The sequence below is a fragment of the Polychytrium aggregatum genome (genome assembly GCF_025602895.1).
Source record: "Polychytrium aggregatum strain JEL109 chromosome Unknown BJ171scaffold_55, whole genome shotgun sequence".
NCBI classification, from domain to species: domain Eukaryota; kingdom Fungi; phylum Chytridiomycota; class Chytridiomycetes; order Polychytriales; genus Polychytrium; species Polychytrium aggregatum.
The window spans coordinates 16,276-265,519 of NW_026516257.1; the positions used below are offsets into that span (position 1 = coordinate 16,276).

The 249,244-nt window shown below is 57.9% G+C and overlaps 79 protein-coding genes across 79 annotated transcripts in view; 39 read left to right on the forward strand and 40 right to left on the reverse strand.

Moving 5' to 3' along the window:
• BJ171DRAFT_247947 (uncharacterized protein) overlaps positions 1–503 on the reverse strand; it is a 2,249-nt gene extending 1,746 nt beyond the window's left edge. The window contains exon 1 of the mRNA XM_053106655.1: positions 174–503. Coding sequence (XP_052962605.1) covers positions 174–420 — 247 coding nt within the window. The 5' untranslated portion in view covers positions 421–503. The remainder of the gene's footprint in view (positions 1–173) is intronic.
• Positions 504–684: 181 nt separating this feature from the next.
• On the forward strand, positions 685–4,912 carry BJ171DRAFT_478686 (uncharacterized protein; the record flags this gene model as incomplete). Its single annotated transcript, XM_053108907.1, has 7 exons — positions 685–1,180; positions 1,346–1,478; positions 1,657–1,717; positions 1,815–1,892; positions 1,922–2,239; positions 2,519–3,232; positions 3,356–4,912. 7 exons carry the CDS (start codon positions 685–687, stop codon positions 4,910–4,912), a joined length of 3,357 nt encoding a protein of 1,118 aa, XP_052962606.1.
• Positions 4,913–5,438: 526 nt separating this feature from the next.
• Positions 5,439–8,412, forward strand: BJ171DRAFT_524220 (Alpha/Beta hydrolase protein). Its single transcript, XM_053112556.1, has 6 exons — positions 5,439–5,798; positions 5,962–6,162; positions 6,367–6,809; positions 6,891–7,003; positions 7,170–7,388; positions 7,701–8,412. The coding sequence occupies exons 1-6, from the start codon at positions 5,490–5,492 to the stop codon at positions 8,063–8,065; spliced, it is 1,650 nt and encodes a 549-aa protein (XP_052962607.1). The 5' UTR covers positions 5,439–5,489; the 3' UTR covers positions 8,066–8,412.
• Positions 8,288–9,992, reverse strand: BJ171DRAFT_635262 (uncharacterized protein). The gene has a single exon (XM_053115687.1). The coding sequence runs from the start codon at positions 9,919–9,921 to the stop codon at positions 8,509–8,511; it is 1,413 nt and encodes a 470-aa protein (XP_052962608.1). The 5' UTR covers positions 9,922–9,992; the 3' UTR covers positions 8,288–8,508.
• Positions 9,993–10,810: 818 nt separating this feature from the next.
• BJ171DRAFT_248015 (thioredoxin-like-domain-containing protein) lies at positions 10,811–14,068 on the forward strand. The gene is made up of 9 exons (XM_053106657.1): positions 10,811–11,451; positions 11,556–11,625; positions 11,867–11,940; positions 12,086–12,489; positions 12,620–12,689; positions 12,881–13,031; positions 13,147–13,218; positions 13,444–13,704; positions 13,830–14,068. Exons 1-9 carry the CDS (start codon positions 11,075–11,077, stop codon positions 13,896–13,898), a joined length of 1,548 nt encoding a protein of 515 aa, XP_052962609.1. The 5' UTR covers positions 10,811–11,074; the 3' UTR covers positions 13,899–14,068.
• A 640-nt stretch (positions 14,069–14,708) lies between these two features.
• On the reverse strand, positions 14,709–17,979 carry BJ171DRAFT_248049 (meiosis-specific nuclear structural protein-like protein 1). Its single transcript, XM_053106659.1, has 8 exons — positions 17,598–17,979; positions 17,201–17,410; positions 16,766–16,996; positions 16,354–16,583; positions 15,982–16,198; positions 15,645–15,875; positions 15,077–15,337; positions 14,709–14,965 (listed from the first exon to the last, which is right to left on the reverse strand). The coding sequence occupies exons 1-8, from the start codon at positions 17,598–17,600 to the stop codon at positions 14,882–14,884; spliced, it is 1,467 nt and encodes a 488-aa protein (XP_052962610.1). The 5' UTR covers positions 17,601–17,979; the 3' UTR covers positions 14,709–14,881.
• A 122-nt stretch (positions 17,980–18,101) lies between these two features.
• On the forward strand, positions 18,102–19,971 carry BJ171DRAFT_248055 (uncharacterized protein). The gene is made up of 5 exons (XM_053106660.1): positions 18,102–18,290; positions 18,424–19,202; positions 19,287–19,357; positions 19,485–19,581; positions 19,676–19,971. Exons 1-5 carry the CDS (start codon positions 18,200–18,202, stop codon positions 19,745–19,747), a joined length of 1,110 nt encoding a protein of 369 aa, XP_052962611.1. The 5' UTR covers positions 18,102–18,199; the 3' UTR covers positions 19,748–19,971.
• BJ171DRAFT_248040 (putative ABC transporter) lies at positions 19,873–22,344 on the forward strand. The gene is made up of 8 exons (XM_053106658.1): positions 19,873–20,321; positions 20,473–20,585; positions 20,785–20,921; positions 21,128–21,182; positions 21,268–21,386; positions 21,489–21,624; positions 21,737–22,077; positions 22,179–22,344. Exons 1-8 carry the CDS (start codon positions 20,196–20,198, stop codon positions 22,199–22,201), a joined length of 1,050 nt encoding a protein of 349 aa, XP_052962612.1. The 5' UTR covers positions 19,873–20,195; the 3' UTR covers positions 22,202–22,344.
• Positions 22,345–22,640: 296 nt separating this feature from the next.
• On the forward strand, positions 22,641–23,951 carry BJ171DRAFT_571486 (uncharacterized protein; the record flags this gene model as incomplete). The annotated part of the gene is made up of 3 exons (XM_053113677.1): positions 22,641–23,482; positions 23,610–23,825; positions 23,931–23,951. Exons 1-3 carry the CDS (start codon positions 22,823–22,825, stop codon positions 23,949–23,951), a joined length of 897 nt encoding a protein of 298 aa, XP_052962613.1. The 5' UTR covers positions 22,641–22,822.
• Positions 23,952–24,077: 126 nt separating this feature from the next.
• BJ171DRAFT_447024 (armadillo-type protein) lies at positions 24,078–27,440 on the reverse strand. Its single transcript, XM_053108193.1, has 3 exons — positions 27,234–27,440; positions 27,053–27,086; positions 24,078–26,850 (listed from the first exon to the last, which is right to left on the reverse strand). Exons 1-3 carry the CDS (start codon positions 27,249–27,251, stop codon positions 24,209–24,211), a joined length of 2,694 nt encoding a protein of 897 aa, XP_052962614.1. The 5' UTR covers positions 27,252–27,440; the 3' UTR covers positions 24,078–24,208.
• A 263-nt stretch (positions 27,441–27,703) lies between these two features.
• Positions 27,704–30,263, reverse strand: BJ171DRAFT_248070 (uncharacterized protein). Its single transcript, XM_053106661.1, has 4 exons — positions 29,221–30,263; positions 28,976–29,103; positions 28,683–28,794; positions 27,704–28,541 (listed from the first exon to the last, which is right to left on the reverse strand). Exons 1-4 carry the CDS (start codon positions 29,936–29,938, stop codon positions 27,799–27,801), a joined length of 1,701 nt encoding a protein of 566 aa, XP_052962615.1. The 5' UTR covers positions 29,939–30,263; the 3' UTR covers positions 27,704–27,798.
• A 462-nt stretch (positions 30,264–30,725) lies between these two features.
• BJ171DRAFT_248101 (uncharacterized protein) lies at positions 30,726–33,437 on the forward strand. The gene is made up of 2 exons (XM_053106662.1): positions 30,726–32,125; positions 32,330–33,437. The coding sequence occupies exons 1-2, from the start codon at positions 30,813–30,815 to the stop codon at positions 33,291–33,293; spliced, it is 2,277 nt and encodes a 758-aa protein (XP_052962616.1). The 5' UTR covers positions 30,726–30,812; the 3' UTR covers positions 33,294–33,437.
• Positions 33,438–33,581: 144 nt separating this feature from the next.
• Positions 33,582–41,872, forward strand: BJ171DRAFT_586660 (putative DNA polymerase zeta catalytic subunit; the record flags this gene model as incomplete). Its single annotated transcript, XM_053114404.1, has 28 exons — positions 33,582–33,816; positions 33,926–34,057; positions 34,286–34,474; positions 34,640–34,821; positions 34,956–35,024; positions 35,145–35,301; positions 35,602–35,696; positions 35,800–36,047; positions 36,188–36,450; positions 36,541–36,638; positions 36,828–37,308; positions 37,387–37,433; positions 37,547–37,614; positions 37,913–37,974; positions 38,053–38,199; positions 38,403–38,610; positions 38,689–38,832; positions 38,925–39,188; positions 39,337–39,392; positions 39,531–39,655; positions 39,753–39,905; positions 40,066–40,245; positions 40,353–40,457; positions 40,641–40,753; positions 40,849–41,016; positions 41,132–41,214; positions 41,292–41,441; positions 41,613–41,872. 28 exons carry the CDS (start codon positions 33,582–33,584, stop codon positions 41,870–41,872), a joined length of 4,482 nt encoding a protein of 1,493 aa, XP_052962617.1.
• Positions 41,873–42,675: 803 nt separating this feature from the next.
• On the reverse strand, positions 42,676–45,195 carry BJ171DRAFT_429293 (P-loop containing nucleoside triphosphate hydrolase protein; the record flags this gene model as incomplete). Its single annotated transcript, XM_053107866.1, has 9 exons — positions 42,676–42,832; positions 43,036–43,301; positions 43,381–43,682; positions 43,783–43,932; positions 44,032–44,153; positions 44,267–44,356; positions 44,497–44,717; positions 44,807–44,902; positions 45,103–45,195. Coding segments are annotated over 9 exons (1,497 nt in total), but the record flags the coding sequence as incomplete, so codon positions are not given.
• Positions 45,196–45,292: 97 nt separating this feature from the next.
• Positions 45,293–45,780, forward strand: BJ171DRAFT_429304 (uncharacterized protein; the record flags this gene model as incomplete). The annotated part of the gene is made up of 2 exons (XM_053107867.1): positions 45,293–45,375; positions 45,624–45,780. The coding sequence occupies 2 exons, from the start codon at positions 45,293–45,295 to the stop codon at positions 45,778–45,780; spliced, it is 240 nt and encodes a 79-aa protein (XP_052962619.1).
• A 349-nt stretch (positions 45,781–46,129) lies between these two features.
• Positions 46,130–47,008, forward strand: BJ171DRAFT_524250 (cytochrome b5-like heme/steroid binding domain-containing protein). The gene has a single exon (XM_053112557.1). It carries the CDS (start codon positions 46,254–46,256, stop codon positions 46,926–46,928), a length of 675 nt encoding a protein of 224 aa, XP_052962620.1. The 5' UTR covers positions 46,130–46,253; the 3' UTR covers positions 46,929–47,008.
• Positions 47,009–47,144: 136 nt separating this feature from the next.
• BJ171DRAFT_524252 (cyclin-like protein) lies at positions 47,145–49,425 on the reverse strand. Its single transcript, XM_053112558.1, has 3 exons — positions 49,063–49,425; positions 47,759–48,351; positions 47,145–47,551 (listed from the first exon to the last, which is right to left on the reverse strand). Exons 1-3 carry the CDS (start codon positions 49,250–49,252, stop codon positions 47,303–47,305), a joined length of 1,032 nt encoding a protein of 343 aa, XP_052962621.1. The 5' UTR covers positions 49,253–49,425; the 3' UTR covers positions 47,145–47,302.
• A 259-nt stretch (positions 49,426–49,684) lies between these two features.
• Positions 49,685–53,171, reverse strand: BJ171DRAFT_524253 (chromatin assembly factor 1 subunit B). Its single transcript, XM_053112559.1, has 10 exons — positions 52,984–53,171; positions 52,587–52,692; positions 52,352–52,378; positions 52,002–52,116; positions 51,807–51,910; positions 51,588–51,684; positions 51,032–51,493; positions 50,536–50,793; positions 50,254–50,425; positions 49,685–50,087 (listed from the first exon to the last, which is right to left on the reverse strand). Exons 1-10 carry the CDS (start codon positions 53,113–53,115, stop codon positions 49,752–49,754), a joined length of 1,809 nt encoding a protein of 602 aa, XP_052962622.1. The 5' UTR covers positions 53,116–53,171; the 3' UTR covers positions 49,685–49,751.
• A 279-nt stretch (positions 53,172–53,450) lies between these two features.
• On the reverse strand, positions 53,451–55,295 carry BJ171DRAFT_524256 (B-cell receptor-associated protein 31-like-domain-containing protein). Its single transcript, XM_053112560.1, has 7 exons — positions 55,076–55,295; positions 54,957–54,981; positions 54,743–54,839; positions 54,270–54,564; positions 54,124–54,163; positions 53,918–54,004; positions 53,451–53,735 (listed from the first exon to the last, which is right to left on the reverse strand). The coding sequence occupies exons 1-7, from the start codon at positions 55,118–55,120 to the stop codon at positions 53,656–53,658; spliced, it is 669 nt and encodes a 222-aa protein (XP_052962623.1). The 5' UTR covers positions 55,121–55,295; the 3' UTR covers positions 53,451–53,655.
• A 50-nt stretch (positions 55,296–55,345) lies between these two features.
• BJ171DRAFT_524257 (heat shock protein 90 kDa) lies at positions 55,346–57,798 on the reverse strand. Its single transcript, XM_053112561.1, has one exon. The coding sequence runs from the start codon at positions 57,659–57,661 to the stop codon at positions 55,556–55,558; it is 2,106 nt and encodes a 701-aa protein (XP_052962624.1). The 5' UTR covers positions 57,662–57,798; the 3' UTR covers positions 55,346–55,555.
• Positions 57,799–59,406: 1,608 nt separating this feature from the next.
• Positions 59,407–61,684, reverse strand: BJ171DRAFT_524260 (t-SNARE). Its single transcript, XM_053112562.1, has 7 exons — positions 61,532–61,684; positions 61,091–61,235; positions 60,800–60,884; positions 60,451–60,584; positions 60,279–60,335; positions 59,924–60,081; positions 59,407–59,783 (listed from the first exon to the last, which is right to left on the reverse strand). Exons 1-7 carry the CDS (start codon positions 61,614–61,616, stop codon positions 59,617–59,619), a joined length of 831 nt encoding a protein of 276 aa, XP_052962625.1. The 5' UTR covers positions 61,617–61,684; the 3' UTR covers positions 59,407–59,616.
• Positions 61,685–62,314: 630 nt separating this feature from the next.
• Positions 62,315–63,888, forward strand: BJ171DRAFT_248275 (Tetraspanin family-domain-containing protein). The gene is made up of 5 exons (XM_053106663.1): positions 62,315–62,565; positions 62,749–63,006; positions 63,165–63,242; positions 63,342–63,635; positions 63,755–63,888. Exons 1-5 carry the CDS (start codon positions 62,452–62,454, stop codon positions 63,761–63,763), a joined length of 753 nt encoding a protein of 250 aa, XP_052962626.1. The 5' UTR covers positions 62,315–62,451; the 3' UTR covers positions 63,764–63,888.
• A 313-nt stretch (positions 63,889–64,201) lies between these two features.
• BJ171DRAFT_586670 (uncharacterized protein) lies at positions 64,202–64,804 on the forward strand (the record flags this gene model as incomplete). The annotated part of the gene is made up of 1 exon (XM_053114405.1): positions 64,202–64,804. One exon carries the CDS (start codon positions 64,202–64,204, stop codon positions 64,802–64,804), a length of 603 nt encoding a protein of 200 aa, XP_052962627.1.
• A 523-nt stretch (positions 64,805–65,327) lies between these two features.
• BJ171DRAFT_524264 (uncharacterized protein) lies at positions 65,328–66,704 on the forward strand. Its single transcript, XM_053112563.1, has one exon. The coding sequence runs from the start codon at positions 65,419–65,421 to the stop codon at positions 66,394–66,396; it is 978 nt and encodes a 325-aa protein (XP_052962628.1). The 5' UTR covers positions 65,328–65,418; the 3' UTR covers positions 66,397–66,704.
• A 969-nt stretch (positions 66,705–67,673) lies between these two features.
• On the reverse strand, positions 67,674–69,029 carry BJ171DRAFT_429312 (origin recognition complex, subunit 2; the record flags this gene model as incomplete). The annotated part of the gene is made up of 2 exons (XM_053107868.1): positions 67,674–67,962; positions 68,119–69,029. 2 exons carry the CDS (start codon positions 69,027–69,029, stop codon positions 67,674–67,676), a joined length of 1,200 nt encoding a protein of 399 aa, XP_052962629.1.
• A 2,115-nt stretch (positions 69,030–71,144) lies between these two features.
• Positions 71,145–72,632, reverse strand: BJ171DRAFT_248314 (protein-tyrosine phosphatase-like protein). The gene is made up of 4 exons (XM_053106664.1): positions 72,409–72,632; positions 71,897–72,121; positions 71,625–71,738; positions 71,145–71,406 (listed from the first exon to the last, which is right to left on the reverse strand). The coding sequence occupies exons 1-4, from the start codon at positions 72,510–72,512 to the stop codon at positions 71,274–71,276; spliced, it is 576 nt and encodes a 191-aa protein (XP_052962630.1). The 5' UTR covers positions 72,513–72,632; the 3' UTR covers positions 71,145–71,273.
• A 381-nt stretch (positions 72,633–73,013) lies between these two features.
• BJ171DRAFT_524269 (protein-tyrosine phosphatase-like protein) lies at positions 73,014–74,491 on the reverse strand. The gene is made up of 4 exons (XM_053112564.1): positions 74,238–74,491; positions 73,904–74,131; positions 73,542–73,670; positions 73,014–73,371 (listed from the first exon to the last, which is right to left on the reverse strand). The coding sequence occupies exons 1-4, from the start codon at positions 74,297–74,299 to the stop codon at positions 73,212–73,214; spliced, it is 579 nt and encodes a 192-aa protein (XP_052962631.1). The 5' UTR covers positions 74,300–74,491; the 3' UTR covers positions 73,014–73,211.
• A 1,539-nt stretch (positions 74,492–76,030) lies between these two features.
• On the forward strand, positions 76,031–78,899 carry BJ171DRAFT_524271 (uncharacterized protein; the record flags this gene model as incomplete). Its single annotated transcript, XM_053112565.1, has 1 exon — positions 76,031–78,899. The coding sequence occupies one exon, from the start codon at positions 76,034–76,036 to the stop codon at positions 78,878–78,880; it is 2,847 nt and encodes a 948-aa protein (XP_052962632.1). The 3' UTR covers positions 78,881–78,899.
• Positions 78,900–79,034: 135 nt separating this feature from the next.
• Positions 79,035–81,054, forward strand: BJ171DRAFT_524272 (Pre-mRNA-splicing factor SPF27). Its single transcript, XM_053112566.1, has 5 exons — positions 79,035–79,201; positions 79,386–79,420; positions 79,569–79,666; positions 79,841–80,170; positions 80,445–81,054. Exons 1-5 carry the CDS (start codon positions 79,104–79,106, stop codon positions 80,598–80,600), a joined length of 717 nt encoding a protein of 238 aa, XP_052962633.1. The 5' UTR covers positions 79,035–79,103; the 3' UTR covers positions 80,601–81,054.
• Positions 81,055–81,144: 90 nt separating this feature from the next.
• On the forward strand, positions 81,145–85,326 carry BJ171DRAFT_524274 (uncharacterized protein). Its single transcript, XM_053112567.1, has 10 exons — positions 81,145–81,551; positions 81,752–82,004; positions 82,159–82,239; positions 82,423–82,567; positions 82,694–82,807; positions 82,935–83,002; positions 83,104–83,299; positions 83,405–83,606; positions 83,747–84,490; positions 84,657–85,326. The coding sequence occupies exons 1-10, from the start codon at positions 81,252–81,254 to the stop codon at positions 85,128–85,130; spliced, it is 2,577 nt and encodes an 858-aa protein (XP_052962634.1). The 5' UTR covers positions 81,145–81,251; the 3' UTR covers positions 85,131–85,326.
• A 655-nt stretch (positions 85,327–85,981) lies between these two features.
• BJ171DRAFT_248373 (uncharacterized protein) lies at positions 85,982–87,837 on the forward strand. Its single transcript, XM_053106665.1, has 3 exons — positions 85,982–86,114; positions 86,254–86,361; positions 86,548–87,837. Exons 1-3 carry the CDS (start codon positions 86,034–86,036, stop codon positions 87,562–87,564), a joined length of 1,206 nt encoding a protein of 401 aa, XP_052962635.1. The 5' UTR covers positions 85,982–86,033; the 3' UTR covers positions 87,565–87,837.
• Positions 87,838–88,256: 419 nt separating this feature from the next.
• On the reverse strand, positions 88,257–90,082 carry BJ171DRAFT_248396 (transcription initiation factor TFIID subunit A-domain-containing protein). The gene is made up of 5 exons (XM_053106667.1): positions 89,931–90,082; positions 89,304–89,803; positions 89,088–89,166; positions 88,952–88,987; positions 88,257–88,774 (listed from the first exon to the last, which is right to left on the reverse strand). Exons 1-5 carry the CDS (start codon positions 89,947–89,949, stop codon positions 88,413–88,415), a joined length of 996 nt encoding a protein of 331 aa, XP_052962636.1. The 5' UTR covers positions 89,950–90,082; the 3' UTR covers positions 88,257–88,412.
• On the reverse strand, positions 90,083–91,747 carry BJ171DRAFT_248395 (uncharacterized protein). Its single transcript, XM_053106666.1, has 3 exons — positions 91,311–91,747; positions 90,343–91,062; positions 90,083–90,224 (listed from the first exon to the last, which is right to left on the reverse strand). The coding sequence occupies exons 1-3, from the start codon at positions 91,597–91,599 to the stop codon at positions 90,217–90,219; spliced, it is 1,017 nt and encodes a 338-aa protein (XP_052962637.1). The 5' UTR covers positions 91,600–91,747; the 3' UTR covers positions 90,083–90,216.
• A 1,106-nt stretch (positions 91,748–92,853) lies between these two features.
• Positions 92,854–97,258, reverse strand: BJ171DRAFT_524283 (uncharacterized protein). Its single transcript, XM_053112568.1, has 14 exons — positions 96,889–97,258; positions 96,506–96,651; positions 96,291–96,369; positions 95,961–96,053; positions 95,800–95,837; positions 95,411–95,554; positions 95,107–95,258; positions 94,747–94,909; positions 94,403–94,602; positions 94,213–94,313; positions 93,951–94,019; positions 93,724–93,837; positions 93,523–93,610; positions 92,854–93,338 (listed from the first exon to the last, which is right to left on the reverse strand). Exons 1-14 carry the CDS (start codon positions 97,201–97,203, stop codon positions 93,028–93,030), a joined length of 2,013 nt encoding a protein of 670 aa, XP_052962638.1. The 5' UTR covers positions 97,204–97,258; the 3' UTR covers positions 92,854–93,027.
• Positions 97,259–97,528: 270 nt separating this feature from the next.
• BJ171DRAFT_603000 (uncharacterized protein) lies at positions 97,529–98,831 on the reverse strand. Its single transcript, XM_053115157.1, has 2 exons — positions 98,012–98,831; positions 97,529–97,829 (listed from the first exon to the last, which is right to left on the reverse strand). Exons 1-2 carry the CDS (start codon positions 98,817–98,819, stop codon positions 97,561–97,563), a joined length of 1,077 nt encoding a protein of 358 aa, XP_052962639.1. The 5' UTR covers positions 98,820–98,831; the 3' UTR covers positions 97,529–97,560.
• A 1,738-nt stretch (positions 98,832–100,569) lies between these two features.
• On the forward strand, positions 100,570–104,433 carry BJ171DRAFT_571507 (uncharacterized protein; the record flags this gene model as incomplete). Its single annotated transcript, XM_053113678.1, has 4 exons — positions 100,570–101,030; positions 101,459–103,380; positions 103,665–103,847; positions 103,969–104,433. Exons 1-4 carry the CDS (start codon positions 100,856–100,858, stop codon positions 104,431–104,433), a joined length of 2,745 nt encoding a protein of 914 aa, XP_052962640.1. The 5' UTR covers positions 100,570–100,855.
• Positions 104,434–109,347: 4,914 nt separating this feature from the next.
• BJ171DRAFT_524288 (uncharacterized protein) lies at positions 109,348–110,910 on the forward strand. Its single transcript, XM_053112569.1, has one exon. The coding sequence runs from the start codon at positions 109,572–109,574 to the stop codon at positions 110,448–110,450; it is 879 nt and encodes a 292-aa protein (XP_052962641.1). The 5' UTR covers positions 109,348–109,571; the 3' UTR covers positions 110,451–110,910.
• A 669-nt stretch (positions 110,911–111,579) lies between these two features.
• Positions 111,580–112,766, reverse strand: BJ171DRAFT_478715 (uncharacterized protein; the record flags this gene model as incomplete). Its single annotated transcript, XM_053108908.1, has 2 exons — positions 111,580–112,329; positions 112,545–112,766. 2 exons carry the CDS (start codon positions 112,764–112,766, stop codon positions 111,580–111,582), a joined length of 972 nt encoding a protein of 323 aa, XP_052962642.1.
• A 436-nt stretch (positions 112,767–113,202) lies between these two features.
• BJ171DRAFT_429275 (tRNA-guanine(15) transglycosylase-like protein) lies at positions 113,203–115,358 on the reverse strand (the record flags this gene model as incomplete). The annotated part of the gene is made up of 4 exons (XM_053107865.1): positions 113,203–113,661; positions 113,890–113,909; positions 114,243–114,358; positions 114,622–115,358. 4 exons carry the CDS (start codon positions 115,356–115,358, stop codon positions 113,203–113,205), a joined length of 1,332 nt encoding a protein of 443 aa, XP_052962643.1.
• Positions 115,359–115,815: 457 nt separating this feature from the next.
• On the reverse strand, positions 115,816–118,785 carry BJ171DRAFT_248511 (rho guanine nucleotide exchange factor). The gene is made up of 8 exons (XM_053106668.1): positions 118,594–118,785; positions 118,046–118,478; positions 117,717–117,893; positions 117,284–117,488; positions 117,106–117,148; positions 116,794–116,911; positions 116,475–116,691; positions 115,816–116,341 (listed from the first exon to the last, which is right to left on the reverse strand). Exons 1-8 carry the CDS (start codon positions 118,722–118,724, stop codon positions 116,019–116,021), a joined length of 1,647 nt encoding a protein of 548 aa, XP_052962644.1. The 5' UTR covers positions 118,725–118,785; the 3' UTR covers positions 115,816–116,018.
• Positions 118,786–121,541: 2,756 nt separating this feature from the next.
• On the forward strand, positions 121,542–122,611 carry BJ171DRAFT_524295 (LYR motif-containing protein 2). Its single transcript, XM_053112570.1, has 4 exons — positions 121,542–121,613; positions 121,771–121,828; positions 121,966–122,045; positions 122,245–122,611. The coding sequence occupies exons 1-4, from the start codon at positions 121,566–121,568 to the stop codon at positions 122,326–122,328; spliced, it is 270 nt and encodes an 89-aa protein (XP_052962645.1). The 5' UTR covers positions 121,542–121,565; the 3' UTR covers positions 122,329–122,611.
• A 485-nt stretch (positions 122,612–123,096) lies between these two features.
• BJ171DRAFT_524298 (small subunit of acetolactate synthase-domain-containing protein) lies at positions 123,097–124,713 on the forward strand. Its single transcript, XM_053112571.1, has 4 exons — positions 123,097–123,180; positions 123,434–123,973; positions 124,167–124,377; positions 124,490–124,713. Exons 1-4 carry the CDS (start codon positions 123,124–123,126, stop codon positions 124,594–124,596), a joined length of 915 nt encoding a protein of 304 aa, XP_052962646.1. The 5' UTR covers positions 123,097–123,123; the 3' UTR covers positions 124,597–124,713.
• Positions 124,714–125,566: 853 nt separating this feature from the next.
• Positions 125,567–127,669, forward strand: BJ171DRAFT_571511 (ketol-acid reductoisomerase). Its single transcript, XM_053113679.1, has 3 exons — positions 125,567–125,830; positions 126,137–126,751; positions 126,885–127,669. Exons 1-3 carry the CDS (start codon positions 125,696–125,698, stop codon positions 127,344–127,346), a joined length of 1,212 nt encoding a protein of 403 aa, XP_052962647.1. The 5' UTR covers positions 125,567–125,695; the 3' UTR covers positions 127,347–127,669.
• Positions 127,670–129,048: 1,379 nt separating this feature from the next.
• BJ171DRAFT_463946 (Fungalysin metallopeptidase-domain-containing protein) lies at positions 129,049–130,891 on the forward strand (the record flags this gene model as incomplete). Its single annotated transcript, XM_053108535.1, has 3 exons — positions 129,049–129,613; positions 129,799–130,307; positions 130,529–130,891. 3 exons carry the CDS (start codon positions 129,049–129,051, stop codon positions 130,889–130,891), a joined length of 1,437 nt encoding a protein of 478 aa, XP_052962648.1.
• A 234-nt stretch (positions 130,892–131,125) lies between these two features.
• On the forward strand, positions 131,126–137,607 carry BJ171DRAFT_463948 (uncharacterized protein). The gene is made up of 21 exons (XM_053108536.1): positions 131,126–131,551; positions 131,797–131,962; positions 132,266–132,443; positions 132,563–132,632; positions 132,726–132,765; positions 132,900–133,013; positions 133,095–133,994; positions 134,147–134,284; positions 134,386–134,484; positions 134,597–134,762; positions 134,921–135,063; positions 135,173–135,245; positions 135,375–135,502; positions 135,642–135,792; positions 135,917–136,029; positions 136,217–136,336; positions 136,449–136,526; positions 136,672–136,741; positions 136,858–136,887; positions 136,976–137,076; positions 137,198–137,607. Exons 1-21 carry the CDS (start codon positions 131,313–131,315, stop codon positions 137,498–137,500), a joined length of 3,420 nt encoding a protein of 1,139 aa, XP_052962649.1. The 5' UTR covers positions 131,126–131,312; the 3' UTR covers positions 137,501–137,607.
• BJ171DRAFT_524303 (Mss4-like protein) lies at positions 137,608–138,566 on the reverse strand. Its single transcript, XM_053112572.1, has 2 exons — positions 138,256–138,566; positions 137,608–138,072 (listed from the first exon to the last, which is right to left on the reverse strand). Exons 1-2 carry the CDS (start codon positions 138,385–138,387, stop codon positions 137,788–137,790), a joined length of 417 nt encoding a protein of 138 aa, XP_052962650.1. The 5' UTR covers positions 138,388–138,566; the 3' UTR covers positions 137,608–137,787.
• BJ171DRAFT_524304 (Trimethyllysine dioxygenase) lies at positions 138,567–141,511 on the reverse strand. Its single transcript, XM_053112573.1, has 11 exons — positions 141,364–141,511; positions 141,068–141,218; positions 140,880–140,965; positions 140,692–140,776; positions 140,505–140,568; positions 140,252–140,345; positions 140,027–140,132; positions 139,726–139,773; positions 139,576–139,627; positions 139,320–139,425; positions 138,567–139,203 (listed from the first exon to the last, which is right to left on the reverse strand). Exons 1-11 carry the CDS (start codon positions 141,396–141,398, stop codon positions 138,678–138,680), a joined length of 1,353 nt encoding a protein of 450 aa, XP_052962651.1. The 5' UTR covers positions 141,399–141,511; the 3' UTR covers positions 138,567–138,677.
• Positions 141,512–141,634: 123 nt separating this feature from the next.
• Positions 141,635–143,720, forward strand: BJ171DRAFT_524307 (uncharacterized protein). The gene is made up of 6 exons (XM_053112574.1): positions 141,635–141,828; positions 141,985–142,126; positions 142,260–142,455; positions 142,582–142,650; positions 142,798–142,948; positions 143,146–143,720. The coding sequence occupies exons 1-6, from the start codon at positions 141,694–141,696 to the stop codon at positions 143,548–143,550; spliced, it is 1,098 nt and encodes a 365-aa protein (XP_052962652.1). The 5' UTR covers positions 141,635–141,693; the 3' UTR covers positions 143,551–143,720.
• Positions 143,721–143,788: 68 nt separating this feature from the next.
• Positions 143,789–145,414, forward strand: BJ171DRAFT_463956 (uncharacterized protein). Its single transcript, XM_053108537.1, has 2 exons — positions 143,789–144,695; positions 144,811–145,414. The coding sequence occupies exons 1-2, from the start codon at positions 143,923–143,925 to the stop codon at positions 145,331–145,333; spliced, it is 1,296 nt and encodes a 431-aa protein (XP_052962653.1). The 5' UTR covers positions 143,789–143,922; the 3' UTR covers positions 145,334–145,414.
• Positions 145,415–146,779: 1,365 nt separating this feature from the next.
• Positions 146,780–147,968, forward strand: BJ171DRAFT_524311 (uncharacterized protein). Its single transcript, XM_053112575.1, has one exon. It carries the CDS (start codon positions 146,927–146,929, stop codon positions 147,701–147,703), a length of 777 nt encoding a protein of 258 aa, XP_052962654.1. The 5' UTR covers positions 146,780–146,926; the 3' UTR covers positions 147,704–147,968.
• Positions 147,969–148,138: 170 nt separating this feature from the next.
• On the reverse strand, positions 148,139–149,117 carry BJ171DRAFT_524312 (C2 domain-containing protein). The gene is made up of 5 exons (XM_053112576.1): positions 149,031–149,117; positions 148,854–148,915; positions 148,641–148,723; positions 148,433–148,551; positions 148,139–148,314 (listed from the first exon to the last, which is right to left on the reverse strand). Exons 1-5 carry the CDS (start codon positions 149,056–149,058, stop codon positions 148,232–148,234), a joined length of 375 nt encoding a protein of 124 aa, XP_052962655.1. The 5' UTR covers positions 149,059–149,117; the 3' UTR covers positions 148,139–148,231.
• Positions 149,118–149,401: 284 nt separating this feature from the next.
• BJ171DRAFT_248702 (uncharacterized protein) lies at positions 149,402–150,184 on the reverse strand. Its single transcript, XM_053106669.1, has one exon. The coding sequence runs from the start codon at positions 150,059–150,061 to the stop codon at positions 149,435–149,437; it is 627 nt and encodes a 208-aa protein (XP_052962656.1). The 5' UTR covers positions 150,062–150,184; the 3' UTR covers positions 149,402–149,434.
• Positions 150,185–150,288: 104 nt separating this feature from the next.
• Positions 150,289–151,874, forward strand: BJ171DRAFT_586695 (DNA-binding protein; the record flags this gene model as incomplete). The annotated part of the gene is made up of 9 exons (XM_053114406.1): positions 150,289–150,319; positions 150,433–150,441; positions 150,558–150,626; positions 150,758–150,870; positions 150,983–151,095; positions 151,177–151,277; positions 151,380–151,444; positions 151,581–151,673; positions 151,812–151,874. 9 exons carry the CDS (start codon positions 150,289–150,291, stop codon positions 151,872–151,874), a joined length of 657 nt encoding a protein of 218 aa, XP_052962657.1.
• Positions 151,875–152,187: 313 nt separating this feature from the next.
• On the forward strand, positions 152,188–157,039 carry BJ171DRAFT_447074 (uncharacterized protein). Its single transcript, XM_053108194.1, has 15 exons — positions 152,188–152,503; positions 152,624–152,716; positions 152,841–152,990; positions 153,128–153,273; positions 153,378–153,461; positions 153,549–153,613; positions 153,702–153,885; positions 154,028–154,218; positions 154,317–154,748; positions 154,842–154,891; positions 155,071–155,163; positions 155,290–155,394; positions 155,506–156,144; positions 156,328–156,417; positions 156,534–157,039. Exons 1-15 carry the CDS (start codon positions 152,285–152,287, stop codon positions 156,660–156,662), a joined length of 2,670 nt encoding a protein of 889 aa, XP_052962658.1. The 5' UTR covers positions 152,188–152,284; the 3' UTR covers positions 156,663–157,039.
• BJ171DRAFT_586697 (uncharacterized protein) lies at positions 156,904–162,077 on the reverse strand (the record flags this gene model as incomplete). The annotated part of the gene is made up of 14 exons (XM_053114407.1): positions 156,904–156,938; positions 157,237–157,306; positions 157,467–157,543; positions 157,848–157,989; positions 158,118–158,165; positions 158,265–158,628; positions 158,728–159,003; positions 159,169–159,284; positions 159,524–160,247; positions 160,397–160,443; positions 160,518–160,635; positions 160,880–160,993; positions 161,162–161,561; positions 161,726–162,077. The coding sequence occupies 14 exons, from the start codon at positions 162,075–162,077 to the stop codon at positions 156,904–156,906; spliced, it is 2,883 nt and encodes a 960-aa protein (XP_052962659.1).
• A 913-nt stretch (positions 162,078–162,990) lies between these two features.
• On the reverse strand, positions 162,991–171,544 carry BJ171DRAFT_603015 (uncharacterized protein; the record flags this gene model as incomplete). The annotated part of the gene is made up of 21 exons (XM_053115158.1): positions 162,991–163,239; positions 163,445–163,557; positions 163,750–163,858; positions 164,004–164,264; positions 164,531–164,803; positions 164,947–165,208; positions 165,365–165,526; positions 165,663–165,748; positions 165,951–166,154; positions 166,335–166,562; positions 166,733–166,986; positions 167,157–167,504; positions 167,649–168,137; positions 168,279–168,470; positions 168,762–169,269; positions 169,428–169,692; positions 169,879–170,092; positions 170,204–170,270; positions 170,379–170,489; positions 170,594–170,838; positions 171,079–171,544. The coding sequence occupies 21 exons, from the start codon at positions 171,542–171,544 to the stop codon at positions 162,997–162,999; spliced, it is 5,100 nt and encodes a 1,699-aa protein (XP_052962660.1). The 3' UTR covers positions 162,991–162,996.
• Positions 171,545–173,465: 1,921 nt separating this feature from the next.
• On the forward strand, positions 173,466–174,331 carry BJ171DRAFT_603016 (acyl-CoA N-acyltransferase; the record flags this gene model as incomplete). The annotated part of the gene is made up of 3 exons (XM_053115159.1): positions 173,466–173,519; positions 173,685–173,808; positions 173,912–174,331. Exons 1-3 carry the CDS (start codon positions 173,506–173,508, stop codon positions 174,329–174,331), a joined length of 558 nt encoding a protein of 185 aa, XP_052962661.1. The 5' UTR covers positions 173,466–173,505.
• A 94-nt stretch (positions 174,332–174,425) lies between these two features.
• BJ171DRAFT_248796 (uncharacterized protein) lies at positions 174,426–176,212 on the reverse strand. The gene is made up of 6 exons (XM_053106670.1): positions 176,173–176,212; positions 175,655–176,018; positions 175,495–175,565; positions 175,096–175,411; positions 174,960–175,014; positions 174,426–174,870 (listed from the first exon to the last, which is right to left on the reverse strand). Exons 1-6 carry the CDS (start codon positions 176,173–176,175, stop codon positions 174,567–174,569), a joined length of 1,113 nt encoding a protein of 370 aa, XP_052962662.1. The 5' UTR covers positions 176,176–176,212; the 3' UTR covers positions 174,426–174,566.
• Positions 176,213–180,436: 4,224 nt separating this feature from the next.
• Positions 180,437–182,756, reverse strand: BJ171DRAFT_524342 (HAD-like domain-containing protein). Its single transcript, XM_053112577.1, has 7 exons — positions 182,411–182,756; positions 182,193–182,247; positions 182,013–182,068; positions 181,688–181,822; positions 181,459–181,533; positions 180,959–181,295; positions 180,437–180,795 (listed from the first exon to the last, which is right to left on the reverse strand). Exons 1-7 carry the CDS (start codon positions 182,714–182,716, stop codon positions 180,683–180,685), a joined length of 1,077 nt encoding a protein of 358 aa, XP_052962663.1. The 5' UTR covers positions 182,717–182,756; the 3' UTR covers positions 180,437–180,682.
• Positions 182,757–182,795: 39 nt separating this feature from the next.
• On the reverse strand, positions 182,796–184,010 carry BJ171DRAFT_248848 (uncharacterized protein). Its single transcript, XM_053106671.1, has 3 exons — positions 183,362–184,010; positions 183,157–183,268; positions 182,796–182,868 (listed from the first exon to the last, which is right to left on the reverse strand). Exons 1-2 carry the CDS (start codon positions 183,857–183,859, stop codon positions 183,164–183,166), a joined length of 603 nt encoding a protein of 200 aa, XP_052962664.1. The 5' UTR covers positions 183,860–184,010; the 3' UTR covers positions 182,796–182,868; positions 183,157–183,163.
• A 1,165-nt stretch (positions 184,011–185,175) lies between these two features.
• On the reverse strand, positions 185,176–186,449 carry BJ171DRAFT_524353 (EBP domain-containing protein). The gene is made up of 2 exons (XM_053112578.1): positions 186,000–186,449; positions 185,176–185,741 (listed from the first exon to the last, which is right to left on the reverse strand). The coding sequence occupies exons 1-2, from the start codon at positions 186,357–186,359 to the stop codon at positions 185,427–185,429; spliced, it is 675 nt and encodes a 224-aa protein (XP_052962665.1). The 5' UTR covers positions 186,360–186,449; the 3' UTR covers positions 185,176–185,426.
• A 661-nt stretch (positions 186,450–187,110) lies between these two features.
• BJ171DRAFT_635356 (uncharacterized protein) lies at positions 187,111–190,350 on the forward strand (the record flags this gene model as incomplete). Its single annotated transcript, XM_053115689.1, has 8 exons — positions 187,111–187,126; positions 187,265–187,626; positions 187,781–188,050; positions 188,232–188,271; positions 188,407–188,504; positions 188,717–188,815; positions 189,070–189,895; positions 190,162–190,350. 8 exons carry the CDS (start codon positions 187,111–187,113, stop codon positions 190,227–190,229), a joined length of 1,779 nt encoding a protein of 592 aa, XP_052962666.1. The 3' UTR covers positions 190,230–190,350.
• A 1,523-nt stretch (positions 190,351–191,873) lies between these two features.
• BJ171DRAFT_524358 (HAD-like domain-containing protein) lies at positions 191,874–194,000 on the forward strand. Its single transcript, XM_053112579.1, has 7 exons — positions 191,874–192,058; positions 192,238–192,331; positions 192,475–192,517; positions 192,680–192,880; positions 193,038–193,086; positions 193,255–193,371; positions 193,666–194,000. The coding sequence occupies exons 1-7, from the start codon at positions 191,922–191,924 to the stop codon at positions 193,787–193,789; spliced, it is 765 nt and encodes a 254-aa protein (XP_052962667.1). The 5' UTR covers positions 191,874–191,921; the 3' UTR covers positions 193,790–194,000.
• A 2-nt stretch (positions 194,001–194,002) lies between these two features.
• BJ171DRAFT_524360 (uncharacterized protein) lies at positions 194,003–196,985 on the reverse strand. Its single transcript, XM_053112580.1, has 6 exons — positions 196,588–196,985; positions 196,336–196,390; positions 195,780–196,005; positions 195,403–195,584; positions 194,859–195,093; positions 194,003–194,688 (listed from the first exon to the last, which is right to left on the reverse strand). The coding sequence occupies exons 1-6, from the start codon at positions 196,771–196,773 to the stop codon at positions 194,325–194,327; spliced, it is 1,248 nt and encodes a 415-aa protein (XP_052962668.1). The 5' UTR covers positions 196,774–196,985; the 3' UTR covers positions 194,003–194,324.
• A 438-nt stretch (positions 196,986–197,423) lies between these two features.
• On the reverse strand, positions 197,424–198,785 carry BJ171DRAFT_524362 (uncharacterized protein). The gene has a single exon (XM_053112581.1). It carries the CDS (start codon positions 198,573–198,575, stop codon positions 197,553–197,555), a length of 1,023 nt encoding a protein of 340 aa, XP_052962669.1. The 5' UTR covers positions 198,576–198,785; the 3' UTR covers positions 197,424–197,552.
• Positions 198,786–199,055: 270 nt separating this feature from the next.
• On the reverse strand, positions 199,056–202,063 carry BJ171DRAFT_603023 (uncharacterized protein; the record flags this gene model as incomplete). The annotated part of the gene is made up of 7 exons (XM_053115160.1): positions 199,056–199,429; positions 199,646–200,334; positions 200,600–200,698; positions 200,830–200,927; positions 201,039–201,078; positions 201,241–201,510; positions 201,626–202,063. The coding sequence occupies 7 exons, from the start codon at positions 202,061–202,063 to the stop codon at positions 199,183–199,185; spliced, it is 1,881 nt and encodes a 626-aa protein (XP_052962670.1). The 3' UTR covers positions 199,056–199,182.
• A 1,268-nt stretch (positions 202,064–203,331) lies between these two features.
• BJ171DRAFT_397577 (ankyrin repeat-containing domain protein) lies at positions 203,332–203,991 on the forward strand (the record flags this gene model as incomplete). Its single annotated transcript, XM_053107190.1, has 1 exon — positions 203,332–203,991. A coding segment is annotated over one exon (660 nt), but the record flags the coding sequence as incomplete, so codon positions are not given.
• A 225-nt stretch (positions 203,992–204,216) lies between these two features.
• On the reverse strand, positions 204,217–208,841 carry BJ171DRAFT_524367 (family 20 glycoside hydrolase). Its single transcript, XM_053112582.1, has 15 exons — positions 208,323–208,841; positions 207,969–208,087; positions 207,692–207,800; positions 207,439–207,559; positions 207,079–207,248; positions 206,877–206,991; positions 206,611–206,746; positions 206,405–206,419; positions 206,189–206,286; positions 205,845–205,924; positions 205,642–205,749; positions 205,346–205,511; positions 205,145–205,198; positions 204,932–205,027; positions 204,217–204,762 (listed from the first exon to the last, which is right to left on the reverse strand). Exons 1-15 carry the CDS (start codon positions 208,466–208,468, stop codon positions 204,295–204,297), a joined length of 2,001 nt encoding a protein of 666 aa, XP_052962672.1. The 5' UTR covers positions 208,469–208,841; the 3' UTR covers positions 204,217–204,294.
• A 108-nt stretch (positions 208,842–208,949) lies between these two features.
• BJ171DRAFT_524368 (derlin-1) lies at positions 208,950–210,504 on the reverse strand. The gene is made up of 5 exons (XM_053112583.1): positions 210,248–210,504; positions 209,895–210,059; positions 209,660–209,782; positions 209,476–209,508; positions 208,950–209,340 (listed from the first exon to the last, which is right to left on the reverse strand). Exons 1-5 carry the CDS (start codon positions 210,434–210,436, stop codon positions 209,074–209,076), a joined length of 777 nt encoding a protein of 258 aa, XP_052962673.1. The 5' UTR covers positions 210,437–210,504; the 3' UTR covers positions 208,950–209,073.
• A 116-nt stretch (positions 210,505–210,620) lies between these two features.
• BJ171DRAFT_524371 (uncharacterized protein) lies at positions 210,621–213,185 on the forward strand. The gene is made up of 9 exons (XM_053112584.1): positions 210,621–210,864; positions 211,076–211,228; positions 211,340–211,636; positions 211,761–211,780; positions 211,907–211,961; positions 212,097–212,199; positions 212,341–212,402; positions 212,510–212,619; positions 212,727–213,185. Exons 1-9 carry the CDS (start codon positions 210,727–210,729, stop codon positions 212,782–212,784), a joined length of 996 nt encoding a protein of 331 aa, XP_052962674.1. The 5' UTR covers positions 210,621–210,726; the 3' UTR covers positions 212,785–213,185.
• A 605-nt stretch (positions 213,186–213,790) lies between these two features.
• Positions 213,791–214,984, forward strand: BJ171DRAFT_524373 (putative enhancer of rudimentary). Its single transcript, XM_053112585.1, has 5 exons — positions 213,791–213,896; positions 214,087–214,207; positions 214,397–214,454; positions 214,656–214,676; positions 214,793–214,984. The coding sequence occupies exons 1-5, from the start codon at positions 213,803–213,805 to the stop codon at positions 214,808–214,810; spliced, it is 312 nt and encodes a 103-aa protein (XP_052962675.1). The 5' UTR covers positions 213,791–213,802; the 3' UTR covers positions 214,811–214,984.
• Positions 214,985–215,045: 61 nt separating this feature from the next.
• Positions 215,046–218,714, forward strand: BJ171DRAFT_524375 (ubiquitin-conjugating enzyme/RWD-like protein). Its single transcript, XM_053112586.1, has 15 exons — positions 215,046–215,316; positions 215,591–215,603; positions 215,728–215,776; positions 215,910–215,967; positions 216,090–216,181; positions 216,347–216,387; positions 216,471–216,572; positions 216,715–216,864; positions 216,970–217,012; positions 217,207–217,251; positions 217,382–217,463; positions 217,593–217,653; positions 217,761–217,996; positions 218,141–218,212; positions 218,342–218,714. Exons 1-15 carry the CDS (start codon positions 215,171–215,173, stop codon positions 218,454–218,456), a joined length of 1,305 nt encoding a protein of 434 aa, XP_052962676.1. The 5' UTR covers positions 215,046–215,170; the 3' UTR covers positions 218,457–218,714.
• A 95-nt stretch (positions 218,715–218,809) lies between these two features.
• Positions 218,810–224,101, forward strand: BJ171DRAFT_524378 (uncharacterized protein). Its single transcript, XM_053112587.1, has 14 exons — positions 218,810–219,315; positions 219,552–219,641; positions 219,748–219,915; positions 220,071–220,136; positions 220,332–220,416; positions 220,499–220,580; positions 220,785–220,972; positions 221,146–221,251; positions 221,340–221,869; positions 222,001–222,328; positions 222,575–222,833; positions 222,926–223,067; positions 223,223–223,455; positions 223,551–224,101. The coding sequence occupies exons 1-14, from the start codon at positions 218,905–218,907 to the stop codon at positions 223,941–223,943; spliced, it is 3,081 nt and encodes a 1,026-aa protein (XP_052962677.1). The 5' UTR covers positions 218,810–218,904; the 3' UTR covers positions 223,944–224,101.
• Positions 224,102–225,619, reverse strand: BJ171DRAFT_524380 (uncharacterized protein). Its single transcript, XM_053112588.1, has 3 exons — positions 224,913–225,619; positions 224,557–224,658; positions 224,102–224,281 (listed from the first exon to the last, which is right to left on the reverse strand). The coding sequence occupies exons 1-3, from the start codon at positions 225,459–225,461 to the stop codon at positions 224,129–224,131; spliced, it is 804 nt and encodes a 267-aa protein (XP_052962678.1). The 5' UTR covers positions 225,462–225,619; the 3' UTR covers positions 224,102–224,128.
• Positions 225,620–230,238, forward strand: BJ171DRAFT_524381 (uncharacterized protein). The gene is made up of 18 exons (XM_053112589.1): positions 225,620–226,004; positions 226,199–226,537; positions 226,688–226,751; positions 226,861–226,958; positions 227,066–227,298; positions 227,438–227,500; positions 227,576–227,683; positions 227,809–227,970; positions 228,111–228,149; positions 228,237–228,262; positions 228,343–228,474; positions 228,570–228,593; positions 228,725–228,904; positions 229,013–229,130; positions 229,279–229,407; positions 229,485–229,662; positions 229,829–229,855; positions 229,979–230,238. The coding sequence occupies exons 1-18, from the start codon at positions 225,875–225,877 to the stop codon at positions 229,999–230,001; spliced, it is 2,073 nt and encodes a 690-aa protein (XP_052962679.1). The 5' UTR covers positions 225,620–225,874; the 3' UTR covers positions 230,002–230,238.
• BJ171DRAFT_524385 (BRCA1-associated protein 2-domain-containing protein) lies at positions 230,239–232,757 on the reverse strand. The gene has a single exon (XM_053112590.1). It carries the CDS (start codon positions 232,706–232,708, stop codon positions 230,375–230,377), a length of 2,334 nt encoding a protein of 777 aa, XP_052962680.1. The 5' UTR covers positions 232,709–232,757; the 3' UTR covers positions 230,239–230,374.
• A 553-nt stretch (positions 232,758–233,310) lies between these two features.
• BJ171DRAFT_524386 (uncharacterized protein) lies at positions 233,311–236,170 on the reverse strand. The gene is made up of 6 exons (XM_053112591.1): positions 235,791–236,170; positions 235,327–235,618; positions 235,103–235,136; positions 234,089–234,992; positions 233,697–233,885; positions 233,311–233,549 (listed from the first exon to the last, which is right to left on the reverse strand). The coding sequence occupies exons 1-6, from the start codon at positions 236,109–236,111 to the stop codon at positions 233,475–233,477; spliced, it is 1,815 nt and encodes a 604-aa protein (XP_052962681.1). The 5' UTR covers positions 236,112–236,170; the 3' UTR covers positions 233,311–233,474.
• Positions 236,171–236,506: 336 nt separating this feature from the next.
• On the reverse strand, positions 236,507–238,652 carry BJ171DRAFT_524389 (GPI mannosyltransferase 2). The gene is made up of 4 exons (XM_053112592.1): positions 238,253–238,652; positions 237,774–237,975; positions 237,361–237,541; positions 236,507–237,207 (listed from the first exon to the last, which is right to left on the reverse strand). The coding sequence occupies exons 1-4, from the start codon at positions 238,617–238,619 to the stop codon at positions 236,566–236,568; spliced, it is 1,392 nt and encodes a 463-aa protein (XP_052962682.1). The 5' UTR covers positions 238,620–238,652; the 3' UTR covers positions 236,507–236,565.
• A 519-nt stretch (positions 238,653–239,171) lies between these two features.
• Positions 239,172–242,260, forward strand: BJ171DRAFT_571534 (aspartic peptidase domain-containing protein; the record flags this gene model as incomplete). Its single annotated transcript, XM_053113680.1, has 7 exons — positions 239,172–239,569; positions 239,955–239,993; positions 240,221–240,584; positions 240,886–241,054; positions 241,175–241,452; positions 241,702–242,163; positions 242,205–242,260. Exons 1-7 carry the CDS (start codon positions 239,306–239,308, stop codon positions 242,258–242,260), a joined length of 1,632 nt encoding a protein of 543 aa, XP_052962683.1. The 5' UTR covers positions 239,172–239,305.
• Positions 242,261–249,244: the final 6,984 nt, after the last annotated feature.

Genomic DNA, 249,244 nt, shown 5'->3' on the forward strand with positions numbered 1-249,244 from the left:
GTCAAACAGGGTCAGATGAGGGTCAGATGCAAGCTCCAAGAGTCGAGCGGCTGTGGATTCCGGTGCAGAACACCTCCGTCTTGGCCGGCCTGCCGTCCTTCCCAAGATGCATCGGTGCGGATGCCGAGTTCAAGTCGTCGGATGGGCACAGCCTCATCGGTGCTGCGACGCACCTGATGGAGACATTTCTGGATTGCAGGTCTCTCGAACGGCATGGTTGAATCCGTAGAAGGACAGAAACGCCTGTATTCGCACACATTCGACGTCGATCGAGGTGATGTGGTGTTTTTGTGCTGGATAGACATAGAGGATGGGCAGTGGGGAGCTGCTGGCGCCCGGAGCAGTGAAAGGCGTGCTTGGGGGCAGCACCTCGGGGTGCAGATACGGCAGCGAGTTCCACCACAGCTTGAGCGACTCCATTGGGATGCGGTGCAATGCTTGTGCCAGCGCAGATGCAGACGCAGATGCAGATGCGGGCGGCTGTTCAAGTGCGGATGCAGATGTCGCATCGCGCAGGGGCCGCTCCAGCCCGTCCGCCTGCAAAACGCAAACGGCGCGAGGGCGGTGTGGTCCCACGTGACCGAGGCGTCCAGCCACAGCCTCTCTCGCTCGAAGCGGCCGAATTCCCTCGCCGTTGCGTGGCATGCCTCTGCAGCGATCGCCGGCTGCCCCAGCAACACCCCCATGTCGCTTCTGTCGGCCCAGCAGTACTACCAGCTGCCCTCGGTCCAGGCGGCGCTCGAGCCGCTGCGGAGGAGAGTCGCCAAGCACATCCGCAAGCACCGCCCGCTGAAGCGTGCCCCGTCGTCCATCTTCACATCCGCCTCCATCGGGCTCTTTGTCGCCCAGCTCCGGGACTTTCACTCGGCCGCGATCGCCCAGCAGGCCGCGGACGTGCCGCTGCGGTTCCCGCCAAAGCTCTTCAAGGATATCGCCGAGAGAGGCTCGCTCTTTGAGATCCTCACGGTTGCGTTTTTGTTCCTGGCCGATCACAACTGGCTCGAGGGCTGGGACTTTTCCGCCCGCAGCCGATTCTCGGACCACATCCGCCTCTTGAACGCCATCCAGGATCACCTGCTCTCAAATGCGCTGCTGGATCGCAAGTATATTGCTGTCAATGTCGAATCCCTGCCAAAGGACACTGAGCGCGAGCTGATTCAGACTATCGAGCATCTCGGAGGTACGGTCCGCATGCTGCCTTTCAGGCGGACCCGATGGCGGAGCACATCCCGGGCGCTGTCTTGGTCTCTTGGCTGTTTGTATCAACGGCTGCTCTCCTGACCATGCCGCTGACAATCGAGTCGATGGCTGGCTGCTTTCTGGACACGCTTTGCCGCTCCCGCAGGTATCCATGTCCCGGCTGACCACGAGAATGTCACGCATGTCATCTGCGAGTACGCCGACCCGACGCAGTCGGCGGGCGAAGAGTACTATCGCACTATCGAGAAGCTGGATGGATTCTGCCTACTGCATTATTGGTATGTCGGTCAGCGTCATTCGGAATTCCGGACGGGTGGAGTCAAAGCCTCGAGTCCGGATCGCAATGGCGTCCAGGTGTGGGCTGGAAACCAGAGCACTCCGGACACCTCTTGAATCCGATCGGCCCTGATCTCCCGAGCCTGGCTCCAAGCTAACAGTGCTTCAACTTTCGTCCAGGTACAAGCCGGACTCTCAAGACATCTGGGTCGTCCACAGCGAGGAGTTGCTGGATCCCGAGGTACCTGGCCGGTTGAAGAATACACCCGCCATGTGGCCCAGACCATTGCCCTCACCGTGCTGATATCGTGGCTTGTATTCTCTCCCTTCATCATCAGCCGCCGCCGCCGCACGTCCGGCCGTGGCTCGTCAGCTCCCGTTGGCTTACCGACAGCCTCAAGTATCACGAGTGGATGGTAACTATGCCACTGTACTGGTCTCACAGCGAGAGGCACGGCTCTCGACCTTGACGGCACCACGTCACTGCGTGGATTGCATATGGCTAACCCGCACGAACTGTCTCCATTCCTGGCCAACGATTCAGAATGAAGAGGACTATGAGATTGAGGCGCCAGACGACGGGGAAAACGACGACGGCACTGCGAGCAGCACCTTCCGCAAATCCAGCGATATGGGTGAGGAGGTGTCAGTCGAGGATGACGATGACGACGGCGACAGCGACAGCGACAGTGGCAACAGCAGCAGTGACGATGATGACGACAATGCAGGTTTACACAGCCAAGTTGCGAGCGATCAGGACGAAGTAAGCATCGATCAAGATCCAGACGACGAGGACCCCTACGACGAAACCGTCAATGATCCACAAAACGAAGACGGCGACGAAGAGGACGAAGATGAGGGCGAGGACGAAGACGAAGACGAAGACGATCGAAACTCGGACCAAGACCAGGATGACGATGACGATGATGATGACGACGATGACGATGACGAAGATCGCGACGACAGCGATGGCGACGGCGATGGTGATGGCGATGATGATACCAGCGAAGCTGCCTGCAGGACGGTGAATGCCACAAATCAGCCCTACCGCGCACCAAAGGTCATCATCAAGTCGTCTGGCCAGCGAAGCTCGGGTCCCCGCAAGTCGCATGCCGGCCGAACCCACAATGGATACCACAACGAAGACGACAACGACTCTCAAGGCGACAGGCTCTCTGAAACCCTCGATGTGAAAGACGACGCTACGGCACCGCGGAGCCGCTCGATCAGCCTGGCGTCGCTCGGTCGCAACAAGGACGACTCGAGTGGCCGCTACGAAATCGAAAAGCGTCTGCGATACGGCATCTCGCTCGCGAACCAGTCGGATTTTGAGTCCCACCCCAAAGTGGTCAAGATCGACAACGACCTGCGTGGGTTCCGAGCGCGGCGATACGAATACGAGCCTGTGCATCCCAGCGAGATTGCCAACGTGTTCCAGCCGATCAGCAGCGCACTCGACGCGGACGAGGACAGCGACGAGCCCAAGTCTAAGGAGCGGCCTCCGTTCCCTGAGCGCAGCCAGTGGTTTTCCTTTGACGGCATCCACGAAGCCGAGCTTCTTTACTTTCCTGAGCTCCGGGATGCCGACGACCTTGAGGGCTACATCCGCTTCCGCAACAAAATCATTGAGATGTACTGGGCCAAGCCCGAGTCGTTCCTGAGCCTGCGCAACATTGACCGCAAGATCCGCCAGCAGCCAGTGGATCTGCTTAAAATGCATCAGTTCCTCGAGCACTGGGATCTAATCAATGCTCAGGTAGGTGCTTCTATCAAGGCATATGCACTGCGGGTGGGTGCACGGATGGTGGTTGATTGTTGAATGCCGCCTATGCCAATCGCTCACAGCCGACACCGTTGACAATCCCGAACAACCCCCCAGGCGCGCGATTCCGGGCTGCTGTGGGAAGTACTCAACAATGCATTCACACCGCGCAATCTCGAGGATATACCGACAAGCGAGAGCCAGGACCTCGTCTACCACCACGATCTCGAGCCTTCCAGCACCTACCACGAGCCGTCGCTATCACTCATTCGGCCGCAGCTGTGCCGCACATGTCGCAGCACCCTTACCAAGTCGCGGATCTACTTCAACCCGAGCTACAAAGAGTACCTCCTCTGCCAGACATGCTATCTGGACGGGCAGTACCCGCCAATGTTTAACGGACAGAGCTTTGTGAGACTCGAGTCAATGTTTGAGTACCTTGCCTGCGACAACCCCAAAACCAACACGTTCTCCGAGTGGACCGAGCTCGAGACACTGAAGCTTCTCACCGCCGTTGAATCGTTGGGCGTCAACTCGTGGCCCGAAGTTGCAAAGGCCGTCGGAACTCGAACAAAGGAAGAGTGCGTCATGAAGTTTGTCCAGCTGGATCTGGGCGAGGAGCTGCTCACCAACCGCAGCCCTCTTGCCGATCTCGATGGCTCAGTCGATCCCGCAAGCACGCAGTTGGTTTCACCGAGCATCGATGTACCGAGGGCTGACTGTGCCAACCTCGGTGCCAACAAGCATCCATCGGAGCCATCGCAGCATCAAGCCATACAGAAGCCAGCAGAATCGTTGGAATCTCGGGCAGTGTGCCCGCCTTTGAGCGATGGCCCTTCCACTGCCGAGGCCGTCAACACAGAAGAATCGGATCTCGATATTGACTCGGTCGACGATGTGTTGATGACGGATGCCGTCGCGGCTGAGGATGCATCCGACGAGAGGCGATCGACGAGACTTCTTGGCACAGTGCCCGCTGAATCTGTCCTTGCCTCAGACCATCCCCAGCCCGACCGATCCAAGTCGAGCCCCGAATCTACTGGCCCACTGCACTGTTGCGGAATCGAAAAGTCCAACGAGGCCGCATCGACTGGACAGCCAAGTTCATACTGCGTTCTGTCAGAGTCGCCGAATCCGATCGTGGCACTGCTGGGCTTCTTGGCGAGAGAGCTGGCTCCATCTGTGGCTGCCGCCGCCGCAAAAGGTGCCCTGAAAGTCCTGTGTGCGGAGCTTGACGACGAAGCCGACTCGGGGTCCAAGCTCACGACTGGCGCAGGCGGCGTGGCCCAAGCGAAGCCGTCCACCGCCATGATGCCGATAAAACCAGAGCCAGGAGTGGACGCTGCTGCGGTGGCATCTGGACTAGCATCTGCAACAGGCACGGGAACGCCACCAACGACATCGATCAAGGCTCCAGCGAACAGCGCCGTCGGCTTACCGGACACCAAGCCTGCACCCGGAAGAGACAGTAGTCGGGCGATTCCGCCGAGCACCGAGTCTCTGGCGTTCGAGTCGGCGCTCGGCCATGCCAGGGAAGAAGCCCGGCGCACAGCACTTTACGAGTCTGATAGGATCACCGGCTGGATCTCGGCGCTGATCGACATCCAAACGCATGCGATCCGCGAAAAGCTGTCATTTCTGGAGCGCCTCGAACGACAATTAGATGGGCCGTGAGTGCCAGAAGCAGAGCAGCGGTGTGTCGCGATATACACTGCTGATCGGACACTTTGCGACGACGGTACCGGATGGACCGGTTGGACGAGCATCGAGCCCCGTATCAGTGCCGTAATAATACATTTCAATACAGCATCCCCGAAACGAAGCAGGATACCCTGTTTTGAGCCAGGGGTGTCGCTTGATTCTGGGTCCTGATTACATCTTTCCATCGCTGCACTGCAGGTCGACTGTGGGGACCAGGGAGCGACTGGAGGTCTTCGCTCGGCAGTCTTCACTCGACAGTCGATTTCATTGCATGTGGCTGTGCTTGATGCAGGCTACTGCATACTGCGCTGACATGCGACATTGGGAGTGTCCCATCTGCTAGTATTTAGCGATGGTGGGAACCAAAGTTGCTTCTGGGCAGCATGGCAAACCGCAGCTGGTTGTGGCGAGGCCAACGTGACCGCACATGACTGCACTGCCTGGTGTTCCAAATCCCACGGCGTTCGATCCCTTCGATCCCTTCGATCCCTTCGGTTCTGTTCTCCTCCCACCTTTGCCCTGGATCCTGTCGACGGCGCCTGCCGCTGCCATGACCTGGATACAGTCTCTGCTCTCGCTCGGTTGCCTGGCCGCCGTGGTTGGCCGGGTCGCATCGCTGTCCGGGGTCGTCGAGAACCCCACGGCCCAGCCCTGGAATGTCTCTCGCCTGGCCGATCCTGGGAGCATCGATGCGGCCTTCTCGACCAAGACGGTGGTTGACGACCAGGGCCTGCAGTGGTCCGTTTGGACGCATGTACAGTTCACCGACTACGCCCTGCGGGTGACCAGCAACTCAACCCTCTGCGACCCGAATGTCGCCCAGATCCACGGCTACATCGACGTCGGAATCGGAAAGCATGTCGGTATTGCGGGGAGGGCCGAGCCTGTCTCCCGCTTCTGGGCTGTTTGGGGCAGCAGCAGCAGCAGCAGCAGCACCGGGCACCGCAGCAACTAACGCACCTCCTGAACGCCGTCTCCGAACGTCGTCCCCGCTGCGACCGGCACCTGGACCCTGTTGCCAGTTCTTCTTTTGGTTCTTCGAGTCCCGCCGCAACCCATCCACCGATCCCCTGTTCCTATGGCTCAACGGCGGCCCGGGGTCGTCCTCCCTCATCGGCCTCTTCATGGAGCTTGGCCCCTGCCAAGTCAGGGCGGGCGGCACCGGCACCACCGTCAACCCGTACAGCTGGAACAGCATCGGAAACATCATCTTCCTCGACCAGGTGAGCCGCCCTCGGCAGTGTCATCCAGTGCTGTTCGGGGGAAGGTGCGGCCGGCCAACCGACCCATTCCCCCCCCCCTCGAGTGTGGCTGCTCGCCAACAACATTCGTTCGCACCCACTGCCTCATCCACTGCCTCATCCACTGCCTCATCCACTGCCTCATCCGTATCCATTGCCCCGCTCCCCATCTCGCCGTGCCACCAGCCCGTCGACACCGGCTTCAGCTACTCGGACAATGCCTCGGCAGCCACCTTCACGAGCGCCGATGCCGCCAAGGACGTCTATGCCTTCCTGCAAATCTTCCTCGCAGCCAACTCGCAGTACCGGCACCTTCCCTTCCACACCCTTGGCGAGTCCTACGGAGGCCACTACGTCCCCGCTGTCGCCAGGGCCATCGTCGACAACAACGCCAATGCCACCGCCAACGCCACCTCGGGCCTCCTCCCGATCAATCTGGTGTCGATCGCCATCGGCAACGGCATCACCGACCCGCTGAACCAGTATTCGTCGTACCCGCTCATGGCGGCCGACACCAAGTACGGCCCCATCGTGGGCTCGGATGTGATTGCGACCGTCCAGGCGGCCGTCCCGACCTGCTTGAACATGATCCGCGGCTGCTACCAGACCCTCAATTCCGGAATCTGCTCGTAGGTGTTGCCTGGCCGAGGAAAGTGCTGGCAGCGGGAGACTGGCCTCTGAACTGACCCGGACTCGTCGTCAAACCACAGCAACGCAACCGACTACTGCAACACATATGTCTTGGACGGCGCCTTCGTCAACAATCGCAACATCTATGACATGCGTGTCAAGTGCTCCGTTAACGTCGTTGATTGCTCTGACTGTGGGTATTGTGCTTGCCCTTGTCGCCATAGTAGACTGCACCGCCTGCTGTGCGATTGGCAGAGCAACATGATGCGCCAATATGTTCCTCGGCCCCTCTGTGCTCCCAATCATGGCATGCTCAACCTGGCGCCTGGACGCTGATTGGACCCGTTGTGATGCTGCAGATCCGATGATGGACGACATCAGTACCTACCTCAACCTCAACAGCACGCTCGTCTCTCTGGGCCTGAACCGCACGTTTGTGATGTCGTCCGACGTTGTGTACAGTCGCTTCACCGGCTCTGGCGACTGGATGATGCCCTATGTGAACGATATTCCGCCTGTGATGGCCAAGGGAATCAGCGTCCTGATCTATGCGGGTGATGCCGACTACATCTGCAACTGTGAGTGGCCCATCTTTGGCATGGACGACTGAATGCTCAGCAAAGCTAGGCCGAGCCGAGCAAAGCCGAGCAAAGCTGGGCTGGACAGAGTTAGTTCGTGCCTCGGTTCAATCGCTCTCGCAGCATGCATGTACTACTCGCTACCGCGCGTGGCACTTTGACACCCATCATTGACATCCACCATCGGCACCTACCGTTGGCACTCACCATGGGCATCCACCATGGGCTCTGGCAATCGGTACCAACACCACGCCCTGACTTCCACCTCTCCACAAACATCCGCTCCCGTAATCCCATTGCGGCTCTCACTAGGGATCGGCAACAAGGCATGGGTTCTGAACCTGACTTGGCCTGGCCAGAGGCAGTTCCAGAACACCTCCGATCTGATCTGGATCAGCCCGAGCACCAAGCAGCCGGCTGGCGAGATCCGCAGCTACGACACCTTCAACTTTATGAAGATCTACGGCGCCGGCCACCTCGTTCCTTACGACCAACCCCAGGTTGCCCTCGACATGATCACCGCTTGGACCAACAGCAGCAAGTACTTTGTGAAGGGCTCCACCGAGCCGTCTGCCAGCGCGGCCTCGGATCTCTCGGTCTCGAGACGCCAGGGAGTGGTCTGGGCAGCGATTGCGATCGTCCTGTCGTCGCTTGTCTCGATCAGCGGGATCTTTTAAAGCGCGGCTGGTCGCCCCAGGACACTGCTGCATTCAAATGCAAGCAGGCAACGCTCAGCACAGCACAGCCCTTCCCTGGTTCGTTTGAAGGCCCCACAGTCGTCTGTCTATGCATATGTCGATGAACCTCTTTTTGTTTCAGTTTGTCTCTGCTTTGCATTTTGTGGTTTGCATTTTGCGGTTTGCATTTTGTGGTTTGCATTTTGTAGGCTGCTCTCTAGGCCCAAGCCACCATGTACTTTCAACTACCAAAACGCCACTGTCGCTCCACTTGTTTGTCACCACTTGGCGGAACCGCCGTCTGTTGGTTCAATACTATCAGGACGCTGTCACTTGTCGCTATAAGACCGTGTTCCGTGTGTGGCAGAGCAGATCCATGATTCACCTGCAGTCGATGCTTCGGCCTCGTCTGCAGTACGGCCATCGACCCGCGAGGGCTGTCCTCAGTCAGAGGACGGACTTTCCTCCTCCTCCGCCTCGTCTTCGTTTTCGTCTTCGTCTTCGCCGCTGTCGTTCTCGCCATCCTCCGGGTCGCTGGCAGGAAGCTGGGCAAGCACGTCGTCAAAGAGGCGTCCGAATTGTAGGTTGCTCGGTGCCGGTGCGGTCTCGCTCTCGGCAGGCAACTCCTCGGACCAGCCCTGTGCCTTCCACCACTCGGCCGTGATCCGATCGACATGTTCGTTGGAGGCACTAATGGCTGTGCAGACGAATCGATGGGTGCGCCAACCCGTCTGCTGGCATCGCTTGGAGCAGAAGGCCTCGCCGCACCGGCACTCGTTCTTGGTGGGCTCACCGCACTCCTCGCAGCTCCGCAGCTGGTGGGGTGCATCCTTGGCGACATCGTACGAGACGTGGTTGAGTAGGTAGTCGAGGTTCATCTGGAAGCCGCTCTTGAGCTTGTCCGAGACTGGCTTGAGCGTAAAGCCGACCTTTTTGAAGAGCTGCTCGTGCTGGCTGTAGCTCAGGCTGGCGTCGGTGCCGCCGAGGCCGTCGTATTGGTCCATCAGATACGCAAAGCGTCGGTCGAGTTCGCGATGGCGGATGTAGTTCTTGATTTGCAGAGCGATGCCATCGTCGGGAATCCCACGCAGACCCTCTGGGATCTCGGTCACGTCGCGGATCCAGCCTGGAGGGCCGGGGTAGAGCGGGGGCAGCTCTGCATAGTTGACCCGGTGCTTGCTCTCAAAGAGCTTCTGGGCCAGCTCGGCCTGCGCTCGCCGCTCGAGGGTGCGCTGGACCCGGGCAGCAAGCTCGGCCTGTTTCTCACGACGCTCCTGCTCGGCCCACACCTTGCGCTTCTCTTCCAGATGCCTCTCCTTTGCGCGTTTCTGGGCCTCGATGTGCTCCTGCCGCTGGCGAGCAGCCTCGTCCAGGGTCTGCTGGTGATGCAGCTCGGCCTTCTTGCGCTCCTGCTTGCGGAGGTTTTTGACGAGCACCCGCAGCGTCTTCCTACAGACATCGGCGAACTGGGGGTTGTCGCGTAGAATGGCGTCGATCAGCTCGTTGAGGGTGATCTCTTTGCCATGGCTGTCGAGGGTCTGAGGCGGCTGGGTGGATAGATGCGTGAGAATGACACTGACGAGCTGCTGGTGAGTGGACTCGGAGAGCATGACGCCAGCGGGATGCGATATGATGCGACAAAGGTACCGATGGAGTTTATTCGGGTGGCCCGGCCGACTTGGCTGGGTTTGGTTGGGGGCTGGCCGGGCTGGCCGGGCTGGACAAGTCGGATCGAGCGGGCTCAGCGATCTGGAATGGGCAGCCCTGCCCTGATTGACGCTGCGAGGAGCCAAGCCAGCACATTGCAAGATCGATCCGCACGAGGCGAGTGCGAGTGCGAATGCATGTGGAAACATACACCAGCCGCCCTCTGGGACTTGCACCAGCCTTGCGTGGCTCCCACGCACAGGACCTATTCGAGGCAAAGACCATGGCCGCGACAAGGCCCTGGAGAAAGGCCAGCGCCAGCCATGGAGAGGAGATGCTCGCACGGACAGGTCAGGCTGCACCACAGAGAGCGTGGCCTGCGAAGGGGTGGGATCGAGGGTTGTGCCCTCCCTTCCACACGGCGGGCTCGAGTGGTGCAGGGGGGGGGCATGAGCAAGGCCGGGCGAGAGAGCAACAGCCATGGGGAGATGAGAGACGCGAGCGCAATGGCATGATGATGGTGATATTGCGAGTGAACATTACCAATCATTAATAGCATCGCGAGTGAACATTATCGGTCATTAATAGCATCGCGAGTGAATATCACCAACGACGATACCGGCCTTGTCTGCTCACATGCCCCCGGTGCGACGGCGGCCTTGCGTCGTTCGCTCGCACCAACGCCCACCGCAACAGCAGGCCCACCCTCTCGGCCGCCATGCTGGGCGCCACCAGCGCAAGGCGGTGCATGTGCGGTTGTTGATAGCAGTTACCCGCTAATGCATATTCTAACGACATCCTGCATGCACATATCCTCTGCTTGACCAACAACATCCACGTCCTGATGATTGCATTCCCATCCTACTTCTGCTGTCGCCCCCTCTTGGCACTCCCCGTTTGCATCTCCGTTTGCATCTCCGTTTGCATCTCCGTTTGCATTTCACCATCGACCCATGCGCATATCCGCAATTTACCGTCGCTTTGTCGCGGCCCATCCCCAGTCGATCCCATCAACCCACCTTCCCCCCGACCCACCACCACCACCAACACCCACCCTCGGCCCGCTCGCACAGGCCCGCTCGCCCGCGGCCCCACCATGTCCGCCCTGTCGGTGCTCGCTCTTTCCCTCCTTTTCCATCGACACCACGCCTCCCCCCCTCGTCCTCGGCCGTCCCGCCGGCGCCTGCTTGCCCCGCCCTTCGCTCCAGCAGACGCTTGCCTGCTTGCAGTCCTGTATATTGCCTTGGCCGTTGGCGGCCCTTGCTCGTTTCTCGCCGCTCGCTGCATCTCTCTGGACCGGCATCGCCCTGCTTGTTGCCCTTCTCTCCCCCACCTCCACCACCCACCGCACATCGTCCCATCATGATCTCGAATCCCCAGGACACTGCCCAGGACGCTGCCCAGGACGCTGCCCAGGACGATCCGTCTCCCTTGGCCCAGCTGCTGGGTCCGTCGCTGCTTGCCAAGGATCGAAACAGCCCGTTTACAAACGACTCCCACCGCTGGTTCGGTGTCGTCTGCGATAACTGCCACGACGACGACTTTGAAGGCACCCGCCATCGCTGCCAGACCTGCAACGACTACGACCTCTGCGACAGCTGCTTCCAGGACAACCCGCAGATCCATGCCGAGCACCCGGTCTTTGAGGTTCCCAAGCCCCAGGCATACCACTCGGAGCTCACCAGCACCAGCGCCGCCCTCGCTGGCAAGGTGGTGTTTCTCTTCTTTGGAGCATACTGGTAATGCCTGTCGCTCTGGCGGCTGCACTGCGTTTGCTCGGTATCTCCTGGTTTGCTCTGGAGTGCCCAGATGCTCAATCCCTCTCCTCCCCTGCTATCGCCAGGTGCGGGCCAGCAAGGGCCATGACCACCAAGCTGATCGATTTCTACCACAACCTGTTGGGAAAGGGAACGGTGCGTCTGCAGCGGTGTGCGATCGGTGCAGCCTGCGAGGGGGAGGGTGTCCTGTGTCTGTCGATTATCGCCGGGTGTGTCCTCGCCCCCTGTCTGCGGCGCTGCCTCTCCCTGGACAACGTCTCCGACCACGACGCCGAGCTGCATTCTGTTCCTTCGTCGTTGCTGATCTCTGCTTCTGGCATCTCCTCCTCGCATCTCATCGCATCCCCTCGCATCTCATTGCATCTCCTGGCTCCAGAAAACCGAGATCGTCTATGTCAGCTCGGACCATGACCAGGCCTCCTTTGAAGAATTCTATCTGGAGATGCCATGGTGCGTAGTGCCATTGTTCTCATTCGCAGTGCCATATGCGGCCGACACAGTATCTTAGTACCCCTCTGCTTGCGCTCGGCTGACATTCCACTCTGCCCCCTGCCGTATATCCACCACATCCACCACATCCATCGCATCCACATAGGCTGGCAGTCCCCTTTGAGCAGCTCGATTTCCGAAAGACGCTGACCAAAAAGTTCAACGTCAAGAACATCCCCCGCCTCCTGATCCTCGACGAACGCGCCGAAATCATCCGCCGCAACCCCGTCGTCGAGATCTACTCAGATCTCCACGGCGAGCGCTTCCCGTACATACCCAAAACCTTCCACCAGATTCTGGATCGACCCCTGGCTACCCGCGAGGGCCGCGAGCTCTCGTTTGCCGATTTGAAGGGCAAGATACTGGGCCTGCTCTTCGCGGCCTCGTGGTCCGGTCCCTGTCAGTCCTTCGTCACCGACCTCGTCAGTGTTTACGAGAAGCTCAAGACACAACATCAGGACTTTGAAGTCATCTTCATCTCCAGTGATCGCGAAGAAGAGCACTACCAGAGTAAGTATTGTCGATCATGCGCGCACTCGTTCTCTCCTGGCCGTGGAAGCGCGGCTGCTGCGCTGGCACTGGTCTTGAGTCGACGACGAGCAAACCCCTTACCACCATGGCGTGCTCTATTATCAAACAGAGCTTCTGGCCAAGATGCCCTGGCTGGCGCTGTCTAGAATGGAGGGCGCTGAAGCCCTTATTGAGTTTGGGTATGCGTCGCCCACACATTTGCAGCACTGTTCGCGATACATTGGCGGATGCATGGTGCAGCGGATCGTGTGCGCAACATGCTCTGCCGCGCACCAGCGAGACTACGGCTGGTCCTAGCAAGTGGCATGCTTCTTTTCTGATCAACTCGGTTCGGACGGCCTCGTGCTCCGCTCGCCGTTGCATCTGACAGGGAGCTGTACACCATCGACGGCATCCCTCAGCTGGTGATTGTCGACTCCGACGGCAATGTCATCAACCGGGACGCCGTGGCCAGCATCCATGCCGATCCGGAGGGTGCCAACTTCCCCTGGGTCCCCAAGAGACTCTGCGATATCTCCGAGGTGCGATGGCCGTGCATTCATACTTTGATCGGCTTGAGGTCGAGGCCGCTTTGCTGTACAGCCTCATCCACGATCCCCCCCCCGTTTTCACACGCTCGTTTCGCCCGCTCCTCAGAGTTTCTCGTCCGCTGGATACACTCCAAGCGAAAAGACATCCTTGATCCTGTTTAGCGAGTCTGCCTCACAGGTAATATCCATGGAGCCCCTCCTCTGCGCCGCAATTGAGCACTATTATCGAGAACCGCGATGTAGCTGCGTCGCATGCAGCTGGTCCCAAAGGACTCAGCAATCTGTATCTGCAGCAAGGCTTTGTCCGCAGCACGCGACTCGTGGGCTGTGGTCTTGGGTGCCAAATCAGCGTGAGCCGGTTCTTGAACGCTAACTGACCACTGCTGCGTATATCTCTGCCCAGACCGAGCAAGACGCACTCGAGCGAGCCATGCTCTCGATCGTTGGCGAGTACTCAAGCCCAAAGGATGGTCGCAAACTGTCCATTTCGAGCCAGTTTGTCGAGCCCAGCGTCATCTTTTTCACGGGCAAAGCTGTGACCCCCGTCAGCACCAACGTTCGCCAGATGGTGTCGCTGCCATATGATGAAGCCAAGGGCCCGCAAGCCCTGCTCCTGGACATTCCCAACGAGAAATACCATGTCTATGAGGGCAGCATCAGCGAGGTATGCAGACCAAGAGGCAGCCTCCTTGACTACAATCTCCAACGCAACCCATCTGCCAGCTTGGTTAATTCCACGCCTGACTCTCTCATTCGTCGTTGTCGCCGACCCACCTCCCCCCCCCGCAGGATTCCCTCCGCAATCTGCTGTCCAGCTACCAGAATGGGACCCTCGATATGACGCCCCTCCAGGCTTGAAATACCGATTCCAGCGGCACCACCGTTTCAACTTGAATATTCGGAGGAGTTTTTGACTATAAGTTACCACCTCTTTTTCTTCTTTTGTTTTTGCTTCCCGGCTGTCCTGCTTCCTTGGACGACTCGATGATCGTCAGCCCAATATGCCGTTGTATACTTGAAGTCTCTCGAGCCTCGGCCCTGCCGGGGCTGACCCCACTTTTGTAGCCATTGTTTGTGGCCCTCCTCCTTTCCCTCTCCCCTTCTCTCCCCCGTTATTTCCATCGCTTTATCTGTTTTATCGGCTTGACCCTGCCATCCTTAACCTTGGGATACAGCAGCCGGAGCCCTCGATCGATGGTCACGGTGCGGTACGATCGATGGGATGCATCGATGAAGGCGAATCAAAAATGGCGGCGATCTCGACGTGGCGAGCGAGTCCGGTTTTTTCCTTGCTCGACAGGGGCAGTATCCATTCTGACCCTGGTCCGAGGGGGGAAGGGGGGGGAGCAGTTCCTGTTCTACAATGGCGGTTTGAAAACCGAGGGAGCGAGACGAATGGAGAGACGACACAGGAACATTGTAGCTGTGGCGGAATATATATGAATGCTATGCTAATCTGTTGATGTGAGGATCCACTTGACACTTGAGAATGACGATCGACGGTTACGCCGAGGCAGGATACTGTTTGGTGTATCTGGTGTATCTGGTGTATCTGGTGTATCTGGTGTATCTGGTGTATCTGGTGTATCTGGTGTATCTGGTGTATCTGGTGTATCTGGTGTATCTGGTGTATCTGGTGTATCTGGTGTATCTGGTGTATCTGGTGTATCTGGTGTATCTGGTGCCGATAGCCACTATATTTCACCAGGACGAACATAGGGCATAACTCGAAGGACAGGAAGGTGGGAAGGGAACATATGGTGTAAATGGTGCAGACCCCATGGTCCAGCTCGAAGTGTTGGAATTAGCGCCAGAGCCACGCTTCTCGTCTTGCGAGTCTTCTACTTGTTGACCGAAAGCGACTCAAACTTCTTTCTAAACTCGTCGTCAAACAGCTGGATGTCGCGCTCGTCTCGGAAAACACCCTGGATGAAGTCATCGCGGAGTAAAATGTGAGTACCGTCAACTAAATCAACTCCTACCGTTGAGGTTGCATATATACCGTCCCGCTCTCCTTCATCGCTGCCGCCACCGACCTTTGGCAAATAGCCAAGTAGCTGCGTAGCATGCTCCCGCAAGAGTCGCTGGCGCTCCTGCTCGATAACTTGCTGGCGATACTGCTCGAGTTCCTCCTGGCGACGATATTCCTCCATCTGCTTCTCGTACTCTTCGCGAAAGTACCGCAGGCGCTCGGCGCAGAGCTCGTCCACGGCCTTCTTGTGCTCGAGCTGCTTCATTCGGCGCTTTTGGGCATTCATCTGCTCGATTCTCTCGTCTTCGGCAAACTTTTCCATCATCTGAAGCAGTGACCAGCCAACGCACGGGCAAAGGATGAGCAACCTGCCCCCATGAGCGCGGATCGAGAGGAACGGAGCAAAACAGAACTGAACAGAACAGAACAGAACAGAACAGAACAGAACAGAACAGAACAGAACAGAACAGAACAGAACAGAACAGAACAGAACAGAACAGAACAGAACAGAACAGAACAGAACAGAACAGAACAGAACAGAACAGAACAGAACTTTTGCCTTCGACCTTGGCAGCTAATTGCGGATAACGGTCGCAGATGGGACCCACGGGCATCGCTCACAACGAACGCACCTTTTTCTTGAACTCGGCCTCCTCTGCTTGTGCCTTCTCCAACCGCTGTCGCTTCATCTTGACTTGCTGCTGGTAGGCATCGATGAGCTCCAGTCTCTTTCGGATGCGGGTCTCGAGGAGCTCCTGGTCCTTCTGTCTCGCCTTTTCTTCCTCCTCAGCCTGGAACAGCTCAACCCGCAGCTTCTCGAGCTCGGCTTTCTCGCGCTCCTGGCGCTCGACCTCGGCGGCAAGCTGTAGGGAAGACGTGAGATGGTGAGTATCGTATCGCTTGAGAGTAGGCGATCCCATATGCCACCCAGTACATCTCCTCCGTGTCCCCGTGGAACTCTCGGCGAACCTTGTCATAGATGTGTGACTTTTCGTCATTGAGGGCTCGCTTCTTCAGTTCCGCCTCGTCTTCACGCTCGCGCTTCAGGCGAGAGTACTCCTCGATCCTGCGGTTTTCTTCTTCCTGGCGGCGCTTTTCCTCGGCCTTCCAGCGGCGCCGCTCCAAGAGATAGTCCTCAATAAACTGCTTCGTCTCGCGCTGGTTCTCCAAACGCAGCTGGAGCTCTCTGGATGCGCAGAAGCACCGCAATGGCACGGTCAGGTACGCAACACACTATCGAACACTCGGCGAGGCACACGCCGTCCCTCGATTGCATTGGCAGTGACACCCAACGACAATACTCTGCTGGAGCAATGCACTGCCGGTGGCGCTGGTGCTGACCTCTCGTCCTCCTCCTGGATTCGTCGGATGATGTTGTCGATCATCTCCTTGTCCTTGAGGAAGAGCTCGTATTCCTTCTCCTTTCGGTGCTCGTGCTCCTCCAGCTGGTCCTGGAGAGCACGCTTGTATTGACGGCTCTTGATGTACGCCTGTTTTTCCTTCTCGAGCTCCTGTTGGTTGGCTGCCTCGAGGTTGCGGTTCATCACGGAGATGAGGGATTGCTCTTGCTCCTGCGAAATGAACCCTTCTCCATCAGCACAGCATCCTCCCTAAAAGATACTGAGCCGATCCGGCGCAATGCACCCGTCGACACCATGCTTCCCACGCCCACGGGATGGATGTCGGTGTGGTCTTCGTTTCCCGCGGCTGCAATCGCTGTATCTCCCCGTGCAAATCGCTTCACCAACCATACCTTTTCTTTGTCCATGTAGAGATGCCGCTCCTCGATCTGCAGGGCTCGCTCCTTGTTCATGTAGGCGTTCTTGATCTTCTTTTCGAGCTCGCGCAGCTCGACGCTGTTTTCCCGGATCGACTGTCGCAGCTTCTCCTGCCGCATCTGCTCGAGCCGCTTGGCCTCGATGGTCTTGACGAGCTCCTCCTCCCGGCGCTGGAGGGCATCCGCTTCTTCTCGCTTTCGCATTTTCTGTCGCCGCACACGTCCGCAAGAATTGTTCACCGCCCCCCAGTTCATCGGAATCAGCAACGGTCGGGGCTCAGAAAGGTATGCCGGTGCCGAACCATTTCGCACGGTTGCTCGGCTGCCCGGTCACTCGGTCATCCCAGTATTCCATCCATGCATCGGCTCCATAGCCCACCAGCCGCGATCTAGGCACACGGGCTTCCCTACCTCCGCGAGCTTAGCTTGTGTTATCAGCTCTTCCTCCATGATCCTTTGGCTCCGGAGTCGGCGCGAGTTCTCGACCCGGCTATCGGAGCTCAGGTTGCTGCGAAACAGGGCGTCCTGGTTGAGCTGCTTGACGAGGTCTTCTCGTGAAAATTCACGCCGACGCAGCTCTTGGTCTCGCTTCTCGACCATGACCCGCTTGCTCTTTGCGGCCTGAAGAAAACCATAGCAGCCGCATGAGGGACAATCGTAGGATAGGGTCTCGAGAGGGAAGGGCGGGGAGCGTATGCGGCGACGCATCGAATGCTGGAGCAGCATATGCGGCCAACGCGCCCGCTGGATCCATGATGCTTCTGGGGCAGGAAGCCTATCGCTCGCAAGCGCATCCGATGTGACTTACCATTATGTGCGGTGTATTTGATGATCCTGAGGCAGATGGGGGCCAGGAGCGAAACGAAGGCTGGGACTTCTGACAGAGGACGATGCCGCGATGTTTTCTCCGATAGCCTTGCCCTCAATGAAACAGAACACTTCACGAGGACGGCTTGTGGCCTTGGGGGAGGGATCAAATGATGTTGATCGGCCGCCTCGCCCAATCCAGACCTCCCTCCAATCGAGCCTCAGATCAACTCGGGCGAGGTCGTGGTAGCCGCTCAGCTGGAGCAGCCCTTTCCAGCGGCTCTTGGTTGCGGGGCTGGCTTGCGGATTGTTGAGGTGACTTTGATGTCGAGACGGCGGCGCAGACCTCGCAGACTCTTCCTCACATCTTGCCGATCCCTCCATTCGCACCCGCCCAGTCCCACCATGAATGCGTAAGACTGTCGTCGCGATTGTCAGCATGCTCTCTGGATCTCCTTTCAGACGGGACCGGCCATATGCCTGAGAGCCCGCGGCGGCTGTCGAGTCCTCTCTGGGCATCTCCGGATGTCTACAGCAAGACTCTGCAAGACCAACTGACTCCCGCCCATTCGCAGCTATCGGTCCAAGGAGCGACACACGGATATGGAGCGCAAGAGGAGGCAGGAGCAGAAGACGAGGCTCCAGGAGCTGAGAGATGTAATCCCCATTCTGTCGGTCGAGTCGGCATCGATGGGTAAGTCGTCTGGCTGTTGCTCTCTGGATCCTGACCGACACTGCGATCCGAGCAAGCTGCCGACCGGCTGTTCCACTCAGAAAGAGGACCGATAATCAACTGTATGCCCTGTGGCCTCCTCCTCAAAATGCAGCGTCTGTCCTGGTCGCAGCCAGAGACCATATCCTCGAGCTCACCAGCCAGGTCAAGGCGCTGGAGGAGCGATGTCGGCAGCTGGAACAGCCTCATCACTCGGCCGACGGAGCTGTCCATAGTGCTGCTCCCTTCCAAAGCCCTCCACCAAAACGAAAGCGTCCGATGGCGGTCAAGTTTTCGGAATACCAATACCGGCTGCCGGAGACTGCAGCCGGCCGGCAGTTGCTGCCGCCGCTCCAACCTGACCCGTTGACGCTTCTGGATCCAGTGCCGACGAGCCTCTCGGCCCTGCTGGGTTCGCATCCGACCACAACCGTCCACCTTCAGCCCCTCGGCCTGCCTACTCTGAACTCTCTCCCGGCACTTGCCGACTATACCCATTCCCTAGGGCCCCATATCGGTCCGGCGCTGTGGAGGCCGCCCGAGCTCGCCGACGCCCACACAGCCGCCGCCGAACTTGGAAACGCTGGTGCAGAGGAACCCATCCTCGATGCAGTGGACATCCCTATCGACGGCCAGCCCAGCGGCCCTGTAAGCAACCCGGCCGACGGCCCACTTTGCGTCCCCTCTGATGGCTTTGGCAATCAGGACGAACAAGCAACATCGCTGTTGGTCGATGCCCGCCAGGCAGGCAGCCCTCCAGCTTCCGAGCGGCCAAGTCTCATCCCCAACGACGCAGCCAACTCCGAGGCAGATCAGAGTCCCTTCATCTCCGAAGGCCTGCTTCCCGAGCCAGCCGATCCCGAACCACTGTTTTCCCGTCCAAACCTGCTCAAGGCAAGCTGAAGAGTGCGCTCTGTGATATGCGCACTTGACCGGGCTCGCGATTGCCAACACTGACATTCTGACGCTGGTTCGCAGATATCCTCCCTCATTGAGCCCTCGCAGACGGAACCTCGACATCCGATGCTCAAGACCCGCGAGTCCATAATGTAAGTATCGGCCTCGGTTGGGTCCAGGTCGATCGTGGGATGGAATCACGATGACGACGGGTCAAGGCGAGGAGGGAGTTGCCCCGAGGCATGCATCGGTCACTCACAAGCGCCTGTATCTGTGCAGCGACAACGGCTTTGAGGCAGCAAGGCGTCTATTCGTGAGCAGGAGCGACTCATCCTGCTATGTCTTGGAGTCGATGCGAGAGGTGGCTTCTCGTGGGGTATGTATCAGCCGCGGCAAGATGGGCGGGATATGCGCTGTCGAGTTATTGCTGGCGCTTATGCTCATTTTTAATGGTATTGGCAATGATCCAGCTTCTCGCAGGCTCGCGATCCTTCCATCAAGCCTGTTCATTTGTATCCTCGGACGATTCGTCGATACTATAGGCCAACGGGGACTACCAGCTGCATGTCGGTGATCCGTCAATGTGCTGGCGCCGTGCTCTTTCCTCACTTGACCCTGATGCAAGCAGGAACCCCTCGGTGGAGGGGGGGCGCCGGCGCTCCTGCTCAAAAGGCGCGAGAGTTACTGGGCGCTGCAATCTGTTGGTCACGATTGTCGGGCTCGATGGCAAAATGCCGCCAAATACCCAAACGTGCACGGCCATGGAAGACCCCTTTGGCGCGAACATCGTGGGCGACAACGGCCTGTGGCAGGCATTTGGCAATCATATCCCGGACCTCTCAAATATACTCGCTTGCGAACCAGCATCCGAGCGGCGGTTTATCTGCGCCATTGAGCCGCTGAGTCCTTGGGTACCCTCCCTCCTCCGTGCCCTGGTGCCATTCTTCTCGCAGTCGCATCGCTGTCGTGTCATTCAGCTCGTTGCCGACCATGGGAAACGCTCAGACACACCAGGAGCCCTTCCAGGGCATCGATCCATCTCGCCCAGCACTCGCACAAGCACCCACCAAGGCTCACGGATCGAGTCTCAGCCAAAAGTCGCCGTCCTCGATCATGGTAACTGCCCAACACGAGTCCAACCATTCGAAACGTCCTATTCGTGCCATTCGTGCCATTCGTGCAGGGCCGCCATCTTCCGCTCCAAGCGCATGTGCTAACCAGGCTGCGGCTGTCCTTGCCGTCCTGCGCTCGGTCGTTATCGCTCAAGATCACTGTCGAGGGCGGCGACGAGCATCCGACTCGCGCGTCCGAGTCCATCATCGAGCTCCGGAACATTCACAAGACCTACCTGCTCGGGGTTGAAGGGGTCGCTGCGTTGCGGTGAGTGTTGATGCCATGGCGAGCCCGCTGCCCAAGCCTTGCCTCGCGCTGGCGGCTTCGATGTGCAGTAATCGCGCATGCCCCCTCGCACCTCCTTCGATGTACCGAATGCTGAATGCTTCCGCGATACCTACGCTGCGACACACTTTGATCGCCTTTACCACAACCGGGCCATTGGTAATGCCCGCCGAGGGATTAGTGGCGTCGACCTGACGATATACAAGGGCGAGTGGGTGATGATCTATGGAACCTCGGGAGGCGGCAAGACATCGCTGCTCAACTTGATCGGAACCATCGATGCTCCCACAAAGGGCGACCTGCGGATCTGTGGAACATGTAGGACACTCTGCCATCCTCGTTCATGCCATGCAAATCGAGGTCGCTGCCGAACTGTCCGGTTGAGCAACCGGGTGCATGGCCGAGCGTGATGGAGATCCAACTCAATCCAATCCAATTCAGTGCTCCCCTGTCAGCACTTTGCGTGATCCTTACCAGTGCATTTCTTGATTCCTGATAACCCATTCCCCGATTCTTAACCCCAGCAATACGCGAAGAAACCCGAGACCATGTCTTAGCTGACCTGAGGCTGAACAAACTGTGGGTGGCTGCAACGACTGGCGATCACTTTGTTCCTGCGCTGATGTGCGGGATCTAACGAGGCACCGGCTGGCACACATGACAGAGGATTCGTCTTCCAGTCCTTCAACTTGCTGTCGTCGATGACGGCCCTCGAAAATGTAGAGCTACCGATGATGCTGAAGGGCGAGATCAAGGCTGCGGAGCAACGGACCAGGGCCAAAGGTAAGGAGCAAAGTGAGTCCGCGGCTCTATATCTACTGGCGGCGATGGCCAAGTCGCAGACCGTGCTGATTCGGGGTTGTGTCGTCCACCTGCCATCCGTAGCGAGCCTGGAGAATGTGGGTCTCGGCCACCGCATCAATCACTTTACAAACAAACTATCGGGTGGAGAGCAACAGCGAGTCACGATCGCCCGAGCCATTGCCAACCATCCGGAAGTGCTGCTTCTGGACGAGCCAACGTAATACCATGCCTGAGGCTGTCCCCAGGATACGCATGCATTGAGCAGTCATTGTCGAGGGCCATCGGAGCAGTGGAGCACGTCGCTGACGCAGCCTCGGTTCCTGGAACAGGGGCGATCTCGATTCCAAGAACACCCAGAGGATCATGTACCTGCTGCATCGCCTCAACGAGCAGCAGGACATGACCCTGGTCATGGTCACGCACGATCCGAATCTCAAGAACTTTGGCCATCGCATCGTGTACATGGTGGATGGGAAAGTGCACCGGATCGAGCATATTCCGGAGGCAAGGCGGCAAGAAAAGATCAAGGAGCTAATGGCATTCCAGAGAGGGCTGGATCAGCCAGCCGAAAAGATGCCTTCGCTGGAGCCCCAAGCCCCAGAGAGTCCCAAAAAGAAGATCTTTGAGGTGCGACAGCCCCGAGATTATGCGACATACTCGCCATCCACAGGTAGGACATTGCTCCAATGCAACCGTGCGATAGTGCATCCAACCTACACACTGTGCCTGACTCTAACCAAAGTCAACCATGCTGGCTCGTTTGACTTTCAGGAATCCCACCGATACTCGCCTGAGCATCGGTGGTGGGCGCTCCAGCCCAAGACTCTGGTAACCAGAAACGTCCGCGAGAATGCCAGGTGCTCTTCTACACAGCGATGTTCCGGCAATAAAATAGAGTGACATGGCTCTGCGTCGCCATTTCCCAAAGTGAATCCACAACCTGCTCGCCACATAACTTCCTTGGCCCGGTGCTTGTGCAAACGATTCCACCGATGGATGCGCAGAACGAGATTGTTGCGTCTAGGCTGGCAGTCCAAGTACGATTGTGGCTCTGGGGGGGGGGCTTCTCTTGAGTACATCCGGCCCATCTCCATTAGCGATGATCGATATCGCGATTCGAGGGTATGGTGCGTATATTCGGCCACTCCTGCAACGCAATGCTTGGGTAGTGACCAGGGCGATGGCCAATCAACAACCTTGAGAAGCTGCGCCATCCACACAGATCATCCACACGTTCAAATTAGTACTGGCTTGGAATGAGGCTCGGGATACGACACTATCGCGCAAGTCGTTGAGCAATCCTTCGGCGTCATGGTAGGCTCGACGCCCATCCGGCGGTCGGTCCCCGGTGACCTCCCGTGCTTGACTGACACCTCTGATTCGATATAACACCAACAATATGTATTCCGATAACCATGGCGGTTGTATGCTCACAGGACGAAGAACGCCGATCCACCGTGGCCAAGCGCATGAGCATCGTTAGCGGATTCACGACTGCCCAAGACTGCGTCCAAAAGTTCAGGAGCTCATACCGCCAGGAATCGATGGGCAAGGGCGGCCAGCGTTTGTCAATGGCAGCACCGCGAGCAACACTGTCGAGCCGACCCTCAAATATCGAGGCGCCAGACGAGTCCGTTATCAGCGTCGACGCCTCCGAGAAGGCCCCGAGCCGAGAACTTTCGCAATATGTCCCAGACGACAGCACCCAGTCGCCAAAGAAGGTCCAGGACGAACCGGGCCGGCCCGCTGTCCCCGAGCGCACGGCAACGATCACGATGCTGGAAGCTGCTGCCCCCGGAGGTTTAGCTCGAAAGGAAACCATCAGTGTTCCCAATTCCAATCGCAAGCAGCTGGATCTAACCTCGGAGCAGGAGCGCGAAATCTTTGAGGTCTTCAATCTCTTTGACACCGACGGTTCGGGCACGATCGACTTGAAGGAGCTGAAGATTGTGATGCGGGCTCTCGGGTTCCATCCGACGGTTGAGGAGATCGAGCAGATCGCCAGGGACTACGACACCGACGGCGACCCGACCCTGACGTTTGACGAGTTTCTATATCTGATGGCCGAAAAAATGGTGGGTTGCAGCTGAGAGGGTCAGTGTGTATAGGACGATGAGCGTGGGAATTTGTGGGAGAGCACGAATCCGTGTCTCGGATAATCCATGTCCTGATCGTAGCCAACGGCGCCGTTCCCGAAACCAGTCCAAGCGAGACAGCCACGCAGAGATGATGCTCGCTTTCTCGCTGTTTGCCGAGCCCGGACAGCGAAAGATCACGCTCAAGGATTTCAAGCGTGTGGCCAAGGAGCTGGGCGAGGGTCTTACGGACGAGGAGCTGCAGACGCTGTTCGAAGAGTCCGACCGCGACGGCGATGGAGAGATCGGAGAGGAAGACTGGATCCGAGTAATGTCAAAAACGGTACGGCTCGGATGTGAAGCCGCACGAGCATGTGCAGATGGGGGGGGGACTGCCGGCGTGGAACTGACGCCGCATGCGCATTCTCTAAACCCCAACACTCAACAGCAGCGACCGAGCCATATATAACGAGTCCAAAATGAAATGGGACACCCTGTAGAGCCCGTGGATCTTGGCTGGAGAGCAGAGGATGCTCGCCTCGATTGCTTGGAGGGGCGGGGCGAGACGCTTTGCAAATTCCTGAGCACGCACCGCTTCTATTGATCCAAGATATATTGTGCAGCCGCAATACGGAGGGAGGACGGCGGGCCGATGAACACCATCCAGCCTCTAGTACGCATTGCCAAAACCCACCTGGTATCTCCGTCCGCAACAAACCGTCGCATTTAGATATCGACGCCGCCCTTGAGCTTCGCCGCCTCCGACTTGAGCACCATCAGTGTCTCGACAGTGGCTTCGACCACGGCCGGATTCTCCAGCTTGAGCAACTTGATGATTTTGGGGACTACGCCAGTCTCAAGCATTTTGACGACCGCCGCGCGCCCAGACTTTGCACAGTTGCGCAGGCACTCGATCGCACGGTGCTGCAGCTCGCCGCGCTCGGACTCGGAAAGACGATAGGGGGTGCCTGCATCGGCATTGGTATCCGCATTGGTATCCGCATCGGCATCCGCATCGGCGCTGCTTTCGGTGTCCGGGTCATCATCAATCAGCGCCGCAAGAACCTCGAGGGGGCGACCAGACGGCTCCGTGATGAAATAGTCAACCACGCGCGAGTCCGAGCTCAGGATCGCAAGGGCACCCGAGGCGGCACGGCGGGTTTCAAAGTCCGGGACGTCGGAGAGGGCCACCATCACCTTGAGATTGGACTCTCGAGCGCTTGGGATGGCATAGGACTCGAAAACGGCGGGATGGCATATGGCGTTGCAGAGAGCCTCGGTAGCAGCCCTGCGGACAAGTTCGTGATCCGAAAACTGCAGATGCTGGATGTCGCGGATGCCCTTGACTTCGACGATGCGGTCCAGAACATCTCCGCCCATGCTCGCCAGGTTAGTGAGTGCCATCAGGGCCTCGAATTGTCGCAGCTCGTTGTCGCCTTTGCAGAGGTTGATCAGGGGTCGCACCAGCTCAACGGCACGCTGGCCCTTGAAAGCTAGATTGGGATCCGTGGTGATGGCAATCTTGGCGAGCGCCTGGGAAGCCACTGCGATGCCGTCCGGCGACGCTGTGCTTGTCAAGGCCATGAGTGCTTTGACGGCGCCTTGCTGAACCATGAAGCCGCGGTTCCGCTTGTCGACTGCGAGGTTGAGCAGTGCTTGGCAGACACTGTCGCGAACACTTGGGCTCGGCGAGCCGGAGAGCGTTACCAGTGCTGTGATGGCTCCGGCCTTGACCAGCGTGGCACACCGCTTTTCGACACGAGGATCATCGTCCAGCGGGCTCTCGTTGTTGAGAACGCCCTGGGGCTCTCCGGACATTTTCTTGAGCTTCATGACCTGCTCCTCCTCCTCTGAAAGCCGCTTTCGGTAGTTGCTGAGGTTGACAAGCACAGTCACAGCACCGTATTGATTGAACCGGTCCTCGGACTTGATAAAGTCAAAGAGCCGCTTGAGGAACTCGGTGCTATTGCAGACGGCCTCCTTGACGGGTGGGTAGAGCGACAGATAGGCGAGAGCTTCCAGCGCGTTTGACTTTGTCACAGCTGGGCAAGCCACATCGACAAAAGATGACATCAATAGCCTCGCCTGGTGGTCGAGCTGAGAGGGGCTCGCTTCAACACCCTTTTCACCAAGCGACAGCTTGATCGAAATTGCCGCTGCGGTGATCTGGATCTCTTGGTTCGGGTGCGACGACAGCTGCTGGACATGACGGGCAAAGTTGGTCGCGATCATGCCGCGGCATGACTTTTCGTTGCAGGCGTCGACAAGAACATGGAGTGCGGCGATCTGAATGGCCTCGGACTGGGTTTCAAACTCAAGGCAGTCGAGAATCTGCTCTATAACTCCGCTGCTATGAAATACCGTGCTTCCGAAGCTGCTGTTGGCCTGGAAAAGCGCCGACAGGACACGAAGGCCGCGAGTTCGATCAGCAAGCTTGCCAGAGTCCAGCCAGGCCGTGATGTACTTTTGCAGGTTGGCTTGGACGGCGCTGTGCTTGGAGCTATCGATAAGCTCAATGAATCGACCCAGGGCCACGGGAACAAGCGATGGCAGCCGGATGCCGGGCGAATCAACGAGTTGGAGTACACTCTCAAACTCCTTCGCCTGGACAAACAGCCAGGCCAAGTCACTGTTTCCGATGGCCTTCATGATGCCGTTGACGCCGGCAACACGCAGCGACTCGTCAAACTCGGGCTGGAGAAAGTAGCAGAGGCGCTTGACGATGGCGACGGCCGAGTCGGCGAGCGAGGCGCTGGTGAGACTGGGAATCGAGTTGAGGACGACCTGGGCGAGCACATCGCATGCCATATGGACGGTGGCAACGACTTTGCTTCCAGTGAATACCGCGATGTTGTCGCTGGTGAAAAACGACAGCATGATCGGCCCGTGCTCGCTGATGCTCGAGAGATTCAGCAAGACTTTGAGAAGGCCTGCTTGGATGGATGGCGCGGCCTTTTCACCCAGCAGCTCTCGCTCGCGAAAGAAGGTCGGGATGAGGACGTCGATGCCGCCGTCCTTGACCAGCCGTTTGGCCACGTCCTCGTCGCTGGTGAGCATAGCGAGGCGCTGGACGGATGCAAAACGCTCGCGATATTGTGGGGACTGAGGGTTCGTCACAGACTCGAGGTCGTCTTCGCGCACACAGCTTCTGGAGAGCAGCAACACTGGCGATGCTGAGTCGGCCGAGGTCTTCTGGACCGACGCCTTGAGAATTCGCTGGATGGTCTCGATAGCGGCCTTGTTCTGTCGGTCGATGGAGATGGCTGTTCTGGCGTCGTTGAGGGCGGCATCGTATTGTTCGCGCTTCTCATAGGCAGCAGCTCGCTCCAGGAACACCTCGGGACCGATGATGCTGGATGCTTCGATCTCTGTGAGTGTCCGGCGTGCGGATGCGAAACCACAAGCAAGATATGGCGGTCAGATACCAACAGATAAGTATCGGGTGAGAACGAGGTGATGCAGACGGAGACGCGGGTTGCTCGGCGATTTCGTATCTGCGTCGAAAAGCTGCTGCCCGGAAATGATCTGCAGCAGCGCTGAGACCGATGCCGTTGAGGAGCGCAAGCATACTCTGTGTCAGAGACTCGATGGCTTGGTCCCAGTTCTGCAAAAGGAGCAACAGCATAGCGCAGAGCGGGTCGTGAGCAAGAGAGTATATAGCACCAGTACGCGGCGACTGAGAGGCCAGTAGAAGTGCGATAGAGACAGCCATATCACAGGCGATTGTGGAGACTTGAGCGGCGGAGAGTACCTGGTCGGTGTGCGTCATTTCGGGTTGGTTGTGCAGGCTCGGGGGAACAGCGATGCAGCGGGATGCTGGAGATGATCTGGAGGCGGGATGCGATCAGAGAGGAACGCTGACGATCCAGGTGGCAGATCGATGGATGCAGCTGGATGGCTTCGAAGGCAGATCGATGCGAGTCGATAGATGGACAGGCTGATCGACAGATCGATCGGCGGATGGACGGGGACGGAGGGTCGGTCGAGGGGCGGGGCTGGCAAACAACGGCGGGTGCGCCTGCTTGTGCGACGACGCACGGGCGCGCACTCGCCTTCCCGTTCGGGCTGCAGCATCGCACAAGCGCGAACTGCCACATTTCATGGTCGCATTGGCTGCGCACGGCGCCACTGCTGGCTCATGGCACCAACAAGGCCGCTGTCGGATGCACGCATGATGCTGGATTCCAACAGGGCCAGCCGGTCTCGCATCGGGTCGCTGTTCCTTCTCAAAATGAAATGTGTATTGACATGGGCTCATGAAGTATGACGGTGTCGGGAGGCGGGTTCGCGGCAGCAGGGAATCCCACGAGCCGCTCCTACCGGGCCGGCTCGGATGCTACCTGGCTTCCAGTTGCAGGATGTTTGGCGCCGCCAGCCTGGCGCGATCGTTTCTTTGGGGGGCCGCGGGCAGCAGACTTGGATGGCGCCAGCATGGGTATTGAGCTGTAGCCGTCTTGGTCTGGATCCAGCTCTTCGCTGCTGGCGGACGTGCTACGATCTGACACGGGCGACTGGCTGACCGGCGCTGGGTACGACAGCGGAGTCTGGGGCTGGGGCTGTGGCTGCGGAGACCCATGCGAGGAGAAACAGAGTGGCCGATCGTGTCCTCTGGGCTCGAGCTCGAGCTCGAGCTCGAGCCCAGAAAGGCGGTGTGCGGACTCGCATTCGGCATCTCGGCTTGGACCGATGCACGCATCCAGGGGATGTGCGTGTGCGTGTGCGTGTGTGTGATCGAGCTGGTTGCTTGATGGAGAGTTATTTTTGGCGGTGGGGCTCCAAGACGTCGAATCGAGATTCGGAAGATGGTACTCGGGTATTTCGGGATCGGGGCTGCTCAGCTTGCGTTTGCGCGGCGTCTCTGGAGCGTTGGCAGATTGTTGCCCCAGACCCGGGGAGGGCCTAGGCAAGGACGATTCGTGCTCAGCATCCACCAACAATGAGGCTGTGGGCATTTCCATCACCGGCGTCAAAGCCGGAGGCGTTGTCGAAAGCTGCTTCGATGACTTTGCCAGTGCATGTGCACACAGCTTGATCTGGGTGTTGGCCTGATTAGAGTGGCCTTCAAGGGCAAAGGAGCGAATCGGAAGGGGGCAGTGAGGATCTGGCAAATTAACGTGAAGATCGGCGCTTGCATTCGTACAATACGCGAGCGCTCAAGTGCCAGGGGGTGTTGCAAACAGCATCTATTGCTGCGCCATACCATTGTCGAGGCCTCGCAGAATCTCCTCGATCAGGCAGTCGTGGTCTCGGAGCTTGCCCTTTTGCAGGTGGTACACCAGGCCGTTCGCATTTTTGTAGGCTTTTCCACACCCCTGTAGCATCCAGTGCAATCGCCAGAGTTCCATGAAGGTGAGCGAGAATGCATGCGAAATCAAGTCCACCAGTATGCCGGTAGCCATGGCCACTCATAAACAAGCTGAATAGTTGGATTGCCAAGCCAAGACAACTCGTCAGTCCGTTGGGACTGCGTTTCTGGCAGAGCAAAATACCTGCCTCGAATGGACAGACATAGTGCTTTTCGACTGGACTCTGTGGGCCGTTCTTTGGGCTCGGCTTTGGCTTTGGTTTTCGGGGAGTCCGAACCCAGCTGCCCTCGCCATGAGACTTTTCAAGATGATAGGCTGAAATGAATGGGGGATTGGCCGTTGAAAGGAGTACGAGTCAATGCACATTCTGTACCGCGGGGCAACGAACAAGCATCCTGCTATGTGCTCTGGCCTGTTCGATGGCGAGCATACCGAGTCCATTCGAATTTCGATAGGTTTTATCGCAGTTGTACATGTAACACTTGAAAGGCTTGGGGTCTTCAGCCGACAGGACCGAGTGAGTCACTTGACGGTGGTAGACCAGACCATTGAGTTTCTTGTAGCGCTTGCCGCACTCCTCGCAACAGAAGGGTTTTTCGGGACACACTTCACCATCGGACTCGTCGTCGTCGGCAGCGGGTGGCATGACGCCTGGCAGTTTCGGAAGCAACGGGCGGGAAAACGCCGACACGGAGGCTGCGAGAGACGAGGAAGACGATGTTGGCGACTGAGCCGAGGAGGACACGCTGCTGTCCTTGGACGGGGTAGCTGCGAGGCTCTGCTTGGTTTGTATCAGTGTGTTCAGGACGGCGCTCTCCAGCAATTTGATGTGACGGTTGATGGAAGCGTCATGGTCGGAAGCGAGCTGGAAGAGAATACGGGAGCCGCTGGATATTTGAAGTGAATGCTGTTCGCTCCGATGGCTACCGTCGATGTTCCCAGGCTCGTCCAAGGCACTGCCGCAAGGCTCTTCTGGGGATGAGAGCCGCTCCGAAGGCCGATGTGCGCTCATGGGAGCGGAGTGCTGGAAAGGGGGTGGCGAAAAACACAGAGAGTCTGGAGAAGCGTCAATGTTGTGCTGGAACACTGATCCGATGCTCGCCGGGGCCGCCGGTCCGGCAGCGTAAGGGCTGGTAATCGAGGCAGCCATGGGACGACCTGGTAATACGCCAGTAGCTCCATACTAAGCTGTGAAGAGTACATATGCCGAGGCTACGGCAGAGACAATGGACCTGAACTCTGCTCGCGCAACCAATTGGCCCATGGCCATGTCAGAGTCCAGCCGGACCGTGCATGACAAATAGGGGTGGTGGAGGATGGGATAGGGACGCAGAAGCCAACAAATGTAACCAGAGCAGTTCCGGAGGCAACCGAGCCGACCAGGGCGGCAAGGTGTCGAATGATGTATCCACACAATGATGCAACGATCCTGTGACCCAGCCAGGGCGGTGGTGCAGATGACATGGACAGAGAGCATTCAATGCATACCCACGGAGGAGAAGCGCTGCAGCTGAACAAACAGGTGGTTGGCTTCGTTAGAGGAACGGATGCACACCAAAGAGTAGAGACATTAACATGAACAAAAACCACGGCGGTGCGTTGAGGAAGCGCTGGGGCACAGCGCTGGATGTTGATTACGACAAGGATAGAGGCACACGGGGAGGATGGCCGATGGCGGGCTGCTGCACGGCGGCTGCGAAGGAAGAGCTGTGCCGAGACTGGGCCAGGCGTCGGCGATGTTCGCTGAAGGCGACCAGAAAAAAAAAAAAGCCGCGCGGAGAAGACCAGGGCGCCACAGAACAGGCGCACAGAACGGCGGTGCCAGCGGGCTGCCAGCCCTGCGGCGCCCCTGCCCCTCCCCTTGCCCTTGCCCTTGTCGGTCAAGGCCCTCCATGAAGCCGTCGACGAGCAGACACCAGCGCAGCCGCAGCCATCGACCCGCCCTCGATCTATCGCCAGCCTGCCCTCGATCTGCCCTCAATATCCCGTCAATCTGCCTGTGTGGCCCATTCAAGTCACTCGGCATGCTATTCGCCAAGCCCTGTCGCCCAATAACCGGCCGAGTCCCGCGACCCAGGCCCAGCGCTGGCCCAGGACAAGCGCTGCATCTCCAAAGGCGCTCTCACCGAGCATCCATCTCCATATCCGAGCATCCGAATCCGCCCAGACAGAGCAGCATACTGGCTCTCACACCCTTCGTAAAGCCCGCAACAGCAACAACGGACTATGTCGTCAACCGCCACGAAACCATCCGCCCGGCCTCGCTATCGACACACCGCATTGATTCGTGTCGACTCGCGGACAAAGATGGCATTGCCCGAGCACCGCTGGATACTGCACCGAATCCGGTGCTATATGCAGATCGAGCGGGCTACAATATCAGTAGCCAGCTGAGCGCGTCCCAGGCGGTGTTTTCGATCGATCGATCGTTGTATTCCATGGTCCCTGTCCACCGGATCAGCCCGGCGCTGTTTAACCGCCGACTCGAGACCGATCGCATATTGGACGAGCCCCGGCCGCTCAAGGAGCTCATTCGAATGATTCAAAAACAAGTGGACGTCACTATCGACGATATATACGCCTTCTATGCTGCCCTCGATCATCCCAAGCTTGCCACCTATTCCAAGTTTGTCAGGACCGTCTCCTCAAGCTTGATCGCGGACGTGCTCCAGCTCAGGAGTGAACGTCTCGCCATCACGAAAATTTCAGAGAAAACCGGCCTCTCGCTCCAGAAGGTCAATTTGGTTATCAGGGTCTACGAGCTCGACGGAGTAGATCATGCCATCCCCTCATCGACCTCGAGACGCAGCAAGCGCACCGACCGCGATCTGCAGAACCGAATTTCGGAATCGAACGGCGCATCGATACCAGCGGCTGCTCGCGACACCTTGGATGCTAAAAGCACTGCAGCAGAGTCAACCATTTCTGAAAAAGAGCCTGGCCTTCAAAGTCAAGCTGCGGAAGCCTCGGGAGGGTCACCCGTGCAGGTCACAGAATCACCCGAAGCCGAATCTACTCCTTTGGCAGCCGTTTCGACCCTCAATCCAAACGCCCAGGCAAAGGCAAAAGAAAAGACGGGCACTGTATCGTCTCCCTTTGCATTTACGGCTTCGGATAATGGTGCCCAGTCACTGAAAGAACGAAAGCGACCATCGAAGCAGCAAAACTCCACACCAGTGGTGGCATCTACCGATCCGCGGCTGGAGGCCAACGCCAACCTTTGCAGTCTGGAATCGCTCGCTGAGATAGAAAATGATCTGCTCGCCAAGTTAGGATCGACAGCATCATTACAGATCTCCCTTGAGAAGCCCGTCCCTGAGAGTGTTTTCACCAAGAGGTATGTTACTGAGTTGTAATCCCAAGGCGACTCAAGGACATAGGCTCATGTTATGACTGGGCTGGGAACATGGGGGCCTCCCGGCCAACCAACCACCAGAGCTACAGGCGATCAGATGTGTACAGCATGCCCTGATCGAAGGCGCACTGCCTCTGGCTCCAGCTGCCGCTCCATGTCGATACCTAACACAGTTCCACACTCCAGAATGGCCGCGGTGAAGGCAGTCGAGATTTCGTCCTTCCTGTCGCAGTGCGGTATCAGCATCAAAAACGGCTCAACCAAAAAACAAACTGTCCCGCTTTTATACAAAGTGCTTTGCGAGGCTCACCAACATCGACATCGGCCGCTGGTGCTCTGCTCAGTGGATCTCGGCATCATCAACATTGCACACTCACGTTTCGTCCTGCCGCCGTGCCATCATCCGGACCAGACGCCGTTTCTCATCAACTGGGAGCGCATCGATCCAAAGTTCCCCGAAGGCATGAATCCACACGAGTATTTTCCGGGGCTGTGGTGGGCCGTGGACCGGATTCTGGGCCAGCGGATGCCGGATCAGATCCTGGTTGAGAGGCAGAGCGTTCGCACGCTGCCGAGTCTCCGAGGCGGCGTTGTCTCGATGATCGTCAAGCTCGTCCAGATCGAGAGTGCCATCCTGGGAATTCTGAACGAGCGGCAGCGATCCCATCATATGGCTGCTTGCGTCGAGCAGAGCCCCAAGCTAGTTTCGAGCTATTTCCAGCTGGACACACACAACCCGCGGGATCCGCTTGATCCTGATTCCACTATGGGCTACAGCGACCGGGCGGTAGCAATGCTTTCGGAGCGAGACCCGTCTGTCGACAAGAAAAAGAGTGCCGTGCGCCTCGTCCGTGACTGGATCGGCAAGAAGCAGATCGCCGTGCTGGGTATCCCCTCAATATCAACGGGGGTGCCCCTGGAGCCGGAGCTGGTCCATACGCCCTGTATGCATGAGCTGAGCTCTGGTCCGGTGTCTACAGCTAAACCCGTCCGGCTGGGGATGCCTGACGGAACCGCTGGCAAGCTGATGATTGAGCGCTTCAACAGCGAGAAGAAACAAGATGACCTGAGCGACAGCCTGTTGATGGGTGTGGCCTTTTGCGACTGGCGCCGCCGTAAGCTGGAGCTGGCCGACCAGTTTCTGCTCTGAGCGATCGCCCGTATCTGCTTCTGCATTTGCACCCAATAGACTCCCCCGATCATTCATTCTTGCGGTGACCAATTTACCAGATCTAGCGCCGAGCATCGTCCAGCCAGGAGCGGGAGCAAGGAGTCGGACTGTTTGGCGGGCCGATGAAGGAGGGGCCCCATACAACAGGAGGTCGATCGCCGGCCGGCTGGATCGCTTGCTCCGACCAGGATCTCTTGCCGGAGACCGGCAAGACTTGGCTTGCTGTCGGCTCAACCTCATCCCCGCCTCTCGGTCCTTCTGCCGCCGATGCACACCAAGGCGCCATCCATCAAGATCATCGCTATCGATTACTACCAGTCGCCGCCACACCCCTTGACGGATCGGTGCCAGTCGCAGTTCTCGTCGCGGCCGCTGTCGTCCGTTCCCGTGGTTCGGATCTTTGGGTCGGTATTTCCTTCCGAGCAACGAGCCTGTCTCCATGTGCACCAGTGCTTTCCCTACATCTATGTGCCATATGAGGGCGATTTGAATGCGAGCAAAGGTATGGTTCAGCACCGGCAATAGCCCAGCGGATCAAGAGCAGGCGAGCTCCATCCAGTCTCTCGGTAATCTGGACAGTCGCGATCCGTTAACGGCCGCTTGTTATCCAGCCGAGGCATATATTCGGAAGCTAGCCGCCAGCATCAATGGAGCCATGCAAATTGCAGTCAGCAAGATAGCCAACCAGCGCCATCACCAATCGCCGGCCGGAGAGTTTGTCGTCGGCATCACCCTCGTCCAGGGTACACCGTTCTACGGGTTCCACAGCAAGCCCGCATATTTCCTCAAGATCTATCAATATCCTTTGCATGATGTTCGCGGCTGGTCGTGCGTCGATGATGCCAACCAATTGTTCTTGAGCGCACACAGCATCCCTATTGCATCCTTGACACTGTACTCGCATTGCTGGTCATGATGCCACCGTTTCTTGCTGTTGCGATTGTGGTTTGGCCGCTCCACTTCAAATCCAGACCAAACCCATCTGCTGGTCGATATCCTTGCCAGCGGCGGGGTCATGGGCAAGCCGCTCCAGGCGCACGAATCGCATATCAACTACATCATGCAGTTTTTCATGGACTACAACCTCTATGGAATGGACTACATCCACCTCAAGTCGTGTCGGTTTCGCAGTCCGCTTCCACAACCCGCCAGAGCTCTCGGTACGCATCGCCTCTGGATCAGCGACATGGTGCAGGTTGCGAATGAGGCTAGCTTGAGTAGAGACGAGCCATGCCGATTTCGTCAGCCCGGCCCTGGGATCGATAGAGCTGCTCATGAGTTCCCGGGCCCACCGTCGACTCATTCGTCCCCGCTGCTGTCGATAGGCAACGCAACAATGGCTTCGCCATACGGACTGCTTGAGCCGAGCCAGTTTTGGACAAGCGCAAGCGTTCCAACGGACTGGATCTGGCCAGAGCGGTATCGGATATCAAAGCAAAGCTTCTGTGACCTCGAGCTGGACGCAACCGTGATGGATATCCTTTCAGAAATGCGACGGCCATACAACGTAGCCGAGGCTTCGGCAACCAGTATTCTTCGTTTCACCTTAACTGTGCGATGGCATATTCGATGACGGGCTCTCCAGCACATATCGAGAATAGGTCACTTGTCCCAGAACGACCCTTGGCATCTGTTCCCAAGATAGCGCCGGAGGATATTCCAGCCAGCAACGAGACCAAGTTTGTTCCGTCGCTCATGCGCATCTGGCAGGTAGGGCTCCTAAGAAGTATTCATGTCTGGTAGCTCCTCTCGAGCCGATTTGTGATCGTTGCAGGCCGAATATGAGCAATACTTCCACGCTGAGCCTCGGTGTCCAACCACGATCCCAAGGACGAAGTTGACCGTCGAATAGCCTCCAGCCGGTCGTCAAAGATTCTCACTCCGCCGTCGCAGAACACCAAGCGCACTCCTGGCACGGTCTGGTACAATGCCGACGAGCTGCGACTGAAGTTTGAGGCTGCCATCCACCAAGCTCGCGAGCATCAGCGTAATGCATTGCTCGCTCGGCAACCCCTCGTATCAGCGGAGCAGCGATCGAAGCGACCAGACAGTCGAGTTGGCGCTGTGAGCGGGAATGTTCCAACCGCATTCAGTGCCGTTGAAAGTTTATTATCGGCTCATCTGCGCCGCCGAGAATCGCACCTCGAGACGACGTTTGATGTACCGCAGAGAAAAGGAGGCGCTGAACAACGCAACGACCAGCAGTTTGCTGCGGTCAGTTCGATTTTTGATGACACTAGCAGTGGCCAGGTGCAGCAGAGGCTTGTCGATGATCGTGCTCCATCAGAAGTCTCGGATGCCTCGTACGATGACATCATAGTATCGCAGGTGGCATTGTCACAAGTTCCACTTCAAGATGATGGTGAAGCGTCAGCCAGCTCGGTAACGACATCGACAGCAGTAGTGAAAGCCGTATGGTTGCGGCATCGCCTCTGCTATCTCTGAGGCTGCTTGCGCTTGGCTGACTCTAGGTTTTGGCCAACAGGGCGAGGAAGTCGACGAACAAACACACCTGGGTGTCGCTGGACAGGAACTTGATCCTGAAATCGCAAACGACAGGATGTCCGTTGAATATGAGCGCGTTTGTGCCAGTGAAGATGATGATTCGGATGATGATTCGGATGGACAGAGTGACTTTCGGCTCAATCCACCCGGGAGTAACACGACCGAAACCGAAGGCATTCTGGACTGGCTCGCTAACAACGAAAGATCGACAGGACATCAGTCTCCACCGTAAGCAGCCTCGTCGCGATCAATGCAGCGAAAGAGTGTCCGCTCCAGCGAGGTGCAGCAGCTTTGCATGAGCATCATCAGGTGGAAGGTGGCGGTGACAGAGCCTAAAAGCAACATGCTTATCATGTGGCTCTACATAGCACGAAACTCCAGCCAAAGCGCAAGCTACAGACCCCCTCTCCTCTCCAGCAGGAAGTTCGTGGGGCCATGTTGGCGTCACCGGGTCCCTCTCAGTCCAAAAAGCACCGCCTTGCATGCGGGCCTCTCGAAACTCTTGATCCAGCTCTGAAAACGGACGAACTGCCACCACCGACTAGTCTTGACTCTGAAAACGACGACGATTGGGCCATCGAGAGCACTTGCTCAACCAAACTTCCCTCATTTTTCGGGCGCATCAGTGACGGTATGTGGTCTCCACCGCCAATAGAACGGGAGCAAGGACTGGATGACATGCTGTTTTTCAACGATCCACCGAGGCCCCTTTCCCCCTCAGAAGCGCTGTTTGCCCTGGAGCCCACAACTCGGTTTCTTGCATCGAGTGTCGTCCCAGAAGCACAACGCATCGAAAGTAGCCCTGGCATGCCGAAGCATGTACGATATACCGGAGGTCAGACACCGGATCCTGCGCCATCGCTTCGTATGGCACCCGCTCTCCAGCAGCATGCTCCCGCTCTCCGACAATATGTGCGAATCGATTCTCCGCGCACCACCGTCGAACCCACCGATACCAGGAATATTCGCGAAGCAATATCCAGAAGCGACCCTCGGTCTCGAACACAGACCAGCGATCCTCCAAAACTGCCACCAACGACCATTGACTTGGAGACCCTGGGTAGCTCCAGCACTGCAGAAAGACGACACAGACATTTAGGGGGCAAGGTACTTGTGTTCAACAAGCGACCTCCGTCAGCCGAGGATCTGTTGTCGTCGCTCGAGTCCCTGGGACTCCCACGAAGGATCTACAACGCGCCCTTCTTTAGTCGGAAGTCAGACTCTGATAATGAACGCACGGTTCTGAGGAGTTATGGAGGCATTCCGATTGAGCATGGGCCGTCGCATGTTGGCCAGTTGAAGGAATTTCATGATCAACTGCCAGGTGCTGCAAGTTGCTTCAACGGCCTCGAGTACTGGCGAGCCAACAAATGGATAGATTATCACCACCGAGACAATTCATCGAGTACCCGCACATGGACGATCGGAAAGGCTCCACCGACGCGCAGGGTCGTGCAAGAATGGCTGCGGAATCAGGCCGAGGTCAAGGGTATGTGCAGTTTTCTCTGTGACTGAGGCCCAGTTTCTTGTGCAAGTGTTTTGTGCTAACCCCACTTGTATCTCGAAGCTCTGAAAGCTGCCAGAAAGCCAAGCCACAAGATCTATGAGCGAACTGTAAGCTCTGCTCGACTGCGAAGCACTCCCATCGTCGTGCCGACTATAACACAATTGTATCTCTAGAGCCAGCAGCCGATATCAACAGGCACGACACGGGCGACCCTCTGTAGTCCACAGGCTCGTCCGAAAAGTACGACCTTGGAGGCCGAGCTGTGTCTGTTCAGCTTGGAGATTCACGGTAAGCAAGCATATACACCGCGACGAGATGTGCCGGTGTGCTCGACAGTGCCAAGGCCACTAATGCACCCATATCTGCCGCTGCGATAGTGAGTTGCACGGCACCGCGACTACCCGATCCGCAAAACGATCCTGTCGTCTGTGCGGTATACTGCATTCAGGATCACCCACATCTTCGATATCCAAGCAACGGGCGAAAGCTTGGGTAATGTGATGCTGCGATGGTCGAACCTACTGCTTGGATGTGCGTTTGACCTGAACATGGCCCTTCCGTAACACTTCTTTGCGGCTCACTCCAGCTACCACGTTGGACTGGCGGCTATTCAAGACCACATCGATATCGCCAAAACCGGAGTCAAAGGTACCATTTCTGCCTCGGTAGCACGATGGTTGTCGCCCAACGTCGACCAAGGACTAACCGTCAATGCGTTTAATCAAGGCTATGCGGTGCATTCTGTGCCAAGTGAGAAGGAGCTGATTGAATTCGTCATCAAAATTGTTCGAGAAAGCGACCCGGATATCCTGCTTGGATTCGAGATCCACATGGCTTCGTGGGGATACTTGGCGGAAAGAGCCGTTATTTATCGTAAGCACGACCCGTGAGGGGCGAAAGGCTCCTCAGAATCTACAATCCAATAACTGCCACCTCTCGCATGCTGGTTCGGGGTGTGCTGGTGATGCCAAAGCGGTCGGCTCAGAAATAAGGCCAATGAATGGAATTGGCCATACCCGCCGTGCAGCCGAATGTCCTACGGATGCTTTGTACACTGAACGTGTCGCCGATTCCAGATATCGATTTGTGTCAAGAGCTTGCAAGAGTTGCTACCCTCGCCAAATCAAAGTTTGGACGCGATCAAGACCAGTGGGGGTTCAAGAAACAGTCCAGTCTGTCGAGCACCGGCCGCATCTTTCTCAATGTTTGGAGATTGTTTCGGGCAGAAGTCGACCTGCGCTCGTACACTGTTGAGCACTTGGTCTATCACACATTGCGCAAAAGGTAAGACCGCTGAAATCCATGCTAACGGCAGCTACTCGCAACAAGAAGCCACTCTAATGATATGGTATGGTGTCACAGAATCCCCAAGATGTCGAACTCGGCGCTGTCGGAGTGGTACCACCACGGCCCCTTAAAGAGATGGAGGACTCTGCGATACTACATCGATCGAGCGCAGTACAACCTGGAGCTACTCGACGCCATTGAGCTGATTGGGAGAACAAGGTATCGTCGATCGCATCTCTCGCTAACGGCAACGGACAGCAGTACGGGGCAATTCTGGCTCTGGCTGACATACCAGGACGCCGTCGCTGTAGCGAGTTTGCACGAGTCTTTGGCATCGACTTTTTTTCAGTCCTCAGCCGCGGATCGCAGTTCAAGGTCGAGTCAATCCTCACTCGGATTATCAAGCCCGAGAACTATATCATGATATCTCCGTCAAGGGGACAAGTTGCCCGAATGAGGGTTTACGAGTGCATCCCACTTGTCATGGAGCCCGAGTCCGGATTCTACTCAAGCCCGGTGCTTGTGCTGGATTTCCAGTCGCTTTATCCGTCCGTTATGATTGCCTACAACTACTGGTAGGAGCTCCTATCCGGCTGAGAGTGCTTGCTTAATGACAAGCGGTCGTTATTACTCCGACATCGATATATTGATAGCGCCACACAGTTACTCTACATGCCTTGGCCGCGTGGAATCAGCCGGAACCCCACACAAACTGGGCGTCAGCGAACAATATTTCGCTCCGCCGGATGTGTTGAGCGAGCTCCAAGACCATATCAACAGTAAGTTGGGGTGATGCTCGGCATATGCTCGTCGTGGCATAGCGACCGACGATGCAACGCAGAAACCACGCTCGGTGTTCGGAATGGGATGACATCAAGTCCTAAGCGCTGACCATCGTGCCGTTGCTCGGAACTCAGTCTCACCGAACGGACTGGCATTCGTGAAGCCATATGTACGCGAGGGCGCGCTTCGGAAGATGCTGACAGAAATCCTGGAGACAAGAGTGATGGTGAAAGAATCAATGAAGAGTTACTCCGACAAGGTGAGGACGACCAGTGCCTTTTGGAACCGACCGGAGGGGATGGGTTGCGAGTTACGGCACGATAGTTATTGACCGAGATGGTGCTTCACTGCGACAGAGTCTTTTGAAGCTGCTCGAAGCGAGGCAGCTTGGTCTCAAGTTCATTGCCAATGTCACATACGGATACACCGGAGCAACCTACTCTGGCCGCATGCCGTGCGTGGAAATTGCTGACGCCATCGTTCAGACAGGGCGAGTGACGCTGGAGCGGGTACGGTGTCAATCTGATTCTGTCGCACAGCAGTTGCGGAGAGCCGAGGGTCGTTTCGCTGATGCAAGCGCGACGGAGATTGCATGCATGGACAGTACAAGCTGCGATGCAAGATCGTCGGGATATTGATTTGCTACTGTTGTACGTTTATCGGACACAGGCCATCAGCCTGATCAACAAAACAAAGAAATGGGGAGCTCAGGTCGTCTATGGCGACACAGACAGTCTCTTTGTACATCTGCCGGGGCAGACCCGGGAGCGGGCCTTCGACATTGGCAAGGAGATCTGCGAGGCCGTCACCAACAGCAACCCGCATCCCATCAAGCTCAAGTTTGAAAAGGTGGCGCATGCATAAGCCCAGTACTCTCCTCGCAAACGAACGGGCATGGAAATGCACAACTCTTTCTCGGTCTGGGCAGCATCTTACAATTGTTGCAACGGCTCCAGGTCTTCCACCCGTGCATGCTTCTGACGAAAAAGCGATATGTCGGATTCAAGTTCGAGTCCAAGTCCGATACCAAGCCAGTGTTTGATGCCAAAGGAATCGAGACGGTGCGACGGGACGGATGCCCTGCAGTTGGCAATATGGTCGAGAGCTGTTTGCGGTAAGGCAGCACGAAAGATAGTGGTGACGACGAATGGGAGAGTATCGCCATGCACAACACGCGATCGACCTCATGGCCTTCTCTGGGATAACCGATCCATCCGTTTTCAAGGCTGTTCTTTCGGACACAGGACCTATCGGCGCTCAAAAGCTACCTGGAGACCGAGTGGAGCAGCATTCTTGCGGGCGATGTGCTGATCCAGGATTTTATAATCGCAAAGGAAGTGAAGCTGGGTCGATACAGGTACGCCATCATCTCGCCAACAGTATCCCAAGTCTTTCGCCGATCCAGAGCGGCATCGAGAAGCTCACCGCGACGTGATGCCTTGCCATCTGCAGCGAAAATGCCACCTTGCCAGCAGGCGCGGCGCTCAGCACAAGGAAAATGCAGAGAGACCATCGGTCCGAGCCTCAATACGGAGAGCGAGTTCCGTATCTCGTGGCATACGGGCCGGGAACGCGGTTGGTGGATTTGGTTATTGAGCCCCAGGAGCTGGTCAGCAACAGGTATGCTGCTCTATTCCCTCCACAGCAGCTACCTGGCGGGTCTGAGGACGATACTTGTGCTGGTTGTAACCCGTGCCTGAAGCCCGGCGATTCATGAATCCTTTGTTCACCACAGATCGCTGCGCCTCAACGGGCTGTATTATATCACCAAGCAAATCAATCCAGCCCTGTCTCGGATCTTCAACCTGGTGGGAGCGGGTATGTTACATTCCAAGCAGGTTTCAGCGGAGGGAGAGAGTCCAGACAACCGTATCCATGCACTTATGCTGCAACAGACATTCAGAAATGGTTTGCAGATATGCCCCGGGTCCAGCGGGCGACCGAGTTCACGCTCTCGCAAATGAGCCGCGCCAACTCCCGGATCACGATCGATCAGTACTATTCGTCCAAGCACTGCCATGTTTGCGGACAAATCTCGGGCTCAGGTAAACCAGAAACTTTGTGAAAGGGGCAAGCACCAGCTGGTCGTCGCCTGGACAGACGAAGAGTACATGGTTGATACTGGGTGAGGGGTGGTCGGTGACGAAGCAAGGCACTGATGCTCGCGGGCGGTGCGGCTTGGACGTTCGTTTCACCCACGGCTGCACGCTCCCAAGGACTTTGTGTGTCATGCAAGCAGGATCCCATCAAAACCGCTGTGGTGCTCCAGCAGCGCATCTCGGATCAGACCCGTGCCCACCTGAGTCATCAGCGGGCCTGTCGGATGTGCGCTGGCTACGAGGAACTGGATCTCCAGAGCGGCGATGCGGCGCCGTGTATTTCGATCGACTGCAAGCTCTACTACGGACGCAAGGTGGCAAAGAACAATATGCGCCTGTCACAAAAGCTGCAGCGACTTCTGCAAGAGAAGAAGTGATGCTCCTATATTCTGGAATCGCTGCAAGGGGTGCGGAGCGGTGTCGGCCGATGATGCTGCAATGGCCACCAAACATCACTATTTCTGCCGCCTGTCATCGACAGCTCGTCATCGGGCTGTGTTACACGCGATGCGAAGAGGTAATTACTGTCAATCCAGAAGGAAATGGGACAGTCACTTTCTGGTTTCAGATGTCTGAACCCCACCGAGCTTCCGTAGGCTCCAGCGAGCAAGCCATGCGATTGCTTCCGGTCCTGGTTGGCAATCTTTCTGATTTCGTTGGCTTGGTCTTGAATACACTCGGTCGATCCCCTGTGTTGATGTGGGTGTGCGATGCATCCACTCGATGTGGGAGTGTGGTGTATCCACTCGACTCTGGACAGCTCCATGGTGTATCGGCATCAAGACACTCGAGTTATTGCATATGTAATGGTTGGACCGCAAACCATCTTGTCCCAATCCCTCCCCCTGAATAGAGTGTGCAAAGGTTCACAGAAACCAAGGGTGGTCGGTCGTGTTTAAGATTTGGTCCCCAGGAAACATTCGCTCCTCGAACTACCGACAACGGCGATGGCTCTCACCAGCAGAGCATCGGCGCGTCACGCAACGGCTGCAGAGTGCACCAGAGGAAATCAGGTGTCCCGTTTGATATTCTTGCAAGAGCCGTCGCAGGGCACGAAACAGATGGAGCTGGTCAAAATACAAGGGAGCTCGGTGGCAGCCGACGGGTCGGGGAAAGTGTTAGATGGAGGGAGAATGGGCCGGGGCGGCCTGCTCGTGCGCCAATGGCGAGAGCCTCGAATCTATTCCAAGAAGAAGTAGTTGCCGTTCAGCTTTTGCTCCTTATCCTTCATAGAGTCGGCCTTGTTGATTCTTGGTCTGAAGTTGGTGGGGTCGCGGCGGAAAGTGACCTGGAGGCTCTCCAAGAATCGGTTGACACCAGTGAGCAGGGGCTCGGGCCTGAAAGAAGCGGAATCCGTTGGTGAGCGTCAGGAGTATCGGCGCAGACATCACATGTATCCATGCTGCTATGCTTTCCCGGCGTGTATTGCAAAGCCAAGGGAAAGGGAGCGTTGGGATGATGGAGGAGGGGGTTGAATGCGGAACATTGATCCTACACGCCAGTTCAACTCAACGCAATGTCAGATACGATGGATACGTACTTGTGAGCGACCGCCTCGACGGAGGGAGTACCAGAGTAGACGATGACACGATCAGCGAGATAAGTGGCCATGATAAAGTCGTGCTCGACAATGAAGGCAGTCTTCTTGGAGTGGAAGATGAACTTCTTGATGACCTTGGCGGCAATGATACGCTGCTCGGAATCAAGGTAGGCAGAGGGCTCGTCGATCAGGTAGATGTCGGCAGGTGTGCCCAAGCACAGAACGATGGCAACACGCTGAAGTTCACCACCGGAAAGGTTCATGACCTGAGGAGAGGAGCGAACGTATGCACTCGGATTAGATAACGTGTGTTCGGGCGTGTGGGAGACGGGGTGCAAAACCCACCTGCTGGTCAATGATGTTCTCGATGTTGAGGGGCTTGACAACGTCCGTCTGGAACTGCGGGTGCATGAACGCAGACTTGATCTTCTTGAGAAGAAGCATGCGCACGGTGCCCTCGAACTTGGGAGCAATCTTCTGGGGCTTGTACGACACATTGAGCTCCGGGGGCTGCTCGGTGCCGTCGGCAGAGAGGCCACCGGCAAGCATGCGGATGAAGGTGGTCTTTCCGGTACCGTTCTGACCCATCATGACGATGATTTCAGAGTCGGTGAAGCCGCCGGCCTCGATGCTGAGGGAGAAGTCGCCTGCGAATACCGGGGCAGTCGTTAAGATCCGAGGCAACGCTCCAACCAGGATCCGCGTGTGCAGACCACTCGAAAATGGATCGAGGATTCGAGGACATACCAAGCCGCTTCTCCATGGCGGGGTAGCGGAAGCGACGCATCTTCTCGACAACGGCCTCGTCGGCGGTTTCGGCAAGGCGGAACTGGAGGGATTCGTCACGGAAACGCAGGTTCTCGGTGGGGATCTTGCCATCAAGGAAGATGTTGATACCTGGCAAGACAGCAAGGCTGGGTCAGCTGTGCAGCTCGACAGGGGCGCTGGGTATATACCCAACCAGATCGAATTCAACTGCGCTCAGGACGGACTCACCTTCACGAACGCTGAAGGGAAGAGTAACAACACCGTAGGCACTGGGCATGCCGTAGAGGACGCAAATAAAGTCGGAGAGGTAATCCAGCACAGACAGATCGTGCTCGACGACGATGACGTAGCTGAGGACAGAAAGCATGAAGCGGTCAGCCACAGCCGCGACCATGCTCTGGAGGAAAGCAAATGAAATGGAGACCTACGCCCACGGCGCTGTCCAGGATACATAAGGGCTTACCTGGTGGGGGTGAGCAGACTGCGGATGACACGCGCAGCGTTCAGACGCTGCTTGACATCAAGATAGGACGAGGGCTCGTCGAACATGATGCTGTGGAAACCAGTATGTTCAGCAAGAGGTCAGTCCAGTCCAAGTGTTCAGGGGCTCGTCGTGGATACTCAGCCAATCATCGCTGAGAGCTCCAGAACAAGGATTTCTCCAAGAGAATAGAAAGCGGGGACGGAAAGTACACATACATATCTCCGGCTTGCACGCAAACAACGGCGATGGCAAAGCGCTGCAGTTCACCACCGGACAAGTTCTCGATATCGCGGTTCAACACGTTCCCGAGGTCCAGCTGGTCAATCAGCTCTTGCTTGTTGTTGCGCTCCATCTTCTGGGTCAGGATGGCGTCGACTTGGCCCTTGACGGCCCTGGGGATGTTGTCGACGTACTGGGGCTTGATGATGGCCTGTACAGACGTCGCGAGGCAGTCAGCTCCATGGCGCTTATGAGTCCTGCGCTGCCGATAGGATCCACGGTTCTGCTGCGGCCGGAGACACTTGCCTTCAGGTTGTCCTCGAGAATCTTGGTGAAAAAGTTCTGCAGCTCAGAGCCACGGAAGTATTTCAAGATGTCTTCCCAGTCGGGCGGGTTCTAGAGTAGAGTCGCAGCGAAGCGAAGCGAGGGCGGTGAGATAACGGCGACCGCCAGACAACAAACTTGATGCGCAGACAATCTCGCGCACGGGATTCGAGAGGCACAGCACCGACGAGACTGGTGGCGGACGGGGTCTGGTGCTGTTGGGTGTTCGCGGGATCGACACCGATTGGCTGCGGCGCAACATGAGCACCTACATCGAACTTGCCGAGGTTGGGTTTCAGCTTGCCGGCAAGGATCTTGAGGGCCGTCGATTTTCCGATACCGTTCGTTCCGACCAGACCGAGCACCTGGCCGGGGCGAGGGACAGGGAGTCTGTGCAGCTTGAACGAGTTGGCCGAGTAGCGGTGGGTGGTCTGGGTCTCGAGGTTGGTGGGCAGGTTGACGATGTTGATGGCCTCGAAGGGGCACTTCTTGACACAGATACCACAACCGATGCAAAGCTCTTCGGAAATGAAGGCGACCTTGGAGTTGGCGCCGACTTCGATACAGAGCTTGCCTGTGGATCACCATCCCATCCGAGACGGAAAGCCAGAGGGTCAGACTCGACAATTGTGGAAACGCTGCCTCGATGGTCCGCCCGCAGCGAACCGGCTTGTCGGGATTGAATCGAAATGGCCTGCGCACTCCACGGCAAGCCAGGGGATGTATATAGCCGCTGCCTGACCCATAACAGAATCCCCGAGATCCCGCCACCCAGATCGATCACTGAGCGAAGAGACGCCGTGGGACGGCGAGGGCACATACCCATGCGGACGACAGGGCATCCTCGCTTGCACTCCTGTCGGCATCGCTTGGGGCGGCACTTGTCGGTCGAGACGATGGCGATACGGGTGAGTTGGTCAGACATGATGGCGGTGCGGTTTTGCTCTTGAAATCAAGGCCGTGGGAGGGGCAGATCCAAGTGGGAGGACGGAGTCGGATAGAGCCGAGGGTGCGTCCAAGGGGATTCTAATCGCTTTGGCTGCGGGATTCTCCAGCAAAACGAGGCGGTCTGGGCCACAGAGATGGACAATGATCGCTTCTGCCACGGTGCTGCTCTCTGGGCCGCGCCCGCCTGTCGATTTCAAGAAAAAAACGGAAGAAAAAATGCACGTGACGTAATCCGGGAGTGACGGGCACGGGATCTCGGCACTGCCCCACTCTGGCCGGCCGCCCTCTGGCTGGATGCGGTGCGGGACTTTTGCGCTTTCGTCCAGGGCACAGCGCCGACCCCGAAAGCTCCCACCATCGCCCCTGTCGCTTGCGATCGACAGCGCCTGGGCCCAAGCTTGCCACCCGCCGGCCTCGATCCAGACCCAGATCCAGAGTCCGACAGCACACCGCGCCACGCATCGCACATCTTGCCATGAGCAGCAGCAACTCGGGCTCTTCGTCGTTTCTGTCGCCCTTTGCGGCCCTGCTGCGAGGCCCAGCAAAACCCTTGGCGCCACCACCACCGGTCGAGAACCCGGCCTTGGATGCCGAGGATGCGTTGGATGCCGAGGAAGACCATGAAGAAAAAGATCGTGGCGATGGAGGAGAAGATAACGACGACGACGATGATGAAGAAGGCGCCGCCATTGACGCCGCCGTGTTCCCCCTTCCAAATGGCCCCCAACGGGTCTCGGCCGTGCGATTTTCATCCAATGTCTCCACCGATCCCTCGAGAAGCACCAGCGCCCGACGCAAGGTGCGGCTGGAGCCTGGGCACTCAGCTATGGACTGGGCACGGCTGACCCGGTCAGGTCAGAACCTTCGTGGCGGGATCACACAGCTGTCTCGATTCACTCCTTCGCAAATTGCAGCACACAACAAGCGAGATGATCTGTGGATGGCTATCCAAGGCAAGGTGTACGATGTCACTGCCTACAGCAAATTCCACCCCGGTGGGGTGACGCAGCTCATGCGGGGCGCCGGAAAGGATGCCACCGAGCTGTTCTTCAAGGTGCATCCGTGGGTGAACCTGGATATGCTGCTGAGCCAGTGCATGGTTGGGTTTCTTGTACCAGAGCCGTCGGGCTCGCAGCTCAAGGCATCATGAATATAGCAGCAGAGCAGGCCCATCTGGAGGCGTGGAACCCCAGGAGACCCCCGACTCTATTGATAGTGTTCGGACAAGACGCACCCAAGCCATACGCCCCGACCCCAAAAGCAAGCACACCGGTTGTGTTTGGGAGCCGATGGGCCACCGCACACCGAATCACTTCCGCAAAGGATTCGTATGCAAGCGAGACGCTCTGGCTTTGGACGAGACAAGTACGACACACTGATGAGTGTATTTCATCTAGCAATTATAGTGGGGGGGGGGAGGCCATGAATCCGCTTGGGCGGCGGTGGCCGTCAGAGGATATGGCCAGGAGGATGTGGCTGTCATTCGCTGTCGATCCATCCGGGCTGGTGCGTCCTGTGACCGGCTTAGGGCGTGGGCAGCTCGGCGACTGGCTTGGTTGATTTGAATTCGGGGATGATGAGCTGATTGCGATCCTCGTACAGAACCTTGTAGGCGTTCTTCAGGGTGGCTTCGGTGCAGCCGGCAATCTCGGCAATCTCCTTGGCCGTCTTGGGGGAGGCCGAAAGCGACGATGTAAAATAGAGTGCCGCAGCAACGAGCGAGATGGGGCTCTTGCCAGCGAGGACACCTCTCTCGTTTGCTCGGTCAACAATCTGGGCCAACCGAAATGTGAACGGTTAGCAGAGCCACGGGAGCCATGGGAGCCATGGAGCTACGGGAGCGACATCTGACATAACAGGAACAGGGCAGCACTAGTCCACATCGATCGCCAGCAGGCACCGCCCCGGATGGCACTGGGGTTCCAAAGAGACAGGCCCGATCCTGAAGCGACAAGCCAGATCCTGAAGACAGGTCCTTACCAAGTGCGTATTCTTGACGGCCTCGGGCCCCATCCCCAAAAACGACGAGAAACGGATGATCATGGGACTGTGGTCGATCTCGGAAGGTCGATCAAACAGCGGATGCATCGCCTTGTAGCAGCGGCCAATCTCCTTCTTGGAGACCTTGGTGAGGGCACAGATCTCACGGAAGGTTCGGTTGACCTTGTGCTCGCGGCAGGCAATGTAGATACAGGAGGCCATGATTGCCTCCTGGGTCTTGCCGCGGAGAAGCTTCTCGTCCTCAACCCGCTTGTAGAACTGCTTTGCAGAATCCACAGCAATCTTGGAGAGGCCGATGCCTTCGCACATGGACTGAATCTCCCGAAAGGCCTGCAGCATCTGCTGCTCCCCTCGGAGGTTGGTTACTTTGCCATGGGCACGGCTGAGATCTCTGGCCGAGCCCGTTCCACCGTCTCGTCTGTCGATGGTGGTGGCATCGAGCTGGTTTGGCCTTCCAAAGATCGGATCGCCCGCCGAGCCGACACGAGACGGGTCGTCACCCCCATCGTCACCGTTGGCAAACGTGCGCCATTCGGATCTGGTGTCGATGATTCGATTGCCAAGAACCAAGCCTGCGGGGAGAGAAATGGGTCAAGACGAGCAGCAGAGAAGCGAGGCAGTACATCAGGAACAACTCGGCAGTAGTAAGCAGCGAGCCCGACGAGGACCGAAGCGCCGAGCACGGCCAAAAAACGAACAATCCAAAAGCCAGAATCGCAACTTCAGGGCAGTCCGTCGCAAAGTGTCGCAGAGTGCGCCGGGGTGCAAGCGCTCATCCTCCACCCGCTTGCGGCCCCTCTCTGATCCTCCGAGCCTCGTCAGCAGCCTGGCTGTCGACGCCGATTGTTTTTTCTTTCCGATTGATGTGCACTGCCAAAGCGATGTTGGCTGCAACACCGTCGACAGCGATCCCATATTTCAGCCAAACGAGCAAGCAGCGGCGCCCAGAACGAACCGAGGAAACTCGGACCCCAGTCGCCTCGTTGCATGAATTGCTGGCATTCCTTGCGGGGCCGGCTTGGTTCGCTGACTGGCTCCTCCCAGCGTGTCCCAAGAGCGATCCTGGTCCGTCACTCTCTCTGTTTCTCTGCCATACTTGGCATCGCTGGGATGCATCTCCCGGATGGAGGGGGGGGGGATTTCTCGTGCAGATGGCCCTCGACAACCAAGTCACCCAAACGAACCCAAATCCAAGCTGCATGTGGCAAGACAGAAAGGCGCGCAAATGCAGGCAAAAGTCAAAGACGAGACTGCACTTCACGGATAAGGCAAAGGACAGTTACCACAGCTTCCGCAGATCAGATCACCCGCAGCGAAGTCCTCGACAATGTTGGGGACCGGGTCCCGACAGTTCTGGCATATCAGGCGCAGATTCAGGTCCACCTGGATGCGCCGAGGCGGAGCCGCTGCTGCTGCCGTTGATGCTGGGGCTGTCGGAGCCAGCTGGGGCGGAAACAGGTGCGAGGTAAGCATAGCGAGCTGCTGTTGTTCTGTGGCTGTGGCTGTGGCTGTGGAGACGGGCCGAGCGGGCAGGCGAGAGACTGGTATCGTCGAATTCGACCCGGGCAGGCAGACGTCGACAAGTCAATCCTTCGGCAACAGAGGCAGATTTGGCCTGGGGTCGGGCAGAGGTCCGGATGATGGGCAGACCTTGCGCGGGGCGCTCGCCGTGCGGCACAGTCCTTTATACGGCCAGAGTGCTGCGCCACACACACACGTGACAAATGAATTTCATTTGTCAGCGGGCGTGGGAACCGATTCTGGAAGTGCTCCGGCGGGGCTGACTGCAGCTGTTCTCGAACGAACAACACTCCAATCGGGTCATCGATGCTGTGGCGAGCAGAGCCATCGATGCGGCAGTGAATCGCAACGGCACAACGACGTCGATGCAGCGCAAAGGACTGGTTTCATTGCAGGTGGTATCGATCGATCGATCGATCAATGTTGTATTCAGGCAGCAGGAACGGGTTCGTTACAGAGCCACATCGCTGATCAAGGTCGGTGCAATTCTCCGCTTTTTCTTGACACCGCCAGTGTTTCCGTCTGCATCGGGAAGCGCCGTCAGATCGATTATTGGCGTGGCATTGTCCTGCAGCGGTTGACTCTGGGTCGGCGGATCTGTGGCGGGTGATTGCAGTAAGGTTTTGGCAAGCGGCGGGCTTGGTGGCTTGTCGGGGTTGCTTGAGACTGCTGCAGGCTGAATATGTGCCGACTCGGAAAATGGTGCACTGGCAGGTGGAACCATCTCCGGGCACGGCGCAGACATCTCTACGTCGACAGCACAAGGTACATTCGGCAGCGCTGGAGTCTGCGACGCCGTTCCACAGGGCGATCGAGAGTCGAGGAAGCGAGTCAGGCTGAGAGCACATACCAACAGCTTGGCAGCCCACGGGCTCGTAAACCTCAGTCCCACACCGCAGTGCATCCGTGTGCCCAGAAACGACAGCGGCAAGCAGCGGGAGCAGGCCACCAACCTGTTTCGTATCTGCCGACGCCATCTCGGCCGATTCGCCATCAGCCTCCGGTGCCATGCCGACAGGAACTTCGTCCGCTGGTAGCGGGATTCCCAGCTCGTTCTCACCAAACGTGACAATCGAAGCGTAGCCATCTGTCGATGCTGCGATGAGAGTGCGCCCGTCTGGAGACCTGCCGACCAAATTGGAGCCGCATACATGTCAAGAGGCGGCTGAGGCTGCTGGTAGGCTCAGTGACCGCAAAGCTGCATGACACCGGAGGGACTGCTTGGGCTTGCTTACCATGATAGATCCGTGAATGTCGAGTAGTGAAGGTTCGACAGCATGGCCAACGGACTGCTTTGCTGAGTGTCATACACAACGATCGAGTCTTGAGTTACAATCGCATAGACGAGTCGGTACGGCAGTCGAATGAGAGACGGAGGCTTTTGTGACTCTGGATCGGAAGCTTCGATCTCGCGAAGCCGAAAGGCAACTGGGCAGCACCGAATGGCGATGACGGGTTTTCGGTGGCCCCCAAAATAGAGCAGCGGCTCGTCGCTGTCGGGTTCACAGCAAAATGCGGATCATATGGTGAGCAAACCAAGGACTTTGGAGGGCCAAATGACGGCCAAGCCCAGCCGTACCAGCACGCTCGACAGCCGATGTGTGTTCGAAGCAACAGCTACGGTTGTGGCTTCATGGTGCGAGGGAGCCAACACCAAGATCGGCTGATAAGGAGCTCGCAGCGACAAGTGCCTGGCCGTCATCGCTGTCTCAAGCTGCATGTGAATCTTACCCCTCCAGCTTCCCACGGCCATAGGCATAAAACACATTTTTGAATTCACTTGTGTCGCTGGAAGACGCTGGCGCTGGCGCTGAGGGATTCGAGGGACCCTCATACTGGGGGTTGCGGTAGAGGCCCGCGGGGGTCAACAGCATCGATCCGTCCGGAGTAAAAGTCAGGCGACGGAAGAATGAGGTCAAGGTTTCATCGTGGAACATCCGGAACGCTTTTGGTGCAGACTTTGATGCAGCTGGGGTCGGCGCATCCGATGTCGCTGCATTTGCGTCAGTAACTTCCGAGCCGTGATTTTGATGCTCGGAAATCTGCCCTTCATGCTTCGTCCTGACGTTCTCAGAGCTGTCCTTGGAGCTAGCCCTTTCTGCTATCTTGGACATTGCGCCCACTCGCTTGATGGAGATGGATGAGTCTTTGTTGCCTCTAGAAGCAAAGCTGTACTGGTAGACAAACACAGATCTTGAAAAAGTGCACACATAGAGTGGTGCCTGTGAGTAGACCGTACAATCACTAACGTCGACGACTTTGTGGAGCGGTGGACTGGGATCCTTACCGATCGCTGCTTTGTGTGGCAATGTACTTGCCAAGAGGATCCCATGCTACGCCTTGGACGAAATGGGTATGATCCGAAAGGATATGGATGCACCGATCTAGGGCAACGTGTGATAAATGCGTGGTGGAGTGAGGCAGAGCGACACCGATGTAACTGTCCTGGCAGGGCCGGAGTTGGGTCATCTGCATATTCGATCCATCTGGGTGTGGGCAAACGTACTTTCTTTGACATCCCACAGACGGGCAGTGTTATCGATCGATCCCGACAGGATATATGCACCGTTCCGCGACCATGTCAGGTCATAGATTTCGGATCCCAGAGCTCTGTCCGGCGAATAGAGGTTAGACCAAGGAGTGGGAAGAGTTGGACGGACTGCACCTCCGTCACCTTGGGTTCGCCGCCAAGTCCACCTACCTCATGATTGTTGCCACCTTCCAGGTCTCCATACTTTCGATCTCGTCATCATCCTGAAGTGCATTTTGCGCTTCGGAAGCACCTTCAACTCGCCTCCAGAGTATGATCGTTCCATCTAACGTTGGGGTTGAAAAATCGAAGGACAAGCGATCCCATGGGGTGTCGGGAGGCGAATGGCATTTGGGAAAGGACAGCATTTCGGAACGGGTCAATGTGCAGATACGATCCGACTTGTACGGCAACTACTTCAGGATTGATGCCGAAATCCAATCGCGGGCTGGGCTGGGCTGGATCCAGGCCACAAGCGTTCGGCCATGAACGAATCTGCATGATCGTATCCGTCGACCTACCGTCGCCGGCTGACGCCAGCGTTTCCCCTGTGGATACGAACAGGTGCCCAACGTTTGGCGAGATGAGATGTCAGAGCAATCGGCAAACGAGGACAACAGGAGTGACAGCGGCAGTGACAACTAAGTTGATGTCGCAGACTGAGTGCGTCGAGCGAGTCGGATTGAAAGTACGCCGGTCCAGCGGCCAGAGCGAAAGGTGGAACTGGCTGTGCGAGCCACGGCTCCAGAAACCCACCAGTTGGAGACCATCGAACAATGTTGACAGGTCCGCTATGGCGACTCAGATTCGATAAAAACTCGACCTTGGGGAGCTCATGGTCGGCACCGACGATTCTCCAGATCTGTTGGATATGGACAGTTAGGTGGGGGAGGGCAGCACCGATCGTCGAGAGGCTGTCCTGCTGACGAGAAGCCAAGATCAAAGCTGCACCGGAAATGCCGACTCGGATTCGCATGTCCGGAGTGCCTTGGTGGTAGATCGGACGCATCCCAAGTGTTCCTCAGCACTGGAAGGCACAAGAGAGAGCCATTCGCATCGGCATCACCATCGTCCTTGGCGCTGACAAAAGTTTGCGAGAATCTTGGAGGAGCAGGAGGATGGCGATGCCAGATCTGACCAGCCAGTTGCTCACCCGAACGTTTCCGTCGGCACCGGCTGTCGCAAGCCGGGCGTGCTGGCTGGGAGGCTTTGGAGACGGCTCAAAGTCAACGGCGAATATCGGCATGATGTCGTGCCATCGGATCTGAAGCGTCTTGCACTTCATGGTGGCAGCTGGGCGGCTGGGCAGAGTGGTGTCGCTGACAGATTCCGGAGAGAACCCCCGCTTTGCGTTTTGGACGGCGCGAGTGCGATGACCACGAGGCTTCCGCTCTCAGCCGTGGCTGGCTGGCTGGCTGACTGGCTGGGGGCTCTCGACGATCACCCCTCCTTCCTCTCGGAGCGATTGTCTTTGGGGCTGGACGCTGGTGGAGACTGCATTCTGCGAAATTAGGATATCATAGGATACACGGTGCGGTCGCTATCTTCCAGGGATAATGGAGCCTCTGCAGGAGCCAGAGACGGATACCCGGCTCTTGCATGCGAGCACACAATTCCTTCGTCGTTGGGTGGTCGCTCGAACGCTGACCGCCAAAGAGACCCTGCTGAGGCTTGGTATCCAGTCTATAGCACCCTACAGCGATTGGACATGCATATATTCGGCATCGCCGGTGGAGGGAGGCAACCAATGCCATCAAAAACATGGCGTCCTGGTTCACTTTGCGATCGCTGGATTTGAGTAAGCCGGAGGGCTGAAGGAAGGCATTCACTTGTCTTTTCTGCTCTCTTGTCGCTGGTCCAGTTGCTTCTCCAGACTGGCGCAGTGGTCCGTGAGCCGCATGTACTCTACGGCGGCGCAGCGAGATCGATCCGATGGAGGGCAGAGGGACAGTCAGACGGAGGAAAGTCGCCAGCAAGCAGCAAGTAGACGCATCCACTGAACGTCAGAGAGGACAAGTGTGCAATGCAGGGATGCGAGGATTGCCAGACCCATCGGCAGATTCAGGAAGTGGTCCAGAGACACGCACCATCGTTAAGGGACTTTGCCTGCTTCTTCAGGGTTTCAATGTCCGTGGACGATTTCTTGGCCGTTTCGAGCTCCTTTTTCAGGTCGGCTGGGGGTGACATGGGCAGAGATACAAGGATGAGTGGGCAGTCAATTCAGCGTCGAGCGCCTGATGGTACTGCCGGTGATCGCATGCCGATCCGAACAACAGCCGCAGCGGACGAGTACCTATGGTCTTGTCCTTGGTTTCGGACTCCTCAACCAAGGTCTGTCGAGGAGATGGGTTGTTAGCATGGTCGAAAGACGGAAGGCAACAGGAAGGAAGAATATATAGCTGGATGCGACATCCATGGACTGCCTCGCCAAGATCTCACCAGGTAGGCCGTCTGCGATCCTTGGGCTTGCTTCATGGCGGCCTTGGTTTTCTCTTCAAAGGTAACTTGCTCGATCATGATGTAAAAAACACGAGCGATGGTGAGGGCCAGGAAGAGAACGGACCCGGTCAAGTACAGGTTGCGCTGGCCATAGATCTTCTTGTTGAAGGCATATTGCAGGTTGATGGCATCGACCGTATGGACATGGTCATGATCATCGCCGTGGTGGTGGTGGTGCGGTTTCTCGTCCGGGAAGGCATCGGACCAGGCCTGGAAGAATGCCAAGGCGACGATGCTGGACAAGAGAGGCGAGAGATCGAGAGAAAATGTAGCCGGATGAGCGCTCGTGCCATGTGTGTTTGAGCTGCGGCTGATAGACTCGACGAGACCGCTGAGATGGAGATGGTTCAGACGGCTGCACCAGAGGAGAGGTAAGGCAGCAGGACCAGACGGAATGAACGGCTGGAACATACGCAAGCACGATGCTGACGGCCGGCTGGGCTTTCTTGAGCAGCTGGCTCTTCGAGATCGACAGGAGGACTGGGCGACGCCAGGCAGCCGGGAGCGGCACTGGCAGGGATAGTTGCAGCAAGATAGTCAGAACGATGCGCCGATGTCAGCGACGACGGTGGTGGGGCCGATCGGTTCAGAGGGCCAGAGGACATTCGGCGCAGCCAGAACACTCACGAAGCAGGGCCAGGAAGAGAACGATCTGCCAGGGTGCGAGAGAAGCAGGGAAAGGCAGGCGCCCAGTCAGCTTTGATCAGCAATGCAGCGGGGAGCGATGCAGCGGACAGCAACCGCACCTCGACGCAGAGCGTCAAAAAGACAGCGTAGTTGATGATGGACATGGTGTGCAGATGGCGGCGACGATGCACGATGCACGATGCGATCTGGCGGAGGAGGAACAGCAGGGGGGAAGACGGGCAAGCACACGCTCTGCCAAAGCGGGCTTGGCGCGGGCGCAGACTTTCTCCTCTTTCAGGCGGGAAATCGCCCAGCAAGCCATAGCCAACAGGAATCCATCCATCCAAGGCATCAGGCCCCGCGCTGTGGATAGGACGGGACAACCAGCGTTTGCAGAGAATCGCAATTTATTGTGCAGATCGCAAGCGCGGCACATGGGCGTGATGAAACATATACATGCAGACAGAAAGCGGGGATCGGGAGGGAATGAATTACAAGGTCAGCAATGGGTAAAGATCAAAGGAATCTACGGGCTCGTCAGCGAGGCGAACCACCCATCCATCCGGCAGCGCGGCCGAGCAGCGGGGAGCGCCAGGCGTTTAGTCGACCTCCTCCATCTTGGACTCGGCGGTGGCCTCCTCGAGGGTGGGGAGGTCGTCATCGTTGTCGGCAACGACAACCTCCTCGTCGTCAAGCGAGAGACCGAGCTTGATCATGCGGTGGATGCGGTTGGCAAAGCCCGAAGGGTCCTCGAGAGAGAAGCCCGACGACAGCAGGGCAGTCTCGAAGAGGAGGTGAGTGAGGTCCTTGACGGTCTTGTCGTTCTTGTCCGACTCGACCTTGGTCTTGAGGGCCTTGACGATCGAGTGGTTGGGGTTGATCTCGAGGGTCTTCTTGGAGGCCATGTACGACGACATGGACGAGTCGCGGAGGGCCTGGGCCTTCATGATGCGCTCCATGTTGGCGGACCAGCCGAACTGGCCGGTGACGAGGACGCAGGGCGAGCTGGTGATGCGGTTGGAGATCACAACCTTCTCGACCTTGGCGCCGAGGATCTCCTTGATCTGCTCAATGAGACCCTCGTAGGCAGCCTTCTGCTCCTCGGCGGCCTTCTTCTCTTCCTCGGTCTCCTCGAGCTCGAGACCCTCCTTGGTGCAGCTCATGAGCTTCTTGCCGTCAAACTCCTTGAGCTGCTGGATGCAGTACTCGTCGATGGGGTCAACCATGTAGAGGACCTCGAAGCCCTTCTTCTTGAGGACCTCAAGGAAGGGAGAGTTCTCGACAGCAGCGCGGCTCTCGCCGGTGATGTAGTAGATGTTCTTCTGGACCTCGGGCATGCGAGTGATGTAGTCCTTGAGCGAGGTCTGCTCCTCGCCAGACTTGGTCGAGTGGAAGCGCAGCAGCTCGGCGAGCTTGTTGCGGTTGGTCGAGTCCTCGTGGATGCCGAGCTTGAGGTTCTTGGAGAAGGCCTCGTAGAACTTGTTGAAGTTCTCCTTGTCCTCGGCAATCTCGGTAAACATCTCAATGCACTTCTTGACGAGGTTCTTGCGGATGACCTTCAGGATCTTGTTCTGCTGGAGCATCTCACGCGAGATGTTGAGGGGGAGATCCTCAGAGTCGACGATACCCTTGACAAAGCTGAGCCACTCGGGGATAAGCTCCTCGCAGTCGTCCATGATGAAGACGCGGCGGACGTACAGCTTGATGTTGTTGCGCTTCTTCTTCTGCTCAAAGAGGTCAAAGGGAGCGCGGCGGGGGACGTAGAGGATGGCGCGGAACTCGAGCTGGCCCTCAACCGAGAAGTGCTTGACGGCAAGGTGGTCCTCCCAGTCGTTGGTGAGCGACTTGTAGAAGGCGGCGTACTGCTCGGTGGTGATGTCCTCGGGGTTGCGGGTCCAGAGGGGCTTGGTCTTGTTGAGCTCCTCGGTCTCCTTGGTCTTCTCCTTGATGGTCTTGGTCTTCTTGGCCTTCTCCTCCTCCTCGTCGATCTCCTCGATCTTGGGCTTGTCAGCATCCTCGTCCTCAGCCTTGGCCTCGGCCTCTTCGTCCTCGACCTCCTTCTCAACCTCCTTCTCGACGACGAGCTGGATGGGGTAGCCGATGAACTCGGAGTGCTTCTTGACAATCTCCTTGATCTTCTTCTCCTCGAGGTACTCGGTCTGGTCCTCCTTCATGTACAGGCGGAGGATACTGCCGCGGCCGAGGGGCTCGTTGACAGTGTCGCGGGTGATGGTGAAGGAGCCGCCGGCGGACGAGGCCCAGATGTACTGCTCGTCGTCGTTGTGCTTGGTGATGACCTCGACGCGATCAGCAACGAGGTAGGCAGAGTAGAAGCCGACACCGAACTGACCAATCATGGAAATGTCGGCGCCGGACTGCAGAGCCTCCATGAAGGCCTTGGTGCCGGACTTGGCGATGGTGCCGAGGTTGTTGACGAGATCGGCCTTGGTCATACCGATACCGGTATCGCGGATCTCCAGGACCTTGTTCTCGACATCAGGGGTAATGCGGATGAACAGCTCCTTCTGGGCCTCGAGGACCGAGGGATCGGTCAGGGACTGGTAGCGGATCTTGTCGATGGCATCCGAGGCGTTCGAGATCAGCTCACGGAGGAAGATGTCCTTGTTGGAGTAGAAGGTGTTGATGATCAGGGACATCAGCTGAGAGATCTCAGCCTGGAAGGCAAAGGTTTCCTGTTCGGCCATTTTGGATGGTAGAATAGCGATCAACTGGCAAGTGTGGGAAAGGTCCGAGCGATGGAGGCCGCGAAGGAGGGGCGGGGCGGGGCCGCAATTTATATGGACTCGCGCAAGATCGCCGGCGGAGGCATGAAAAGAAAAAACCGCAGCGGCGGAGCGGGGCTGGGGGGACGAAAGGATTGAGCGTTCCGCTGCCTTCTGTGGGCTTCCGCCGTCTCCGCCGCGGCCTCGGCACGCTCTCGGCGAGGTGTCCATGCACAGCGAGATGCAGCTCGCCGCGCCAACCGCGTGGGCGAGAGCGCTCTCGCCACTCTCTCTCCTCGCCGATGCCTCGCTGCTGCCGCCTCGGTCCTCGCTGTCCTCCCGCGCAGCCGCCTGCCGCTATTTTGGGATACCCCCGTGCGACGACAGCGCGACACCCGTGCTGCGCTCGCCTGTTTGGCGCCCCTGTGGCTTGGCCCCCCCTGACCCGCCCGCTTGTTTGGCGCGCTCGCCGTGTTTGTTCTGGTGGATTCGATGGCCTTCGCTGGCTGGATCCGCCGCCCTCGACCCGGCTCGATCGCACTCGATCCGCCCATGGCGCCCACGTGCCCGCGTCAGCCCGCCTGGTTTATGCGCTGTCGTGCCTGCGAGTTTTTTCTGTGGACGCTGCTTGCTGATCCTGTTGTCTGATCCTGTTGTCTGATCCAGTCCCCCGACAGCGAGCGCAGACAGCCCCGCATCTGCCCATCTGCCCATCTGCCCATCTGCCCATCTGCCCATCTGCCATGCCCTGGAGACGAGTCATCCACAACTTTATCGTCGAGACCCTGTCCAACAATCCTACGTTTCAGCGTTTTGCCCACAAGACAACAACCCACATCAACGACCTCGGGAAGCAGAGTAATGATCGTCTCAGAGTGCTTGCCCCCCCCCACTTGCTACCGCAGGATCGCTGCAACGGATGCTGTCTTGCCGCACCGTTCACTCGGCATAGATTCTTGCTTCAACGACACCGGCCGCCTCTGGTCTGGACCGCATCTGCTGACAACTGGCGTCGCTCTTGTTTGCAGCCGGCAAGATCGCCGAGTCAATGAACGACCAACAAGCTAACAACGAAACTGCAGAGAAAATCAAAACGGTGAGCCAAAGCCGTAGAGCCTCGGACATGCATTTATATATCTGGGAGATTCACTGAGCCGCACTCGTTCGCTCATGAGTCACGGCGGCCATGAATCCGTCGCCATCAAGTGAAGACGGCGGCCTCGTTTGTGCAAGCTCGATGGGCATTCCAGGAGCTTTGCTCCGTGCTGCCTCTGACTGACCGTCTCCTCCTGACCACTTTGCCAGTTTGCCGAGGTCTTTGTCTCTGAATTCCAGGATGGGTGGCGGCGGGTTTTTGGTGGCAAGCGATGAGCAACCAACCGACGCCGCCACAACTCCATCCGATCTCTCCCGATACCTCTGGCTCCGCAGCACCCCAAACACAAATCATCCCTCTGCAGCCCGTCTGCGCTGGTCTCGCCGAGCCCAACGCCTCCGAGTGTCCCTTCATGCATCGACGCTCATATGTATGCCTTCATGCATCATCGGCCGACATCTGGGGTTGCCGCTATCACCATAATCATGATTCAGTCCGTCGCCTCCACCGCCTGCAACCACGCCACTGGCGACCATGGCACTGGAGTCGATCGGCCATGTGCCAACAATCCGCTGTCTCCAGACACTTCAACACGGCCCGCTCTATCCAGGCGCTCTCAGCACAGTGTATTTTTGGACCAAAAAGAAAAAGTGCAAACGAGGTGTCTAGCGATCCGATTCCGGGGCTGGGGAGATGGGAGCAATGGCCTGCGCCGGATGCTTCACCGACAAGCAGAAGAAAGGAGGAAAGGCTTTCGGGCATCGGGCGAGTCGACTGCGACTGGAACCCGATTCCAGAGCTGCAACGATAATATGCATACAATCAGGACCACAGGCCGACTTCAGGAGAAGATCACGATCGTGAAGATCACAACGATGACGCCCAGCAGGATCATCAAGTAGCATTTGCGGGACTGGGCCCGCAGCTGTGCTTGGCTCGCCGTTCGCAACTCGGTCGTTGCATCTTCCATGTTGATGGCGACACTTTCGACGTTGGATTCGATGTTATCTGCATGTGCGAAAGGGAGTGCGACATCGGGACGATACTGAGGAGGCTGTGCTTTGCTACTGAGCCCGGCAATAGCTGGCCATGTCCGTGCCAAGTCGAAATTGCAGCGCGAATCTACCCTCCCCATCCAAGCCACCTACCCAGATGGTGCTGCTGATCGTTGACAATCGTTCCCAGATCTCGAAAGATTTCATTGACTTCGACGATGGACTGCTCGATCTGACGAATTGCTCCGTCGCGCTCGTTGATCAAGGCCTCGTTGAACTGGAGCTCGGACTCGACGGCATGGATCTGCAGCCTGTGAGTTGGGATTCCCAGAGATACAGTGGTGCCATTTGCGGTTTGAGTTGCAAGTTCCCTCCTTGTGGCAGATATCCATGGAGCGAGTCGCCGCCGCAGTATCTGGATTGGCATGTCGCTCAATCCTGCATGTTCCGTATCCCAAGCTATACTCCGTCGGAGTCACAGCATAAGGCGCAACCGTGAGGCACCTACCGCTGCTGCTGGCTGATCAGGGGCTGATTCTCTCCGGCGTTTTCGTCCTCCTCCTCGCTGCATTGTCAGCAAAGTGTCCAAAGAAGATAGTGAGATATTAGCATCCGGAATGCACACCGATCCACAGGTCGTCGAATGTCCCCTGTGCCCGTCACAGTGTTTTCGAACGTACGCATGTTGGAGGGCCCGAGCACGGATGACGTATTCACGCGACTTGGCTGCCGCGAGCTTGGAGACGCTCTGGAACCGGCCCAGCACATCCTCGAAATCCTTCTGGAGCTTCTGATGAGCCATCTTGCGCTGTCGCTGTTGGTACCCCGCCGAGTCGGGGAGCAGGCCAAGAGAGGGAAGAGAGGGGAAGAGAAGGAAGAGAGGGAAGAGAGGGAAGAGAGGGAAGAGAGGGAAGAGAGGGAAGAGAGTGGAAGAGAGGATGTGTTAGCGACTCAGTCTCTGTGGTATACTGGCGCCCCCCGCAGATTGCCATCTCCGTGCGTGTCCCGCTTGCAAAGCGGTTGTCGTACGTTATCGTTCTCGAGCTTGGAGAGGTTTTTGAGATCAATCGTGGTCTGCTTGATCATGTTGCGGGTGGCGTTGGTCAGCTCGGTCCTGCGGGTAGAAAATCGAACATGGCATCAGATGCTGGACGCCGCCTCTCGTCTGTCGCCCTGCCTCCAGAAGCGACAGGCCAAGACACTACTCAGCAACGACCGCGATTGGTGCCTGCGCCAAGCCCACTTCCGGGAGTATATCCAGCTTTGCAGCTCCAGAAGACACGACTCTGGGTGCGGAGCGGGATGCGCCGGGATACCTACAGCTTCTTGCGAGCGTCTTCTGAGTCCTTGGCCGTCCCAAAGTTGGAAACATATTTTTGAATGTGGGCGACGTTGTTGGAGATCATGAAAATGGTATGCGAGGATCGATCCATCATCTTGGAATAGGATCGCTCGCCGTCCGAGTCTGTCGGGCCGTATCGGTGTATTGAAAGCGCAAGGCAAGAAGCCGGCGAGAGACAGGGGCGGTCAGGTCAGCAACGATGGTCCATCGACAGCGGCGGCAGAGTGGAGGCCACTGCCGATTCCGGCTGCAACGGTCGGGGGAGTCGACGCAGTACCAACAGCCTCGGCTCAGCTATGCAGGTGGAAATGAGCCGAGAGCGGGAAGCAGGGGACAGCATGGTCGATGGCAGCGACAACAGGTGTTGGTGTTGACGGTCTGCCATCCGCCGGCTGCCGGTGTGCCGGTCTGGGACGGACCTGCGAGGCCCGAAGGCGCAGACTGGAGGTTGATGGCATACTGGCGCGGACTCGATGAGGCTCTGTCAAAATCTCCGAACGACATGGCGGCGGGTGCAGTCGATAGAAGCGAGAGCCAAGGAGATGAGATGGCGCAAGGACAAGCCAGGCGGGGAGGGAACAACCGTTGAAATCCGCCTGTTTGTCTTGGCGGGGGCGGCCCAGCCCCGGTCCGAACAAGCGACAGAATACTGCCACTGCCACAGCGTGCGGCAAGCAAATCCCACAGGCGACAACACATACCAGCGCTGCAATCGACGGCGCATCGGCGAGAGCAATGGCCATGCAGAAGCATGTAATGACCATGCAGAAGTATGCGGTCCGGTGCATGTTGGCTGCCTCATGGACAACTGTGCATTCCCGCTGATCCTCTCCGCTCATCCCAGCGACAGCGAGCTGGCCTGTGGCCGATTCCAACCGAACATCGCAGACTGATCCGATCTGATCTTCGACGCAGGCTCTGGGGACTGATTGACGCCTCCCCTTGAGCAATATGTAGGCCCTCTGCGCAAGTGGCTGCGTGCACTCGCAATATGTCGACCGACGAGTGACATCATGCGCTGCCAACAATGCTGTTCCTCCCCGACTGCGAATATGTATCTGCAGCCCGCCTGGATGCACTGCTAGAACGCCGGAATCGAGCATATGTGTGCTCTAGGGTCTGTATAAGTTTGTCGTACTCTGCCTCCTTGCAAACCGACGGCGTGCATTGCTGAGCCAAAGGCAGACCCTCAAGGCTTTTGTGCTGAAACTCATTCGTCTGGAAGCCAAAGCGCACTATCTTCCCTTGGCTGTATGTGAGACAACCAACCCCGCTTCTGCTTCAAGCGACTGTACTCCCCCTGCACTGAACACAACGCAAGCTATAGGACCTTGTCGAGATGCCGTTCATGTCCAAGATTTCGACGTTCTCGTTTAGCCAGAACACATTCTGGTCGGCCACGGGCTTTATGCTGGTCAAAAACATCCTGCTGCTCATCAACTTCCTATCGATGGTATGCAACGGGTGCGGTCGAGCGACGGGCGGGATTCAGGCGTCAGATTTGGCGATGCTGGCTGTGCTGTTCATGGGTTGGCCTGGGCTCAGTTGTTTGGCACTCATCGCAGCGAGCAACAAGAGTTCCCCTCACAACGCACTAATCGGTGGCCCCATGCTGTCTACAATTGCCATTCCCCAGCTGGCCGGCATCATCCTCATCTGTGGCGGCTGCTACATCCAGACCCAAGCGCCCTCAGACGATCTGATCGGCATTTCAAGCGGAATTGCCGTCGCAGCAATCGTCATCGGCCTCATTGTCAGCGTGGTCTCATTTCTGGGATGCTTTGGCGCTGCCAACGAGAAGGGACTTCTCCTCAAAACCTACTTTGCCATTCTCATTCTACTCATCATCCTGGAGCTTGGCGTGGGAATCGCTGGCTATACCCAGCGCAACGGCGTAGGTTGCATATTCACGCTGATTTGGCAGCCGCGGTGGAAGCCTGCGCTCATGCCGCAGTGCTTCCTCAGGTGTGGTGGTGTCATGGTGTCGATAGCAGCGACCCATCTCGTGCTTGCGCATTCCCATTTGCTCATCTCCTGCTTGCGCATTCCCAGGTTGTCCCACTGCTCGAAACAAACTGGTACCAGCAAGTACAAAACAACAACACGCTGATCCTGACCGTGGAGAAGTCGGTGCGTTTTATCGCTGCCGCTGTGCTTGCGAGGAGATGCTGGCTCGGTCTGCTGTTGATAGCTCTGGATGGCTGATCGACGCTTTCTTTCCATTACCAGTTTGGGTGCTGCGGATTCCACAACGTCACCGACAGCCCCCTCCCCACCAACTGTGCCGCCGCTTATGGCTACACCCAGGGATGCTTCTCGAGTCTGCGGGATGCTCTGCAGGGCTCTCTCTCGACCATCGGTGGCGCGGGTATCGTCATTGGAGTCATTGAGCTGGTTGGGCTCGTCTTCTCGGTGTTCTTGTTTATTCGGATTGCTGCCAAAGAGCAGGCCACCCGAGGCATCATGAACGACGCCTGGCGCATTAACCGCAACAACATCCAATATGGCTTCCAGAACTACCAGGTAAGGGGTGCTCCGAGAGGCGATAGGATGTTTGTCGAGTTGCCGACAATGGACAGTGCCTGATTTGACATCATGCAGGATTCTCACTGTTGTGTTCGTATTGTGCCCTGTGTCAGCAGTACGTCTAGGTTGCAGAAGAGCCCACCGAATCTCTGGCCCCGTAATTGCCCTGGACTGATCGACATCCGGCCAGTCCGCCAAGATCGCTGCTCATCACCAGCATTCTGCACTCAGATCTGCACCCAGCCCCCATCTGCATTCGCTTCAGACATCCACTTGATCCCTCTGCACTCAATTCTTGCCCCCACATTCTTGATCCCAGCCAGAACCCAGCACGAATACATCAGCGCACTCATTTTCCCGATTCTGGGCTGTCCTCAGCGCCGCACCCCTCGGTGGCTGTGCGGTCCTGATCTGGCTGGTGCAAGCGCCGTCTGCGATCCGCCTTTGCCCGCGATCTGAGCCTCCATCCCAGCCGGTCGCTCTTGGGCTCCGATAACCTCTGTCCCAGATCTGCACCGTCGCTCTGACAAAACGCAAGCCCAGCACGGCGGGTCAGATCGGAAATGCACGAGCCCGAGATTGAGCACCCGGCTTGCTCTGGCATCGCCGTCCTGTGCTTTCATCCCAGCGACACACCAGCATCTCTTGGCGGTCGGCCGTTCTCCCATTTCAGCGGCCATTTCATTGCTCTGCCGAGCCGCACGGCCTTCATTCTCCAAGGTCTGCCGTCGGCCGCACCGCCGGCGCTTCATCCCTGCCTGTTTTCCAAGAGCAGCCAGCCGTCGCTCTTTTGGACGATCTCGATCTCGACCGAGCCGTCGGAGCCGCCGAGAGCCGTGCTCCCAAATGTCATCCAAGACATTGCGAGGGGTGACTTTGTGCGTCTTACGACAGCATACGATGAGTGGATCGAGGACGGACCAGGAAGCCATGGAAGCTGCAGGCCCAACTGCCCGGACAACAGCCCATGTGTCGACAATCAAGGCCGCGACGAGCAACATGCCGACAACGGTAGCCAGATGAGCCTCGACTTTGAGTGCGACTCGATCAAGGTCGACGATGATGCTCGCGGGGTCATGGCTCGCTACTTCAAGAGCGAAAAGTTTCATCCGGACTGTCTGGTGTGCATCGGACAGATGACCCTGGGCGGCTTGGCTCTCTCGTGATCATCGGCATCATGAGGCAAGCTGTCTCCGTCGAAGCCAAAGTTGCTGCCTGGATCCCGAATACACATTGTACCTGTTCCAACATGCCCGTGCGCCCGTGTATTGTGACCTCCTTCCACCAGCAAGCTCGCTTCGTGTGCGTGGGTGGCGGCTGCGGCCGTCCAGCCAACACAGTCCAGCGGGTCCCCCTCCCCCCCCCAGCAACCTGGTCCGGTTGAGCCGGCTGGGCCCACGACGGCTTTTCGCCAAGGCTGTGCATCGCGCTGGTCGTCGTGGGCGCATGATGCGAGGGCGTAGGAGCTTGCCAAAAGAGGCAAGTGGCACATGGGGGCACATGGCTCTTTCCCGATCGGGGGATGCGGCCGTGCGGATACATCGCATGGCACTTGCCTCTTGCGGCAGCCTCTGCCATGTGGCTCCTGCCGCATTTGGGCAGCGGTCCCGCCACCGCGACGCCGCCTGTTGGGCCGAGGAGGACATAAAAAGGGGGGCGGTCGCCCACACTGCAGACGACATCAGCGCACCCAACGCACCCAACGCACCCAACGCACCCAAACTTGGATCATCAGCTCGAGCCAATACACCCGCCAGTCTCCCCACAATTTACCATCGCAATGTCCTTCCACACCAGCTCCGCTTCCATGCCAAAGTCCTCGCTCTCCTTCCAGAACTACTTCGACTTTGATCTGGCTTCAGCCAGCCTGCCCCGCAACGACTCGTTCCAGATCGACATGTCGTGCCCCAGCCCTCCGCCTTCTCCCATCTGCAACGCCGACGGCGACTGCCCCATGCCCAGCATCTTCCTGGACGAGTGCATGCGCACGCCCGAGGCCCTCTATGCCGCCCCCGAAATCCTGCCCATGTGCGTCGACGGCCTCTTCGGCCCATGCCACGACTCGGCCGCCCCGGATACTCCCGACAGCGAAATGATGACCGACATGGCTCCCTCGTCTCCGTCGTCTCCCTCGGTCGCTTCGCCTCTGCAGGCTTGCGTCTCGTCGCTCTTTGACTTTTCCGATATCCTGGAGCACTCTCCTGAGCCCTCCACGCCCACCACCGATGCCGCCACGGACATGCTGTCGCCGCTCTCGAGCCCGCCTGCCAATCTCTTTGCCGACCAGGCTGCCTTTGGCTGCCACCCCTCCGGCCTGGACTTTAGCGCTGCTCTTCTGGCACACATGCAGCTCCATCCTGCCAACGCCTTTGCCTTCGCCGGCCTCCAGCCTGTCCTGCCCCTGCCCGCATCTCCGGCGTCGCCGCTGCCCTCGCTCTTTGGCGGCCTCGTTCTGCCCGACGGGTTCGTCCTGCCCAGGCCCACCGAGGCTACCTCGATCGAGTCCGATATGATCACCAACCTTGTCCAGCGCGACCCCGTCACCAAAAAGTACAACTGCCCGCATCCCGACTGCCAGAACGGCTTCACCCGCCGATACAACCTGAAGGTGCACTACTCGGCAACGCACGTCAAGCTCAAGAACTTCCAGTGCCCTGCGTGCTGCAAGGCCTTTGCCCGCAAGGGTGATCTGCAACGACATTGCGCGCTGAAGCACAAGGACTGCGTCGTGGACTTTTCGGCAGAGGAGCTGCACTAAGTGTCCCTTTCTTTCCTACCTGGGCCGCTTTAGTGCTGCTGCTGGCGAGTAGCCACCTGCCCTTGTATTTTTTTTGGAGTTGCTGGTGATGTCGTTTGCCATCTCCACCTGCCTGTCTATCATACCAAGGCAGCGAGCGCATTGGCTACCTGTGCCCTCCTGCTCTGTGTCCATCCTCACAGCTCCTCCTGTATCATTCCACCTCCCCCTGTCGAGAAAAGCGGCATCAAAGATGCTCACTCTTGCCTCACAGTCCTGTCCCTTAATGCGGACATGCTATATCAATATACAGTCTATCCAGAACGAAACGGGACAGTTCCTTCCTGGCTTCAGAGGCCTGTAGCCTGCCGAACTTACATAGGCCCCGGTGGCAAGCCATGTGATTGTTTCTCGTCCTGGTTGGCAATCTCGTTGTGTGGTGTATCTACTCGATCCTTTGGACAGCTCCATGGTGGATTGATATCAAGATACTCGACCTTCTCGATTCGCTTGGCTTCCAGGCACTGTGAGCAGACCTGTGATGTGTTGAACTCGTTCACCGAGCACACATGGGTGGGTGAATTGCTCGAAATACCGAGCGAACCTGAGTCTCTGGGCTGGATGCATGCCCCTTCCCTTGCTTCCACGAGGCATTCCCAAAGGCAATCACCACTTCGGTCTCCTTGAACATACTGTTGGCCACGAATGCGATGAGTGGGTGGGTGTATTGAGGATCAGAAATAATTGGCAACTATAACTCAACAGGGTGTCTCATTTCACTTTGAAACACGGTAAACACTACTCAAAATGAACCGTGTCGCACTATTTGACCTTCTTTAGTCTTGACTATGGGCATACAGTTTGTTCGGAGCGAAACGGGGCAGTCTCCATTTGAGTGCTTTCGCACGTCACAACGCTTCCACGACGCACTCCCAAAGCCAGCCTCAATGCGAGCGAGCGGACGGGCGGGCGTGTACACAGGGCCTCAACGAAAGGCGGCACGCAATGCTCAAAGACGGGAATTCAAACGTGCAACTGAACTCGTATATCGTGTGCATCAGTGTCGGTGAATGTATGAAGCCAGCTCACGACCCAGGTTGAAGGGAAAGGATGCATGTCATGGAGGAGTAGTTGCAGGAGATCAGCAACCACCCTATCCGTGTTCTTGGGCTTGCTGTCGTTCAAGTAGGCACTGGTGCTGACGGCACGGCTGCCGCTGCTGATGCGAATGCTGTTGGTGGTTGGCGCTGATCCATGTTGGCCACTACTCCATGTCGGCCACTACTCCATGTTCGCCACTACTCCATGTCCGCCACAACCGTTTTCAGCAGTTCTACGTTCATGGGAATGTACACGATATCCCCGACCGCGCCTGTTCCCGAGCCCGTCTCGACAATCAGCTCGTGGTCCAGGAACTCGCGCAGCTGTGTCTTGAAGGTGATGTCGTTGCTGACTAGGAAGTGTTCCTTGCATTTTTGGTAGAAGGCCTTGCGAGTCATGCCCACCTTCTCTTTCGAACCCACACCGGCGCCGTTCCGGCCGGTATCGTCATGGTCGTCAGGATCACCAGCGCCTCGACCGTCGTTGCTGTTTCCATCGGCATCGTCGGGAATGCCGTCGTCGTCGCCGTTTTCGCGGCTGGGTGCTTTGCGCTTGCCACCCCGGCCGGATGCTTTGGTCCTCTTGTCCGTCTGTGCTTTCTCGGATTTGGAGATGCGGCTTTCCTCAAGCGCAATTTGCGACTGGGCCAGCAGCTTGAACATCTTGCGGGCATTGACTGTGCAGCTCTTGAGGATGTACTGGCAGCCACGAAGACTCGTGCCTTCGGACTGGCCCATGGTCGTCAGCATGCGCAGGCAAGAGCCCTCATAGCTCGTCTCGATCGTCAGAGGCTCGAACGTCGTGGCGTCATGCCAGATCCAGTTGAACCGGCTCAGCTTGTCCGTGTCCCAGAGCAGTGGGGCGTTGATGTGGTCGATCGAGGCAATCAAATGGATCTGTGGATGGCCTGCCAGCATTGCCAGCACCGTTTGTGCATTGGCGTTCCGCAGCGAGTCGCCATCGATGTTGTGGACGACAATGCAGATGGACTTGTGCTTGCGCTTGGGATCTGAAAAGTAGCTGAGGATGAGCTGGGCCTGGTCGACCAAGGTTCCGCAGGGCCCCTTGTGCACCACAATCGAGTCGAGTATCAGGGTCATGATCTCCTTGATGTTGATCGACGGAAAATACCCGTTCACGACGATCTGATGCATGTCCGACAAGTACCGGCCCACAAACGCAGTCAGAAGCTTCTTCTTGGACCCGTATCCATAAAACAGCAGGTTGAATCCCGAGGCCAGCTCAAAGTACCACTGTGGAAACAGCTCGAAATGGAGCTGTCCGAGTCGCTCGCGCTCGGTTCGCAGGATCTGGTGAGTTTTTGAGGATATTTCCAGGAAGATTTTGTGGTCCAAGGGCGGCAGCTGCGACAGCGTGTGATCGGATGTGGTATGGCGCTTGTCGTGGACGCTCTGGAAGTAGTTGTTGAAGCTCGAGCCCAGCGTGGCCAGTAGTCCCACGCCACGGGACTCGCGATCCGCTTCAGATTCTTCGCCATCTGTGGACTCGCCTTCAAGGACGACCTTGAGTCGTTGCTCTCGAAAATGCGCCATCCCGTCACGACCGGCTTTGGCTGCATGGTTGGTCTCGTCGTCTTCCTCATCGCTACTCGCGGCATTGCCCCTGTCATCGACGTCATCATCGCCGTCGTTGTCGTCGGCGTTGTCATTGTCGTCGCTGTCGGACTCTGCTTCGTTCTCGATCAAGGACTGGAACTTGCGATCGACCTTGATGCGCTTGCGTGCCTGTGCTTGCGACCGCGGTGTCATTTCATTTTTGTTGAGGAGCTGCACTCGACGACGTCCGCCACGCTTAGGGGTGGCGGCGCCCTGGAGCTCAACATCGGGCTCGATGGCAGCAAGCCGACTGGTTGCCGTCGCAGCCAAGGGGCCTCGTCGCCGTGACGGAGTCGAGGGCTCCGGGCGGTCGGCTGGCTGGAGGACCGACGTTCGATGGGGGCTGCTAGCGATAGTACCCAACGCCAGCCTTGATGGGGTCAATTGGCCCGGAGCCACTCTCGACAGGGCTTTGCTTGGTGTGGCTTTGGCGGGAGTGTCGCCGGCACGGCGGCCCCGCCGGGTCGGGGTGGATGGGGGCTGTATCTCGGCATCGTTGTCGCTGTTTGGCTGGTCGAGCGACTCCTCGATCGATTTCTGGGACTGGACCAACTGCCGAAAGGCTCTCGTGGACTGCGCTTTGTGCTCGAAGCGATGGAGATTCCGACCCAGCACCGACCCTTGGTTCTCCTTGAGCTCGTTGTCGTTGTCGTCGTTGTCGTTGCCGTCGTCGTTTACCTCGTCTGCGTATGCGGTAGACAGAGTGTCACGCGATTCTGGCCGATCCGACCTTCGGTTGTGCGTTGGCGTGGATGGACCGGCTCCGGCCGACCGAGTCCGGTTGGCCTTGCGGATGTTGTGTCGGCTCTCCTCGACCGAGAGAAAGTCGTCGATGGCCTGCTGGCTCGTGAAGAGCGAGGATTTTTCCAGAAAGATCTGGTGGGTGGAAATCGAAGTGCCGGCATTTTTGCTGGCGAGACTGCTCGAGGGGCTGCTTGGGCCGTGCTGGTTCTGCAAATCCAGAGTGAGGGCGTGGACCCGACGAGTGGATCTGGATCGGCCGGTGGGATTCATGGGTGCGACCGCTGTGGCGACTGGTGAGCTTGAACCGGTTCTGCAGAGAGCTGATCGACCAGGGAGATCAAGTCAGATCAGCAGATACGATCGGGTCGGATCGGATCGGCGCTGGGCAGATGCGATGCAGAAACGAGGCGGTGATGATGGTGGCCGAGGCAGAGAGGGCGATGCGAGAGCGGGAGAGACGAGGACGAGATCATTTGTCCAAATTCGGACAGGTGGTCCCGTGACATCCAGCTGTTCTCCGACAGGACCAGCACAAGGACGCACTGTACTGTTCGACCATGGAAACCACCACGGAGGCAAAGGACGGAGGAATGGAGGCAGGTTTGACGGAGTCAAGGGAGTGTATTCATCTGGCGCTGGCACCAGAGAAGACAGCTCCATGGTGACTCTAAAGCAGCTCCGGGGGGTGTCGAAGCATCAGATGCGTCGAATACATCCGATGGAGTGGACGAGGCGATTCTGGGTTCTGCAGCAAACCGATAGCGGTGTCTGGACACGCTGGCTCTTTCGCATGCAGTGCGGATGTGGTTATGGTTACAAAGATACATACATTAACCAACTCGGTGGCAGGGAGAGTGACGGAGGACAGCACAGTTGATGGAAACATGGACGGATCAAAGGGTGTCGTGGGAATATGGCCAACGGGCCAGACCACGGCAACTCATGAGGGTGACAATAGACGGGACGACTCGAGGTGTCGAAAAGGTAAGAGGGAGGGAGGAGGATGCGAGGAGGCAGATGCCGAAGCGCACGCATTTCTCTGGATTGGCCCAGGGCGGCCGGGGTGCCGCACAGGAGAAAGTGCACAGAGGGCCAGCAGAGTATGGATGCCAGTCCAGATCGTGACAGGCATTGATGGCTCGCTGGACAGAGGAAACGGGTGCCTCTGTCGATAGTCATCGGTGTTGTTCGGGTGTAGCATGAATGGGACAACGAGCGGGGGATGTGGGTGGACAGGGCTATAGAGACTGCCGACTCTGTCCAGAGCGATGTGTTCGTCTCCAAACGTGGTTCAGGGAGGAGTGAATAAGCGGATAGGGCTGCTGGGTTGCGCTCTCGCGCCAGGGTTTGGAGGATGTTGACCGAGTCGACCGGGTGCACTCTGAGGTGTTGGTGTGAGACCCAGGAGCCGGGCGTCTGCGGGTATGCTGCAGCGGCTCACATCAGGCTGCAACACAGATGGCTCGCCGGTGGCTCAGGATGAATCTCGCGATACCGAATGAGGGCGACGCTAGGATCGTTTTCGGACTCTTCCAGACACTTGAGCTGCTCCATGAAGCTGGGATTGGGTCTGAGGGGGGGGGTCAGAAGCCAATTGGCGTGGTGGTGGTGGTGAGACGACAGGATGGCGACAGGACGGCGACATGCCCGACCCAGCGACGAGCAACTCTGAGTCACGGATAGGGTGCGTGTGGGTGCCGATGGTGCGGGTGCCAGCGGTGCCACCGCAAGTGGGTGCAGACACGAGGGCAGCTTGCACCGACGATGGCTGCTGATGCCGAACTCTACCTGACAACACTGCGGACGGCCTTGACCTTTTCCAGGGCGGCTTGGGCTGACAGGCCATCTCTCATCATGAGCCAGGCGACACAAACGGTGGTGGAACGACTCACGCCGGCGACGCTGTGAGTCGACAAGCCAGGAGCGGATCGCAGCAGGACAGGGCGAGAAGTGCAAGGTCAGACACGAGCAGACGAGCGACCGTCGATGCTGGTGACGGTATCAGCAATGCGAGGAGCAACGACACCGTCGGCGACATGACGGTGTGTTCGCCGACTCACCAATGCACCAGGACCTTGCCGTCCTTTGCCTCGACGGCTTTATCGATGATTTCGATGACGTGTGGCAGCTTCTTGAGCATGACTTCGGAGCTGTTGTCCTTCATGGGTATTTGGTGGTATTTGATGAATTTCGGAAAGGCCGTGTAGTAGTGGGTGTCGGTCAGGTCGATGATGTAGACGATGCCGAGGTCGCGGATGAGCTCCCAATTGCGGGCGCCTTGCAGCCTGCATGGACGGTCCGAGCACAAGTCGCCGCGTCGGGTGTTAGCGGATACAGGCGTGCGATGCCGCTGCCGCCCCGGGTCGGATGGAATGGATGGAATGGTGGCAGCGGCCAGACGAGCGAATAAAGAGCAAATGGCGAGTGGGAGGCATCGAGTGCCCAAGACCGGCCAGGAGTTCAGACAGGATCCGAAGGGCCCGGTAGCAGCCGAGGGAGCGCAGGGCTGGCAGCGCAAGACTGCCAGCACAGGCAGCAGGAGCAACGACGGCAATCACACGCTGCAACTGACCCGCTGATGGCCAGCCGGTCATCGATCAGGTCGATGGAGAGCCAGCTCTCCTCTGGCGGCTTCGAGGACGAGTCGGACGAAACAAGGGGCTTTTCTGAAGTCATTGGCGATGAAGACGAGATGAGGGGTGCCTGTGGGAAGAGCGAGCGCGAGAGCAGGAACAGGAACAGGAACAGGAACAGGAGCAAGAGCAAGAGGGGGGCTCCAGGACGGGGGCTGGCGAGGGAAGGGGACTTGCGACGGCAACTTGGGCAGGCGGCTCGGGCGTGGGGTTTTATTCTGGGGCTGGGGGCGCATCGGCAACAAGGGTGTCACCTGGCGGGCCGGTGCGCGCCCACTGCCCGCCCACTGTCGCACCCGAAGAGCGCAATGCCGGGCCATGTGGCTGTGGCTGTGCCGTTGTGCTGTTGTGCTGTTGTGCTGTTGTGCTGTTGTGCTGTTGTGCTGTTGTGCTGTTGTGCTGTTGTGCTGTCTGTTCTGCCTCAGACTCGCCCACAGCAACTGCTTCTCTCCAGCTTGCTCCCATCTGCCACTCACGCAGCTCAGCCCGGCCACACAGACACAGGCGCTCTGCACAGCCACACCGCGATGTCCCACTCCCGTCGCACATCCGTCGCACACGCATCCGGCCTGTGTCCCCACGCGGCACCAGGCGGCTCCGGCTCTTTGATGTCCCAGGACCTTTGCTCGCTTGGGTGGTGCCAGGCACCGCCGTCATTTCGCCATTGAGCACGCAGATGGTCGCATATCCCAGGCCAGTCGAGAACGCATCGTTTTGTGCAGATGCCGGGTGCAGGTCGCTGCTACATGAGCAGACAGGAGCTCATCCTGGTCCCCTCGGTCATCGGCAGCCCGCCAAACAGCTGGCCGCTGTTGGCTAGTGCCTCGTACGCCTTGATCGCTGCCTCGACGCTTCGGTGGGTCTCAAGGAGCCCGAGCTGGAACAGGAATCCTTCGTTGGGCCTGGAGCCAGCGGGGGGTTGGTGCAAACCAGCAAAGCCAGGGCGCATGGGCATCGCGCACCCAGTTGGCATCAGCACCCGGTCTTGTCAAGCGCCGCTCTCTGCGACCTTCACCAGGCAACCGGGGCAAGCGGGGCAAGCCCGCACATGCGGGATCAAAACAAACTCAACTGCACATAGGGCCGAGCCCTCTGCACCGTGTCGAGCGCCTCTTCGACGGTAATGGCTGCTCCGCTGGCAAAGGCTGTCTTCATAATCCAGGCCGTCACAAGCGTCGGCGAGCGACTGATACCTGCAACGCTGGAGGCAGTTCACACGCCCGGCGATTGAGCATTTCGTCAGTCAGTCAACCGCAGCCACCGTCTGCCAGGCCCAGCGTTTCAAATCGGATGTGGATCGCTGCCCACTTGACCCTCGACTGGATGCTTCGAGATACCCATGCCTGGACATCACTCTCGCTGATGCGGCCCTGAGATTGGCTCTTTGATCAGCACCACCCGCTCACGGCTTGCAGCAGTCGTGCTTGCTCGTACCAGTGGACCAGGACCTTGCCGCCGCGAGCGAGCGCCGCATCGACAAACGCAAACACCTTGGGCATGTGGATCAGAATGTTTTCTTCGGGCACGTCGCGACAGCCCAGCCGAAGGACGGAGACGGACGGCATCGCCGGATTCGGCGGCGCTGGGAAGGTGTTGCTGATATCGACGATATGTGTGATCCCAAGCTCCCGGAGCCTGTTGGGGTCCTGGGCCGGCCGGATCCTGTGGTTGCGATTAACGGCCGCCCCGACACACCAGTCGGCGAACAGAGTCAGTCGCTGGCTGGCGCTCCAGAGAATCCGTCGCAGCAACGGATTGTGCGGCATACCCGCTCAGATAGACCGACGGCACGACTTCGTCGACCATGAACGATATGTCAAGGACTTGCATCGCGATAGTCTTTGTGCGCCAGCGGAAAGTCTTGCAGCAGTGACGGTCCAGCAAGCAGAGCAGTGCGGCTGCAGAAGGGTTGGGTCCAACCTGGATGGGACCGGCGATCCTGCGCTGACCGCCGTGGGAAAGGCAGATGGGGTCGCAACGCTATGCACCGGGGCTGGATCGCTTTGCTCGCCCAAAGCCACGGCCAACGTCCTCGCCTGGGTGTCGCTTCTGCATCTGATCTGCATCTGATCTGCCTGACCCAGCGGGATTGGGCGATCGAACAATGGCAAATAGCGGCCGTGCAGAGAGACACAAGTGCCGCGACCCATATGTTACCATCTGTCCCGTCCGTGCTGTTCTGATTCCGATTCTGATTCCGATTCCAATTCCGTTGCTACTCAGGACTCATGCGTCTCCGGCTCATTCTGCATCCGTCTCGCTTGATCCCGGCTCTCCAAAGAAAGCCCTTTGATGCTCGTGCTGCACGCGCTCGCTCGCCCGCACAATCGACCGATCCTGCATCCACAACTCCCGACTTGTGGATCGCTGCCTGGGCCTTTCGTCGACTCATCCGGCCTCATTCCTGCGCAATTCCTTGGGCCCATCCCTCCCACTCGATCTCCGTCCTCCGTCTCCGGTTCTCTGTCGCCGCCAATCTGGTCCCGTTTCGCACAGCCCTTGCCGTCCGCTCGCCCACATTTGCAACCGGACAGCCCTTTGCAGTCCTACGCCGCCATTTGTCGCCAGATTCTTCCCATCCCTTGCCTGCGCCGGCCCGTATCTCTGGCTCCGTCTTCTGTCTCTGTCGACGACTTGCTGCCTCATCAGCATAAGCGCGAGACCATCCTCGCACCTTCCATCCACTTCGCCGTCCTGTCGCGCCAATCCCGGCTCCGCCTTTGGCCTCATTGTCGGCGCCTGAGGTCCCTGGATTCTGCCCATTGCCTTGCGGGACAGGAGGTCGCCATTTTCTCCCCTTCTTTCCGCCGCCCGTCGCTCATCAGCCATCGCCCATAGACCACCGCCCACCGCTATCTGGGCCGTCCATCGTTCGTCGGCGCATCCATCTCATTCATACCTCTAGCTCGAGTGCAATTCTCGCTAATCGGCCCGACCTTCGCCTGCGTCTAGCCTCTGCCGCTCGCTCGGCCGACTGACCGCATAATGAGACCCAGCACGTCTGCCTCGGGGCCCTTCCAGGATCCAAGCAAGTCCTCCAACCCAACAACCTCTTCGTCCACAGCCAACTCCAAACGATCGTCCACAGACCAGCCGCCGGCGACCCTGCTGCAAATGCTGGCCTCCCAGCTCGCCGGTCTTGGGCAGGGCAGCTCCTCGGCTGCTGCCATCCTAAATCCAACCGTCACCGACCCTCTCGGCTTGCAGTCCTTACCGCAGGCACCGCCGGCTCTCCAGAATCGCTCTCCCACTCCGTCAGTCTCCACACCCGCCCTTGCCCTGCCCAGCGGTGGCTCCAGTCGCTCGTCGGTCCACCGGACCAGTCCGGCTGTCCCCAACACCAGTTATGCTTCGGGGCTGCCGCTGCTCCGTACCGACACCGGGTCATCTCGATCAAGTGTTTCGTCCACCGGCACCCAGCCCAGCAATGTTCGGACCCAATCCATGCCATCCGTTCGCAAGGACGTCTCGTCGGCGGGGCTCAGCGCTGCCAATGCCAACCCATCCGCTGCCATCTCGAACTGGACTCTGCCCCCGCAAGTCTTGCCTCTCGGCGATCCCTACATGATCGGCTCGGTCGTGCCCAGCGCCAGCGCCAGCGCCAGCTCCAGCTCCAGCTCCAGCTCGATTCGACCCATCGGCACCCTCGATCCGTCCAGCTTTGCGTACCTGGCTCCCGAAGCGATGTGGAATCAGATCCTCGATCCATCCGCCACGTCATCCACCTCGTCCATGCGTCATTCAACGTCGTCTGTTTCGCTTTCCAATGCACCATCCTCAGGCTCCGCGCTGAACGTCTCTGCCATCCAGAGCAGCCAGGGCCTTTCGAGTGCCGCCGCTGAAGCCCCCAGCACAACCGATACCTCCAACTTTGACTATCCGATTCCTTCCTGCTGCGAGATGACCTTTTCTAGCTACAACGAGCTCATGCAACACCTGCAGATCAGCCACGCCCACGAGTATTTGTCCTTTGACGACCCTGCACAAAATCACTCGATCTTGAGCTATCTTGCTCAGTCTCTCGGCACCTCGGTGGATGACAAGCTGCTTGGCACATCCATCAGCGACAAGATGATGTTGGGCACATCCGTCAGCGACAGAATGCTCGGCACGAGTCTCAGCGAGTTTCAGCATCCCGTCGCTCTCGGCGCTACCATCCCGATCTACAATCGAGACTCTGCCAATGCCCAGGCTCGTGCTTTTGTCCCTGACGGACTCTACGGGGCACTTGGAGCCAATGCCTTTGATCCAATGGCCTCCACACCAACATCCCAGGGCCAGGCCAAGCGCTCGCTGACCACCGCCGCCTTCTCGATCGGCTCCTACAATAGCCAGTTTGATCTCAAGCGCTTCCGCGAGGGAATCCCAAGCCCGATGATGCCTTCCGACTTTGGCGGCATGGTTCCGGGATTCGACCCGCCAGCCATGGCTGATCCCTCGCAGCTGCCTCAGTCTAATGCCACTGTTGTGCCCGATCTTCAGTCGCACGATAGCCCGCACACCCGCACCTTTGCCCATCCCATCTCGAGGGCCTCGCATGCCGGCCACCATGTCAAGCGACACGGGCGCTCCCAGTCCCAAAAATACGAGCATCCAGCTTCCGAGACCCAGCTGGCCAGCAAGCCCAACCGCGCATCGCTATCTCACCCGGATGCAGCTCGAGAAGCCCTGGCTGCTCAGCTTGCTGCCCAGCCACCGGGCCTTGCACAGACCGCAAGCCTCCCTGGCCAGATCCTGCCATTTTCCCTGTCTACTTCGACCATCTTTCCACAAGCCTCTCAGACCCAGCACGTTGCTCAGCTGTCGACACCTTCGCCGTTGCTCTCGCAGCAGCGGTCCTTTTCCCAACCAGGAAGAGATCCCGGCACTATTTATTACAAACCCACCTCGCAACTCACCAAAGGTCTTGCACCCGAGATGATGTCTGCCGCACAGTCTACCCCGCAAGCCATGATACCGACGCCAGCTCTCTCTCAGAATCCGATGCCACCTCCGGCCGATGCGTCTATCTTCCGCATGTTCACCGGCGGCATTCCCACCGCCGCGGCTCCATCGATGCTGGCCAACAATGCCCAGGGCCCTATGCATCCGGACCCGCTCTTGCAGCTGAACGGCACCCAGATCGACGCCAAATCCGGATCCATTGCTGGCCTGTATCCGGGCATTCCTGCCCGAATGGGCCCAGTGAATGGCGCTTCCCAAGCAGACCAGGCCACCCAGGGCGCCCAGATCTTTGACGGCGGATTCGTCAACCCAAGCGGCCTGCTGCACGCAGCCGGGATCCCAATTCACAGGCCCGTCTCTAGCTCCAGCCATCGCACTGAGCTGGACGACATTATCCAGTCGCTCGAGACATCAACTTCGCTCAAGAGCCCGCCGATTCTTCCGATCGTCGCAACCGATGCATACATGGAAAAGTTCTCGCTCCTGGACCCGAGTCTGTCGCAGTCTGCTGCGATGGACCTGGTTCCGGACTCGCAGAATCTAACCAACGCAACAGGCGGCGCCCATGTTCTCGTGCCGCCCCTTCCAGGTGTTGGTGTCTCGTATCTGGCGCCCGATATCAATCCGTACTTTACCAGGAGCGGGACGCCCATGTCACAGTTCTCGCCCCAGCCTTCTCCAAAGGCATCTCCCCGGGTATCTCACGCATCGTCTGTATCCGCGCCGGCCTCAAACTCGCCTTCGTCATCACCAGCCCTCAGCTCGGTCTCGGCCCCGGCGACGCCGCATTCCATCGCTGGCTTGATGTCGGGTCCGGCAGTTCCCTCTGGACCTAGCGGCGGGTTGGGCTCAGGCTCAGGCACGGGCTCAGGCTCGGGCGCGGGCATGAAAAAGTCCAAAGCCGCGAGCAGCAGCGCCGACCCGCCCGTGTCCAAGCCGTACAAGTGCTTGTTCCCAAACTGTACGAAATCCTACAAGAACGCCAACGGACTCAAATACCATATCGAGTACGGCCACATGGACGAGGATGGCACGCAGTCGGACGGTAGCGAGAAGCGCCAGCGACGCTACAAGTGCCGTTTTGGAGGGATCGAGTGCCACAAGCAGTACAAGAATCTGGGTGGTCTGCGGTACCACTTTATTCACCATCATCCCGAAGTGGACTGGAAGGAGGAGCTCAAATCGATCAAGGAGGAGCGCGACGGACCAGCAGCAGCGGTAGCATCAGCAGCATCAGCATCAGCAGCAGCAGCAGCGGGCCATACAATCGACAACAACTTTGACGACCTGAGCGCGGCCCAGCTGGAGCAGCTGATGTATTCGCTTGAGTCGGCAGATATGTCGAGCATGGGCGTTGGTGGGCTGGACCACTACGGCGACATCGCAAACGACTATCTACAGTATCCACAAAATGAAACAGGACACCCTAATGCTGAGGCCGACGGGCGCTTTTTCTCGAGCTCCTGAATACACATGTCCATCCATCTTGGTGAGCATTCGTTGTGCGTTTTTTGGGTTATGCGTCTCTGCCGTGTGGTGCTACCTGTTGAGAGGAAAATGCGCACATTGGCGTGGTGGAGGATGGAACGGCTTCTCTGCACGCTGTGATGTCCGGTTGATACAATACAGACATCCTGGGGAGGTTAATAGTGGCGAAGGTTGGGCAAGAAAGCCCTCCCGGTTAGATCCGATGCCCAACGATCCGGCCAGATCTTGGCTCCGGCTCTCCACCGATCTCTCCCTCATCTGCCCTTTCCACCGACAAGCCACCAACATGAGCCTGGACAGGTCCGTAGCTGCTCCGTGATGAATCAAAAAGATCGCCACGACTCTTGTGCTGACAATTCACCCATTCGCCTGCCTGCCCTATCACCATCACCATCACCATCACCATCACCATCACCATCACCATCACCATCACCATCACCATCACCATCACCATCACCATCACCACCACCATCGCCATCGTTAGCTTGCCCTATGTCGATCGTGAACTCGAAGTCGAAGGTAGATCGCTGTGAGATTTGTGGCATCCGCTGAGTTGCTAGATGTTATCGTCTCGGCGAATCATCAGAGGCTGACCGGATCGTTTTCAAACGCTGTTTGCAACGCTATTGGTGATGTCGGCGCTGATGGTTTCGGCCACTGGATTCAGGCGCTCGGGACTATGTGCAGTCGTTGATTGCCGAGGAGATCAAGAAATCACAGTCGAGGCCGGAGAATCCGTTCCCGACATACACGAATCTGTTTGAGGTTGGTGGATCGATTTGCTCGCTTGCCCTGGAGTCCGTCGTCGAGGCCGAGCCGAGGCATCCAGGCATCTAGCAGGCTCATCTTGTGGGGGCACTGTCGCCCCATTGAGCACCCGGTGATGGACGATTATTGAGCTTTCACTTCAAATGCATACATGCGCTGCTCGCAACGCAGGACGATCCCCTTCTGAAACAAGAGCTCGCTCGAGTCCGCGCCGGCACTCCGTTAAATGCGATCGACATCAGCAAGTTCCGGCTCGATGCCCCCGCCGAGGACCAGGCGGACGATCCCGATGCATGGCTCGCCGCCGTCGAAAACGCCCATGCCCAGCTCGAACACCAGCACAACCGACTGATCAACTTGGAGCTGATGAACAAGTTTGGTGCCAATGCCTGGAAGCTCTACAACTTCCAGCTGGAGCATACGGTGCAGGCCTTTGAACGCAAGATTGAGGAGGAGCGCCAGGCCATTGTCGAGATCAACAAGCAGCGAAAGCTGGATCAGGTCGGTGGAGACTGCCTTTCGACTGAGGCGGGGAGGGAGCTGTATTCTGGGCTGCTGGCTGCTGAATCTGCACCGGGAGCGGGACATATCCTCGAAACCATCCCGCCGCCTTGTGGCTCATTCTGATCTGCGCTTCTTTTCGTTATCGTCGCCATGTTCATCCTGGAACACGGCATGGATGGACCCAAACGACGCTTCAACCCCGCATCCGATCCCATCCGATGTATTCTGATCCGAAATGCCATGGCCTGGCACGATCCCCGCCGAACTGCAGCAAGCACACGGTACCAGTCTCTATGACTACCAGCAAAAGTACATGGAGACGCTGAACCAGGTCGTGCAGCTTGATGTGGCGCTCATGGCTCTGGAAGCCGAGGTGGAGATGCTGCGGGAGTGGAAAGCCAAGAATGTGGATGCAACAAGTGCATGAGGCAATTTGTGGGTGTGATCTCGAGATTCTGTTGTGCCAGATTCTCGAATATGAACATGCACTTGCGTTCTTCGACACTGCCTTGATGTCCCGAGATGCCGCGAGTATTTCGCATATCCGTGTGTCGGGTCCCCCAATCCCTTCATCGGCAAGGAGGCGGTTGCTCACATACGTGCAAATGAGGGTCTAGATATGGGCTCAAGCCACCCGAGGGTCGAGGGATCAACAACGGCGATGCGGGGAGCGATCGTTTGAGCTCCCCAGATTGCCGGAGAATGAGCTGCAGATCCGAGCCGATATCTGGACCACTGGGTGAGCGCGGATTCTCGTCGGCTGTGTGTTCTTGCCGATATTGCAGTCTTGCCGATATTGCAGTCTTGCCATCAGTCGTGCGTTCCTGCCGTCTGCAGAAGCATCAGGCACGCAGCCGAGCAGACCCTGCTGTTGGCTTCCATGTCCCGCGCAGGACCCTGTCGGCCCAAGCAAGAACCTTGGCATGGCGCGCTTGCCTGCGTTTCCTCGAGAGCCGCCTTCTGGACGGCTTGGGTGCTGTGCCGTCGCTTCGATCTGCATCTTCGTCTCTATTCACCTTTCTGGACTTCAGTCCGACTGCCTCCGCATCGTAGCCTATTGACCCGCTTGCGTTGCTCCATGGCCCACCCTCGAAAACAGGCCGCCGCCAAGAGCGGCAGCTGGGGCGACGAACTTGAAAGTCCCCAACCCGATGCCGACCTCCAACCTCTCCTCGGGACATCTGCACCCCGGCCTCGACGCAGCGGCAACCGTACCAGCGGCCTCCGATGCATCCTGAATTGCTGTACCATCACGGTGCTCCTTGCCGTATTTCTGATCTGCGGACTGATGCTGAACGTCCTCATGACCGAGCATTCAATGATTGTCAATGTGCCCCATGGTAGTGGCGCCGGCGAGTTGGTTCACGGAGCCGACCAGGTGTGTAGACGAGGCACCATTTGTGTCGGCCAGCGAGGTGGAGGAGGAGGAGGCTTTGGCTGGCGCTGCTCTATCCGACTGTGCACTCCGTTGTGCATTGCTTGGAGCTCGGTGCCTCCAATATTGCAAGGATCTCCATCTTGTGCCGCCGCTGGCTCGACTGATTGCGATTGCTGTCTTTCGGCGCCATATGCTTCCAGACAAACCCACTGCGAGTCAAGCTGAACGAATCGGCGACGCACAGCCACTCCGTCTCATACGACGGCCGAGCCATCACCATCGACGACAAGAGGACCTTTTTGATTGTAGGCTCGATCCACTATCCGCGATCGACCCCGTCGATGTGGCCGCAGCTCTTTGCAAAGTCCAAGCAGGCGGGCATCAACACCATCGACACCTATGTCTTCTGGAACTTGCATGAGCCCGAGGAGGGGCAGTATGACTTTTCCACAGGTTCGTTCTTTCCGGATAGCCGATAGCAAGCCTCACAACCGGCCTCGCGATGAGAGGGAGAGGTGCGGCCATCGCTGCCAGTGCTTACCCGACCTGCAACGACGAATTTCTGGTCTCGCTGGGGACTATGCGATCCGCAACTTTGCACACACAGACTATGCAAACCTTCCTCTGTTCCTGAAGCTTGCCGACGATGCTGGGCTCAAGGTCATTCTCCGAATCGGACCCTATGTGTGTGCGTATTCACGTTGAGGTGGCAGTCGACGAAGCTGCACCCACAATCACCGCTGTGTAGATAGCTTGTGCTTGATCAGAAAGCGCCAGTACCCTCCACGGAGTCGTCAGTGAGCTCTGTGTATTGCTCTTGATCCGATTGAGCTGACAGTGTGTCCGGGGTCGCGATTTCTCGATATTACAGGCGCCGAGTGGAACTATGGCGGCATCCCAGCCTGGCTCTTGAAGAAGGATGGGATCGTCTTCCGCACTTTCAACGAGCCATGGCTCGGCGAAATGGCCAAGTTTGTCCGCAAGGTCGTCGAGGAGGTTCGGCCCTACTTTGCTTCGTGAGTACTGGTCTGGCATCCTGCCGTGTCCACGCAAAGTCTAGCGCTGCAAAAGGAAGATTCGGCTTGCATCCGAGGGAGACTCCTTGGCTGATATTGGGCTTGCTGCGGTATATCGCCCGCCAGCAATGGAGGGCCTATCATTCTCGCCCAGATTGAAAACGAATACGGCAACTTTGAGTGGCGATATGGCCTGGACGGCCATCGTTACGTCCAATGGGCCGAAGATCTTGCTCTGAGGTATGTCGGGGCGGTGAGGAGCATGCGGATGCCGTCGTTTCTCATCGGGTTGATGCAGTCGTCGCTATGCGCTGCCTGTGGGCTCGTCTCCTGCTTACATCCTCGTTGGGTTCTTTTCATCTTCTAGTCTCCACGTCGGCGTTCCCTGGATCATGTGTGTTCAGCCCGATTCGAGCGAAAAAGTCATTAGTACATGTAAGCCTTTGCGAGCGGGCCCTTGCAGATGAGGAAATCATTGGCAGCAACCAGAGCTCTGACAGAACTCTCACACACCTTTGATCACCACCGCGATCCAGGTAATGGCTTCTACTGTGACAACTTTATCCCCTTCCACAAGTTCACTCGCCCCAGGCAGCCGTCCATGTTCACGGAGCTATGGTCAGGCTGGTATCAACACTATGGCCGTCCCCGAGCCATTCGACCTCCAGAAGACCTTGCATTCTCGACCCTTCGTTGGATTGCGCGAGGCGGCACTTATGTCGGATACTATATGTAAGCGCGACTGGCCTGGGCTGATTTAGGCGAGCACCACGGATGGGCGACCGATACACGCACATGACTCCAGCTGTGCTCACCGGTTCCGACATGCCTTTCCAGGTGGCATGGCGGCACCAACTTTGGCCGTTGGTCAGGCTCCTTCAAGACCGCCAGCTACGACTACGACGCACCTCTGAACGAATTCGGTGTCGAGAGTCAGCCGAAATTCAACCACCTCGCCGAGATGCATGCCGTCCTGATCGAATTTGTGGAAGCCCTCCTGGCGGACGAGCCTAAATATGTCAAGCTGGGCACCTTCATGGTAGGATGCGGCGGTGGATTTGATGGTGTAGCGTGGTCAGTGTTGGGGAGTGGACTGGGCTGGCGGTGGCAAACGAGTCGGGCCTGAGCTTGTGTGAAGCTCTAGTACCAGACTCTGACGCTGCCGACTGCCGGTCATAGAGCTACCAAGAGGCCCATGTGTACAGCGACGAGCACGGAAACACCATGGCCTTCCTCTCAAACACCGATACCAAGCGGGAGGCGAGCGTCGAATTTGAAGGCCAGCCATTCCATCTGCCGCCATGGTCCGTGACAGTGGTCACCCGGCGCTCCGGAGAGGCCGATTTTGCAGTTCGATACAGCACCGCCAAGCTCTCGTCCGTCTCGCAGAACCTAGCTTGGATCCAAGCACACTCCACTTCAAACACGAGCCAGATAGTCAAGCCGTCTGTTGCCGGATACATCGCAGAGCGGATCGGCATCTGGAATACCTCCGAAACAGTCCTGTCGACCAGTGGCCCGCTTGAGCAGATCCGACTGACTTGGGACCAGACTGACCATCTGTGGTATGTCGCCAATGTGACGCTGTCGTCTGACGCCCCCGGCGAGCTCAAGATCGACGGCCTGGAGGACCAAGCCTCGGTCTTTCTGGATGGCCGCCTGGCTGCTCGCGTGCAAGGCTCGCGACTCTCGGACGATGGCAATCGAGCAGAGTCGCTTGGACCGTTTACGATTCCGCTGGAGCCTGCCGGCGCCGAGTCCGGTGTTCACTCGTTGGCCATCCTCGCGACAGTGATTGGAATGTACAACTTTGACGCCTTCATGGAGACCCTGCAAAAGGGCGTAAAGGGCCGGGTCTGGCTCGATGGACAAGAGCTGCAGGTGTGGAACCACCAAGCTGGACTCGAAGGCGAACGCAAACGAGTAAGTGTGGGACAAGTCGGAGAAGGACGCACACGACCTCGCCGACGGTGCAACTTATAGTATCACCAACGATACAATTGACAGTATCACTAACGATGCAACTTACAGTATCACTAACGGTATCCCTGACGGTGCTGCCGCCGTCATCCTCACTCTCGCTCTCCAGTTCCACGACCCTCGCACCGACACAGAGTGGTCCAGTGGCTATCCGAGCGACCAGGACACAGCCTTGACTTGGTACAAGCTCTCGCTCCCGCTGGCTGACCTTCCGGCCGACGGATCGAGCTGGTACTATGCCATCGATCTCTCGACCATGGGCAGCGGCCAGGTCTGGGTCAATGGCCATTCGATCGGCCGGTACTGGAGCGTGTCGTCTCCAGCGCCAAGCCAGTTCCGCAAGGATCAGTGCCTCGCAGCAGCCAAGGACTGCGACTACCGTGGAGTCTTCAATGGCGACAAGTGCCTGCTCGAGTGCGGCGAGATCAGCCAGAAATGGTACCACATCCCTGCCTCATGGATTCACCAGGAAGCCCAGGGCGCCACCGCCCAAATCGTTGTCTGGGCCGAGGACGGTGGCGACATCGATGGCGTCCGAATCGCCGTCATGAGCAACCCGACGTATCCCCCCCATGCAATCTGATGGCGCTGCTTTTGTTTGCGATGCCGGGCTGCCTGGGCGGGCGGTTGGCGGGTGCCGCGTCCTGTGCTGTCTGTTGTGCTGCAAACAGACTTGCTGCACGCAGCTGGATGATGCCCCAGCCGATCCACGAGCCCCATTCCGGCAGGGGCCACGGGGTCGATGCGGTTGGTGAATACATGCCTGCTGATTTGCCCGGGCCTGTGAATTCATGCGCGCCGCGGCCACAGATGATAGATGGCTGACGGGGGGGCCATCTGCTTTGCGAGCGGACTGGTGGTGGAGCCGCAACCATGTGGCTGGTGCAATATCGCCGGCTGGAGGCACCGGGCTCGCAGGACCACCCTGCAGCCAGATGTATCGAGCGGGCGGGCCAGCCGACGCTGCGCCGCCATTGGCGACCGGCCTGCATTTGTCGGCGACCTGTTCTTTGCCGGCGGGTCTGTTTGCAGCTCGGCCTCCTCGCAGAACCACTCGAGGTCGTCGCCCACCTGCGAGACCCATGGCGGCTCGCCGCCAGCGATGAATTGCTCTGTCACACTCGCCCCCGGAACCCACAAGAACACTGCGCCTGTGTTCCGTCGGATGCAACAGCGGACAGGCGACGCTTGCTTCGAACAGGCAATGGCAAGGACGCTGCCCGCTCTGCCTTGCTGTCTGCAACAAGCCTCCCGAGCACCGTCCCTTCAGGCGCCCTCCCACAAGGGCTGTGCTCGCCGGTGGTGCTGTCTTGCCCTTTTGTTTGCATGGCCATCAAAGGCCGCCCGATGAAGTCGCGGTCTCGTCGCCAAGCAAGGCCGCCCGCTGAATATTTAGGGCGGTTGATCCCACTATCCCGGCGCTCGCTGCTTTTTCTTCTCGGTCCCGAACTGCTGTCTTCCCAGCCGCCAACGGGCTGTCTGCTGCATGGTCTGTCTCGGCCCCTCTCTGCTCCCGCTGGCGCTGCTCCCGGCAGCCGCAGCCGCCGGCATCAATGTTGCCATCACCGTAAGTCCAGCCAGACACCATTCCGCCTGGTGGATGGGCAGAACCAATCCGAGCTCGAGCTCAGGCATCGGAATGCGCCCCCAGTCCAGTGTGCAATTGCATCTCACCATCGTCTGTCGTCCGCGACTCTGTCTCTCAGTCCCCCACGCCTGGCTCGCAAATCACAAAGTCGGTCGTTCCTGTCTCGGTCTCAATCACTCCCAACGGGCCCTTCAATCGCGGCGACTGGTTCTCGGTCTATGCCGTGGTGAGTGCCGGAATTCGTGCACCTTCGTCGCCCCTCTGCTGCCAGCGGTCGAATCGCATAGTGTTGCAGCCCGTTGCATCGCTCTGGAGGTCCATATCTGCTCTTGGGCATCTGTCTTTCACATGGGCCGACCGCGAACACCACCGCCATCGCCGTTCTCACGCCCGTCCAACTAAATTCTTCCAGGACATCAACACCAACCAGCAAGTCTGGGTCGCCGGCAACTCTTGGGGAACGTCCGGTTCCCAGACCAGCATGACCATCCAGGCTCAGATGCAGCTCGTCGACCCCGGTGCCATCCAGATCTACATTTGCAGCAGCGAGGACTGCTCCACCGCCGTCGCCGCATCGCCAGTGTTTTACTTTCAAACCACAGCGCCCGCCCCGTCAACACCACCACCACCACCATCACCATCACCACCATCACCACCACCACCACCACCGCCGCCGCCGCCCCCTCCAATGTCGACTGCTCCTCCTCCTTCGGCTTCAACCGTCCCGCCAGAGCCTCTGTCGACCATGTCGGTGGGCGCCCCCTCCCAGAACATTGTCATTCAATCTGATTCTGGGCCCGATCCAGTTGCCACCTCAACACCAATCCTGCCTGTTGCGACATCCCGGAACAATCCCGTGGTCCCGACGTCTCTTCCCAACAACCAGCCGCCGATTCCATCTCGCCCGGATGACCACGGGTCCGGAAGCGACAAGGATTCATCGAACCGAGCATCCCAGCCTGGCTCGAGCATGCTTTCTGTCTTGATCGGTGTCGGCTGCTCGGCGTTTGTGGCCGTGGGAATCGTGGCTTTCCTGGTGCTTCGCCGGCGACATCAGAAGGCCACCGAGGACGCCCAGATCATCGACCGAGTCCACTCATGGCGCACCAGCACCAGCAGCGAAGAGGCCTTTGCGGCGCCGTTTGGAATCCGCATCATAGGCTCCCCCGAGGCCTCGCTGCAGGGCCGCGAGAGCGTTCTGAGCCACCGAACGGACTCGTCCATGGCAACGCTGTGTCGGCCCCAGCCAGGTATTCCCAGCGCCTCCAGAGGGAATCCCGACACCCCAGCGACCCTGGCGTACTCGCCCGAGATGATCACCTCGCCGCTGCCGTCGCTTCGGCGCTACGACCCCTCGTTCCCCATCCAGACATCGTCGCCGACATCCTCGTCTCCCGTGGAGCAAAGCTACTCGTACAACCTGTTCTAGTTCCAGCTGCACCGCCTTCGCCTTGGCCTCCAGCCCTGAATCCCGATTTTTTGCCATGTTCTTCCGTGGCGCGCTCTGCCCCTGCAGTTCTGTCAATCCCGTCTGTGCCTTTGCCGTGCCTGTCGTCTCAGCCATCTCTGTCATCCGCTGTAGTTGCGTTCTCCCTGTGCCTCTATCCTCCTCTTTGTCTGTTAGAGTCTCACCAGTACTCACTCCCTATCCATTCTGTTTGGAATCAATATCTCATCCAATACATGTGTTTGTATACCGTTCACCATACCGTTCACCATACCGCTGGCAAGCAGCCAACTGGCCCACGTATTCCTTCACCATTCACTCCAAGCTCGCTCAGCTGTCGGTATTGTTCCGGACACGAGGGCACCACAGTCGTACGGGCCCGCTCTCGATGCAAAGGAGATGCCCCCCATTTATCGGGTGGTCCTGGGGTCTGTTTCTTGGATGTGCTGTAGGAATGCAAAAAGACGACAATCGAGAGATCGGAGGCGGTGGAGAAAGAACACGGGGCCGTGGCGATGATACAGCGCTGGTGGATGGCGAGGATTTGGAATGTGCTTTGTGCGAGCAGAAAGGTATCGCCGGGGCACTTGAGAATGCCATCCATTGCATATCGGGGGGTAGAGGAGGGCGGAAGAAAGTGGGGGATCCATACAAAAGGAAGAAGGAGCGTGAGACAGAGAGAGATGGCCCAGACTTGATCCACTTGCGGTGCATGCCAGATGGGCTCCATTTGGCTGGCGATGCCTTGGCTATGGCCAAGGGAAGCGGGTGTGTGCCTAAAGCTGGTGCTTGTCTGGCGACCGGTACGCTTCGCCGGCGCGACTGCCGGATTACAGTGATGACGATCCTGTCGGCGCTGATGACTTGACCATGTCGACCAGACGACTGGATTGGGTCTGTCCCGGTGTTGCTGCAACTGATCCGGGTGTGGGCGGCGGCGCCAGTCCTGATGTCGCCAGGGTCGAGGAGTTGGCGGCCGCAGCACCGTCTGCACCGGCACTGTGCGTCTGCTCCTGACCCAACACACCCGCGGCCGCGGCCGCTGTCGAATGGAACTTGTTGATGATGGCTGCGTCTCTTATGCTTTTCTTGATGGTCGAGACCTTGGCCTGGTGCGCAATCGTCGGGATGGACTTGAGACGAGGACGGAAATCGCTGCTGAATCCTGGTACACGGATATTCCAGTTACGCTCTGCGGGGCGAAACAGAGCGATGAGCCGGATGAAACATGCAAGAGTCAGCAGCTGCTGATATTCAGCGACGAATGCATCGGCGTGCATCGCAGCGGGTAGCGGCTGATCCAACCGAGCTAATGCGCACGGCCGGCGGAGTGCATCCAAACCAATGCGCAATCAGAGGTGCCAGAAACCTAGACATATCTGCAGATCCGGGGTATCGAGGGTATCTAGACGAATGTAGCGGCACGGAGATCCTCAGTACAGCGCCAAAGTAATGACGGTCAAGCAGACGCAGCAAGCGGGCTCCGGCTGGGCATCATGGCTTACGGGAGCCGCGGTGGCGCGCCAGTTTGCAGGCAAACTGCGTCGTCTCTTCGATGAAATCATCGGCTATCTGTAGCAGAATCTGCCATTGATTGAAGCATTTGTCCGCGTGAGTAACTGCCAGCAATACAGCGGATCACAGGAACGCATCCAATTCAACGCAATGGAACTCGATCTGGCTATGGGGGGGGGACCGGGGCCGGCAGCGACAGTGCTCACATCTTCGACGTCGGGGTTCAGCTTGGAGTTTGGGCTGAGCTCGTCGATCAGGGTCTGGAGTCGCTTCTTCTTGAGGACGCCGTGCTGGAGGAGCGATTTGAGCTCCCGCTGGCAGTACTCCGGAATAGCCCCTGCAACAAAATCGGCCGGACGCGAGCGCTTCCGTATCAGTATCCCCGGTGGAACCTGTGACGCCGGTGACTTTGTCGAGGTTGCCGAGAGCGGAGTGCCGGCTTCCAGCGGTTTGTCGGCCCCAGACAGGAACGGAATCGCGCCTGTCAGAGCGTCAGGAGTGAAGATCTTGACAGAGTTCAAGGGGTTGGGCGAATGCAGCACAGCTCCCAGCTGCACAGGATGGGGCTGCGCCTGGCCGTTGACGGTCGTCACGGCACCGGAGGGTGCTGGCGAGGTTTGTTGCGAAGAGCCCGCTATGTTACTTGCAGCACGAAGCGAAGCCGCGGACGGCGTGCCGGGCGTTCCGGGTGTCGGCGACTGTCCAGCTGTTGCGATTGCAAGCAAGCAAGCGCGCAGAGGTATATGCGGGTTACTGTTGCGGCTCGCAGGCATAACGCAGGCTCGGGATCGATTCTCGTATTTCCGTCGTCTGGCTGTGGAGGTAGAACCTACGCTGTACAAGATTGACCATGGTCCGCTGGTTTGCGCTTGCAGCCACTGCGGCCGCATTGGCAATAGTGGCTGCGGCGTTCTGAATTACAGGTGTCTGTTTGCTGAGGTTGGCTTGGTTGAATTGATTGGCTGCGCGATGGACGAGATGATGGGTAGATCGACTGTGAGATCACTGCGGCGGTCCCCCAGGCGCATTGGAAACCTGATCTGCTATTGCGACCATGGCTCTGTGATTATTGCATCGCTCATGGGCATCGCTTCTTGATGTACATGGACTTGCGAGTGATCATGGATCTAGGTCGTGTAAGAGCCATAGCACCCACGATAGATTGGCCACAAGGGCAATTGCGCATTGCACAGCGTCGTTGGCACCCGCCACACTGTTCGACAGGGTGCAACCACAAACACCCACCTGCAAACGATGCCTGGGCCTGGATCTGGGCAGCATTGACTTGAGCCTGTGCCGGTGATGCCTGGAAACAACTCTCGATCTGAGCTTTCTTGAGCTTGAGCTCTCTCGCTTCGTTCAGATCGGTCGTTGTGCTCAGCGTGCGGTTGATGTTCTGAAGCTCCTGCTGCAGGTTTTGCAGTGTGTGCATGTTGTACGATTGCGCCGACACTCCGGCCAAGGCAGGATTCATGAGCCCCGAGAGGCTCTTTTGAGCAGCCGGTGGTCTCGCCATGGTGAGCCCCGCAGCACCGACGTTGGGCGACATGGCGTTGATAACCCGAGCTGCAGGCTGCGACCCGATCGGATACGAGGCAACGCCTCGCAGCTGCGCGAGTCCCGACGCTGTTGTACTGTTGGGCAGGGACATGCCGAACTGGTTGATCTGGACGTTGCCGACGGGGTTCGCGGCAGAATTGACGGAGACGTCGCCAGCGACGGACTGGCCAGCAACCCCGTTGGCACGCAGGGCGGCATTCAGAGGCGAGACCGACGTCAACGAGCCTGCATGTGCTGCGTTGGATGTCGCTGTCGCTGTCGAGGTAGCATTCCCTGCAGCAACAGGCGTGGGAGCGCTGGATGCGATCGCAGAGGATACACTGACGCCGTTTGATCGAGTTGGAGTCACTTTGGATTGGGGTCGGCCTTTCAGAGTCGATGCCTTGACTTGGGGCGACGATGTGGCTGCAGCAGGAATATTGCGTCGACCAAGGGTATCCCCATCGATTGCGGTTGGATCGGCCGATAATTCAGATCGGAACCAAGAGTAGGACGCAAGGTTAGCATGGAGACATGTCAGGGCTAGGGTCGCGAAACGCAGTTCCGAGCTGGGGGGGGGATGGGAGGAATGGCTAGCCGTAGAATGCAACGAAGCGGCAGAGACCAGGCCAAGATGGATCTCGGCGACCCGGAGAGACAGGAACAGACCGCACCATTGCCGCCGCTGTTGGATGCTGCATTCTGGAGAGCAGCCGAGGATGGTTTCATGTTGGAGTTGGCCATGGCGGCCAGACCATTCGCAAGTGTCGGGGGAGTCGTTTGGAAGGAGGCGACGGATCGTGACTTTTGCAGAGCCGATTGCTGGTGGGAGAGGAGGGCGGGGGACGACGACGCTGACGCCGATGTCGACTGCGAGGAGAGGGATTTGGGGTCTTGAACAGGGTCGAGCTTTGGGTTGGCAGTGGACGGGAGGGATAATTGATCAAAGACACTTTCGCTCATGGATGATCAGTCTCGGGAGCTGGGGAGAGAGAGGGAAACGGTGGTTGACAGTTGGTGGTTGGTAGTTGGTGGTAATTGGTGGCAAGTGAGCGTTACCAGGACTCGGCCAAGGTTGGAGAAAGCAATAGCAGCAGTTCGCAAGAGATGGGGGATAGGCTTGGTGGTGGAGCTGCGATGATGGATGGGCGATTTCCGAGCCTGGTTGATGTGGGGCAGCGCAAGTTCAGGCCGGGGGGCCGAGGAAGCGGCGTCTGTCGGAATCCTGGAGGAGAGGATTGAGGGGAGGTCGCTACGGGATGAACGACGACGGAACGGACAGCCGCAATGAAGACGCCGGTGATGACGGACACCTTCTCGGGAGGGGGGGGGGCAGCGACGAGCGACACCAGGCGGTCGAGGCGAGAGGAAGGTAGTGGGGTGGATCGGGCGATCGACGAGAGGGAAATGGATGGATGGATGGGTGGATGGGCGATGAGCAAGAGACCAGGCAGAAGGGCAGAAGCAGAAGCAAAGCGAATGTGATTGCCCTGCGACCCTTCGCGCAAAACTGGAGGCAACAACACACATCCAAGATACCAAACACAGGGCCAAGGCCCGGTGCCCAAGCCCGACTTGCAGCACGGATGTCTCGGACGCACCTGGACGATGGACGGTGTCGGCAGAAACGGACCGGCCCTGGAGAACGGCGATCGAAATGGCTTCGCCAATGGGCGAGAGAAAGCCGAGACGGCCCAATATGCAATCGGGGCGACGGATGGATCGGAACGATCAAGGTCTGTCCAGAGAGAAGAGCAAGTTCACGAGCCGGTGGTGAGAGCGACGCTGGGTGGATGGAAGTTGCTGATCAGAGGACACAGCACGGAATAGAATTTGGAAGAGCTGGATGGAGGACGGATAGAGACAGAGGGGTCTGTTGGGACGACTGGCGGTGACCCAGACGGGACTCGAATCCAGATAGCAGCGACCGAGCCCGGGCTGTGAGGATGCGCCTGCAGACGACGGCCTGGAGGAAGGAGGTGCACCGACCAGCAGAGATCGAGGAGAATAGGTTCCCACGGAGCTCCTTCGGCAATAGGAAGCGGGCAGGGATGTCGGCGATGTTTCAGATTGACGGTGGTTGGGCCTGGGCCTTTCGCGCTTTCTCGGACCTGCTCGCCGAGACCAGCACGACCGCCCAGCAGCGGCGAGCATGACAGGCAGAGCCGCCAGGAGCGATGCCGGCCAGTATGCTTGATCTACCTCTCCCTCCACGGCTCCTGCTCATCGAGGGTGCATGTATTCGTTTATATGGAGCGTGTGCCCAGGCAATCTCATGGGTCGACTGCACACAACTCGATCCATGTTCCCCGAATCGAAAACGAGCACCCAAACCACATCAGATGCATAGCTCGTGGCCATCGGGCAGCCACGATCTGTGTCGCAAACGGCTCACAGGCCCAGTTTCTCAATGAGCGCCCACACAAAGACCGGGATGTTTGCCGACCGGTTGATGAGATCGCAGAGTTTGGCGTGGTCGGCCTCGTCAAAGTTGACTGCAAAGGGCTCCTTGGACTCGGGTGTCTTGGTGTAGATCTCGAACCGGATCCAGTCATCCCGAGGCTGCATCAGGTCGATCTCATCCGAGATCTGGAACTTGAGCAGGACCTTTTTGAAGACCGGAACCGACAGCAGCGAGAACGTGATCGAGTCCGGCGGCTGCCAGTGGGTAAGCTGTAGGATGATCTTGGAGGATATGGTGCCTAGAGCAGCGTGATGGGCGGATACGTCAGAGGAATCATGTACGGAATCGGGTCTTGGGCAGGCGCCACAGGGCCGTCAAGCAGGTCGCCTCGAGTGTCAAAGGTACGGCGGACCGAGGATGCGCTCGTTTCCACAGCAGAGAGCGTCCGCATCCGTAGTGGGGCATGACCGACGGATGCATACTCGACGGAAGGTTGTGTGGCGATTCGAGCGTAAACTCGTTGAAGCAGCTTTGGAAGAGGGCGCTAAAGGCAATGTGTTTTCTCAGGGTCTGCACGTAAACGAGGGGGAGTGGAATCGGAGCAGCGTTAGTCCACTCAGTGCAATCTCGTGGCAGTGTCGCTGGTGCTTGATTTGGTCTTGATGTTGGCCGAGCACACGTACCTGGAAGATGGGGAATAGTTGGGCTGGGTTCTGGAAGCGGATGTGTCGAACTTCCACGGCCTCGTGGCGGGATCGGGCTGCAAAGTATATGTTCTGGACGAGGTTGCCCGTGGTCTGTGGCGACAGGGATCGTGAGTGATCGTTCGGCCATTGATCTGGCAGGCTATAGCTGTTGACCAGAGTCTGTTTCATGCAAAATCTTCGGGGACGACACTGTTGGCACCCACCGTTCGGAAGCGCATCGATGCAATCCCCATAGGCTCAAGATCTGGCTGCTCACGAGTGAGGCTGCGAGCCTGTTGTACCAAAACACGCATGTGAGATGGTCAGTGGGATCGCTGTGGGATCGAGTCGACGGACCCGTCATCCAAACGATCGCTCGACAGGCACCGAGCACTTGGTCGGCGGTATTGCCATCGACCAAGTTATCCGTCAAGCAAGGTCCATGTGCAACGGCTCTCGGCACCAACAAATCGGCGATCTACTGACCAGGACCTCCTCGAGCGTGGAAGCTACTGTCGGTTCTATCGGCACATGCTCATTCACATTTGGAGGCTGAGTGGATGTTTCGGCTGTGGTCGAAATGCTTGCTGTACACCCAAACGCACCAGCGCCGCCGTCAGAGTCATGTTACATTCAGTTTGTACGAAAGGCTCGGTCAAGTGAATCGCTCACTTACCGGGTGTGTGCATGCCGACGCTTTCTGCCAGCGCTTGTGCAGCATTCCGGGTCAAGAACACTGGTGGGTCCAGTATCAGAGCAAAGGCGGCGTTGGCAACCAGCACGGGGCGTCCCATCATGCTGATCTGTGTCTCGGGCTTGAAGAACTGGAAGCGAAGCTGGTTTCGCCAGCCGGTCGACTCGACAGTGGGAAGCGAGCTGAGTGGGTCGTCGGGCTGTCAGTACGCGTGAAGCAAATTGCCAGAGACGCAAACCTCCCTATCAGAAATGAAGCTGCAGCCTAAGAAGTCCAGGGAAGAAAGAAGGGAGGGTGCAAATTGAGAAAAATGTCGAGGGGCTTACTCGGCAGACAAATCGCCGATCCAGGGCTGGATGTTCTTGCCCTGAGAGGTCAGCAGGTAGTTCTCCAGAGGCTTGCAGCAAAAGGCTTGCGGCTCTGGCGAGGCTTTGATCGAGATGAAGGCCCTGTATGCACCAGTGATCTCCTTCAAGTCCGGAATATGATCTGATGCAGGGGCGACCAAGGGATCGAGCGGAGACAAAGGCCGGGCAGATGGTAAGCAAGCACTTCCTGGGGCGATCCCTCACGCAGGTGAGGCCAGGTCAAGGCTGGTTGAGCCGATACGCTGGCTTTGCAGATGGGAGCTGCTGGAACAGAGCAGATCGCCACTGGTACAGGTGCTTGGGACTGTCCTGACTAACCTTTATACTCCTTCATTTCGATCCAATTCAGATCAAGACAGGACTCTGGCGTGATCCAGTACACGCACGACGGACCGAATCTACCAATGTCGTACTGCGGGATTCCGTGGCCATGTCGGATGATGCTGTAGTGATCGCTGAGGCTGTGCTCACTTCTCGACATAATTGAGGGGATGGAGTCGGATGAAATGAAATGAGATAAGATAAGATGGATGCTATCGGAAAACCCCGAGCCCCAGGAGCAGGCCACCACAAGTCGACACAAATCGGCACAATATCATCCCGATTGCAAGGCATAACCCACAGTTCCTCTTTGTAGATGGCAGCAAGATCGTTTTTGACGGCCCGCAGAACCTGGAACATATCAAAGTTGCGGTCTTTGGGCTCGAACGGGATGTTGTCGATGAATGTAAAGTACTTGAGGATGTCTTGGAAAGTGTTAAAGTCGCTGTATGGAATCACAGGCAGATGTTCAGGATGACCAACGCGATCTAGTTCATATGGACTCGCATGGAACTTGCAAGTGATAAGAGCGGCCCTTCCAGAGGGACAGGCATAATGCTCCTAAATGCGCTGGGTGTCCAAATCACACAAATGGCATCCGATGCTCGTCCCGCGGTCGCTTTCTTGACAATGTCCGGATAGGCTTGGCATTGCCTGGATCGATCAAGGCAGATGGAATGCGATGCTTACCTGGTCGATTCCAAGAGGAACTTGTCCGAATGGGTGCTCTGTCGGCAGTATCAAGCAAACGGCACACCCCTCCCCGTCAGCGATCCACTGGTAGTCAGCCTCGGTTCCATCAGCACACCGATCTTGGCTTTGCTTCGAGAAGCCATGTGTGGTAGCTTTACCAAAGTCCCAGATGTGTCGGATTGGGGCAAGTCCTGGTCATTGGTGTACTGAAGATTGATCTTGGGTATCGTTCCGTCTGGCATGGTGTGGATCTGCGGCAAAGGGTCGCCCATTGGCCAAGAGAAGCGGGTATTGCCCGAGCAGCGGGCAGAGTGTTATTGGGAGGAATCATGTCGGGGAACAGCGCATGTCGCAGCATGCTGGATGGCGGCCGAGAGTGATCGTCCGCATGAGGCTTGCCCAAGAAAAGCGACGTTGGTCTGGGCCGTCCAATGGCTCCACCAGGACCTCTGGGGCAATAGATGGCTCGGCAGCGATCTTCAACATACGTCGACGAGGAAGTAGGAGCCGCAGATGGTGACGGTCTTGAGGTCGGAATCCTCCTGTGAGTTTGGGAAGATCTGGAGGCTGAAGCCGACGGCGTGCGAGGGCAGACAAGAGTCAGTTGCGAAAGGTGTAGCTGGAGCAGTAAGTGCAGCGATGCCGATGGGGTGCAAGCCTGCAGAGCCATGGCCGGATGGATCGCTGGGCGAGAGCAGCTCACCCAAGCTGCTTGGACAGCGACTCGACTTTGTTCATGGCAAGCGATAGCGGCACAGGACGGGCCGATTGATATTCGCGCAGTGCATTTACGCAGTCTACGACGGCGCTCTGAGTCAGCGACAGTGTGCCCTGGGCGTTGGCCCGCTCCTGGTAACGAGATGCGATGGTGTCGGCGATCGTGGACGAGCGTTCAGGAGGACGGCGAGCCCAGCGCAGATTCCAAGTCACCGACGATAGGGGCGAGTTTGGTGATTAATTCAGAGTGTATGACATCGCCGATATCAGATTCAACATTCGGTGCGGCCAAGGCGGTCGACATGGTCCCAGCGATGCAGCCAAGACAGCCTCGAAGCCACGGAGTCGAGCAAATCGGGGGCAGCTTACACCCAAAACAACATTGAACGTCTTGATGTCCTGAGGCGTGGAGATGGCCGGCAGCACATGGTCTCGATACGTGGCCAGGATATCCTCTATCTGGTCGAGGAGGCTGGTCCACTCCTCCCGCAGCTTGGCCGTCTCGATCGCAAACGGATGGGCGGTTGCGGTTGTGCCGACAGAGGAGCGTGCAGTTGATGCAGAAGGTTCGGGGTCTCTGGTGTCGGGAGCGACCAGCGATGCTTGTCGGCAAGCATCGGCAAACAGCGAGTTGAGCTGCCGCAGAAGCTGGTCGATGGTAGGATTGGCCAGGGCAGCAGCCATGGCGGATGCAGAGAGGCGATAGGGCAGCAGGATCGGTTGGCGAGATCGAGGGAGAGTCCTGGCCGGTGCTTGGTTTGGCGCGACCTGGCTCTGGAATGGTGGTGCTTGAATTGCTCAAAGTACTTGGCCAAGCGCTGCCTCCGAGGGCTGGATCAATGGCCCTTGCCTTGACGCTGCACTGGTCTCGGTGTGCCAGCGGTGAATAGCAATCTTGGACACACTGAATATGGAAGCAACGTTTCTCAGGCTATGGATGACGGTATTGCACCGCATCACAGAATAGTCATGGCCAGCGCGCGATGGTATTGGGTGACAATATATGTGATCAATGGTCAAAGAACCAGGGTGTCCCGTTTTTTATTGGAATGCCAGTAAATCGACACGATCATCACGATCATCGCGATCATCACCGTCGAGACGACACTCGACCCAGTTCCACCGGATCCAGTCGTCGAGGTCGGCGTCGTCCTGGAAGCTCTGGTTGGCTTGGTCCAGGTGCTCCCACCAGGGCTTCTTTGCATCCCGGAGGGCAGCATTGTGGCATTGCCGGACGAGCAGTCTGTGTCGAGGCTCGATATGCAGCTGGCGGACCGCTTCTGTGGGATCGTCAAGCCAGCCATCCACTTCTGGTGGGAGAGGGAGGTGCGAATCGAATGTGAATGTGGCGGCCAGCACCTGGTGGGTCATGCTCCTAACCAAGCGCAGGAGTGAGCAGCGAATCTGCGGCCATCTCGTCAGTTTGTGGCGATCTCATCCTGAAGGCGGGTGCCAGGCTCTGGCTATGGAACAGGGCAAGCCGGTTCTGTACCTTCCATCCAGTCGTGCATCCGCTGGATTGTTTTGCGGGAGCTGTAGACTCCATGAGATAGATCGTACATGCCACCGGGTCTCTGAAAGCCTCCTCCGTCTGCAAAGTGAGGCAGACGTTTTGGGCTGTAGTAGTCGTCGAGCAAGCGGTTGGCGTAGAGCAGACGCTCGTGGATGCCTCGCTCTGTGCCGTGAACGAGCAAGTCGCCTGAGGATCGAGCTGTGGCCGATGCGGCCCTGGCCTTGTGGAGCCTGTCGAGGATCAGCTTCTGCACGACTTCAAGCTGGACAGTATGCTCCCACAGCCCAGCGGCCGGATCCTCATGGTCGCTCAGGCAGTCGGCTGTCAGGGTCGGCGAGGAGCGCATATCGGCCCCGGCCCGCCGGGGATCTCGACCGGCAGGGAAGCGGCGACGAAGCTCATGAACCCTGGCACGGGCCCAACAACCACGAAGCCATGACTGGATGCGAATGGCAGCCCGATGACGGAGGCGCTCATCGGCACCCGCGAGCTTGCCGGGCTCGGTATGCAGGATGCGCTGCAGCTCTTGCTCTCTGCGGCGGGTGCGTTCTCGGGTCTGCAGCAGACGCGAGTGCGATTCGAGAACACATCTCCGGCGACTCATGAATCTGAGAGTGCTGCGACGCGTGAGAAGCATCCGGACGACGGACTGGATCTTGGTGGCTGCGACGGCCTGCTTCTGCAGCAGGCGCCGCACACGAAAGCCGCGGAAGCACGCCTGGATCTTGGTGGCAGCGAGGACTGCTGCCGGTGATGGTGCCGTGAAGGATTGGGACCGCGAGCTCATGGCGGCTGCATGGCCGAGAGGGCGGAATCGGGACATTTGGGTTGCGAGTGGGTTTGTTTAGATGGCGGACGGGTGGGCCACAGGTGGGCCGCAGGTGGCAAGGGCCGATGAGATTTCGACGCCGGACCGGATGGGGACACTCCTGCAGGAATGGCGGGCTGGTTTAGGAGTGGGGCGGAAATGGCGGCTCTGAGACAGCCTGGAGGGTGTCGCGTCGGGACCAGGAGGGTGACATGGGAAGATGAGGAAGGAGCAGGCGAGAACACGGCAGTAAGCGTGTTGGTCGAGCCGTTGATGATAGAAATGGAGATGGAGATGGAGATGGAGATGGAGATGGAGATGGAGATGGATCACTTGGCGGTGGATCCATGAATCTGTGCATGAAACGTCAATGCGGCTGCTGTGCTGTGGCTCGGTCGCAGCCCAACAGCCATGCACAATGACGCCGCACCGATGCAACGACGCCAAGCTCCCGCCAAGACGCGCATAGGACCAGATGACCTGTGGGAGCATGAATGGGCAAAGCCGAGGGACGGACGGCGATGGTGTGGAACCGGTGCCCTTGCTCCTCGGGCGAGAGAGCGAAGGGCCATTGTTTGTAGGACATGCGACTGCAGCGCTTGTCAGCAGCACAGGCATGCGCAAACAATGGGGCGGCCCTGGGCGTGGGCCACCAGGGAATTGGGGCCCCGAAATAGCGCTTGGGCCGTGGGAAGGTGTTTTGGGCGGTACAACAGCACAGGCGGCACAGCCGCGGCGACAAACGGGCCCGGCAAACTGGTGAGGGCAAGGGCCGGTGGCGGCGCGTCGGTGGCGGGGAAGGAATTGTTGCCGCAGGGGGGACAAGGGCCGGGGAAGGCAGATGGCGGCAGGATCGGCGAATGGGGACAAACTCTGCTGCGTGGAGGCACGCGCGCACATGGCCTTGTCGGCAGAATGCAGTGTGGTGTGCTGCTGTTGTTGTGTGGTATTGTTGGTGCTGTTGTGTGGTATTGTTGGTGCTCCTGTTGGTGCATTGCGTCAGATCTTGTGGTGCCTGTGTTGATGCTGCTCTGCAAAGGCAATGATATGAGTCGGCCTTGCTTGTCGGCATTGCTGTGTGTTCATTTGCTTGTCGGCTGCGCAGCACGGATCTGTGTCGGACACATTTGGGACTCGACACGCACAATCGCAGCACAACAGCACAACAGCACAACAGCACAGCACAACAGCACAACAACACAGCACAACAACAACGCAGCAGCACAACTGGCTGCGCCCGCCGCTCATGCCCCCGCCCCATGGCGCGCACCCATGTCGCACACAAGCATGAGCTCGACACAAACAAACCCAAAGAGACGGCCGTTGCTGCTCACGTTTGCGCTGTGGCGACGCTATATAGCGTGCTTCTCCCCATTCCCTTTTTTTCGACAGCCCGTTTCCAACACCTGCGAACTTTAGACCGCTGCCGCCATAGACTCTGGGGTTGCTTAGAACTTAGATTGCCTTCTTCGCCAGGTAGGATCGTCCACCGCCAGAGCGTCTTCCCCCCCCCCACGCCAGACGCTTGCCCGGTCTCGCTCTCCCCACACGCCTTCACGACATCCGTCCGCTGTCTGTCCGTCCGCTGTCCGTGTGCTTCGGCCTCGCACTGTCGGCCTCGCACTGTCGGCTGTATCGCCCCTGCCACCCACCGTTTGTCCTGAGCCCCTCCCACCCCCTATTTTCCCATCGCAAAGCCCAGCCGGCGGCGCCCTTTCCCTTTCTCGTCTCGTCGACCCCGTCGCTTTCCTGTTCCGGCTTGAGTCTCCATCGTCCGTCGCCATCCATCCATCTTCGCCTTCCATCGTCCCATCGCCACATCCATCGTCCATCGTCCATCGCCACGCCCATCCTCTTCGGCCAGCGTCGCTTCCGTCCTGCACATCTGTCTGCCATCGCTCTCGGCTGTCGCCCCCGTGGTGCGTCTCTGGCGAGCGTGGCCTGCTGTTCTATGCCACGCCCTGCTGCTCCCGCATCGCTCCATCGCCGTTGCTGGCTCGAGACCCATCGACCCCATGTTGCCTGGGCTCTCTCTCTTTCCCCTGCTCGCCTGCCTGCCTGCCGCCTGCCGCTGCGCTCATATCCTCGCCTTCCACCACCGCCCTCGTCGCATCTCCCACCGTGGTCTTGGTCGGGGCGGTCTCTCAGCCGCTGTCTCCCTCTCCATCCTCCCGCCTCCATGTCTCTTTTGTTGTTGCTGTCACTGCTGCCATTGCTGCTGCCATTGCTGCTGCCGCTGCTGTTGTTGTTGTTGCTGTTGGCCCGGGGCCACCAAAGTTCCGCTGCCTCCGACCTCTCGTCCCCTTCATCTTGGGACGCATCGGCCCAGAGACACCCTGATGGCCACGGTGTTCATCCTGCACATTGCCCCCCCCAATCCATCTTGCACATCGCCTCAATCTCCCTCGCACTTCTCCCATCCATTCCTGAGACTGCCTCTCTTGCTCGTGTCCTCTGGCTCGGCACCCTTCTAACCCATCCGCTGCTGTCTCTCTCTCTCTCTCTCTCTCTCTCTCTCGCTTGTTTCCACAGAGCCCTATTCCCCACACTCTCGCAAACCATCGGTTTCGTTCCTGTGTTTGCTCAAACATAGATTCCGTCACAACACATTCCAACAGCCATGTCCAATCCACCGCCTTCTCAGCCCATCTCACAACAGCCACAAGTGCTGCCCTTCACAACCGCCGCATCTAGTACCGTCTTCGCCGCGGGCTCGTTACCTGTGTCGGGCCATCGCCGGACAGCGTCCATCAACTCGGCCATGACAACCCTCACTCTCGATCCGTCGACACTCGTCGCTCCTGCGGGTATCCAGTCTCCGTTCACACCAACCGCAGACCACTCGCTGCTAGATCCGTCCCTGCCCCATGCCGGCAACCACAAGCGCACCAACTCCATGGCCAGCTATCCATCTGGCTCGCCGACCTTCCACCATCCCTTGCCGTACGCTACCGCCTCGCCGTCACCTCACCTCACCAGCGACAACGGCTCCTTTGGCATCGTTGGCACCCACAGCCAAACCCTGCCCCGCGCCACCCACCACCACGGCCACCGCCCCCATCTTGGCCACCGGAGAGGCGCTTCCATGGGCAGCATTGCGTCGGCACAGGGCTTTGGCTCCTCCGGTCCCGTCACCTTCCCGCCCGATCCAACCGTCTATCCCGCACACCTGGACTCGAGCCCCATTCGCCATCCCTCACTCGACCGCATCAACCGCAAGAAAACCCCTTACTCTGTAGACCAGTGGAACGGCCCCAACACCCTCCAGACCCTGCGGGTCAAGTACTCCCTCCACAACGATGCCAACGCCATGGCCTTCCAGTCCAACTCGGCCTCTTTCGATCCGGCTATGCAGCCCCCCCAGTTGGATTCGATCGACCATGGCTCTCCCGCCGCCCCGGCCTTTGGCTTCCCGCCTTCCCAGAAGGACCTGGTGCTCTCGCGCGAGGCCAGCTTCTCGTCCGTCGCCAACAGCACCCACACCAACAACAGCAACGGCTCGAATTTCGGTCTTGCCGAGCTGCCGGATCCCAACGCCTATCCGCCCTTCCACATGAACCCTCCAATCGACTCGCAGACTCCCGCCGTTTTCTCCCAGGACCCGGCCGCTGCTGCCCAGGGCTCCTCGGCCGATCCGGCCTCGATGTTTGTCGACATGGCTCCCTCCGTCGGCGCTGGTATCGCCGGAGCAGAATCGGGCGCCACCGGTGCGCCTGATGTTGCTGCCCCATCTGTCTACCCAGGTGCCATGCCCACAGCCGAGTACCGCGATGGCTACATGCAGGGTTACGGGCCCGGGGGTGCCCAGCCTGTCCATCCCAGTTACTTGGCAGCCCAGGCCTCGGCCGGCGGCCAGTTGCAAGCCTCATTCACTGCCATGGGCACCCCGTTCCTCCACCAAGTCTCTGTCTACGGCCAACACAGCACCTCTTATGATGGCAACGCGCCGTATCCCGGCCCTGGAGCCATCGACCCACAGGCCGCCCAGTCAGCGTATATGTCGACGCAGGTCCCTCCAGCCCAACAGTCGCAGTACCAGCATCTGCAGCATCTGCAGCATCTCCAGCACCAGCAGCACATTCTTCACCAGCACCAGCAACATCTCCAGCAGCTCAAGATGCCGCACCCCGCCGCCGCCGCCGCCGGAGACCATGCTGCCGCATATGCCGCCGCCAAGATGAACCTCGGTCCCAATGTCCTCGGCGTCCAGTCGAGTGCAGGCGCCTACGGCCCGAGCCCGTCCAACATGTATATTTCGTCCAACGCCAAAGCCGAAATCAATGGCGTGATCAAGCCCCAGGTTGCTGCCCAGCCCAAGGTCGAGTCCGACCCGAGCCTCGATCGTGATCACGACGGCAAGAACCTCCCCAGGGACGACGATGACGATGATGATGAGTACTCTGGCGAGGACGTGGACGATGATCTAGACGACGGCAGCACCGGCGAGAAGCGAAGCCACGAATGCAAGTGGGTGGAGTGCACCTTGATCTTTACAAGCATGAACGACCTGGTAGCACACATCATGGACAAGCATGTCGGGGTAAGCGCCGCACCGAGGCGTGTGGGTGCAATCGCTGCTCGTCCGGACCAAAGCACGCCGCAGTGGGATCGATGTCCATGAGCCGGAGCTGTCGAGAGGCGGTACAACGAGTCCGCATCCGAGCACGCTGCTTCGATCGATATGGGATCGTGACATGTCGGGCAGGATCGCGGCATTGCTGCAGGGTCATGGCACGATATAGGACCCCTTGGCAGCAGAATCATCCTTTGGCAACAGCCTAGCACATGCCACATTGACTCACCCGGCCACTTTCTTGCTTTCAGGGTGGCAAGCCCAACTATATCTGCGACTGGAAAGGATGCGGCCGCGATCGCCGCCCGTTCGTGAAGCGACACAAGATCCAGAACCACATCCGCATCCACACCGGCGAGCGACCCTTTGCTTGCACCGTTCCCGGATGCGACAAGACCTTTTCGAGACAGGACGGACTCAACACACACATCAAGGTAAGGCCACGAGGATGTCCGTTTGGGTCCTGGATGCGAGCCAAATCCGGGTCGGGAGAGGGAGCTGCTGGGTTGGCGGATCCAATTGAACTCGAGGGCGGAGCGGGGTTTCTGGCTGCAGCGAGAGTTCAAGGATGATATCGTGGTCTTTTGCAGAGCGCTGCTTGTGCGATTCCTGCTGGCTCGTCTGTGGTTGCTCACACATGTGCTGCGCGATTATCCGTCTTGCCCGATGCAGACCCACTCCAACGTCAAGCCCTTCGTTTGCGCGGTTCCCAACTGTGGCAAGGCCTACTACCACTCGCGCTCGCTACGCAAGCACGAAAAGTCCCATCAGTCCGGACAGGGCTACGAAGACTATGACATGTCCGGCCCGGACGACAACGGCCACAGCCTGCAGGAATCCGGCCCAGGTTTCGACGGACGCATGGCTCCGGTCGTAGCCCCTATCCCGCCGCCTCACGTCGTCGGCGCCGACCCCATGTGTCGACGACTGAACATCCCGATGGAGGATGTGATTGTTCCGAGCCAATTTACGATTGCTCCGCCCGAGCCGACGACCGTTGCCTGGAATGCCTATCTCTGAGAGACCAGTGGCTGACCCCCCCCTCCCCGGGCTTCTTCTCCCCACTCCCGTTCCCACCTTGCTCTTGCACTGGCTAGTCCACTCCAGGAGCCCTCCTCCTCCTCCTCCCCTCGTCATTTCCTTCCTTTTTTTCTTCCTCTTCCACAAGTCGTATGTACAACCGAGGGATGTTGATCACAACAGAGCAAACTACTCTCTCCCTCTTTTCCTTTTCCTTTTGTTTCGTTTCTCTTCCTTTCGTTTCATTTCTTTTTCTTTGCCCTTGGGTTTCTTCATTTTGGAAGACGCGCATGAAGCGTCCCTCATCTATTTATTACAGTCAATCCAAAACGGGACAGTGATCCGTTTTTACTCTGGCATCCAGAGGCTTGCAGCCAGCCTGCTGAACTTCCGTAGGGACCCCTCCCCCTAGTGGGCAGGGCTGCGCGATTGTTTCCAGTCCTGGTTGGCAATCTCTCTGATTTGGTTGGTTTCAGGAAGCGTGGTCTTGAATACACCCGATCGATCTCCTGTGGCGACGATCGACTGGTATTGATGTCTCGATGCGGGAGTGTGGTGGATGCATTCGATGTGTGAGTGTGGTGGATGCATTCAGCCCTCTGGACAATCCCATGGTGTATCGATATCAAGATGCTCGGCCTTCTCGAGCCGCTTGGCTTCCTGGCATACTGCTTGGTCGTGGTAGGGATAGGCGATGTGCATTCAGGCCGTAAATCAGCGACGGCCCTGGCTCAAGACAGGGCGATCCGTTTCAAAATGGGATCATGGTCCTCCAGACGAGACTGTGCCAGCCATCCCATCCACACACCACCGCCATCACGGCAACGCACCAGAGCACCAGCCCACCGGCGGAACCGCACCAGCCCATCCACCCACCCTGGTCATTTCCAGTCACTGCGATGGATGACGCTTGCTCACAGCCCCGAGAGGACAAACTCTGAATTCAGCCGGAGCTCGCTCCGGCCGCCATCCCGGCGATCGACGCATGCGATGGATGCATGGGTACCCTCTCACTTTTTTTTCCCGTCTTTTCTGGTGGATGAGAGCGTCAGCCCGAGTGTGAGGAGGGGGGGGGTCAACATGAGTGAGAACAAAGCGAAAGCGTGGGCGACGGATCGGCACCGTTTGCCTCATACTGACGCATGGGGGCGGGAGAGGGCAAACCGGGAGCCAAACATGACGCAGGACAGCAAACTGCAATAACACGATGACGATGACGACACTTGGCTGATGAGCGGGCGACAGGACCGGGACGGGACGGAAACGGGGCGGGGCGGGGCGGACATGTGCCTTGCTGGTCAGCCGAGGTTTCCCTTTCCGTCGAGCCATGTTTGGCCAAAGGGTTTTTTTGCTCAGGATCCTGAAGGAACGGCGGCGCTGCTGGTGCGGGGAAGGTCGATGGGGGAAGACTTGGGCTGACGGACGGACAGCGCATTCCCACGACAAAAGGACATGCGAGTCCTTTGGCCTTGCCCTCGTCCTCTCTTCCCCGCAAGCCGACAAGAGATGAGCCAAGTACTGCGCTGTCCCCCTCCCTCCCTCTCTCCCTCCCTCCACACCAGCGCGGCGGGAGGGGGTCGGGAAGGCATCTCCACGAAAATCTCACCCCTCTCCAATGGCCATCGCCGGAGAATGAACTTTTTTTTCCTTGTCGAGAGGGGGGGGCATCGGGACATTGGGATTCCGAAGCCGGGATGTCCTTCGTCGGGATGGCGACCAGTCTCTGGGAAAGCCAAAGACGGGGGGACCCAGAGCGACCCTCCTTGTGCCGAGACATGCTCACAAGGGCGGCAGAGCCAGCCCCCCATTCACACGAGCAGGCACGGACTCGCAAAGGCACCGCCTCAGCAGGGACATGTCGCCCCACCGCCCTTCAGCCCTCCACCGTTACAACTTCCTGCCACCGCAGGCCACAGCAAGCCACGGGCGCCTCCTGTTTCCTCGGCAGAGTCGGTTGCCCTCTGGCTCAACATCGCAGGACATGCAGTGTTTGTGTTTGCGTTGTGAATTGTGCTGTGTTGCGTTTTGTGTATGATATGTTTGTGTTTTGTAAGTGATATGTTTGTGTTTTGTAAGTGATATGTTTGGGTGTGGAATCACCTCCCTCAATTGCAGCAGCGGATATCAGAGGACGTCGTCACTCGCTTCCCGTGCATGAAGCCAGGGTGATCCGAACCGAGCCGGGCGGCGCGGCGTGTGCATATCGGGGGTGTTTTTTTTTCTTCTTCGTCTCCTGTTTGCTTGGTGGTGGGCTCGCAGGCGCTTGTTGCTCTGCTGCTCTGTTGCACGCCTCCGCGGGGACTCTGACTCAAGCCATCTCAAGTCATGACAAAGAGGCATCTCGGGCCATCCCAAGCCATGGCAGTGCCGTGTTGCTGCTGCGGCTGCTGCTGCTGCTTTTTTCCTTCATCAGTGTTTCCGCAGCAGTGCTTGCTGCGAAGCGGCTTGGCACCGAGAGAGGCTGAGAAAGCAGGAAAGAGAGGAAGCAGCCCCCAAGTCAACAACCCGCCAAGTCAACAACCAGCCAACAGCCCACCAACTCAACAAGCAAGCGGCATGGTTCATGGCGTCGGCGACAGCGCATGGGCATCCGGGGGGGAGGAGAGCAAACTGAGGCGTCCCTGGACACATGCACAGTCAGGACAAAGTCACAGCATGCAACCGATGTGCATAGACGTTGGATGGACGACAGTGGAAGGCCATGCCGTCCGCACGCACACGTCGACAATTGTTCCTCTTGGTCGGTTGAGTGCACTGACTCGGATGCATGCTCCCTTTCCCCTGCTCCTCCTCCTGCCCGACCACTTGCTCCGGCCTTATATGGCAATGAGGGAAGTGGCGACCCGGGGAGGAATAATGGGGTGGCGGATGCGGGCACGATCTGAATCAGAGTCAAGCCCAGGGTTTGTTCATGCCTGCTCGCGGCGACCGGGGGAGGTGAGATCGTCGGTCTTGGTCAGGGAGGGCGAGGACAGATAAGCCTGAAGCAGCCACAAAATCGAGCGTCCGGCTCATGTGGCAGCGACTGAGCCAGGAGATCTCCAGCCCAGAGTGACCCAGCGGACGGGCTGGTGGTCGATGGCTCGGATTGCGATTCACACGCTCGCGTGGAGAGTCAAGCGACCAACAACCCGAAGGCGGTGTGGTGCGACAGGAGCGATCGGGCTGGTGCTGGTGCCACGCCAATGGCGGCACAGCACTGCGACGGTGGCCAAAGAGCAGCGGCATGGGAAACGGGCGTGGGCAGCGGGCGGATGGGAGTATTCGAGGCGATGGACGATGCGGTATGGGCGGTGTGGTATGGGCGGTGTGGTATGGGCAATGTGGTATGAACGGTGTGGCATGGGTGGCATGGTTCATGGAGTACTGAATGTGTGATATGGACCATGGGCTGGTGCATTAGAACCCAGCCCACAGATCGTCGCTACATTCTATATCCACTACTCCAATACTCCAAATCCCCTCCTCGATCCAAAAATCTATATACGCTCTCTCTGACAAGAGATGGCGCCGTTCGAAATGAACACGGCCGCAGGAGAAGAGAGCAGATGTATGGTTGCATGGTTGCGGGCTGGTGGAAGGAGCAGGCAACGATCACACGCGCAGGGCGCACAGAAGCCCCAGCCCAGATGCCAAGGGAGGTCTGGTGCCCAGGGAGGATGCGCATACAGTATCGACCAAGATTGCGCAGAGGGCCAGGCGGGGAATGCCAAGGATTGGGCTGAGCGTTGTGCAGCTCTGAGGGGGGAAGACAGAGCTCAAGTTCGAGGGCGGGAATACCTCAGTGGGCGATATGGACAGAGAGCGGTTGCACTGGCGATCCAGCGTCAGCGACCGAGTAACGACATGGTAACGACATGGTAACGACATGGTAACGACATGGTAGCGACATGGTAACGCTCCCTGCACCCTCCCCGGCATCGACACCACCACCATCGACACCACCACCACCACCATCGCCATCGACACCGTGGGCATTGTCGACGCCATCGGCGGCGCTGGCACCGGCTCCAGTCGTCGCCACCCATGCGCAGCTGGGCTTGCCTCCCCCGCCGCCGCCCCCCCAGCCAGCCGAGGAGGATGGCACCCCGGCCGCCTTACGTCAGCGCACCGACAAGGCCCACGGCCGGCCAATGGCGACGGCGCCGGGGCGAGGACCCCCGGCCAACCAGAGCGCACGGACGAACAAGCCCTGAGGGCTGATGCGGACAAGCAACCAACGGGAAGCGCCCGCTGGCTGGCCAGAGGCCGGGATCGACATGGAGAAAAAAAAGCGGGTGGGCGCATGCAGCTGGACATGGCCTTGCGCTTTGTGTGGCGGTTGTTTGCATTTGCATTTGCATTTGCGTTTGGGAGTGGGATGGGCGATTGTATTGCGATTGTTTTGTTTGGGGGGCGGAGAGTGGCTGTGATGTGTGTTAATGGCTGCTGATGTTGTTAACGGTGATGGATATTGTTCATAGATCGGTGCTGTTAACACTGTCGGTATTGCTCGCAGTGCCCGTGTCGTTAACGGCTGTCCATGTTGTTAAGACACCCGTGCTTTAACATTAACGCCATCGCATCCATCGCACCCATCGCATGCATCGCTGCCCTCCCCCACGCCCGCCAGTGCTGCTGCTGCTGCCGTGGAATGTGCTTCGGCTCGCTGGGCGGGTGCAGCCATGGTCATCCTTGCCGCCCCATCCACGCCTTTGCCCCCCCGTGCGCACCAGTTCGGGCTTGCTCCTGTCGCCTTGTTGCGCTCTGCGGCGCTGTGCCCTTTACTGCGACAGCGCCGGCCTTGCGTGTGAGAGTTGCTCAACTCAAAGCTTGGCTCCGTCGTGGGTCCCAGGCAATCCTGACCCGGCTGCCGAAGCCCGGCCCAGCCTATAAAGCCCCATGCCGCGCCCGTCGCCTCCTGCTGTGCTCCATCTGCTGTGCTCCATCGCCATCCGCGCACACCAAGCACCTATCGCATCCCCCCATTCTCTGTCCGTCCGGGCTATATTATCGCCCACTTTTGCATATATATATCCACCGTCCGTCGAGCACTCGCCCGCATCTCTCTCTCTCTCCAACCCTCTCGCTCCTCACATTCGCATCCAGCCCCGATCGCGCCACCCCCACGCTCCTCCTCCCATACGCATCCTTCTATCATGAGCCGAATCCGAATCACCGATCTGGTCAACACCGATGGCTCGCTTGCCCACCAGGCCTGCCCTTCTGCCTGCTCGCCCCAGTCGGCCTATGGCCACCCCAGCGACCATTCGCCCGCACACTCGCCCTCGCACTCGCCCTCGCGATCCTATGATGCCTCCGATGCCTTCCATGGCTTCTCGCTGCCTTCCTATCACTCGCTGCTCACCCCACTGCACAACCAGAAGCATCACTACCCGGTCTCGTCCTCTTCCGCGGCCCTGCTCCATGCGCCTGTCTCGCCGCCGCCTTCCCGCGATGTCTCGCCCATGTATCCAAAGTCGCCCTCGTTCCCTAAGTTCAGCATGGACTCGGTCTACTCTTCCCTCGATTCACCCATGTCCTCGCCGCAGCTCTCGCGCGATAGCGCCACGACCTTCAAGCACCATCACCACCACCACCACCGCTCAAGTTCCCTCGATCCGTTCGAGGCCGATGCCGATCTCTCCTCTAGCTCTGGCTCGCTCAAGGCCCCTCGCGAGTTTGCCTGCAACTTTGAGGGCTGCAATGCCACCTTCACCCGCCGCCAGAACCTGCGCTCGCACCAGAGCTGCCACTCTAACGTGCGATCGCACGCCTGCACCGAGTGCAACGCCCTCTTCCGCCGCAAGCAAGAGCTCCTCCGCCACATGCGTTCCGTCCATGGCGGCGAGGATGCCAAGGCCTGGGGCTGCCCGAGCTGCGGCAAGCACTTTGCTCGTGCCGATGCCCTGCGAAAGCACCTCTACTGCGAGAAGAGCCGCCAAGTGAGCTGCTCCGTCGGCCTCTCCGACCATGAGATTGCCCAGCTGATCCACTCTGCCTCTGTGACTGCAAAGTCCTATCAGCTGCTACACTAAGAGAGTCTGCCGCCGGCCTGCTTATCTATCGCGGCTGCTCGCCCATCCTCTCTTTCTTTTTGGCATCCTCATGTACGCTGCTTGCTTAGAGCCCGAGGCTGTAGTTGTCTCGGCCGTCCTCTCCCCCCCCCATATCCCCCACCCTTCTCCGCATCATAGAGCTTGTTTGTTGATCCTCATCGCCAGATTGGACCCGTTCATGGAGTTTAGTTTTTGCTTCTGTTCTTTATCGCCGCCTTTGATTTTGATCGTCGCTCAACCCACCTATCCCCACCCCCACACTGCATGTACATTTGTTGATCTTTCCCATCATCATCTTGAAGACCCCCCCCTCTCATACGTGCTTCAGATGTAATCCGTTATTTAACTCGTGGTGTATAGCCTAGCCCATGCACAGATTCCCCTCTCCTCTTGTAATTGTCGGAGTGCATGGTCGCTGCAATATATCTAATTGCTCGCATACGACAGACCTTCATTTTCATGCGAGCGTTGTGGGACTCTTCATCCATACATCCATACATTCATCCGTCCTCTGCGCAGACGCATCACTACTCATACTCCCTGTCGTCGCTCCCGCCTCGGTTTCGATCCAGATCTGGATCTGGATCCGCGTCTCCCACGCCCAGCAGCCGTATCTCATGCCCACCGCCAACTCTAACAGGCCCCAAAACTGTATTGGTCGTGCCATCCCATGGCTGGACATGGTGATTGTGTCGCGCAAAGTTTATTCAGTCCATGCATGATGTCGCCTGGAGCTTGGCCTCGATGGCGCCGTTTTGGGTTTGGAGAGACCTGGTAAGGTTGGCGTGGCTGGTGAGGAGACGCCAAGGTTGCCGAGCCAGGGGCCAGATCAGGCGGAGATGTATGTGCGACTGGGCTTGTATGATCTGGCGGATGCATGATATGGCAGATGTATGGTCTGGCAGATGTACGATCTGGGTCGTCGCTTCAATCCCAGAACGCATTGGTATCCCCCTCTCGCATCCTGGCCAGTCGCCCCCCCCCGTCATCCCATAGCCTCCGATGGGCTTGATCTGACTCGGCCATCCCGTCCTCGTCTACCCATGGCACTGTCCACGTCCCCCCTCTCCTCCATTCATCAGCCGCATCGGCCCCCCCCCAATCATCCTCATCCATCTGTCCATCTTCCCGCATGCACCCACGGCTCGCTGCCTTGGCGCAGAGGCATTCCCCACACCCACCGCGCCGCCGCAGCCCGGCACTGGCTTTCCCACCGCATGCTCTCGCCTCGGATTCGAAACCAGTCTTTGTCTGCAGATGCCAAGGGCGGCCGTGACTGGCTGCAAATGCCCAGCGCTTCCTTGCTGCTGGTCCTGCCTCTGGCCAGCCTTGGCGGCTCCGCGGGCTCCCGCCGTGGCTGCGTCCTGCTGCCGCCGGTGCCCAGATCGCAGCCGTGGGAATCGCTGTCGGCCCGCTCGTCCCCACACCTCGACACAGGAGGCACACCAGCAGACAGAATGGACCCACACATGCGTCGCACACGCATCAGCCTCCGTTGCGCTGTCTTGGTCGCGAGGGCAAGGCGGTGCCCCAGGGCCTTGCTGCGAGACAGCGGGCTTGCCGCGCCGGGCTGTGTGGAGCGATCCATGCTGACAGTGCGGCTTGCTGGGCCGACCCCACATGCAGCACCAAGGCAAGGGCGGGCTGGAGGTGGCGCAACCCGGGCCCGCTGGACCTTGTGCTTCCCCCCGACGCGCGCTGCACCAGCCCCCGCGTTGTTCCCCGTGGGCGACGCCCCCGCGCCGATACACTCGCTGTTGCACCGGCCGATGCGCCACTCGCCGCGCCCCCTTTCTGCCTCTGCTCCGCGAAGCTCGCTGACATACCCGCTTTCGCCGTTGCCGCGCGGCAGGGTCACCTGTCGGTTGTGCCGCCATCAGCCCACCGAGCGGCGCGCCATCTCCATGGCCATGGCCATACCCGTGCTCTTCCACTGTCGACTCTGTCCATGTCGTCGATATTGTCCATGTCACCAGCTCTGTCCATGTCATCGATGTTGCCATGTCACCAGCTCTGTCCATGTCATCAGCTCTGTCCCCAATCCAATGCAACCCAGCGCAATCTTGGACACACCTTATCTGCTAACCAAGATGGCTCCGCCCAGTATGGACATGGCGCACTCCCACCTCCGTTCCACATGCCTGCCAACCTCCCTGTCGGCTCTCCAGCCGCCGCGCCTCGGCACACCACCTGATTCTCCTCGTCTCCCCCTCCTTTTCTCTTCATCAGCCGCCTCCCCTCCCCGTCTCTGATCCACTCGCCTTGTTCCATGCTGTGCCCCCTCGATGTCCACATGGTTACATTCTTTCCTCTTGTTCATGCGCCATCTGCACCAAGCTCTCCTCTCTCCCTCCCCTCCAGTCTCTTTTTTCTTTTCCTTTCCGTTCCATTCGCCTCTCCTGCGGTTCGACATGGCCCATCGTCATGGTACATCGGCGTGGCTCACCATCATGGCCCATCAGCGTCCTGCCATCGACACGCCACCAAGCCCATTCCCGTTCAATCGCGCGATCGGTGCCCCCGATTGGCACATACCCTCTGCACCACCAGTCGCCCTCGGCAGATATGCCACAGCAGGGTGCCACCTGTCTTCGCCATCTCCATCGTGCCACTCGCTCCTTTGCATATGTTACTCTATTATGATTGAGCATTCCGTCATTGATGTACACTCCCTCTCTCCCCCTCCCTCTCGGCATTCGCCATTCGACGCACATTTCCCGCACCCGCGACCTCAGATCAGCTCGATATCGACGCTCTTCAGCGCATTCACGATCCAGACGGGATATCCCTCGTCGGTGAGTTTCTTGCCAGGATCGGAGGGGTTTGTATCCTCCTCATCGTCGCTGTTTCGGCCTCGGCCTCCTGTCCCTCCGATCTTGCGGGCGCCCTCGGTGTGTCGGTTTTTGTAATAGTTCCACATGAACGTCCGCACAAACTCGGGGAACTGGTCGTTCTGGATGCTCTTGCGAATGTCCGTCATGAGCTTCATCTGGAAGTAGATGTTGTGGCTGCTGATGAGGTGGCAGGCCGTCGTTTCGTGCCCCGCCATCAGTCGGTTGATGTAGCTGCGGCTGTAGTTCCGGCAGGTCGGGCACTCGCACTCCGGGTCGATGGGACCAAAGTCGTCCGCAAAGTACTTGGCCGTTCGGAGGTTGAGGGTGCCTCGTCTCGTCAGGGCGTTGCCGAACCGCTGGAAAGAGGGGCGAGGCGCCGGGTACGTTCGTTCCGTCGGGTGGAGATGGCAGAGTATAGGCAGTCGCGGAGAAGAGCAAGGAAGGAGCCAAAGTGGTCAGTCCAGAGCCAGTCGCTGCTCAGCGGGGAGAGCGCAGAGAAGTAAATCGACCGACGCATTACATCGCAATGCCATCTCGAGCAACCCAGCTCTCGCTTCCCGCCCGCCATTGACTGCGATGCTCACCGCTGTTCTTGTCGGGAAGACTGGTTTGCACAATCCAGTCCAATCCAATCCAGTCAGTCCATGTCAAGACGGTCAGTATCGATGAGTCTTGTCCACAGTCAAGCCATGCTCAGCAACGCATATCGAGCCCGTCCACACATCCTGGCGACATCAACAAGCGAGCCTCGAATCCTCGACCAAAGATTGCGCATTTCCCTCCATCCTTCCGACACTGCCATCGCTGCTGGCCTCCCTCCTGTTAGCCGCAGCTGTCAACATGATCTTGACCCCCATTCCATCCCATTCGATAACGTTCCGACAACCCATTCTGCTTCTGCTTCCTCCTCCCTCCTCCTCCTACAACCGATGCTTACCGCAGTCGTACATGTCCACGCCAAGCGCCGAGCACACGACGAGATCCTCGGCATATCCGACTCCCATGCAGTACCGGGGCTTGTCTTTCGGCAGCAAGTCCGTGCAGAGCGAGACGCTGTTCGGGGGGGGGCCGTGGTTGGATGTCGGGAATAAGCAGTTCAAAATCGAGAATAAGCAGTTCAAAATCGGGGCACGAGCAAATGGGTGTGTTTAAAATCAGCGCAGAGTCTCAGTGACGAGAGGGCATCTTGCTTGTGAGAGATGGGTGCTTGACCCCCCCCCTCCAAAATAGCGCTTTTGTCCTCTCGATCACCCCTCTGACATCATGTCTCCTCCATCCCTGTCTCCTCCATCCCTGCCCTTGCTCCGCAGACTTACATTCTCCAGAACGAATCCTTAGACTCGCCGCCGGACAGACCGCCAATCGCATATCCAGGGCAGTTTCGCTTGACCATCTCCTCGACGCAAATCTCGCGGAGCCGCGGGTCCAGACCGCCCTGGATGATCGGAAACAGGTTCTGCGACTCGATCTTGCCGTGGGCAGCGATGCAGCGATCGAGCCAGCGGATGCTTCTCCACATGGCTTCCTCGACACGCGGACCCGTCGTCAGGGACGAGACGACATCGTCCAGCTGCATCATGATGTCCGCGCCGATCGCATTTTGGATCTGGATCGAGTGTTCCGGCGTCAGGAGCGTCGGCGTGACGCCATCAAAGGGCGAGATGAAGTTGACGCCGTCCTCGCTGATGTTGCAGAGCTTGAGGAGCGACACCATCTGGAAGCCGCCAGAGTCCGTCAGGAGCCCGCGCTCCCACTTCATAAACTCGTGCAGGCCCCCGTACTCGTTCATGAGATCCTTGCCGGGCTGCAGCTCCAGGTGGTAGGTGTTGCCCAGGATCACCTGGCAGTCGAGTTCCAGGAGCTGCTGCGTCGTCAGTCCCTTCATCACCGCCGACGTGGCCACGGGCATGAACATGGGCGTGTGCGCCGTGAAGTGCGGCAACTTCATGTGCGAGTATCGGGCCTTGCTGGTGCTGCATTCGGCCTGGATGGTGAACTCGAGCGGCCACTTGCGCGGCGCCGTTTGCTCGGGGGTTGGGATCTGGGCGGCCATGGCTGAGAAGTTTGCTGGCGAGACAGCTCGGCGGCGGCGAGATCGGAAGTGCGGAAGGGTCGCAGAGTGCGGGAGTGTCGCTGGCAGGCGGGCGCTGGACGGGACAAGCTGGTAAGCGGCTCTGGCGACCAAGATCATGCAATCCAGCGGCTGGATCGGTGTGCGGGGGAGGGCAGAGGGCCTTGATCGATCGATCGATCGGTCGGTTGGGACAAGAAGGGCAGGGCAAAAAATGCCAGCGATTGGCCAGGCGGAACACTTGCCCAAAAACGGACAACCAGGTTTGTCGCCGCAACGTGACCACGGGCAGACGGGCGAGCAGGTGGCTGCTTTCTCTGGATCTGCATGCATGCATGTCCACCATGCCCAAACAGTCCACGGAGCCACCCAAAGGTCGAATCGATATTTTCACCCAGGACTGTGCCCCTTCCCACACCATCAACGCGCAGGATTGGACTGTGAAGGAACACAAATGGATACTGTCATGTTTCGGTATGAACAAGCTGTAGAAGATGGAGTAGAAAAAAGCATTGGGTGTCGTGTGGGAGCGGGAGCCACGATTCGGTTCCATCCCATCTCATCCGATCCCATCGCAAGCACCCGGGGATCTCGAAAAGAAATGGCGGTTGGCTTTGCAGTGGCCGAGTCGCAGGAAGTCGACTACTTTTTGAACCGATCGAACGCCTGTCCAACCACTTCGACAAAGCGGTCCCGCTCGGCGACTTGGGAGAAGCGCACGTAGTATGCTTGCTGGCGAGCGTGAGTGGGGCTGGATCCATCGGGGTGCCGCCGACCGGGATCGCTGCTGCTTCCGGGCGGGCTTGTCACGTTCTCGGCGACGGAGGATGAAGCGTTGCGATTCAAGAAACTGGACAGGCCAAACTTGGAGGTCGAGTTGGCCCGCCGGTCGGACGCTGGCGCCGGAGGCGGCGGCTCGGATACCAGGCGTGTCTGCCATTGGAGAACGCAATTGTCGTCACCCTCTGGCGAGGCAGTGGCGAGATCAACAGGTGGTTAGCAGGGGATGGTGCATTTCGCCAATGTCCTGCGCCGCGCACAAGGGCCGTTTGTTTTCTTGATCCCCAAGAGGCACGCCGGATGTGCGAGTCCACTTACTGAAGTAGATCGGCAGCTCGTTCGCGATGCTCTTGAAGTCGATCTTTTCCACCAGCTCGTACTTCCATCGATCGCCCTTGATCATGGAGCGCCTGTCGACTGTGATGAGGATACAGTCCGTAAACAGGAAGATTGTCATGATGCGAGTACGCTGGATGTCGTCCAGGACTTGGAACTCATCAATATACGACCGCTGCGAAAAGGACACCAGGTCGGCCTGCGCAGATATGTGCCAAGAGAAGCGGGTCAGCGCGCATTTGATCCAATGCATCGGCTTGTACCTGCGCGTCATGGCGGCAGGCCACGCCAAGATACCTACCGGGCAGTTCTTGACCGTCTGCTGAACCTTGAACATCTTGTACACATTCTCTTCCTCACGCTGGGCCGTGTTCAGCAAATATCCGATCTGGAAAATATACTCTGCGGTGCCGTTGATTCTGAAGCCGTCGTCGGGTCAGTCGTTAGTTGGAGTTGGGATGCGATACATGTGGTGCTGGCTTGCAAGTTGCCTCGCACAGGAGAAGGCGAGACACAAAGCCGATACACGATGCGCCAAGAAAGCAGCAATCCATCACCCATCGTTCCATCGTTCTATCGAGCTGTCTTGAAAACGCCGCTGTTGTGTGCCTACCTTTCCCACTGGATATCGCTACGATCGCAGCACTTGCCGAGCCCTGACGAAGCAACCAGGGTGCCCCCACCATTCGCCATGGTTAGTATGTGGCTGTCGAGCGAGAGTGAAGGTGCCATCCAGCGTCCTCGCATTAATACGCATGTCCTTTGTTTGGGCGTCCCTCGCTTCCACTTACGATCCAGCAGCAACCAATAACTCGACATTCTCTGGATTGGCAGATGCAGGAACTGGTGGATATCCTGTCGTCGACACTCTGGCATCCGCTGGATCTCTTCGAGGAGGTTGCTAAAGGCTTCGTTCTTGTCCTCCATTTCGCGCAGCAGTCTCTTGGCACCCGAGAACTTTTTCACATAGATGATGTAGATTTTCCAGCGCTCGATCTGTGAATCATTTCGTGTCGCGGATGAGCGTGGCGGCAACGTCGTTGGGGCGCGGGTAAGCGAGCCGCCATGGCCAAGCGGGTTTGCCGTGCGCCAAAGAATCGGCCCTGCAAAAAGCCTATCCCATGCACAAGAGACGTGCACAAGAGACGTGCACGAGAGACGTGCACGAGATACACCTCGGCGAACGCCGACATCGTCGATTCGATGTTGGAATGCCATCCGCACCTGTTCCAGGAAGCACGCGGTAATGCCATAGGGCTCTTCTTCAAAGCGCTTGAGGGCTTCGCAAAACTGGGTGTAGAGGTCGCAGCTAAGGCGGTAGAGGTCGGGAATAACTCCAAAGATGGTATCGATGTCGATGGGTTTCAGCAAGCCCGAGTCTCGCAGACGATCGCGGTACAGCTGCAACGAGGGAGAAGGCGGAGAAGACCCGTGTCGGGATCGTGCGCGTCGTGAGTAAGAGCATGGATGTCTCTTTTGCGCAAACAAGTGGCATCCCCGCGCATGGGGTCTGGTTTTGGGATGCAGAGGGTCCGCTGCTCAGACAGACTTACATCCAGCAGCGTTTTGAGTCCGTTTCGGTAGTTTCTTTCGGTGTCGACCAGTTCGATGACGACCCGGGATGATTTTTGCTTCAGCTCGTCCGTGTGGTGCATCTGCATATACTCCAGTTCCTTTCGCAGCTTTTGCGGAAGCTCGTCCGATGACAGTGCGACCTTGATGTCGCTTCGCTGACTGGTAGAGCGCCGCAACGTCTCCTTGCCCTTTCCAAGCGTCGGGGCCGGGACAATGTCGACTTCTGTGTCTGGTTCAGGAGTATAGCTTCGGAGAACGGTCAGGGGCTGGATCGCAACGGGAGACGAAAACTGACTCGCTGCAGCAGAGCTTGTTGCCTCCGGTTGGATGCGCGTGGGCACCTCGGGCATGTTGTCGTCCTCGGCGGGGTTGGAAGGGTCCACCGGTCCTCGTTGGACCACAGCAGCTTCCCTGTGGTGACGCAAGTATTAATGAAAAACAGCGAGGCTCTTCGACGCACGTGCGGTTGGCCAGTTGGCACCGGGCCAGCGGGCTGTTGAACAGTGGGACCAATGGGAGCTCCCACCTCATCTTGGCTTCTTGGACAGCGCGGTCGACTTGGTAGTGGGACATGTTCTGGGTCAGCTTGCGGACGAGGTCGACAATCTGAAAGCGGCAACCAGCGAGTGCACGAACATCGGGGCAGGTGAGCATCATGGATTTTGACTGGGCCGAAAGAATGGGGGCTCGCTCTCTGATGCAGCTCGGCTTCGGTCCCCAATGAACGCTATTCACGCCGGATTCATTCAAAGTGGCAAGCAGCAGGCGGCAGGCTCCTGACGCGCAAGCAACGTGCACTCAGCGAGCTTGCCCATGTCCATGCACTCACCAGCTTCGATGGCACCTCCTTGCCCTCGGCCTTGAGCTGGCTGACGGTGTTCATGTGCTCCTTGATGAAGGTGGCGCTTTGTTCTTGGAAGTTCCGGATGATGTTAGCCGTTGATGACGACCGCACCGGTGCTGTGGGATCCTCGTCACCAGCGGAATCTGCATACGAGTAGACGGATATCTCAGCATTTCTGCCTGGCGATACCACAGGCTGGTAGACAAGGCTGTCAGAGTGGCCTGTTTCAATGGGGCTCTGGACCCGTCGCGGGTACTCGGGCTGGGTGACAATGGGTTGGAGAATGGGTTGGGGAATGGTTTGGGGAACGGCGGGCTGAGGGGCGGTGGGCTGGATTGGATGCGCCTCGAATGGAGGTAGTGGTGTTGGGCTGTACAGAAATGCGGCGGATGGATCTGGTTGTTGCGCCAAGTTGCTGGGTGCTGGCGGGGCCGGTGCCATGTGCGAGATGTTTCGTGGCAACGGCCGGATGGGTGTCGTCACCAAGCGCGGAGGCGGAACGAGACTCAGTTCGGATTGCGGCGCAGGAAATGCGCTAATCGAGTGCCGCATATCCAAGGTGGCTCGGTAGCTGATCGGCACTTCCACCGTGCGGGGCGGCTCTGTCGGGTGCTCCGCCTCGGGCGACGACACTATGGTGGCGAGATGCCCGCTTGCCTCCCAACTGGGTGGCTTTTCAATCGCGACGGGAGCTGGATATGCGGTGTGGGGAGCGATACCAGGGCTGGCTCGCGGCAGCGGCTCGACTGCGAGCTTGGGCTCGTACACCATGTACGAAGCCACAAAGCAGCCCTCGAAGCCCGTGGGCAGATGGACGCCAAAGGCCGTATACTCGTCCATCCAGGAGCTAACCTTGATAACATCGCCGATCTTGAGAGTAACTTCCATGGCGACGCCCTCGAGGTTGTTGCCGGGCGAGAAAGGCTTGATGACACGATGCTCGCCGCAGGGCTTGGGCTCATCTGACCTGAGCTCTGTTTCGAAATGGGGTTCTGCGAGGGTAGCCGATGCATGGCTGTCCTTGGAAAGACCAAGCTCCTCGGCAGAGGCAATGGCGTCGAGGGGGATCATGCCCTCGGTGTTGGTGGTGATGTTCTTGCCAAGGGCATGAATGCTGTTGTCCATGAACATGGTGATCCTGACCAAATCGCCGGCTCGCATGCGCACCTCGAGATCGTCTGCGGCCTCGCTGGGGCGGTGGTCACGGATGGCGACGAACGTATCATCGACGCTGTGAGTCGCTTCGGAGACGGGGGTCAGGAATTGCGCCATTTGGGCGAGGTTGGCCAGGGAGTATCGGATGCTGTTTGGCAGAGATCGGCTGCTGTTGGAGGTGGCCTCTCGTTGGGCAGCTGCTGTCTGGTCCTGTCCAGGCGCCAGGGTCGAGGAGCCCAGTGCGGCTTCAGAGAGAGTGCTCGAGTGGGCCGAGCCGAGGGCAGCATCAGAAGCAGGAATGACGCTGGGGACGACGCTCGTGGCTCTGTCGGCTTGCTCGGATTCGAGTCCGCCAAGAGCATGCTCTGCTGCAGCATGCCCAGTGGGCATGCTGTCGAACTCGGCCCCGGGAGCACCAGCCACCCGATGAAACCGTTCGGTCAACGACCTCGTGTTGGAGGAGCCAGCTTGCACCGAAGCCGAGGGCGAGCCCGGCGGTGGGAGAGTGTGGCTGCGGCTCACAAGCGACGGATTGAACTTGAGCAGCATCGGGGCAGCGACGGTCGGAGAGGTGGCAGCGTGGCCATCAGCAGGAGCCTCGGGCAGCACCAGGGTGGATTCTAGCGAGCCAAGCGCCCACCGGAGAAAGTTGATGTCGTCCAGCTGCTTCTGGCGCAATTCGGGGGTCAGCGCCAGCTGCTCGCCTGGGAAGTGGATGGCGGCATCGTGAGCACAGAGTCCAATGAATGCAGAGCCACACAGACGGGTGTGCTCGATCGCACCGACTTTGGCCATTTGGTTCGCAGGTCCCAGTGGATACAGGGCATCGTCGAGCGGGGTGTGCCTGGGGATGTTGGTGCCGTCGGAGCAACGATGCCGAAGGCGCTGGCCTCCGATCTTACCTGGCTGCTTCAGGAAATACCGATATGGCTCCAGCTTGGCGACGCACTCGTTCACCACATCCCAGCACTCTTTCAGAGGCGACTGCAGAGGGAGGAAAACAGATTGCAGAGGCGGATGGACAAGGTTAGGTGTCTGGGCCCGGGACTGGGTCTGGGACTGGGTCTGGGACTGGGTCGATGCGCTGGATGCATCGGATCACCCAAACAAACGAGATCCGGCGGAGGACAGGGGCCGGCGGTCTGTGCCCCACAAGCGCCTGGGAGAAAGATGGTCGGGAGTAGCATACCACTTCAGCCATGATCATGTCGGCTCGGCGTGGGCGGTGTGCAGGTTGGATGAGAGTCTGGAGGAGAGGATGGAGGCGAGGGAGCAGCCAGCCAGGAAAACGAGCGACTTGGTGGCACGGTGGTGGCAGGGCGCCGGGGTGGGGGCGGTGTGTGACGGCGGTGCACGCTGTGCGCGGGCTCGCGCCCTTGGTTGTTTCAGAGCCAGTTGCTTCAGTCGAGCCAGTTGCTTCAGTCGAGTCAGTTGCTTCAGTCGAGCCCCCCACAATCCGCACGCCTGTCTCAGCACCCTCCATCAACAACCCATCGACCATGTCAGCCTCACGGTTCGCAGGCAAAAACATACCCACATTGCAGCAGGCACGATATCGATCCGGTCGTTTGTTCTGGCAAGCGGCCCGTTGTCTGCTGTGGCTGGTCTCGCCGCCCGATACAACCGTGCTGACCCTGCCCCCTCTCCGCTCGGCCCTGGTCTGCAAATCCTTCTCTCGCCTCGATATGCGTCCCTTCATGTCAGTTTATGACCAAGCAGAAGGTCCTCTCGCTGTATCGGGAAATCCTGCGAGCAACAAAAGGTGCGTGGCTATTGTCGCAGCCAGCGCATCGAGCCTAGATCACAGGCTCAGATTGACCCGGGCAGAGGAAAGCGATCCCGGCCGAGCATCGATCTAATCCGATCCCGACGAACCACGGCGCTGGGATGCCTATCCAGGACTGCCGCAGGACGACGCTGAGTTTATCCGATCTTGGGCAAGATCCGATTTCGAACGCTACCGCACAGTCACAGATCCAGTAGGTCCAGCAATCGCAGCATGGGCCCGAGCCAATCGATGCGCCGAACGATGGACTGGGCGATGAGCTCAGTGGCGGGCCGATCGGGCTGGCATGTCCCAGCGCAGCCCAGAGTGGCAGCCTCGCAACAATTGCGGATTGATTGTGGTTGTCGAATCGATGGACGCCAACGGTGCATGGTCTGGCTTGCTGTTTCCAGGACCGCATCCAGCTGCTGCTGAGCCAAGGCAAGGTCCAACTGCGGACGCTGGAGAAGAGCGTGACATTCTCCAAGGTCAAGTAAGCAGCGGCACACACCCATGCCCGATGGCCTTTGGCCAAACAGCGAGCCTCGGGATCGAGCAAGCGTCGACTGTATGCGGCAGACCCTGCGATCCTCACCAGAGCCAACCAAATATGTGCGACAAGTTGAAGGGGATCGCTGGTGATTGCATCGCCGGCGAGATCGGAGCCAGTTTGCGCTCCGAATCGGCTCGGTCTTGGACGGTCTGAATACCGATGGCCCTGACATGGCGGCTTGAGCGAATACATAGCCCCGCTTGGCTGGCGCATTCACGCTCGCATGATCACGGACGACATCGAGGAGCTGGGCCTGAGAAGCGTGGTCGGGGAATGAAGATTGCTTTCGCTGAGACACTCGGCGAACTCGGTCGTGCCGAGAATGGTCCCATCCAGCATCCAGCATCCAGCATCCAGCATCCAGCATCCCAACTCCGCTCGCCTGATCTTCCGTCAGCATCTGCCTGATCTGCCGTTGTCCCTTGTTGCCCAACCCGCTCTCTTCGCTGTCACCGGTGAGTCGACTTGGTCACTGTGGCACATCCGTCGCACAAGATCACTATCAGCGGCCTCTCAGGTGCGGCCTCGCTGCTGCTCTCGCCGAGGCGCGACGCGCCTCTCGCCCTGCTCGCAGTCGTTCTCGTCCAGCCCTCGCCCGGCTCTCGCTCTCGCCCCTATCTGTCCCTCCGTCACGAGACCGTCGGCGCCTCGTGCTTCGTCGCGATAGAAAAAGGCCCTTCTCCCTCTCCTGCTTGGCCTGGTGCAGCCCGTGCGCTTCGTCAACTCGTCCATCTGTCTGATGCTGCCTGTCTCAAGAGCTGTCTTTGGGGCCGTGTCCCAGTCTCCGCGACAATGGGTAAGCCGCCGTCCTTCTGGAAAGCGATCACCGACGACGACCCGCCGATCGCACGACGATCAACCAAGCCCGCTTGCTACTCCCTGTTGCTGTATCGCTGGGCTGTTTTGCCCGTAAACAGCGAGAGCCAGAGTGGCGTTTTTAGTTTGAGGGTGGGGTGGTGGAAAATCACCTCAGACCCATCTTCCACCGCTGACTTTGCTGCCTTGTTTGTCACTGGCCTCCCCCTCTGCGATGGCTCCGCCCTGCCTAGGCTCCCCGCATGGCCTCGAGCCTTTCACAGTTCGGGGTTCCGTCACAGTCCATGTCGACGCTGAGCCTCAGCATGAAGCTGCGGAAGCGAAAGAAGAAGTATCTGTTTGCCCCACACCCGATCCTCGGCAACCCATCGGCCGAAGAAGCCGTCAACAACATTCTGTATAACACTCCCTCGACGGCCAAGGCGCCTGTATCTCGGCATGTGCTCAACTGCCTGGTGACCAACGAGCCGGGCGTCCTCGCTCGAGTCGCGGGTATTCTTGCTGCCCGCAACTTCAACATCGACTCGCTCGTCGTTGCCAAGACGGACGTGCCTGATCTGAGCCGGATGACCATCGTGATCAACGGACAGTCGTCCGTCGTCGAGCAGGCCCGAAGACAGGTCGAGGACCTGGTCCCGGTCTGGGCGGTGCTGGATTACACGCACGCCCGTGTGGTCGAGCGCGAGCTTTTGCTCGTCAAGGTCTCGACTGTTCCGCACGAGCACCTGGCGGACGAGGATATTGACGAAGCCTCCGAAGTTGTCCACAACCAAGTATGTATCTGTGTGCAGCTACGATTCATGGACAGGTGCCGGGCGGAATCGTATATGGGCCGATGCGCAACTCTCTGGCTGAGTGCGTGTACTTCTGCCTGCGACCGGTGCCTGCTTCGACATCGATCCGATGGTTGCATGTATCATGCTAATCCCTGACTGTCTTTGCCCCGGCGCGTTCGATTGGCGCCAGCAGGAGAACGGACCCTCGACTGGCCTGTCCCCCCTCCTGGCTGCCTCTGTCCAGCGACAGTCGATCGCCGAGCTGGCTCGTCTCTTCAACGGCCGCATCGTCGACATCTCTGTCGACAGCGTCATTGCGGAGGTCTGCGCCAGCCCCCAGCGAATCGACGCCTTTGTCAACCTTCTGAAACCCTATGGCATCATCGAGGCAACACGATCAGGTAAGGAGTGCGTGGGTTGGGTGGCGATGAGATTGCAGGGCATCAATGTGCCGCCAGTGTCATGATCGTGTGGAGTTCTGACACTTGCCCCCCCCGTGCGATGACACCACAGGATGTATGGCCATGCCCCGCTCCCAGTCCGACCAGGACGGCGAGACCCAGGAGCCTGAGCCAGACCAGGGCAGCAAGGTCGATGCCACCATGCTTCCCCCCGGTTAAGCGGTCTTCCACATCGAGGGGCCAGGAGGCGACCGAAGCTGTTGCGGCTCGAGCAGCCATCGCGGATCTGTGCTGTGTTGTTTTGGATGATACTCAATACATTTGCATACCAAAACCGGTGGGGTGAGCTGCTGCTGCTGCTGGGAATTGTGTGGAATGAGAAGGGGGCTGGCAGGCCGATGGCACCGATGGGCAGAGCACAGAGAACAGGTCGCTCCAATGTGTGTGCTCGAGACAGGGCGGCCAGCTCAATCCACAGCCACCCCGGCAACGCGAACGAAGCCACAGATGTGAAATGAAACCGTGGAGCAGAGGGGGGGGCGATCTGATGCCTGTTGGAAGCCAAGTAGAGTGCCACCGCCTTGAACATCGGTCCTGTGGTTGGTCCTGCTTGTTCGGCCCTGCTGGTTCGGCCCTGCTGGCTTGGTCCTGCTGCTGCCAGACCGATACTCTATCGCGCTTGTCCTGGGCCAAGACATGATCAGACTCACGAGGCAGCCCCAAGGAGCGTGATTGCCGAGGAGACAGCCGCCGCGCAGCCGCCCGCGGTCTTATCGGACAAAGCCGGGAGCCGCTGTGCGACGTCGCGGCCGTGCTCTGGCCTTGCGGCCGATAACATGCGCACAGCAGCGCTGTTGCGGCTGTGGGTGTGTGGCCGTGGCTGAGGGGGGTGTCGCGGCCGTGCTGCGGGGAGCAATCGCAGCGGACAAGCGAGATCAGCGCGGTTATCGGGATCGGGGTTATCAGCGCGTTTGTGGCACGGTGCTGCCGATGCTCTCGCTGCTGCTCTCGCTGCATCTCGCTGCGTCTCGCTGCATATCCCCGGTCTCTCTCTCGCCGTCTCGCTCGCTGCGCTCTCGTTGGCCCACCGCGCACAACCGCGCATTGCTGCTGCTGCTGCTGCTGCTGCTGCTCTGTCACTGCTGTCATCTGCGTTTTGCCTAAAGGCCCTGTGACCTCCGCTGTTTACCCCGCCGGCGTGCAAAAAAGTATAAATGCCCCCGGCTCCCCGCCTGGGCCGTTTCCTGATCCTTATCTCTGCTCCATCAGATCATCGGCGCCCCTGCTCCCACCTGCCCTCATCTCCTGCTCTTCCACAATGAACTCGGCCGTCCGATCGTCCATCCTCCGTGCCTCTCGCGCCGCTCCCCGTGCTCGCCTCTTCTCCGGCGTCGCTGCCCGTGCTGCTTCTGCTGCCCTCAGCCGATCTGCCGTTGCCACCCCCGTCGCCACTGTAAGTCGTGCTGCTGTCTGGCCGTGTTCTCGATGCAAATTGTACCACTTTGGCGGGAGGCTTGATGGAAATGCGGTGATACCCGCATCCAGATCGCTTCGTTTTCTCCACCTCCGACAGCCGCGGTCTGCGATTATCGCGATGCGCGGTGGTGGGCTAGATCGTGGCGATCTGGCAGGTAGACCCATACTGGGCACGATCGCCACAGTGCCGCCAAGATCGCTTCGGATCATGCGCTTACGCAGTCTCCCATTCTCCCATCTTCCCATGCTCCCCTCTCTGTCGGGACATCCTTCCCCTCCACAGCGCACCCAGCAGCGCGGTGTCAAGACCCTGGACTTTGGCGGAACCCTCGAGACCATCTACGAGCGCGCCGACTTCCCCAAGGCCAAGCTCCAGGAGCTCTTCAAGGATGATACCCTCGCCATGATCGGCTATGGCTCCCAGGGCCGCGGCCAGTCCCTCAACGCCCGCGACCAGGGCCTGAACGTCATCGTCGGTGTCCGCAAGGGTGGTGTCTCGTGGAGCGAGGCCCTCAAGGATGGCTGGGTTGAGGGCAAGACCCTCTTCCCCATCGAGGAGGCTCTCGAGCGCGGTACCGTCATCATGAACCTCCTCTCTGATGCCGGCCAGAAGGACGCCTGGCCCGCCATGAAGCCCTACGTCACCAAGGGCAAGACCCTGTACTTTGCCCACGGCTTTGGTGTTGTCTTCCACGACCAGACCGGCATCGTCCCCCCCGCCGACGTTGACGTTGTCCTCGTCGCCCCCAAGGGCTCCGGCACCACCGTCCGCTCCCTCTTCCAGGAGGGCCGTGGCATCAACGCCTCTTTTGCCGTCTACCAGGACGTCAGCGGCAAGGCCCGTGAGAGAGCTCTGGGTCTGGCCGTCGCCGTCGGTGCTGGCTACATCTTCGAGACTGTGAGTATCTTGCTGTCCCCGCCCGGTGTCTCAGTGCGATCGGCCTCGTTCTGCCCCTCGCCTCCTGTTGTGGCCCTGGATCGATCTTTCAGACGCTAACCACCTCTATCTCCCGCCTCTCTCCCACTCACAGACCTTCGAGAAGGAGGTCCACTCTGATCTCGTCGGTGAGCGTGGTATCCTCATGGGTGCCATCGAGGGTCTCTTCCGTGCCCAGTACGAAGTCCTGCGCGCCAAGGGCCACTCTCCCTCGGAGGCCTTCAACGAGACCGTCGAGGAGGCCACCCAGTCCCTCTACCCCCTGATCGGCAGCCAGGGTATGGACTGGATGTACGCCAACTGCTCCACCACCGCCCGCCGTGGTGCCATCGACTGGGCTCCCGAGTTCCACAAGGCCACCAAGCCCGTCTTCCAGCGCCTGTATGCCGCTGTCGAGAACGGCTCCGAGACCCGCCGCACCCTCGAGTTCTGCGGCCAGCCCGACTACCGCAAGAAGTTCGATGAGGAGCTCAAGGAGATTGCCGATTCGGAGATGTGGCGCGCTGGTATCACCGTCCGCTCTCTCCGCCCCGAGAACAGCAAGTCGCAGAACTAAGCGACCGAGTTCTGGTCCCGTCCAGCTGCGTCGGAGCATTCCTTGCGCACGGCTGCTGCTCAGCGGCGGAGCCTCCGATTCCCACCGCCGTTGCCCCCATCTCCTCCTCCCCCCCTCCAGCACACCTTTACCGCATCTAATTGACTGTTTCTCCGTCGCTTTGCCGCGCATGGGGTGTCTGGCTTTGTAGGCCCTTTTGCGCCCGTGTCCAGCCGTATTTCATTTTTTGGTTCTTGTTCATTCACTCGACCCGTGTTGTGATCACGATCTATCAATACACACCCCCTACTTGCTGCTTAAGCGAACTTTGCGCTGCTTACAGCGAACTTCAGCCCAGTCCACCGCAACAGCGCGGGTGCCGATCGATATCGTTCAGCCAGATCAATCGACATCGTTCAATCCACCGCCCATCCGCGAGTTGATCTCTCCAATGCTGTTGGCTTGGCTTGATCGCCAATGGTATGTTGTGGCTGACAGGATCAATATCTGGATTCAACTTGCTCGGAACGAAGCGAGACAGCGCAAGGTTGGTCGCAGCCATTTCCTTCTGTTTGGATGTGTCCATGTTCTATCCGGAGCATCCGTCGCCTTTCCGCCTTCGCAAACCGTATCTCAGCATCCGCCGATAGAAGTGCATCCATCCCTGCCCCCAGCATCGTGATCGACAGGCCTGCTTCCGGATTGGCAAACCTTGTGCCGCTGAGCCGCTGCCGGGAGCATCGACATTCGCTCCGCTCGCATATATCGCCAGGACGGCATTCGTGGGAACCGCTGCAGCCCGCTTGTTTGCATCGAGCTACACCTGGCGACTATCCCTGAATCTTTGCATCGGACCCAAAAACAAACATCCCCAAACAAATCGGTCGTCGTCTGATTCTCCTCGCTGCCGACAATGCCCTCCATGACATGTACTCTGCCCAGTCTCTTGGCTCTGTTGGCTCTGCTGGCCTTGGGCTCGATGCGTCATCCCGCTGTCGTCAATGCCCAGCCGGTCTTTGATCCGCCATACTGGCCCTCGCCATCCTTCGAGATCAGCGACTTCTCTGGCGACCAGCAGCGCTTCGCGTCGTTCATGGAACTTGAGCCGGACATGCTAAACTCGAGTGCCTTTGCGACACTGGCAGCTCGGCTGCGGACCCAGGATGACCAGATCGTGTCTACATCATCGTAGGTAGACCAATGATGCTGACATACCGATATGCTCCGGCGCGTGGCAAGGCTCTAGGAGACACAGCACTCGGGAGCGACCAGGCTCGATGTCCAAGTACCTCACACTTTCGTCAGGTCCGCTCATTCAGCTCCGCTGACAGTGCTGCTGTGCTTCTTCCCGTCCCCCTCCAGCTTCCATGATCCCTCCAGCAAGATCACGCACCACTATGTCCAGCAAGTCTATGATGGGTTGCCCGTGGCCAACGCCGTTGCTCATATCAATGTCGACTCCTTCGGCAATGTACTGTCCGTCAGCTCCAGCTTCTCAGCCCAGCGTCGGCCGGCTCTCACCAAGCGCAGCGAGCATGCCTGGAGCATCCGAGTCGGCGCCAAAGCCGCCCTCAAGATCTTTCTGAGAGCCGCCGGGATCCAATATATCGGCCGGCGTCTCCGAGAGGTGGTCGTCAGCCCAACGCACAGCGTGCTGCACGGCCGGTCGTTCTCACAGCGGCCCATCAATGCCCACCTTAAATACTACCAGCTACCAGGCAGGATGGCTCTCGTTTGGAACATCAACCTTGAGCTGATCAGCGGCGCGGCCTGGTACGATGTGTTTGTCGACTGCAACGACGGCACCATCATTGCCGTCTCGGACTGGATCAACCGGTTTTCGCCAGCAACCTACCGTGTCGTGCCCTTCAGCACCACCGACCTCGGTGCCGGGCCTCAGGCGCTTGTTTCGAACCCGGCTGATGCAAACTCTTCGCCGGCTGGCTGGCACGACGACGGCACCGGCGAGGCACCCAGCACCCACGGCAACAACGTCTACGCACAGGAGAACCGGGACCGCACCGACGATCCCAGCATCAACTACCGCCCAACCGTCTCAGACAGCTACACCTTTGACTTTGTCTACGACACCAAGCAGAGCCCCCAGACCAACCAGGATGCGTCCATCACCCAGCTGTTCTACATGGTCAACATCGCCCATGACGTTTTCTACGCCTATGGATTCACCGAGGCCGCCGGCAACTTCCAGAACACCAACTTTGGCAAGGGCGGGGTCGAGGGCGACCCAGTCGAGGCGTTTGCTCAGGACGGCACGGGCGTCAACAACGGTAATGCCATATCTCCATCCCCGAGCGGGACCTGGCCATTCATCCTGTTTTGTGCCATGTCATTGGCCGAGATACAGCCCTTCTGCATCGTTGGCCCCCTCGCTGCCACATACAGAAGGGCTCGCTCATTCGCTGCTGTATGCGTGCGCCCACTGAATCTGCGCTCTGTGAATCTCTTGCTCCAGCCAACTTTGCAACGCCGCCTGACGGCGACCGCGGTCGCATGAGAATGTTCATCTTCACCAAAACCACTCCCAACCGCGACGGCGCCATGGACAACGCCATCATCGCTCATGAATATGGCCACGGCGTCTCGAACCGGCTCACGGGCGGCAAGGCTCAGTCCAACTGCCTCACCGCCGAGATTCCCTATGGCATGGGCGAGGGCTGGAGCGACTTTTTCGCCATTCTCTTCACCCTCAATGCCAGCCAAAACAGGACAGCACCAATCACCATGGGTGCCTATACCATGGGCTCTGTCGGCGGCGCCCGCAAGTACCCGTATTCTTCCAGCGTGTCCGTCAATCCGCTCACCTACGGGGCCCTGGGCACATTCAAGTCGCCGCGCAATCCGTACATCATTGGACAAGCGTGGGCGCAGATGCTGCTGGATATGATGTGGAACCTTGTCGACAAGTACGGATTTGAGCCCGACATCCGGAACAGCCAGAGCCCCAAGGGCAATATCGTTGCGGTGGGTGACTTGTTGGTGGTGGTGCCGGTGATGCCGACATTGTCCTATGATTGTGGCTGCGGCTCCGAGCACTGCCAATGGACACGCAGTCGAGCTGCTTCTGTCCGTCATGTTCGAGTGCCGGTGTGGTCGGGCTCGCATCAGAGTGTTCGCCGTCATCCAGCGGCAGCAATACGGGCTGGCATCGCGGCATTGATGGTCCCTCTGTTCTCCCTGCTCAGTTCCATCTCGTCATGGACGCACTCAAGCTGCAGCCCTGCAATCCGGACTTTATCAGTGCCCGAAACGCCATTCTGCTGGCCGACCAGGTCGGTAACAACGCCGCCAACTCGTGCGAGATCTGGCGGGCGTTTGCTGGTCGTGGCCTTGGTACGGCTGCCGCTGCCGGTGTCTTCAAGAACTCGACCGATCTCCCCGAACAGTGCGTCGGTCCAAAATCCGGCAGCGGCTGCACCTCTGTCGGCTCTGCCGCGTGCAGCACAAGCAATGATGTGCTTGTGTGCCGACCCAGTCTCAAGTGGGAGTCGCTGGGCAAATGTCCAGGAGCAACCACATGCCAGTTGGGCACATTTGTATGTGCATAAAGCTGGTGGGGGCTTGGAATAGGATATACATTTGGACGGCTCCGTGGGCTCGATGGACATCCTCTACTGACTGCCGAGGGCATGCATGCTCGTCCACCGAGTTGAATCGGGGCACTGTTTCCCCCCATTCCATCGGATCGTCGACATGCCGTATCCATCTGGAGCGGGGAGCGGGGATCGTGGGAGCTGTCTGCTCGTGGCACAGCGGGCGCGAGATTTTCCTGCCGCTTTCTGCCCTGCTTCGGGTTTGCTCTCCCATCGGTCTTGCCCGGCCAAGCTGCTCTCGCAGAGTCACCAGCCTGCACCCCGCAGCCCAGACGACCGCACCTTGCTGCCTTCCGCGACCTATCCAGAGCAGATAGCGAGCCGTTGGTCTGCCACCCTGTCCATCATTCCTTTGTGAGCCACACCAACGCTCTCCATGGCCCGCAAGCGCCACCTGAAGCTGCCCGAATCTGAGTCCGAGCCGGAGGATGACGCCGTGCCGGCCTCGCTGCCGGCCAGAGTCAAGCCCGAGCCCGAAGCCAGCTCCGGAGGCGACATTGTCAAGAAAGAAAAGCGCCGCAAGGCGGCATCGACGCCAGCGCCAGCTGAGCAGCGGGCCATCATCCAGAGCTCCCGCACGGACCGATCGGCCAAATCGCCCTACAACCAGGACAGGTGAAGCCCCGGCGTCCCGCTCTGCAGCAAGCTTGAGTCTCCTGTCGGCTGCCGTAGCCACCGAGGCTGATATCTAACGGTTGCTAACCCCGCTGTCTCCTCCCTCGTTCTGCCGGGATGGGCTCGGATCGACCGCACCCATCGAAACCCAATGCAACTCAACCCAAACGGTATCCTCGGCGATCTCACTGCCTTGTCTGGCTCGGTTGTGCACTCATATAATCGTCGCTGTGCACCGGAGACAGGTTCTTGGACGGATCGATCGTGCGGATCAAGCTCAAATGTTTCCTTACCTACGACCTGGTCGAGTTCTTCCCTGGACCTGATCTCAACATGGTTATCGGCCCAAACGGCGCTGGCAAGAGCACGATCGTTTGCGCCCTCGCACTGGGACTTGCAGGGAAGCCTGAGGTATGAAGCCAAGCCCAAAGCGGCTGACGGGTGCTCTGTTCCCATTCTCGCTATGGTTGCAGGCCCTGCTTTGGTAGACGTCGCTGCTATCATCGGGGTGGTGCTTAGACCGAAAGTTGTTTGGCAAAGCCGGATCACAAGTGGATGGTGGATGGTGGATGGTGGATGGTGGCACCATTCGGGCCTCTACTCTCTTCAGGGCGGGACCCGAATATCGCCGTGTGGATCGCATCGGCCGTGCTGTATTGAGCCTGTTGCCGACCCACATATGCACATTGCATCCTCCTCCTCGACTCCTCTCAGGTACTGGGCCGAGCCAAGGAGCTGCACGAGTTCATCAAGCATGGCCACGAGAAAGCTGAGATCGAGATTGAGCTGCGGTCTCGAAGACGGGGCAACGTCACCATCACCCGCCTTTTCAAGAAGATCGAGAAGGGCAGCTCGGGCCAGGTCTCGACCCAAACCACTTGGAAGATCAATGGTGCGGCAAAACTCTGGCCGATCGGCAGCCCAAAGCATGTTTGGGATACGCCGAGCACAGCGGCAATAGTCGTGCAGCTGACCCACGACGGTTTTCACCTCGTTTCTTGCTTCCTCCAGGATCGGTTGTCACTCCCAAGGTCGTTGAGGAGACAGTCTTGTCGTTCAAGATCCAGGTCGACAATCTATGGTACGCTGCACCGCCCTCCACATCGACTCACACGCCAGGCAGTGACTGACTTTCTATATTTTGCTTCCAATGCACACCCACGGCGACCTGCAGCCAATTCTTGCCCCAGGACAAGGTTTGCGAGTTTGCCAAGGTATGTACATGGTGGCGCCGCTGCATTTGCATCTGCGGACTTGCCGGCTTGGTAATGTGTGTGGCTGGACTTTGTGTCTGCCCTGCATGCGGCTCTTGATCCGATTGGCTTACTCCAGACCCGTCGCGGCACAGATGAACTCGTCCCAGCTTCTGCAGGAGACTGAGCGGGCCGCTGGAGACCCACGACTGTTCGAGTGGCATCAGCAGCTCATCAACCTCAAGAACGAAGAGCGGTCTTTTGGTGTGGTATGCTATGTGGCTGCATCCATAGTGTAGCGCTTGTTGTCGGCTCCGGGCGAGCTTACCGACTCGATTCCTCTTGGCCAGACGGTCTCGCAAGACCAAGCAAATCTCGATGCCCTGAAGAGCAAGAATGCCACGATCGAAGCCGATGTTCACCGATTCGAGCAGCGCGAACAGGTTTTGGATGAGGTCAGCAGGGTCGAGTATCTCCTCGCTCACAGCGCCATGGAGGCGGCCGCACAGGTCTACCAAAGCAAAAGATCCCAGCTGAGCGGCCTCGAGACCCACCAACAGGAGACCCAGAACGAGCTCACGGCGACCGAAGCCGAGTTTACCGCAGCCAAGGACAAAAACGACCAATCCCGGCGCACGGACAACTCCAAGCGAACCGAGTACGACCGGCTTGTGTCGTCCATGCAAGAGTCGCTCGAGGCTTTCGGTACGGCCACGGCCGACTACGAAGCCTCCAAGAAAAACGTCGAGGGTGTCAAGCGCAAAGAGCAGGAGCGCAAAAAGCGGCGAAAAGAGCTCGAGCTTTCTGTCCAGCGGTCGGAGGCCAAGGTGCACGAAGCACGCGAGGCGTTTCTCGAAGTGGGCTACTCGCCCAGTGGTGATGAGCCGCCAAAGATGCAGGAGCTTGCCCGCGAAATCGACGAGATCAATACGGAGCTGAGAGAGAACTTCAAGGACGTCCAAAGCATCGGCAACGAGATGGCGCTGATCGATGCCGACTCTGATCGGATCCGCAAGGCTCGCGAGGAAATGCAGCGCAAACTCGACGACATGGACAGCATCCAGAACCGCAAGATCCAGATCATCGAGAACGACGACTATCTCGTCCACGTCCGGCGCACGATCGACTGGCTAAAGCACAATCAGTCCAAGTTCCGGTCCAAGATCTTTCTGCCCATCATCCTCGAAGTTCAGGCTACGCAGCCCGAGTACGCGCAAATCATCGAGGCTGCCATTGGGCGGTATAGCTTGGTAAGTCTTCAGGCTCGCCAGTCTGCGCGGGCTGGTCAGGAGTGTGTTTCAGTGAAAGGAGGTGCGCGGCGGCATTGTATTCGCGCGTGCGAGCAGACCGATGCTCTCACTCAGAAGAAAGTTACCGAAACTGATCCGCTGCCGCAACGCAGACCTTTGTGGCCCTCAACACCGATGACTACCGCAAGTTTAGTGGTGAAGTCAACGACCAGCACCACTGGCGTGTCGACTCGCTGAATGCGCAGAGCGTCCTTGACCGCGACTACAGCCCCACGGTTCCTGTAGAGGAGGTATGCTATGTCCCTCCCCATCAGAAGATGCAATGCTGTATTTCGGCTCGAACACGGAGACTGACTGGTGCTGCGGGCTGTTGCATCGACCACCATCACAGATTCGCTCCCTCGGATTCGATGGCTATCTGATCGACTACATCCAGGGGCCGCCGGAAATCATCCAGGCATTGTGTCATCTCTCCAACATCCATCGGATGGTGAGTGTCCGATGGCAACTGAGCCTGGTCGTTGGTTGCTCCCACCAGCTCGATTTGTGCTGGATACTTCTGACGCATCGTCTCCCCTCCTCGGATACACACTGCTTTTCAGCCCGTCAGCTTGTCTGCAAACAGCGTCGATCACGAGCGGGTCCAGAACCACAAGGGTATTCCACGCTACATTGCCGGTGATATGACGTACCACACGCGCTTTGCTTACGGCCAGTCGACAACAGCCGTAAGCCAGCTTCGTCCAGCCAAGTATCTGATTCACTCGGGTGAGTTTCACGCCTGCTGGGTGCTGCCAAGCGGGCGGGTGCCCTGGTCGTTGGCTTGATGTATGTCGTTGCCTGGATGCCTGGATGCCTGGATGCCTAGTTGCCTGGACACCCTCTGGCCGCATACCTTGTCAATACCTAACCCCATTGGTGGATAGTCGATACGAACCAAAAGGCCGAGATCAAGAGGAAAATGGACGAGCTGATCGATTCGCTGCAGACCAACAGCTCCAAGATGCAGCAGCTTGGCGCAAAGGAATCCAAGTTGCGCAAGAAGGACGAAACCCTCAAGAACGACCAGGTGAGCGAGTCCCTGGTCCGCCCGCTGTCCCTTCCACTGCATAGCTGCGTCGGGCATGTCATAGACGCATCCTCCCTTGCATGGCCACTGATACAGCGTCGCTCGCCAGAAACTCAAATGGGCCGAGCGCCGACGGATCGAGAGCGTCAAGTCCGCGTACGAACATGCCAAACTGAGGCTTGGTGAGTACGGTGTGCCTCATCCCATCCATTTGAGGCTGCATTCACAGCCGCCTGGTGCTGGGCGGAGCTTTCGGGAACAGGTCGTTGCGGCAACTACAGCGTCTTACGCACCTGCATTCCTCAATCCAGAATCTGATGAAACGTCGTTGGAGCATCTGAATCAGCAGCGATCGGATCAGTCCAAAAAGCTCAAAGATCTCGAGCGGCGGATATTCGAGGCAGCCAAGCAAAAAGCCAAGGCGTCGCTTCGGCTACAGGTAGATCGTCGATGCCATTTACGATGCGGTCCCGCCAAAAAGCTGCGCCTGGCATTTCCGGACTGCTTGTTGTGCATTTGCGGCAGCTACAGTCCTATCACTATTGACACGATCTATTGCTTTTGCTTCTTTGCGACAGATTGCGACAAAGAAATGCAACGAAGGCTCTACCAAGCTGATCGAATCGTCTCTGGGGATGCTGTATGCGGCATCAAACTTCCAGAATGTGAAGAATCGACTCGAGGAGGCCCGGGTTGCATGTCGAGACGCTACGAATCAACTGCTTCAAGGTCAGTGTCAATGTCGGCTCGCGCCTGCAGTGTGCGCCCATGACTTTGCTGGAAACATGGACCAGCCAGCCCGACTCTAACGACGCCTTTTTTCGTGCAATCCGTTGGCAACAACGGTAACTAGCCAAGGAGTCTTTGAAAGAGTTTAAGCGGGCAGCTCAAGAGAAGCGCGATGCCTTCAGGAGCGTTGCTCAGAAGCGGAAGCTTACGCAGGAAGAGTTGGATGCCGTGCGAGAGGTATGAGCGCCTTCGAGATGGTCGCAAGCAAGGGTGCGTGACATGGAGCTACTCTGGATTGGTGTCGTATCGTGCTTTGCGGCAGCAGAGTACTCTCCAAGGCTGGAGCCGACCGATGAATGCGTGCTCCATACCCTTCCCATTCGGGTGTTAATCGCCTCTTGCTCATCCGTGTTCCCTCCTGCAGAAATACCGTGATATGCCTCTGGAATCTCTGGAGCTCAAAGTGAACGAGCTCAATGCCCTTGCCGAGATGGTCCACGTCGATCAGCGGGTCATCAACGAGTTCAATCAGCGCAAGCAGGAGGTGTGTTCCGCTGCTAGCGGTATCGAGCGTACTCTTTGCTGCAGCCCAGAGCATCTGGATCCATGCTACGATGGTGCTGACCCCCACCATATTGTGCTACTTTCGCTGCCAGATTGATCGCCTCCAGGCCAAGCTTGACTCCAGCACATCGCGACAGCACGACATGATTCAAGGCATCGATGACATTCACGTACGGCTGCGTCGTGCACAATGCCTTGGGGGTTGTGTTCCGGCATGTCGCTTGGAATCAGAGTCGCTTGCCGCAAACGCCGGCCCCCGATGAACGCTTTTGATTCTCGCTGAATGCCTCTGATTCTCACTGGCCTGTTGCACAGAATGAGTGGTTCCCGAAGCTGGAGGCTCTCATCACCAAGATCAGCCAGACGTTCTCAGACTCGTTCCTTGGTACGTCCGCTTCCTCGCCGCATAGGACATCGCAGTGCTCCGCTGTCGGCCCCCGATCTCGGTACTAATGACCAGTATGTTCGCTTCCCGCACGCGATTCACTTCCATGGATACAGAAATCGGATGCGTCGGCGAAGTCAGGATTCGTAAGTGGTGTTGTGCATGCAGCCGATAGACTCCCAGCTCAGCGACCCCGCCGCTCATCGTCGACATCTGCTATGCATGCCGCCTTAGGCAAGGAAGAGGATTACAGCAAGTGGGGAGTCGAGATCCTGGTCAAGTTTCGAGACACCGAAAAGCTGCAAGTGCTGACCGGGTTCCGGCAATCTGGTGGTGTAAGTGCTCGGTGGATCTGCCGCTCCGCTGACATCCGGCAGTCGCTCTGCTCCTGCCGAGCAGTCTTGCATCCTATCCGACGCCGTGGCTGACCCCCGGACAACTGCTTTGGCACAACAGGAGCGCAGCGTGTCCACCATTCTCTATTTGATGGCGCTGCAGGGCCTGTCGACGAGCCCGTTCCGGGTCGTTGACGAGATCAACCAGGGCATGGACCCGCGCAACGAGAGAATGATCCATCGCCAGATGGTCAATGTGGCCTGCCGCGACGGTGCCTCGCAGCAATTCCTTATCACTCCCAAGCTCCTACCCGACCTCGACTACCACCCGCGGATGACCGTCTTGTGCATCTACAACGGCGAGTGGCAGGAGGATCGCTTCGACATCCACGAGTACATCCGCAAGGCACGCAGGGGGCGATAGCTGCTGTCGACACTGCAGCATCTGTCCGATCTGGTCTCGCCTCGTCCCGTTGCCGAGCTGCTGGAGTGGTGGCTTTTGCATCGCTGCGTCAATAGATCGAACTCTGTATTCTCGAGTTGCAGGAGCAGCAGCGCACCGAACAGGGCTTTGTTGCTGCTCGATTGCCCGCAGGGCGAGCTCCCAGAGAAAGCCCTGGTGGGTTTGGAGACGTCCGTGCATGCATCAGCGATGGGCTGGCGGCAGTACGCAGACTCCCACTTGTGGGGCCACTGCCCACCGCTACCGATCTATCGATAGGACACCCTGTCCGATGCAATCCAGAGCTTTCGGTCTGCCTTGGATTCGTAGCCCAAGGGCCCCTCGTCGCAATCAGCACAGCACAGAAACCGGCCGACCAGCTGGGCGGTGGCCTCGGGCAGGCGCTCCAGATCTGCCACAGGCTTCGAGAACCCGACGTTCTCAAAGACCATCATGTTGGCGACGCTCCAGAAGAAGGGGGACGAGCCGTCGCCGGCGGCACTGGTGTCGGACTCTTGACCTGGACGCAGGGGTGAGGAGAGCGCAGGGAGGGTCTGTGGCGAGCACAACGCAGGTCCGTCAGTAAGACAGGGTCGCTCCCGGTTGCTGGACGATATCTCCCTGCCGCTGACGGGAATACACCGCCGCGCATCCCTCATCGTTCTGGTGCTCCGGGCATGCTCCGGGCTTGCTCAGTCTCGCAGTTCAGATGCGCATGACTCAGGCGAGGTTCATACCACATCCTCGGTGTTGGCAACGGTGTTCCGGGCAGCCCCGCGCTTCAGCACGATGGAGTGGCAGGTGGGGCGTGGGCAATAGATGTCGAGGGCATTGGTGCCTTCGGCGTTGACGATGTTCTCGGATGCCATCGGGAAAGCTGGCCCAGATGGCGACGAACGAGCGATCTGCAGATCGCCGTCCCCGCAATCCGCATGAGCTGTGACGGGCTCTTCTCGCTTGCTCTCGCTTGCTCTCGCCGAGAAGACCCAGCGAGGAGCCGGCTCGTCGGTTCAGTCCATCCAGCCCCACCATGTCCAAAACGAAACGGGTTGGGGTTAAGGCTGGCCACTTTGTTTCGATTCCTGAATACATACCCGCCCATCGCCCATGAGCACCTGCCTTGCCTGTCGCCCTGCCAGCGACCAGAGCGCGCCAATCTTCAAACGGTTTCCTTCAGCTGGCTCTTGTCCAGAACCACCCGGATGCGGCTCTGCAGCTCATCCCAGCCGTGATAACAGCCCACCAGACGGCGATAGCCCGTGAATGCAGTTCGGCCATGCAGCACCCGCCAGTTGTCAACTGCCACAACGGTTCCAGGCCTCAGGGCAATCTTGAACTCGCTTTCGGGGTGGGTCAGGATCGACCGCCATACCGCCAGTGCTTCGTAGAACTTGTAGACCTTGTCTCCGGGAATGTGGTTGAGAATGCTGCGGTCAGGCTCGTTGAAGCGCACCTGGATCAGCTCGTCGGTGATGGGATCGAGTCCGAAGATGGGGCGGTGACTTGGCGTCGAAAAGTGGAGCTCGTCCTCGTCGCCGGCGCAGTGCGTACGAACCGGCACCGTCGACAGAGTCTCGTAATGCTCGGGGTGCTGTTCCTTGAGCAGCTTGGCAGCATAGAAGCTGTCGACGTAGATGGACTCGCCGCCGGTGCCCTCATGGGCGAGCAGATGGAAGGTCTGGAGCCTAGCAGCGGAAAGGACGTCAATATGCAGTCGCTGAAATGCAGGCCGTCTCGAGGGCCTCGTGGTGCAAACGGAGGAGGGCGCTGCTGCCCGATGATGTTGCAAGCGACATCGCACCCAATGGGGTCCGTAAAGTACGTCGTGTCCGTGTGTGCTGGGAGGCCGATGGTGGTATAGGCTGTGTCTCCGTGCGACAGATCCGAAGTGAAATCCCAGAATCCACCTGGATCACGCAGACATCGCCAAGGCGGTTAGATTCGACTGACAGGAGCCGTGCAAGTTGGAACACGAGCTCTGAGCAGGTCGAGCACGCTCTTCTGCTGGACAGGGTGCTGCCGTTTTGATTGAACACAGTCCACACCGCTCTGCGTACCATAGTGGGTCTCTCGAATGATACCGATTCGTTTTGCGAGCGTTTCGGTGTCCTGAGCGTTGTCGAGTGGAAGAGTCAGTATGGGGGGGATATCAGTTTTGTAGTGTAAGTGGGCCACACTTCTGCTGTAGCTCCTAGTTCTCTCAGCACCTCGGCGTTGGGCGGGACGCCTTCAACGAATCCGATTCCGTATACATCCTGATGACAGCGAAATGATAAGGATGAAGTCAATGGTCCTGTTCACACGGACTGTGCGCACGTAAAGCGAGCTGGGAGCAGTGAGAGGAATAGAGTGATGTATCGGCAATCGCAGACGGATTGGCACTCCCACGATGATGCCGATGTCTTGTTGAGGGACCCTGGATATGCACGAAATGCTGTGCAGGAAACTGCTGCTCGTTCATGCTGAGCGACTTTTGCAGACGATAGGATGCAGCCTCGAGGCACTCACAATGTTTCTGAGCCACTCAGCGAGGCCTTGGTCGCCGGCCATGATGCTCTCGTAGGAGACGCGCGGGAAAGTATTTGCGGTTTCGGCGTTCCAGAGGATTTTCTCCCTGAGAATGACAGTATACGCCAGAGGCCGTAAGCCCGCCGCCACGGTGTGCGCACACACGAAATGCTTCCATAGAGCGGGTGTCTCTGTTGGTGCCAAGAGGTGGATGTCGCTGCCTACCTGATTGCCGGCCTGGCAGTGCCGATGTTGGGCCAGTACGAGTGCTGGCGCAGCCATTCAAGGGAAAACACACTCTCGTGCTGGGTGCTGGGCCCTGTAGTTGGCAGCAGTTGTGTTTACGATCATTAGTGATTCCATCACATCCGATATGCTGAGGATCAGAGAGGTTGGTTGGGCCTCTGCTGAATGCTGTTCGTCGCACTCTTTCGCCTGGCGCTTCAACGCGAATCAAAGACGCCCTCTGACAACATACACACTATCCGGAGGTCCTTGTCTCCGACAATCTCGATGCTCTGGGGCTTGATGTCCAAGGGAAACTACCAGTAATCGAACGATGTGACGCGTTGGTTCACAGCAAGTCAGTAATCCCAATGAATGAACAGCGCTTGCCGAAGTCGCAGGGCCAACGCAGCGCAACGGATGTGCATGCTGTCATCTACCTCGCCAGTATCTGAGAGTCTCTGTTTCGTGATGGGATGGAAGCACTGTGGGCAGCGGCAATGGTCCCGCAGCCAAATGCCGTGGCTACCCGACGACATCGATACGCCGGTCCGAGTGAGCATGGCTTGGTAGCTTCTCGCATAGCAAGCCTGATACACAAGTTGCGCAATCAGGGTTGTCAACTCACAACGAGGTAGATTTGCCATCGGGATAGGCGACGGTGACTTGGCTCTTGGTGTCGCTGGACACGACCGCAGAGTGCCTCTGCGGAGCCTGATGCGTTCAAGGCGTCAGTCGGGAAGATGCAAAGGAGCCGAGGGGCACTGGAATTGTCGATGATGCCAGCCCGGTGCTGCGATCGAGGTTGCGACGAACCTCCAGGTGTGCCGAAGTGCCAAAGGCCCGAACTATAGCCGCGCGTGCTTGGAGAGGGATGGCGGGGCGTTGGCTGCCTGCGGGAACGGCTTTGGCATTTCCAAGAACGGCTGTCTGGAGAGCAGGCATTCTGACCAGCCTGCCCAATTGACTGCTCGGCGACACATGGGGACAGCATGCTAGATCAGAGAGGCAGGCATGGGGCGATATGCATCCGACGATACGCATCCAACGAAGCAGAATCATTTGCGAAAGCCTGCGACGAACACGGGGCGGCGCAGCGGAGAACAGCGCACCAGAGTCGCTGGGGCTTCTGGACGACGCGGAGCATGGCGGGTGTTTCTAGCGTGTCCGGGTGCTTCAAAGGGGATTCGCAGTGGCGGGATGATGGAGCTGATGCCGTCGATGTCTCTGGGGCGATGGGATCAGCGTCGGCGATGCCCAGGCCGTATTTCAACCCAGCAAGGCGAGGCCAGGTCCGTGGCGAGAGCGCTCTCGGCGGCTCTCGGCGCCCGACATGTGAGCAACACTGACAGCCTCGCACGTGCTTGGCTGAGTTTGGTTCGCCCGATCAACCGCTCTTGCCTTAGTTGCGATCACACCGGCCCAACGACCAAACCGGCAGCATGGAGACCACCGGTGCGGCAGCGACACCCCCAGAGCCGGCAGGCGCCAGCAGCCCGACACAAGACCGCAGCGAGGACGTTGCTGCTGAGGCCCAGGAGAATCTCTGTGAAGTCTGCCATGCCACGGCATCCAAGGTATGCGGTCGTGCTCCCAGGAATCGTCGCGAGATCACAGATCGTCTCGATTGTGCAGCGATCGGCACCCAGAAACGACAGCCCCAGAGGTGCGCATCATCCGGGGTGATTTCGCAGCGCAGCTCAATTAATGTGCTCGGATGCCTTCTGCTGCAGTACAAGTGCCCTGGATGTCTGTGCAAAACCTGCTCGCTGCCATGTTCGCGCGAGCACAAAACACTCACTGGCTGCGACGGCAAACGCAATCGGACGGTGTATGTGCCCATGTCGGAATACAACGAGGACAATATGATGAGCGGTAAGCCGGCAGACCAGCAATCACGCCGGACCAGCTGTCGCATCGCAGCTGCAGGCGCACCGACCATCGGAGCAAGGTCGTTTGATCGCCCCCAGTCCCACTTATGACACTTTTATTGCTACGGGATGCCAAGACTATTGTTTGCTCGAGGAGATTGCACGGGTGACCGACAACGCCGTCCGAGATCAGGCCGGGGCTGTCCTCAGGCCAAGGCTGCCATTCAGATACCAGCTGATGCTCAAGGGAGCCAAGTCTCGCCGGATGTTCATCCGGTTCCTGTCGGCAGGCATGCGCCGCCACGAGTCGAATCTTTCAAAGTTCAACACCAGGTACGGAGCCAGCGGTCCAGTGGATCGAAGACGCAGCATTGCCTTTAGGCAGGCAGGCAGTCGTTGGGTCGAGAACAAGCGAGATTATCGCTGTTCATCGCAAGGCTGATGTCGGATTCGCATTAGGTTCAACTCGTTCTCTTGGACGATTGAGTGGCTGTTTGTCGACTGCGATCATCGAATAATCCAACACCGGTAGGATATCCCTGCATGAGTGCTGAGGACGGTCCGTCGATATGGCAAGACGGCCATCGCCGCAGCCTCGGCTTCCGTTGTTTGACCAACGATCGGCGTGATCCCTGGGCTGCATCTTCAATATTGCCCGCCTTGGTCGTCCGACAGGGTGCGCGAAACATCAACCTTCGCCGACTTGCTGAAGCAGCATCTTGGAGAGAGCGGCAAAGACAATGCCCTCCAGCGCTACAAGCTGAAGCTCTATTGCGAAGCCGGACTCGAGAATCTCAGGATATTCATGCGGCGAGTCGACGTGCCGGTGCGTGTCTATCTGGATGACGCTGGCGAGTTTGCTTGCGAGCGCCGTGGTCGTGCTTGGCGATGGGCGGTTCTCCAAGACAGCACATGGACTGCCCGGCGCAGAGCAACTTGTCGACGCAGATGAATGCGGTGTCGATGGCATGCGTCTGCCTCGGCCTTTCGCTCGCGCTGACTCTGGATTCTTGTTATCATCAGGCAAACACTCCCCAGTTCTATCTGGCAGACGCATCACTAACAGTGCAGCAGTTCCTGACTGGCAAGCATCTGATCGAGTATCCGACGCTGTTGGTATATGCCTCCTCGCTCGCAGTGCCAGGCACGATTGTATCCGGAGAGCCGTCGCCGGCACCCGGAGGATACGTCTTGGACAGGTGGGCGTCTGTCGTCAATGGGGCCGACCAGCCCTTGGAGGATACAGATGAAGCAGCCGAGGAGGGCGAGCTGGATGAGAGCGAGGGCGAGCAAGCGACCGTCGATACGGACCACAACGGCACGACAGAGCCGGTGGCCGGGGCCGATGCTGGGTCTGCAGTCGAGCTGGATCCGCAGGGTCTCTCTCGCGCACTGATGAGCGATCTTGGTGCGCATGCGTGTGAATAGACAAACGATGGTCCTGTCGATCGACCCAGCCCGACATGTGCGATCGATACTTCCAGCGACGCCGGCGGTGCCGGTGATGATGCCCCATGGCTCATCTGCGCATGCAGCGACACCTCCAGAGTCACAGGCCGTCCGGGAAGCCTTGTCGGCGCCCAAGTGATGCGGGCAATGTGACCTGCGTCGCTGGTGTTGATACGGCAGCCAGGCCCGAGCCGCGCATGAAATCCCGCATCGCCCACTGTCCTCTGATCTGCGTCCTTGGCTGCCCTCATCCCCCATCGCTCGCCCGGCTGCCTGCCCGTCTCGATCATACTCCCGGAACCCCTTGGCTCTTCCTGTCTTGCTCGCCCTTTGTCCCAGTCTACCGCAACGATGCTGACTGCCAGACTCGCCCGTCTTTCGCGATTTGGTCCAGCGGCCAGGGCTCCCCTTTCTCAGCGCTTTATTCGCTCGCTTGTCAAGCACGAGTCCTCCGTCGAGCTCGAGTGGAAGACCTCGCTAGCCCCGGCGTCCTCCCTCCTGAACGAGAATCATCCGGCCAAGGATGCCCCGGCGATCGCCCGCTCCACCTTCCACTATCCCTGGCTTCGCGACAATTGTCAGTGTCCGCTCTGCGTCCATCCGCACAACCACCAGAAGCTGCATTCGTCTGGCGAGGTGCCGCACAGCGTCAAGCCTCGCTCGGTGGAGCTGGCGGAAAACGGGGCCGCGGTGAAGATTGTCTGGGATAAGAACTCGTTGAAGGGTCAGCACAGCAGCGAAAGCCACGAGTCTGTCTTCACGGCCAGCTGGTTGAAGCAAAATGCATATGCCCCGCGCGCCCGATCGCTCCAGCAACCGACGTTGCAGATCAAGACGTGGGAGGCCTCGGACTTTGCCGCGGTCGACCAGCATCGCCTGAGCTTTGACGAGTTTATGAACACCGACGAGGGCTTCCGCAAGGCGCTGGTCCAGATGAAGGACTATGGCTTACTCTTTCTCGAGGGTGTGCCGACCGAGAACGACCGGCAAATCGAGCAGGTCGCCAAGAGATTCGGCAAGATCCGGGAGACGTTCTACGGCACATCCTGGGATGTGCGCAGTGTCCCCGAGGCCAAGAACATTGCCTACACCAACCTCTTTCTCGGGCTCCACATGGATTTGATGTAGGCTATCGCTTTGCAGGGAGCGCATGCGCGTGGGGCGATATGAGAGCGTGCTGCATGTTGTTCGTCCTGCGTGGTGTTCACACCCATGGCTGACACAGCCGGCCCCTTCCAGGTACTTTGAGGCTCCTCCTGGTCTCCAGTTCCTCCACAGCCTCAAGAACAGCGTCGTTGGCGGCGAGTCACTTCTCCTGGACTCGTACAGGGCGGTTGAGATTCTCAAGGCCACCAGCCCCAAGAGCTACGAGGTGCTTTCCCGGACTCCCGTCACCTTCCACTACGACAACGACGGCCACCATCTGCATCTGCGTCGGTATACCATCACCACCACCGACCTGAACGAGCCCATGCAAGTGTACTATGCCCCGCCCTTCATGGGGCCGATGCTGGCTGATCGCGCCGAGGACGTCGAGGCGTTTTACGAGGCCTTCGCCAAATTCGAGGAGATCATCGAGACGGACCGGCTTGTCTACAGAACCCTGCTGAAGCCCGGCCAGCTCATGATCTTTGCCAACCGACGTGTGCTGCACGGCCGAACGGCATTCGATCCGCTCTCTGGCGAGCGGCACTACAAGGGTACGTATGTGGACTGGGACAACTTCAAGGACAGCTACCGAGTCCAGGTCAAGCCCCGCTGACGAGGAACGAGGGGGTGGCAATTTCGCCTCGTTGTGAGCGCATATTGACGACTCAATACACCATTGCGTGGCTGCCTGGAAGAATACCATGGCGTCGAGGGGGAGATGCGGCTATGATGGCGAGCAGGCAAGCAAGCCCAAAAGCCGTCCATACAGAGCTGCGCGCGGCTGATCTCATCTGATACCGAAGCGTTTTTGGCTCGGGTACATTCGGCTCCTTGTTTACCTGGGGTGGCGGAGCCAGGCACAGACTGAGCGCACAGTTTGGCAAGGCTTGCCCAAGTTGGCGTTTGTGGCACCCAGCAGCGTGTGACGGCCGAGCGCTGTCCAATCGCCGCCGTCGCTGCTGCGCCACGGTGCGCAGCACACAAGGGCGGCTCCTTGGGCACATCCGTCGCGGCGCCAATCCCGTGCGCGAGCGATTTGGGAATCGGTGCGCGTGTGCAGCCGGCGAGTCTCGCTCTGCTAAAAACCGGCCTCCCCCCCCTTGGGCTTTGTCGCCGTCTCAACAATGCTGGCCGGAGAGCGAGTCTGCCGTCTGCTGCTGCTGCTGCTGCTCCTGGCAGGAGCCGGGCAGCTGGCCGCCCAGACACTCGACACCGACCTCGACCAGCTCTCGGTCCCGGACACGGTGAGTGCCCCGCATGGATCCAGCGAGCTCTGCCCGCGGCTGGCGGCGGTTGGTTGGCTGGCCGGCCTCGTCTGTTCAGACTCCTGGCCCCACAGCCTCCCGGCATCCTGGGCTCCGGGGACTTGTCCTGCAAGCACCCGTCTCGCTCTTGGCTTCACATTAATACCGCTTGCCTGCCATTTTGTCCGTTTGCCCTTTTGCTCGTGTCCAGAACTGGGCCATCGGACAGAGCTATCCCGTTACCGTCACTTGGAAGCCAGGGACGACATTCATCTCAGGCGAAACATGGCAGCTCCGTCTGTTTCCGCAGGTACGGTCGCTGGCCGCCCCCGGCGGTCAACTATGGTCACCGCAGGACTGGGCACCGATCCAGCCCCCATGTTTGTCGCTGCCGTGCTTCGTTTTCGCTACTGGCACCGGGCCAGCTCGTCGGATTGCACCGCCGTCGTATTGTCTCGGGGCGCTTCGGACGACTGCCGTTGTAACACTGAGCCCGACGAATACACCTCCTAACCATCGTCTGGGGCAATCCACAGGACTCTTCTCTCGGCACGCGCACCTTCACTGTCTACAGCGGCAGTCAACTTGGCCTGATGGCGAGTGTCATGGCCCCACACACGACACTGACAAGCAGTACCAATCCTGGATTGTGGATGCTCCAGGTCTGCCAGGACAAGGTTGCGACGAACCACTGTGCCGGTGGTGTGCTCATCAACTATGGGGTTTCTCCGCCACCACCACCACCACCACCACCACCACCACCACCACCACCACCTCCTCCTCCTCCTCCTCCTCCCCCTCCACCACCACCTCCGCCTCCGCCACCCCCTCCTGGCGTTTCCACAACTCAAGGTCTCCCCACTACTGATGGCGCCAACTCCCAGACTTCGACAATCCCCACCACAGGGGGAGGCGCCGCCTCGACATCTGGAGACTCGTCTTCGACTGGGTCCCAAACAGCAATGGCCACCAGCACAAGCATGATGTCGGTTTCGAGCGTCGCCGTTGTCTCCGGCGTCACCACGGTCATCTTCACCACCACTCCTACCGTGATCGTGGTGCCTGCTCCACCATCCTCGAACAACTCTGCGATCTATGCCGTCGCGGCATCGTGCGGCGGAGTCTTGGCCGTTGTGATCATCGGGTTTGTGATATGGAGACACCGCATCAATCGCCAGAACAGGCAGGCTGTGCTCAAGCATGTCGAGCTTGACGAAGCTCCTCTGAATGAGTGGATTCCCATCCAGAACATCGGCAATAGCCCAAGATCGCCTCGCTCGCCTGGCCCTCTCCCTGCCAAGGATGGCCGTGCCGCCTACGGCCCTGCAGATGTGGCCCTGTCTGCTTTGACCAGGCCCGCCCCAGTTGCCCTGTCGCTGTCGTCCTCTTCCTCCGGGGAGCCGGTGACATCATACACAACCACACAGCTGAACCCCAACAACCGCTACGAGCCGCCGCGTTTCGCAGCGATCCGAGACCCGGCGCATCTGGATGTCGGCGATGTCCCGCCGCCGGCTTATGAGCTGCCCCAGACTCAAGTTCGGGCACAGCCCGAGGAGGATCTGCGCCGAGTACGACACACCCGGATGGCGAGAGAGATGGACGAGCTCACGATCCACGCCAACGAGATCCTTACCATCCTTGAAGTGCTGGACGACGGATGGGCCGTTGCCAAGAACGAAAAGGATCGCAAGGGTGTCGTGCCCTTGAACTTCCTCGAGCCGATTCTGGAATCGTAGCCTGCCCCACAGCAGGACAACCTCAGCGCGTTATTACTTTGTTGTTTCTGCCATCTATGGCTCCTCTCGACGTGCTGCAGCGACTGGATCAAGAGTGCTTCTTTCAACGTCGCAATCTATTTCAATATACAGCTCATACTGGTTCTGGATCTTCTGGTGGTGCGACGACACCAAGAGAGAGAGACTCGTATCGGGGCTGATGAATCACCGCCAAGCAGTGGTCCATTCTGGCGCTCATATATACCGCTGGGTGGCAGTCCATGCTCGCCCCAGCCTGCATTCGGCCATCTGGACAAAGCTTCGTGCGGCCAGGGTATCCCTTCCTTATTCCCACGATGCATTCCCAAAGTCAACCGCACGCACTGTTGGCTCTTATGGCGAGCGAATGCTATTCGGGATCCAGGCAAGGCCCAAACGTCAGAGTGATCCGCTTCGTTTGTGGGGCTGTAGGTACAATGTGTATTTACGCATATCAAGCATGGCAGCGACATATACAGGGTGAAGGGGATCGAGCGACAAAGTGAGCGCTTAGGCTTTGTGGTACGAGACCGACAGACGGACCTCGCCGTGCGAGAAGAAAAGGTGGGCAGGAAGGGGGACCCAGACGTCGACTGAGGCGAGCAAAACATGGTGTTAGCGCGGCAGCACAAAGGCCATTCATATGGATTGCGATGACAGAAGACGCCATCCGAGCGGACGAGATCGCAGTGCATCGGAGGGCCCACGTACCAGGCTGGGGGCCAAGCTGGCTGAAGCTGAACGAGCCAGAGCCGATCTTGTCGTCGTGGATGAGATCCTGGTCGAGGACAGTGAGGTGGAGGGTCTTGTGGTCGTCCTGGTTGACGGCGCTGGAGATTGGTCGTGTCAGTCAGCGGCGTTTGTGGCAAGAACGAGAAGGGCATGTCCAGCGTCGCAAAGCCAGAGATCTCATACTCACAAGGAGAACTGCTCGTTCCAGGTAGCATGGGCGCCGGCCTGGTTCTTGACCGAGGTCTTTTGCTTGTGGTTGGGATCGACCCACTGCAGCAAACAGCAGCGTCAGCAGCAGCACATCGGCTCGGACAGGGAAGTGACGCCGACGTTCTCACACATCCCCCCGGCCGATTGTGCGATCGCGAGTCCGTGTCTTTACTCTCCCCCAGAGACTTACGAGGACAACATAAGGGTCGTTCTTGCCGAGGAGGTCCTCGCTCTTGAGGTTCTTGGCCTCGACTGCAGAGGGCAAGGGGGATGGCATCAGGACAAGTCGGCCGATCGCCTCGCAGCGATCTGCTGCGGTCATCGTTGCCGTGACACGCTACATGCCAGCGACTGCACGATCACTTACGGACAGTAACCTTGAGAATGCCGGCCATTTCGATGTGGATCGTGCGGAGCGGTGAGGTGGGTTGGTGTTGGGACGGGCTGGGTGGGTGTGGTTGAGACGACTGCGACTGCGAGCGAGGTATATGTATGCCGGAGGGCCTGTGCACGTGATGGCAAAACTGTAACTCTATTTTTGTGCTCATGAAGGTGGCACAGGGCGGCGATGCATGCGCAGCCCCTGGCGCTGTTACTGTACAAAGCAAACCGTCGCGCGCCCCTGATTCCCGCCAGGCGCTGGCACCATTCGCCGAGCCCTCATGACGAAAAACGCCATCCGCAGCGCTTTCGGGAAGCGACAGGCCGCCGGGGACATGCATTGGCTCGCTCCGCCCTCGTTCATGTACAAACTGAATGGATGGACTGTATTCAGCCACGCAACGATTGAGTCTGCAGCAAGCGTCGATTCGCCATCTCTCCAACGCTGCGGTTGCGCACTTCCTGGTCACTCGGGCGGAGGCAGGACCGTGAACGGCTCCAGGCAAGGGTAGAGGTTGCCGTGGTCGACGGACTCAACGGTGTAGACGCCATCGAAGCCCTTGAAGATCCAGACATGGAGGCATTGGTCTGTGACGGTGACCTTGATCTTCTCCAGAAAGTTGGTGCCCGCGACGGCCTGCTGTCGATATGACCACGGCTCGAATTTCTTGAAGCGGTAATGATGGCGATTGTATTTGCGGACCATCTTCTCGATGGTGCCCTTGAGGAGGAGCGTTTCCTGTTCGGACAGTGGCAAAGACCGGCTGGATCAGCACTCCAGAATCTCAGCTTTCGACCAAAGATGAGCCGGTTGTCGCCGCCCCTCGGCCGCCTCGCCAGAACAGCGATGGCACAAACCTGATACAGCGCTGGGTTGGTGGAAAAGTCATGCTCGTCGCCCACACCCCCCATGGCGCTGCTCGAGGGCGTCTGGGCAGCAGCAGCAAAGGCAAGAGCAGGAAGAAGCCAGAGCGATAGCTTGGTCATGGTTGCGGTGTGGACAAACGAGGCCGGCATCGCCGGCCCCCATCATATATCCTCGCACTTGCGGCGCCATCCAAGCGTTTGCCCGCGTTGACTGCCGATCGTTTGGCGGCCAACACCGCATCCATCCGATCACATCCATCCGATCGCATCCATCCGATCGCGGTGGCGGTAGCGGCCAGGCTCGATCTGCTGTCCTTCTTCCCGCGTCCGGCTCCAGAGTTTCCTTCTGGCATCAATTCGCTCAGCCCGCGCCCGTCATGGCGGGAGCCCAGATGCTAAACTACGTCGGTATGGGGCTCCCTCGCCCTCTGCAGCAACCTGCTGTGCTGTTCGCCCTCTGCAGTATCCTGCTCTGCTCTACTCACATGGCTGCTTTGTTCTGTCCTGGTTTTGCTCCACAGAGATCGTTGGTAAGAGCTGATCCGCAGCCAAGAGGTCTGCCATGAGCCTGCATGCCAGAGTATCTCCTCCAACGAATAGCCAAATCGGCGAACAGCTGACGCAATCGCATGTCCTGGCTTGCCAGACGTCTTGTGCGAGTTCTTTGAAGTCGCCGTGCATTTCATTCTCTATCACCGAGGCGTCTATCCTGCGGGTAGGTCGGTGCGGTGCAAGCTGTGCACGTCGGTTGTGGATCTTTGTCCCGAGCGACCGGACCCTAGCTTTTAGTCTCATCCCAGCCTCCGAACGCCTGCCCCGATCAACAACCTCCTGGGATGTGCTCAGACCTCTTCGAAACATGTCGCAAGTATGGGATCGCAGTCAAGCGATCGAGGCATCCCGATCTCAATTCGTACATCTCCGAGGCAGTTGCTGCAATGAAGCCCGATATGGAAAAGGTGCAGTCCTGGCCATCGAAGCAGATGGGTCTGGCCGATGTCGATATGACCTCGCATTCCGACATCAGCTACTGATACCGTGAGCGGGGACGGCGACTGCACCATACCACAGGGGCTTGTCAAGAAGATCCATATTGTGATCCTCTCAGACAAATACGCCGCTCTTGAGCGGTTTACTTTCGAGATCAAATCGCTTGCGAATCGCAGCCCAGATCCCGGCCACCAGTAAGTGCCGTGCCGTTGCTTGCCCTGGCGTCTGGCTGGACTCTTTCGTCAATGCCGTCTTACCTCATTGGCCACATGCAGACGACAGGGCAGTGTCTCTATCAGCCAGCTTCAAGATCACTTGCGGGCCTTTCTCATGAAGCTCGCCACATGCGAGGGCTATCTGTCGAATCTTCCGCAAGGTAGACGTCCGACACAAGTGTCCGTGCGCTCTGCAACGGCGTGTGGGTGCTCGGGCTCTCCAGGGCTGCTATGTTGACTCTCTCCCATATCATTAATCTCAGGCATCACCTTCCGGATCCATGTGGAGATGGAGGAGGACTTTGTTCCAGCCAGCATGGGCAGTGAGGTAGAGCATCCAGCCGATGTGCGCCAGGGCATATCACGCAGCGATGAGCCGCCAGTCGACTGCGTGTCATGGCGCATATGTGTGTTTCAGACCGAGCTCGATGGATTCACCGCTTTGTCGCTGCCTCCGTTTCTAGGGATCGGCCTGGGTGCCCGGCGATGAGGACGAGATCCGCGTGTCGAACCCATCGATCGTGCCGCTGCGGACTGTTGATATGGGCGCTATACGGGTTTGTGTCGCTTGTGTTGTCTGGCTGGGCTGGGCTTGTGTTGGATTGTGCTTTGCGTAGGATGTCATGCTTTCCTTCGACCACACAGCCGGAGCGCAAACTCCCGGTGTACTCACCGCGAACGACTTCATCGAACAGGTCCAAATGTTTGTGGAAGAGGCCGGCCTGCATGTTACCTCCTCGGACGATCTGATTGCCTGACGGCACTCTGCTGCGAAGATCTGTCGCATCCCTTGCTGCCATGGCCACCAAGCCGTGGCTGCTGATTGGGGCATCCCGATCGGCGTTGGGAGCGAAAGGCCCTCAGTCGCTTCGCCCATCCCTGGTGCCTTTCTTCTTGGCGGTCGCTTGCCGAACGTCTTGACTATCCCTTGCTGCACGCACCGCTTGCTCGGCCCTCGTCGACCTCTGTTCTGTCGCTGTCTCGGGCATCGAATCTGCCCGTCATGTCCAACGCGTAAATACCATGAGTGAAGCTCGTCATGCTGCATCGACCTTCATCTCCGCGAGCCACACCGCGCATGCGAAGGGGAGGAGGGTAGACTGCAAGGCAAAGCCGCAGGTGTTGAGTTGGAGCTATCCATGGTAGCGCTCCGTCCCGGCTCGTTCTGATGCCACTGCATTCTGTAAACCTCGGGCATCCCCCTTACTGTCTTGGCTCAACCAGCACCTACAACGCGTACTGGAAGGAAGTCAACCAGAAGTTGATGGACCAGCTCGAGTACGAGACTCCCAAGGACATGACGATGGTGCCGAAGGATCGCGAACATGCCTTCCAGCATCTCGTCGTGCTCTATGTGCGATACAACCAAATCTTCAAGAAGCTCGAGGTAACGCCCGGCGCCAACGAGCTTTCATACGCCTTTGACTGTCCAGACTGTCCAGGGTGTCTTTGCCGATGGCCTCCAGCAATTAAAATCCGTATTTTGGCCCGCCTTGACTCGATACAGACGGCATATGATCAAATCGTTCATCCGCAGAAGCGGCGGTTGATGCGGGAGGTCTTGATTGCGGTCATTTCGCGTCTGATCGAAGTCAAACATGTGAGCGCTGTCATTCACAGGGCCCCCAGGCAGTGAAGAGGCGCCAGGCCATTCGGAGGGGTCGCTTGCATGCTCTACTGACCTCTGCGACTCGTATTGACTTGGAAATCGGGGTTTCCGTCAGAAAATGGTTGAGCTGGAGCTCTCCGACTTCCACAACTTCACCGACATCCTTCTTGATCTCAAACTGATTCCGGACGACTTGCGGCTGAACACACCCCGATTTTACTTTGAAGAGCACAGTGAGGACCTTGAAATGAGGCGCAAAATACTGGTATGGCCCTTGGCATTCGCTTCTCATCTTGTCGCCGCGTGACGATGAAGGGAGGGAGCTTGGGCCCCCACGGCATCGGTTGAATGGCTAAGGGTTGCAACGCCTTCCTCATGGTGTCAATCACTCCATGTCCCCAGGACTCGCTGAATGCACGGACGCTCGGCGCTGGCGAAGGCCCTGTCTTGTTTCCGGAATACAAAATGTCCGAGGCCGTTCGAATGATTCAGGTGAACGAGCGCGGCCGACAGGGCAAACTGCGAGCCAAGTACATGCGGGATCTCAAGTAAGTCGCAGTGCCCGCTGCTATCTGGAGAATGGATCCTGTCTGTTCCTTGCTTGAAGGGCCGCTGCTTTGTCGTCTGGATATCTGAGACGATCGGACTCTAGGGCGCAGGCCCTCAAAGAAAAGGAAATCGAAGGCAACGACGACGAGTCTGAAGCAATCAAGGCAACACTTATGATCCAGCGAGTGTACGAACCAGTCGTCGATGCGCTTGCTATAAACGAAATGGTGCGCCTCTCCCTGACGCTGGTTCACTTTTACTCTTGTATGACCAGATATCGTGGATATCGAGAACGCAAGCTCTTTCGACAAAAAATGCAGGAGGAGCTCATATTCCTGGGTAAGTTCGAGTCTCCTGCGCGCTCGGTGCCCCGAGCTGCGGCATTTGTGCACGTCGTCTTGGCTTCGAGCGCTCACCGGCCGAGTAGAGCTCGATCGCACCCGGCTATTCATTCCGCCATCAAACTACAACACAGGTATGGCGCCTCTGAACGTCAAAGAGTCCAAAAGCAGCCCCGGCTCCCTGGCCGAAGCGAACAGCAACCGCAGAAAGGTGATACAGCAGAAGCATGAAGAAGAGTACCAACAGGCCTTGATCACGACCAAGGAAAAGTAAGTCGGCAGTCGACGAGACTTTGTCCGAGTCTCTTCGCCGACCAGCGAGAATGCCGCGCTACAACACTCGCCCCATTCAGTCACATCTGCGGCACACCGAGCTAGCGCTGATTCGGCTGATGCTGGGTACATTGTCAAGAATTGCAAAAGTAGAGGGACCTGACATGAAGGAAGCCATGCAAGACAACTTCCGCCAGTGGTACATGGAGTACAAACGCATCAACGGCAAGTTCCCAGACTTTCCGGCGGACAAAGTCTGGCAGGTGACTGGGTTCCAGTTCCCGACGGACGGATCCATTCCAATGCTGCCGGAATCGGAAGGGGGAGAAGGTAAGCCTATGCGGAGCGGAGAGGGACCAGGGCCTGTTGCTGGTTGTTGTAGTGGCATACAAGTTTGCATCAACACTTTGTTCATCCCGAATGCGCAGGTGGCTCCAAGCCAGCGACAGCAGCATCCAAGGGCGGCAAAGACAAGGACAAGAAGGGTGACAAAAAAAAAGACAAGGGGAAGGACAAAGGAAAGGGCGACAAGAAAAAGCCAGGCTCGGGCAAGAAAGGCGGGGACGAAGAAGAGGAGGAGGACCAGTTCAAGTTTGACGACTCGCCCTTCATCCGAGAGATTGCAAACGAGAACACGCAGTACCAAGCCAAGTGGCACTGCAAGGAGGAGATGCAAAACTTTGCCCAGAAGCACGACCAGGAAATCATCAAGACCGAGAAACGAAAAGAGGTCGAAGCCGAGGTCAAGAAGGAGGTCTTTGAGATTCTCAAGGAGGAACTCAAGAATCTCAAACTTGCAGTCGAGCGCGCCAAGAGCAAGGGCAAGAAGGGCAAGGGCAAGGGGAAGAAGGGAAAATCAGGCAAGGGTAATGCTGCTCCATGGTGCGGCGGAGTGGACTGGTATCGGGGGCCGAACTCCGTGGCCTCATGCTTTCTGGACTGACGAAACGCAGGCAAGAAGGGCGGCAAAAAGGGCAAAGGCAAATCGGCAAAAGGAAAGAAGGTGCGTGAACGTGCCACTCGTCGGTGAATTGGTGCTTTGGCTAGCAGAGTCTTTGTTTCATGTTGCAGCTGGTACTGAAGGAGCTGCGAGGGAGAGAGTGTATCGGAAGCTCCGTGCAGCATCGATACTGCAGCATCCATCGACCGATCGTGTCGCTGACTTGCTCACGATGGTTATAGGGAAAGAAGGGAAAGAAGGAAAAAGATCTCACCTCGAATCGCACGATGGAGTCTCTAGTTGAGGAGCTCGTGCAGTGCGGCATTCTCCAGAAGGTACGGGGTGGAGTGGAGCAAGATTCACGGCATGCTGCATGCTGGACCCCGCAAATTGCGCGGATGCCGTTCATGCCGCATCGCTGGGACCGCCGCTGAACCGATGGCCCTGCGCACGCCATACAGCCGCAGAAAACGTTGATGCGGGACTTCAAGGGCGACTTCAATTTCCTGGCAAACTCGGCTTCGACATCCCCTGTCATCGACTCGACCTTGGGCGAAATCCAGCGGGTAAGGGCCTCACGCGGGCCTCCGGTGGGCCGACTGTTTGCAGAGCGCTGCAAAGGTCGCACTCCTGACAGCCGTGCCACTTCTCACATGTGCTTGCTGGCGTATTTGCAGGTCTTGACCGAATACTTTTTGTTGCCGGCGGGTTTGCCCGACCTCGACAAAGTTCCCAGTGTCGCTTCAATGCTGCTGTTCGGGCCGAGAGGAACGGGCAAGACCATGCTCGTGAACGCCGTCGCCAACGAGCTCGGAGCATACATCCTCAACCTCACTCCGCGCGTGACCGCCGGACAGTATGTTGGCAAACCAAACGTCACCAAAATGGTGCACATGGCGTTCAAAGTGGCCAAAGCCCACAAACCCTCCATAATCTACATCGACAATATCGAAATGGTATTCGCCAAGAAGGTGCCCAAGGACGACCAGACGGATCCAAAGCGCATCAAGAAGGATTTGTTGAAGCAAATGAAGGGGCTCAAGGCCTCAGAAGGCATCATTGTTCTGGCATCGTCTTTCAAGCCGTGGGAGGGCGACGCCAAAGCCATGCTCCCGGTATTCAACAAGGTTGTCTATTGCCCCAACCCAGATTACTCCTCTCGATTGATTCTGTGGCGCGACTTTATCAAGAGAAAGGTTCAGAAGGGATACGAAAACGTCAACCTCTCGCTGTTGACCAGGATGTCGAGCGGTTTCTCGGCCGGCATGATTCTGCTGGCTTGTGAGCGGGCCCTCACCGACCGCCGCATCAAACTGGTATGTCTCACCATCCCACTGGCCTTGGGCCTGGTTCATCACTTCCACACCGATGGGTGATACCCGAAGGCACTACATTTGGTTCACGAATACCCGCTCCATTTGGCTCACAGAAACCCCGCTCCATTTGGACCACAGATACCCCGCTCCGTTACTAACTAATCGAATCTTGTGTTTCGGCAGATCCGAAACTGTTCGCTGACAACTGATGAGTTTGTCGATCAAATCCTCAATATCCCCCCGGTCAACGCAGAGGAAAGCAAGCTATTCAAGGTTGGTGATGTGGAGGAGTGTTGTGCTTCACTTTCTACGACAAGTGTGTCGACGCAGAGCTGTTTGCCAGCGCTCCTGAGGATCGAGACACTTAATCTCTGCACCTCGTCTCACAGGAATGGTTTGAAAAGACCCCGATGATGAAGAAGCGAGCGCTCCTGCTTGCTGCTCCAGAGGAAGACGACGGGGGCAAGAAGGGCGGAAAGGAAAAGGGCGGCAAGAAGCCTGACAAGAAGAAAAAGTAGATGCAGAAACACTTGATAATCTCATCGCCTAGTCTGGGCTGACTGGTTCTGCCTTCCGCATCTATACACTGCTGTGCTCTGCGCCAGGAATGTGCTGGTGTACCGTCTACCATCCGCACATGGACGCAAGACATTATAAATCGAGTTGCCCTCATCTGTCTGACCCATACGGAAAGGAGTGAGAGGCATGCATTTCAGCGAGAGCAGAGCAAAACGGGACGGTGTCCCGTTTGAGAACCGGTTACGAGCCCACGAAAGTAATCACGAGCCTGAGGCCTGATGATGTATAGGTTGTGGGTCAGACACGCGATGCTCCCATCTTGGCTGGCAATCCGAACTTTGTCGTGGGCAGAAGGTAGCCACAGAGTGAGATCCTGCATCCACAGCGAACGGCCATTTTGGATGATTCCAATATCAATAAAAGCGTCTCGTTTCGTTGTGAGCGCTACAAGCTTAATGGTTTCCGCACAAGGAGACAGCGCTTCCAGTATGCCAAGGAACTGAGCCACCCAAGAGCCCAATGCTTCTCACAGCGATCGACCTGATCATGGGTTATGTTGCAGTGTCTGGTCACTGGCGTCTTTCTGCTGCTTAGGCTTGATTCTTGTCTTGATGGCAACATCAAACAGGTTGAGAATATTGACCTGGATCGCGACAACTCACCGTGAGTTGACAGTGCATCAAGACGGCGCATGCGCAGACAATACTCGATCCGAGTGATCACGATTTCAGCGACGACATATCTGTCACAAGGTCCGGCAACATTATGGCCAGTCCCAATGGGATCTGCCATCGCGCTGGCACTTCACTTGCCTGGGTGTCCTCGGATTCGTTTTGGCCGGATGAGATGTGGAATCTTCCACCCCAAGGCGAGGTGATTCCTGTGAATAATGAGTGAAGCTGAGCACATCGCTCTCTGCGTGGTTGCTTGCATGGGCTCGGCATGACCGTGACCTATTTGTACGCCGTCCTCCACAGCGATCAGCGCATGCATCCATGTCGCACTGCTACCTTGGTCTGTCCATATGTTTCTTGGCCGGTGTGGAATCGGACGAGGGATCGGCATGAACTCGGCATGTAGATATGCCATATCTGCATCATTTAAATATGTGCATGTGATAAGCGGAGTGGAAGTGTTGGGAGATGTTCAGATGGTTTGCAGACCAGCAAGAGTCATAAGCTTACTTGGGTCGGGGTCGCGGTTGAGCAGGTGAGCCTGTGCGAGTCTTTGCTCGTTGGCCATGACCTCCATGCGTACAAACTTTTCTCTCAGAGAGTTCTGGCGTCGGAGCTTTTCTTCGGTAAACCAGCGAAGTCTTTCCAGGAACTATCCCGATGAACAACAGGCACGGATATCGTTAGAGGCGCGGCGTCGACGTACCAACGCGAGGGCACTCAGCCAAGAGTGTGGTGAGTCGCAGTGCTTTAAAACGACGGGCCGAATCGAGCACGTACACTCATCTCGAATGGGGCTGTCGTGAAGATTGGACCTCGTTGATTGTTCTGGTAGATCGAGATCGCGATATGGTCAGAGCGCGCACGACACAACACTCGATCCCAGTGCTGCAGATACACCATGGCCTGCAGTGCCGCGTCTCATACCGATTCTCGCTGCTTCAAGAAGAATGGTCCTCGGTGTTGCTTCTTCTTGGACTTGGACGACCGTCGTGACTTGCCGCTCCTCGACTTTGATTTGGTGCTTGAGGCACCTCCTGCGGTATCAGACAGCTCAAATCGCACTGAATCGGCCGTGCCCGGGCCATGCGTCGATCCCCCGGGCCCCGTCAGCACGGTCATGGCCCGGCTCTCTGCCGACGCTTTCTGTTCGGCCATATTTTGCCAGTCCCGAGCGATCCGCTGCGCTGCCTCCTGCGCAATCACGAGACGCTTTTCCAAATCTTCGACGTCCTCCTTGTGCTTTGCCTCCATGGCCTCCATTTTTTCAGTCATGTCGTCAAACTTGTCGCTGTTGGTGGTGGATGTGTGCATTAATGGCGCCGCCGACAGGCTGGAGGCACAAACCAGACAGATACCAGCCTGTCTGGACGCCCAAATCAGCACGCACCTGTACTCGGATTGCAGCAGCTGCATCTGCTGAGCATGCAGAAGAGTCAGCTCCATAACATCTTGGAGCGAGAACCAGCCTTTGTCAACGTCGACATCAGGCTGGTCGGCGGCATCCGCTGGCGTCTCGTCTCCATGCAATGGCTCGGTAGGTTCGGTCGTAGTTGCGAAATCCGGAGCTGGTTCTTCAGCCATGATGTCCGGAACTTCAGGCTCGTCCGAAGGAAACGAGACGGTGACGGTGCTTTTTTCTTGGCTTTCGGTCCTATTTGCTGGACTGGGGGGTATTGTGGAACGGAAGCCAGAGGGAAACTGGGGATCAGAATAGCAAAGTAGAACTTACGGGCAGGGTATACGCATCGCATTGGTAGCCGTGCATCCAAAGAGGAAGGAAGCACAGTCCACGGAGTAGAGTGCGCTATTTGTCTGTTGCTGTGCTTACGTTTTGACTTCTGACCGCCACGGCGTTGATTTTTGCGAGTGGCTCGTGAATGGATGAGCCGTAAGGAAACTGTCGATCGTATGCTGGATTTGGTCCTCATCAAAAAAGTCCCAATACTGGCAACGCCAAGAAACAAGCCGCCCAAGGGCACATGTTATTCGGAAATACAACAGCGTCAGGACGATGCAGCTCTCAAAGCAAGGGGGCAAGTACAGCCAACGGGCCGCAAACAAATCACCCCAGCACAGTTGTGGTTACAATCCCATTCATGCGTTGGTGACAGCAGACTGGCCGCGGGCCACCGCCATCGATGCAGGCTCGTGGGTCGGATCGTCGTTCTCGCACGAGCACTTACCCTCTGCTCGTAGTCCGCGAGCTCGTCGTCCACAAACGAGTCGTCATCGTCGTCGCTACTGCTGCTCTCCGAGTCCGAATCCGACGACTGGCCGTCCGAGATGCGGAACTGTGTTTTCATTCGGTACATGGCCTTGCGGTGGCGACGACGGGCGCCCTTGGTTCGCTTGCGCGAAGGCATATTGCGGATCCGGGCCGATCTCAGATCGAAGGCTGCATTGAAGCTATTTGACCGAGGAATCTTACCGTCATACAGATCCCTGTCGTGCCTATATTCATTTTCGTCGCCAGTGAGCCAGCTCTTGGGTTGAACGGGCAGGGTGCTGGCCGAGCTAAGATCTACCAACGACCAAGATTTGCGCAGCGGGAAGGGGCGAGGCGGCTTGATGAAGGATTGGTTCAGCAGCGACATGTATGGGAACATTGATGGCCTCGGGAACGGACGCTGATGCAGCTTGCGAAACAGAGCCTGCCAGCCGCGGCACTGCTTGTTGATGTGTTTCCTAAACTTCTCGACGAGGTTGCGTGCTTGCTTCTTCCAACTTGGGTCGTCAGTGGTAATGTATTCGAGAATGGAGGTCTTGAGCTTGTTTACTCCCGGAAGTGGCGAGAGTGCACTATTGGAAGCTATGCTCTTGAGGGCTCCCGAGCGCTTCATAGACAACGCCATTCGATTGTCCGACGACTGTGCGCCTAGTTTTGAATCCGCCAGGCCAGAGGAGTTTCTGGGTATGATGGCAGGGAGAAGCGCGGATGCTGATGAGCCAGGAGCTGAATCGTGTGAAATCAAGGGCAGCAATTGGCGGATGGCGGGGGTCGCCTGGGCTGCTGTACAGCAGTCATAACCGGAGACAACGCATTGAATTGTACCCACACAGACGCCTGTGCCTCATAGAATGGATTGTATGCTGGTGTGGCATCCTGAGATGTGTAGAGTTTGCTTGGTCAGCAAGTCGGTTCGGAGGCGCACTCGGCTCAGCCGGCGGGGTGCTCACCATCAAACTTCGAACAAGCCGGTCCCAGAGCGAGATACTCTTCTCGGTGATGATTTTGAGCTTTTGTGCGTGCAGATGTTCGAGCTTCCGGATGGCCACGTCGAGCACATGGTTTTGGCTGCCGCAAAAGATACAGATAGTAAGCCAGCGATGGTGAGCCTTAACATGCAGAGCAGATTGACTCAGGACGGATTGACTCAGGACAGATGCACGCAAAAATGGGAACGGCGTCCTCCATAGGGAATCTCCTCCATAGGGAATCTCCTCCATAGGGAATCTCCTCCATAGGGAATCTCCTCCATAGGGAATCTCCTCCATAGGGAATCTCCTCCATAGGGAATCTCCTCCATAGGGAATCTCACCTCTGAAAGTCTTTCTCGAGCTCCAGGAGAGCCTTTTGCTTTTTGAGCCACGGCCGCGAGTAGATGCGGACTTGTTTGATGAGTTCAAACAGGGGCTCGTGAAGATCGGATTTGCTATCAACCAGTGAGTATACACGAACGAGCGGTGACCAGATGGCTTGTACACAACGTGCGTATCATCGGCGAATCTCCACAAGCACAGATGCCGCCAACGAGACGCAGAGTAAATGCATCCTCGGCTTAGTATCCCCGCTCCAAAGAGCTCCGAGACAGACGTCTTACCACCGGAACAGCCTTCCAAACAGGATAGCCAGCTGCAGCTTCACGTTCGAGGGTATGCTCTGTTTCATAAATGCGTTCTTCCACGTTGTCATTTCCTCAAGCGAGCTCTCGAACTCGGCGATGCAGGAAAGCACCTCGTTGCAGAGCTGATCAAACGTCGACAGTACTGCCCGGTCGTCTTCGAAGGCCATGACGCCAAGGACCCGACCAGGATGAAGCACGCTTTGCTGAAACTTGCGAAAGTCATCTGGCTGCGACTCGATGTCGAGCCGAGCTTCGGGCTTGAGCGGACGATCGGCTGACGGGGGCTTGGGCTTCTCATACTTTGCGCCGCTACCGGGAGGCGCCTGCAGAACACCAATGAATTGGAGGGCTTGGTCCCGCGTAATCTTGGCCGAGTCTGTGCGGATGCGTGTTCGATAGTGATGCGTCAGCATGTGCCAGTATCAGCGAGGTTGTGGCCAAAGCCGCAATGGTGGGAGGGGCTTGGAAGAGTCGAGAGCCACATGCAGCAATCAGAGCAGGCAGCCATGGATAGACAATTTGCAACAGAAAGCGCGCTACCATCATGCGGGAGATACTTCTCGGCCTCGGCAATGTTTTCGGGCTTCGGCAGACGAAACACCCTTGCACCGCGCTCGCCCAGGATATCGCTCCGCAAGTCGCCGCCGTCGCCGGTGGCATCGATGATGTGCAGGTCGACCGAATGGGCCAGATCGCCAGCCTGGTTGAGTGTGCGCTGGAACGAGGCGAGGTTGGTGCGCTTCTTGGGCGAGACGAGCTTGCTTCGCTTGTGTTCGAGGGTCGAGAGCGTTGCCTGGATGGACTCGCTGCTGGGGAGGATCGACGAAGGCTCTCCGATGCCCAGTGCAGAGGGCGACCGTGATACGGACGCTACGTTTGGGTTGAGGCTCATGGAAGGCCGCGGGTTTGCTGAGAGTATATGCTTGGACGTGGAGCGGTAGACAGCGACTCAGCACTATGCACTATGCACTGTGCGGCCCAGGTGTAGGATGGCAGCGCGAGATCAGTTCATGGATTAAGGCTTGACGGTTGCGGGCACGATGGCCGCGAGCAAGTGATGCTGGACCAGAAGCCCGCCAAACGGATGTGGGAAAGCGCCTCGATCACAGCATCCCTTGGAGAGGATCGGATCGAGGGGGATTCGGGGCATCCGGGGCATCCGGGGCATCGGAGAGGCTGAAGATGAGCCACTATGCTTGGATTCAACCCCGGGCCCACCACGAACCAACCGGAACAGTGAAGCTGGACTCGGGCAGATTTACAGCGTTTCCAAAATGAAATGGGACACCCCGTTTTGAGCCATGAGAGTGTTTTTTTCTGGAACCTGAATACACCCACCCACTCATCACATTCGTGGCCAAGCACAGCACCATCTTGTTATCGAGAAACCACACTTTGTCCGGAGCTGTGCAAGCTGCCATACGCTGTGGGATCGAGACATCAATGCCTCACGGAACATGATCTCGGTATGCCAGTCGATCATCGCCACAGGAGATCGACCGGGTGTATTCAAGACCATGCTCCCGAAACCAACCAAAACCACTCGATTGCCAACCAAGACGGGAAACAATCGCACGGCTTGCTCACTGGGGCCTACAGTCAGTCAGCGGGGTTCAGATATCTGAAGCCAGAAAGGGAAAGTGTCCCGTTTCTTTCTGGATAGACTGCAATGTCGCATTGCCATATATGCTGTCCAGGCAGGAGAGTGCTGGCGACCCAGAGGAGCCGCTGCCATGTCTCCAATTGGCCTTTGCCCCGAAATAATTCACTCCCTCTAAATCGTCAATGACATTATTGCTCTCGTAGCGACGCTAAATCTTGTCAATGTATTTTACATTCACTCGCAAGCACTCCTCGATCTGATCGTGCTCGTCATTGAGGAAGATCAGGATCTCGGCAGCAATGAGGCTCGTGGGAGCGAAGCGCAGGCCAATGTACTGGCTCTGGCCACTCTCGAGCTCGATAACTGTGTCCTTGAATTGCAGCAGTTTGTCGTTGTCAGTCTTGAGGAAGAACACCTTGGGCTGCGGGTACGGATTTTTGAAAGACACTCGCTATCCAATATATGGAAGTCGTGGGGGGGGGTATTGCGATCAGATAGCCGTCGATCATGATTCTTGCGCACCTTGGACCTCCATTGCCAAGTACCGGATGATGTCCACCAGACTCTCTTGCATCGCACTCGCTTGGCTTGTCTGGGGGCGGACAATCAGGTTGAACTGAGTCTATCAGAACTGACCATCGTCTGCCGGTTCGTACCTTATTGACAGCCCGTCCGCGCGGAATCGAGATTTCAAACGACTTTGTGATATGCGGCGCTTTGCAGTGGGTCACGACGATCCAGCTGCTGACTAGGCTTCGGTTTTCATAATCTATAGAGGGAGACGAACAAATAATGACAGAGTCCATAAAGGCGAGTCGATGTGTGTCTCAGAGCAAGTGCAAGGCGCTGCTTGCTCCATCGCTCAAACAGCCCTGGGTTTGGAGTCCCCGAGTCCAGGCGACGACTCGGACGGCCCCGCCGGCATCAGACCGTGATCTGCGTGCTACTATTCCATGCTTACCAATAATGCTGAGCAAGATTTCGGAGGCAGTCCCGCTCTGCGGCCGCACTGCCAGACTGATTTCGTTGAGGGAGCCTGCTGTCAGCGTGAATGGCGAAGGCGTGATTACCTACACCGGTTGGGGCCGGATGAAAGCCGTGAAAAGAACCAGTTAGTGCATCAGAGTCGCTCTTGCCAGGGTCGTTTGGTATGTTCACAGACCGAGTCGCCAAGAAATCGTGTATGCACCCCCACCACCGCCGTTCGCCGCCTACCATCAGCTCATCCGATCGATCGGTGCAGCATTCGACGGTGCGGGAGTAGTTCGAGCCCCGGAGCACGAGCGAGGCAATGTTGGTTTGGCCCATGGTGCAGTTGAGATCCAGGCGGTGGAGCGAGTGGATAACGACCCTCCAGATCTCAAATAGGGAGACGTTGAAAGGATCGTCGTAGAAGAGCAAGTAGATGGACCGTACTTCTGGAGCCGGCCCGACACGCAGTCGGAAGTGGAGCTGCGAGACATTGCCCTTGCCGTGCTGTTAGTCGAGACGACATGGGTGAAAGTGATCCCAGCCATAACACAGAGAAGATATCAAAAACATTGAACACCCTTGCAATTTACAGCTGCATATTCATATCCAGATGTTGGCATAGCACCTTGGAGCTGTAGTTGCACCGAACGCCTTCTCACCACCGCCGTAGCCATGCCAAAGCTATAGCAAGCCGCTGTTCACGGAAGCAGAGCTGAACGCCCATACCGCCGACAGTATAGAGTCAACACACATGCGGGTGGCTCACTTACCGCAACCTCGTTGAGCCCGCATATGACATCGGTGTCGTGGCAAACGACATACTTTTGACTGGGACTGGCAGAGTTGTACACGGTGCTGACTCCTTCAGTCGCCGAGAGAATGTTTGCGTGGGCCATTGAGCCGAACGAGAATCTGATCTCTTTGTACAGATTTTCGTTTTCTGACCGGAAGAGGCGCAGCGACCGGTCCACAAAGTAGTTCTGTGGCTGGATGGCGAGATCCAACAGTGCGATAGGGGTGTTGGAGGGATTGAGGAACGACACCTGCTCGACAAAGCAACCGTGTGGAAATGTCGCCGTGCACACGAGGGCCGGAGAGAGGTGAGTTATGGCAGGACTTTTGTGCTCGAGTTGCGTGCGACTGTGACACCACAGAGAGCCACGAAGCGGACAAGTCGACTTCATACATTGATGACCCGCGCTTGAATCCCATCGTGGAGATCCATGCCAAAGACCGAGTCCTGCAGCTCGTCTGATCTTGGAGACATGGATGTGACCGAGCCGCTGAGAAAGCTCTGGAACACAAAGGCAACCGGGATGGTCTCGTTTGGCAGCATGTAAACCTCAGGTACACCGTCCGAAGCAAAGGACACAATCCTCTCGTCGATGCCGCTCCGGATCGAGTGGATTCGGCGCAAGTAGCGCCACTCGGCAGCGTCCGTCACAAGCCTGCATAGACGCATGATGAAACCATGGGTGCGGATTGATTGGGTGGAGTTGAATGAGCATCGCCGCCGCCAATTTGCTGTCTACCTCCGACTACAAGTGCTCACAGAGCGCGAGGGAAACCAAGTTGCCACCAAATGCAGTGCAAAGATGACGAACCTGAGCTCCTGGTCGTCCCACACGATCCGGAAAGTGCTCTCGTGGCTGTACGGATTCTGCAGCAAGAATTCGAAAAAGTGAGCCTGCCCAAAGGTGGCTCGGACGGTGTGTCGGCTGAGAATCTGCCGCCGCAGGTGGCTGTCGAGGGCTGTTCGTCGCTTTCTAGAAGAGTTTTAGACAAGATACAACGCCCGCGTGCGTCAGATGCTGGGTTGAGCGTTCTTGGCAAGCCCTCCATCACGCAACTTTCGACCGCCTACGCAAGCCATCTGCATGATGGTGCAGCATGGCGGCGTACCTGCTGCGGACCATGTCGATGGTCTGCAGGTCTCGCTGGCGATCTTTTCGACTCATTTGATACGTAAACATATCTCGCATGTCAAGCTGGATGAAATGGCGTCATTTGACTGTTTGAGAATAAGTCCGGCAAAGACGCAGCCGAGCCGAGTCCCTGCTGTCATTGCACCCAAGCGTCTGCACCACTCCCAGCGAGCTCGTTGGTCGGGCAGCGACAGTCCGTGCAGCTAGATCCGTTCTTATACATTGCGAACAACAAAATAGGAGGCTGCTCCGAGCAAGGGGATACCTGATGTTCGCCATAGCATGCCTCCGATATCTCAAGCCCCGTGTTTCTGAGGGACTTGCGCACACGAGCAATTCTGGCCTTCTTGTCTGTGGATGTGCTGTCCGCCGAGCCAGAGTGTCGCGGACTGGTGTCGGAGTTGCTCTTGAGCCGCTCTTCGTACGCTTTGGAGAGAATCTGATACAGCTCCGGATCCACCTCCGGCAGCTGTGCAGGAAGTCAGAGGAGAGGCTAGATCAGTGGCTCTGCGGGGGTTTATACGACTGTTATTCAAGTGGGGCGATGTCTGACACTGCACTGCACATTGCCTCAGACTCGTGCGTTGCCATGGCCTTGCGGCGGCATCAGGTCTCTGCATTTCGCAACCGGTGGAATCAGACATCGTACTCGGTGAGGATAGTGTGTGACTTCCCCGTGCTTCTGCAGGCCATGGTGATAATCGTGTAAAACGACGGCGTCTCGACCAGCCTGAGTTGCCAAAGTCGGAGAAAGCGATCGGTCGGGCTGTGCTCCAGCCGCTGAAGCGTGTCCCAAATGTGTGATGCGCAGGTACAGCGCACCCACGACCTTGGAAACCTCGCCAGGCTCGGGGCTTGCGATCGGGTCGTCGGGATACTGGGAATAGCAGCGAGCCAGATAAAAGCAGAAGCAGTGCGTAAGTCATCACACAGATCGTCTCCGCTATTATCCCTGGAGAGGCGACCCAATCATTGCCATTGTTGTTGATCTAGGGTCTGCATCGCGATCGGAACCTCGCACTGCAAGGCAGTGAGACGAGGGCCTACCTTCTCGTGCACAATGTCAGCCTCGACGTCAAAGGTAACCGCAAGGCGGCCTTGGCGCAGGGCCGGGAACATTTGTACGGTGCTGCTGCCGAGGTAAATCATCGAGTCACCGTCCCAGCAATCGATGACCATGGTCCGGAAGCCGAGATAGTGCAGGTACGCCGTCGGCCCGAAGCGATTCGAGCTCAGTGTCGATGGAGCGTCGGCTTCGAGGTCGACCTGGTAGCTGTGAAGGATACCTGGGGCTCTGTCGTCTGGCTCCACGAGAGTGTGGAGATGGCGACCACGAGCATTCAGTCAGCCATCGATGAACACGCGTGTCCCACTCATTCGAAAAATCCAACTGGGGAGTCGAACGGGTGAGCTCTTGATTCATGTCAAGCCATAGGGAAGCAAGCAGCAATTGGCTCCATCGCATGCGTACAATCAATCTCGCCTTGTTGATCGAGCTCGTATAGGATGCCAGGCCAGATGCACTCGCATTCTCTCTCGGCTGTGGCCGGAACAGGCTGATGCGATTGAAGCGACTGTTGCGATAGATGTGACTGTTGTGACCAGCGCCGAGAGTGGTTTGGCAGAGACGACGATCGGTGGTGGCCTGGGTGGGGGCGCTGTGGCCGTTGGCCGCCGGTGGAGGTCGGCCGAAAGGGATGCTCGGACGCTGTTGGCGGTCTGGCAGGTAGAGGACCAGTGTAGACTCCCACGCGTGTGGTGGTGGCATGAGGAAAGTTGTAAAACTGGTAGGAGAAAACAACGGTGGACGGGAACTTGCCTGGAACAGCAGCAACATTGAGGTGAGCGACTGACTCGACAAAGACGACTGCGTCGATCACAACGCTGCCGGATACTCTTGCACTCGGTGCAAACATGCACAGGACGCAGGCAATATTGCAATCGATGGGGGGGGGGCACCGACCGGTGATACGATCCTGAGCATTCTGGTTCAGTTTGACGCCCATGAATCCTAGACAGAGCTCGTTTCGTCGGATTGGGTCCCTAAACTCGACGTCCATATCGAGACGGAGGTTACTGATGTCACCCGGTGAAAGTCCGATCTGGATAGGCTTGAGACCTTGATCGTCCAGAATGACGGGAAAGCCAGCATTTAGGAGGCGCGCCTTGTCCGATCTGGAGATTTGGGGCCGCGACGGGTAGCTCTTGGGGCTCCGAAACAGATAAGGGGCCTGCTGCCATTGCTTGGTCGTTTCAACTGGCTTCAGATCTGGCTCATAGTCCTCTCGCGCTGCTTTGGAGGGTCGCTGAGAGGCCCGCGAAGAGGGTCGGGGCTGGAGCACTTCCAGCTCTTGGCTGGAGGTCTCGTCTTGTTCGCTCAGAGTGAGAGGCGATGTGGCTTCGTCAATGAGCAGCGGCCTTGGCTTGACGGAAGCGACGCTTGGTCTCGGAGCTACCAAAGCGATGGTCAAAGAGTAGTGGGTAAGGAAGTCATATCGGAGCAGGGACTGTCTGGACAGCGGCCAAGCGGTGGCAGAGGATAACACATGCGCAAGCGGTAACATGTGCGCAAGTTGGGACAGGAAAACTTTACCCACAGGATCGAGCACGGGGCTCAGGGAAGGATTTTGGTGGCTGAAGTCGAACGAAAGCGATAGTGTTGGCGTGCGATCGAGCTTGTCCGTCGATGCCAATGCTGGACCGGACAGGCTGGCCGGGTTGTACACAAGAGCAAAGACGGGATTCAGATTTGTGGCGGTTATGAGGGGCAGATTTGGCGATAGAGCTACGAGGTGGCACAGTGGTATATGCAGGCCATCCGAGATCCAAAGCAGAGGTGGAGGTTAGCCGAGAATCGAGGACCCGGAAGGTGCTTGCTTCAGCACAACAGTCAAGCTGTGTAGAGCCCGAAGCTGTAGGCTATCGCATATCACAGTGATTCAAAAATTATGGCATTCGAGAGCGTACAAGAGGGAAAGCTTGGACTGGAAGGGATACATGCTCAACGAAAGGGTTGATGGAATACCGAGGTGCTCTGCGTCTCTTGTCACTGCACTCAACACAAGCCGTGACCCACCCGGCTGCTCGGCTGGGACCCAGGCTGTCCAGCCAACGCAAACAAGCTTCTCCACGGTCTTTGAGACATCTGGCCGATCCGATGGCTTGCCGTGGCCGCTGAGCTTCTCGAGCAGCGCTCCTACGCCTGTCTTGCGTCGGGTCTGGTCCTTCTCCACAAAGGCAACCTTGTATTCGGCGATCGCGACGAGAGCTATCTTCTCGTTCGGATCAAAGCTCGCGATTTCAAGGCTCCCGTGGAACACCAGGGCGGCGGCCGAGTCGTCTGGGTTCAGATTGACGATGATGGGGTCGTTCATGAACCTGTGTCCGTTGTGGAAGCCGAGGCGCAGCCGACGCTCGAGAATCTCGGGCGGGGTCTGACTCTGACTCTGGCTCTGGTTCTGACTCTGGCCCTGGACGGGACCAGGGCCTGTGTGATCCTGGAATGTCTTTGCGTGGGACAAGGCAAGGGCGGCGAGAAAGGCCTCTTCGAATTGCGCGACCGGAATGCTCGATGTCAAGGAGATCTGGATATTAATGGCGGTATCAGCCGCAACAGGCAAGAGCACACGTGAGCACAAGGGCAAGTTCGGGTTCGAGTTCGGGTGCGAATGCATGGCCAAAGCCAGGTTCGAGAGAAAGTGCTGGAGCGCAGGATTAGGAGCGATGAGTCCTCGGGACCTACGTTGGACAAATATCCGATGGACGTTTGCGCAGCCACAGGATCTCGCGGCGTGAAGAACTCGATGCCGGCGACGGGATCCGTGCAGTCGATCATGATGTGTTCGTTCCAGAGTCCGCATATGGAATACAGATCTGGGCGGTAGACGAGCTTGTACGAAAAAGTCGAGCCGGCAAGGACGGGAAGGGGTGCCTGCACGACCTTCAAGTTCATGAGCGCTGACGAAATGATGTAGAGGGAGCGAGGCGTACCAGAGTAGATTGGAGCACTGACGGACGGAGTAGTGGAAGGAAATGGTCGGGCAGCAGAAAAACGGGTGTGGGAGTGAGCATGGGATACAATGGTTTGGGAATCGAATGGAGTACGCCGACTCCACTTGGGCTACAGTGGCCGTGTATGCCCCTGTGCTGATCCAAGGCCGTGCTTCGAGAACGCGGGTGGTGCGGCGACGTACGTGATCATCGGTCCATCTACGATAGTACCATCTGCGGCACCCTTCTCGCTTGTCAACAGGGCCACGTTGAGGCCATTCTTGGCTGGATCAAACAGATGGAGAAATGTCCAGCCAGCCGATATCATGGTGGCCGTAGAGCCATCGCCCATGTTGTTGCCATCCTGGGAGGCTGACCCCTCCGAGTCTTGATCGGGGAGCGACGCTGTTTGCTGGACTGGCGCGGGTTGACCAAAGTTAGTTGGGACATGCGCCCGGCAAGTGCACCGAGTGGTGCGTCACCCCGAAGCCCTATGCTGGCCGTATCCGCAAAATCACGAGAACTCACCAAGGAACACAAACTCGGCCACCAGGACCACGTTTTTGGAGAGAACGTGCGTATGGAAGAACGAGCTCTGGAGGGCAGATGCGAACCAGCGAGAGCCGGTTGATAGGCTGTTGTGGAGAAATTGACAGAGCAGGGCGTCGCTGAGGCAGCATGCATAAGCCTGACTGAAGTTTACCTGGTTCCGGAGCCTCACAGAGACTCGGCGGCCAATGACCGCACACTTGTACGAGGGAACGCTCGGCGATTCAGACTCATTCGACGAACTCTCAGTTCGGCTCGAAGCTGACTGGTTTGACGAGTGGCCGCTGCTTTCACCAGAGCTGGAGCGAGAGTCTGAGCTTCGATGATGGCTGCGACGCTGCGACGACTCGGCGCTACTGCCGCTGCTACGACGGTCCAAGGAGCGACGAGAGCCGGTCGATCGAGACTCAGATGAAGACTGCGATCGTGATCGTGACGGTGACCGAAATCGTGGACGACCACGAGAACGTTGGGCGTGCGGCGAAGTTGATGAAGAGCGGGAGCTTCCAGAGCCACCATGTCCTGAAGAGGTGTCTCTGGAGACAGATGGCTTGGGCGGTAATGTGGCAGACCTGGCCCGGCCGCGTCCCTGTGGATGGCGCTCAGAGGTCCGTCTGAGAAAATGGGCCAATTTGAGGTGGTAAGCGATGGGGCTGTGGTCATTGGTGAAGCCTGGAATGCGACTGTTTGAGATATGCGTCGACTGTGGGCGCCAGCAACGTGACTGCTGAGAGCGTGGGAAAGCTGGGTCCTTGCGGTGGAGACTCACCCTCGGCGTGGCACCGATTTGTGTGGACTATCGGCCCTGCCTCGACGATCTGGCTCGCTTGCGGTAGAATCGCTGCAGCTGTCACCTTGCGAAGGATCGTGGTACTTGTGGTAGTGTTGGAACGACACGCGCAGATCCATATCGAGCGGGCAGATCCACGTCTTGCCAAAGAAGACGTTCTGGGAGAGATCGAAGAGGGAGATGCGAAGCTGACAGGCGACGGGAGAGCGAGAGGAGAGGTACTTGTCTTGGATGGCTGAAGGGATCGGGATGCTATTGATGCGAGAGCATATCAGCTCCAGGGGTAGGCTTTGCTTCTGGGGACGCGGCACCCCTGGCAACGAGGAGGAAGAACGAGGGTCCTGGGATGGCGGGCTTGGGTTTGGGATGGATCGGCCATGGACATGGAACGAGCGGATCCATGGCGACTGGGACAGCAGACTGGGCTCGGCGGTGAGCATGCTGGTGGGAGCAAGCACGGATCGCGAAGAGCAGGGGCTGAACCGGATCAGCCTTCTGCCGAGGCGGATGCCAGGGGGCAGGGGGAGCATGGCGGGCGCGCGACAGGAGGCAAAACCCAGACGGATGGAGGGCGGCAAGGCGGCGTGGCAGTGCAGCCACGTGGCCGCACACGTGTCGTGATCCATCGCCCGAAAAGGACATATGAAGCGGCGGCAACTCTATCGCACAAGAGCGCGCCGCCGTGTCAGCCGCCGCGGCGCTGTGCGAGTGAGCGGGCGGGCGGAGAGCAGACAGGGCACCTGCCGCCAACGTGACCGCAAACACAGACTCACGCCGGGTCAGCCGCACCGAAGCGCGGCCTTGCGGGGCGGTGTGTTGCGCAAGGGGAAGCGGGGCAGCACAACAGCACAACAGCACAGCAGCACAACAGCACAACAGCACAACAGCACAACAGCACAACAGCACAACAGCACAACAGCACAACAGCACAACAGCACAACAGCACATCAGCACAACAGCACAGCAGCACAACAGCACAACAGCACACACACACGCGGCCGCACCGCGAGGAGCGAGGGGCCGCCGAGAGCGCCGCCGAGACTGGCCCGGGCGTGCTCTCGCCCGGCGGGTATAAAGACCCGTGGCTTTCCTCGTCGCCGCCCCCGCAGCCCAGCCTTCTCCGCCTTCCCGTGGCCAACTCGATTCGATACCGCCCATTGACTCTCCACCCACCTTGGCATCTCCCATCCCAATACACCTTCCGTCTCGTCTCTGTCCTGCCATTTCCCATCTCGTCTATCTAGCCTCCACCCCTCCTCTTTTCCTGCCTTATCCATCTGCCTTCTCGTGCGTCGCAAGCATCCGCAGCTCTCTGCTGATACCGTCCCAGCCCATTCCCGTCCAATAAATCCCAACCAACCGGCTCCCGTGGCCTCTCCGTATCCCTTTTGATCCTTCTGCTGAACTCTCAGCCGCTCCCGACCACCGTCTTCCCGTCGCATCTGCGTTCTCGATTGCAAGCCCTTCAGCCGTCGCTCGCGCCTGCACACCCCCTTGCCTTCTATCCCAGCCCCTTCCCCCAAACCCGCCCAAAGCGCCGCTGAATCTGCTTGGCTTTCGTTTCGGGCCCACTCCACGTATTTGTCACATCCCGTCCCCATACTTTGATTCTCTTTTCACACTCTCGCCTTCCAAGGGCCGATTTCTGAGTCGCTGAAACTACGAGTAAGTCCCGCTGCTGTCGCTGTCGCTGTCGCCGCTGTGCCTTGGCCCAGAGTCTATGTTCCGCGACGCTGTTTCCGGTTCGCCACTGGATAGAAACAGTCTCCAGCACACCCCGGTGCCTTGTCGGCGCTGTGTCCGTTTGTGCTGGACGGGCCCCCGTTCTCATCCCACACTCCCCTCCTCCCCGCTGTGCCCAGGGAACTGCCTCGGTCTCCTTTCACGCAAGCTGGCGAAACTACTGGTCCTCCTTCTTTGGTCCTCTGCCATGTAGGTGCATCCCCGGTCCTCAATCAGCCATGGAGACGCCCATGGGACGACGACGGTGCACTGCTTGCACTGCTTGCACTTGTTGCCATCGGCGCTATCTCTGCCATCGACATCTTTGTGGTGCCGCCGTGCGTGTGTCTGCGCCTGTGTATCTTGTCCTCTGTCTGCATTTGTGTTCTGACATTGTCTCGCTCTGCACCCGGCTCTCCTGCCTCGCTCCCGCCACCGCCGCCACCGCTTGGGCCTGGTCCTCGTCCGTTTCCTTCGTCCGTGTGCTCCTCCCTCCTCTTTCCCCACGCTCTGCTTCGACGACTCTTTGCTCGTCCAGCTGTTCGACCAAGTCCAAGCCCAAATTATTCGCCATCTTTTCTTAACATTTAGCCTCTCGGCATCCACTTTCAAACCGTCTGTGTGGATTGACCGTCTCCCTCGCCTTTCCGTGACAACTCTCTAAGTAATATCCGCCCGATCTCCGGAACCCTCCGTGACTCCTGGCTGATTCACACTCGAACTCCTCTGACCATCATCTGCCAACGAAAAGAAAATGATGTAAGTCACCATGTCCATCCATCCGTCCGTCCAGTGGCACGCCATCTGCATTCCGAGATGCCCTTGCATACTCGATCGTATCCGCTGCTCCATCTGTTCCGTCGGCGCTCTCAGTTCGATCCAGGGCAAGGCCATCGCATCCCCTCCACGATCGACTAATTCCCCTCGTACTTTCTCCCCATTCGACAGGATCCGCAATTTGAGTCGTAATACCTCGTCGAATAGTAGCGCCTCCAAGGCCCACGAGTTCCCCTGTGCCAAAGGAGGCGTCGCTGTCCCAGAACCCACCAGCCAAGTCACTGCTGTCTGCACCGTGGCGCCCATTCCTTGCTCTACCCCGGCTCGGGTGCAAAACTTTTGGTTCACGAGCGGTAGCAAAACAGGGTGGTGCTCCTGACACCCCCTCGGGTGTCAAGAAGGGCGTCGGGGAATGGGCCCCGTGCCCCAAGGCTGCGGTCTCGTTCGTGGAGGAAGTCCGAGGATCCGTGATTGGTGGCCAGGTCAAGGCCGTCGTCAATGTCATCTCGCGGACCACCGCCAGCTCTGGCGTCAAGTCCTGGCCCGGCGTAGTCGCGAACAACACCTTTTTCCTGCGCATTCCCGAGGACTCGACCGAGTGGGACCCGCAAGGCTTTGGCTTCAAGGAGTCTGTCTTGGCCATCCTCGAGCTCGCCGAGGGCTGTCTGGAGTGCGAGAACGTCGTCATCTGTCTCGAAAAGTCCCGCGCCGACCTTACCCCGTTGATGCGTGCATTTATGTTTGTTGGTTTTGAGCTTGTCCATCCCAGCATCTACATGTTTGATTCGTCGCTCGTCCTGCTTGGATGCGCTCTATAAGCAAGGCGCGCAATGTTTGTTGCTCCTTTCTTACCCCTGTTTGTGAACGCCCTTGCTCCTTTCTGATGTGTGAGACGCTTTCTTTCTGTTCTTTTCCATTTGAGTCGATGTTTTTCACCACCACCAAATGCCCATTTGCAGCTAATTCAATGAAAATGGGACATTCAGTATTTTGACAAATGACCAAACGATTTGTGGGCTGGTAACATCGCGGATTGTCCGCGCGGCGATGTATTCAGTTGCTGGACGGCGATTTGGGAAGGACTCTCAGAGACTTTTGTGAGATGTAGAGAAGCTGCTCGGTCAGATGCTGTCTCCTCTCCACAGGAACCTTTGAAAAGAGCTTGACGGGGATCAGAATCGCCGCGGGCACCACAACGGCAACCATCTGCTCAATCCACGCATCGCCTTCTGTGACTCCATATTGGTTTGTGATGTACTTTTGTCGCAGCTGAAACGAAAACTCGACAATAAGGGCTGAATAGCCCAGAATCCTGACGGCATGATCGATGGACGATCTGTACGGCGCCATGAGGGCACTGTTGGGGCGAAGCTCGATGAGCGACTGTTGCATTCGACCGTTTGCCTCGCTGCACATAGCACATAGCACATAGCACAGCACTCCTACCGCAGCATCAGAAACATCCACAGGGTTGATAGCGTCACATAGATGGGGACGTACGCTATATGATGGCAGAGCGAGTCTCTCAGCTCGCGGTCCGCCCAATGGTCACTGGCGTGGACAGCTTATCCATCGCACCTACCTCCGACTGGCCGAAGAAGCATCGGCAACCCAATGATCATCGATCGCTCCATCAAATCCACAGCCATCCACCAGCGGAACTGGTCTGTGTAGCAGCTGTGCAGGACGTAGAACGGATCCGTCTTCTCCAGCTCGACATGGGTTCTGCTTTGCCGCTCCCGTTCAGGACGATCTTCCTGGACGGTCTTGCCCTGGTCCGTGGCATCATTCTGTCGATGGAGCCCGTATCGGAGGAGGGCGCCTGGGAGCACAATCGCCTGAACCACCACGATGGCACCGGATACAATGGCTACGGCTGTGTGGGAACCTGTCCAGCACTATTGCCGATGCTGAGTCAGTTCCTGGCTGCTGCGAGAAAGTACTGACTCGCTCTGCTGCACTCGTCCCTCATCCAGCTCACCTGGATCGACGGATAGTCCCACACAACTGAGGGAAGACCCTCAATGGTCCTGCAGGACAGAATGCCGACGGCTGCTCGAGCGATGTTAGCACACGTCCGCATCAGTGTGAACACTCTCGAGCGTGCACAACGAATCCATCTTGCGAAGGATGCGCCTCACCTGTGCTGTAGACCGGGCTGAAGTAGAAAAAGATCAGGATGATGCTTGTCCGTTTCAGAGAGTGTCTGAGGCCTGTGTCCAGATACGGAAACCAATGGATCGTCTTTGCCCAGATCTTCTTGAACAGCGGGCCTCGATCAGGACCCCGGACGAACTGGATCATCGCGTGCCACAGACCCTGGCAAACGATCATGCCAAGAGCAACCACATATGGAGCGATCATTTTGTCGAACGGACTCAATGGAAGCACGCATCCGCCCTGACTGTTCTCTATGTTGAGGCTCAGGCTGAGAAACGATAGTGCCTTCGAAACAACAGTCGTGTGATCAAAGTCCAGCAGGTAGGCGAGCTGATATATCAGGACCTGCCAACAGAAGGATGGATCAGCCAGTGGGGCGAGCTACGGCTGGGTCCAGATTGGTGATGCTCCTGCGTGCAATCCAGGGCAAATCTCTGATGCAGCCAGGCGAGGCTTGCATGTGCCCGATCCGTCAGCATGGCAAAGATGCGCTGCATACCATATCAAACACAAAGCTCTCCTTTGACGCAGGAATCACACACAGGATGCAGACCACGAGAAACAACGCAATGAATGCCGCGATGCCAACTGCAATGTTCCTTGCAGCGTCGTCGCAGCGGACGCACTGGCGGCCCCATTCGTATTGCCCCTCTGGACACTGTCCACAGAGCCTGCAGAGACATTGATCGGACATGGTCACTATCAGCCAGATCCACAACCGTCACAGCCACGGACATGATCTCTCCAGACCCGCTGCCATCACACATCTGCCATCGATACTTACACTCCAACGTGGCCATTGATGCACTGGTTGCCGTCGTCGATGCGACATGCGCTTGCACAGCCTAAGAGCCCACGAAGAATTCGTATCATTGTTGACAGCAACGGAATCAGCGAGCGTCCACGGCACACGGCATCAAGCAAGGCGAGGGTGTGGCAGCAGAGCAGGCCCTGGTCGCGGTACGATTCACTGTCTACATACAGCCTGTTGTGGAATCGCACAGATAGAAGGCCGAGTCGATGGTTGAGGCGTTTGCATCGAACCAGTAGTTTCGCGACACCAATATGTTGCCGTTCTCGCATGTGGCGCCAACCGGACATGGTGTGCATGCCGAGTTGTAGTTGAGGTTGTAGGTTCCTGTCCCCGGGGGTCGGCAGTGGGGAGATGTCAAGAATGTCATTCTGCAAACTCGTTGGACATGCATGAATGCCATAGACGATCGTCTCCCGAGATATGAGACACGGTCAGACCTACCAGCGGGGCACGGAAAGCATATCTGCGATGCCGTTCCGCTTGAATAGGGCTGCCAGCCTGGCGGGCATGCTGGAATTGATGCACTGTGGGGTCAGTTGAGAACGACTTCATTGAGTGGCGAGTGCTCGTCACTCACCAGCGGTAAGTGAGTCCGACGGAACCTGGACCAGTGATGCGAGTGGCGATGAGAAAACGCAGGCGGTGGAGTTTGTGAGTGAGTGTGCGGATGTCAGGAGCTCACAGCCAGGTGGTGTCAGATGGAGCAGAGAGATCAGGGTAGATCATGGAGGCCGACGGAAAGTCAAGCGTGCGATGCTAGAGAATGGAGTGTGGCACACCCAAGCAACCAAGGGAGCGGATGCTCACCTTCGACGATCCGTCATTGTTGACGAAAACACATCCCGGACATACCAAGTCGATTTGATTGTTGAAGTAAGTTGCAGTAATTTGGGTCTCTGCAGAACCATCGACTTGGCATTGAACGGTCTCGATAGAAAATGGACGCTATAGGGCATGTTGTGTTAATCAAGTCGGGCACAGACAGCAGCACAATGAATCCACATGTCCATGAGGTTGCCAAAGAATCGAGCTTGAATGATACAATGTATTTGCGGCTGTGGCACCTGGCGCTGGGCTCAGACTTACCCTCAAATATCCGTTGGCATCGAAGATCAAGTATCCAGCTGCCCCATCAAAGGTTTTGTTTTTGAGATAATCCAGAGGATAAGAATAGTTCGTGGACAGTAGCTCCAGAAGTGGGGTATTTGGGTATATCTGCATGAGATCGGTCTGCAAGAAGGGAACCAGTGAGATGCAGGGCACCCAACGGTGACTGGCTCTGTTGTGCCCAAGATTTGCGCCGTTCATCGGCACGGCCTTACCCATGCCAAGGCTAGCAGATACACAGCATCATAGATCATTCTTGCGCGATAGTGTAAACGAGCGATTACAGGCGCGGTGAGTGGCTGAGAGTGTTGGACCAACTTTTGATGCAGTATCTGGGGCAGTCCCTAACCTGTATGGCCAGTCGCTTCCATCGTCATAGAGAGTCGGATACATGGTATCGTTTAGCAGCGAGAGAGCGTTCCACTTTTTCTCGAACCGCGAGTAGTTTGCACCAATAGTGATGTTTTGATTCGCTGGGAGCATATAGTCATGTTACATGTCGCGATTTTGTCACCATGTCGCATATCATCCTTCAGGGTGGTAACTATAGCCCCACATACCGATGGTATATCCTTGCATAACCTGCAGAGCATTGCTGCCAAACCAAGAGAGGTTGTACAAAGGGGTATACGGCACGTTGAGGCCCTAAATAGCACAGATGACTCAATCAAAACAGCCGCGAGATCTCAGCCGTATATCGTCGGCCACGGTCGGTGCACCTACCATCCATACGTAGGACGAGCCAACGAGGCCATTCTCATACGCTGAAAAGTACAAATCCGAGGTGTACTCAAATGTAGCGGCGACAAAGAGGATCTTTGCTCCTGACCTTTTGAGATTCTCCAACGGAATGGCCAGATCGGAGCGGCTTCCCCGCGTGGGGCCATAGAATCCCTGGAGTGGGACCAACCATCTCTCTCAGCAACGACAGAGCCGATCGAATGCCAATTCATGTCGCGCAGAGCAACCATATCGATACTCCGCGCCAAAGAAGCATCGCGATCCATGGTGAACACACCTGCTCGAGCACAATGTTGAATCCAATAGAGCAGGCGACGGATTTGGCATCATTGCTTCCTGTGTCATGGAGTGCCAGGTCAGACTCGAGTACTTCTCTGGAGCTACACACAGTCCAAACTCGCAGCCATTGCATCTTGCACCTCCACTCGTGTTGCAACGATTCAAGGCATGAATCAGCCCCCACAACGGCCTGTTGTCCTACCAGTAATCCCAAACTGGTCTCGTCCGTATAAAATAGCAATCTGAGAGCAAGCGATTCATTGCAAATCAGTGAAATCGATCATGTTATCGTGGATTGGATGCTGGTTGCACTTCAGGTAGATGCATTGCTCGGTGGCATGGATCATACCGATCTCCAACCCATTGCCCAAGCATAGCTGAGCAGAGCTTGGCTGTACAGCCGGCTTGGTTCGATCATCGCCACAAAAGTCTGTGACCAAAGGCGGCGTCAGCGAAGCGTCCGACTCTCAATGTTTTGCGTTTGAGTCATATATACCGGATAGGCTGTTCGATCCGTGAGTATCGTGGCTGCTGTTGTGAGCCCGATATGCGGAATCTGCGAGAAGACAGCGACACATCCGTGAGTGCGCAGAGCCGAAGGCGCATTCGTTGGTGTGAATCGGAGGGAGTTGGCGTGAATCCTGGAGAGTATGGATTGAAGTACCATTATACCTTGTAAAAGCCTGATATCGTTGCTTCGTATTGATTTTGCTGCAAACAGGAGCTGCGGTCAGATGGATCGAGCGAGCACGGCACGATACTGCATACACGGAGTGCCGACAGCGCACCTGGCTAAACGAGTCGCCGATGACGGCTTTGATGTTTTCATTCTGGAGCATATCTAGGAGTCCAACGCTGCGTGATAGAAGCGCACGATGCGTGTGTCAACAGACGGTTTCGTTTAGCATGGGACCGAGACATTCTGCAGATGCGACTGGAAGCCGTGAGAGTAGTGTCGATGAGTGCAGCAAGAGAGTAGTCAGAGAGCCTCACATTCCGTCCCATATGTTTCCATGACTGTCCCTGACCACAGCTGAGAGCGTGACATCTGCGATCCAGCATGATATGGGTGAGAATGCTGCTCGGAAGGGGCCGAGTCAGCGCAGGCAGTGATGGCGGAGGACAGCAGCTCATGGCGACGACAATGCGAGCTGGATAGACGAGGAACGCATTGGAAACCAGCAGCCGTGCGACATACTTGGCAAGATTGTCGAGCTATTGTTGATCTCGTCGATGGCCAGCTGCATCGCCTGGAGGATCGAGCCTCCTTCAGTTACAGTTGTTGCGTTTGTTGTATCGTAATTGAGACCGATCTTGATGGCGATGGTATTGTTTCGCGCGGCAGATCTGCTTCTGGGCAGGAACGTAACAATGAGGATCGCCAGCACAAGGCCGGCAATGCGAGGCATCTCGCAGCTGGATGGAGATCGATCGAAAGACTGTGACCTTCTAGAGCCAAGAGGAGGATCAAAAAATGGGTCCGGGAATGTTTCTCCGATCCCCAATCAGCCTCGGAGGCATCCAGCCGTCATCCACGGGTCCTTCCTGTGCCTCGGCAATCCATGACCCATTCACCTCTCAGGCCAGGGCAAGGTCGCTTCTTGGCATCATGCACGCCGCCAGAAGCCAGAATGCAGAATGCTGGATGCTGGATGCTGATCCAATCAAGTTCACAGCGAACCAAGACGAAGCGGGACACCCTGTTCTGAGTCTTGGCTGTCGTTCCTGAATACACCCCAGCATGACCCGCTCACCGGGGCCTACAGCTCACTGTGAGGACACTCAGGGATACTCGGGGATACACGCTCCGTTTCGTTACGAACAAGAGGTAATCACGGACTCTGGATTGTAGGATTGATTATGAACTATGCCACGACCACAAGGACAGATCGATGGGGAAAATGAGGGAGAGAGGAAGGAAATATCGACACCCACGACAATAGGGGAGGAGCGGAAATAAGGACAGGTGGTCTCTATCGCGCCTCGACCCGCTCATTACTTGCGGGTCTATGAACGAGTGGTCTGAAGTTCATCCGGTTCAGCTTCGCTTGGCCGGCGATGGAGAGCCTTAGGCTTGGCTCGGCTCGGAAACAAAGTCAATGACGCCATTCAAGACGATATAGGGTCGGTAGGCCTCATTGTAAAGGTTGCCCTCGTTGGTGATGCCGGACAAAACCACGACTGGGCCCCACGAGGCGCAAGTGTGGTGCCAGTGCCGCGGATGATGCGTCAGTAACAGGGTTATCACAACGACAGGGATATATGGCAAAGTGGGCCAGTCGCTGATCGAACGGCCGATAACACAGACAGATCCTCATGCCTACATATACATGCATGTGCATACCTGGATCAATGTTGGCCCAGGTGCCAGCCAAGATGTCCGTGTCCATGCGATCGCCGATGATGCAGGTCTCCTCCTTGGTGGTGCCCAGGATGCTCTGGGCATAGCTCATCATAAGCGAGCTAGGCTTGCCGCAGAAGAACGCCTTCTTGCCCGTCGCCATCTCTACTGCGGCCACAAAAGCACCGCAGCCGGGCTCGATGGCACCGCCTTCGAGGGGGCCGTTGACGTCCGGGTTAGTTCCGATCAGCTTGGCGCCCCTGTGCACGAGATTGGTGGCCGTGTTGATCTTGTCAAAGTTGTAGGAGGTCGTCTCGCCGATGACAACGTACTGGGGATCCTGGAGAACGGCAGGGGGGGGGAGGGAAAAGCGAGAGTGAAGCAGGGCCGGTGAGCAAGGGGGCGACGGCAGAGATATGCATTTCAACACTTCCGCTGCATTCCGGCGATAAACACAAGTCCGCATCGTCGCAGATCCGCTGACTGGCCGCAGAAATACTTACGGTGTCGTTCATGATAAAGCCGTGCTCATAGAGGGTGTAAGTCAGCGCAGGCTCGCCGATAACATAGCAGGAGCCCTGGAGATATAGCCAAGTTGCCCAGACATGGTCGTTGGTTCGGTGATCGTCAAGTTTTGGCCAGGGGAGGCAGACGCAAGTCGAAGAGATGCAGATGCAGATCCTGTTAGAAAGTAGTCACATCATCGCAGTGCGCCTTGCCACTATCACATACGCCTCTGGGCTTCTGGGATTGCAGGAACTTGGCCGTGGCAATCGCGGAGGTGTAAAAGTGCTTCTCGGGGACGTTGACGCCGAGCTTTTGCAGCTTGCGGTTGAGCTCGGCTGGGGTGGGGGCTGAGTTGTTGGTCTATCTCGGTCAGACGATGGGGCGGGAGAACGGCATTATCAGGAAAGAGGTATTGGCTCAGAGAGTGCGCCGGCCACTGCAAAGAACATTGCGGGCGGGTGGGGGTGAGGGCCGAGGCGGCGGGTTGTGGGCCCAGCCTCCTCCAGAGACTGATCCAGAGACTGGTTGAATCGGACTGGGATGCACCCACCAGGAACAGGAACTTCTTGTCGTTCTTCTGGAGCCAGTCGATGAACTCCTTGACACCTAATCGGGCGTTGATCATTCGAATGAGCCGGCAAGCCCAGGCACTGTCTCCCTCACGGCACAACCGCGGCTAGCTGCACTCCTCCTGGCTGTTTGGAGGGGGAAGAGGTCTATGCGGTCATACCAGGAAGCAGCTTCTTGCCATGGTAGATGACGCCATCCATGTCGCAGATAAAACCCTGGATATTGGGGCCGCATCCAGAGCCGGCTTGTTAGTCAATCGGCCGAGCCAGGCAAAACGCCTCCAGCTGCCCCCCATTCGTCTCCATTATCGGTCGGTCCGCTGGCTCGCCGGCCACCATTCTCGCCGATCGAGCGTAGCACAGCAGCGTCGCTGCTGACCTTCTTGTTGCGGATGGACTCGAGACGGGCCTCAAACTCCTCGGGGGACAGCTCCGAAAGACGGGCAAGCTCCTTGAGCGAGAGCATCTGGATCGGATCGAGAGACTGGGGGGTGTTGTCGGCGGTCATACTGGTGGTGGAGTGCGGCGGCTGGGATGGGCAGGAAGGCAGGGCGGAGGGAGCAGAGGAGCTGGCAGAGGACGACTGGATGCGAAGCGACAGCAGACTCGGTGGGACGGCCGAGAAGTTCCGGGCTGTCTGGATTCCGACGGAATGGCAGGTCGAAGAGCAGAAGAACGAATACATCCCCTCCTCGGGCGCGAGCACAACAGCGGCCGGACCGACAGGCGAGATTGCAGATGCCCAAAACGAGCCACCGCACGGGTCGGCCGCGTGACCCCTTCATGGCGCCGATAGCCAATCGATATGCGCGCCCGCTCACGAGATAGGATAGGACACTATGAAAATTCTTGTTAAAAAAATGAGCGAGAACGAAAAAACGCGCTCTCGGAGCCACCTCGGTCGGCGAGAAGAGCAGTCTCTGGCGAGAGACCCCCGAGGGAAGGCGAGAAGCCTCTCGCCGTCACACACACACACTTTGCACACACACACACACACACTTTGCAAGGGAGTCAACCACCTCCCATCGACCATCCCAAGAGGGATGGCAACCCCGAAGTGGACTGCCCAGAATATGGGCGACCCGGCATCCACTGTCGAAATACTCAAGAAACAGTGCAAAATACCTACAGTCTATCCAGAAAGAAACGGGACACTTTCCCTTCTAGGCTTCAGATGTCTGAACCCCGCTGACTGACTTGTAGGCCCAGCGGGCAGGCCATGGCATTGCACTCCTGTCTTCGTTGGCAATCTCTTTGTTTTGGTTGGTTTGGGAAGCATGGTCTTGAATACACTCGGCCGATCTCCTGTGGCGATGATCGACTGGCATACCGAGATCATATTCCTGGCTGCATTGATGTCTCGATCCCACAGCGTATGGCAGCTTGCACAGCTCCGGACAAAGTGTGGTTTCTCGATAACAAGATGCTCAACCTTCTCGAGTCGCTTGGCTTCCCGACAATGTGAGCACACATGGATCTTGGAGACGGATCGGTCTGGTGGGCCTCTCTGGTGGTGGTGGAACTGCTCGAAATACTTGGCAAACCTGAGTCTCCTGGGACTGGATGCGTATCCCTTCCCTTGTTTCCAGGATGCATTCCCAAAGGCAATCACCACTTCGGTCTCCCTTGGTGCCTGGTCGATGACTTGCTTGCACATCTCGTGGACGGTGCGCTGTCGCTTGCCGTAGAGATCGAGTCGCTTGAATCGCCGTCGCCGGGTCAGGCTGAAGTACAGCTGTTTCTCCAGCATGTCTCCAGTGAACACATGGCGAATGTATTGCAGGAAGGAAGCCAACCCGGTGATCTTGGGACTTGGTGTGGTGCTCATCCATTTCTGCAGACCAAGTATCTTGTGGGTGCTCTGGATCCACTTGGTCGCCTGGGTGGTGTCTTTCTCTTGCGGGGAGCCATCTGGCGAGAAAATAGCGACGATGGCTGGTTCTGCCCTTGGGGAAGAAAGAATCTCCTCAAAACCAGCGCATTTTGGGCTGGCAGAGATACTGCGCAGTGGCGTCCTTGATTCAGATCCAGAAACGCATCGCTCGCTCAATCAGTCGTGGGAAGACATCTTGTCAAGGTGGGTCTTGCCTGATAGCCAAACGATCATGTCATCTCGCTGACACACAGCCACGCTTGACTCGGTTTCTAACCAGAGAGATTCAGATGGTGGTGGTTCTTGTCCGCAATCGGAGTGGAGCTTCCAACAATGATACAATTGGTCACTCCTCCACACCAATTGCCCACCACCACCGTCAATCGGCTCAAGGTGATACCAAATGCCGTCAACCGACCATGGCCGGATTCCAACTTTTGCTGCATCTTGGTCTACAGCGTGTATTCATATTCGAGATGAGCAGCCGCGAGGGGCCGGAAAAAATTGATAGGATAGAAGTCGGGGCAGGAAATACGACGCGGCAGCAATGTCCTGGTCGGCTTGATCTTCGAGCCAGGATCTGGTGGCTGTGTCTTGATCCTTGTAATGCAGCGAGAGGGCAATCTGGTCGCTGAGCGTGAGTCCGATTCGCAGCTGTCCGTCTGGATGACACAGTCCTGCATTGTGACACCAGGTGTGGAAGCGAGGCAGCTTGGAGCTCAGGAGAGACTGGGCTCGTTTGCACACTCGAAGTGGACTTGATGGTGTTTAGGTCGAGTGCGAGTTGGAAGCTGTCGTTGCAACAAATGATGGCGACGATATCTGGGTTGTGTTCGAGTGAGAGCCGGGCAATATCGGGCATCGGCAAGCTTGTTCCGGCTTCAGCTTGGCTTGGTGGGTGGATGATGATGCCGTGGCTGAAGCAGACTCGTTGATGTTGGCCATGTTGATGGAGACAGGAAGGAGGCAAGTGGTTGATGGAGATGGACATGATACAGATGGAAGTTGTGGCGAAGCGACCAAACACTGGCAAGCCATATACTGGCCATCAAAGACACACACACACAAGCCTGGCTCGATCCGTTGGTTTGTACATGCACTGCCACAATACTGCCACATGGAATCAACTTGGAATCGAATCCCGCATTCTCATCATCCGAGGCTAGATGCTCCTCACCCATGACACTCACATCCCGCCCATCACTCTCCTTGGAGTACTATTTGTGGGGAATGGATCTGTGTGCATTCGAGACCCAGAGGAGAGCGACAACTCTGACTCAAACGGCGTGTCCTGTTGTGTGTCGGGCGTAGTATATTGTCTACCAAGAAATATCGCACCGAGAGCATGGACATCAGGGGGCTCTCGCAGCGTCTGGGGGTGTGCGATTCGGATTCAGCCCGGTCGGCCAGTCGTGTCTGGCGAGAGAGAGAGTTGGACAGGTGCCCCGAGCCCAGTGCTTGCTCGCGCCAGCTCGCCCTGCCTCATCCAGGTCGCAAGAATTGGCACCCTCAGTCACGGCCTTTACTTGCTCTTCTTCTTTTTATCAGCAGCATCGATCTGCGACAGGCCCGAGACAATGACCCGGAAGCTGTTGGCGATCAGAATCGAGGGCACTACGATCCAGATGCTGTTGAGGAACACAAAGTAGAACCAAAAGTAGTACGGATGTGGGTGGCAGCTAAGGGCGCTGCCCTTGCCCTCGAAGAAGGTGGTCCAGTAGTACAGAACGTCGCCGTAGACTTGGCCGGTGCCGACGAGGATGAGCAGGGGATGGCGCAGAGGCGAGCGGATCAGGTAGAGGAAAGCAATGACGTAGCAAAGGGGACCCCAGGCGAACTGGATTGGTCAAAGCCGAGAAAGACACAGTCAGTGTCAGCGGATGGTTGCAGCTGGTCGTCGAAAGACAGGCACGAGCAGAATGCATGCGGGGGCATGATCGATGGGACGAGCGGATTGCGCCGGGGTTTGGGCAAAGTCTATGTGGTGGGCCCGATGCTCGATGTGGCCGACCCGGCGCCAGACAGGATCAGCTTGTCGTCCCCACAGAACACAAGCGGTACGGCTCCCCCCCCCCGGCCAAAAAAGAGCACTTACCGCAGTAATCGTTTCCATGATGATGACGAACGGATCAGAGACCAAGTATCGCGAGTCGGAGAGGGCATATTCTTTCCAGATATTTGCCATAAAAGTGTCCATTCCAGCAATGTCCTTATGGAAGTAGGCCACATAGCCTTCCACAAACAGATGGACGCTGGCCGTGCCAACAAACCAGACAAAGGCCAGACGGTAGCCCAGGTTGGAGGTGGGGCGGGCGATTGAGATGATGACGATTGAGGCAACCAGGACGATGGCAACGACGCCAAAGAAGACAGTCAGGAGCTGGGTGAGATCATAGGGGTAGGCAGCATAGTGGCTGATGATCAGGCTCTGGGGATAATACGGATGGGAGGCCATGGCGAGGGGAGTAGAGGCTGGGCGGCGACGATCGGGTGGGCAGATGCATTGACCGCGGAGGCCGCGGTCGATCGAATATCAATGTTTTGCTGGCCAACCAGCTGGATCGGCGAGGGCAGCGAGGGCAGCGAGAGCGCTCGGGTGTCGACACGAGCTGGAACGTGCCACACAGACTCTGTGCGCAGCCACGGCGAGACGCCGACGAGACAGCAGCGAGGCGATTTCTCATTGGACACTGTGTGCCAGGCGCGTGGCCAATCGTTTTTTTGCGGCCGGAAGTCACTCTCCCGTTTTGCCGGTGCCACCGCCCCTGGCCGACACAGCCCCACCCAACGCTGTGCAGGGGTTGCAGGGGTTGCAGGGGTTGCAGGGGTTGCAGGGGTCTGCGTGTTGACTTGGTCTGTGCGGCTGGCTCGTCGCCAAAGCGATCTCGTTGACAGCACTTGGCGCGCATCCTGGCTGCGCGCGCTTGTTGTCCAGGTGTTGTCTGGCATCCATTGGCATCCATTGGCATCGGCAGTTGAGGCCGACCGAGCACCCAGCGCCTCAGGGGTACTCTCGCCTCGTCGCATGAGCGCATCGCAGACGCGTCGGTTGCAGACATGAGCAGACGGCCACTCGTGTCCTTGACAGCAGGGGGCATCTTAGAAAGCCAACGCGAGGACAACGATGCAATGGCACACGTCCAGCCAGGCGACCATTGGAGGGCAGCCAGCCAACGACCCGACGCACCGTCGTCCCAAATGCATCCATGCAACTCTTTCAGGGTATGGCTCCCTCGATACTGATTCGAGTCCGAGTCACATCTCTCTGCTTCCAACAGTGCTCGACACGGATGTAGATCGGCTCTGCATGCTCGCAGCTCAGTCGGATCTGACTCTGTCGCTTCCAGGGCAACTTCTCAGACGGCACAAGCGACCATATTGGCAAACTCGCAAACGCTTGCGAAAGTCCTGCTGGCAAAAGTACGCTGGCTGAATTCATCGACAGCCACACCGGTGCACCTGGCGATGCCCCAATGGATCGCCATCATGAGGATCCCACTTCGGTCTGCAAACCCGGCCAGCTCGATACTGGAGAGCTTGATATGTATACCCTCGGGAACATGCCCGCCTGGAAAGCGCAGATCTACATATGCCTTTACCATCACACAGAATCAGTACAGGGCCGCGTATACCACTGCGTGTCGCTCTTGATTCTCTGGCTCTCCTTGGCTGGATTCTGCGTTTCGACCGTAAATCACGTCATGGCAATACCATTCATGCCGGTAGGTTGTGTTCGGACGCAGACCACAGAGTCCGCGTCACAGAGATCAGAGCAAAATTTGCTGTCACATTCATCAGCCGGTCGACGCAAGCTCCGTGCTCAGCCTTGCCTTGCTGTCGCGGCATTAACAGCCTTGATTTCATGACCTCCACCAGACACTCATCTTGGCCATTGATGTCACAGCAACGGTAGCTTTTATTGTTGAGCTGGTGCTTTTCATACTTGTCGCTACAGAGCACAGGAGATCGTGGGGATGGGCGCGGCTGGTCGACGCTCTGGCGATCGTTCCCTTTATCGGCGAGCTGGCTGGATCGGCTTCGATGAGAATGGACCCATTCAAGTACTGCTATGGCCCCCAGTCGCCCAACCCCATACGGATCCTGCGGGTCTGTCGGATATTCAAGCTCTTCCAAAAGTCCACCAAGGTACACACGGAGAGTCTCTGGAGCTAGCCAGATGCTCGACACGGATATCCGGAAGGGACACATGGGGCTCGGTAGCTTTGTCGCCAACTGAGCTTCTCTGTCCAACCACTGACATGCTGAGCCGCTCGCTGGCCAAAATCGCCATGTTAACCATCTCTTGGGATGGATCGCATACTTCTAGTTGGGGATCTTGGTCCAGGCGATGTATAACTCGCGAGAAGGTATGGCATCTGACTGAGCGAAGCGCCATATTCAGGATCCACCACACTGCCAGCCGTTGAATCTTACTGATCGATCGACCCCATCAACTAATTCCGTCGAATCACTCAATCAATTGATACTGCCAATGTTTCCAGGCATCTTGGCGCTCTTCTATGTTCTCCCGCTGATCATTATCTTCTTTGGATCGCTCGTGTTCTTCGCTGAGCAAATCGGCGAGTACTACAGAGACGGGGTGAGTTGTGATCCTCCGACCGACTTTCCTTGGGCCTGACCATGAATTGCTTCACTTGGTGCACATGTGTCGCAGCTAGGTTCCATGCAACATCCATGTTGGCCGCACGATGGTGCCCTGAGTTGCCCTCGGTTTCGGTGATGACAGCGATGGTAGCGATTCTCGATTTCTGTCTGAGCTCGATGGAACGCCGACTTTCCCCCTGGAAACAGGTTTGGTACTATCAACCAGCTGCCGGTGTCTCGGGAATCGGCCAGTTTCAGTCTATTCCGTCAACATTCTGGTTTATGATGGTCACATTGACAACGCTGGTGAGCCACTCCAAACATCGATCCATCAGCGACATCGACGACGGCAGTGATGGACAAGCTCCTGAGCTCTTGACTCACTAACCTACGATTCTGTCGGCGTTGCGGCCGGGATGCACAGGGGTAAGTTCCTTGTCATTCCGTGGGCCTGAAACAACCTGATTCTATCGGATCTGACGCGGGCCGATTTGAGCTGGATCAATGAGGCAAACACCGAGCCGCCAACCTCGCTCGGTTCATCGTCGACTTATACTCAGAGTCACTGTGCGGAATCTTGTGGATGGATCTTGTGGATGGGCCCCAGATACGGCGACGTCACCCCAAAGACAGCAACGGGCAAGCTCGCTGCAATCGGCGCCATGCTGGCCTCCATGTTCATTGTGGCTTTCCCGCTCACGATGATCACGACCCAGTATGCCGTCATTGTTCGTCAGTTCAACCAGCGGAGGCGCCGCGAGGGAAAGTGGATCCGGCAGCTGGAGGAATTCCGCCGACAAAGAATCCTTGCCTGCAGCAGTCCAGAGGTGGCGCCGCAGCCTCTGGACAGGGCTTTGCGACCGGAAGGCGATGCTCCTGTCCAAGTGATTAGCAACGACCAACCAGTTAGCGGCTGGCTCAAGCAGCAGAGGCTCGATATCCCGGGTCGAAATCCCGAGTCGCTGGCGCCCGGCGGCTTGGACGAGCCAAGTTTGACCGCCCGCCCCTCGGCCTCGGTTCAGATATCCATCAGCACCCCTGGAGACATGGACCGCGAGCGACCGGCACCACTCCTCGCCACAACCTCGTGGAAGGACCGGTTCCCAGACTTTTTCGAGGGCTCGACTTCCAAGCTCTCTTTCAACTTGGATATATTTGAGACCGACCAATCAGAGTCTTCTCCGAGTATGGTCCAGAGACCGTCCGAGAGCCAGAGCTGCTGGACCTCTACACAGTTGCTTGGGATCGATGCTTCCTCTGAACTCAGTGGCTTCGACGCCCAACGCCAAGACGACATCTTGCTGGATGTGCCCGCCAAGTCGATTCCCGATCACTGTACCGACCGCGTCTCGGCCATCAGCATGCCCACTGAGCTCGGATATGCAAGTAGCCTCCGCTTTGGGCACAAGATCGACAACAACCAAGATAGAGGGACCTTAAGCAGCCGAGAGGAGGCGCATGGCATGTGGCGGCAACCGTTGGCTGTTCGGCGGGCCTTTGCTCGACTCTCAGCACTTTCGCATCTCCTGAGAGCCAAGGACAGATTTAGACAGTCGGCTTGTGCCAGCGCACCGGCCGTCAACCTCCTGGCACTTCGTAGCAGCAGCCGTAACAACAACAGCAGCAGCAGCGGAGCGGCTGGCTTGTCTCAGGCCGAGATCTCTGGGAGACGCTCGTCCATCAACCTGCCTCGACCGACAATACTTCGTCGGCTCTCTGAACGCCGGCGCACTCGGGGCGGTGCTCCCTGGAGACTGACTATGAGTCAAACTCGTGGAACCAAACCGAGTGCCATAGAGGAATACCCATGCACACTCTGCATCCAACAGGCCATGGACACGATGCTCGATGGGCGAGAGGCCCCGGACGGAGTGTACCTGCGTGTCGTCGACTGGTCGCCAAGAGCCAGGACGGAGGGCAGCATCGGCGAGGATCTCTTGTTCATGCGTATTCCCATCTCACACCCGGACGAATACCGCCGCTTGATGAAGGCGCTCTCCCAACGATAAGCGACGACAAAGCACAAGGGCTGCCTCTGCTGTCAGATGCCGTACTGCACATGGACACACAGCAGACACACCGTCCAAATCCACGTGGGCGTCGAGATTATCTGGATAGCGGACGCTGAACGTTTGGAACTGGATACTGGGCATGCACATGTCTATTTGTCCATGAGTACGACTGTTCCCTGATTCCCAGGAGCGGCAAATGCAGCAAATGCAGCAAATGCCGTAAATGCGTCTGATACATCCCATTTCCAAAAACAGCAGAATCGCCGCATCCCTGTAGAGGACCAGGGCTTTCGCTCGAAAGTTGCACAGGTTATCGTGGCTCCATCGAGCATCACGATGATTTCCATCCCGCGGATGAGGGCGGGCGCGTCGTCTACACGTTGGGCGGAAACGTGACGAAGGTTGCTCCCATCGCAGCTTCAAAGATTTGTGGCCCGATTCGGCGAAGCATCGAGGTCCAGCCATTTCGTGTTCTGCCACCATCGGGAGTTGCGCATCATGACTTGCACTGCGATTTGCCAGACCGACCATTCGAATCGCACTCAACAGGGTTGGACTCGGGTTTGACCGCTGATGGGCCCCAAGGGATGCGGTTTGGCGAAAGGTGGTTACTGATGTGGAGGGTGCTGGAGCCACAGCAGCGGTATTCCCAGAGGCCGCAGGTTGCTCACCTGAGTTGCTGTTGGGCGCAGGGCATGGTGATGCTTGGGCTTCGGGCTGCTGCGCTGGCACAGGAATCAGCCGCTTGACATAGTAGTTGATCCAGAATGGAAGCTCGTCGATGGTGATGATGGAGGGCACGCTGGGACAGGCTAGCCGCGACCCTCTGGGCTGCTGCTCCAGCAGATCGAGACGCTGGCCGCCAGACCCCAGGCCATCGAGCTTTATGAGCTTCGAGCAAGGCTCCCTCGGGACCTGAACGGTGCGATAGCGCTTCTTGTGCAGATAGTAGGTTGATCGAGGAAGCCTCTGTCCGTTTCCATCTTTTTTCTTGCACACTTGGCACTCGCACAGGTAGCGCTTGCGTTCGCCAGCCTTCAGGACCTTCGGCTTCTCCTGGTTTGCGAGTGCTCTGTCGGCCGGTGCGGCAGACTGTGGGCTCCTGGGGGAGTCGCTCATAATTTGGACGGCGATGAGGAAGCTTGGGCAGGGCAATCGAGCGACCAAGACAAAGAGCCAGCCGACCAGCCAAGCCGAGCTGGTTTGGTTGGATGTGCCAGCGAGAGGGAGGCGAGAGGGAGGCGAGAGGGAGGCGAGAGGGAGGCGAGAGAAGCCGTGGTCACGCCACTATCCTTCCCGGGTTCGTGGCGATCACATTCGTTTCGCGCCGCACCCACAGCCCACAGCGATCTGGTTCTGATCAACCCCGACTCCATCGGCACCACCCGCCCCCGGCCGCAATGAACCGACACCGACTGAGACTGGTCACATTCGATGCGTTCGGCACCCTCTTTCGCATGCGGGAGCACCCGGCGCTGACGTACCAGCGGATCGCCCAGGCACACGGGCTCAAAGTTGTCTCGGAGCCCGACCGGCTGTAAGCAACAAGCAAACCAGGCGACAGCCATGGCAGCATCGATGCAAACGTGCCCTCACCGCCGCATCGCTCATTTTGCATTTATTAATTCATTAATTTATTTTTATTTCGTTCGCACGCTACTCTGCCTTGAATTTCTCATGCGCGGCTGTGGATTTCTACCAACATGGTGTCTGAAGCAAGGCCTCGTTCCAGGATGCCTATCGCAAGCAAGGCGCGAGCAATCCCGTCTTTGGCAGACTGAGCCAGGGATCTCGTCCTTGGTGGAAATCGGTACGCCGATCTGCATGTCGTTGGCGGCCAGGCCGATAACCAATCCTGAGATTTGAGGCGAGGCCATTGGCTCACCCCCGCAGCGCTCCCTTGCCAACAATGTCTGACTTTTCAACTTTACGTGCGGGTACTCCCATCTCCAGGTTGTCCGCAACACCCTGATCGGATCTGGATGCCCCAAAGCAGGTACAGTCCCCGGAAGAATCCACCATCAGCAACGACTACTGCTATTGCGCTATCAATTCTGCATCAACTCCCGCTCGACATTGTGTCCTCTGTGATCCGCCGATCGGCTGACTCCTGCAGCCCATCACATTTCACATTTGGGCCAATCTCTCCGGACACAAGATGTCGACGGCGCTCTGGATCCAGTCTTTGCGGAGCTCTTTGACCTTTATGCCCAGGCCGCCCCCTATGAGGTCTACCCAGAAGTTGTGCCGGTGCTTGAGACCCTAAGAACAACGGTGTGCGAGGACAAGGTTCCGAACGGCATGGGCAAAGGGACCAAGTTCTGGATGGGAGTGGTCTCGAACTCGGACGATCGAACAGGTGAGAGCCGACTGAGGCACAGTAACCACCTGGGCTGCTCGAGCGAGACGCTGCGGCTGTCCTGGCTATGGCTGCCAGAGACCTCCATCTCGCAGCGATGCCGCAGGAGAGAACCGGACCGGCGTCTCTCACGCTGCCACACGACCTGGCTTTACAGAGGCAATCCTGCAGTCGCTTGGGCTGGCCAAGTACTTTGACTTTGTACTGTGAGTCTCGGATCATCTGCATTTGTGTGTCTGTATCGCTTGCTTGACTGGCCATCACTGGTATGGCGCTACTGCCAACCTCGGTCTGATTGACCGACCATCCTGGGAGCCGCTTTCATTTAATCCAACCCCGCTCCACCCTTGACGGACCCTGGGTCGGCCCCCCAGTACAGCATATCATTTTGGATCCGAGAAGCCCGGCCGGGGGATCTTTGATGAGGCCCGACTCCTTGCCCGCAATTGCAAGGCCGAGGAGTGTTTGCATCTGGGCGACGATCTCGAGCGGTAAGGCGAACTCCCGCAAGCATGAAGTGATGCGACGAACTCAATATGACGATTCGCAGTTGACTTGGTGTCTCTGCATCACTGGAGTATGGCCGCTGCGATCTGCGGACATAACAGCGCTGCGAGGATTCATGCCAGACCCATTCAATCCCTTGGATTCCCACGCATCCTTGGATTTACACTTGCCTGATGGTTCACCGGTCCCGCCTCATACCGTGCGGAGTGACTCCAGCTCATCCTTTATTTTCACGTATCGGACGCTGATCTTTGTCTCTTGTATCGGTGCTCCATCAGCGACTATAACGGGCCCAAGCTCATCGGCTGGAACAGCGTGTTGATCAGACGCAACAACGACCATCCGGTGCCTGCCGGCGTCGCAACTGCCTCGTCGCTAAAGGCCGCCTTTGCCGATGATTGACACCCACACACATCAGCGCTCGTCTAGACTGTAGAATACGCATCGTCGCCTGCGGTGCCCCTCGTGCGATGCAAACATACTCGCACTGCTTGCGGCTGAGGCACGGATGCCTGCGAGCCGGCTGTCGACATCGCAACTGCGCCACCCACCCCCGAGCCAGCGCACTTGCCCGGAATCCATAGTGCAAATACAAAACCAAAACCTCGGACGGCATGTGTTGGAGTGGGCTGTATGTACAGGCTTGACTCGCCAGTCAATTCACGATGCAGACATTAGGCGAGGCACAGAAGACCGAGCAGGGACAACTTCTGGATGGATATCATGAGGAGCACTCCCTCCTTGTCCCATGACCCTGGTCCAGGAGGGAGGACGACAGGTAAAGGCCCAAGATGCTCAGGAAACTCCGGTTGGATGGCTGAGGGACACGTGGCGGGAGACCCGGCGGACCAGGATGACCAAGGCAAAGTCGGGGTGGTGGGCAATGAAGGATAATTTGTGGCGAGGGCAAGGACGGATGTCCAAACAAGCCCCGCCTCTACGACAGGATGGAGATGTGTGTTTCGCACGCCGACGACAAAGTCGTCGAGGCAGCAGAACGGTCGACTTGGATCTGCTCCGCCGAGTTCATGGGAGTGTTGACAAGGGTAGTTGGGGTCGCAGCCGCCTGTGCGCCTTGCTGCACGGAGGACTGTCCCTGCTCGACAGGCACCGCCCGAGTCTGGCTGCGGGGGATGTGGGCAGTAGAACTCGTGGCAGCCTCGTGGCTGTGGGTATCGTCGTCAGAGACATGGCGGGTAGCCAGCAAAGGTGTCGTCTCGGTCGGCGGCTGAGTATCGGGGGCCGGGGCACATGAATCGCGCTTGCAGATCGGGCAGGTTTTGTTGCGTTCCAAAAGCCATCTGGGTGATCCACGGGGCGAAAGTGGAGTGTGAGCCCGCTTTCGCTGTGTCGGCACACTCGGCGGATCCTGGCTCTTGAGGCACTCTGGGAGCGACATCAGAGCAGCAGCACATCAAAGCCGTTCCCCCGAGCGTGAGAAGCCACACCGGGCCAGCAATCAGAGCCTTACTTATCAATGCAGTATTGGTGAAACTCGTGTTTGCAGGGGAGGATCCGAAGCTTTTCGCCGCGTTCGTAGTGCTCGAGACAGATGGAGCAGGTGGCCTTCTGATCAAAGTCGAGGTCTTCTTGCTGCACATCAAAGATGCGGGTGGGCAGAAGAATCACCGTTTCGGGTGGAGCACGCTCTCGGCGGCGTGCCAGATACTCACGAACAGAGTGGATGACGTAGAATGCGATGAGGACTGCAAAGTGAAAGACGACCAGGGCCGGCGGCAGTTTGGCGATTTTGACCGATTCGAGAAGCGTCGAGTTGGCGACCGAGACAGCGTCGACCATGGTGGGTTCGGGAGATTCGAGCGCGTGAGAAGCGTGCGTGGGCAGAGACGAAACGCAGGTACGGAGCCGCACCATACACACCCAGACGGATAAGCAGGGCAAAGCTGGGGGTGAGGGTGAGGGTTTGGATGCAAAGGGCATGCCGAGTGATCAACGCAGCCTGATTGGCAAGCGGGCGAGAGGATTCCTCTGTTCCGCTCCGGGATCGCACTGACCTGATGCCAGAAGCACAAAATCAAACAGCGGACTGCCCAGATACACCTCTGGCCGGAGCACCACCGCGAAAGATTCATGTCGCTTCTCGGCGGCCTTGAGCGACTCGACCAGGTGCTCGTAGCTGGCGTGGTTGACAAAGACGGAGGGAGTCACAATGTCACTTGCATCGTCGGTCGAATACCTAGGCGAGCCAGCAGAGGGGCAGAATCAGCTGCTAGAAGCGACGATGGTAGGATGGTGGCAGGATAGTGGCAGGGATCAAAGCCAATGCCAGAGCCGAACGACATGACTCCAAACACACGCACATTCAGCAGGAGATGCACAGCCAACAGGACGTGCAGTCGAAGCGACCTCCGCTGGGGGGGGGATATCGTACATGGTGATCAGTGGCTGCGAGGGCACATTATTGCCAACGATGACGGCTGCAGCGCCGGCCGCCTGCATAACCCGGACTTTCTCGGAGAAGGAGCAGCCGCCCCGCTGGACCAGGGCGATCCACTGGGTGGCGTTCGAGTCGGTGCGGTTGAGGAGCGGAGCATGGCAGCCAAACGGACGATGGTCGGGATCGAGCGTCGCCGCCCAGAAGAGATTGCCGTGGGGGACTGGTTTATTGGAGGGGGCAAGTACCAAGCATTGAGGGTCCCGGTGTTCATGTCGATGTGGATATCGATGTCGGTTGAGTTGAGTTGATCATTCAGGAGGGCAGCACCATGGATGCAGGAGGCGAGCAGAGACCAGCCCGGTGGAGAAAATGCGGCAAAAGGTAACCAGACAAGATGGATGAGTGTTTGTCGATACAGCTTATCAGCTCGAGTGCAGCTCGAGTGGCCATGGAATAGTTTGATGGAGCGAGTCGAGACAACCCAGCCATGGCTGGAGGGAAAGATCACACAGAATAGCGATCGCTCTGAGCGGGTGGAAAGAATGCATACGCTGCTCGTCGTCGACAGAATGGTGCACGGAGGGACCAAATGCAGCAAAGCGGCACTGCATGAGGATGTGGGTGGAAGAGAGAGCGCTGTAAGCCCAACAGAGCAAGTAGGATGTCCTAGCCGGCGGGCTGGATTGGTCGCAGGCTCGGCAGAGGAACAAAACGATGCAGGCAGACGATCGATAGCGCCGCAGGCACATGCAATGCGGTGGCTGCTGGCAAGGAGCGACTCTGGCTGACGAACGATAGCTACAGTGTAAGAGATGTTGGTGGTGGGTGCCCACACGATCCCGTCCTGGAAGAGCGTTCCCAGCACCTCGGGGACGGCCTTCCGCAGAGCGCCGAGACGGAATGCCAGCGTCTGCGGCAGGGCCGCGAGGACGAGCAGAGCACAGCAGCGCAACCAGAGGCGAGAGACGGGGCTCGAGCGGCAAGGCATTGTGTGCCGGAAAGAAAGGGGGAGCAGGATGGATGCAGGACCAGCGACAGAACGCAGTCAGCAATGAGGGATTGGCAGCGATGGTTGGGGAAGAGGGACAGCAGGCGAGCACGGGCAGCAGAGCCGGACAGAAAGGCGAGCGAGTGAGCGAGCGGGCAGAAGGGACAAGCGATTCAAAGTCCGAGCAATGTCCGCCGCGCGATAGGCCGAAACCCAGGGCGAGTGCGGCGGCAGAGCAACGGGGACGCTGCGGCATGATAACATCGAACTCGGTTTGAAACGGAACACCTTTACACCCCGGATGACCTACGTTGGCAGTGTGGGCAGTGTGGGCTGCATGGCTTGTGTGAACCAGACGACTTTGATCGGCATCCGAACTCCATGCACTTGACTGAGTGTGATATGATCCGACGACGCCGCGTTTGTTCGAATGAGACGATGTGTCCCATTGTCACTTCAACGCGGTGTAAATCGGTGCGATTGCATCAGCGACTGCAGCGGTGTGATGTCATGCGGCGTCAGTGTGGTGCGATGCAATGCAATGCAATGCAATCCAGCGCAAATCCAGCGCAAATCCAGTGCAAATCCAGTGCAAATCCAGTGCCCAAGCACGCTGCACACCGACAATCACCACCCCCAGCCACGTTGCATTCGATTGTATCTTTCGGCCACTGCCAATTTATTTCGCTTTCGGGATGCATATCGTCCTCGGCCAGGGAATCGCCCAACACCATGCCGCCAACAAACACCGAGGCCGGCATCATCGGCACCGCCGCTCGTCACTCGGGGTGCAACTCTGTGACTTTGCCGTGCAAAATGTACCCGACGGCATCGGCTGCGTTGATCCGGACCACCGCCAAGCCAGCGGCATCCAAGGCACGTCGAAGGCGACCAGAGGCAGCGTCGCCGCCCTGGATGTGTGCCTCTCCTCTCACTGGGCCCAGGGCAGCAATCTCGCCCAAGATCGACTCTGTCGGCAGCACCGGGAATACGGCCATCAGCCGAGCGGTACCCTCGCGGTGGGGATGCTCAAACCACACCGACCACACGCGGCTTTGCTGGAAGGCCTCGGAGAGCTGCGGGGCTGTCGAGCCTGCTCCGACATCGACCGAAATCAAAAAGGAGCCGTCGTCGGCCACCTCGGGGCGCTGCCAGACGCTGAAGCCGGGCGTTGCGGGCACCACCCGTTCCTTGAGGATGGGCTCCAGAATCTTCTCGACCACGCTCTCGCAGGGGGTTCCAAACCGAAAGGTGACCGGCGGGGAGTTGGAGAGCCCAGGGCTCATGACAACGCCGTAGGCTTTGAGGTAGTCTCTGGATCCAGCATGCTCCATGAAGGCTCGCTCGTCGAGATATACCTCCGTGAACTCGAGTGCAACAGGGCGCTGACCTTGGAGTGGGGCGGGCAGCTCGGCCGAGAGATCCAAGTCCAGATACGATGGGTCTAGGCCCTGCCTGGCCAGCTCGGCGGCGACGGCAACCTTGGATACCCCGATGTTGACCTTCTTGATGGCCGCGGCCAGCAGCTTGTGCTCGCCGACAAGCCGGGGTGCGTTGCCCCAGAAGCCCTCGTCGTTTGCCGAGATTCGGAAAAAGTAGGTTGGGACGCAGGGCGTATCGCGGTGGGTTGCTACGGCGCACTTGGCCAGGGCCTCGAGAAGCTGCTTCGAGGCAGCGGCGCTGGGGGCTTCCCAGAACACATGGAGCAGGAACGGCTCTCCGGCGGCGTATGCCGTCTTGCCCTTGGGCTCATCGATTAGGCGCTGGAGGGATGTGCGCGCTTCCTTGGGACTGGCCGACATCTTTCGGAACGGGATGTTCTGGATGAGGTCTGGAGGGCAGCCAGAAGCGGGAATATAACCAGAGGGACGAGGGTGGATGGGGGGCCAGCGAGAGTCGAGGGGGTGGATTGGGATGAATGGGGATGGATTGTGATGGATGGGGGGTGGATGCGGGTGGATGCGGATGGATGGGATCAGCGTGCCGGTCACCAGGCACTGGATAGGCTGAATCGCAGCACGCAACTGTCGGATGCAGGAGATGCGACGCCTTGATATTATATCCATATGTCAGCGTAGCATGTGATGAGCTTGCGCCCAACTGGACGACATGCAATTCAACTGATTACCTCCCAGTGAACACCACCAGTCGCTCTCCGGTCCCCACAATCACCTGCATACACTGGTCTCGGTGGGCCAGCGGTGAATGGTGCTCTTGGACACACTGGCGAATGGTCATGGCCAGCATGCGATGATATTGGGGAACAAACTATCAAGTCCATGGTCAAAATCAAGGGTGTCCCGCTATTTATTGGATCGCCTGCAAAGTGCATCGCGAATATCTGCCCTGCCTAAAGCATGGCCGGTTGCGCATTTATTGAAGCGATCCATGTCGTTGCCGTAGTGACCATCAGCACTCGGCCAGGACTCGCATCAGCTTGCGGTACTGCTCCGAGCTCGAGATGGCGATTTTCATAAACAGAATGTCCTCCTCCAGCCCTTCGCCGATCTTGTGGCTCCAGTCGACCACCCGTAGATACACCGAGTCCGGTGCCTCTCCGCCATCCAGCTTGGGCGCCAGCAATCGCTCGACGCAGAGCGGGCAGGGGTAGTCTGGTTCGCGACCCGAAGCGTGAGGCAGATGCGAGCCCAGATTACTGCGAGCCGATTGTGTGCCGTGGCGGCCCGGATCATGGCGACCAGAGTCGTGTCGGTGCGGGCTATGCGACAGATCACTGCGACGATGGCTGCCGCCGTGATGATGTGGGTGCTGCCAGTTGTGCCGAAGGCGATGGTGCGCATCCGGGTCGCCGGACAGGCTTGCTGCTGCCCGAGACATGCCGCCGATATCCAGTAGAGAAATGCCGTGGTACCCTGGAGGCAAGAGGGCAAAGTCACTGCCAAACATGCTCTGGGACTTGCCGAACGGCCGGAACAGCCTGGATCCCGAAGAGTGCAAGGCGTACTTGTCTGCGATTTCGGCATCGGCGATGGTATGGATCGATTGCGAGTCTCGATCGACCGCTGACATCGGTTCCAAGTCGGCGGCGTCATCAGCTTCCAACGGGCGTGCGACTACTGATTCCAGCTGGCTCGACGGATGGAACATCGTATTGCCAGCGGGCTGGTCGTGGATTGCAACGGTGACCAGCTCGATTTCAGCTTCGAGGCCTCGGTCCGCCACGCCTTTGCTGTCGGATGTCTCAGGCTCCAGTGTCCAAGCCAGCGGCCTGTCTCTGGGCTCGGCGGGATTCTGGGGTCTAGAATCTTCCTGTGCTCGCTCGGAGGCGTATTCGACAACCACCGGAGTGTAGTCCTTGTCGGGATCAAGACGACCAAAGGATGTGGGCACAGCTAAGTTGGGTGTCGAGGCATCGGCAGGACTGAGAAGTTGTTCCTGGCGCCGCTCAAGTGTCTCATGCCAGGGTGTTGCCGCGTGCTTCTTCTGGTTGAGCTGGCGTACGATGATGGAGTACTGCGTCGTGATCATAGTCAGAGGAAAGGCCACGATGAACATCGACGCTACCATAGCTCCGGTGACAGACAGCTTGCCCCAGAGCGTCTTTGGAGTGGTATCCCCGTATCTTGGAAGCCAGAGAAAGCATACGCAAACGGTTAGTCCAGGGCGCCGAGACCATCGCAATCTGGCTGTGGGAACCAGTGAGACCGGCAGATGTGCTGGTAGATTACCCCTGCCGCAGTAGCGTCGAAGATATAGTGTCGTTAGTGATGTGATATGATAAGATATGATGTGGTATGATGCGATATGATCCAACCTAGTGCGGACGGCGCACAGCAATGACAGGCCATGGATAGCGAAAACCTACAATGGTAGTCAGGGTCACCATCATGAACCAAAAGGTACTCGGAATCGACTGGAATACAACAGGAGTGTCCGAAGAGGATCCATCGTGGTAGTAGCGTATCTAGACCAGACGCCGAATCAGCCAGGGCGATGCCACGAACCAGTGGAAGTGGAAGTGGAAGTGGGAGCATGAGCCGGCGAAACCAACCAGAGATCCTCCTGGCCATGAAGATTACACAGCCAACAACTTACGCCGTCGACGCTATAAGAGTCGATCTGCTCCGCAAAGTACACGAGTGTACCAAAGAACAGAATCACGATCGGCAAGACATAGAACAGAGCCAAAATGCCTGTCGGCGCTGTCAATACCGGGCAAACGAGGGGTTTCCCGGACCGAGTCGACCAGGTTTAAAACCGAGTCGGCCACTTTCAAGACCTAGTCGAGGACAGACAGTCCTTACCATCTCTAGAGTTGTAGAGCGCCTGGACGAGCACCTTGAGCTGGATGATCCGAAAGTCCCACCCCGCATGCCGGTCAGCAGAGCCGACAGAGATTCTGGGAATGCGCGATACCAGCCGAGCGGCATTCGCACAGATTACTACTTCTCCCTCGAACCCGATGCGATGCCCTTGCTATCAATCGAAGGCATCGAGTGAACGCACCTTGGATGATTTGGAGAACAGCTTGAAGACTCGGAGGACCCGAAAGATCCTCACAAAGTTGAGGGAACTCATCGAATAGCAAAACGTAATAGGGTCGTTCTGGGTGATGAGTGCAATCGAGACCTCGACAATGTACGGGAGCAGCGCCACGAGATCGATCACCCGGAACCAGGACCACATTTTCTTGAGCGTCGGAGCCGCCAGGATGTGCATCATGAACTCGGCAACGAAAATCGCTGTGATGGCGCCGTCGATGCAGAAGAGCGCCACCTGTGGCGAGGAAGGGACGGGTCAGATACAGCAGACCCTGCAGAGCGCCCACGAATGTCACAAGGCAGGCCGAAGAAAACAACAGCAGACAGAGCGCCATGGCTCCGTGACGAACCTCGCTCTGGCGGAACGCCATGATTTCGTGCATCGTCGAGATGCATAGAGTCACGATCGACGCCCAGAGGACGCCCAGGAACAGAATGTGCAGGATGCGGCCCAGGATCGCTTGCTTGCGCTGATAGAGCAGCCTATGGAGCCGGGCTCGCCAGGGTGGAAGCTGTTCGTCAAGGCCAGATTCGGTGTCGCTGGTGGTGTCAGAGGAGCCCGCGTGCAGGTTTGATGAGGTGTCCTGGGACTTGGCAAGCCGATGCACCGGCGCTGATGCGGCTCGGCCTCCGCCGACAGCGACAGCGGTCACTTCGTCCAGCGGGCTGGGATAGGCGCCAAGTGCATGGCTCTTATTCCTGGGTGTTGCGACATCACTGGCACCTGGGCCATCGAGAACAGAATGGCGGCCAAGCGGCGATGGCGAACGAGCGTCTGCAGCCAGCATACAGGTGTGTGTGGGTCGATGGGATGAGGCAGAAGAGTGGGATGCAATGAGGTGCTGGGATGGAGCCGGACGATGCGGGTCTGCACGGCTGATTATATCCCGGCATCGCTGGCGGTCTGGACGAGGCTGGCAGTCTCAAGCATGCACCGGGCATGCACCGGGCATCCACTGGGCATCCACTGGGCATCCACTGGGCATGCACCCAGGGCTCGTGCGGCCTCTCGGCTGTGGTGTCCGACGAGCAGGACAGTGCATGTCGCTGTGCATGCACTCCTGGGGCGCCTGTCTGCCCATTCTGGCAAAACACCCCACGGCCGCCCACGCTGCCCAGGTCTGCCCAGACTCGCCCACGCTCGCATATCCCGCCCAGATCTGCCCAGATCTGCCCAGGTTCGCCCAGATCTGCCCAGGTTTGCCCAGGTTTGCCCACGGCGGCTGGGTCCAAGAAACCGGGATGTGTGGCGCCGTGCGCAGCAGGTCGCGCGTCGCCGCTCTTGTGCAACCGCGGCGCGCCATGAAACAGACTCTCCCATGGCAGCCGCCAGCCCATCCGGCACCGTCCCCTCCTCGCCACGCAGCAAAGATCGACGCTCTTCCCACGGCCCTTTGTTGCCGGGTCGGTCTCCTTCATGGCGCCGGTCATGCTCCAGGAGCCGCATCCGATTGGGGAAGCGCAGCACGGCCATGAGATCAGCAGCAAGCAAGCTGACGATATCGGCAGCAAGCGTGTCGCCCGACTCACCGCAGCGTCCCTTGCCCCCCGATGAAGCAAGCAGCCATGTGCTGCTATCGCCTGAGCTGCTTGTCGTCGTCGGGAGGCCTTATCAAAGATCCGAGCTCAACCAGCGGCCACAGTTGCGCTCCCGTCTGCCTCTGCCCTTTCTGCTGCTCTCCTGTCGCCCGTCTCTCGTCCCCGTCCCGCTTGGCACCAGCCCGAAACACTCCGCAACGCTCCACCAGCTTCGTTGCCAGCAATGATCGCAGGCGTCGAGCACCTCCCAAACGAGGTCCTGTATCGAATCGCCAGCAACTGCAGCGACCCCAAGGGGCTGCTGTCTCTGGCCTCTGCCAATCGGGTCTTGAAGGCGGTCTTTTCCAAGAGCATCCGATCCGAGCTGCTTGCCCGGCTCCTGGTCTCCCAGTACTCATCGGAATCGTCCTTGCGAGCCCGCTACCCACGCTGCTGCCTTCGGCGACTGTCCGACATCAAGGATCCGTGGTTTTCGTATACTCCGGCCTGGAACGTCTCTCCTTTCACCTGGTTTGTCTACCACGGAGACGTCGATGTGGTGCGGCTGATGCTCCGGTTCGGCGCCGACCAGGTTGCCTCTCGCGAGTCCATGGCCTTCGAGTACGCCGCGGCGCAGGGCCACATCGAAATCGTCAAGTTACTCTTGCCCCACACCAGGAACGTCGCTACCGTCACAGCGGCTCTCCCGTTGGCGTGCTGCAACGGCCACCTCGAGGTTGTGCGGATGCTTCTGGATGCCGGTGCCGATGTCCGTAGCAACAACGACGACCCGCTCCGCATCGCCTCTCGCCGCGGCCACTTCCAGGTCGTCGAGTTGCTGCTGCAGAACGGCGCAGATGTTGCCGCAGGCCACGGCAGCCTGCTGTACTGGTCCTGCTTCGACGGCCTGTACGAGATGGTGCGTGTCCTGCTGGAGTACGGCGCTGATGTGCACTCTCAGAACGGCACGGCGCTCCGATGGGCGGCCCAAAACGGCCATGTGCAGGTGGTCAAGGTGCTGCTTTCCTTTGGGGCCAACCCCAACGTCGACAACGGCTACCCGATCGTCCACTCGTCCATCCGCGGCCACTACGAGGTCGTCAAGGCCATCTTGCAGTACAAGCCTGCCCAGGTCTATCTCGACAGGGCCTGGGTGCTCGCCAAGCAGCATGGACACACAGACATATGCAACCTTCTGCGTCCATAGCGCCTTTGATCATTCCCTCGCGGCTGGGGGTGACGGTCGACTTGTTGCAGTAGAATGTCGACTCGCTCCTTCGCCTTCCACCTTTCCTCTGCCCCTCTCCTCCCTGACACTCTGTACGCTCGCTGGTACTTGCATTCCTCCGCATCGTGTGCCCTCCCCTCCATCCGTGCGCCTTCCGAGACCAGGCATTGAGCTACTGAATCAATAATATACATCTTCTCCTGCAAGCACATGTGTGTAATTTATTGACAGGAACAAAGAGTCGTCACCCTCGATACGGCGGCAGCCTGGGACTCATCCCGTCCCCAGCGCACGCACAGGCGAGTAGATCCGTGCGAAATCCAGCACGAGCGACGGCCCCGAGTTCTCATAAACGACGCTCAGATCTTCGCCAAACTCGGGAATGTCGCTGATCGAGCCCTTGATAAAGTCCAGCAAGCGGAGCTGCAGGCTCTCGAGGCGTGTTCGGATGGCGCCATAGCGAAGCTCCAGGATCTCGGACCCGAACGGCGAGTTTGTCGAGAGCCACATCGTGCGGTGGTACCTCCACAGCAGCTCGAGGCGATCCCGCAGCTTCTGCAGCGGATCGGTCGTCAGATAGATCAGCTCGTCTCTGTTCTGGGTGCGATAGGCAACAACGAGCCGCTGTCGCAGATGTGACTTGAGCGCGAGCACGGTCGCGAGCAGATAGGGATAGTGAAGGCGGCTGTTGAGGGGATATCGCTGCACGTTCTGGCTGGCGGACTTGAGCGATTCGGCGAGCTGTTCGGCCATGAGTCGGCGGGGTCAATGGGCGGTTTGCCGTTAAGCCAGTGAGTCGGTGATTCGGCGAGCATTGAATCAGGAAGCTAGAGTGTCAGCAAATCGCTAGCGATCCCTCTGTCGCGGCATCCAACCCATCTCATTCCTGCCGTTTCCATCCATGACTTACGGTTGTGTAGTGAGTCTCGAGATCATAGTCTTGGTACTGAGGACTCAGGAACTCGTAGAACGGATCCTGCCACAAGATCCACTTGGACATGTTGGGCTGCACACGGAGAAGGGGGAGCAGGGTCGGTGGTCGGTTACGATGAGAAAACTCTGCAATCGTGACTTGCACAACGATTGCGCTGGCCTCAGGCGCGGTGCCTGTCCGTGGACCTACCGGGAAGTTGGTGGCATAGTAAGGGACGTCTGCCGTGATAGGGGCGCTATCGATCTGTTTGGCGTGGGCGGGGGCACAAACAGGTAAGACATAAGCAGCGACATCGCTCTGTTCTACGGATCCTCCGCAGAGAGCCACGTCACTCGTTAGTCAACACAATCAATCGAGCATCGAGGTGCCACGCGGGCCTGTCTACTCTACCTTGCCGGCAGCAACAAAGTCATCGAGATTCCCGCCGCATATGCCCGCGAAGCTATTCCGGAACTGGTTTTCATCGATGTCGTCTGCGCTGGTATACCCATGCTCGCTATAGAAGAGCAGCCCCGGAAGCGACGAGAAAATATCACACTCGTTCCCGTCGTCGCCCCTGGAAACAGCCAAGAGGCGAGATTGCGTGTGAGCTGACGAGGCTGGTACAGCGCGGATCCAATCGGCCCACTACCCAGCCACCTGCGAGTCATCAAAGCCACAAAGTCATGCGTCTGCATCAGCCTCACCAAATGGTTGCAAAGACGTTTTGAATACGCTGCTGCTTGCAGGCCTGCAGGCAGGCTTTGGAGGCATCGAAGGTGAAGGACAGTGCGGTGAAGAAGCGGTTCCAGGTCCTGCCGAGAGTGGGTTCCTTGCTGCGTCAGGGTGCGTGTCGGCAAAGGCGATTGCCGGAGCAGAGAGGTCCGAGGGGCGAAGCAGTCGAGCTCACCATATGCCTCCGGCAACCCACGGCTCGAATCCGCACTCGCGGTGCTGCTGGATCTTTCGGACGTAGGGATGGGGATCGGTCTAATGCGACAGAGCAGAGGCCATTCCAATAAAGGGGGGGGGATATGAGATGAATTCCGAAATGACGTGAGCCGATGCGAAGGAAGAACAGCCACAATCAGCTCGGCAAGATCTCTAAATGCATGGCAACGCATGGCGGATTCGGTTGGTGTGTCACTCAAGGTAGCATGTGCAGATATCACGGCTCAAACAAGCCATGCAGCATGCACTAGCACGGCAGAGAGTTGGGACGTCTTGAACGGCGCGCTAGAGAAAACTACCGACCTGGAAATACTCCCAGTAGACCAAGCTGGGCGTATCAGGAGACGCAAGCAGCCGAGCAGGCGCTTGGTGCGATTCTTGAGTGGGACTCGACTCCAAGTCTAACCAAAGAACACGCCAGCACCGACGCATCATAGACATTAGAACTGCGACGGCCACAGTATTACAAAGGCCCGAGACGCGGTTGTGCTGCTGAACCGAGGACGGCCAGCTGCTTACTCTGCGCTAGAACCACTGTTATGGTTGTGAAGGGAGAAGGCCGTGGCAAGGCCAGTGTCAGTGTCAGGCGGGCAGCATCCATTGAGCTGCACCTACAGAGCGACAAGAGCAACAAGCCAGCGCCAGTGCCCGACTAGAGGGGAGGCTTCACGGATCGGTAGTGACGCTGGCAAGTGGCACAGTCAGCGTGCGACAGCGAAACTCACTATCCGACCAGATCATTGGAGACAGGCCTTTGACGCGGCAGATATGCGTTACTTTCTGGATGTGATCAAACATGATATCGGACGTATCTTTGACGCCGAACAGCTGCTTGAAGCGACCTTCTCCGAGGCCGGTGGCCTGCCACGGCACCGATACAAGAAACATTTGTAGAGGAGGAGACCTTCCATCAGCAAACAAATCGCATTCATCTGTCCTCGAATCGTATCTCGCATCGGCTCCGTGGTGGGATGTGAGCTGCCGTCCTCACCTCATCCATGCCAATGTGGATACGCCTTGACTTGAATGGCCGTGATATTGTTTCGATGATCTTGTCGATCAGCATGTATGTTGCATCGGTGCCTGGAAGAAGCACGTCCGGGGTGCTGTACGCTATCGACATCAGCACCGTGGACCCCTTGGTGACTCCAAACGAATGCGTGAGCAGCCCTCGGGACCACGCGCCACCTTACTCTTTAACGCAGGCATATTGCGGCCACTGAAGAACCTGGCCCATGTGGCCGAGAGTCTGGATGCAGGGGAACACTTCAACACCAAACTGACTTGCGTATTGGTCGATGGTGGCGAGTTGTTCTTGCGTGAAGCCGCCCCGGAGGAATCCAAAGAAAGGCTCCCCTTCGACCTGCGTGGGATCATGAGCACACAAGCAATCGTCCAACCAGCCGCGGTTGCAGGGCCGAGCGTCAGCATCGATGGCGTCTTGAGGCTTGCTGCTAGATTCAGCACACGGCTTCGGACGACAGCCAGCACCCGGCGATAAATCCTTCCTGCCCTCCAGCTTCCTCTCCTGGCGCGGCTGTCGCTGTATTCACCTTGTAGGTATCTTCGGTGTAGAGCTGCAGAGTGTTCATGCCCATGAGGGCGATGAACCGAATAAAAGCCAGCAGGGTTTCGATCCTCGGAACTCCACAGCGGCTGCAGTCGATCATGGTGCTGCAAAGGTGGGGGATGGTATCAGAGGAGGGTATCTGCTCGCGACGTGGCATAAGGATTTCGTCGGCCGCGTGTCATTTCAATATCGTAGCATCCAGGTTACCACGGGCCCAAGACATTTTCAATCCTTACCCGAGCGTTACGAACTGAGCCTGCTCGCTGAAGGTCAAGAGCTGTGTGGCATCGGCCTGAGGGCTCATTGCAAAGCCAATGCCAAGGATGCGACCCAGGGCTCGCAGTGCTGCCAGCAGGAGGTGTGCAATCGAAAGTCAACGTGTGAGCGTCGAGGAGACAGCGATGGACTTGTGCAAATGAGCACCGAGTCGGACTGAATAGGCGTGAAGAGGGGCTACGGGTCCACAAGCGAGTCCTATGGACACAGCGACAGCCCCGGACCAATGCGGCTTACCTTCGGTGATGCGGCGATAGCGAATATAGACAACGAGCCTCTCGCCAAGCGGCGGGTTGGGCACCTTTGTGCATATGGCGGTGTATTGACCCACGCCGACTTCATTGCTTTCCTCAAAGCTGGAGGAAATTCCCGCAGCCGAGCGACGACAGACCAGCCGAGCGACGACAGACCAGCCGAGCGACGACAGACCAGCCGAGCGACGACAGACCAGCCGAGCGACGACAGACCAGCAGCAAACGAATGGTAACGGAACCCGTGTCAACAGAGGAGCGAGGAGGTGAGTTTACAGGCCGATGCGGTGATGCGGGACCAAACGCTGTCGATGCGATGGACACGATCGGCGACACCTACTTTAGCCCAATGGACCGATTATCGCGCAGCCCCGACGTGACATCAAGGATCTTGATGTTGCTATGGGGACAGAACCGCACGATTTCGGTGAGCGGAAAGACAAGCCAAGGCGAGCAGTATTCGACAACAAAGTTGGTGTTGGACATTTCGTGTCGACGACGGGCGAACACCAAGGATGAGGCCGGGTCGGGGAGAAGCTAGGATTGAGCCGGGACTGAGCTGGGACTGAGCTGGGATTGAGCTGGAATCTGACGGCGAGGCGTGTGCGCACAGCAAGGGCCGGATGCCAGAGACAGGCTGGATAGAGCGGGAGGCAGCAAGAGTCGCTGGCTCGACAACGGGGCCGATTTGTGGGCGATGGTCACAGATTAGCCGGCGAGTGGGGTGGGGCAACTGCAGCGCCAATGGGCAATATCCGAACGAAAAGCCAGAGGACTCTGCGTGTGCTGGTAGAATATGTTGCGAGCGGAGAAGCGACGGATGTGCCGATCGAGGCGGTTGGGTCAGCACTGCCGGCTGAGAGCAGAGATGGAGGGGAAAGAGGACAAGATGGGGGGGGGGCGGGCGACTGGGCTGGAACGCGAGCAAAGCCGGCCGGGCAAGCGCTTGGCCTCACTCGCTCACCAACGGCCAGCAACCCGCACGGCCCCGGCTTCGGTCGGTATAGATGGCGCAACGGCGTATATTGATGCGATGCCTGCTGCTGCTGTCGGTCTGTGCCGGAATCGCTGTCGGCGAGCAGTAACGGGCCTCACAGCCTGCGACCAGGGCCCCAGCTGTGTCCGCCGTTGTTCGGGCCGTTCGGGCCGTTCTGGCGGTTGGGTGGGGTGAATGTGTATCCCTGGCCATCACCGCCCTGCTGGTTGGAGGGCAGGAAGCGCTCAAAGATGGCGGGTGTCTGCAGGATCTTGGCCTGGCCGTTGGACTCGGGATAGACCTTCTCCAAAAAGTAGTAAAAATGGCCCACCAAGATGCCCACGACCTTCCCGATGTTGAGGCCGTAGCCCATCAAGTAGTCCTGGCAAAGAATCAAGCCAGGGGGGCCGTTAGCTGCATGCCTCATAGACACCGCTGCATGGCTCCATAGACACCGCTGCACCAATGCGGCTTGCATTCAGGGGCCATTCATTGTGTGCCGGACGCTGCTTCTTACCATGGCAACCATCGCCCAGGGAAGGAACACGGCCTGTACAGAAATGCCCGGTCAGAAGTGGATGTTTAGCCATCTGGCACTCGATCCGGTCGCTACAACATAGGCCCACGTCGGTCCTCGACATCCACACTTGCTCGGTGAGCGCACTCGTCCGGAGAAACCTGCAGCAGCCGTCGATCTGTACCTTGAATCGCACGCCGAACATGAAACTGACGTCCATCTCGCGGAAATACTGGGACCACACATATATGATGGCCAGCAGCAGCGACTCGGAGAAGCTGACGCTGTTGACGATCCAGCCGAGGATCTGAGGCGGTGGAAGCAGCAGCGAGTCAGGCGACCACAACGACGGATAGCCCCGCAAATTATAACACCAGAGCGAGCCGAGACGAGGGCGCAGACCCGAGCAAGTCACCCACCAAGATGGTGGCCATCGAGAATGCAATAAAGAACGCATAGTCTGCAGGCCGGTTCGAAAACAGAGAGGTTTCCAGATTCTTGGAGTATTGGTAGAGGAAGTAGAGGTGGATGAGGAAGTTGAAGCTCAGTTGGTTGACGAAGAAGGCCGTGAACAGGCGCCAGACCTGGAGAGGAGCACAATCGCAAACGGACGGTTAGTGCCGCTGGGCTGTGCAGGGTTCATATCTGGGCTTCGATTGTTGGCAGATCCATCGGTGGAGAGCTGTCGTCTGCCGGATTGCGGACGAGGATGTGCCGGGATGAATCGATAGGCACTACTCGTGCGGCCTAACGGAGGGGCCGCTCCGTTTACCTGGAGCTTGTAGACAACCAGAGGCAGCCGGAAGATCATGTACTGCGGGCTGATGAGACCGATGTTGCAGACAAGCGTGATGGTGATGGTGCTGACGAACAGAAACCGAGTCACGATCGGGAGGGCCATCAGCCAGGCCTGGATCTCGGTCACGATGTTTCTCTGCGGAGGAGGCGGCGGCGGCGGCATTGTGCTGGCGGATGGAGAAAGGAGTGGAGGATGCGGATGGAGAAAGGAGTGGAGGATGAAGATGAAGATGGAGATGGAGATGGAGACGATGCGGATGCGCTCGCAGCGTGGCAAGATGGAGGTCGACCTGGATGCCAGGGGGCGGGCGCTGCCAAATCGCCAATCATGCTCCTCCACGCCTGCCCGTGGCAAAGGCCGCTCTGGCCAGATCCACGCCAAGATCAACACCCAGATCGAATCAACACCAGGCCCGGAGTGAGCGTCAGGTCCCCAGGCGAGCAAGCACACCAATGAACCAGCAGCAAGAACAAGTGCATGAAACCCTGGACGACATGCTCGTCCGCCACAGGCTGGAGGCCAAGGCTCTGACCGCACAGGTCATGGCGCTCAAGAAAACGGTCTCGAAGGGCGCCTCTGACAAGAAAAAGGTGGGCATCTCGGGCGAGTGCTGCGAGCAAGTTAGAATGACTGCCCGGAGTGATCGTTCATGGCGAAGAACGGCCACGGGATAGAGCCACGGCGCTCGCCCCGGTCGATGGATCGGTGGTGGCTCCCGGTCCAGGTGCTGCTCCATATGCCATGCCAAACGGTCTGCACAAGCCTCGCCGACGGAGCCGCTGATGCGAATCGTGGGCACAGAAAAAGGAAGTCATGGATCAGATCGCCCAAATGGAGGCCGAGCTCAGCAAGCGGCACGACGAGGAGCGAGCTCGCAAAGAAGCTGAAGAGACTGGCGAGGCCAAAGCAACCAGCGAGTCTGACGATCCGTTGTCCACAGAGGCCGATTCGAAGGTGAGCGAGCGATCCAGTTGTGCCGTAAGCGTCCCACATCGACGCCTATCTGTGAAATCGCCATCTGGCTGATGCCGCTGCTTTCTGCTCGTCTCGCGGCAACGTCGCCAGGCGGAACCCACTGAAGCCGAGGCAGTCGTTCAAGAGGCCGACGGCCAAATCCAGGAGCTGGACGCTCAGGTCCAGAAGCTGGGTCTCGGCGATGCCAAGGCCACCACAGAACCAAGCCAAGCTCCGTCTGGGCCAAAGAAAAATCGACAGAAACTCAGGAAGGAGAAGAAGGCGGCGGCCATGAACGAGATGCGGAAACAGGCCGAGCTGGAGGCCTCCCAGGTGGTCAACATGCGTGAAGTCGAAGACAGTGCGATCGGCGCCCTGCTGAAGCCAATGAATCTTCGGATCAAAGAGGTACGGGCCGGCTTGCCGCATGGCTGGGCGGCGACGGTGTCCCGGATTTGAATGTTCGAGGCCGAGCCAAGCACCTCCTCCAACGCTCGGCCCTCATTCTGATGGCCCTGCTTTGCATCACCAGATCATTCCGGATGGCCATTGGTAAGGAGAATGCACCATGGCACGAAGCAGGATAACTGGGCAGCTTGAGAGCCAGGGTGTGCTCGTGAACTGCGTGCGAATCAGGATGACCCATGCTGACTGCACCGGGGCACTATTGCCACCCAGCCTATACAATGCCATTGCCCATCAGCTGAATCTGTCCCAGTCCGACGAGGATATGGTAGGCTGGCTCTCCCGTAATACCGCAAGATGGATGCATTCGACCTGGCGGTAGCGCTTCCAGTCAAACGCCGAGACTGCAACATGCCAGGCCCTGATGAGACCGACCACTGACGCCAATGTCGACTGCATGCAGACCTACAAGGATGTGCGGGGGATCGCAGCAAGCTACATGCGCACCAACATCGACGACTTTCTGCCTTTCCTGACTTCGGACAGCGGCGATATGATGTCCCCAGGTTCGTCTAGACGACACGGCTGCGGCGGCTCGGCACGAGCAGTACTCCCACAGAGGCTACTGCTTTGGTGAACGTTATTCGACTGGGTGTTGCGGTAGCTCTGCTCCTCTGCTAACAGACTGCCGACTGTTGTGCCCGCAGACGAGTATGAGAGTTACTGCTCCAGTGTCGAGCGCACTGCGGCCTGGGGCGGCCAGCTGGAGGTAAGAACCAAGTAACGGACACTGATGCAAAAGCCTTTGCATCAATGCTCGGCGGGTGCATGCTCCAGCTCTTTGACACCGATTCCTTCGGGCCGGCTTGGCCATAGATCCGTGCAATCTCGAGCTCGCTTCGACGAGAAATCGATGTCGTCCAGATGGGCTCACCTGTGATAAAGATCGGCGAGGAGTACCGCGACAGCTCTCCGCTCAAGATCTCGTATGTGATTTCTTTTCTATTTTTATTTGTCGAGCAAGCTGTGCGCATTTGACCGCCATCGCCTCCTTCATCGGCCTCTGATACTCATTTGTGATCTTGTTGTCCAGCTATCACCGTCACTCGTACGGCCTGGGCGAGCACTACAACTCCCTGGTTGCTCTGTGATGCGCATGGGTCAAAACAGAGGCAAGACTGAAGCCAATGGCGAAAGTAAGAACATGCGCCGCAACCGCAACCGCAACCGCAATACAGTCTGTATTGGCTCTCCTACACTTTATTCAGAAAATACCGGGACACCGCACTGTAAACGGCCATCAGACAGCATTCTCCCGTCCTCCTGGCTCGGTGTATCTGGACTGCTCCATGTCCAGAAAATGCCCCCACGATATGCACTTTATCTCTGCTGTGTCCATGTCGGTCCCACACCACAGCAGTCGTCGTCGGGAGAGAGCGGTTGGTGTGTGTGTGTGTGTGTGCGGGATGCATTCACTATCAATTTTTTCCGGCTCCCTCGCGGCTGCTCATCTCGAATATGAATACACGCTGTAGACCAAGGTGCATCAAAAGTTGGAATCCGGCCATGGTCGGTTGATGGCATTTGGTATCACCTTGAGCCGATTGACGGTGGTGGTGGGCAATTGGTGTGGAGGAATGACCAATTGTATCATTGTTGGAAGCTCCACTCCGATTCAAGACTGTGCTCCCGAAGCCAACGAAAACCACTCGATGGCCAACCAAGACGGGAAGCAATCGCACGACCTGCCCACTGGGGTCTACAGTCAGTCAGCGGGCTTCAAACATCTGAAGCCAGAAATGGGATCTGTCCCGTTTCTTTCTGGATTGACTGTAAGTATCTTGTTCCTTGAGTATTTCGACAGTGGATGCCGGGTCGCCCATATTCTGGGCAGTCCACTTCGGGGTTGCCATCCCTCTTGGGATGGTCGATGGGAGGTGGTTGACTCCCTTGTGCAAAGTGTGTGTGTGCGGATGTGTGTGTGTGCAAAGTGTGTGTGTGTGTGTGACGGCGAGAGGCTTCTCGCCTTCCCTCGGGGGTCTCTCGCCAGAGACTGCTCTTCTCGCCGACCGAGGTGGCTCCGAGAGCGCGTTTTTTCGTTCTCGCTCATTTTATTAACAAGAAAGTTTTTCATAGTGATTTGTCGTCCCAGTCCCAACCGTCGCAGCCATGGCAACCCACACGATCCTGCTCATCCAGAAGAACCAAAACAAAAACTCACGCACTTACGAAGAGTTCCAGACCGTCGATGAGGCTGCTGAAGGTGCGCGACGGTGGCCCTGGTCGATCAACGTCAAGATCGAGACCGAGCTGGCTCTGGAGATCAAGTTGCTGGCGCCGATTGAGCTGATACCACCGGCCGAGCTGTCGACCGGGGCTCGCCGACTGCCTTGCCCAGATGGATTCCGAATAACATTTTACCGCCCGTCTTTCTCGTATCCAACTGCGTCTAGAACTCATTCGGATGTACGAGGACCGCCTGAAGGAGCTCAACCCCAACCTCCGCCAGATCCACTACGATGTTAACGACCTCAACAAATGGATCGACAGCATTCATGACATTTGCGGCCTTGTGTATGTACCCAGCCATGCAGCGATCGCCGCGGGGTATCGGTAGAGCGTCGTCGGGTTGATAGGAAACAGATCGCAACTTCTTTGGCCGTACATACACCTACGGCTTGCATTCGCTCGGGCGCTGCTTTCCGATCAGGGCAACTGACAGCATTTCCGCCGCTTCCTGCCGCTTCCTACTGCTTCCTGCAGATTCAACTCTGCTCGGTGCTCTTACGAGCCGCACGACCGCGAGTGGCTCAAATCGATCGTAGGTGTCGCTCGTCCTGCTTGGCCGGTGCAGAACGCCTCTTGGGTCAACAGAATGAGGCATCTGTTCCAAGGCAGCCCGTCCCAGCGGCCCGGCCGGATGGCCCGGCCTCCGCCCTGCAGGAGCCAACGCATGACGCTGACTCCATTCTCGCTGTGTATCTGGCTACGTCTTTGGCAATCGGCTCCATCCTCGCTCAAGATCCTGGTCAGTCTCAAAAAGGTCAGTCGGTGTCATGGGACTGTTGGGGCATGCGTGGTTGGGCTGCCTCGTCGCTCTGCCGAGCAGTACTTTGGCTCGAACGTTAACGGGTCTCCTCCTCTCTTGCTGACCTCCAGGCTGCTGGCATTCGATGATCATGCCCGATTGCGTCGAATTCATGAACTGCCTTGCTGTATCCGGCTCGCCAGCCGTCATGTCCAAGCGTGCTTCGCGAGCGGCACGACCTCGATTCCGGCTGTTGCATACGCCGACGTAGATCATCTGCGCATCCACCCGCATCGCTAATACATTGCTGTGCTTGGAACGTCCGTGCCATGTACGTCGTCCAGGCCGCATGGCTGTTGAGAGAGGGGAGAAGAAGAGGCCAGGGCGAGTCCGCCGCCCTCGCCCTGGCCCCGCCACCCGCGACGAGCCCCCCAGCAGCACCCAGCGGACAGATTTTCTTGCTCTTGCCATCGCATCGCATCGCCGTCCATCACCAACCAGCCGCCAGCATGTCCAACCGAGCGCTGCTCCGCATCCAGAAGGAGCTCGGCGACATCTCCCGCAACCCCGACCACCAGATCGAGCTCTGGTACAGCGACTCCAACATCAAGCACATCCATGCCATCGTCACCGGCCCGCCGGGCACCCCATACAGGTGGGCTTTGTGCGTCCGATCGGCCGATCGATACGGTGGTGGTTGCTGGCCCGAATCTCCCATGGGGCCATGTTCATGGACGACTGGCTAGTCTCTGTTGGCTGTTGGCTGTCGGCTGGCAATGACCGCCGAGACCAGCGCCCCTCCCCTCCAGCATACCCCGTTTCTCCCTGTGTCGGTTTCCACCGGCTGCTCGGCGGCTTTGGGACCGCTATGATCACCCATCGGTCCCGAGATATTGATGCTAACATCCTTGTTTTCCATTGGCATCCAGCTTTGGACTCTTTGTAAGTTCTTGCTGCAATATCTCCTTATCAAGTGCACCTGGCTCTGGCTGGTTTCTCGGCAGTTTGGCCATGCGGCTCGCCATTGACTGTTGCCGCTGCTGTTGCCGCTCCCATATGCTTCCAGGACTTTCGTATCGACTGCGGAGACAACTATCCGACGCAGGCCCCAGAAGGTTGGTATCTGCCAGGTGTCTGCGGATCTCGATCGCGGCATCGTTCTTCCAGACGAAAGCCCAGTGTCGCCGTCGCCGTTTGATTTACCAATGGACTCCTGCTGCCTCGGCCTGCATCGGTCTGCGTCGACAGTGCTTTGCCAGACAACCGACTTTGGCAAGGTTCGCTTCAATCCCAACATCTACGCCAGGTAGGAGCGGCGATAAGTTTGTCTCAGAACTGCTTCCATCCACGCAACTGTCTTGGTGTGAGACGGCAGTGATTTCGAACAGTCGCAATAGCTTTGGATGATGCTTACTTGTGCTCCGATAGCGGCAAAATCTGTCTGTCGATCCTCGGCACCTGGCGAGGAGAGGCCAACGAAATGTGGAGCTCGGCACACGGCATTCTCAGTGTCTTGATCTGTAAGTTTGCCGAGGCTTGCCGACCCTTGGCAATGTTCAAGAGCACAGCATCTGCGGCTGGCGCCATAGCTACCACGACTATCATAGCCGCCATAGCCACCGTGAGCGCAACGTAGCGTCTCAGAGTGTTCAATGGCTCTGCCTCTCGCTCCTTGAATGTCCCAGCAATTCAATCGCTCATGTGCGACAAGCCGTATCTGAACGAAGTAAGTGCGACGTATACATATACTTGCGGTGGATGGGGGCGGCCGGATAGCGGCATCTGACTCGGGGCCATCTCTCCCAACAGCCTGGCTACCAAAATACAAATGATCAACAAGTCATTCAGGCATACAACAGCAAAATCATTCACGAGACACTACGAGTGTCGATCTGCAACCGACTCGAGGCGGTAGGTATCGTCGAGGGTTGGCTCTGATCCCTTTCGATCCAAATCAAGCCTGCAGGTGCTATTGTTGCTGGATCAGATGCATCTCTGGCTCAGGCCGCAAGAACAACCTTGAATGTGGCTTGACATGCATTTGTACCATCAGTCCGAAAAGCCCCACCCTGAGCCCGAGGGCTCGGACACCAAGACCGAGAAGCCAACAGGAATCATCCGCCACTACTGCCACTGCCGCCAGAGCGATCCGTTCGCGGACCTTTGCAAGCACATGCTTCTGCTGCACTATGATACGTACATGGTGAGACTGCTCGCCCCCATCCTTGGAAACGCTGATCGGCAACGGCAGGACTCTGCATCCTGTTTCACAGCCCTACTCATGACGCAATCTATCATGCCTTGTTAGAGCATTGTTGAACGCGAGTCCGCCAAGATCGCGGACGGGACCGGTAGGTCGACTTGGTAGAGGCAGACTTTTGTGCAGCCGACGGGAAGGCGAATAACAACTTTCACACGACATGGATGCATCCGAGTTCCCTTCATGTATCGAACCTATGCCTTCTCGCTGCCGAGCTGGCTGATGCGCATCGGTGTGCTCATTCTTGAGCTGCGTTCGCATATTTATTTGTCTTCCATCATTCAGCCTTTCCAATCATGCAGTTCGAAGGTGGCGGCAACGCCATGTCTGGTAAGAGGCGACGAGTCGCCGGCTCTCAGCTGGCAGATGGCATGGCCGAATCTTGCGGTAAAACCTAAAGGCTAAGGCGCCGTTTTCTCGACATCAAAACTCATCGGCCCTCACCCGGAACTCTGCTCAGGCGTGTACAACTACACCAGCATCAAGGAGCGATTGAAAAAGATCTACCATGTCACCCTGAACGAAAGCCATACTTGGTTCAGGTAGGGCCCTGTGATTTATGACCAGTTCATTGAATCCCTTGTGCACTGGATTCAGGGAATAAACAACTCCATTATGCCGGCTGTATGTGTGCTGCTCAGTTGCAAGGCTAATCACGATCTGCCCTACAGAGAATTGTCGCCTCAGTGGATTAAGGATGAACTGACGACTGCTTCAAATCTAAGGGCACAGGTTGGCATCGGTCACCTGCTAGCACTGTTTTTACGAGGAGCTTTGTCAAGCTCGCACCTGACAGTCGACCTCCCCTCCTCTCTCTTCCTTCTCTAATACTCTTTCAGTTCGAGCAAATCCAAGCGTCGAACGAGCTGGATATTATGACCGTAGAGCTCGAGGACGACAACCCATTTAAATGGACGCTCATTGTCCTTGGCATGCCGGCGAGCTGCTACGACGGAGGCGTCTTCAAGATCGACGTCTGGTTCCACCATCAGTTCCCAGAGGTCCGCCCACGAGTGCGCTTTGCGACAGAGATATTTCACCCGCATGTCACAAGCGACGGTGTGCCATACTATAGGTACGATGAATGCCCATGTGCTGCCGTGGCTCTCGAGACAGCTGCGATCGGGTCGATGCGGAGTGTGGCCCCGCCACTTGACAAGATGCGACGTCTTTGACGGGCTCGAAATCCCCAACTGACGGCTGGATTTGATGGCCGCAGAGTCCAACGCGCAGAGTCAGTGAAGCACCACTTGCTGGCGATCCAGGATCTCCTGCTCAAGGACCCTGCCTCGTGAGTATCAACGTCACGTCCACCAGCACGCCCGCTGAGCGTGTTGCCACCATTATCCTGTGAAGCAATGTGTTTGTGAACTGTCGTTGGTTGAGTACCCTGACCGCCGCTGCGATTTGTCCTCCGCAGAGCACCTGAAACCCATGTGAACCATAAGGCTGCGAAGCTCTACTTTGGCACCAAAGACGAGCGCAAGGACTTTAATCGCAACGCCCGCCGATGCGCACAAAAGTCAGTCGAGTAAAGTTGACCGAGCAATGGGTGCTGCGATGCGGCCGGCTTGCTTGGTCTGAGTGGATGAATCCGGCCGCCGCTGGCTGTACCGCCTTGATCGATCCGCTGTGCTGCACCTGCATACATGCATAATCTATACGACCCCGCCCCTGCCTTCCGTGCCGGCCCACCACGCACCTGGCTGTGTGGCTCCTGGGCATCTGTCTTGCCTCAGGGCATCCCGTCCAGATGCTGTTGCAGGCGATCCAGCCACAGTCGGCCACGGGCACGTGCGCAGCCACCACTGCCACGGCCACGTGGACAGGGCTGCTGCGCGCCAAGCTGGCCAGATCGGTGCAATGCCCGACTCGAGAGCCGAGCCCACCAGACCTGCGGTTGAGCCCGAGAGACAGAAACATCGGCCAAGGCCGGGCCGAGTATACCATCTTCGAAGACGCATTTGCCAGCCGCCTCCCAGCATGTCCGGCAAGCCCAGCGCCAGCCAGACACCCTTTGTGTTTCAGAAAACGGCCCTGGGCAGCGTCGCTGTGCCGACAATCCAGCCCCAACAACGTCTCCCGACCACCACCAACCCCAAGTCTGGGCCTACAGCTTTTGACGGCGAGACGGGCGACTTTCCGCCGGCTCGGGCGGCTGCCGAGACATCCAGATCCACGACCGGCCGAGCCCCCTCGAAACCGCCCCCAATGAGTGCGTCGCCGCCGCCGCAGTGGCCCAATCCCGCACAGAGCAGATCAGCGCCGCGCCGAGGCTCGGCAGACAATCTCGACATGAATCCGACACACGGCCTGCTGCATCGAATACCCAAAATGAGGGTCGAGGAGCTCACGGACCAGCTGATTCCGCCTCTGATGGTCTTCTGCGACGAGGTATGGCATCATACTCCAAAATCACTGCAGGATCGGATGCGTCCGACAACGGGGCAATCTGCACAGGATGAAAGGCCGTCGGGGATCAGCAGCCGCCAGGCAGATAAAAGCGTCGCTATGCACCGTTGGAGGGCAGCCAGCACCGCACCTCTCGTATGACTGCACGCTCTCGGTAGTCGCATGTACTCTGCGAAGGACAGTCACTGAATGCTGCTGATTGTCATCTGCATTCGCAGGCTGCTATGGAACAGCTAGTGGCCGATTGCGTAGCGTCGATCAGAAGCTTGACCCCCAGCAACGAGGACGACTGCGTGGCCCCCTTAGAGGTATGGGATAATATGGCTGGGGCCGTGCCGCTGCATCCGGACTTTAGAGCTTGATGAGCTGCTGCTACGGCCACTGATGCCTCCACTGATCTGTCCTTGATTTCAGCGACTGCAAGGACATGTCGATATCCTTACCGCAACGTTCCGAAAGATTCTGGATTCACCGCCATCGATTGCCCGATTCGTGGTCGAGTACGATGCCTCCAATACAGTGCTTGATAAGATTTGCTGGCCAACAACCAAGCTCATCGCTGAGTTCTTTACGACCCTGGCTGTAAGTTACGCCAGACACCTTGGCCGCTGGCATGAGGATCACTCCGAAGAGTTTACGGAGGTCCTGGACGCAGCGTCGATGCATTTTCAGCCAAAGGTCGCCCGGAAAGCTGTATGGCTTGGTGATCCGAATCCGCTCTTCGCAACCACATCTAGCCCTTGAAAACAACAGTATCTGAGTCATCTGCCGCCAGAAAGCGCCTCGATGACCTCGCTGGGAAGGTGGTGTATCGGACCCAAAGCATAGCGGTGGCCCTGAGCACATGCATCCGGTGACTGGTGCAGAGATGCACCGACGTCGCTCTGCGGATGGCGTCAGTCCCGCATGCATCTCCGATGTGAGCAGAGCTGCGTCATGCGGCCACGAAACGTCGCATCTGACCTCAGGGTAAACTCACCTTTGCAATGCTCTGCCAGGTTCTCGGCTTGCTCAATAACGGTGCAGAGGTTGTTTTGGATCGACTGCCGACAAACACATCAAGCTTGGCAATCGCACAACGATGCAAGTATCCTATGCTGATCATGCACCAACGGACTGAAGTGGCACCGCTGTAGCTCTGACAACATCGATATGGTCCTTTCAGTTCACAAAGCCATGGTTCTCGAGTTGCTGTCGCTTCTGGACAAGCCTTATATCGGCAGGGAATTGCGGTGTGTGCGACAAATGTAAGACCGCCCTGTTTCGCCCCTTGAGCGATTGATATCAATCAGCAGGCCTAACGGTTTGGTGTGGCTGGCCGACTCCCACAAGGCAGTATCCGAGGCTTCACTCCGATACACCACCGCTTTCCTGCACGTTTCTAATACCACCACTGCGCTGCTATTTTGCATTGCATTTACCACATACAACCTCCCCGTTTGATTCGCAAGCTGGAGGCTCCTGGAACTGTCGTTCCGCCATCGGTCGAAGCTGGATCCGTCTGGCGACACTGCGTCGATGACTGTCGAGCGTCTGTCACAAAATGCGGTTCAGATGTTGAGCAATTTATTCCGTATGGCGACTCAAGTTGTCGGAACGGAGACACACTCGATGATAATCAAATCCATTTTGGCGGCTGGTTCGTAGCGGATATAGCCTTGCATACTCGTGGGCATGGAAGCAAGCGCTGATGCGAAAGAGCCCAAGCTGCGTTGTAATGAGGGAATGCCGTTCTGGACAATCCGCGATGGCAGCGCGGGGGGCTTACTCTACCTGTCCAATCGCGTTTCATTCACACTTGCATTTGAGCAGCCTTATTCTTTGCGAACTGCCTCGAGCGTGTGATCAAGGCCTACGTCACAGAACTTCCAAAGGGCTCTATGTTTCCGAAAACTATGGATATTCTCTATTTCCTGAGGTGGGTCTTGACTGTGAATAGCGGCCACACTCGCTATCCCGCCGCTAACTCGCTCATGCGCGCAATCAACACGTCTCTGGCTTCCCAGCATGATCTATTTTTGCGACAATCATCTTGGTACCCTCAGTTCGATGTCGCTGTTTTCAAAGCTGGATGCAGTACTGGCTCTCCTGTCTTCTCCTGGCTTGGAAGAGAACCAGCAGGCATGGTTTCTTTCGAGTTTATGCAAATATGACCTTGAGTCACAGCGTGCCTACTCCCCTCAGCTGGTCAAGCAAGATGCATTTGCGCTTGCCAAGATCCAGGTCCTTATATTCCCACTCAGGAGTCTCCATATCACCCGGCCCGAGAACCAGGAATCTCTGGTTGAAGAAGTCACTGGCAGTTTGCTATGGTGCCTCGATCACAGCAATCCGTTCGACGCTGTACGTGTGCCCTCGAGCCAGGCGGGCACACTCTATTCTGGTCTTGTAACGAGTACTGTGGTATTTGCAAGTCTGCTCGACGAAGGATCCTTGAACGTCTTCACTAAGAAAATGACCCAGGCACTCATCAATTGCCACTCCGACCTGGTGTACACATTCATTACCGATACCATGTGTTTCCTTATTGATCAAAGTGCGTCCTCTGTCGTGATTCCAGCTCTTGCCGAGTGAACCATGTCGATGCTCTCCAAAATTGAGTTTGCGACCGACTCTGAGGGAGGTTACTGATACGTCTCTCCCGCACTGCGCCCCACCCGTGTCCAGGACCGGTCTGTACTTTCGAATGCTATGTGCGACAGCTGCTGCCGGGGCTAGTTGGCAGGGTATCAGCACACCACGCGCTGTCTGTGCGGCTGTCGAGGTTTGCTGGGCGGATCTCGATGGCGTTCGCCCACAAGCTCAGCCAGCGCGGTCCTGTGGACGCAACAAAGCTCCTGCCCGAAGGCGGACTACTCAAGAAGTTTCAAAGCACAGACAACGACTATGTTCAATATCGAATGGATATACTATCGCGCCTGGGATGCTCAATTGGATACGATATCCAACCGGCAGAGTCACTCGAGGAGCATGTAGAAGTGTGTTGGCGAATCTGGTGAGTGATCCTCGTGGCTACGAGAAGGTATTTCGAGGCACTCGGCTCTTGGCAGGCAAAGGCAGATCAATATCGAGCTCACTCACTCACTCACTCACTCACTCACTCACTCACTCACTCACTCACTCACTCACTCACTCACTCACTCACTCACTCACTCACTCACTCACTCACTCACTCACTCACTCACTCACTCACTCACTCACTCACTCACTCACTCACTCACTCACTCACTCACTCGCCCAGCACACGTCTGACAAGCTGCCTTGAAGACGAAAATTCTCCAAAAGAGGCACTCAGATGCTTCCATGCCGTGTCTGTCGCACTGGGCTGTCTGAGGCAAACGATTCAACCGAGCACAGTCCACCCATCCGATGCGCGATCGGTGTCGCATTTGGACTCAGTCTCAAATATGCTTGTGGCTCTAGTTGGAAATATCCATAGCGTCGTAAGCTTTACGCACACGCTCATCGCACTCCCGGAAGATGCCGAAATGGTCAACCAGGTAGGCATGGACTCGACATCCCCAGAGCTTTGGGCTGGCGAAAGCGACTAATCCGGCCGTCTGTGCCCCGGGCATTCGTCAATTCTCTCCAGATCTTTATCACAACGCAGACTATAGTCGAACTTCTCTGCGCAATTCGACACACGCTCTCACCGACATCAATCCAGCAGCTGGTTGAGGCATTCGTTGTTTGGACTCAGTCGCCCATGAGCGATATCATACCGGTGGACGATGGTATGTGTCTCCGATAGCATGGGCTCTGCGCGCATCGTGGCCGCGCTTTCCTCGCCGACCGCAGCCCTGCTTCGAGTTCCGTGGGGTCTCTTGCTCCCAGCGATTCCGGCTGCATTCTTCGCGATTCGGCTACGATTCTAACACCTGTCTCCCAGCGCTTGAACTGTGCTTTCGGCTCCTTGAGGATACTCCTGATGCGGCACAGCTCCTGACCGCCGAGTTTGGCCAGCTTCTTGAATACGCTGCCTCAGACAGATCCAGTTGGCTGACACGCCAACGCTTCGAGTTGCTTCAACCTTCGGATCCATCCAGTTTCCCGGCTGCTTTCAGCGAGCTGCAGCTTCGAATCCAAACGAGCCACTCCAGCCATGCTCTCAACCCCCTCCAGGTCAGTCGGCGGAAGGGTTGTGTTGATGCTGCGCGGGGTGTGGATGTGTTGGAGCAATGTACTAATGCAGCGCGGCGGCGGCTGACTGATTACAGCAAGTCGCACTGCCTCGCTCCCTTTACGTCGCCGTTATGCCTGCGGATTCTGGTTCAGCGGCACCGTTGTCCACGACAAATGTCAGCCTCAGCGGGAGGTACTGGCGCCCTCCACCAACGGCCCCCGAGTCCCCCGTGGAAACGATGCGGTCGCCTGGCCAGGGTGCAAGGAACCGATATGACGCAGCGTCCTCATCTGCACAGCCGTCATTTTCGTCGGCAGTGTCGCCAACAGCAGCATCAGAGTCAGCGGCTGAGATGCTGGATCAGAGCGTGAGCGTACTGATGGCTCATCTCCAGGACAACCGCAGCGGGCCACTGCTTGATGGCCAGCGGGAGAGACTGTTGGCGCTGGCATCGTTGCTGCAGAGCAAGCTCGGGTCTGGGAGATAGTCGGCGTCTCCCAAAGCCTCTTGGGAATCCGACCCAAGACATCCGCACTCTCTAAAGCACCGGTCTGCAAATCACCGTGGCCAAGACTGGCCAAGAGCACATCGCTTGTGTTCTTGAGGTTGCGGCCTCGAGCCGACGCCGCCCTCTGCGCCAGCCCATTGAAATCGATGGAGAATATATTGTGCTCACAGCTCGGACATCATACGGCTGACCGAGGCGAAGTAATCTGGGGCCAGGTAGTCCTTGAGCTCCTGCTTTGTGAGCCACGCGTGGTTGGATGCGATGCGCTTGTTGATCTCGACGTTGCCGCTGATGATATGGCCTTTCATGAAGAAGATCTAGATGCCGGGCAGAGGTGTGAGCACGTCGATACGGGGCAGTTATCACAGCACCACTACGTCCACACATAACCCCGTTTCGCCAAGCTTCATTCTCGGCTCCCAGTGGTTGGTCTTGCGCTCTCACAGCGCGGATTAATGACTGTGCTTGCATTCCGTCACGATTCCTGATAATTGTTGCCAATGTTCCTCCGTCTCGCAAGAACATGGTCGGCTTTGACATAGAGATTCGGCGGCGCACATGCGGCCGTAGTCGCCGAGGCTGGAGTGCTCACCTTGTCACTGTTAGCTTGGATATGGTGACCGACAGGTGCGTTGCCAACTACCCACAGCTCAATATCGCCTCCGCAGGTTTCCTCAGCGTGACGCTCTGCTGCCTGTGCTTGCAGGGATCGCGACCAATGGATGAGGTGAAGCACATCAGCGACGGCGCAATCATCCTAGGTTTGGGGCTTGATCGACCCAAACCAGCCCAGACCGATGTCGAGCTACCCTGCAGATACATCCACGCATCACGCATCCAAGCATTGCCGATCCATCAGAATCCAATGCACACCAAGCTGGGCAGGCTCCGATCGTGGTCCTCCACATCATGCCACGCCCCGTCCCCGAGTCGCGGGACGATCGCTACCTGTTTCAGGCTCTCGTCGTCCTTGACCGAGCCATCGGGAAGCTTCCATCCCTTCTTGTCTTCCGACACCGATGGGTCCTTGACGACCAGATACAGGGTCCGATGCAGCTGCCGGTTCAGCGACTGCAGATTGCCGGTATGATCTACATCCGTGACTCGATCAGCTTTCTTCAAGTTCTTCAGATCCGGATCTTCGATCTCGAGCGGAGCCAGGCCAGCGACACCACTGGCGAGTCGCTTCTGCGACTCGGACTCGGCCACCGCAGAGCCTTCCTGGAATCGAGCCTCGGCCACCGTTCCCTTCTTGAAGTAGAATTCCGAGTTGAACAGTCTTGACTCGCCCCGCTCGCGGGCGTCCCGGTATGTGTAGTAGCTGGACTCGAATTCGCTAAGCTCGCGCAGAACCACGGGATTGCGTTTCACCAGCAGCCCGACCCGGAGCGAGCCTGCGGCGACACTCGATGTCGAGAACGATGATCGGAACAGAGTCGAGTGCAGGACACGCACGATCGTGGATGCGGCTGACTGCGGCGATCGAAGAGCGGCCATTGGACTTTTCGGATGGTTTATGCGACTGCGGAAGCGGCTTGGTGTATTGGTGTATTGGTGTATTGACAGCCAAGAGACAGATGGGCTCGGTGATCGTGGGCGGCAGCAGCAGGACGGCACCAGGTCTAGGTGTGGGTGTGCTCGATCTGTCCTGCTGTCGCGGTCAAAAGAAAAAAAGCCATGCCCGCGCGGCTCGAACCACAGGCCCACCAAGCCACGCTTCCAGCCAGCCAGCCTCCGGCTCGATCCGGATCCAGCGGTGCCAAAGCAGTCCGGATCGTGGTCCTGGCGATCAAGCGCCTGCCTCTCGACTGACCAGGCATCCGCCGAGCCCGACGCTGCCAGGTGAGGATCTGCGGGACCAGAGGGTGTCGGCGAGATCGCAGATATGGGGGCGTGGTGGTGCAGATGTAATGGCCGTCCGCAATTGCCTCTTGCGTGGACCCTGCTCAGTGGCTCTCCTCGGCTCGCCAGCACGATCCAGCTCTCGGCAGATCGTCCCCATGGCCCTGTGTCGTAGACATGATGAGCCCAGAGCCACATGTACGCAGCAATCAAGGCCATGCATGCGCAATGCTCAGACCGAGTCAACGTCATGGCATCAGTTTGTTTTATGCCACGAAGCATCTGGTCGAGCCTTCGCATACTCACACAGTGATCTGCACGGCTCTTCGTCATGGCAACACCTCCGCGCGAAACACTCTCAACTGCCCTGTTCCCGGTTGGCTGTCTGCAAGCCATGGATTCCTCAGATGCTCAGCTCAAGCTCCTCTCCTCGGCGGTGCAGCACTCGCTCCGCCACAACTTTTATGAAAATGCAATCTTTCTGGCCGAAAAGCTGCGTTCGTTGGCTCCGCTGAGCAGCCAGGCGACCTATCTCTTGGCACAGACATACTACCAAGATGGGCAGTTGCTAGCGGCATACCGGCAACTGAGGAGCCATCTCGATGTGACTGTGAGTGCTGAGTCATCCACATGGTCGTGCCGGTACCTTCTTGCAAAGTGCTGCTACGATCTTGGAAAGTACGACGAAGGGGCCGACCTGCTGGCGAATATTGTCGAGACGGATGAATCGGGTAAGACATGATTCAAAGCCGGTATCGGGTCCCTGGTATCATTTGCGGCGCCAGTAGAGTGTGCGAGCGAATTTCATGCGCTGATCGGTGGGCCGTGTGCTATCTTTCTTCGCCAAACCTCTGCCAACTACCATGCCACAACCCATCCAGCAAGCATCGACATCCATGACTTCAGCATCGACATGTGCTTCTGCCTATACGGTCAACTGGCCAGGCAAGTGCGGATGCATGCGGCTGGTTTTGTGTGTCAGTCGAGCTTCTACGTCGATTGCACTGTCGTTTGTACTGCCCCGGGTTCTCAAAGTATCGCCTTGCATCACCAGGAAGCAACTTCAGAACGACATCGCTCTCAAATACTTTACCAAGGCCCTAAAGCTCAATCCGTTTCTATGGACAGCATTTGAGAGTCTTGCAGAGATAGGTAGACAATGACGTGACTGTGTTGCGACTTTTGATTCCGCATCGCCATGCTTGGATAGCCTTCCAGCCGCTCGACTCATAATTGCGTCACCGCATCGCTCCCCTAAGGCTTTGAGCCCCAACTGTTCAAGATCCACAAGGGCCTCGACGAGAGCATCAGTGCCGAATATCTCAAGAGCGAGTACTTCCAGTCGCAGGTGGCCCTGCAGGCATGCTGGAAATCCGAAGAAAGCCAGCGGAGCCACTGCATCGCCGAGGAGCTGGGCACCGAGATACACAGGGAAACTGCCGATCCTGTTGCTCAGCACCGACGGACTACGGGTGAAAAGGGAGCTGTAAAGGTAAATATCGATCTGACCTGATCGAAATGGGTTCCATCAGAAGATTTGTCTGCAACTAGTGCCGATGGCCAGATGATCTTGCGCAGTCATACCTCTGCAAACGCCGGAACTTTTCGTCTTTACTAAAAACCGTCAGCAGAAATCGCAGGCCCCCGTCCCCACCCAGAGTTTGCCTCGGCCTCTGACTCGCTCGCTGTCTCGGGTATGTTCCCCTCCGCCAAATGCACTGTTTCACGGAGTGGCACCGCATACTTGCTGCTAACAGGCGACTCCTCAGCAATCCGCAGCCTCGTCCTCGCTTGTGAATGAGCGAGAGAAGAAGCGCCCCAGATCGACCGTGGCACAGCGAGACAACGATCCCACAGAGCCCTCTCATCCAGATAATGTAGGTCTGGTCTTGTGTCCTCGGATGAGACAGGCAGTTGAGCCATGGCAGGTCTTTCCCTTTAGCGCGAGGGTGTACCATGTCTTGCTGAGGCTCATAATGTATCACAACCGTTTTTGGCGCAGCGTTCTATCTTGTATCAGCAAGCCGCAGAGGAGTTTATGGGCATCCTGGCACACATGAGCACCGGGTACTATAAACTTGCAAGATATCGATGTAACGAAGCAGTCGAATGCTTTCGGAGCATAAGCCCCCAGATCCAAGCCAGTGGGTGGCTCCAATGTCAAGTAGGTTCGGAAGTGCTTCTTGGTTTGCAGATACCGGCTTGGTGTGCAGATTCCTGCCTGACAAGCTGGCATACTCATTGGACTCGTGCCTTGCGTGTCTACTCACTATCGTTTGCCTCGATTGCCAACGGTGGCCTCAGATTGGACGAGCATTTTATGAATCTGGGAACTTCAAAGAGGTGAGCGACCTGCACCGGACATCACAGCGAGTCGCAACCCGCCAGTTGGGCTAATACGCACTCTCCATTGTCCCCTGAACCTTGCAGGCCGACGCTGTGTTTCGTCAAGTGCGGTAGGGTACAGTCGTCGATGCCGAATTGGATCTATAGTACACACGTGCTGCTGTGATTTACTAGGATTGCCATCCTGCAGTGAGAACGAGCCATGGCGTATGACGTGCATGGACATCTACTCGACGAGCTTGTGGCAGCTCAAGAAAACCGCCGAGCTCAGCTATCTTGCCCACGATCTGGTCTCTGTCGATCGCAAGGCTCCCGAGGCATGGTAAGTGGCCAAACTGGACGAGGTTAAGGGTTGCTGTGACGCCGAGTGCCTTGGCTCTTATCACCACCGTTCATGTCGCTTGTTCGCCTCCCCAGGATCGCTGTGGCAAACTGTTTCAGGTTCGTATGACGCGGTGGCCAGTTCGTCTGCTCGCACACAGCGCCCTTGGCTCGATCACTTCGTACGTGTGTCCATCGCTTGCGCTGCAACGTCATCTGATCATCCTGCTATGATATTCCTCTGCGAACAGCCTCAAGAGCGAGCATGAGATGGCATACCGGGCACTACAGCGCGCAATCCAGCTCGATCCGTCCTATCCCTACACATACACGCTGATGGGCCACGAGTATTACTCGGACGGTGACTACGAACGCTCGGTCCAGTTCTACGAGAAGGCGCTCTCCCTCGAAAAGTCCTGCTACAGTGCCTGGTACGTCTGGATAAGCTTCACTGTCCATATGAGTCGCCCGACGGTCAGTCGCTGGGCTTCGGTTCGTATTTGACCAGAAACATCCTGACATGCTGTGCCCACACAAAGGGTCGGACTGGGCTGCATCGCTATCCAGCAAGAGAACCCTCAGAACGCACGATACCACTTTGAGCGAGCCCTGCGGATCAATCCGTTCAATCCGGAAATCAACACCCACCTTGCTTTGGTACGGGCACTGCGTCCTGTTCCAGCGCACTGTATCGTTAGGCGGCGGCGGCTGTGTGTGGGTGAGTTGACCCCTGGGCCAAAGGCTGCCTCATTCGCTCACCAACCAACTATACTCCTCCTACGATTCCCTGCGCTCCATCGATCAGGCTCATGAAAAGTCCGGGAACATGGCCGAAGCCTTAAAGTACCTCAAGCGAGCCGACAGCTGCGAACCCAAGATTGCCACCACGGCATTCCGGCGCGCCCGGATTCTCTACGGCCAGGGAAAATACAGTGTATGTTTTTGCGGTACTGTCCGAAACCAGCATTCTGTCGTCAATTTACTCAGCAAAGGTGTCTCATCTGGCCACAGGAGGCTCTGGCTGAGCTTGAAGAGTCAGTCCGGAACGTTCCAAACGAGTGCAATACCCGCTTCCTGATGGGCAAGATCTACAAAAAGCTCGGCGAGCCCCGCAAGGCATTGATGTCGTTTACCTCAGCACAAACGTACGGGAACTCAAAGTCCTCGAGCATCATCAAGGACGCCATAGGCAAGTCCGCACAAAGACGCTGATCTCATACGCACCTCTGCATGCGACGATTTGTGGGTGCATCGCATATGCTGATTCCATGAGTGGTGTCAAACCCGCCGGAGTGGCGTTCTCTGGCCATCTGCGACTTTCTTAACCATCCGATCCCCTGTGGCGTATCAACCAGAGCGAGTCAAGATGGATGACGAGCTGAGTAAGTGATGATCCAACCCTTGTCCTCGCTTTGGCCACGCATGGCCATTGGTTGCTTCCGGTCATCAGCCGCCCACAGCCGTTGTCGGCACACAAATTTAATGATGTCGCGCTGCCTTTCCAGGTCCGGGTGAACTTGGCCTGTAGTAAGGATCCACTGCTGAGCAACCTCTCGCGGTAGATCACAGACCAGTCTCCATTGAGTCGGCGCCGCTCCTGTGCGGCCCATACTCTGCGGCGGATCGAGGTGTATAAAGATAGCCCACGGCACTCGCACTGCATCCGAGCATGCTGCGGAACAAGAACGAGAGAAAAGACTTGAACAATGCCCAGCTTTGGATGGAAGTACTCAGGGACACACTGAATAAACCTGTATTTCTCAGGGTCCAGCACAAGTCGCCGATCAGCCCAGCGACAATGTGTCCCAGTTCATTTCGCGGGGGCAGGGATAACGCATTCAGTCATCGAAAAAAGTCCCACTAGAAACCCATCACGCCCCGAGTCTGGTGTACCCTCCCTCTCATGACTTGCGTGATTTGCCCTTTCGCCTTGATGAGGTCGACGGAGCAGGCGGCCGGGGCGCATCGTTGATAACGACGGTGCCCTCTCTCAGCTCGTCCCTCAGCTCCGAGTTCTCGACCCGTTGCTGGGTCTCGAGGTAGAACATAAGGTCCTTGACCTGCTCCTGCAGCTCCTGGATTGCAGCGGACTGCTCTTCGATGATGCGGTCGCGCTCCGTCAGCTCGCACTTGAACTTTTCTTGGTGTTGCCTGAGGTTCTCGTTCATGTGTTGCTCCTCAGTGAGCCGGCGCTCCAGCTCCTCGATGCGTTCGCCAGACTTTTCGAGGCGCTTGTCCAGGGTTCGGCGCTCCTTGGAGATCTTGCGCTCGCTTTCCGACTGCCCTTTGAGAGTGGCCTCGCGCTGTGACATTAGCTGAGCGAGCTGCTCAAACAAATCTTGCGCCTCTTGCTGCGTCTTGCGGATTTGTGTCTCGTACCACTCCCTCTGGCTCTCGAGCTGGCTGGTAAGCTGGTAGGAGTACTCGAGCCCGATCGAGTCGATTTTTTCTTTATAGTCCAGGTCGTCGTTCGCACCCTTGCCGTCTGCAAAGGCGCAGTCGTCGGGCGAGGCGTATGCACCAGAGCAGCCTTCGGGAAAGAACGCACGCTGATATCCCCGATCGCGAAAGTAGCCGCGAGGCTCCACGGCGTTGGGGGCCGGCAGCTCGACTAACTTGCCATCGGCCTTGTTTTGGATCAATCGATGAACGTATCCATCGCCGGCGTAGTCCCAGACGCGCTGCGTCTCCAGCTCAAGCGAGTACAGGTGGTTGGTGAGCTCAAAGTGCCGCTGGGCATGCCCGGACTGGTATCGGCCGCATCCAATGTTGCCACAAATCAGGCAGATCCACAGACTCTCGGTCGAGCCGCAGTCGGCGCATTCGTTGAGGGTATCGGCCTCGAACTTGGCCGCGTTCTGGGAGTACCGGCAGACGGGACAGGTGCTATCGCCCCACTTGGCCAGACACTGGGCGTGGAAGGTGTGGTGGCAAACGATGGTGAGCAATCCTGTGGCGGAGGCATCCATGCGCTCCAGGCACACGGGGCAGTTTGGCAGCTCGACCAGGTGACCTGGGTGCGCCGAGCGTGGCGAGTAGTGCGTCACGATCCGGACACTATCGCTGGGCGACGGCTCGCCTTCGCATGGTGGTCCGGGATTGGTCCGAGCAGTCAGGAACACGGACGCCGGGTCGTCGGTGTTGGCCGGGAAGGCGTAAGCAGGAATGGCATGCGAGCTGAACTTGATCGATTTGATGTAGACGACATGACAGATGGCCGGCTCGAGCGAGCTGAAGGGACGCCCGTTGTACTCTTTGTAGAAGCGGTCGGCGTGCCGCGCCTGCCTGAACCGGATGAGGACCAAGAAACGATTTGGCGTTGCGTCGCGGATGATTCGGATGTTGGAGACAAACTTTTGGTTGGGCCCGATAAAGTTGAGGATGTCCGGCGGGGTCATGTAGGTTGGGACGGCCAGGATGGCCAGGATCGTCCCGGTTCCCTTGGCGTCCTGGAGCTGCGTGGGGGTGGCGGCCGATCCATCGGGATTCAGGGGAATGGCCACGACGTCTGGAGAAGCATCGTCGTTGTTGCCGCTGTCGTCGCCGTGAGCGACGGAGGTGGAAATGGCGGTGTCTTTGGCAAAGTACTCTCGGACGTCGATTGGATCGCGATATAAATGGACAATGCCGGCATTCAACTGCGACTTGCCCGAGGCGAAAGGCACAAATAGGCCGCTTGTCGGAACGATCTTGGGCGAGAAACCGGATGATCTGGGCGCCAACGTCTGTGGCAGGCGCATCGATGGGAGATGCTCGGTCAGCGAGACCGAAAGATCCTCGCCGTTGGCCGCGAGCGGGCTGCCGATGGAGTGGGAAGGGTCATCGCCCTGACCGGAGAGCGTATCATCACGAGGAATGTGCTCTGGCGAGTCTCGGCCGTCCTTGGCCAGGGTCGCCTCGTCGTTGTCCATTGGGTGGCAATCGAGATTCGGTTCAAGGTATGCGTCGACGTCTATCTCTGGATCTGCCACATCGATCCATTCAACCGTGATGAGTCCACAGCGGGCGTCTCTCCGAAGATCGCCAGGGAGGTAGCGCTTATGGATCGGAAGGTCGCCCTGCTTGCGCTTGAGCTTTGCAAAGCGTTTGAAGGACTTGGAGCGGTAGGACGGAAGAAGATTGGTGTCGAAGAGAGAGGCTGGATGGCACGGCTCGGGGGCGGGCTCGGAGACGGGCTCGGCGTCGCTGGCGGAGTCGGCGAGGATCTCAATCCAGAGGTGGTATCCCAGGCTCATGAAGGGCGAGCAGATGGAGGCCAGGGCCGCAGCCGAGCCGGGGTTGGGCCACGTCCGCCTGAGGACACCGAGCGAGACCGGGGCGAGAGGGACGCGAGGAAGGCGCAGCGAGAAGGGCGGTCTCGTTGGGGTTCTGGGATGCTTCCCACGGCGCGGCGATGGGACAGCAAATACCGGGAATCAGGTTGCAGCCGCATGCCTCGACGGAGCCGACCGGCGGAAGCACTGGACGCTTGTCAACCAAATCAAAGAGATTGCCAACCAGTACGGGAAACAATATCACGGCTTGCCCGCTGGGCCTACAGTCAGTCAGCGGGGTTCAGACATCTGAAACCAGGAAGGAACTGTCCCGTTTTTTTCTGGATAGACTGTACACTTTGCAAATGGGACACTCTCGATCCTATACGCCAGTGTAGCATGTGATGAACTTGCGTCCAAATGGACGACATGCAATTCAACCGATTACCTCCCAGTGAACACCACCGGTCGCTCTCCGGTCTCTACAATCGACATGCACACTGGTACTCTTGGACACACTGAATATGGAGGCAACATTCCTCAGGCTATGGATGAAGGCGTAGCACCGCATCACAGAATGGTCACGGCCGGCACGATGGTATTGGGAAACAAATTATTCGGCCAACGACCAAAACCAGGGTGTCCCGTTTTTTTCTGGATCGACTGCAATGGGTCCGGGTGACCCGCTGTCGTGCGAATAAAGCGCACCAACGTCGTAGCTGAATGCTACATCCGAGGACAGATCAACTCAGGTACTCCTTGGCTTCTTCAAAATGCTGTGCAGTGTGCCAATCTCACGTCGGTACCTCCGGATGCCAAAGAGCTGGGCCAGAGATATTCAAAAGTCGCGGCGTGTCAGTCTATCCGTCACATTCGATTGATATCTGCCCAGTCATGCGTGTGCAAAGCAATCTGATAGGCGTGTCGAAGTGCAAGTCGTCTGCGTGATATGAAAAATGCTGATACTTGCCTGAGTAAGGTCATGGTTTTGCCGACGAGGATTCTCCACATGTGGGTTGATGTCGGCTATCAGCCTCTGGATCATTTCGAGACTCGGGACACCGTCGGGACCAGGTGGGTTTGGGAAGGGAATGACTTGCCTGTCAACTCGAATAGTAGCAGAGAACGAGAGTGTTTTGTCGTCGTTGATCTTCTTGACCTTGTAAATCCGAATCGGGAAGCAGCGACCGAGCAAGAAGAGGTGTGGAAGGAGTCGTCATGAGTCAGCGAAAATGTCAGTCGGCCGCCAGAGCACATGGTTCTGCCGCATATGGTGGTATCCGATCTACCATCATGGCTCCAGGCTGGCTACCAACGCGCCTGGCACAAAACATGACAGTCTACAGCCACAGTTGCTCATACCCGGAAGTAGTATTTCAGTGTTTGGCCTTGTCCAGCTCTCGAGAGATAGACCCGTGAGAGAGGCGGGCAGTAATATAGATCGTCGTCTTCCCGGATCAGCTTGAAGACAATCAACCTCGCAAACAGCGTCATATCAGGAACGTCTTCCTCAAGTACGTTTTGTTTGCCACCCTTGCCTGTGGAAGCGCGAGTGCTGGTGCTGCTTGTTTGGACAGACTTTTCGGCAGCGGCATTGCGTCGAGTAGCGCTTTTGGAGGTGGCCATGCTTTGGGCTTTGCGACGGCGATCGACTCTCTTGACCCTGTCCGCAGCGACGATGTCGAGGTCATCTTGGCTATAGATGGTGTGCTGACCATTTTCGCTCTCAGTCAAACTCTCCTCAGCTGCAGAGCGACGGTCGCCGAAGATAATCTTGTCCGATGCCGCTTGCGCTGAAGAGCTGGGAGACCCGGCCGAAAACTCGACGGGACATGAATGTGTATTTGCAGCGGAAGCATCGGCCATTGCTTCACTCGGTTGCATTGCATCCACGGACTCTGGACTGAGTTCATATTCTGGACTGCTCTTGGATGATACGCTCGTCAAATCGCTTGGCGAATCGCTCGAAACGGAGGCATAAGTGGCCCATGAGTCTTGCATCGATTTCAGAGCGGGATCTACAAGCGTTGACTCCTGTATCTCGAGAGGCGCATCCGAAACTACGGGCGACTTTTCTCGCTCGGCGGGGGACTCTTGGTTGTCCATGGGCGAGTAATCTACATCAAGCGGCGGCTGAGAATAGCCTGGGTTCGCAGACAGAGGCGAATGCTTTGACTCGGCCGACACCTGAGACCGATATGGCTCTGCGGAGGTTGGCACATCCTTGGGCTGGTGATCCGGCGACCGGCCTTTGTTGTCATCCCGCCTATATGCAAGTTGAATCGCACATGGAGAAACAGAAGCATGGGTGAGAATGTTGGGATGCGGAGGGCATCTTTGACGAGCAAACGCGCCAAGCTGCTTCCTGTTTTGTACCGTATTGGCTTGCTCTTGACAGGTGTTTGAGTGGCTTCGCCCAAAATTCCTCGTAGTTGGAGGCCTTCGGACGAGTGACGAGTGGATTTGGATATCAGTATGGGCACGTACGGGCAGAATCCAGCGATTAGCAGGAGCCGGGAGAGCGACGGGGTGGGCATAATAGGCCATGGCCTGCTCGGCAAGGATCGCTGGATATTGGCCGTCGCTCCTGAAAGGAATACCATCTGGATTCTCCTCTCTCATCCCTCTCGCATGGCCAACCTTCCAATCGTCATACGCCTGGCGATGCCGCTCATAGTTGTCGGCTCTGTTCTTGAGAAACTCGGCAGTTTTCCGCCCGTTAGCGAGCTCGAGCTGGAAATCATCGATTGCACGGTGCAAGTGAGAGCTCCGCAGAAACGAAGCCGAGGCGATACCCTCTGCATCCAGGGCCTCGGGCGGCAGCAGCCGCGAGAGCTCATGGAGGTCCTCAGCAGAGAGCATGCTCCTGAGGCTTTCGTCGCGGAAAACAGACTGTAGGGCACAGGATGGGGGGGGGAGCGGAAACGATGCGATATGATAAATCGGGAGGCAGTGGGCTTCACTTGGTCCGAGCGATTCGTATGGGCATGCATGGCAGGGCAGGGGCGGTCGATCGAAGATGCATATGCATTTGTCGAAGAGAATAGGCGGCCGATCTACTGACCGCCAGGTCGATAGACACCAAGGGCGAGTCTGGCTGGGAGAGCGCATATTCAGGAGTCCACTTGAGGGCAGCCGGCCGACGCCCCCGCTTCCGACCCGGGGTGGTTTGCTTGATGGATGAGACGCCGTCGACAGAGCTGTTGTTGAGAGGTATTGGGACGCCCGACATGCGGGGCACCGCACCAGCGGTCTTGGCTGGGGATGGCGGACGTTCAGGGGAATCGCCGTGGCTGTGAGGCAAGATCTGGGCAACGGGCTTTGAACCGGGATCTGTATCGGACGCCTGCTTGGCCTGCCGTCTGCTCGGACGGGTGCTGGCCATGCTGCAACGACCGAGCGGGGACGCAGGGGGGCCTGGAGAAGGCAACGGACAGAGACGACAACCCGGCTTGGAGCAAGAGGTCGGCATGATCACCCGAGCGCGTGATTGCAGGCATGCAGACACGACCAAGCAGACGTTGTGCTGTTGCTGTTCGTGCGATGTTCTCTGGAGCAGGGGCCGAGCGCCGATTGTCTTTGGACAGCAACACCGAGCGGGATATGGCTTTTCAGAGGTTGTAATGGGAGCATCGCGATCCAGACAGGCAGTGTCGATGCAACCAGCAAAGCGATCTGGGCGATTCGGCTACTGACCGGCCGAGGAGACTCCCTCGACAATCGCCCGGGCCGTTGGATCGTGTAGGAAACTCTCATGCGGCTCACCCCGCCACAACGATCATGGCAATGGCAGTATATTGGTCGTTGCGCATGTCCAAGGACACGACAGGACGCCGCTGTTATGCCGGCGGATAAAATGCGCTGAAGAGGACAGCACCGGCGAGGGCAAAGCTCACAAAGTAACACACATACACCTTGCCGAGCATCAACCGGGTGCGATTCCATTCTGCCACGTACCAGAAAACACCTGGCATGCAGCTCAGGAAGCGGATGATCACCTGGACATGCATCATGGTCATGCAGTACACAAGCATGACGAGCCACAGGACGATGTGTGGGAAGATGGAGTCGTAGGACTCCAGCGGTGCTCCGGCCCGGTTCTTGGTCGAGCTTGGGGCATTTGAGGCGCTTGAGGTGCCTGTGACGCTTGCAGCGCTTGTGATGCTCGAGTATCCCAGTGACCACAGCCGCCTGCTGTCGGCGCTCAGGTACTGGTATATGGCGACCGCAGAGAGTATGGCCACGGGCATGGCCATGGTGAAGTTTCCAATCTGGCCCGGCTCGTAGTAGCGCAGGAATCCGTTGTTCCAGTACTTTTCCTGGACGAACGAGTAAATGAGCGGCACGGTGCGAGTGCACCAAGGACGGGAGGGGGCATCTGGAGCGCAAAAGAGCTGGAAGCCATAGAGTTGGTACAGAGCAAAGCCGCTCCAGACGATGCCGGTGTAAAAGATGGCCTGTGCAACATTGAATGCTCGGCTCTGGAGTGACAACAAGTGAATGTGGTGAGCCAAGGGGCGCAGGCGGTTGAGCATTGTGGCCTGCAAGGGTCCGAATGGATCCCATGGAATGGGAGCGGACAGAGGCCCGCAGATAAACGCGAACTGGACTGGACATTGACAATTAGGTCATACCAGCAGCCGTTTGGGGCGTCGTCGAAGGATCAGTTCGTAGATGAAGAAGCCGGCATAGAGTATCCCGTTGGATCGGATCAGGCCTGCAAACGACCACACCAGTGCAGCGCGCAGGTACTGTCGCCGACTTAGGAGGAGCATCCCCGTGAAGGTGAACAGACAGAAGGAGCTCTCCGAGTATCTGGAGATGAAGATGGAGATGGAGATGGAGATGGAGATGGAGATGGAGATGGAGATGGAGATGGAGATGGAGATGGAGATGGAGATGGAGATGGAGATGGAGATGGAGATGGAGATGGAGATGGAGATGGAGATGGAGATGGAGATGGAGATGGCGATAATGAGGGTGAGTAATCGAGATACAGCAAAAGACGAGGATGATAGCTGTGGAGTAGATGCTATATCATGCTTACATGGACGACATGATGATGCTGCATGGGAGGAATGCAAAGCACAATGTAGCGGCGTAGGCGAGCGAGACATTGCCCGGCATGAGCTGGCGAGTGAGTGCAAAGAGCACCATGGCGGCACAGACAAACGACAGGTTCGAGACGAGCACGCCTGAAACCATTAGCAGCGTTTTCCAGGACATAAGGCCCGAAAAGATGGGCCTGACTGCAGAGGATGCCGATGTCGATGCCGATGCCGATGCCGACGCCGATGCCGATGCCGATGCCGATGCCGATGCCGATGCCGATGCCGATGCCGATGCCGGTGTTAAAGAATGATCATGATCCGCCCCACGAGAACGGTGGATGAAGGATGTGACAAACATAGTGGTTAAAGGCGGATTACGCAGCATAGCTTCACAAGCCATATTCATTCTGCTCAGACCAGATCAACCTCTGCTCAGATCAGACAGGCTCCTCCAGCAATGGTCGCGAGTTCTTACGAAGCAAGGCCCCGGCGTTCATGAGCAGCGGATATCCCGGCAGAAAGGCAAAGTCCTTTTCGTAGATGTATCCGTACTCGGCGATGCGGATAAAGTGAATGGCATCCCAGCTGGCCAGCGGCACGAGCCTGGCCCGCACCCAGCTGTCCCAGGCACCCCGGGCGCCATGGACCAGATAGAGAGCGCTGGTATCGTAGGGCGGGACAACGGCAGGGGCCAGCAGGGCGATGAGCAGGACCACCAGCCTGATCAGCAGGACACGGCCCAGCAGCGACGGCCGGGAGGACGGCTCTGCTGCAGCCGCAGACGCGGGGGTTGCCAGGACGGTGCCTTTGGCGGTCTCGGCATAGCGATCGGAAGGGGACATGGCAGGGGACGGCGACGCAGCGATGACGACGACGATGGCCGCAGCAACGGCAGCACAGGGTTTTGGGCGGCCGCAAAACGTGGGCGGCACACGTGTGGCTTGTGCACGGCTGCGCAGGCATGTGTGTGTGTGGCCTCCATGTGTGTGGCGCAGAGGGCAAGGCGAGCCACGCCGCAATCTGATTGGCACAACGTAATGTGCAGATATATATGCAGATGTATATGCACATATATATAGGTATGGGCACATGTCGTGTCAAATATATGGACACATCGTATGTGTCGTATCTCTATCCGCTGTGCGCTTGCATCTCGCCCGCCGATGGCTCCCAGCATCCAAGGCCAGCATCCAAGGCCAGCAAACATGGCCAGCAAACATGGCCGGTCCACGCGACGGCCGCCGGCCCGAAGCGGCTGCCCCGTGTCACCGTGCGCGTCGCGCCGTGCCCCTGCCCTGGCCACGTTTTGCGGCCCGTGTGCATCCCCAGCACGATGGCCGCGCGGCTGCATGTCCCCCGGATCGGGCCTGGTGGATGCCGGTGCACCAGCGTCGCCGGGCTGAAAAGGCCCATCGTCGTCGGCCTCTGGCTTTGGTCTTGCTGCGTCTCTGCCGGAACCCTTCCTGGCAGCACTCCCTCTCCCTCCCTCCAGGATCGCCTCCCTCGCCTCTCCCTTCTTCGGCCCATCATGTCGACCAGAATGAACTGGGTCGTCCTCTTGCAGTGTGCCGTCTGGGTCGTCCTGCTCCTCCAGCTGGCCGTCCAAGCGGCTCCGACCACGCTCAATCGCACCGATGCGTCGGGAAGCTCGCTTTCCAGAGGCGTCATCCGCTTCGAGCGAGCCCAGCGCTCCCAGAACGCCTCCGTCTCCAATCAAATCGGCAGCCAGGCTTCGTGGATTCGCTCGAGATACCCGTCGGCCAAGAGCGGCTCCGGGGCCCTTGTCACCCGTGTACGTTTGTCAATCGTTTTCCTCACCCGTGCCTTACCCCGAGAGCGCAGCCGGATCGATCACTGCCTGCTCTGGCTTGACTGGTGACGATTGAGCCTGGGCGGCAGTGATCAAGCCAGCTTGCGATCCGATGCCATCTGTCGTGGTCGCAGTCTGCCAAGTTGCGAAATCGGCCACCTGTTGCATCAGGCGGTGGAGAGTCTGCTTAGTGGTGTCCGGCCATCGACGGGCACACAAGCGAGCGTGGCTGTATACCTGCTATGACTTACTGAAACCCATGTGACACTTCCGGGTTGTTCTCCGACATGCCATGAAATGCTATGAAATGGCGCGATGCTGGTGCTATCAATCCTGCGAAACCAATCGCATGCCATCCTGCCACCAGTCTGTCGCCTCCAGCATCGTCGACGCCGGCGATATGTCTGTAAGTGCCCATCGATGACAGCGTTCCCACCACTTCCTTGCGCTTTATACAGCTCGTTTCATCGGATGGCTTCCATTCGAATGTACATCTCATCCAATCGTGTGCAGCATACCGTTTTGGCAAGCCGATCCCACGCCGACGCTTGCCGTTACAGGACAGCACGTCACCAGGACACATTTGTCTAATTCTTGCGCTCGCAACCCCCTCCCCTCCTCCCGCTTTCCCAGTACTTGGCCAACATCCAGCTCGGTACTCCCGGCCAGGGTTTCCTGGTTGTTCTGGACACCGGTTCCGCCAATCTGTGGGTGCTCAGTTCCCAGACTGGCAGAGCCGGACCAACCTTCGACCAGTCAAAGTCCAGCACTTTCTCGCTTCCCTCCGGTGGATCAGGCGTCTCGATCCAGTACGGCACGGGTTCGCTACAGGGGAACATTGGAGAGGATACTTTCAGCACCAGCGGCATCACTATCACAAACCAGGACTTTGTCGTTGGAACTTCGGCAGACTCGGTGCTTCAGTCGCAAATGAACACTGGAACGGCCTGGGACGGCATCTGGGGTCTGGGATTCCCGGCCTTGGCCTTTGCCTCGGGTGAGTTTGAGCTGCAACCTCAAGGCGATGTGGGGTATGCAGAGTAAAGCGGCGGTATGGCCCTGAGCCCGAACATTCTCGTGATGATCCTCGCTGGATCTTCCGAGGATTCTGTAAACGCATATGCGCTTGCAATGTTCACAGCCAACACCCAGCGTCCCCTGCAGTAGTAGCTGCCACTTGCTCGATAGCGCACGTCGCGATACACCACGTCCTCGGTCATGGCCGATTCCCATGGCGTTGACCGATACATCATCTCGTTCCACCTGCCCTGTCCTGCGCCACATCCGTCCTCCTGCAGCTTCTGGTGTCCGTCCGGTTCCTCCTTACTCCAACATGATCTCCCAGGGCGCTGTCCAGTCGTCGACCTTTGCCTTTTGGCTCGACACCACTGGCCCCACTGGCACTGGATCGGGAGAGTTTGTTCTCGGTGGCTGCAACTCGGCCTATTATACTGGATCCGTCAACTGGTAAGGCCACCGTTGCTTGTTTCTGGATCATTCGCGTGTTTACCTTCTCCAACTCATCCACTCACTCATTTGTGTGGCTGACTGGACGGAATGCCTCCCTCCCCCTGCTTGGCTCGGCAGCGTCCCCGTGGTGCCCTCTTCCAACGGCTACGATCAGTGGCGTGTTGCACTTGGCGGCATCACCCTCGGAGGCCAGGCAGTCTCGACCGGATCCGCCAACGCCATCTTGGATACGGGCACGTCCTTGATTGGCCTGCCCACATCGATCGCGTCCTCAGTGTTCTCGATCTTGGGAGTCCATCCCGACTCGAGCGGCACTGTCTCTGTTTCCTGCAGCACCGTCTCTTCTCTGCCGACGATCCAGTTCCAGATCGGCGGCACCTCCTATTCTCTTGCTGGTAAGCGATAAGCCCATCCTGCCCTGCATGTGCTTCGTCGGCTCCTGCTATCGTCGGCTCCGAGCCCTGCCCCCAAAGACCCAGCATTGTCAGAGTCGCTTGGATACGATGCATTCTGCAGCTTCGTCACTGCAACGTCCTCCGGGCTTGCAGACCGATGTTCGGATCGCCTCCACCCTGTATTATCTTGAACGCACTCATAACGACTCGACTCCATCCTCATTGCTCGTTCGAAAATACTGTCGCCAGGCGCCGACTATATCTACCGCGACCAAACGGGCAGCTACTGCTACATTGGCTTTGTTGATCTCGGCGGCTATCCTGACGTCATTCTCGGAGACACGTTCCTGCGCAAGTTTTACAGCATCTACGACATGAGCCAGAACCAGGTCGGGCTCGCTGTCTCGGCTGGTGGCGCTGCTCCTGGTGGCTCCCTGTCCAACTCGGCTTGTGGATGCGGATCCCAGGGCACTGGTGCGGCTCCCGACCCCGCTGGCGGCATCTCGACCTCCTCAGCGGCTGCTTCCAGCTCTGGCGCCCAAGGCACAGCGCAATCCACCACCAGAGGTGCAGCATCCTCGACTGCAACTGCGGTCGCTGGACAGACCTCGGTTGGGGCGCCCGACTCGGCATCCCTGATTTCGTCCACCACGGGCGACGGCACCACCAGCACCAACAACCCAGTCATCTACATTGGAGCCGGTGTCGGAGGTGTTGCTCTTCTTGTTGTCGTTGGGTTGGTGGTGCGCCAGCGCTCGGCCTCCAAGAACAAGGCCCAGGCCGTCAAAAAGCTCTCGATCGTGGGTGAATCCGACATTGGCAAGCTCTTGGCCTGTAAGGAGTGAACAAGCGCAAGGACGAAGACCAAGTGCTTGGTATGAGCTTTATTAGCTTTTAGCCCCGAACACCAAAGAACAAGTTTTGTTCGAACTGGTGTTCAACATAGGCTCAGACATGCAGGGCTATTTATAGACCGGGAGAAGGTCGAGGGGCAAAAGTGGGCGAGAAGGGTGGAGCATCACAGAGAAGCGAGAAGGGGGTGCGAGAGTGGCTGGTGTGCAAGCGAGAGAGGCTTGGCACAGCCCGGGGACATGTGCCGAGCGGTGGGGGAGGCAGGAAACCAGTAGACGCGGGTGGCAACGGCGCGTGCTCATGCATGGGGGCAAACAAACACGTGGGGACTCATGATTGGTGCGGAGGGCGAGAGCATGCGGGACAATCTCATTGGTCCGTTGTGATGCTGGTCATCACACTATCTCCTCCTTAAACTACGGCGTGTTCCATCTTGAGTTCTCCTGGGGCCAGGCTTGTCTGGGTAGCGTCGGTGGTACTCCGCGGCCACCGTTGGGGCAAAGACAATGTCGGCGGGCTCCCAACTTCGATCGGTGACCGGGTAGCCTTTCCAATCGATGAGATAGTGCAGCTTTCCGCGCACGAACTTGGAGTCTAAGATCTCTTCGACCTCCCACTCCAAGTTCCCATCGATGACCACCGCAGGGGGCGGCGCTTGCACCCGACCCGGAAGCGAGTTCTTCTTGTAGGGCTCAAGAAGAGACACATGGAACACCGGGTGCACCTTTATGTCCTTTGGCAAGTCCAGGCGGAAAGCCAATGTCCCGACGGCCTCGAGGATGGTGAATGGTCCAATCCTCTGGTAATCCAGCTTCTTGCTTGGGCGAGTGGTGCTGATGTTACGAGTCAGCACCCAGACTTGATCGCCCGGACGCAAGTCGGGAGCCTGGGACCTCCGGAGATCTGAGAAGTGCTTGTAGTCAGACTTTGCCTTCTCAAGATTCTCCTTCAACAGTGCCAGGTTCCGCTGGAGATGTTCAACCCTCTCCGTGGCAGAGGGAACATCAGGGCCGCCAGCGACAACGGGGACTTCGAACCTTGGGTGGAACCCATAGGTTGCCAAGAATGGCGAGGCATGTGTTGACGAGTTCTCGAGGTTATTGTAAGAGAACTCGGCCAACGGCAGCAGCTCGGCCCAGTCATCTTGCTGATACGACGTGTAACAGCGCAGGTATTGGTTGATGACCTGGTTGACCCTCTCAGTCTGTCCATCGGTCTGGGGATGGAAGGCCGTGGACAGACTGGTTTGGATCCCGAGCTGCGTGCAGAGTGCCTTCCAGAACCGAGAGGTGAACTGACTTCCTCGGTCTGAAACCACTGTGTCGGGGAGGCCATGGAGACGAAAGACATTGTCGAGGAACAGTGACGCAGTCTCCTCCGCCGACGGCAGTGAACGCCAGGACATAAAGTGTGCCATCTTTGTGAGGCTGCATACCACCACAAAGATGCAGGTGTGACCCTTGGACTTTGGCAGATCAGTGATAAAGTCCATGGTCAGTGTCCCCCAGGGTCGATCGGCTGTCTGGAGTGGCAACAGGAACCCAAACGGCTTGTGTCGCGGAGCTTTCGAGCGTGCACAGGTGTCGCACGTCGAGACGTACTCTTTGACATCTTTCCGATAGGTTTGCCACCAAAACTGTCGCGATACCAGAGCCAGAGTCCGTCGGATGCCTGGATGACCCACAGCGACTGGGTCATGGCACGACTTGAGCGCCGGAACTCGGCACGACTCTGGGACCACAATCCTGTTCTGGAAGGTGAGGTACTGGCCATTCCAGACGAACTTCGGGTCACGACGGTATTTGTCTAGACCGGGATCCCGAGCCTGCTCTTCGGCTATGAGCTGCAGCAAATCCACAGGGTCACTGCGACTTGCAACCGAAGAGCGGGCGTCTCTGCTTCGGAGCACGCGTATCACCGCGGCAGGATCGAGAAGCAGAGGCGGATCCCTCGACACGGAGGCCGACGAAGGGATGTAGTCCGAGCGACGAGACAGGGCATCGGCCTTGCCGTTCCTCGCACCAGGACGGTACTGGATGCGGATGTCGAACCGAGACAAGAACTGGGACCACCGTGCATGACGCTGGTTTAGGATGCGAGCCGTTGCCAGGTACTCCAAGTTCTTGTGATCGGTCAGAACGGCAACGGGATGCTGGGCGCCTTCGAGGTAGTGTCGCCACGCCTCGAAAGCCTCCTTGATCGCCAACAGCTCTTTCTCGTATATGCTGTAGTTACGTTCAGCATTCGAGAGTGTCCGCGAATGGAACGAGCAAGGATGAAGGCGATCATCAGCACCCCGCTGGGAGAGCACGCATCCAAGCGCAAAGTCCGACGCATCTGACTCTACGACGAACGGCTTGGATGGGTCCGGATGCACCAGAACGGGCTCCGAAACGAAGGCATCCTTCAAGGATCTGAATGCTTTATCGGCTTCGCGGGACCACTGGAAGCCATGCGTCTTCCGGAAGAGCCGAGTCATGGGCCCCGCGATCTTTGCGTATCCATCGATGAAGCGTCGATAGAAGTTCGCAAACCCGACAAAGGATCGAAGATCCGAGATGTTGCGCGGTATGGGCCAATCCAAGATCGCAGAGAGCTTGGATCGCTCCATACCGATGCCCTCGGGCGAGACCATGAAACCAAGGAACGAGACCGAGGTTTTGGAGAACTCGCACTTCTCCAGCTTGCAATACAGCTGTGATGATCATGCACGTTGGGAACACGTGTGGACTGCTGCGCGTGATGCACCGTGAGTCATGTTTGTTTGTCTTGGCGTGTATTCCCTGATTGGCTGGCGCCGATGACTCTTACTTCGCCTCCGACTGCGCTGTGCTTCGCCCCTCTCTCTAGCAGCTCCGCCTCCCTCGCACCCCCATCTCGTCCCTCGTTTGTCGCTCCACCCCTCTCGCCCACTTTCGCCCTTCGGTTTCCCTCTTGGCTATAAAGCCCCTCCTTTCTTGCACCCATTTTGTATCTGCAGTTCGAACAACACTTGTTGTTATCTGATAAGTCGTAATATAGCTTATCGTTGTTCGCCAAGCACCTGGTCGTCCAGTGTCGTTGCTTGTCGTGGTCCTCACATATTGTTCGAACTCCCTCTCTCTGTCTGACCACCTGCTTGGCTGAGGCTTCGTTGCTGCCCTCATCCTTCTATTCTCTGTTGTCTTCCCTGCATCCTCGCTCCCCACTTTCAAAGCCCACATGGACCAACTCCAGGCCCAAATCGTTGCCCTCCAGGAGGAACTGGTTCTCCTCCGGACCACACATTCTTCCGCCGCCCCACAGCTCCCGCACATGCCGACCCCGGACAAGTTCGACGGCACCAGGTCAAAGTTCCGCCCCTTCGTCAACCAGTGCCGCCTGCTCATGATGCTCCAGGCATCCAGGTTCCCGTCCGAGCAAGTCAAGGTGGGTTACGTCTTGAGTTTGCTCACTGGTCCGGCCCTCCAGTGGGCGACTCCCTTGATCGAGTCGAACGATCAAATCCTGCACTCGTTCGACTCGTTCATGGAACGCTTTCGCCAAGCGTTTGACGATCCCGACCGCACCCACACTGCCGAGCTGCTCCTTTCCTCCATGGCACAGGGCAACCGCTCGTGCATGGATTATGCCTCAGAGTTCCTCCGCGTTGCCGCCGACCTTCCCTGGAACGACGAAGCCAAGATCTCCGCCTTCCGCCGTGGCCTGTCGAGGGAGATCAAGCAGCGCCTCTCCTTCATCGACCCTCTCCCTCTCCGCTTGGTCCCGTTCGTCGAGCGTTGCCTCAAGATCGATGCACGCATCATCGAGCTCAACAACGAGCTCCGAAACACTGGCCCTGTTTCCTTCGGCACCCAGGCCTTCAACTCCCGCACCCCGTCCTTCCAGCCGCCCGCCCAGGAGCCTCCGGTTCTCTACTCCGAGCCGATGCAGATCGACGCCGCCGTCGTCAGCCGCCTGACCCCCGAGGAGAAGAACCGCCGCTTCCAGGAGCGCCTCTGCTTCCGCTGTGGCAAGCCCGGCCACGTCGCCAAGTCCTGCCCCCTCAAGTCCGGCTCCCGTGCTCCCGCCTCTGGTTCCCGCTTCCCCGGCTCCCGTCCTCAGGCTCCCGGCTCCCGTCCCCGTTCGAAGGTTGTCCGAACCATCGTCTACGATGATGGTGAGGAGGAACACTTCGAGTCGGGAAACGACCAGGCCCAGATCTAAGTGGAGGCTTAGATCTGGAGCCGTCTCCCCTTCCTCCAGAAGCAAGCGTCGATGGTAAGGAGCATGAGGTAAGTGTCGAACGCATGGCTATGTGTGGAATGATCAATGTAGTCGGTGGTGGATCGCACTCTGTCAAACCCGCCTCTTCTAAGGGCACATCTGGCTCCCAGATGTCTTTGACAGAGCTCCCGATCTCCACACCACCTGCGAACTTGGTCATCTGCTCGAACCATGCTGCCGACACTGATCTCTGCTCCGAGCCTTCTTCGTGCGTCTCGTCGATTTCTTCGTCTTCTCCCGTTTTCTCCGCTTCTCTTGTTCTCCCTTCTGGTCGCTCCCTCTCTTGCCAACTTCTCGTCGATTCTGGTGCCTCCGGCAACTTCATCGACGAGAGCTTTGTTGACCGCTTCTCGGTCCCCCTCGTTTCCAAATCCACTCCCCTCCCTGTCCAAGGTGTCGATGGCCAGCCACTTTCTTCCGGCCCCATCACTTTTGAGACGGAACCCCTCAAGATTGTTCTTGGGGACTACACTCAACACCTTTCCTTTGATGTCATTAAGTCTCCCCACCAACCTGTTATCCTTGGCTATCCCTGGCTGCAGTCCATCGAACCCAGGTTCCACTGGGCTCGTGGACTCCTTTGCCTTCCCCGTCCTGCAAACCACATCCTCAAGGTTGTGGATGCCTCTTCCCTCCCTTCCGTTTCTTCCGTTTCTCCTTCTCCCCTTCCTCTTGTTGGCGACACACCCAATGTTTTCCCTCGTGCCTCTACCGACACCACTGTGGTGCTCGCTTCTTCGCCTCGCACCGTTTGTACTCGCGAAGATGATCAGAATAAAGTGATCGCTCAACGTTATTCTGATTGTGTTCCGAGTGAGGTGCCCTGTTCCTGTGCTGCTCGTCCTGGTCCCTCCGGTCTCGTCTCCGTCCGTCCTGGTCTCCCCGGTCCCGTTGCTCCCAGCCCCGCTCCTGTCCGTGTCCAAGCGATCAGGTACAAGTCGTTGGAGCAGTCCGTCCTCGACACACAGTCTAGCCCCGACCCCCTGACTGTGTTCCAAGTCCTCGTCCTTCCTGCCACCGATCCGGATCCGACGCCCCTCTCGACGTCGATCCCCGAGGAGTACAAGTCGTTTGGCTCAGTCTTCTCGAAGCAGGAAGCCGATTCGTTGCCCCCGCACCGGACGTACGACTGCCCGATCGACCTGGAGCCCGGCAAGACCCCCAAGTTCGGACCGCTCTACTCCCTGTCAGAGCCCGAACTCAAGGCCCTTCGTGAATACCTCGACGACAACCTCGTCAAAGGGTTCATCCGTCCTTCGTCCTCTCCCGCCGGTTCTCCGATCCTTTTCGTCAAGAAGAAGGACGGCTCTCTGCGTCTCTGCGTGGACTATCGCGCATTGAACACGATCACGGTCAAGAATCGTTACCCCTTACCGTTGATCAATGAGATGCTGGACCGAGTCCGGGACGCGAAGGTGTTCACGAAGCTGGACCTCCGCGGGGCCTACAACCTGCTGCGTATCCGCGCAGGCGACGAGTGGAAGACGGCCTTTCGCACTCGTTACGGCCAGTTCGAGTACTTGGTGATGCCCTTTGGACTCACCAATGCTCCGGCCACCTTCCAGCACTTCATCAACGATGTCCTTCGTGATGAACTGGACAACTTTGCGATTGCCTACCTTGACGACATTTTGATTTACAGCGCTGACCCCACTCAGCATGCAAATCACGTCAAGCAGGTCCTGGCCAAGCTCCAGGCTGCAAAGTTGTACTGCAAGCTGGAGAAGTGCGAGTTCTCCAAGGACAAGGTCTCATTCCTCGGCTACGTCATCTCGCCCAAGGGTATCGAGATGGAACGAGCAAAGCTCTCCGCCATTGTCGACTGGCCCGTCCCCCGCAATGTCTCCGACCTTCGCTCCTTCATTGGGTTCTCGAACTTTTACCGTCGCTTCATTGACGGATATGCCAAGATCGCCGGTCCGCTCACGCTCCTGTTCAAGAAGTCCCAGGTCTTCCGCTGGTCCCCCGACGCCCACAAGGCTTTCCAGTCCCTCAAGGAAGCCTTCGTCTCCGAGCCCGTCCTTGCGCACCCCGACCCATCCAAGCCCTTTGTCGTGGAGTCTGATGCCTCAGACTTTGCGATCGGATGCGTCCTGTCCCAGCGCGGCTCCGATGGCCACCTGCACCCGTGCTCCTTCCACTCCCGCACGCTCATGGATGCTGAACGCAACTACAGCATCTATGAGAAGGAGCTCTTGGCCATCAAGGAGGCTTTCGAGGTCTGGCGACACTACCTCGAAGGTGCCCAACACCCAGTCCAAGTCCTTACCGACCACAAGAACTTGGAATACCTGGCGTCGGCCCGCATCCTCAACCAGCGACACGCCCGGTGGTCGCAGTTCCTGTCTCGGTTCGACCTCCGGATCCAGTACCTCCCCGGTCCAAAGAACGGCAAGGCCGACGCTCTCTCCCGCCGCCCGGACTACGTCCCTCCGTCCGCACCTGTGTCCAAGGAGCCTCCCCCGTTGCTGCCACCTTCGTCGTTCGCCTGTGCCGTCCGTCGCTCCTCGGATGCAAGTTCCACTCGCCCTGTGGACTTGCTCAAGCTCATTGCCGAGGAGCAACCCAAGGACCCGTCCCTGGACCAGCTCCGCAACGATCCCAAGTATGTCCTGAAGGATGGTCTCCTCACCTTCATGGACAAGATCGTTGTGCCCGAGTCGTGTCGAGTCCCCGTCCTCAAGTCATGCCACGA

Bases quoted from the DNA above. Each gene is read 5' to 3' on its own strand.
- BJ171DRAFT_524220 (XM_053112556.1), top strand. From the start codon at position 5,490: ATGACCTGGATACAGTCTCTGCTCTCGCTCGGTTGCCTGGCCGCCGTG. The intron at 6,163-6,366 runs GTGAGCCGCCCT...CCGTGCCACCAG, and splicing joins ACATCATCTTCCTCGACCAG to CCCGTCGACACCGGCTTCAG. The intron at 7,004-7,169 runs GTGGGTATTGTG...GTGATGCTGCAG, and splicing joins CGTCGTTGATTGCTCTGACT to ATCCGATGATGGACGACATC.
- BJ171DRAFT_635262 (XM_053115687.1), bottom strand. From the start codon at position 9,921: ATGTTTCCACATGCATTCGCACTCGCACTCGCCTCGTGCGGATCGATC.
- BJ171DRAFT_248015 (XM_053106657.1), top strand. From the start codon at position 11,075: ATGATCTCGAATCCCCAGGACACTGCCCAGGACGCTGCCCAGGACGCT. The intron at 11,452-11,555 runs GTAATGCCTGTC...TGCTATCGCCAG, and splicing joins CTCTTCTTTGGAGCATACTG to GTGCGGGCCAGCAAGGGCCA. The intron at 13,032-13,146 runs GTGCGATGGCCG...CCCGCTCCTCAG, and splicing joins GACTCTGCGATATCTCCGAG to AGTTTCTCGTCCGCTGGATA.
- BJ171DRAFT_248049 (XM_053106659.1), bottom strand. The intron at 16,997-17,200 runs GTAGGGAAGCCC...GTGCGGCGACAG, and splicing joins CACAAGCTAAGCTCGCGGAG to AAAATGCGAAAGCGAGAAGA. The intron at 14,966-15,076 runs GTCGGTGGCGGC...GACTTCATCCAG, and splicing joins TACTTGGCTATTTGCCAAAG to GGTGTTTTCCGAGACGAGCG.
- BJ171DRAFT_248055 (XM_053106660.1), top strand. From the start codon at position 18,200: ATGGAGCGCAAGAGGAGGCAGGAGCAGAAGACGAGGCTCCAGGAGCTG. The intron at 18,291-18,423 runs GTAAGTCGTCTG...CTCAAAATGCAG, and splicing joins GGTCGAGTCGGCATCGATGG to CGTCTGTCCTGGTCGCAGCC. The intron at 19,358-19,484 runs GTAAGTATCGGC...GTATCTGTGCAG, and splicing joins AAGACCCGCGAGTCCATAAT to CGACAACGGCTTTGAGGCAG.
- BJ171DRAFT_248040 (XM_053106658.1), top strand. From the start codon at position 20,196: ATGGGAAACGCTCAGACACACCAGGAGCCCTTCCAGGGCATCGATCCA. The intron at 20,322-20,472 runs GTAACTGCCCAA...TTATCGCTCAAG, and splicing joins AGTCGCCGTCCTCGATCATG to ATCACTGTCGAGGGCGGCGA. The intron at 21,183-21,267 runs GTGGGTGGCTGC...CACACATGACAG, and splicing joins GACCTGAGGCTGAACAAACT to AGGATTCGTCTTCCAGTCCT.
- BJ171DRAFT_447024 (XM_053108193.1), bottom strand. The intron at 26,851-27,052 runs GTATGCTTGCGC...GGACACTCACAG, and splicing joins CATCGAGTCTCTGACACAGA to AGATCGAAGCATCCAGCATC.
- BJ171DRAFT_248070 (XM_053106661.1), bottom strand. From the start codon at position 29,938: ATGGCTGCCTCGATTACCAGCCCTTACGCTGCCGGACCGGCGGCCCCG. The intron at 29,104-29,220 runs GTATGCTCGCCA...CATTCATTTCAG, and splicing joins TCGAAATTCGAATGGACTCG to CCTATCATCTTGAAAAGTCT. The intron at 28,542-28,682 runs GTATGGCGCAGC...TTGCCCTTGAAG, and splicing joins TCTGCGAGGCCTCGACAATG to GCCACTCTAATCAGGCCAAC.
- BJ171DRAFT_248101 (XM_053106662.1), top strand. From the start codon at position 30,813: ATGCTATTCGCCAAGCCCTGTCGCCCAATAACCGGCCGAGTCCCGCGA. The intron at 32,126-32,329 runs GTATGTTACTGA...TCCACACTCCAG, and splicing joins GAGAGTGTTTTCACCAAGAG to AATGGCCGCGGTGAAGGCAG.
- BJ171DRAFT_524250 (XM_053112557.1), top strand. From the start codon at position 46,254: ATGAGCAGCAGCAACTCGGGCTCTTCGTCGTTTCTGTCGCCCTTTGCG.
- BJ171DRAFT_524252 (XM_053112558.1), bottom strand. From the start codon at position 49,252: ATGCTTACCTCGCACCTGTTTCCGCCCCAGCTGGCTCCGACAGCCCCA. The intron at 48,352-49,062 runs GTAACTGTCCTT...CTCTCCCCGCAG, and splicing joins TCTGATCTGCGGAAGCTGTG to GCTTGGTTCTTGGCAATCGA. The intron at 47,552-47,758 runs GTAAGGACCTGT...CGGTTGGCCCAG, and splicing joins CCGTCAAGAATACGCACTTG to ATTGTTGACCGAGCAAACGA.
- BJ171DRAFT_524253 (XM_053112559.1), bottom strand. From the start codon at position 53,115: ATGAAGTGCAAGACGCTTCAGATCCGATGGCACGACATCATGCCGATA. The intron at 52,379-52,586 runs GTGGGTTTCTGG...TCGTATCCACAG, and splicing joins TGTTCGATGGTCTCCAACTG to GGGAAACGCTGGCGTCAGCC. The intron at 51,911-52,001 runs GTAGGTGGACTT...TTCGCCGGACAG, and splicing joins AAGGTGGCAACAATCATGAG to AGCTCTGGGATCCGAAATCT.
- BJ171DRAFT_524256 (XM_053112560.1), bottom strand. From the start codon at position 55,120: ATGTCCATCATCAACTACGCTGTCTTTTTGACGCTCTGCGTCGAG. The intron at 54,565-54,742 runs GTATGTTCCAGC...TCTCTTGTCCAG, and splicing joins GCCGTCAGCATCGTGCTTGC to CATCGTCGCCTTGGCATTCT. The intron at 54,164-54,269 runs GTGAGATCTTGG...TCTCCTCGACAG, and splicing joins GATCGCAGACGGCCTACCTG to ACCTTGGTTGAGGAGTCCGA.
- BJ171DRAFT_524257 (XM_053112561.1), bottom strand. From the start codon at position 57,661: ATGGCCGAACAGGAAACCTTTGCCTTCCAGGCTGAGATCTCTCAGCTG.
- BJ171DRAFT_524260 (XM_053112562.1), bottom strand. From the start codon at position 61,616: ATGTCGTTCGGAGATTTTGACAGAGCCTCATCGAGTCCGCGCCAGTAT. The intron at 61,236-61,531 runs GTCCGTCCCAGA...ACGGCCCGACAG, and splicing joins TGCGCCTTCGGGCCTCGCAG to ACTCGGACGGCGAGCGATCC. The intron at 60,082-60,278 runs GTAGGTGCCTCA...CCCAACTCACAG, and splicing joins CTGATCAGCCAGCAGCAGCG to GCTGCAGATCCATGCCGTCG.
- BJ171DRAFT_248275 (XM_053106663.1), top strand. From the start codon at position 62,452: ATGCCGTTCATGTCCAAGATTTCGACGTTCTCGTTTAGCCAGAACACA. The intron at 62,566-62,748 runs GTATGCAACGGG...GCCATTCCCCAG, and splicing joins TCATCAACTTCCTATCGATG to CTGGCCGGCATCATCCTCAT. The intron at 63,243-63,341 runs GTGCGTTTTATC...TTCCATTACCAG, and splicing joins TCCTGACCGTGGAGAAGTCG to TTTGGGTGCTGCGGATTCCA.
- BJ171DRAFT_524264 (XM_053112563.1), top strand. From the start codon at position 65,419: ATGTCCTTCCACACCAGCTCCGCTTCCATGCCAAAGTCCTCGCTCTCC.
- BJ171DRAFT_248314 (XM_053106664.1), bottom strand. From the start codon at position 72,512: ATGACTTCAGAAAAGCCCCTTGTTTCGTCCGACTCGTCCTCGAAGCCG. The intron at 72,122-72,408 runs GTCAGTTGCAGC...CCGTCCATGCAG, and splicing joins GACCGGCTGGCCATCAGCGG to GCTGCAAGGCGCCCGCAATT. The intron at 71,407-71,624 runs GTAGAGTTCGGC...CCCCCCCCTCAG, and splicing joins GCCGTCCGCAGTGTTGTCAG to ACCCAATCCCAGCTTCATGG.
- BJ171DRAFT_524269 (XM_053112564.1), bottom strand. From the start codon at position 74,299: ATGCAAGTCCTTGACATATCGTTCATGGTCGACGAAGTCGTGCCGTCG. The intron at 74,132-74,237 runs GTATGCCGCACA...TCGCAACCACAG, and splicing joins CCGTCGGTCTATCTGAGCGG to GATCCGGCCGGCCCAGGACC. The intron at 73,372-73,541 runs GTTGAGTTTGTT...CGCTGGCTCCAG, and splicing joins AGGGCTCGGCCCTATGTGCA to GCCCAACGAAGGATTCCTGT.
- BJ171DRAFT_524272 (XM_053112566.1), top strand. From the start codon at position 79,104: ATGCCCAACGATCCGGCCAGATCTTGGCTCCGGCTCTCCACCGATCTC. The intron at 79,202-79,385 runs GTCCGTAGCTGC...CGCCATCGTTAG, and splicing joins ACCAACATGAGCCTGGACAG to CTTGCCCTATGTCGATCGTG. The intron at 79,421-79,568 runs GTAGATCGCTGT...CACTGGATTCAG, and splicing joins TCGTGAACTCGAAGTCGAAG to GCGCTCGGGACTATGTGCAG.
- BJ171DRAFT_524274 (XM_053112567.1), top strand. From the start codon at position 81,252: ATGGCCCACCCTCGAAAACAGGCCGCCGCCAAGAGCGGCAGCTGGGGC. The intron at 82,240-82,422 runs GTGCGTATTCAC...TCGATATTACAG, and splicing joins CCGAATCGGACCCTATGTGT to GCGCCGAGTGGAACTATGGC. The intron at 82,808-82,934 runs GTATGTCGGGGC...TTCATCTTCTAG, and splicing joins GCCGAAGATCTTGCTCTGAG to TCTCCACGTCGGCGTTCCCT.
- BJ171DRAFT_248373 (XM_053106665.1), top strand. From the start codon at position 86,034: ATGGTCTGTCTCGGCCCCTCTCTGCTCCCGCTGGCGCTGCTCCCGGCA. The intron at 86,115-86,253 runs GTAAGTCCAGCC...TCTGTCTCTCAG, and splicing joins GCATCAATGTTGCCATCACC to TCCCCCACGCCTGGCTCGCA. The intron at 86,362-86,547 runs GTGAGTGCCGGA...AAATTCTTCCAG, and splicing joins GGTTCTCGGTCTATGCCGTG to GACATCAACACCAACCAGCA.
- BJ171DRAFT_248396 (XM_053106667.1), bottom strand. The intron at 89,167-89,303 runs GTGAGCACTGTC...AATCAATGGCAG, and splicing joins TGAACCCCGACGTCGAAGAT to ATTCTGCTACAGATAGCCGA. The intron at 88,988-89,087 runs GTAAGCCATGAT...ACATTCGTCTAG, and splicing joins GGCGCGCCACCGCGGCTCCC to ATACCCTCGATACCCCGGAT.
- BJ171DRAFT_248395 (XM_053106666.1), bottom strand. From the start codon at position 91,599: ATGAGCGAAAGTGTCTTTGATCAATTATCCCTCCCGTCCACTGCCAAC. The intron at 91,063-91,310 runs GTGCGGTCTGTT...TTCCTGCTGCAG, and splicing joins ATCCAACAGCGGCGGCAATG to CCACATCGTCGCCCCAAGTC.
- BJ171DRAFT_524283 (XM_053112568.1), bottom strand. From the start codon at position 97,203: ATGGCTGCTGCCCTGGCCAATCCTACCATCGACCAGCTTCTGCGGCAG. The intron at 96,054-96,290 runs GTATGTTGAAGA...CCTTTGCCGCAG, and splicing joins GCTCCTACTTCCTCGTCGAC to ATCCACACCATGCCAGACGG. The intron at 93,611-93,723 runs GTACGTGTGCTC...GTTTACGTGCAG, and splicing joins AACTATTCCCCATCTTCCAG to ACCCTGAGAAAACACATTGC.
- BJ171DRAFT_603000 (XM_053115157.1), bottom strand. From the start codon at position 98,819: ATGAGCTCGCGGTCCCAATCCTTCACGGCACCATCACCGGCAGCAGTC. The intron at 97,830-98,011 runs GTACAGAACCGG...CTCTCCCACCAG, and splicing joins GATGCACGACTGGATGGAAG to AAGTGGATGGCTGGCTTGAC.
- BJ171DRAFT_524288 (XM_053112569.1), top strand. From the start codon at position 109,572: ATGAGCCGAATCCGAATCACCGATCTGGTCAACACCGATGGCTCGCTT.
- BJ171DRAFT_248511 (XM_053106668.1), bottom strand. From the start codon at position 118,724: ATGATGCTCACCTGCCCCGATGTTCGTGCACTCGCTGGTTGCCGCTTT. The intron at 118,479-118,593 runs GTGGGAGCTCCC...GCGTCACCACAG, and splicing joins GTCCAAGAAGCCAAGATGAG to GGAAGCTGCTGTGGTCCAAC. The intron at 117,894-118,045 runs GTAAGTCTGTCT...CCCTCGTTGCAG, and splicing joins GACTCAAAACGCTGCTGGAT to CTGTACCGCGATCGTCTGCG.
- BJ171DRAFT_524295 (XM_053112570.1), top strand. From the start codon at position 121,566: ATGTCAGCCTCACGGTTCGCAGGCAAAAACATACCCACATTGCAGCAG. The intron at 121,829-121,965 runs GTGCGTGGCTAT...ATGCCTATCCAG, and splicing joins AATCCTGCGAGCAACAAAAG to GACTGCCGCAGGACGACGCT. The intron at 122,046-122,244 runs GTAGGTCCAGCA...TGCTGTTTCCAG, and splicing joins ACCGCACAGTCACAGATCCA to GACCGCATCCAGCTGCTGCT.
- BJ171DRAFT_524298 (XM_053112571.1), top strand. From the start codon at position 123,124: ATGCTGCCTGTCTCAAGAGCTGTCTTTGGGGCCGTGTCCCAGTCTCCG. The intron at 123,181-123,433 runs GTAAGCCGCCGT...CGCCCTGCCTAG, and splicing joins CCCAGTCTCCGCGACAATGG to GCTCCCCGCATGGCCTCGAG. The intron at 123,974-124,166 runs GTATGTATCTGT...GATTGGCGCCAG, and splicing joins CCGAAGTTGTCCACAACCAA to CAGGAGAACGGACCCTCGAC.
- BJ171DRAFT_571511 (XM_053113679.1), top strand. From the start codon at position 125,696: ATGAACTCGGCCGTCCGATCGTCCATCCTCCGTGCCTCTCGCGCCGCT. The intron at 125,831-126,136 runs GTAAGTCGTGCT...TCCCCTCCACAG, and splicing joins TTGCCACCCCCGTCGCCACT to CGCACCCAGCAGCGCGGTGT. The intron at 126,752-126,884 runs GTGAGTATCTTG...TCCCACTCACAG, and splicing joins CTGGCTACATCTTCGAGACT to ACCTTCGAGAAGGAGGTCCA.
- BJ171DRAFT_463948 (XM_053108536.1), top strand. From the start codon at position 131,313: ATGGCCCGCAAGCGCCACCTGAAGCTGCCCGAATCTGAGTCCGAGCCG. The intron at 132,633-132,725 runs GTACGCTGCACC...GGCGACCTGCAG, and splicing joins ATCCAGGTCGACAATCTATG to CCAATTCTTGCCCCAGGACA. The intron at 135,793-135,916 runs GTCAGTGTCAAT...AACGGTAACTAG, and splicing joins TACGAATCAACTGCTTCAAG to CCAAGGAGTCTTTGAAAGAG.
- BJ171DRAFT_524303 (XM_053112572.1), bottom strand. From the start codon at position 138,387: ATGGCATCCGAGAACATCGTCAACGCCGAAGGCACCAATGCCCTCGAC. The intron at 138,073-138,255 runs GTATGAACCTCG...TGCTCGCCACAG, and splicing joins TTGCCAACACCGAGGATGTG to ACCCTCCCTGCGCTCTCCTC.
- BJ171DRAFT_524304 (XM_053112573.1), bottom strand. From the start codon at position 141,398: ATGCTCCGCGTCGTCCAGAAGCCCCAGCGACTCTG. The intron at 140,346-140,504 runs GTATGTTGTCAG...TGCCAACTACAG, and splicing joins CAAGGACCTCCGGATAGTGT to GGCCCAGCACCCAGCACGAG. The intron at 139,426-139,575 runs GTACGCAGAGCG...TGCGTGATCCAG, and splicing joins CATTCGAGAGACCCACTATG to GTGGATTCTGGGATTTCACT.
- BJ171DRAFT_524307 (XM_053112574.1), top strand. From the start codon at position 141,694: ATGGAGACCACCGGTGCGGCAGCGACACCCCCAGAGCCGGCAGGCGCC. The intron at 141,829-141,984 runs GTATGCGGTCGT...CTTCTGCTGCAG, and splicing joins GCCATGCCACGGCATCCAAG to TACAAGTGCCCTGGATGTCT. The intron at 142,127-142,259 runs GTAAGCCGGCAG...CGGGATGCCAAG, and splicing joins CGAGGACAATATGATGAGCG to ACTATTGTTTGCTCGAGGAG.
- BJ171DRAFT_463956 (XM_053108537.1), top strand. From the start codon at position 143,923: ATGCTGACTGCCAGACTCGCCCGTCTTTCGCGATTTGGTCCAGCGGCC. The intron at 144,696-144,810 runs GTAGGCTATCGC...GGCCCCTTCCAG, and splicing joins GGGCTCCACATGGATTTGAT to GTACTTTGAGGCTCCTCCTG.
- BJ171DRAFT_524311 (XM_053112575.1), top strand. From the start codon at position 146,927: ATGGCCACCAGCACAAGCATGATGTCGGTTTCGAGCGTCGCCGTTGTC.
- BJ171DRAFT_524312 (XM_053112576.1), bottom strand. From the start codon at position 149,058: ATGGCCGGCATTCTCAAGGTTACTGTCC. The intron at 148,552-148,640 runs GTGAGTATGAGA...ACCAATCTCCAG, and splicing joins TGGAACGAGCAGTTCTCCTT to CGCCGTCAACCAGGACGACC. The intron at 148,315-148,432 runs GTACGTGGGCCC...TGCTCGCCTCAG, and splicing joins CCAGCTTGGCCCCCAGCCTG to TCGACGTCTGGGTCCCCCTT.
- BJ171DRAFT_248702 (XM_053106669.1), bottom strand. From the start codon at position 150,061: ATGCCGGCCTCGTTTGTCCACACCGCAACCATGACCAAGCTATCGCTC.
- BJ171DRAFT_447074 (XM_053108194.1), top strand. From the start codon at position 152,285: ATGCCACTGCATTCTGTAAACCTCGGGCATCCCCCTTACTGTCTTGGC. The intron at 153,886-154,027 runs GTAAGTCGGCAG...TACATTGTCAAG, and splicing joins TTGATCACGACCAAGGAAAA to AATTGCAAAAGTAGAGGGAC. The intron at 154,219-154,316 runs GTAAGCCTATGC...CCGAATGCGCAG, and splicing joins GGAATCGGAAGGGGGAGAAG to GTGGCTCCAAGCCAGCGACA.
- BJ171DRAFT_248796 (XM_053106670.1), bottom strand. The intron at 175,412-175,494 runs GTGAGCTGGATG...CATCGGCAATAG, and splicing joins GGGACTATCCGTCGATCCAG to TGCTGGACAGGTTCCCACAC. The intron at 175,015-175,095 runs GTAGGTGCGATG...GCCATCATATAG, and splicing joins GCTTCTTCGGCCAGTCGGAG to CGTACGTCCCCATCTATGTG.
- BJ171DRAFT_524342 (XM_053112577.1), bottom strand. From the start codon at position 182,716: ATGTATTCGTTCTTCTGCTCTTCGACCTGCCATTCCGTCGGAATCCAG. The intron at 181,534-181,687 runs GTATGTGATAGT...CTATATCTCCAG, and splicing joins AATCCCAGAAGCCCAGAGGC to GGCTCCTGCTATGTTATCGG. The intron at 181,296-181,458 runs GTAAGTATTTCT...GCCGTTCTCCAG, and splicing joins GCTTTATCATGAACGACACC to GATCCCCAGTACGTTGTCAT.
- BJ171DRAFT_248848 (XM_053106671.1), bottom strand. From the start codon at position 183,859: ATGAGCACCACACCAAGTCCCAAGATCACCGGGTTGGCTTCCTTCCTG. The intron at 183,269-183,361 runs GTATGCCAGTCG...TTGCCAACGAAG, and splicing joins CAGCCAGGAATATGATCTCG to ACAGGAGTGCAATGCCATGG.
- BJ171DRAFT_524353 (XM_053112578.1), bottom strand. From the start codon at position 186,359: ATGGCCTCCCATCCGTATTATCCCCAGAGCCTGATCATCAGCCACTAT. The intron at 185,742-185,999 runs GTAAGTGCTCTT...TGACCAATCCAG, and splicing joins TCATGGAAACGATTACTGCG to TTCGCCTGGGGTCCCCTTTG.
- BJ171DRAFT_524358 (XM_053112579.1), top strand. From the start codon at position 191,922: ATGAACCGACACCGACTGAGACTGGTCACATTCGATGCGTTCGGCACC. The intron at 193,087-193,254 runs GTGAGTCTCGGA...TCGGCCCCCCAG, and splicing joins AAGTACTTTGACTTTGTACT to TACAGCATATCATTTTGGAT. The intron at 193,372-193,665 runs GTAAGGCGAACT...GTGCTCCATCAG, and splicing joins CTGGGCGACGATCTCGAGCG to CGACTATAACGGGCCCAAGC.
- BJ171DRAFT_524360 (XM_053112580.1), bottom strand. From the start codon at position 196,773: ATGCCTTGCCGCTCGAGCCCCGTCTCTCGCCTCTGGTTGCGCTGCTGT. The intron at 196,006-196,335 runs GTATGCATTCTT...CCAATAAACCAG, and splicing joins TTCTGTCGACGACGAGCAGC to TCCCCCACGGCAATCTCTTC. The intron at 194,689-194,858 runs GTAAGGCTCTGA...TGGATCACCCAG, and splicing joins CACCAATACTGCATTGATAA to ATGGCTTTTGGAACGCAACA.
- BJ171DRAFT_524362 (XM_053112581.1), bottom strand. From the start codon at position 198,575: ATGTCGGCCAGTCCCAAGGAAGCGCGCACATCCCTCCAGCGCCTAATC.
- BJ171DRAFT_524367 (XM_053112582.1), bottom strand. From the start codon at position 208,468: ATGTCCAACACCAACTTTGTTGTCGAATACTGCTCGCCTTGGCTTGTC. The intron at 207,801-207,968 runs GTAAGCCGCATT...TCCTGCTGGCAG, and splicing joins CTATCGCCGCATCACCGAAG to CACTGCGAGCCCTGGGTCGC. The intron at 205,512-205,641 runs GTGAGGCTGATG...GGCTGTTTCCAG, and splicing joins AACGTCTTTGCAACCATTTG to GGGCGACGACGGGAACGAGT.
- BJ171DRAFT_524368 (XM_053112583.1), bottom strand. From the start codon at position 210,436: ATGCCGCCGCCGCCGCCTCCTCCGCAGAGAAACATCGTGACCGAGATC. The intron at 210,060-210,247 runs GTAAACGGAGCG...GCTCCTCTCCAG, and splicing joins TGGTTGTCTACAAGCTCCAG to GTCTGGCGCCTGTTCACGGC. The intron at 209,783-209,894 runs GTGGGTGACTTG...CCACCGCCTCAG, and splicing joins TCTCGATGGCCACCATCTTG to ATCCTCGGCTGGATCGTCAA.
- BJ171DRAFT_524371 (XM_053112584.1), top strand. From the start codon at position 210,727: ATGAACCAGCAGCAAGAACAAGTGCATGAAACCCTGGACGACATGCTC. The intron at 210,865-211,075 runs GTGGGCATCTCG...TCGTGGGCACAG, and splicing joins GCGCCTCTGACAAGAAAAAG to AAAAAGGAAGTCATGGATCA. The intron at 211,781-211,906 runs GTAAGGAGAATG...ATTGCCACCCAG, and splicing joins ATCATTCCGGATGGCCATTG to CCTATACAATGCCATTGCCC.
- BJ171DRAFT_524373 (XM_053112585.1), top strand. From the start codon at position 213,803: ATGGCAACCCACACGATCCTGCTCATCCAGAAGAACCAAAACAAAAAC. The intron at 213,897-214,086 runs GTGCGCGACGGT...AACTGCGTCTAG, and splicing joins CGTCGATGAGGCTGCTGAAG to AACTCATTCGGATGTACGAG. The intron at 214,455-214,655 runs GTAGGTGTCGCT...TCCTCGCTCAAG, and splicing joins GCGAGTGGCTCAAATCGATC to ATCCTGGTCAGTCTCAAAAA.
- BJ171DRAFT_524375 (XM_053112586.1), top strand. From the start codon at position 215,171: ATGTCCAACCGAGCGCTGCTCCGCATCCAGAAGGAGCTCGGCGACATC. The intron at 216,573-216,714 runs GTAGGTATCGTC...TTGTACCATCAG, and splicing joins TCTGCAACCGACTCGAGGCG to TCCGAAAAGCCCCACCCTGA. The intron at 218,213-218,341 runs GTGAGTATCAAC...TGTCCTCCGCAG, and splicing joins CTGCTCAAGGACCCTGCCTC to AGCACCTGAAACCCATGTGA.
- BJ171DRAFT_524378 (XM_053112587.1), top strand. From the start codon at position 218,905: ATGTCCGGCAAGCCCAGCGCCAGCCAGACACCCTTTGTGTTTCAGAAA. The intron at 219,316-219,551 runs GTATGGCATCAT...CTGCATTCGCAG, and splicing joins TGATGGTCTTCTGCGACGAG to GCTGCTATGGAACAGCTAGT. The intron at 223,456-223,550 runs GTCAGTCGGCGG...GACTGATTACAG, and splicing joins ATGCTCTCAACCCCCTCCAG to CAAGTCGCACTGCCTCGCTC.
- BJ171DRAFT_524380 (XM_053112588.1), bottom strand. From the start codon at position 225,461: ATGGCCGCTCTTCGATCGCCGCAGTCAGCCGCATCCACGATCGTGCGT. The intron at 224,659-224,912 runs GTAGCGATCGTC...CTGCAAGCACAG, and splicing joins ACGACGAGAGCCTGAAACAG to GCAGCAGAGCGTCACGCTGA. The intron at 224,282-224,556 runs GTGAGCACTCCA...CCCGGCATCTAG, and splicing joins TCCAAGCTAACAGTGACAAG to ATCTTCTTCATGAAAGGCCA.
- BJ171DRAFT_524381 (XM_053112589.1), top strand. From the start codon at position 225,875: ATGGCCGTCCGCAATTGCCTCTTGCGTGGACCCTGCTCAGTGGCTCTC. The intron at 226,959-227,065 runs GTAGACAATGAC...CGCTCCCCTAAG, and splicing joins TGAGAGTCTTGCAGAGATAG to GCTTTGAGCCCCAACTGTTC. The intron at 229,856-229,978 runs GTAAGTGATGAT...CTGCCTTTCCAG, and splicing joins CAAGATGGATGACGAGCTGA to GTCCGGGTGAACTTGGCCTG.
- BJ171DRAFT_524385 (XM_053112590.1), bottom strand. From the start codon at position 232,708: ATGAGCCTGGGATACCACCTCTGGATTGAGATCCTCGCCGACTCCGCC.
- BJ171DRAFT_524386 (XM_053112591.1), bottom strand. From the start codon at position 236,111: ATGGCCAGCACCCGTCCGAGCAGACGGCAGGCCAAGCAGGCGTCCGAT. The intron at 235,619-235,790 runs GTCAGTAGATCG...TGTGCCCTACAG, and splicing joins TGGTGTCTATCGACCTGGCG to TCTGTTTTCCGCGACGAAAG. The intron at 235,137-235,326 runs GTATTCCTTTCA...TTTTGGGCGAAG, and splicing joins GAGAGAGGAGAATCCAGATG to CCACTCAAACACCTGTCAAG.
- BJ171DRAFT_524389 (XM_053112592.1), bottom strand. From the start codon at position 238,619: ATGTCCCCTTCCGATCGCTATGCCGAGACCGCCAAAGGCACCGTCCTG. The intron at 237,542-237,773 runs GTAAGCATGATA...CTTCATCTCCAG, and splicing joins AGCATCATCATGTCGTCCAT to ATACTCGGAGAGCTCCTTCT. The intron at 237,208-237,360 runs GTATGACCTAAT...TTGTCACTCCAG, and splicing joins GACGCCCCAAACGGCTGCTG to AGCCGAGCATTCAATGTTGC.